This window comes from Rhododendron vialii, chromosome 6a, assembly GCF_030253575.1.
Source record: "Rhododendron vialii isolate Sample 1 chromosome 6a, ASM3025357v1".
NCBI classification, from domain to species: domain Eukaryota; kingdom Viridiplantae; phylum Streptophyta; class Magnoliopsida; order Ericales; family Ericaceae; genus Rhododendron; species Rhododendron vialii.
Window position 1 is genome coordinate 36,991,619 of NC_080562.1, and position 281,176 is coordinate 37,272,794.

Consider the following 281,176-nt stretch of genomic DNA (forward strand, 5'->3'; position numbering starts at 1 on the left):
CCCCGAGGAAAGCCTCATGGCCTAGTGGTCGGCGTTACAATAATGACATTTGTCGATATGCCACGGCCTATTTACTAAGATCATCATAGGCGGATCAGAATAACAAGTCGTCTCCGGCTTGACAAGTTTCAAGGTATTGGAGCAAGTCATTGTGGCTTGTCTGATCTGTAGTTTTGGAAGTTCATTGGCGCATTTATATTTGGTTGAAGTTCGTCTGATCATTTGAGTATTTGTTGTTCTTTTTCTTGGTTAGCACTTTATCTTTTTTTAAGACTACTAAAAAATATTAAATTTCAGTAAAATGTGCATCAAGCGATGCCTAGGTTAGGGTAAAAGACATCAACCAACTTGTACTTTTCTTGTTTTGTATTAGTTTGGCGATTAGTTTGGCTTTGTCCAAGATATTTGTAATGAATTTAGTATTGTAAGTGCCATTAGGTTTACATCAAGAGAGAGAGAGAGAGGAGAAGAGTTTTTGATGCTTAGGGTTTTCCTGGGGGAGGGGAGGGGCGGCTCCTCCCCCAACGTTGACGAAGCCGATCATTTTCCTCTCTCTCTCTCTCTCTCTCTGACCTATCCCTCTTGATTTCGGTGAGCTAGCCCCAACGTTGACGGAGCCGATCGTCATCAGAGCAGTCCACCTGTGTGCTCTTTTATCCGATTTTCCTCCCTGTGTGCTCTTCTTTCCCATCGCTTGCAGTTCCATCAACATTATCAGGCCGGCCATGTTCTTGTCTTTCTAGGGGTCACATAAGTTCGCGCCCTAACGAGAGCGCAATCTCTTGGGACGAAGGTAGCCGTTGGTGGTGTTAGGGCATGGCTGCTGTGGTGATCAAGATTCTGTTCTGTGGTCTTTGTTGTGTCCGACCGCCCTTGTGGCAGCGGTGGTGGCGGCAGTGAGAGTTTTGATTGGCGTTTTTGGGCGGTTGGACTTAGGAGTGTAAATCTATTGTTTGTTTGCAGGTTTTGCATAAGTTTTTATTTGTTTTTTTGTTGGTTTTCTTCCCTGCGTGGGACTTTTTCTCATTCCTTGTAGGTGTTTTTGTGATGAGTTTTCTATGTCGTCTAGATAGCTTTTCGTGGTCGGAGACGAGTCTTATCTGTGTGAGGTCCTGAATGATCGTTTGTAAGTTTAGGCATCCTAAGTAGTTGTCTTTCTCTCTCCATGAGGTGGCTACTCATTTTCGATGTATAATTTTTGTATGAATAAAAGCACTTCTAAACTTTGACAACCCCAAAAAAAAACAAAAGAGGAGAAGAGTTAAAACAAATCAATGGTGCAGAGGGGAATCGAACTCCCCGTTTGGAGACAATTTGATGGTACATCAACCACTTGGCCAAAGTTCAACTTGTAAAATTATTTCATACATTCTTATTTAAGCTATTCTGTGTAATATTTTTTTTGGGTATTTCAGAATGGGGTTGCGCGCATAGCTCCGTCCTTGAATCAAGTGTTTCATTCATAGATCAAGCGCCGACGGTTTTGTCATAGGCATAATGACTCGTGGTATTGAGTGGAAATATTTTACTTCCACTTCAATTCCTGCTCCGAAATTCAAGTTTATGGTTGGTGAGAAATCCGGCCCTTACTTTTCGGGGACTAAAGCGAATATTAAACATCGAGTTTTATGTTGTTGGACTATTCCAAAGGATTACCAAAGTAGGAGGGTCCTTGACATCCGTAAATTTTTCGAGGCCTAAAGCGCCGGCTCTGGCCCTTGGGCTAGTGGAAATTAATGGTAACGGTGGATGCCAGGGATCGAGCTCAAGCTCAAAAAAGGGAGCTCAAGCACAGCAACAGCAGGGGACCTAATCCGTGATGACCATGGTTATTGAGTTATAGGTTTAATCAATCTATTAGACGATCATTTATTTATGATGATAGTAAGACAAGCAATAGAAATAAATACAAGAGCATTTCGTACTTCGATACATGCACAAACATATTGTGTACCCAACCCGCAGAGGATGAGGAAGGAAGGAAGGAAGGAATGAACGATTAATCCATTTTATTGAATAAACATTGAACACTCTTCGATCTCCCTCTCAGTTGTGTCTCTTGTTTTACAAGTTTTTCTCTCCCCAAAATAAGCATCAAACTCTAAATTAAATGGAGCGCGTAGGTGCATTTATCTCTCCTTCAAGCGATTCGGATGGACTTGACTCTCGTCCGGACCAAAAAGAAACGTTAAGTTTCAATATCTGCCTACGTACTATGATCTTTCAAACAGCTCTCAATCCCGCCCAGATGACATTCCTTTTCTGCCCTGAAGCTCGTGAAAACAATAATTAAAAGAAAAGAGAATAAATTCTTTACATCGTTGATGTACATATTTGTTTCCTCTAAATCAATTACATTGCGCCACGTTGCAAAACAGTGGTCTCAATCCATAAAACGACGACATGGCGCAATATAGTTGATTTGGAGTAAACAAATATTTACATCGGTGATGTAAAGAATTTAATCTCAAAGAAAAAAGTGGGAACCGAAAATTAAAAGCGAAAGAGTCAGGAAGACATATGTCGTGAAATTTCTTCGAAATTAAGCAACCATATATTCAATGGGTCTAGATGGACCCCGTGACTTGGACCATTAATGCTTTGCGAAATATCGAGGAATCAGCACTAAAGTCTATCTTTCCGACTTTGGACCCAAGAAAAAAAGTAAGAAGAATAAAGGGAGGGAATTGATTTTCACGCTTTTTTTTATATTCACACTATCTTTTTATGTCTTTAGCGAAAAGAATATATACATTTTTAATACTAAAAAAAAGAGGTGTGAAAATCAATTTTCTAAAAAAAAGAAAAAAAAAAGCATGAGTAAATGTTTTCTTACTTGGTGAGATTGAGGGATCAAAGGGAAAGGACCAATCAAAAAAATTTCTTTTTTTCTACTTTTCTCTCCATTTCTTATCAAAATGCTCAATAAAAATAAGGGATTTTACAAGAAATTATAACCCTTTCTTTTCTTTTCGCATGAAACCTCTCCATCCAAAGAAGCTGTTGTAACTACCCTTTGGACGGAAGACACACACACATATATCCGGAGAACCTTTTAAAAAAGATATTGATTAACTGATTGCGGCAATAAAAATAAGAGATTTTACAATAAATCATAACCCTTTCCTTTCTTTTCGCATGAAACCTCTCCCTCCAACGGAGCTGTTAATGTGTGGTTGTCACTTAGGAGGAAAAGAAAAAAAAACAAAAACAAAAACTGGTAGATATTTTCTTTTAAACTTACCAAAATTCTATCTACCCACTTTCTTTTTCTTTTTTCTTTTTGCTAGGCGATCTACTTCTACTCATTTTCTTTCTCTCACTCTGGGTCGATTAGTTGGCATTTCTACTTTCGTTCATCTATTTTTTCAATCAATTAAACAAGAGGAATTTTTAGACGCGAGAGAAAATTAATGTTATTCCACTGTGATGCTCCCTATTGTTACCAATCGTTGGATTGTATGAGTAGATCTCAAACATTGATTGTCAAAACATCTCAGTAGTAAGTGAAGCCATATAATGCAGCAAGTGTAGCCACATAATAGTAATAAGTATATGTAAATTCTGTTTTTATGGTAAGTAATATTGGCCAGTGAATGGTCCGGATTCATATTGCTGTGAATGTGATCATTTATTTTCTTTCATGGACGTTTTTATGAACTGAGAGTCATGTATCCAGTAATATTTTTTACTGCTTGTGAACATACTATATGCCTTTCCGTAAATTTCGCGGAAGTTTCCTATGTAATAATCATCACACCAACCATGCAATTGTCTAAACCTACTGTCCTTCCATGTCGACTTTATGACTGGAAATTGGGACCCAGACCGACAAACAATTCAACAAATTGCGGGTCAAACAAATAATTGAGTGTTAACTTTCAACTTTTCAATCAACTAATGAGTGGAGCGTAGCCAAATATTTAGGTTGGTGGAAACACCATTAAACATGATTTTAGAATTTTTTATGTTTTACTTGGAACATAAAATTTGCTTCAATATACGTATAGATAACAGTCTTTTTGGAAAAAAAATATGTAAAAGAGAACTTTTTTAAAATTTGACAAAGATACTAATGTGTATAATCTTTTTATGCAAATTGCCGTCACTTTTATAAGTAGGTATAAAATTGCAATTTTTTAAGTAGGTTTGTAGAAAGCATACACCGTCTGTATATTACTTTTGGGGCACGTTTGTTTGACTAGGGATGCAAGTGTTATAATTAAAATGTGTGTAATTTTTAAATATAAATTGTCACAACCTTAATAATTTCGGGTAAAATTACAATTATTGAAAGTTGAGGGCTGCTACTCCCCCCCCCTGACACACACACCCCCCCGGCCCCACCTTCTTTTTCCCAATTTACCCCCCCCCCCCCTCTCTCTCTTCCTTTTTTTTTTTCCACTTTCTGCTTCTTTTTTTCCCTTTTCTTTTCCAGTTTTTTTTTTCATTTTCTTTCTTTCCGGTTTGAATTTTTTTTTCTTTTTAATAATAGGTTCAAGTCTAATTCTAGGCTTTGTAAAGTAATTGAAAGAAAAAAAGTGTTTCAATTGATCATGTTTATCCCACTGTTTTCTTTTTCTTTTTTTTGTCCTTTATAGATTAAAAAATATAGTTACGAAAATAAGTGTTTCAATTTTCAATCCGTTTGAACTGGTGCAAAGTTGTTATTTTTCTGATCATTTCATCCTAAATGGTCATAATAAATTTTTGGCTCCAAGGGTTTTCAATGGACACCCTAAGAGAGTCTTAAAACTAAATAATGAGTCTTAGGGAGTTTGTTGAAAAGTCTTAAACCAAAAAATTCATTATGACCATTTAAAATAAAATAATAAAAAAATGATATTTGCTCTGATTTAATTGAATTGAGAATTAAAGCACTTAATTCTTGAATTATATTTTTAAATATACAAATGGTGTATTTATAGAAATTAAATAAATAAGATATAAGTAATTAAATAAAAAAATAAATTAAAAAGTATGGGGGACCCGGGGGCTCTGCTGCCTCCATTGACATAGTAGCCCCTAAAACGTTTCCGTTTTAGTTATAAAAAAATAGAACCCATCCATTTGCAATCCTATGGAGTATAAACGTGATTTGAAGCAACATACTACTGAATCAGTTAAGAGGATCTATGCTAAATAATGGTTAACAAATTTATAAAATTGTACTATAGTTAAAAAAAAGTAATCCTGAATATAATATTTGTATTATGGATTAGTATGTCGTTTGCAAAATACATTTCGTAATTAGTTCCCGAACACTAATTGTAATCTTAATGAATTTTTTGCTTTACGACCTTTCAACGAGCAACCTAAGACTCATTATTTAGTTTCAGGACTCTCTTAGGGTGTTCATTGAAAGGCCTTGGAGCCAAAAATTTATTACGACCATTTAGGATGAAATGATCAGAAAAATAACATCTTTGCACTGGTTCAAACGGATTAAAAATTGAAACACTTATTTTCGTAATTATATTTTTTAATCTATAAAGGACAAAAAAAGAAAAAAAAACAGTGGGATAAACATGATCAATTGAAACACTTTTTTTCTCTCAATTACTTTACAAAGCCTAGAATTAGACTTGAACCTATTATTAAAAAGAAAAAAAAATTCAAACCGGAAAGAAAGAAAATGAAATAAAATGAAAAAAAAAACTGGAAAAGAAAAAAAAAAAGAAGAAAAGAAGCAGAAAGTGGAAAAAAAGAAAAGGGAGAGAGAGAGAGAGAGAGAGAGGGAGAGGGGGGCGGGAGAGAGAGAGAGAGAGAGAGAGAGAGGGGGGGCGGGGGTAAACTGGGAAAGGGAGGTGGGGCCGGGGGGGGTGTGTCAGGGGGGGGGGAGTAGCAATTTACTTGAAAGTTGCAGGCCGTCCTCCTCCTCCCCCCCCCCCCACAAACTCTGCACACACATACAATCTGTGCACAGATTGTGCACAGATTTCGTTATAGGACCCACCACGAGTTCCACACAAATCATCCGAGCCATTCATTAAATGTAAAATATTTTTTCAAGGGTCCCCATAAAAAATAAGCTCAATCCGATACATATAGGTGATCAATCCAACCATATAACTTTTCATTATCCGAAAATCTGAATAAAAAGTTAAATGGTTGGATGAAGCACCTATAGGTATCGGATTGATCTTATTTTTTACGGGAACCATTGAAAAAATATTTTACATTTAATGAACGACTCGGATGATTTGTGTGAGACCCGTGGTGGGCCCCACAATGAAATTTGTGCATAGATTGTCTGTATGTGTAGCAGGGCGCCCCTCCCCCCGCCCGAGCCACTGTTTATGGGTATTGATTCCCTTTGCGCAGACTGCACGGATAGGTGTGTGAAGCTCTGCAAAAAGATTTGAGTCATTCTCAAACAGTAATGCTACACAAACAGATTTTATACACAGATTTGTTATGGGGTCCATTACGGATCTCACACAAATAATTCGAGCCGTTCATTAAATGTAAAACATTTTTTCAAGAGCCTCTGCGAAAAATCAGCTCAATCCGATACTTACAGATGCTCGATTCAATCATTTAACTTTTCATTCGAATTTCAGGATAATGAAAAGTTAGATGATTAAATCAAACACTTATAGGTATCGGATTGAGCTGATTTTTCGCGGAGGCCCTTGAAAAAATGTTTTACATTTAATGAACGACTCGGATTATTTGTGTGGGACCCGTAGTGGGCCCCACAACAAATCTGTGTATAAAATCTGTGTATGTAGCATTACTGATTCTCAAATAATTTAGAAACCAGAAAGTCTACACACACAGAGCAAATCTATGCACAGATTGTGCATAGATTTCGTTATGGGGTCCATCACGGGTTCCACACAAATCATCCGAGCCGTTTATTAAATGTAAAACATTTTTTCAAGGGTCCCCATAAAAATAAGTTCAATCTGATACCTATAGGTGCTCGATCTAACCATATAACTTTTCATTATACGAAAATCTGAATGAAAAGTTAAATGGTTGGATGAAGCACCTATAGAAATCGGATTGAGGTTATTTTTTACAGAGACCCTTGAAAAAATGTTTTACATTTAATGAACAGCTCGGATAATTTATGTGGGACCCATGGTGGGCCCTACAACAAAATCTGTGCACAGATCTATTGTGTATGTAGCAGGACTCGAAACTAGAAAGTTTACACACACAGCAAATCTGTGCACAGATTTCGTTGTGCAAGTTGTCCCGAGAAGAATTTGCCCAACCGAATAATTGGAGTTACTTGGGTTGTGTTTGTTTTCCATTTTAGTTTTCAATTATTACCATATTTCTTTCTTCAATTATTATTTTGTCATCCCTCTCTATCTCTCTACTCATTACTCTTCTCTCCAATCACTACCATATTTTTCTCTCCACCCACTACCAAAACTAAACTAAAAGAAAAATTTCACTGACCTCCCTTAAGGTTTCTGAAATGACACTGCCCTCCCCTCCTTTACCTGACAATATACCAAGAAACCCTCCCTCCGTTACCAGCAAATTAGAAAATGGATGGAGAATGTGATGTCATTGTACTATACTTTTTGCAATACCTATATTATACTCACCAAACTATTTACCCCTCTCATTTATAAAATATAAAATACAAACATCACTATATTTTGTGCTCATTTCACTTTGAGTTTTTATCCTTATTTAAAATGATTCACATTTGTTAATTTTCTGTCAAATTTTTGTGAATTATTAGTTTGTCTCGATAAGAGAAATTAAAAAAATAAAAAATTAAGACTTTTAACAAATATTTTGAGAAATTCAATATTTTGGGTAAAAGTAATAATTTTATACTCTTTTGATTCCTCTCGTTAAAGCAAATCAATAATTACAAAAATTTAACGCAAAACTAGCAAATACGAAAAAAAAAACAAATATTAACAAAAATCAAAAAGCCTAAAAATCCTACAAATAAGCCCGCACGAAAAAATTCGAATATGAACAAAAACTAAAAAGCCTAAAAATTCCACAAACAAACCCCGTAAAAACCAAAAAGCCTAAAAATCCCACAAACAAGCCTGCACAAAAAAATTCGAATATGAACAAAAGCCAAAAAACCTAAAAATCTCACAAACAAATTCCATAAAAACCAAAAAGTCTAAAAATCCTACAAACAAGTCCGTATCCTCATTGCTAGCAATTAAGAAAATGTATGCACATGTACATTATCTAAACTGCTGGCAATAGAGGATACGGGCTTGTTTGTGGGATTTTTAGGCTTTTTGATTTTTATTCATATTCGAATTTTTTTCGTATTTGCTAGTTTTGCTTTAAATTTTTGTAGACTATTGGTTTGTATCAACGAAAGGAATCAAAACAGTATAAAATTATTACTTTTACCCAAAATATTGAATTTCTCAAAATATTTGGTAGAAGTTTTAATTTTTTACTTTTTCAATTCCTCTTATCAAGACGAACCAATAATTCACAAAAATTTGACAAAAAATAAATAAATTTGAATCCCTTTAAATAAAGACAAAATCTCAAAGTGAAATGAGCACAAAGTGCATTGATGTTTGTATTTTATATTTTATAAATGAGAGGGGTAAAAAATTTGGTGAAGGTAATATAGGTATTGTAAAAAGTATAGTACAATGATATCACCTTCTCCATCCATTTTCTAACGTGCTAGTAACGAGAGGACTGTGTTATTTTAGAAACCTCAAGGGTAGGGGTGTTACGAACCCGACCGGACCGAAAAAGACCGAAAAAATAGAACATTTGGTTCGGTCTTCGGTCGGTCCAGGGCCATTTTTTGGGGGTTCGGGGTGGACCGAACCGAACTAACTAGGTTCGATTCGGTCTCGGTTTTCTGAAAAGTTATACGTACCGAACCGAACCGAACCGACTACGGACCGAACCGACCGAATAATATATATTATATATAATTATGAAATCGTTTTAATCTTGACCGTCAATCTATTAATGTTTTAATCGTGACCGTCCACTCCTCCCAAACCCTACTCTATTTGGCATACTCCTTCCACTCCTCCAAAATCAGACCACTCACGCAGCCACTCCATTTCCCCTCACTCCCTCAGTTCTCTCCCTTCTCTCTAACATTAAACCTCCGTGCTCCACCAGCGCCACCGTGCTCCACCAGCGCCGTCCTCGCCTCCGCCGCCCCCATCACGTACGCCGCCTTGTCCACCATCCCCGATTATCAACATCGGCACCGCAATCGATCTCCATCCGCCACCACTTCGGTAAGCAGATTTCACTCTCTAGTTTGCCGCCGCCCTCAGATCTGTTCTCTCTCTCTCTCTCTCTCTCTCTCTCTCTCTCTCTGAGTCTCTGTCTCTCTCTCTGTGTAACGGTGTAAAATCAGAAAAAAAGAAAAAGAAGAAGAAACGATGTTGGTGTGCAGGATTCGAAGGTGAAGACCAAAACTGAAAATCGGGAGATCATTTACGCCTTTACGAGAGTGAAATATGTAAACAAGAAGTGATTTTTTTTCTCTCAAAACCGTCTTCTTTTTTTTATAACATTTGTAGAAAACTCATACAGAAAAACCGAATTGAAAATCGGTGAAACCAATTTTGATCCAATCGCAATCGTTTCTTCTTTTTTTTTTCCTGATTTTACACTGTTTTTTTTTTATCCGATCTCTCATGCCTTTTTTTTTTCTTCCTGATTTTAGTATTATGTAAATTGTAAAGAATCATTTTTGGATACAGCAGATTTTTTCCAGATCTCGAACCAGCAGGAAAAATCAGTAGATTCTTTCCTGAGCTTGAACCAGCAGATTTTTTATTTTTTCCTGATCATCTCGAACCAACAGATTTTCTTTTTTGATTTTTAGATAATACTGGGCTAAGTTCCGTGGCGCTACGAATCACCTGATTTTTCATTTTCTGTCTGCAGCTATTGAGAGAGATTTTTCAAAGGTGTAGGGGCACACTGGCATTGGTTGAGCCCAAGCTTTAGACTCACGTGGAATTTCAACCTCGACGACGCCAACAAAATGTCTGACCATGAGCTTGACTATGAGCTTGAGGTATTCAATCTCAAAATCCTAGTTTATTAGTATTTGCAATATACTTTTCGTATGAGCATGAGGTGATGGACTGAAAATAAGATTAGTACATGAACTTTAGAGTTTGGAGCATGAGAACACAGTTTTTAAGTTCATATACAATTTCATCAGATTACTGCCTGAAAATTAGAGTGTGATTATGTTCATTGTAATTTGTTTTAGATGGATGATATTGATGATGATGATGATGATGTTATGGATGATGCTGCTGAGTTTGATATTCCTCAAAATGCTGAATTAAACGATGATCAAGTGCCTGAAATTGAAACTAAGGTTGAGTCGAAAAAGATTGTTGGTAGTATTAGTAATAAGAGGGCTGCTTGTTGGAAACATTTTTACTTTATTACCCCAGAAAATCATCCGAAACCTAGGGTTGCATGCAAATGGTGTCGGAAGGATTATGCATGTCATTCGAAACTCAATGGTACAAAATCACTTACTCATCATCTAAAGTTTCAGTGTTTGAATTATCCCATGAACAAGAAATTCACGGGTAGTAGGCAAAAACAATTTAGTTTTCAAAAAAAGGAACACAATGGCGAAACAAGTGCAAACCTTGTGCCTATGACCTTCAGTGTTGACGCATGTAAAAGAGCGCTAGCGAAGATGATAATAATTGATGAATTGCCATTTTCATTTGTTGAGGGTGAAGGATTCAAACAGTTTATTGAAGTTGTTCAACCAATGTGGAAGCCTCCTGGTAGGCTTGTGATGGCCAAGAACTGCATGCTTATTTATGGGGAGGAGAAAATGACATTGAAACAAATAGTTAAGCATCAAAGGCTGTGTCTTACAACGGACACTTGGACTTCAGTCCAAAATTTGAATTACATGTATCTTACGGGACATTTTATTGATGACAATTGAAAATATCAAAAGAAAATTTTGAATTTTTGCGTAGTTCCTAATCACAAGGGTGATACTCTTGGTAGGATGGTTGAACAATGCTTGTTGGATTGGGGGATTGATAAGTTTTTAACTGTTACGATTGATAATGCATCATCGAATAGTCTTTTGATTGCTTACTTGGAGAGAAAGACCAAACATAGAAAGACCACCATTTTAAATCACGAGTTCTTGCATGTGAGATGTTCGGCACATATCTTGAATCTAATCGTACGTGAGGGATTGCAAGAGATTGATGACCCAATTGGAAGGGTGCGAAATATTGTGAGATATGTGAGGTCTTCCCCTTTTAGAATGGCAGAGTTTTGGTCTTGTGTTGAAAAGGAGGGCATTACATGTAGACTTAAACCTTGTTTGGATGTGTCTACTCGTTGGAACTATACATATTTTATGTTAGAGAGGGCTTTAACTTATCAAAAGGCTTTTGATCGTTTATGTGATGACCCGTCCTTTAAATTAAATGTAAGAGAGGAAGAGATTGATGAGGCGTTTGATGATGTTGATGGTTTTGAGGGTATGGGTAGAATAATTGAAATTGAGAAAAGAAAGAAAAAGAGAGGGAGAGGGCGGAAGGAAAATGTTGGGGCTCCATCTTCAAGTGATTGGGAAAAAATCAAGTTTTATGTAAAGTTTCTTCGAGTGTTTTACCTTGCAATTTCGAAATTTTCGGGTTCTTTGTATGTCACTTGCAATGTATTTTTTGATGAAATGGTGTTGATTCAACAAGATATTGTGAAGTTATGTGAAACCGATGATAGAGAATTGCATGATATGACACTTGGTATGCGTGAGAAGTTTGATAAGTATTGGGGAGATTTTGATAAGATTAATCAAATGTTGATGTTTGCGGTTGTTCTTGACCCTCGATGCAAAATTGGGTTTTTTGAATATTGCTTTCGAAATACTTTGGGATATGATAAGACGGTGGTTGGTGAGTTGACGGATAATATAACAAATGGAATTACCCGTTTATTTGAATGGTATGTGAAGAATAATGCAAACTCGAATGTGCGTAACCAAGAGGTTGGGGGATCATCGGACAAAGGAGATTTGGATGGAGTTGAAATGGAGATCGGTAGTCATAAATCTTTGAAATCTCAATTTAAGATGCACATGCAAAAGGAAACTAACATGGCATGCAAATCTGAATTGGAAAAGTATCTTGCGGAAGCCAGTGAGGATAATAGTGACAAATTTGATGTATTGCGTTGGTGGAAGTTAAACTCCTCTAAGTATCCAATTGTTTCTCAAATGGCACGAGATGTGCTAGCTATCCCTGTGTCCACGGTTGCTTCCGAATCCGCTTTTAGCACGGGCGGACGTGTGATTGATCCTTATCGAAGTTCTCTCTCTCTGAAGACCGTGGAAGCTCTTATTTGTACGCAACAATGGATAAGGAAACCAACTAAAATCAATATAAAAGAACAACTTGATGAGTTGGAGCAATTAGATTCGGGTACTACTCTTTTTAGTTCTTGATTTCTTTATGTTATGTAGTTCTTAAATATCTTTTACGTTAAATGTCTTAGTTGTTTGTTTTTGTTTGTTTTTTTCTTCTTATGTTTGTAGTTGTCTTGAAATCAATTGATAACGATTAAGGAGTTGGTGGCAACCGTTGCATGCTGCAATTGTTTTTTCATGGTTGAGGTAAATCCTAATCACATATACATTTTTTTTTGTTTGTTGTAATTTTTTTTTACTACTTTTCGTTTTTCATAGTGTTTACTGTTTTTTATGTTCAAAATGAGAGCTAGATTGTTGGCAACTTGGCGTATTTTGAAGTATGGTGGTGCAGTTTTCAAGCTGGGGATGGTTCTATATTTTGCTGGTTGACTTGTTCTGCATTTGGTAGCATTTTGTGATGATAATGACTGGGATTTCATGGGATTTTGTTGACATTAGTGTTTTGAATTTGGTAGATTTTAACTTGAACTTGAAAGTATGGTGGTGTTGTTTTCTGACGGACACTTTAACTGTATTCTACTAGATTGTTGGTATTTTGTGTTTTTGTGATGGCTCCTTCTGTTTTTTGAAATTTGGGATGGCTGCTTCTGATGTTGCCATGACACCTGGGGTTGCAAAAACTTATATAACAGTGATGCTAAGGATTGCAGAGTTAGGATTCTGGGTGTAATTTTTTATTTTTGATGCAAGTATGCTACTGCTATTGTATTGCGAAAGTTAAGTAGTTGGTTTCAAACTTTCAATAGGTCTTTTTCTTTCAAATTTTGAAGGAAGGCCACCACTGCCAATGGGAAATTGGAAGTTCTCATGGGTTTACAGGGAACAAAATCGTGTAGCTCACAAGCTTGCTTCTTCAAGTTTTGATAGGAATTCTGGTATTTATCCAGGTTGTATCCCGCCTGGAATTGAGGATCTCATTGCTAGAGAAAAACCCCCTTAGTTTTTATTTTATTTTGTTTTCTTTTTCTTTGTTTGTCATTTCAAAAAAGAAGAAGAAAAAGTTGTGAACAAAAAAAATTGGCTGATTGGGATCAAAAAAAACAAAGAGATTGGCCCAATAGGCCACTAACATGAGGCTTTTATTTATTTGTGGTAGATTGGGCCATGTGAGCAAAAACTCTTCTTTTGTCATTTTCAAAAAAAAACAGGTGAAATTGGCCTACAAACAAAAAAATAGCTTTATCAAAAAATCAGAAGCAATGGGCTTATTTTTGGCCCACTATCAATTTCTTTTTTAATTGGCCCATTTTGAATTTTTTATCTTTGGCCCAACTAGGCCCAATTCGGGCAGCCCGAATTCCCCGACCGGACCGAATTCACCCCGAACCGAATTGGACCGATTGTATTTTCGGTCGGGATTGGTCCTACCAATTTTTTCCCCGAACCCGATCGGTCTTCAATACCGGTGGACCGAACCGACCGACCCCGAACCGATAACACCCCTACTCAAGGGAGGTTTCTGTTCGTGTCAGAAACCTCAGGGGAGGTCAGTGAAATTTGCCCTAAACTAAACTAAAATGCCAAACAAATTGGTCTTTGTAACCAAAAAAAGTACTTAGTCCAATCATTCTTTTTTTTTTTCCATTCAAAATTCACCATTCCCCATTCTCAATGGATTTTGAGTAACTAGTAGACAGTTCGATTAACCACTTACAGTTATTTGATAAATTGGGCTGATTTTTTTAAAGGCACTTTGAATAAATATTTTAAAATGAACAAACAGCTCAAATCATTTGAGCCTTTGAGGCCCTGGAAAGGGCCCACACACCCATCTCGCATAGGAGGGATCTGTACCCATATTTTTATTGTTTTTCAATTCCAAGATCACTAAAAAAAATTGATTCACTTGACCCGTTTTATAATTTCATTCATTTGTTTATAACCAAACCAAATCAAACTCAACAGAGCATTGTGTCCCATCAATTAGGGTCGGCTAATCCACAGCCCACTTGTAGTTTTTCATAAAAAAAAGCCACTTGAATTTTTGGGGGTTTTTTTTTTGGTTCTGTCCTCACCCACACAACCACCACCAGGACCAATCCTGTGGCCACCGCTACAACTGCTTGCCGCCGACCACCCCCAGCCCCTCCCTCCACCGCCCATTGCTCACCACCATGATTAGTCTAATACCCTACAATAACCGCCACAAACACCTGTGAGAAACCCATGGTCGTTGTCCCTTTAGGAAGCCATACCTTAACCCATACTAGGTGTTTGGTCTACTCACAAGATCCTGGACGTTCGTGAAACTCCAACTCTGTCGCACCTCACCATAATTCGAATACCAATGGTGCAAACAAAAGAGAGTAAACCTGTGATTTCATATAGCATCAATGACCAAACCAGAGGCGAATGTATGATAATACACTAATATATTCAATCGTAGGACGACCAAGAGAAGACAAATGCCTGAATATTGATGGCCGAACAAGCACAATGAGTTCGACTACGTGAGGCCACGTATTAGGATTAGAATGAAGAGGCAAGATAAGAGTAGTGGATGGGAAAGAAGGGTAGCGTAGGGAGGGGAAAAGGCAGGAAGGAAGGTAAGCACGCTAGAGAAGGGGAGGCAACAATGCTAAAGGAGTGCTGGTGGCGCAAAACATGTTGAACCCAAGTGAGAGGTGGCGTGCAAGAGTTGAAGGCAAGGGGCGGGAGGGGTTGCAGGAAGGCTGAACGGTGTAGGGATAAACAGGCGCCTAAACTGTCGAAACATCTCAAGTTCAACCTAGTTACTAATGGTACAAAAACTAATTCAGTTGGTTCTATTGCCAAAAATTACAGCCGGTATTAAAGTACCAAAAGAGCAACTAAAACTTATGAGATATTTGGTTAGGCCGAGCTTGTAGTGTGACGAATATCAGAAGTGCACCCACCCGAGCAGCATTAACAATCAAATCACAACAAGGCATAAAAAAATTAGAGATTTCCAGAATTCACGCTAGTTCCCCATCATGTAGAATGAAGAGAAAAAAACCAAACTACTACTCCACTTCAAAAGCACATCGTATCCTAGGGTTTATATCTGTGATCACATGGCTAAGTAGAGTACAATACCAATCACACTCCACAAACCCATCAAAAGCTAGTTTTCAGCAAACATGAGCACAGTCAGTCAAGTTGGCTAATCACAACTTTCATTTAGCTTTTGCAAATCTCTATCATGATATCATCACACAGGCCCTTAAATTATGCCCAGGTGAATATATGGTGTGTCTAGACTCTATGCTCACCTATACACACGCACAGTAATTAGATCAGTGCGTGATAATCCATGTTCTATATATTTTAGGGTCACGTCGAGATCTATAATTTAGGTTTGAAGAAGACTACTTACACCGTCTGTGCATTGGCATAACTACATAGAAGGTTACAAATTTCTTTCTACATTGTCACAACTAGCTGCTAATTGCTAACCATGTCGAGAACACTTTGTTCATAATGAAGGGAACCGATAAGAAAACTTATGTCACAAACAAGTTACCTTTAACCTAGAAGGGGTAGCAAAGCTATGAAGCAATCAACACTAGTGACTTCTAATAATCCTGCAAATTTTAAGAGATTAATCAGCTATCTTACCAGCCCAATCGTGAAACGTATCAAGTTCAACAGGCAAGTACAATGTAACATTAATCAGCTATCTTACCTGCCCAAACGCGAGAGCTCAGGTTCTGCAAGCAGCATATCTTGTAATGGTTTCGAAGACATTTCCTTTTCTCCAGAACTACATGAGCCAAAAGAAGATGTCACTGTTCGTGTCAGTCAGGCAAAGAAAAAGTCATGTAACAGTGAGTAGCTACTAATTTGCACTTCCTCCGTTAGTTACAAAGTCAAAGAAAAAAGAAAGACAATAAGTATGCACCTGAAAATGTAATCAAGTGACAAAAGCCTGTGGTGAATATTATAATCACTACCAATATAAGTTGCAACCAAGTTGCCAGCATCTGGGTGGGGCCAGCTCCTTGAAGTAGGAAACCGCAGTACAAATGTTCCAGGGTCTTGAAGGACCCCTGGACCTTGAAGTGAAGACTCTGCTTCTTCCTTTGTAATGAATCCTTCCATCCACTTAGGAGATGCAGAATTCCACATTGCATTTACCCAAACTCTAGATAATGTAAAAGCTACGGGGTATAGCCAACACCACATCTTCTCAAAGTTTTCTCGAGCCACAAACTCCTGGCATCCAGCAATTCTCCTCAGAGTCTCAAAGTCCTGGGAGATTAATAAAAATTCAACAAATTTTCATGTATGATGCCGAACCCAGGCTTTTTTTCCATCGTTGATTTCATTCATTAGCCACAGGCAACTGAGCTTTGAGAAAGACAATAGCGAAAGCTTCATGCAGAAATGCATAAATGGGAATTCACATAATCATGTATGCGTCGGAGTGGTGTTGAAGTGCGCGAGCAAGCAAGGAGTCCGAGAGAGAGAGAGAGAGAGAGAGACCTGCAGTGTCAGAGACCTGGTGCTGGAGCATGCAATCTTCATGAAACGGTGATTTATCTCAGCTACCACATTCTCCCAAATAACGTGGGGATTGTTTTGTGAGATCAGATCCCAAGCTTTTGTTCCCTCCTCTACCAATCTCTTCGCGAGAATTACTTGACGCCTGGAAAAATATACACTTCATATTCACGAGAGACAATGAAACAAATGGCACATATGGTGTAGAGTCCACTTGTCATTTTTAGGAGGTCCTCACGAGATACACAGAGAAAGGGATTAAAGCTAACTCCAATATCAATCTGGTTCCATCTTACGCCAAACTCGTACAGAATAATGCGACATAATCTGTTGCTTCTTTGTCACAATTAGAAAGAATCCATTGGAGAAACAATGCTACACATCGTACATTCATTTCCCATTTTTCCGAAATACACTAATCACTACATCTCCTCAGTGAGAAATGAAGCAGTAATAACCAACCTTGTGCATGGTACAAACACATAAAATGCAAGAATTCATGTCAGTTTGGCAATGAAAGAAACATCATCCATGGTAACAACAAAAGAATTTAATGTAGACATAGTAAACTAAGAAGTTTTTGTTATCCCAGAGAGAAATGTTTCCTTTCAAGGCTCCACAACTGTTTATCTGTTCTAACAACCGGTGAAAATGGGGTCCACAATGGTACATGGATTTTTTTTACTATGTGCCGACCATATGCCAAATAGATCACTTTTACTGCATAGTTTCATAGCTTACCCATGATGAGAACATCCCAAGTATAGGGAAACCTGCCGTGCAAAGTCCGCCAGTTCTTTTTCAGAAGCTGCTGTTGCAACTTCCTTGAGCAAAAGAGCCCTCTCATTTAAGCCTCCCAGGCAGTATTTGAAGATAGCCGTATCTGAAACTGGACTCCTATTGCTTGATGTGCTCTTAAAATTTGATTTTCTTGCTTCAATACTCTCTGAATCTGATGGGGAGTTATCTGTTTCTTCGTGGTTTTCTGGTCTCCGCCCTAAACTAGATCCGTATACGTTATAGTCCTAATTCACAACGGTAACAGGCTGAGAAAAAGGTGTCAAAGACTCCAGCTATAACAACAATAAAATCTCAAAAGTGAAATTAAAATCAAAGAGACCACCCCACCCCAGGTGTACAATCAATGCAACCGAAGAGAGAATTACAGCTTATACTATTGTATTAAAAAGCAAGCAGTTTTTTGATGAATATGAACTGTACACCCAAACTCCATGTCACCGAGCTCACAGAAGTATGGAACAGCCAAACAGTCCACCAGACAAAAATCAGCACAACAGAAAATATTGGCCAAAAGACGGTTACTCAAGAAATGGACAGCTGTGCCACTAGAAACAAGAATGAGCATGAGCCACAAACTTTTCAAGACTTAGGTTTCCATCTCATTGAGGTCATTTATGGCTTCTGATGGAAAAATTTGTTAGCCAATTACGTAAAAACAATTAACAAATAACAACCAACCACACTGAATTGAGAAACAAAAAACGTGTTGATTTGACTTGGGTTGGAAGGAAGCCCACAGTAGCTCGCAGTATATAAAATCAAGAACAGAAGGCAAAATAGAGAACTTTTGGGGTGCTCTTCATGTTTCTCAGCCCAATCCAAAAAAGTGAAAGAAAGTTGGAAGAAACTTTCTATGGAAAAATTCAATGTTCCAAGGAAATGTACATAACTCAGAGCATGAGATATGTAAGGCAAAATACTAGCATACATGAAATTCACTCCAAAATCTAAGTGAACATAGTAATACTACATAATAGATGATTGAGTTACCTGAGCATGTAAGCCAAGCATAACTCGTTTGAAATTATGTCATCACAGCAAATACAAAAGAGAATGCATACCAATGGTTGACACTAAACATACAGTTCATGTGCAGAAAAAGAGTTTGAAAGTCGTAAGATCAACTATATGTACTTTCTAATGATTATGGCAAAGAAGAAAAATCACAAAAAGGGATACCTCGTTAGCAGTCCACGCACGAGAGTTGCATTCGTCATCAGCTCGGTCCATGGTGAGATTAGCCTTGCGAGTTGCAAATGAATTTTCTTGTCCTAATTTCACCCGTTTTGATGATGGGCTAAATTTTGCTTCACGTACAATATTGTACAGAAGTTCTGAGGATCCCTCACCCAACCCACTTGAATTTGACCTTTTCCACTTTACAGAAGAAATCTGCGTGTTACGATTTCGCGAAATACAACGAATTGGACTAAAGAACGCCTCAAAGAAAGGATAACTCCCCATTTTTGGAATCTCAAACCTAATGCGGAAAAGCCTATTGTCACATTTAGATGAAAGCTGAAACAAGAAAAGAAAATCAAGTCACCAACAATTCTGGTAGACAAAGTTGGAATCTAGAAAACAAAATGGAATAGAATTCGGATATTAGTAGACAAAAAAGGTCCTTTTCATTGGTGGCTCCAATAATGGAACACCCATGATGTCTAAATTTAGTTGGCTATTTAACTGTTCATATTTTATATGTCTCCACTATTCAGATATCTTCAAACACCACAAATACGAATAAGTTCTACCTTCTCCCACAATCATATGGTATACTTCATCAAATTTCCTGAACAATAAATCACTAAAGATTAACCGTATTGACCTAGAACATCCATCTTCCCCAACAACAGAACCAACAGTCAATGACTGAATAAATAAGATCCCAAAGAAAGACCTAAATGATAATAGTTTGTAATGTAGAGAACTGCATTTTGAACATGTTCTGTAACAAGAAAAATGTGATGGATTCTAACAAGAAAAATGTGATGGATCAGTTTTTGTCTTTATATAAGAAACATAAACATTTAGAGAGAAAAAGAGAAAGAAGGAACCTTAGGTCGAAAGCCTTAAAGACTTCTTTCGGGTGAAATATGAAGATCACTGAAAAGACTGGCGCAACTCAACTCACGTACAGAATAATAAGTTAATCATTAAATGAGTAAATAAAGAAAACAGATTTATGATATTAGCTAGAAAACTCCAGCAACATAATCATATTGTGCTCCACTAATGATCTTCCTCTTAAAAGGATGTTATTGTTACATTTCGAAATGCAACAACACACACCAACAATATCAACCAAATTAACCAACCTATACATGCACACTACTCCCTCCGTCCCATTTTTTTAGTCCACCTTTCCATTTTTGGGATGTCCTAAAACACATGTCAACTTTATAAAGTCAAAGATAAATTCTTTGAAGTTTTCCAAAAAAATCCTCCACAAAGGAGTATGAATAGTTTAAAGATTTGAAATAGAAGTACAATTTTACTAAAAACTACCTTTTTGATGTGACTTGAAGTGCATTAAATGTGTGTTCCCTTAAAAAGTAGGAACTCCCCAAAGGGACCAAAATTATCTTAAATTGGACCGCAACAAGGGGACAATTATTCTATTCTTGTTCAAAATACAATTACATCCACTAAAGAAGAAAATGAATGAAAGAAAAAAAAACTAACGCAATTCAGATTTAGAGGTTAAAAATGAAATAAGGTGAAATTACACGGAGACCCCCCCTCATCTATACCTGTTTCCCACGGACACCATCTAACGTTTAAAAGTGCACAAACAGACCCCCTCATCTACTTGAAATGGAAAAATTGCTAACTCTGTTAACAGAATGACAGAAATGACGATTCTACCCCTAAAAAACTCTCTCTCTCTCTCTCTCTCTCTCTCTCTCTCTCTCTCTCTCTCTCTCTCTCTCTCTCTCTCTCATATTGCTAAAGTTTGAACCCAATTTTGTGCTCTCTCTCTCTTAAAACTCCTCTGTTCTTCATGATCAGGAGCTGTTAACCTAGCTTTAGCCAATTGAAAGCACCCATGGACAAATCGAAGATTAAGATAGGTATTGTGGTTTGCCAGATGAGGGTGAGAAAGAGCCAGAGAGAGGATGGGGACAAGGAGAAGAGGGGGTAGAAGGTTATGTCTGTATGTAACTAACAAAGGGTATTTTCGTCCAAATGACAACATTTGTCTTAGATATCCAACATTATTTAACGGACATTAAACAGATGGGGGGGGGGGGGGGGGGGGTTTGGTCAATATGGGCAACTTTAAACGTTAGGGGGTGTCTATGGGAAACAGGTATAGATGAGGGGGTCTCTACGTAATTTCACCATGAAATAAGTTCAATCAGATTAAAAATGGTCAACAGCTATAACACACACAAAAAAAAAAAAAAGTGCTGCAGGTTTTAATGGTAAAATGTCACACCTCCATGCACAAGGCTTGAAATGAGACAGTTGAAGCTACACAAATGCATAGCTTAAAGATATAGCATTACCGTCAAATATGTTGCATTTCTAATACAAGAAAAGGCTCCAAAGAGTTGTCAAGTGAAGAACAACTTTGCAGTCATTGTTGTTTAATACGTGTAACCTTGGAAGTAAATAACACTTTATACTTAAAGGGTGCCATTCAACAATGGTTACATCGAAATCACCGCCAACTCACAGATTAGTGAATTTTGGATGGATAAATTTGCAAACCCATCAAGTCGGATTCACGAAACAGTGATGGATTCACTTTTAACCAACTAAAAGTCTCCATGTGTATAACTTATGCAAAATAAGACACACTGACGCATTACCCCTGCATGCCCTACCAAGTGAATTGGTAGCAAACTGCTGGTGCAAAGGGTTGAATACTAGGCTTAAGGGAGGGCATCTTACTCGCACGCTAGCATCTTCATCTATTACCAGTCGCTCCAAATATTTTCACCGCGTTTCTTTCAAATGTCAATTGTTTATTCCATATGGATATTTTTTAAAAATAGGGCCTTCTTGTTAAGATACCAATTGTCTCAAAAGCTCAAGCTATTAAGAAATAATCCCAGCGTTGTATATCAAGTTAATCAACACCCTCCCTCACGTGCAACTTTGTCTTGCATGTGGAGATGCAAATATTAAGATCTAAGGAGAATATGAAAGGAAAGCAGAACACAAACAAGAAACAACTGCAACTGGAGAGCCCAAATGATCTCCCAACTTGAGCTCCAATACCATGTTAAGTTACCAACTGTCCCAAAAGCTTAAGCTGTTAGGAAATGGGTCCGACATTGCACATCAAGCTATTCAATAGCTCTTGAAAGGATTTTATGCTCTCGCGTTCCCGCTCCCACTAATGCTTGGTGTGGCCTTGGTTGTATCCCTAACTTTTTGTGATGTACAAGTCACTTGCCCGTATGTCAATAACACAACAAATGCATATCTTCATGAATTTAGTAGAAAGAGATGCAGAAGAAGTGTTTCATATTCGTATTAGCACCTGGGCTATCTTGAGCTTAAAGGAAGCACGTCCATTTGTTAGTTTACTTGGTCTATCACAACAAGCAAACTCAATTCCATCATAGCTTGTTAGAAGAGGAGCTTCTGCATCATCTGGCTTCTCGACAGGTAATCCGTTGTCAGCATACAAAAGTGAGGCAACAACCTAACATGACAAGTACAGGTACAAATAAGTATGGTACTTACACTGGTGAACATAGTACCACTAATCTCATATATGCCGACGACGCATACCTCCATTTCCTTGTTTGTGGGCTCACCAAATGCATCTCGTAAAGTGACATCCAAGGAAAAATTCCTGCGACAAGATGCCTGTATTCCAATCAAATATAGAAAATAAAACGCATAAGAACACATCGCTTTTAGTACCATTAACTTGAAAAAAGAAAGTAACATGAAAAATATTAGGTAGTTGGCATTGAATGTGTCCTCTCCATAGGCAAAAAGAACATAATTCCTAAGCGTTGGAGGAGAAACTCAGCTCTCCAAACTCAACGCTTTTACAAAAGAGAGAAACTTAGATGTTCCCCAGCTCTAACAACAAACGTTCCAGTTAGCACTTTTCGCCGTCCCAAAAAGATTGTCCCGCTTTAAAACTAAATGGGTAATAAATAATGAATTTTCTGTTTTACCCTTCTATTTTAAAATTAGTACTACTAAAAAAGTAAGAAGAGTTAATGATTGAAGGATAAAATGAAAAAAACAAAGTTCCAAAAGTGCAATGTGTTCCTTTGTTTAGTTTGAATCCCCAAAAGGGACTAAAAAATGGGGACGGAGTGAGTACAAATTACCACAACCAACAAACAAAATAATCTAGTCCTTGATGCCCGGAATCTGCTATAGAAAAGCTCTTGGTGTAGCTAAGTTAGACTGATATTGATATATATTACTATTAAATTGCTTTAACACATACTTTTTTGTGTCTGTAATATCTAGAGCTTCAACAAAACTTTTTCCCCTTCATACACTCGGAGAGTGAAACGGGATTCATGTATCCATTCCAAAATAGCTGGAAGTATGAAGTGCTAAGTTGTCCTATAATGAAAGAGCATATATAAATATCCATTGACGCAAGTGAATGAACCAATAGAGGGCATAACAAAATCAAGTTTTACAGTCCTAAATTTCTATTTTGTCACTTGTATGATACTTTCAACCTTGACAAGAGCTTATCAAATGCCAACTATTAGCAAAGACCTTCCACCTAATAAGGGAAGGCGGGAGGGAAGTGAAACTTAGCAAGCTATTAGCTATATAAGGGCGAATACTACCTAAGGCGCTTGCAAAGAAAGCTCTTTGAGCTATCCATGTATGTTCATATCTTTTTCTATTCTACTTCGAAGGGGTCTTCCAATCTTACAACTTCCATTCCAATTTGATACATGATGCAGGGACATGAGATATCAGTTCCAATTTAGAATTGGTAACCACTGTGTCGGCTTTCTATTTTTTCAAAAATTGTCCATCAATGGGCCTCTATGCAAACAAGTTCATCACGACCCACCAAAATAACTATTTTTATCATTTTCTGTAGGGGAGAGGGGGATGGGGTCCAGCTAGACACTTAACAATGATGAATTATTTTCTATGGAGATGTTTCTTTTAAGTTTTAACTTATGACTATGAGAGAACCTCCTCCATTCAGTTATTGTTCTTACGACAAATTGCCAATGCATCGCGTGTTTCCAACCTCTAGTAAAATGTCAAAGGACAACGCTTGCATTTCATATCGTTAGAAGGTAGGCCAAAATTAAAACAAAGGGGAAAAAATGATAACTATTGATGGCCTACAAAGGGAAAAATGTAATCCAACCTTTCCACCAACAATACTCCAAACTCCATCATCGTCTTCTTCAATATCAGAGGCACCTGAACCATCAACAGATAATTGCAAAGGTGGATTCTGGCATCACCAAAAAAAAATAAGCACAAATAACCAACTACATGAAATTAAAGGGACACAAGCAACCATAGCAAGCTAGAAATTCGCAACACATATACACCTTTACAAAGTGAGCTTTGATAGATGATGTTTTAGGCAGGAGTTCAAAACGGCGGACATAACCCTCGAACCTATTATCATCTCCATCCGTTCCGACCAAAGATATACTTCTTAGACCATTTAAATTGGAGTCATTGACCGCTGAAGAACTCAAAGGCATCTCTCCCGCAATCTCCCCATTAATGTGAAGCCGCACAAGATGAGTAGCAACCTAAGATGACCACATTAACAAGAAGTATTCAATAAACAGACGAGGTCTGACAGAAAAGACCAGAATGAGCGAGTCAAAGAAGTCAATCAGAACCTTGACCAAATCAAATGTCGTCTGAACTTCAAGTAGAAGTGGTTTGACTCGTATTCATAGCCCCTCTTTCTCCCAACAAGTGTCTTATATGCATTTTTATTTCACTTACTATATGTGTATAACTGTAAAAATATAAGAACTTGCAAAGAATATCATTTCTAAGTTGTTCATATCTAGTTTCTCCACATCATATAAGATGCTTGCTCATTTTCCATCACCTCGTAAACTATTCTAACCCCTATATTGGCCATTCTCGCATACAGCCCAAGGACCGAGATCCTTCAACCATGACTTCATGTTAGACCAATATCTGTCACTAATTCATAGATTGGTCTGTTCTATAAACCTTTGTTCTTTAACCACAGCGCTCATTAAAACTTATACTAGAGGATGTCAAAAAAAAAAAAAAACAGAAAAGTCAGTCCCACCCTTTGATTATCATTTATTTTAGTGTTATCAGAAAATGCTTTACAATTACATCTTTTACCTTGATTGTTCCATAACTTCCATGTTCTTGGAAGAGAGAAATCTGTCATTAGTTCATAGATCGGTGCGTTCTATCAAACCTTTGTTCTTTAACCACAGCGCTCATCAAAACTTATGGTAGTTATTCATGCAAAACCGGACACAAGGATGTCGAATTTAAAAATATATATATATATCAGTCCCACTATGTGATAAACCTAGATTTGGTGTTATATGCTACTAATTTCATCTGATAATTGAAAACATGAAAGCAACTCCAATCTCTCTCTCTCTCTCTCTCTCTCTCTCTCTCTCTCTCTCTCTCTCTCTCTCTCTCTCTCTATATATATATATATATATATATATATATATATATATATATATATATATATATATAGAGAGAGAGAGAGAGAGAGATACACACACACACACACACATACATAAATACATATCAGATTGTAATAGTTGGAATTTTAGAATATTCATAAGATACCTCACATCCAACATGAACCCATTTGTCAAATGAGAAAGCAATCTTAGCAGATGCATGAGGAACTTCCACCCCTAAAGTAGGATTGGGAGGACTGGGAGCTTCTTTATGCAGGAAAAGCAGTGGAAAAAGCATCATTTTATTCTCCTCATCCAACACAAGGAAAGGAACACTGCATGCGATCTCCGAGTGCATCTGCATACAAAAGTTGAGCGAAGTGAACCACCCTTCCACCAATAGCAACAGAACACAAGTATAAGATCAAATTGAAATGTTGATTTACAGGGCATTTTAATGGGAATATCATGTTTACTATAAAAAGTTATACTACTGGCATTGGATGTATCATATGAAATGCGATAGGAAGCAATTCACTAATTTGCAATTTGAATTGACTGCTCACGGAAATTGCTCAATAACAGCCTTCAAAACCGATTCCTTTCTTAGACAACTCTCTTCAGTTTTTACACACCTGCTACTAGAAAAATTATTTGTTGTTGTTGTTGTTATTTTTGTTGGGGACTACATGGGTTCTCTTATTGTTGTTATTGTTGTTGTTGCTACTAGAAAATTTATTTCCACTCACACCCTTCTGTACAGTTCACAAATTGATACATATTTATGATGAGCAAATTGTAAATCACAACTTACTATGTGACAATTGAAACCTAAATTTCCTACCAGTTTCATGTCAGTCAAATTCTACAGGAAACCTCACCTTTTCCAAGTTTCCCTCCCCTTTTGTCAACAACCACTATAGAGTCCCTTTCATGTCACAAGGAACTTTAAGAAAATCAAAGGGGATCAACCAGCTAAAGAAATACTTTTGATGAGTATACCAGCTAGAATGAAAAATAGCATTGATTTGCTTGTATAGTCGCCCAGTATCCATCTGACTTTCTTATCAGTCTCTTGAACTTTTGACCTATTTTGAGATATAACCACGAAAGTTACACTATTTTTACTGGAAAAAAAATAATTTATTAACTCAAAAATATATAGTGAAACTAGTTAAAGGGAATGAAAAAACAGGAACATCTAAGAAGAAGGTATATCTCAACTAGGTTGTCACATACTCCTTAACCAATCACATGTCGTGCTTTGAACCGAAAGGGGGCAAAATTGGCAAACTGCAAATGCATAACAAACACCCCATACAAAAAAAATACAACAAAAACCCTTCAAGAGAGGCAAACAAGTGCATCATCAACCCAGTAGTGTTCTCTGCTTTTCCTTCCTCTTCAAGTTGCGGACCCTCTCAATGCAGCGCGTGAAGTCTCAAACTGAATACTCAGTAATTCCTTTTGCTGCTATGACCCAAGACGCTACCCTAGCGCTCACCAATTCAATTGACTCTGTCCAAAACACCTTCTTGCACTTTAAAAAAGAAAAAGACTATTTCTAGACTCCATATGCTCCACATAATTCGCAAAGAAAAGGGATTCCCAAATGGCCTTCTTGACTTTTTCTAAATCCGAAGCAAACAATCATTGATATGCTAGAACTATAACAGAAGCATGGGTGGAGCTACCTGGAGGGGGGTAGCGGCACGGGCCACCCCCACTTCCTCTCATTTACCAAGATGCTGAAATAAGGAGAAAGACTTGGGGGTAATGAGGCTTGTCATTTTGTCAAGTTTGGTTTTTTAAACTAATCGGTGGTTTACAAATTACAGAAGTGGTGATCTGGAATGCAAAAACTAGTTTTGGGACGATCATCTGGATGGATGCCCAGCTGCCAAAAACCTGCTTTTAGGTCAAACTTTGAGAAAATTTGAGCTTTAGGCAAGTTTGCAAAAAGAACACTTCTCCGAGGAAGAGGGAATTTGTTATCCTACAAAAAATGATTAAGAGGCTGGTAGTTGATAACCAGGCGAAGCTTTCCTCTTATATGCTCTGTCCTTTTGTTCACATAAAATGCTTCACATGCCCACTGAGAGGTTGTGGGCTCAATCAAACCTTCTGACTGTGACAAAGTATATTGTTCTTTATAACGGCTCATAGTATTGTCCATAATTATCAGATCACACAAGTATAATCTGATTTGTTAGAGGTGATTCTGTTGCTCACTCTCTTTGGCAACTAGCTTTTAACTTACTGTAGTACTTGTTTCTGTATAATTGCCAAGGGAGAAAGAGGGATGCCCTTGTATCCCCTCTAAACGTGTTAATTTCTTTGATGTGGCGCACCGTTCATGTTAAGGGAGAAAGCATGTTAAGGGAGAAAGCGAGATACAGGGGCCCCTATTGTTTATAGAGTAATGGTTATTTGATCATCCAGCAGTGCTTTGGAATATTGGGTATTGATTACTGGAAATTAATTAGGTCCTTGAACCCGATTCATCATTTCCAACTTCTAATGTTTTGATAATTCAATTTCAGCGTCAATTATGTAGACTTTGTTTTGAGTATTATCGATGGTTTACCTCGCAGCATGTATTTTTGGAGGGTATTACATATATAGATTCCCCCCTCGCCCCCGCCCCATACACACACACACTTCAAATCCTAGCTCCGCCAACGACACACCCAATATGAACCCCACCACCTTAAACAAGCTGCCCAAACGGCCCAAGAATGATCACACCACAGCAATACATGACCAACTGATATGAGACTTGCCAGAATGGACAGAGTATAGAAGCCACCCGTTGGAAGAACATTCCAATTTCGCTATTGCAATCTTTTTTTGAAGACTAGCCAGCAAAAACATTCAGTTTTTGGTGGTATAAATTCCAAAACAAAAATCCAAAGCCCTAAAACGGCAATAAACTATAAATCTAGAAGAAATTCATGGACCAAGTAAAGTTAACAAGGTAAAGTCTTTCACATTTATAAACCTAATGTATATGGAGAGAGAGAGAGAGAGAGAGAGAGAGAGAGAGAGAGAGAGAGAGACCTGACGAATGATTGTTGATGGAAAAGGAGTGGAGTCGGGGAGGTAAAGCCAGAAACAGAGAGAGAAAGTGGCGTCGTCGTTTTGGCCGTTGATTTCAAATCGAAGGTCCTTCAAACTCGAGTAATCGTGCTCCGATGCTACATTATCAGTCGCCATATTTGTAGCCCTTTCCGATCAAAACCCCCTAAAAATAATAAACCCTCGTCAACTCTTTCCCTCCCGACAACCGATAGACCTTGACGGAGAGGGTTTCTATCACTCCACTCTCTCTCTCTCTCTCTCTCTCTAGAGGCGTAAAGACGGTGTCAAGTTTGGTGACGGCGGTGCAGTAACGGTTGGTGATGTCCTGGCAGTTTTGTTCAGGCTATTCCTTTTTGATGTTGGTGCTGGGATCCTATGCATTGCTTCAACCAAGAAACCCCTAGGTTGCCCAATGGGATATTGTCACGTCAACGGATTGAACGGGTTTTGGTTAATATTCCCGCAAGAAAAAGAAGGGGTCATATCTCATATGTCAACTGCGTTTGGTTAATTTGGAAGTTGGGGGGATGAAGGTTTAGTCACGTAATCTTTCAAATAACATTCGCTCTCGTTTTTAATTATCATTCTTTGTTTGTTTTTAATTCTCGGACTTTCGAATCTTAGGCCCCATTTGTTAACCCTCTTCAGCCTTGAAATTAGACTAACAATCTTAATGACTTCCTAATCCCTTGTTTGGTAACCCAAAACTACTTCGTACTATGAATCCCATGGGATTAGCAAGACCCCAAATTGGGGATATTAGTAATACCTCTTGAGATTTGGTATTCATAGTCCAATCGCAACCCTCTTCTCATTATCAATTTCTTCTATCAATTCAATCCCAGCATCTAATCTCATCTTAAACAAACATAATATTAATAATCTCATTATTGAATCTCATCCCCAACAAGCATACTCATTATCAATCACTTCTCATTAATAATCTCAATCATAATCTCATCTCCTTACGAATTCTATCCATCTATCACTGCTATCAAACGGAGCCTTAATTCTTTATGAGGTTTTTGAAAAGTGTTCTCACACTCGCGCTCCCACACCTTCCCACATCGCATAATGTGAATTAGGAATGGAGGGAGGAAACGCAATCCATGAATCCAAAGACAGCCCGAGGGTGCGAGGGGCTGGACATCGTAATGCACTTGAATTGTGGTTACACAATTGTGAGAGAAAAGGCTAGTGTATATTAATTTCTTTGAGAGATATATGAAGGTTTATGTACTCGATTTGTGCATGTCATTCTAGCGCAAGAGCCATGCTAATCTTCTCTGTATCATTCTAATTTTATCAAATGTCCTCGAAGGGACACTTTTATGGGTTAAATGGGCACACATGCATGTCTATATCCTTAAAAGGTCAGAGCCTACGAGGGATTCCAATTCCTAATGAAACTTCTTGAGTAGTAAGGAAACTTTTGAAGCTGAGACATATTTGTAAGGAGTGTATGAAATATGTTATTGGTAATGGCAGGGACACCTTCTTATGGACTAATCAACTGGCATCCAGTTTGGGCTCTATTCCAAACATTTGGTGATTATGTGGTGGTTCATAGAGGACGGGCTCTCAAGGTTGAAGTATTTTCTGTTATTGATAATGGTCTCTGGAAACGGCCTAGGTAGCACAACAAGATCATTATAGACACTATTAGGCAAACTCCAGCTGACTTTCTCCCTAATCCATTTATTCCTCATAGGGTCATATGGACTTTAACCTCACATGGTAAGTTTTCAACCACATCAGCTTGGGAAGCCTTTAGGCATCGGAATTCTTTCCAACCTTGGCATACACTTGTGTGGTTTAACTAGGGTGTGCCTAGATGGAGTTTCATTGTTTGGTTGGTTGTCTTGGGAAGGTTGTCAAAAAAGGACAAGAGTGAGTTGGGGTATGGTGGTGCCCCCTCTTTGTTCTCTCTGCTTGACTGATATAGAATTTCATAGCCATCTTTTCTTTGAATGTCAGCTCTCTAAGATGAGTTGGAGTCAAATTTTGGCTAGAAAAGGGATTACAAGGGCAGTTCTACCTTTGGCCCAGGAATTGGAATGAGCAGTCCAATATAGAAAAACTTGCATGATTCTTTGTATAAACTGTCTTTGACAGCCTTCATTTATGTTCTTTGGGGGAATGAAGCTTGAGGATATTCCAAGGCAAATCTAGAGGTGTTGATGGGATTGTGGGTGAGGTCTTCAACTCTGTGAGTGCTAAGATCAGCTGTTGGTCATCTGTCAAATTCTCCATTCAAAGCAGAAGGCTTTGTGATGATTGGCTTCTAGATCTTAGGATTTTTTCTATAAACAATTGTTCATAATTTTTTTGTGAGTTTTTTATTGGTTGTTTCTTGGACTTTTTGATGTATAGATGGCTAGGGGATGCCCCTATTGATTCCTTGTAGCGTCTTGCACGTTTTTTGTTGTATAAAATTTCTCTTACCGAAAATAATAATAATTACTCGAATGGTTTGCATGGCTCCCAAGTAGTAGACACATTACCAACCTCCGAACCTCATTATCCATGTGTTTCATTTTTCATTTTATTATGTAGTTTCTGCAATGCATAATTATGCAGTTGAATCTTAATTGTAAGTTATTCAGTTGTATAGTTCATGTGCAGTGGCGGAGCTAGAATTTTGAATCTGGGGGGCCAGCTTAATAGACACATATTTTTTATTGAAATATATACTTATTATATCATAAAGTTTTTATTTTTCAATACATTACATTACATTTATACATTGAAATGATTCTAACCTAATGGAGTTAAAGTATATCAATCATTTTGTTTTTTCTTAGGCTACTTCAACTATCATGTGCTTATGTTTTAATTATGAAAGAAATTAAAAAATAAGAATGTAAAATAACTTATTTTTATCAAATCAAATCAAAATTATTAAAATTATAAATAATTATACACGAATAATTATCAATAATATTCAAATTCATGTATATACAGAATAAAAAATTTAAAATTTGAACGTCCAGAGAGCCGAAACCAGGCGCCTCCTGAAATCCAACATAGCCCGCCTCCTGAAATCCAACATAGCTTTGCCCTTTGCTCATGTGGGTGACATTTATTTCTCTATCCTCACGTGGCCACTGTCTTGTCACCCTTTGAGGGTATGTCCTCATGAGTCGTTTTTCTTGCTAGTTGGCCTCTTTTTGGATGGGGAGTGACATGATTCTCAAGGATGTGGCTGCATGCCAATATAGTTAGGATGTTTTTTCTTGTTGCGATGCCATTTTGCTCATCTTCTGTTTAATCCTTGTACTTATTTCAAAGATTACTGAGATCTTGTTTTTGCTATTCAAAAATAAAAATAAAAATACTATTACTAATATCCGAATAATTTCAAGGATTGAACGTGTTGTTTCTGCGAGCTTTTAGCCATTGCATCACGCGAAAAGTTTCAGGAGTGAGAAGAATATTTTTACGTAATTTGATACACTTAAGATTAGGCCTAAACAGAAAGTTTAAGAGATGTTAATTAAGATTCTAGTGATTCGATGGCGAATTAAAGTACGCTAAACTGCCGGTACAAAAATAAAATAAAATAAAAAATTCAACAAGCTGCCAATTCTCATTTTGCCCTTATTGCAACAACACTGTCACAACATAAAATAAACGAACACATTTTATTTTCGGAAAATATCAATTTCTTTTAAACATGATATCGTACATGTAAATGAAGATCCGTACATTCGAAGAGCAAATGCGACAAGACGTAGGAATGATATTTTCAATCTCCGCGGCGTCGTCGTTGTTCTGCAATTTCTCGGTCTCTAGTTAGGTTCCGAATGATGTCCCATATTCCGAAATCATTTTTCACAATCCTGAGTTTGCGGTTTAGCATCCTCAAGCCATCCTAAGAGCATCACGAAATGTTGTAAAATCGAAAATGTAGTTATCTTATTCCGATTCGACTTCCTCGAAAAGTGGATTATCGCTAGAATTTGATTTAATTGTGAATCACCATGGGAGCAATAATCATCCCCTTTTATGAGATTTCACTGGATATGTCGGAATATTCTTCATCATTCTCTCCTAGCTTTCCAGACACTGAAAACGCGTTCAACGCAACTTCGCAGCTTGTTAGAATTTTTTCATTTCATCTTTCTCTCCTCTCTGCAACCGGGATTCTTCTACTGATGACTTTTTGTATGATTGATTCTCGACCTCAAAACCAAACCAAACCGTACGTTATCTTTTTCACACGGTTTCCTTCTTTTGCTTTTCGTTAGGTCACTTTTAGGAATTTTGTGATCCAATCCAGCCGCCATCGGATCGCCCGCCTCGCAACCCACTGAAATCTGCACCCCCACCAACTCCAGCCACCAGCAAGAACCACCGCCCAAGATCCCAAACCGCCACCATCTGCCATAAATGCATAACAGAAATTGATCGAGTACCATATAATATTGATTTGATTTGAACATATATGCAAGAGCTATGAATTCATGGCGGGTTTAATTAAGGACTACATGAGATGAGTATTCTAGCAATTCCTGCGTGCTAATTAACGACATGTTGCAAAAAATTGATGTCAGTATGTGTACAATTGTGTATGTAAGTACTTGTGATCGATTCTAGCATTTCTCATAACAATGTCATAAACCAGTCCAAGTTGTAATGTCTCAATTCCCACAAAGAGTTGCAAAATTTCGAGATTGTGACATGCAAAGAATGGTAGAATAAGGTTGTGCACGGTCCGGATCAGTTTGAATTTCTACATCGAGGAAAAATTAAAAGACTGTGGGAAACAAAATGAAATCATTTCGTGCAATCCAAATTGACCATTAAAACCGCATATATAGAAGCATGTACGATTCCCACAAATGCTTTTCCTAGTTACCAAACCTATTGGAAAACCACCATGCATACTGATCAAAGTTCCCTTAGATTAGAAGGATATGCCCAATTAATATGCGACCCAAGTTTAATTTTCAATAAAGGCTGTTACGTACTACATCGATCGTTATGTAACGCGATTTTGGATATCCGATACAGTTAATTAATTACGTATTGGCCTGTGCAGTTTGATCGATATTGGCCAATAGCTGTCCAATCAAAACTGGCCATGCAATAGCCGTCCAATCAAAACAATGTTTTGGGCACCAGTGGACAATGTGGTGGCCGGGGAGTGTCCGTTGAGGTCGTTGGATGACAGAAGGTGGCTGTTTGGCCCCTGCCTGAGGGGTAACGGAGGATGCAGTGCGGTTAATTTTGGGCAGTCGCACAAATTAATCTTTCGAAGTCATGTTGGGAACATCAGTTTATTTGTTATCATATCATATTTTGGTTATATTTTATGACATGCATGCATCTTGTCAACAATTGTTTTGTTTTGTTATTTGCTTTTCTTTATAGTAAAATTCTGAGGGGGCTTGGATGTATGTTTTGTTCTTGTTCCCGAGAGTAGCAGTAAAAGAAGAGTCATATATTGTACTACTACTCCTCTCCTATTGTATTGGTTTTATCCTTTGATCTTCATGATTTATGAATTATTAATTTTTTGGCGTTAAAAAATTCTAGACGGCCGCGAATCTTTCATATAGGCTCGACACTCGAAAAACAATACTATGCATTATTACCACCAAAAGAAAAAGAGAAGATTTGTAACTCCACAAAATTACTTTATTAGTATATATCCTAATTAACTAAGGGATTCTTTAAATTAGTCCCTCCCAAATTTGTACATGCAACCATTGCCATCCATCAACATGGCTCACTCCCATGCCACAACCAATGCCTCCTGGCTCCTGGCCTCCAATTGAGAGACATACCCGAAATCAAACCTGGGTCATAAAAAAGAACAAGAAAGTAATTAGATAATCTCAAACTCTTAACAGGTAAATAAAGCAAGAAAGGTGATCGATCCTCATTTGCAGAAAAACACAATTCTAATATGTTGTTGGATTTACATAAAATGGAACTTATGAAAAGTATTTTTTTCTTTGCAGAGAGTTGTGAAGAGAAAAAGAGAGAGAAAATTAAGGAAACCTGTGAGAAGATAACTAACGGTTGATTTGAGAGTGAGAGAGAGAAAGGGGACACATGGAATAGTCATTGGCGCATGTTAAATTAAAAAATAAATAGTTTATTTCACATTTTCAAGTTAAAAAATAATATAAATAAAAAATTATTTTTTAATTTTTTTTACATCGTATAAAAAATTTCAATGAGATCTATCAAACAAAATTCATATTAATAGAAAAATTATTTACGTAAATACGTGATTTTTAAGCTTGAAATTACCTTCTTAAAAGATAAATACTATTGGGAGTTCTGGAACGGAGCTTAAGTACTTCAACTTCACAATACCAAAAGGTTTAGGGAAACAATTAATTACACAAGAGAATGGAATTAGGTATTACTCTGATTTTACCTGATCATAATATTTCGCCGAGGGAATAAGCGAACACTAGCGCCAGAACACCGGCCACGGCCAACACCGCCCAAGCAAGGTAATCGGGGACGAACATATACATCATAGAAAAAAACGCTACCGCAACTGAGAAAAAGCCGGCGTGCCTAAAGAAGCTGGCTGCCGTTCGGTGGCCTCTCCGCAACATCATCAAGGCTATCAAATTAACTGTGAAACCGAATACAACGGCTAACCGAGCCATAGTAACCGGAAATGAGGCCGACGATGACAACAAAGAAGTCGGAGGAGGAGAAGACGTCGACCGCGATGGAGACCAAGAACGACACCAAGTAGCTAACACGGACAAATTACTGTGTGGCTGGAAACTGGAAACCATCAGAGCCATTGTATTCCCAAACTTGAAGGAATCCTTCTCGTCATCGTCCTCCACCCGCTCCTCCGTTCGTATCTGATCAATACAACTAATCTCACCAGTCATGGCGAGAACATCGACATGATGAGGTGGAAATTCAGCAATGCAGTCGTTTCGATGGATCCCGGTGGCCGTGGCCTGATAACCACCGCCGCCGCAGGAATCATCATCCTGGCCACCGGAATCGACGACATCAAGAGGGGCGAGATCAGCAGTCACCGATGTAGGCGTCGTCAGCACGTCTGAAGGGATTGATGACTGGTGACCGGGAATAAGAACCTCATGGGATCCATTGGTCCCCTGAGGAAGGGTACAACCTGCGTTTGCTGTCGAGATTACTGAAGCCATGAGAATGACGACGGCAATCATTGTTGTTGCCAGTGAACGTCTCCGATCATCTGACCGATGCCGGCAAGGCCGCGCCGGCAGCTGCACAACATAGTCCCCGGATCCGATAAATACAGCCCCGGCGTTGGAGCAGGAGCGACAAAGCACGGTGGTCGGCACTGACGAAGGAGAAGAAGAATAATAAGCTTCAGTGGCAGTTAATAACAAGGCCCGGAACAAGATGGCAAGAGCCGTGGCGATGGAAGCCAAGGACATGCACCCAAACAAATTCACGACAATATGCTGGTGGGAATAACCACTGCTTTTATTATTATTTGCAGCAGTAGTACTGGTAGTGTTGTTATGATCAGAGGAGGAGGAGTGGATCAAGAGGGCAGAGAGAGAAAAGGAGAAGGCAAAGATGAGAGAGAGTACGAAGAGGTGGAAGGTAGAAGGAGGGAGGGTGTTGAATATAACTGTCGGAACCGGGGATTTTGTTCCTCCTCCTCCTCCTCCTATTTTGTCTTCTTTGTACTCGCGCGGGAGCGCGAACAGAATCGTTGCTATCGTGAACGAAGTAACCAGTACGGACTCCAGATGCTTTCGCGATAACACTATCATCGTCATCGTCGTCGCTGTCATCTCTATATGCTGTGTACCCATATATCTCATCTATTTATAGTGATGCAAATATGCAAATGATACAAGGGAGCAGCGTGGGGTGGTTCTTAAATATGTGGGTCCATGCAAAACGAGTACTGATCAATGGTATTTTCAAATATCAACTCCTCGTGAGAATACTAACTTTTAATATCTCACTGACCCGTTGATATATACAATGTTTATAAAAAAACAAACAAAATCAAGGACACAATATGTGGGTCCCTTTAGGCAGATTCTTCCCAATGCAAAACGACTACTGAACAATGACATCACACAAGCACACCCGGAGTGTTTTACAAGTTTATCCTCAGTTTTTCTTTTAAAAAAAAAGTTTGTCCTTAGTTTTGTAGGTAATAACAAGACAACCACCAAACCAGCTTGCACTTTTAGGGTATTTTACAAGTTTACCCACAGTTTTGCTGTTCAAGAAAAAGTTTGTCCTTAGTTTTGTAGGTAAATAACCAGACAGCCATCAAAACAGCATACGCTTCTAGGGTATTTTACAAGTTTACCCTCAGTTTTGCTCTTCAAAAAAAAGCTTGTCCTTGGTTCTGCAGGTAAATAACAAGACAGTCATCAATCCGGCATGCACTTTTACGGAAGTTTACAAGTTTGTCCTTAGTTTTGTAGATAATACTCCCTCTGTTTCTAAATAAGTGTTCGGCGCGTAAAATTAAGCCTTCAAAAAAATGCATTTGTTTCGTTAAAAAAATTAATTTTTTTTCACAAATCAATAGATAACAATGAGTTCTATTAGATTGTGAAAAAAAATTAATTTTTTTAATAAAAAATATGCATGTTTTGTAAAGTCTAGTTTTGAGCGCTGGACATTTATTTAGGAACGGAGGGAGTAACAAAACAACCATCAAACCCGCAAGTAGTCGCGCCCAAAACGCTGTCATCGAGCTTAAATAATGCATGCTATCTATGAGAAATTCTAAGTGTAAAGAAAATTTATCCAAAAATTATTTTAAAAGAGTAAATTAATAGTACGGATTCATTTTGAATTGTATTGTTGATTTGCCCATTCAGGATAATTTACGGGCAAATTTTTTTTGTATCTAGCATTCATCGTTATCTATTGGCTTCTGGTCCTTGTTTGGTTGGCCTTCTACACCAAAATACTTATTTATTTATTTATTTTATTTTTTGGGGCTCATTGCGAGTTCTATAGAGATGATTTAAACACACAAGTTATTTTTAAATTATTTTTTATGGCTTCTTGAAAAAAATTACCACATTATCGATAAAGGCTGTTGCAAAATTCATAGGGTGTTTTAAAAATTTGTAGGGTGCCCTGCGAATTCTAAAACAACCCTTAATAATATCAGATTGAGCTAATTTTTTTTAAGAATTTGTAAAAAAAAATTTAAGAATAACTAGCGGTTTGAATCATCTTTGTTTGACCTGTAATCGGCCCCACAAAATAAAAAATAAATAACAGGTGTTTTGGTTGTGGAGCTCACTACGGGTCCTACAAAGATGATTGAAACCGCAAGTTATTCTTAAAATATTTTTTATAATTTTTGCAAAAAAACTAGCTCAATCGGTAAGGGTTGTTTCCGAAGACGTGGAAGGTAGAAGGAGGGAGGGTGTTGAAGACAACGGTCGGAACACGGGAACTTGTTCCTCCTCCTCCTCCATCTTCATTGTACTCACGCGGAAGGGTGAAGAGAAAGGCTGCAAAAAACTAGCTCAATCGGTAAGGGCTGTTTCCGAAGACGTGGAAGGTAGAAGGAGGGAGGGTGTTGAAGACAACGGTCGGAACAAGGGAACTCGTTCCTCCTCCTCCTCCTCCGTCTTCATTGTACTCACGCGGAAGGGTGAAAAGAAAGGCTGCGAATGTGAACGAAGTCACTAAAATGGACTCCAGAGGCTTTCGCAATAATAATACTCTCTCCGTCCCTAAATAAGTGTCCGGCACGCAAACCTAGGTCTTATAAAAGATGCATGTTTTTCGTTAAAAAATCTATTTTTTTTCTACAATCTAATAGAATCCATTGCCATCTATAGATTTGTGAAAAAAATTTGATTTTTTTAATGAATCAACTGCATTTTTTTAAAGGCCTAGATTTGCACGCCGGACATTTATTTAGGAACGGAGAGAGTAGTATCATCGGCTCTACTTTGTGGTGTGGGAGGGTGTTGAAGACAACGGTCAGAACAGGGGAACTTGTTCCTCCTCCTCCTTCGTCTTCTTTGTACTCACGAGGAAGCGCGAAGAGAAAGGCTGCGAATGTGAACGAAGTCACTAAAATGGACTCCAGATGCTTTCGCGATAATACTAGCATCATCGGCTCTACTTTGTGGTGAAGTTGCCGCTCAACGTCTCCTATTTATAGTCAAAAAAATTTAGAAGCAAATAGGGTACCACGAATACCTGGTACCCAAACCAACCAAAAGATGACATCACAACTGGCTATTTTTGGTGCACATGTAGAACTTGACGAGCTCTACGCAAAGAACGTTTTCGATAGTCGGACCAATACCGGCAAAGCCGCGCTGGAGGCAGGGCCGGCCTTGGGCCTAGGCCCACCAGGCGGTGGACTAGGGCCCCTCCCAAAAGGCCCAAAATTAGGGCCCCCCACTATTTTAAGTTAGTATACTACATTAGGATTCCTTAGGCCCAAAATTTGTACCCAAAGTTAACTTAACTAAGTGAGGCCCCATTTTAAAACAAGGCCCAAAAAAAATTTTCAGCCCAATTCAGAAACTTCTGTGTCAACTCTTTAAAAAAAAAAAAAAAAACGATTGAACCACAAAGCCAAGTCGGCTTTCTCACAGAATTGAAATTAGAAAAACCCAACCCAACGTTGGCTTCTCCTGAATCTCGTCTCGCATCATCTCCACTCGCCTTCTCAAATTTCATCTCTGTATCTCACCCCCAAATTTCATCTCCTACAGTGTTACTTGTAGCCCTAACCCAACAAAGCCCCAAAATACTTTTGGACCCCCTGCCCTTGAAGAGGTAAAAATGTGAATACAAAGAATCGGTTTTTGCGGAATCGCGGCAAGAAATCAATCTACCAAGTATGGGCTTTGGGCATTTGTTTATGCTTTTGTCTTTTGCAAGTATTATTTATTTATGCATTTGGGAAGTTGAGAACTGTTTGTTTAATTGCTCGAAAATATGGTTAAAGCAATCTGTCGTGTGATTTGTGATTTTGTGCTCTTGTTAAAGCAATCTGCCGTGAAGTTGAGAACTAGAGTTGTGCTCTTGTTTTTTATTCCTTTAGAATAAAATATGTTGGAATGTGGTGGTGCATATAGAATAAAATAGGCATATAGGAGAGTTCATTGATAACCTAACCTTGTATATATCTTAGACTATGGAAGCTTAATTGATTTATTTGCCTCTAAAAATGCAAGAAGAGCAATGTTCAAATGATACTTATTAGTTGTTGTACTATAATTTTTGTAACCTGGCCATATAAGTATTTGTAAGTCTTATATTTGGGACGATTTGTATCTTTTGAAAATATTTCATTTGTAGATGTGAAGTGCCCCAAATTAGTTGGCTGCCTAGGGCCCCGAAAAACTCAGGGCCGGGCCTGGCTGGAGGCTGCATAGCACAGTAAATATTTGTCCGATCAATGGCCGATTGTGCTGTGCAGCAAGATATCAAACGGAACTTGTGCAGCAAGATATAGTAAGACTTTATTGATTGGACAAATATTGATGCGGATAAAATAAAATAAAAAAGACAAATATTGACGCGGATAAAAAAAGAGAGACAAATATTGACTTATGTATGGTCAACTATTGACTTATGCTGGCTGGTAGGTTACAGAGTGTGACGAAGTTTCCTAGAACCTTCGGCTTCCCCATTGCGCTATGCGTTTTAAAGTGTGAAATTTATTTTCTTATTTTTTGTAATTTTTTTTTATCTTTTCGTCATAATTTTTGGTACTAATCGTTTGTCTCGAGAAGATAAATCGAAAAAGGATAAAAATATTAACCAATTTTGAAAAAATTTAACTAAGATGGTATTCTAGACAAATAAGATAGAATTTAACTTTTTTTGTCTTTAGTGAACATTTTTTTTGTTTTCCGTTATAATTTTGTACCTTTTAGACTTTTCTAGTCGAGACAGATGATTAATTCAAAAAATACAAGCCAATCTAACAAAAATTTAAAAAAGATGGACAAAATAAACAATTTTATATTTTTCAATCAAACCCAATGTTAATTTTTTTTGTCCATGCATGTTTCCTAAGTTTTTGAGGAGATTCACTTCATCAAAATAGAAAGTTCTAATTTTATCATACTGTACTATGATACTGAGATACTATCCACACATCAATTACATAATACAACATTCCGAAGTAAAAAAAATAAAAAAAATCAGTTACGTAATATGTAAGGTCCTAGCTTTTGACCAATCCGATCCCTTCTCTCTCTCACACACACACACACAATGGTAAGTGACGGTACCGATCCCTTCTCTCTCTCTCTCTCTCTCTCTCTCTCTCTCACACACACACACACACGCACGCTGGTAAGTGATCACAGACACGCAATGGTAAGTGAAGGTAGGTTGAGGACTAATGGGGGAACCAGACCCCAATGGCCTTTTAGTTTTTACTTAAGCTAGAAGGATCAGCATCTTCTCTGGTCCTGTTTTCATTCTTTTCATGTTCTTTCCAAGTTTATTTTTTGATAAAATTCAAATCGTCTATACTTTTAGAACTAAAATTAGCGCCGATAGAATACCGGTTAATATGGTTTCAGAACTCATTTATTTTGAACAAAAAGACATCACAACACTGGATAAAAACTCATTTAACTCATTATCTGAAAACAAATGCGTTACGAAAGCATATCAATCAGTATGGCAGTTTCCGATCATAGCAATTTTCAGTATGAAAGATATATATTTTTGATGAGCTCGCTCAAAATTATGAATGATTTGAATTATCAAAATAGGTCTAGGAAGAACCCAAAAAGGGTTGAAACTGGATTGTCCAGTCCATTATATGGATTGGAAAGGATCTTGATCCTAGATAGAAACTTGAGTATTACAACATCTCCTAGCAACGACAATGTCATGGTTAAGTCTTGGGATCACATTTTAGGTATCATGTGAGCTATCCCTACTGCGTTGGTAGAATTCGCTCCACCATATGACAAATAGGGTATATTCTATCAATACAGTGGTGACATATCATATAATACTCAAAATGTGATACTCAAACATACTCACCAATAGATAAGTGAATTCATATTTCCAGATGAGTTCATGACAACTATTGATGCGGATCATGTAAGACTTTATTGATTGGACAAATATTGATGCAGATCCCAAAAAAAGAGACAAATATTGACTTATGTATGGTAAAATATTGACTTGTACTGGCCGGTAGGTTCGAGAGTGTGACGAAGTTTTCTAGAACCTTCGGCTTCCCCAATTGCGCTATGCGTTTTAAGTGTAAAATTTATTTTCTTATTTTTCATAATTTTTTATTTATCTTTTCTTCATAATTTTTGATATTAATCGTTTGTCTCGAGAAAATGAATCGAAAAAGGATAAAAATATGAACTGATATTGAAAAAATTTAACTAAGAAGGTACTTTAGACAAATAAGACAGAATTTAATTTTTTTTGTCTTTAGTGAACTTTTTTTTTCGTTATAATTTTGTACTTTTTAGATTCTTCTAGTCGAGACAGATGATTAGTTCAAAAAATATGAGCGAATCTAACAAAAATTCAAAAAAGACGAACAAAACAAACAATTTTATTTTTTTCAATCAAGCCCAATGTTTTTTTTTTTTTTTGTCCATGCATGTTTCCTAAGTTTTTGAGGAGATTCGCTTCATCAAAATAGAAAGTTCTAATTTTATCATAATATGATACTGATACTATCCACACATCAATTACGTAATATAACATTCCGAAGTAAAAAAAAAAATCAGTTACGTAATATGTAAGGTCCTAGCTTTTGACCAATCCGATCCCTTTTCTTTCTCTCACACACACACACACAATGGTAAGTGACTATCCTCCCCCCCCCCCCCCCCCGCTCTCTCTCTCTCTCTCTCTCACACACACACACAATGGTAGTGACGGTACCGACCTCCTCTCTCTCTCTCACACACACACTGGTAAGTGACGGTACCGATCCCTTCTTTCTCTCTCTCTCTCTCTCTCTCTCTCTCTCTCACACACACACTAGTAAGTGATCACACACACACAATGATAAGTGACGGTACCGATCCCTTCTCTCTCTCTCACACACACACACTAATAAGTGACGGTACACAATGATAAGTGATGGTACTGATCCCTTCTCTCTCTCACACACACACAATGGTAAGTGACGGTAGTTTGTGGACTAGTGGGGGCACCAAACCGCATTGGCCTTTTGGTTTTTACTTAAGCTAGAAGGATCAGCATCTTCTCCGGTCCTGTTTTCATTCCTTTCATGTTCTTTCCATGTTTATTTTGATAAAATTCAAATTGTTTATACTTTTAGAACTAAAATTAGTATTGATAGAATACCGGTTAGTATGGTTTCAAAACCCATTTATTTTGAACAAAAAGACATCACAACACTAGATAAAAACTCATTTAACTCATTATCTCAAGACAAATGCGTTACGAAATCATATCAATCGGTATGGCAGTTTTTGATCATGGCAATTTTCGGTATGAAAGATATATATTTTTTATGAGTGTGCTCAAAATTATGAACAATTTAAATCATTAAAATAGGTCTAGCAAGAACCCCAAAAGGGTCGAAACTGGATTGTCCAATCCATTATATGGATTGGAAAGGATCTTGTTCCTAGATAGAAACTTGAGTATTACAACATCTCCCAGCAATGACAATGTTATGGTTAAGTCTTGGGACTACATTTTGGTATCATGTGAGCTATCTCTACTGCATTGGTAGAATTTGCTCCACCAAATGACAAATAGGGTATATTCTATCAATATAGTGGTGACGCATCATATGATACCCAAAATATGATACTCAAAGATGCTCATCCAAAGATAAGTGAATTCATAATTCCAAGTGAGTTCATCAGTAAATTAGTATTTACATTTCAACATTTCATAAGCACTATATTGACCTCCAGTAGCCTCATTCTTTAGTGTGAGTTTGTATTAAATAGTTAAGTGACTTTTCTTTTCTTTTTTTTGTCTCTATTCAATTTTTTTTTTTTTTTTTTTGCATTTGTTTGTTTTACATCAAACTTTTGTAACTCATTGATTTGTCTCAATGAGAATCGAAAAAAATAAAAAATTATGATCGAAACTCATAATTTATTTATTAAAAACAAAAATAAGTGAAAAAGAAAACTTTTTTTTTACTTGCCTTGACCACCACCACCACTTAGTAAAAAGATACTAAAAGAAATACAATTGATGAGTAGGGGGCGGTGTCAGTCAGCGGCTTCGGCCCTTTAACCTGTAGCGGAAATAAGCTCAAATTGGTATAGCGGATCTATCTCAAGAGTTGCTCAACCCATACCTGGCCTCTCCACTTGGCCACTCCACCCACCCTCACTAGTGTGATCGATGGATCTGGCTCCGACATTTTGGTTCCAGAAGGCTTTTTTTTTTGTTTTTAATTTTTTTTTTATGTTTGTTGTTTTTGTATTTTGGACATGTAGTGTCCTTTTTATAATTTTTGATATATATATATATATATATATATATATATATATACACACACACACACACACACACATAGTCCCCTTCTCCTAAGAATCACATTAACTTAATAAAATGCAGATCTCCCTTTTTCGATAGAATTTCGATGATCCGAGCTGCTCAATGTATTTAGAACGTGATTTTAAGGGTACTCGCGAGAAATCAGTAAAAAAAATGACTGGTAAGGGTTTCATCCGAGCAGTTTTTGTTTTTTTTATTGAACGATTCAAATAAAAACTACTCGGATGAAGTCTTTCCCGGTTATTTTTTTTGCCGATTCCTCGCGAGTACTTTTAAAATCACGTTCTGAACACATTGAGTGGCTCAGATTATCAAAATTCGAACAGAAAATGAGAGAAATAGGGAGGTCCTTATTTTAACTGCATGAGAGAAATAAAGACCATCTCATTTGAAAATGACCGTATGAGTACGGATAAATCATCAATTTTGCCTGGATCAAACAACTGAACAAGAGGTTATATACCGTTCGCCGAGATCCCCATCTCTTGCCGAAGGGTGTAAGCAAACACCAGGAACAGAATGCCGCCGACGGCCCACACCAACCAAACCAAGCCCTCGGTGGCAAATATGTCCGCCATGAGAAAGAACCCTAGCGCGCCCAAGAAAACGCCGACGTAGCTGCAAAAGTTCGCCCCTTTCGGGTGGTGTTTCTGCAGCAGCATCCCCGACATAGTAAACGCGAAGCTGAAAAGCGTGGTTGCCCCCACCGTAGTGAGCAGAATAGACGACAGCGATGATAGATTAGTAGACGAATCACCCTGCTGTGACTGTTCCCGGTAAATCATTAGGGCCAAGGCCGCTTGGAAAGTCAGGCCCAGAAATGTTTTACCCAATTTGAAGGGACCCTTATCGTCGTCATCTATGCGGTCTCGTGGCTGTTAAGGAAATAGAATCCCACATTGCTTGAGAATGGAATGGGTGATCACTTAATAACATCTGGGATCTCTCCATTCATTGCCAATTGGTTTTGAGATGGATATAAAGTTTCCACAAGGTATCAGAGCGGGGCCCGTTCCACCCCACATTTTAAAAATTAACAATCCACACCCCACGATGACAGACCAGCAAAAAGGCTGCACGATGATAGGACCCAAAAGTGGCCACACGTGACAGACCTCAAATGCGGCTGCACGTGAGGGGGGATGTTAAGGAAATAGAATCCCACATTGCTTGGGAGTGGAATGGATGATCACTTAATAACATCTGGAACCTCTCCACTCATTGCCAATTGATTTTGAAATGGATATAAAGTTTCCACAACCCTTCCAGTTTGGCATCTCGGCATGATTGTTGCGTTCTCGTGGCCCCTCCGTTGTTCTCTCAATGTCCAAGTTTCCATCTCTACTAGTACTAGGAGCAGCAGAACCACTAGTAGTACTAGTACTCATAGTAGTATTAGTATTACTACCACGAACGTCGTCTGTGGTAGTGGTTGGTCGTAGGGGACACACCATCCCACCGGCCGACAGCTCATCGGATGCGGAGGAGGACGACGACGCGGACACAGCGTCATGATCACAGTGTCATGATCGCGAGGCACGGATGAGGAGGCCAACAGCGCGTGAACGGGGAATAATGTATGGTCATCAGCTGGATGACCCTGAGCTCCGTTGCTGGTGCCCAAATTACCCACTTCTGCTTTCCGCGTGATCGGAAGTAATGGCAAAGTTGCTACCAAAATGCTGGTAATGAAAAGAGGCAATGAGCGGTGGTGGGGGGGGGGGGGGGGCGCGGAGGGGGGGAAACACTTGTATTTAACCCCACTTGAGCTTGGGTTATGTACTTTCCTAGCAACTTCCCATCCGTTAATTCTCGTTAGTTTCCAGAATACGTGTACCAAAATTTTAGGGTCATACACCCAAAAGATGCACTTTATTTTCTCTCTCTAAAGACTAAACTCCTCCTTGTTTTGCGTTCTTCTAGAAATTTTGAATGAAATATAACTTCATGGCGACTAATACATGCAATCAATCTCGAGCAATTATTAACGCTAACAAATACAAGGTTTGTAATGCTTTTACTACTGTTGGGAAAAAGAGAGGTAGAGGGAATTAATGTTATGGAGAGAGTGTGTGTGTGAACTTTTAATCCGGCGGCCAACATGTTTTTTTTTTTTTTAATCAAAATTTTTTTTTCATTAACTCATAAACACGAAGTTACAAAGATAATAGAATCTTGAATACACAAGCCTGACCATCCAAGACTTTTTTCTCCAAACCATACAGAGGAATTGAAATAGGCCCAACAGACTGAGTCTAAACCGGGAAACATCCTTTGAGATAAACACACACCTAAAATGGGTCTAAAAGGCCAGATCAATACAAATCAGCACAAACAAAAGCCGAACCTAGTCCAAAAACCAAACCAAACCAAACCAAACCCAGCCCAACACTACATCCTAACCCTACCCAACCACTGATCACCCTAGCCGCCGCCCAAAAACATGCCAACGCCGACCTCATCCAGGCGCAACCATGCCAACCACCACCATCACCACCAGCAAAAACCCAACAGCAACGAAAACCAAAAACCAACCACCAGACATCAATGAAAGATGATTACCGACGGCCGACATTAGAAGTCCGCACGCAAGAATGTGCAGAATCCCTCGGCTTCTAGTGAGGGATCCCGCACGTTCATGAGTGCAGATTTCTAATCTTAGTTATTGGATCTCATTCGACGGCTGAGATTAGAAGTCCGTACGAAAAGTTGCTTGCGGGATCCCTCACTAGAAGTTTTATATATGTATACAAAATTTGATCGGAAACTATGAGGTGTTTTTTTAGATGTCTAATTAATTGTTTCCGGAACCGCTCCGTATATAATATATACACACACACTTAAACTGATCATATTACTCTTGGGTATATACGTATTGGGTGACAACTTTATGTAATGTTGAGATCCCTCTACTTAATATGGTAAAATTTTCTGCGAGGGCGGCTTTAGGATTCGAGATGCGTGGAGACAAAAACTCTAGAGAAATCTAATGGTGCGTCTTCATGTCAAAAAATTGAGTGTCACTTTAACAATATATATTGACTGTTATTCTTTTTTTTATCTGCAAAAGGAAGATATTTATAATTCATAATTAAACTAGATAGACAAGCTGTATCTTAAACTAGATTGAAGAGTATGTCAAACTAAATTTTCCAATTCATAATTAAACGAAGATATATACTTTTACATAGATATTCAAATCAACACCAAAATATATGTGGTTCTCGAAATCCAATTCATATCTAAACGCGGTTTTTAATTTGCCTTTTCCTTCGGATCCTTCCACGCACCTTCCTTATCCTCTGAAAGTTAATGTGAATTGAGGCCAAAGTTGTAGCATGGTTGAAGTTAATTAAAAGGATGGAGACATATATACGATTGTCCGTGGATTGGTTCTTGGTGTTGGCTTCTTGTGGACTTTGGGGGGCAACTGTCTCTTATTGACACCAGCATTCGGCGGCGCTCAATGTCACCTCCCGAAAATATTTTGGACTTTTAATAGCTATTTAGTTGGTATATAATTTTTACAACTGCAGCATTTGGCAGCGCTCTATTTCTCTCTCGTGTATATAATTTTTTAAGTTGGTTTGTAGATTATGTACACGAATAAAAGGTACTTCTAAATTTTAAGTCACAAACCAAAAGGATTAAATTCTGCATTTTGTTTATCACTTAATGGAAACTAGTAGAATTAATTTTGTGCAAATAGCCCTTACACTACAGGATCCTCAGGTCTGTGATTCTTAAGACTTAAGAATCCTGCAATTATGGTTTCTGCGAAGCTTCCTTGTCCTATGAAAGATTTGAGAAATAGTGATGTGGCCCCAAGCCCCAACTACTCTCTTTTCTTATGCGGGCCTTGAGTTACGTTCTTTTTACAATGGCTATGGTGGCATAATCTCTTTATCAGGTTTTACAATGAAATTTGATATGTTTCAAAGAAAGTGAGAAGAATTTTTTTTTTATGTTATATATATATATATATATGATGTTCTAAGCATAATGTTACATCCAAGTTTAGGTAAAAAAAAACAGTGAGATTTTCGGGCTCCTAGACGAGTTTATAAAATGGAGGTTCTAGAATTTTATTTCAAAAAAGGAAAAAACTGAATTATATTCAGATGATGTCATTAATTACAAAAACTGAATTATATTTCAAAAAAGGAAAAAACTGAATTTTATATATATATGTTTTTCTTGTTTCGTGATTACTTGAAAACCCCGTTTGTTTTAATTTGGGAATTTAAACTTTGGACTTTCTCTCTGCTCACGGTTTCAATAAATTTTCTCTCAATTATTATTATCATTTCTTCCTCCACCCATTACGATCGAAATCTATTTTTTTTAATAAAGACAAAAATAAGTCAATAAGCCAATTTTTCGTCTTTATTCAAAAAAAATTGGATTTCAATCATAATTTTTTACTTTTTAGATTATTCTCGTCATAACGATGCAATAATCCCCAAAAAAATTGACAAAAAAACTAACAAATAGGAAAAAAATTTGAATAAGGACAAAAAAATAAGCCAATTGGCTTATTTAGCCGAACATGGTAAGTTGTTTTAAGTTTTCTCTTTGCATAGGTTTATGCCTTACTGTTAGTAACTCTGGAAGATCTCTCCTTTTGTTTGAGCTTTCTAATAAATGGTCTAATTATCAAAAAAAAAAATATCAATGAAAAGAAAGATAGTTTTTTTTTTTTCTGGTCAATCGGGATAGTTTGGTAATAGTGTGGTCATTTTAATATGTAGCAGTAATATGGCCATTTTAATGAACATGGTAATATGGTAATCAAGTGTACAGGTGTAATATGGCCATTTTAACAAGTAGTTGAAAGAACCAGAAAATGGAAAAATGCACCAAAATACTATTTTGGTCATTTTTGTGGAAGGAAAGTACAGTAATTTTACAGGGGTATTTTAGTCATTTAGATTTACAGGGGTAATATGGTCATTTTAGTGTACATTGATATTTTAGTCATTTTAAATTTTAATATATAGTATGTAATTGGGTTAATGGGCGGGTCAGGTTTGATTTTAATTAAATGGGTCGGGTTGGGTATGAATAATTAAACTCATAATTAATGGATCTAAATGGGTCAATGACCCATTAATGACCCAACTCATTTACAACTTGCCCATTTTGGCCCAAACCCGCCCATTTGACACCCCTAGTTTATATTTGGAGATGGCAACCGGACGAATTGGGAACGGATCCTCAAACCTAATATCATTTGCAAACGATGTAAATATAACTTTCCCACAATTCCACAATCCTAATTCTTACATCATTTGCAAACGATGTAAATAATAACTGATGGTTCATATGGGTAAAATGAAAATAACATTTTTTTTTTTCTATAATAAGAAGCGGATTGGGGAGCAGGGCGGTAATCAGGCGAAGGTATATGATCAAACCACCTCAAAGGGAGATTTCCATGATGGATATCATTATTCTGCAAATCAACAGCCTAAGTACTAGTACCTCGCAATTGAACTCAAAACAATGTGGTTATTCCCCAAATCAACATCCAAGTAATAGTACCTCGCAATAGAATTAAAAACGACGTGGTTTTTGGGATGCTATTGTGCAGTGATCTTCGCTCGTTTGCGTTGAGACGCTTTGAGGTTTTTTGCTTTTGGCACTTCTTTAATTTGGATCCTTCCACGCACCTTCTTTGTTAAAGTTGTGATTTTATTTGAGGATCAATTCCAAAATGAGAACGAAAATTGGCTCATTCAGTTATTGCATGTTCATGCGGCACGTGGCGGTGCCCCAAGACCACCAATTAATTTAGCTTTAGTGAGAGCCCCTTGCCATGCTACGAATCATGTGAAACAGGACATTCGTCCACATCTCAGTAGTTGGTTTGGATTTTGTTTGGTGAAATTCATTTTCTGGCTTATACGGACAGTGATTCCACTAAATTCCAGGTCTTCATTTCTCAAAACCATTATTGGACATGCTTCCGAAGTGTCCATTAATTATATGGACTCCTAGTATTTTGTCTCACATAATGTCCCCAGGCCCATGGATGTTACTCCGTCGTTTTGCATGGACTCAACGTACATTCTTGAAAAACATACAAATCCAGCGTTGAGCTAGAAGACTACAACGTTCGTTGTGGTAACGAGGTCTAAACTCAGAGTGCCTTGATTTCCAGCACTCCGCGTTGTGAGAGCTGATTGCGCATGAGGCGCGTCTTCAGCATTTTTTCCGTGCCCGTTCAGCACTTTCGCACCTAGATTGTGGTTTTGTGTGTATCTAGACGTTGGATCAATTTGGACTTGCTAAAGCTTTGTTCCTGAGTTTTGTTACATATAGGGACATGATTAGGGAGTTCTGTGGGTTTGTTCCTTCATGGAGTTCTTCATTTGGTGTCTCTTGGAGAATTGCGGATACAACCTGTTCTCTGTACTCTCTTCTCATTCATAATGAATCATTTGCTAGCTGCTCTTCCCCGTTCGTAGATGTAAGTTTAAGCAAGATCACACTAATACTTGTGCTTGCATGATTGTTTGTTTGTTTGTTGTTCTCTACTTCCTAATTGTCATAACAGGATTCAACACACACCGGCTATCAAGTGCGACAATGACAATCCACCCAAGCTAGGTCTTGCGTTAGTAACAACGTACTTGAAAAAAAAAAAGGAATAAAAAAGGCAAAGTCTTGTGAAAAGGCTACAAAATAACTAAGAACAAATTTAGGTCTCGTCAAAGTAGATATATGATGCTAGATGCGCCACTGTTAGTCTGTTAGGGAACTGATATATGTAATTTAATAAATGTGGTAAATCGGCAGAGAGGGGGATAATTTACGTTAATATTTGCATGCTGAAGGTCCCATATACCCTTCAAAATTCATACACAACAACAATTCCTTCCTAGACTCGAAAACACCACTATACATTAGCACCAAAAGAAAAACAGCAATTGTAACGTAGTACTCTGCAAAACTTTACCCGTCGTTCCATTATAATTAAGGGGTCATTGAATTTTTCTTGTAGAGACAAGGCAAATTCTACGGCTATTATATTCTCCTATTATTGAATTTTCCTTGTAGATTAGACACACTTTTGGACGGCCCGAATGCGCTGTTTGGACACCACGTGGGCACCTGGCACCCAATTTTTTTTCGGTATCACAAGATCTATGGGAAACAATTAAACAAGAGAATCGAATTAGGTATTCGTCTGGTTTTTCCCTCGCCATCTTTGGGCGATGGTATAAGCCATCACAAGCAACAGAATACCGCCAGCGGCCCAAACCGCCCAAGCAAAGCTATCGGCAACAAACAAATACGTCATTGAAAAAAACGCTACTGCAACGGAGAGAAAGCAGGCGTATGTACTGACGATGGCTGCCCCTGTGTGTCCTCTGCGCAACATCATCCGGCCTATCAACCGAACTGTGAGACCGAATAAAATGGCAACACGAGCCATAGAAAGCGGATATGAGGCCGACGAAGATGACAAGGAAGAAGGAGGAGGAGGAGAAGGAAGAGGAGACATCGGCCACGATGGAGACCAATAAGGAGACAAAGAAGCTAACAAGGACGTGTTACCGCGTGGCTGGAAACTCGAAACCATTAGAAACACCGCGGCTTCAAAAGTCAGGCCGACGAGTGTGTTCCTCCCCGACGTGAATTCCTTGTCCTCCTCCTCCTCCCGCCCCTCCGTTCCACAGAGCCAGGCCGCTGTAGCCTGATGATCGCAGCCATCATCGTCAACGACATCGAGAGGGGCGCTATCACCAGTAACAGATGAGTGCGTCGTCAGCAAATCTGAAGGGATTGATGATGACTGGGGATCTGGAATAAGGGCCTCACGGGTTCCATTGGTACCCACCTGTGACAGGGTACCACCACCTTGAGCAGCTGCTTTCGCCAACCCGATAACAGAAACTGACACAAACATGAGAATGACTATTTTTGTAATCATTTCTAATTATGACAAAGAAACAATTACGAATGAAAAACGACGAATTCCTTCTTATAGATTTTGACTCATTTAAAGGGCTGGTGGGCTACGTACTGTGACGAAGTTTCCCAGCAACTTCGGCGCTGACCCATTCGTTGAGTCATCTTAGATATTTTTGTTCGTCTTAGTCGTCGGGTTGTTTCGGTTTTTTATCCGTTTTGGTTTTCAAAACTCCAAACTGAATGAATTGATTTGGTTGCAAAATTTGTCAAAATGCAAATCAAACCGAACCGATTTCACCCCTAGGTATGTCCTTTATATTTAGAGGTGGCAACAGGGAGCAATCGGAGACGGATCGATCCTCAATCCCACTATCGTCCATCCCCGGCCCTGTTTCCCCAACGGGAAATCACCTCAAGCCTCCAAGTCTCCTACGTCCCTGCCCATCTAAGATGCTTTTTTATTACAATAATTTTTGAATTCTAACATACTTCCTCCGTCCCATAATGTTTGTTCGGTCCGCATAACAAGGACGTAAAAATAATACAATTTTTCAATTTTTTTTTCTACAATTCATTAGATATTTATGAGTTCTTTTAATTTATGAAAAAAATTTAAATTTTTCTTGAAAGAAGTGCTTTATTTATGAGTCCTCGTATTGTGAACCGGACAAATATTTTGGGACGAAGATAGTATATTCAACGAAACGACTAAAATCTATCTTTTCCACAAATTCCACAAACCTAATTCATAGTACATCATTTGCGAACGATGTAAAAAATTATTGATGGTTCATATGGGTAAAAAATGAAATATCTAATCTTATTTTTGTATAATTAGAAGCGGATTGGTGAGTGGGGCGGTAATCGAGCCGAACGTACATGTAACCACCTCAAATGGAAATCTCCATGCATGGATATCATTATTCCGCAAATCAACAGCCGAGTATTTGTACCTCGCAATTGAACTCAGAACTACGTACACCTTGTTCGATTTGAATTTTAAAAAAGATTTTTGAGACTACGTGATTTTAGGGTTGCTATCGTGAACGCAGGGAGATCTTCACTCGTTTGCGTTGTCCCTACGCTCAGCTTTGAGGTGTTTTTCCTTTCTGTTTCGTTGGAACCTGCCGCGCACCTTCCCATGCCTCTGATCACATTTTCTTTCTTGCGGGCCCTACGGGGACTTTTGCTTTTCTTTTGCAGAAAATCTGCTTGCACAGCAAAGGCTGCACAGCAGCCATGCACAGACCCGTTTTGCGTCCGTTTCGGGTCTCGCAAAGATGATCGAAGCCGCTCATTTTGTTCAAAATATTTCTTTTATTGTCCCTGTAAAAAATCACCTCAATCCGATATCGGAAAGGGTGTTTACGAATCATCTAATTTTGCTTTAAAATTTAGCCTAGTTTTTGAAGCAAAGTTAGATGATTCGTAAACACCCTTCCCGATATCGAATTGAGGTGATTTTTTACAGGAACCATAATCGAAGTATTTTGAACAAAATGAGCGGTTCCGATCATCTTTGCAAGATCCGAGACGGATGCAAAACCGGTCTGTGCACGGCTGCTGTGCAGCCTTTGCTGTGCAAGTAGCAGCGTTCTTTCTTTTGTTTCACAACGCGGTTCATTGAACGTGTGTGCTTGTGTAGTGGTAGCACCGACTATAATTACGTAAAAAATCTCTTTGTTCGGCTGTATTCATGGAAACTCTTCAAGCAAGGCATTAACGACCACAAATAGTAAAGATTTTTTTTTTATAGGCAACAAAATTTTATTAGAAACTCGATAAAAAGTACATCGAGGAGAGACTCCTTATAGACCACAGAGATTGAGATAAAGAGGCCTACGAGAAAAGAAAAAAAGAAGAAGAAGATTATGAGGTACTTACAAAGAAACAAGAACTATACGTAAAGATTATGAGGTACTTACAAGAAAAGTAGTAAAGATTATAAGGTACTTACAAGGAAACAAGAGCTGTACCGTACGTAGATTAATTTGCATGCATGTTAATCAGTAATCATACGATGCATTCTTTTGGCCTTAACTTAAACTTAAACTTTAAATGAGAATTTTGTCTTTATTCGAATTTTTTTCACATTTGTTAGTTTTGCACCAAAATTTTGTAGGTTATTGATTCGTCTCATCGAGACGAACGAGAAAAGTAAAAAATTTTCACTTTTATTCAAGTATTTTGAGAAAAAACCATTTTTTAGCACAATTTTTTACGCTAAAAAGTGGTTATTTCTCAAAATACTTAGGTAAAATTAAAAAAAAATACTTTTCCTATTCCTCTCGTCTAGGCGAATCAATAACCGACAAAAGTTTGGCGCAAAACTAACAAATGCGAAAAAAATTCAAATAATAACAAAATTTTCATTTTAAGTTTAAGTTTAAGTTAAGGCCAAAAGAATGCACCCGAATAAGGATTATGAGGTAATTATAATTAAGGAATCAAGAACCTTATGTTGGAACTTTCCCAATTTAGAAAAGGAGAACTATATGCAGGTATTTAGTTTAAGGTATTGCTTGGGCAGAATTCAGTATACGTGCGTAGGAGCTACAAAAGTAGCTGATAGCATGTAATAAGAGTCTCAAGATTGTCGATATAGCATCGATATAGACGATTATTGAGTTTACTTCGGCTACGTTTTATCTAAAATAAAGGTGGAAAATGAATACAATCTCTGGACAGAAAGTATTTCATTGGAGAGAGAGTGTTCTTAAAACACGAGTCTCAACTTTTGACTAGGAAGTATTGAGCTATGTTATTGCCGACAAAATATACTTCATGTAGTTATAAGTACATAGCCTGTATTTAACTCATTTTATATTTGTTTTCTCTCATATTAGTATTCAATTCAATTCAAATTTGGACGACCTGGCCTATAAGTATTCTGAGAGAATGAAGATGTAAAGTACTTTTCAGGTTTATCTGTCAAGTACAAAAGAACCCTAAATGCATGATTAATAGTTAGCCATTAATAAAGTATCTCTTATGATAGTCACTGGGAAGTATCATAATTGATATCTCCAACGGAGTAAATAGGTTTTCTAAAACTTAAAGATTTGGGCAATTTCAGTTGCATGGCCATATCAATGTATTTTTCAACGGATATGATATAATAATATACATGTATCAAGTGTGGGCTAGTAGGAGAATGTTAAAAATGATATTCTATGTAGGAGTGTTGAAAGACCCATTAAGTCACGCGAGTGATATTTTTTTTAATGGTTGCCCAATGGTTGCCCAATGGTTGCCCAGTTTCACTATGAGTCATTGACCTTGTTCGGTTTGGATTTTGAAGAATATTTTTAAGAGTAATTAATGGATAGAGATAAATAGAAAAAAAATTATTAAGAATCATGCGCAGGAATTTTGAGACCCCTATACGATCAAGCCCTCAATTATTTGGTGGTTTCAAGAAACCCTTTAAGTACCCACAATCTCTATAAGCATGTTTGAGTTTTCATGATGGAGCAAAACTATAAGGCTTCTTCAAGAAAACTAGTAGTCCCTAGCGTAACAACAATATATATTTATGATCTCTATCAAATTGAGACAATCAAGTTATGCATAGGTTAGAAGACGTTTATATATCTAAAACGTGAGGATCAATGTCTCATAGTTTTCTATAGTGTTTAATTAATTTGAACAACAATGACTAGAGGTCAGTACGATTCATCTCCTTTGCGCAGACTAGAACATTTATAATTTGTCTTACAGAGGGTTGTGGGGCGAGGACGATTTTGGGATTCGAAACAAGTGGTGACAAAAACATAAAGAAAAAATGTAACGACAAATTTTATGTAAACGAATTATGGCACTTGCTCCGTCCGAACTAACTCTCCCTAGTACACTACATAGACTTTTAATGAATTTTTTATTTTTTTATTTTTTTTGTAATTTTAAAGTCTTTGTCTGATTAAACTAAGTAAAATCAATCAAACAAAATATATGTGGGATATAAAAATAATATAAAAGTAAAATATTCCTTTTTTAGGAGGTTCAAATAGTGAAATACATGCAATTATTTTGGGGTGAAGAGTGTCACGCTTTCAATTTTCAACATAAATATAAAGAATTTCCACAAATAAATTTTCACAATATTCCATACGATACCCAAAAAAGTGCAGTATTTTCATTTCCATAATTGTACTTCCAAGTCCAAAAGATTCCCAAATATTATATCATCGGCTCAACGGCCCAAAATTAACATAAGTTTCAAAAGTCATGAGAGTTAAGAGTTTACAAAATATTCCATAGTCAAAAGAACTACAATTTAAGTTACAAATTCATCTTTCAAAAAGAAATTTACAAAGATGGATAAGTAACTCCTTTGGTTAACTTTTAAAAGTAATGTCCACACTCCAAGCACATCAAGCATGCAAGCTACTGTCCCAGATTAACACCTATAAAAATGATGTAAGGTTCTACTCCACCCGTTACCGTTTGTTTCTATATGTTGGTTCCTTTTGGCATCCATCATTGCATTTTCTTATCTTAGTAATTTATGTTCGCAAGGAAAGAGTAAAGAATAAGCTCATATACATTTTTGTCCATCAACTATGCTTCTACCACACGAACTTACACAAACTCTCTCACATCAAACAAAGAAATGTGGCTAGTGCGTGGGTCTCGTGTTTGATGAAAAAGAAATGTGGCTAGTGTGTAAGTCTCATGTTTGATGAAAAAGAAATGTGACTATTACTTTTGGATGGGAAGAATTATTTTGGAACAAGTTGGTAAAAAAAAAAAAGAACAATATAAGGAGACGGATCGAGTAATTCTTCACCGAATCAGCGACTAGCCACATTTCTTGTACGGGCCCGCCTACTTTGTTTTTACAATAATTCTAGTGACACAGCCAAATTCATACCCAAATATACACTTATACTTACATAAGTGATGGGCTCCATACACACGCTAAAATGTGTAGTGTGTATGGAACCCACCACTCATGTGAGTGGTGGATGTGTGTTTGGGTGTGAGTTTGGATGTGGTACTAGCACCACTCTTGTTTTTAAGGGGGAACTACCGACTATACGTAATGGGGGTTGGGGCAACAGTTTGGACTGTCAGGAAAGGAAGGAGTAGTACAATTCTGATATTCCACAAACATGGAATCTTATCTCGTTAATTAAAAGTTCAAAACAACGTCTACTCCTTAAGCAAAGACTTCATTTCCGAAACATATTGTATAATTAAGCTTTTACATGCCTTTTGTCTTCTCTCATCAAATGAAGTATATAATAAAATACTCTCTTAATACATGAAATGAAACAAAAAGCCTTTCGTGTAAAACTTCTTTCTTTTAAAATTATTTTTTGAGTTTAAATTCTTTATGCTGGTGGTGGAAACCGTGGGTTTTTCTGCCACTACCATTGTGTGTTTACTGTAGTAATTTGAATCGTTCATCTTGTAAGGCCCGCAGAAGAATATTCACGTAAAAAATCAACTTGATCAGGACAATATCCAAAATTACATGCATGTTGATTTATAAAATAGACGGTTATGGGCAACTTACCTTTAAAATTATCAGCAAAATCATACCATCCATTTCTGTAAACCAAAATTCAATTTCTAATATACTTATCGATCTCCGATCAAACTGATTTTTTGTGTAAATATACTATTATGTGAGCTCTACCAGACGAATGATTTGAATTATTACAATAAACGCACGGTGGGATCCACCATCGTGCGTCTAACTTAAAATACAATTTCGTTGTTATTAAGAAATTAGATATTTATGGTTATTTAATTACTAAAAGAAAAGGGGTTTTAATAGAGAAAGAGAATAATAAAGAGTCAAATGACGTAGGTGTATTTTGTATACGCGCGTGTGGTGTAACCTGGGAAGTTTAGAGTGGGCAGAGAAAGTGGGACTAAAGGAGGAGTAATTATTCAGTAGTCCAGACTATCATGTGTCATGTTTAACGTGATACTCTCAACCAATTATGTAGTGGAAAATTTTACGGGAGGCACATATTCATTCTCTCTTGTTGGGTGGTTGGGGGGCAAAAGTTGACCCACTTAGTGTGGGGGGGGGGGAGGAGAAATTTTTCATGCCAGGTGGGTATATCCCACGTGGTATCCGCTCGGCACATCCGGTCTGTCTAATATACTTTTGGATTGCTCGGATTGAAACCATTTCTCTTCTCTCATCCTAAAACACTTTCTCTCTCTCCAAATTCGATCCATCAAAAAATGTAATGAACTGCTCGGATGCGCCGAGCGGACATCACATGAAACCCGTCCGTCACTGAAAATGTACAAGGGTGTCGATAATTTATTAGCAAAGAGAACAATGTGCGTGGTGGAGGAGGAGGAACGAGAGCCCCCCTTGTTCCGACCATTATCTTCGATTCCCTCCCTCCGTCCACCTTCCATGTCTTTGTACTCTCTCTCCTCTTTGCCTTCACCTCATCTCTCTCTGCCCTCTTGATGCATGACACTCGTGACAACGAGACGAGAAATAAAAGCAACTACTCCCAGCTGCTGCATGTCGCAATAACGAGGTGCTTCGGATGCTCCTCTTTGGCGTTTATCACCTCCGCTCTTGCGATCCTGTTCCGGGCCTTGTTACTGACCGCCACTTCTTTGCCGCCGCCACCACCACCTCCTCCTCCGCGATGATGCTGGTTAAAGTTTAAACTTATCGGAAAATAGTACTGCATACACACTTGTACTCCATCATGGATTCGGAAAGGTAGATTCGGACGCTGATGTGCATGTGTGTGAATTCCATGTGTATTCTGTATGCGGGATTCATGTTTGGAATTGCTACTTTTTTTTTGCTCGGCAAGGAATTGCAAGTTCGAACTCATTTTAAATTATGTTATTGTATGTTGACATCTGTGTCTAAATTTGTGTCAAAAATTATTGGGCGTAGTGTTTTTATGTACTAGCTATTAGTTTTTTTTTTTTTCCCTTTTTTTGGGGTAGGTGTACTAGCTAGTAGTTGTTCAGGGAACTTGGCATATTTTTAAGTTATGTATATCTGCGTGCGATTTAATAGCTGTGCTTTAATTAAGCATGAATGGATTAATTAATGAAACGTCTAAGTTTCTCCATGTTTCACACAGCCTTGTTTTGAACAATATTGCCAGGAGCTTAATTAATCAGGTTCTAAAAGTAAGAAGGGCTCGTTTGGATGTCACACTATGAGGGGTATTGTCCAATTCTCTCTTCCAATCCGTAGGGCCGGTTTTATGGCGTGGTTTGGGAAGACAAAAATCGGGAGATTTAATAATACCCCCTCCTCCATACCCCCCTAGTACTCCCCCGGGGGGACTTACATATGGCTAGGGTTTGAGCCGGCATTGTGGAATCCCCCCTCCTAATACTCCCTCTATCTTCCATTTCAATTACAAAACAACATTATCCTTCCATTTTATCCCTCATCCAAATCAAGTATTATTTAACAAAAGTGCTACACACACAACGTTTGTGTAAAACACAACACACAACCAATCTCTAGCCATCCATGGCTGCAATGAATGGTCAGGACGGTCCAAATACATTTGGACGGTCAGAATTACAAACACAACTAACACAACGGTTGTGTAAGTAGCATTTTTTATTATTTAATTCTCCCATCACATCAATATGAGCCCACCATTCTTACATAATACTCTCTCCGTCTCATAATGTTTGTCCGGTCCGCAAAAAAAAGACGTAAAAATAATATAATTTTTGTAGGGAAAAATTAAATTTTTTTCAACAATTCACTAGATATTGATGAGTTTTTTTAATTTATGAAAAAAGTTTGAATTTTTTCTTGAAAGAAGTGCATCATTTTTGAGTCCTCGTTTTGCGGACCGGACAAACAATTTGGGACGGAGGGAGTAACTCATACTATCCAGTCCCCCCTTCTTACATAATATCTCCAAATCTAATCTTGCATCCAATCAAGCCCATTATGGGTTTTCTAAACATAAATTCTGTGTAACAGATATTCGTTATATAACATATTTAAAAGCACATATTTTTGAAATCGTTTGATGCATATGAGCTCATAAAATAATAAGAATCTCATATACATCAAGCAGTTTTTGACATATCTGTATACGTAACGTAACGTCGTTGTTCTTCTAGCTAGTAAATGAATAATTTGAAACTGGAATGACAAAAAGTACAGTAATTTGAAACTTAAATTTTCAAATTATTTGTTTACTGCTTAACTGCTCAGTTTCTCTCCTACAAATTCAGAAAAAATCTTTACCGATATTGGGTTGAGCTGATTTTTTATAGGGCTCCGTAAAAAATTATCTTGAAAATAAGCGGTTTGAATCATCTTTGTGGGACCCGAGGTGGGCTCCAGAAAATTTATATGTACATGGTATGTACATTGCATGTGTACACATAGCAGTACTCGAAATTAACTAAAAATAAAACATGAATAACAAGAAAATACAAATATTAACCTAGCCTAAACAAAATATATAATATATTGAAAGCTAGAAAATATTGTAACATAATATTAGAAACACAAAGAAAAACTGGAGAGGAGACTGGTTATGTGTCCTCCAAATATTGTAACATAATATCTATACCGATTGTTCACCGATGGACACGCAGATGATTTGAGTCATTCATTAATTTTAAAATGTTTTTTCAAATAGTCTCGCAAAAAATCAGCTCAAACCGATAACTGAAAGTGGTTGATCTAATATACCAATTTTCGTTGGTTCTAAATTCAAGATCCAGTATTCTGAAAGAATAATTGGTATATTAAATCGACAACTTGCAATTATTATGATTCTGCTGATTTTCATTCAACTTAGGGTGTGTTTCAGGTAGTGAAAAATTTATAGATTTTTATTTGTGATTAAGAAGTTGTTAGGTGTTTCCGGCAGTGAATAAATTGTTGAGAAATGTCAAGTTATTTCCGATAGTGAATAAGTTGTTGAAGGATTTGTGAATAGAGTTACTGTAGCAAAAAAATTATTGACAACCTTTTGTTAACAATTGACGTCTGTTATCCATTTTCGATGGTTGATTCGGATTATAAATAATCGTTGGCTGAGATGATTTGCTCTTTGCTCATCTTCCACAGAAGCGTGGTGCCTCTGCCGCCAGCGCCGGTGGCGGAGGTGCTCGAGCGTCGGAAGCGCTTTTGCTTAGCTCGTCCACTGGGCTAATTGCTCTACCCCAAAATCAAGCTATGGACCTTCTCTCGTCGACATCTTTCTTCTACGTTGCTATGTTGTCGAGTTATTTTCTGGTATGAATTATATATTCCAAATTTTTAATCTACATGTAGCGCCAAGTGTCAAAAATAATGAGCCACATATTTTATTTAACGGAACTATTAGTCCAACTCGTTACAAATTTGACGCATTTAGACGACAGGTGGTTAATTGAATAACGTCTCACTAATTTAGATGTCTAATTGAAGTTTAATGAAGTTTGGGTGTACATGAGACATTCAGGTCAAAATTTGGGGGTACTTTCAGAAAGAAGAGAATTGGTGGGTAGTGCTATAAAATTAAGAAAATAAAGAGCCAAGGAACATAATATATAAGAAAAGATAGTTATTTCAGGGATTACGAGGGAGGGATTAGTTTTCGAGACTAACATAATATTATTGAAGTATTTGTCACGACCTCATTTTCACACTTTTACAATAGTATATCTCTGATTTTCTGAAAGAATAAAAACTGACCATATGTATAGTTGCAAATCTTAGAGACCTAAGCCTGTAATATAAGAGACCTGAGAGGGCTAAAGTGTAAGTGCAATAAATGCACCGCTTCAGGTAATTCACCGCCCAGCACTAAGCCTTCATGGCTAAGAATTGGGACGACAGCGCAAAGAAATTGAGCAAATAAAATATTCTTAAAGTGTACATAAACGGTTCAGATTTACTGTAAAGAAAATACCCTTAAAGTGTACATAAACGGTTCAGATTCACTAAAGTGTACATGAACGGCGCCGTTCATGTACACTTTAAATGTATTTTCTTTGCCAATTTCATTTGTCTCTTCCACTCCTCTATCTCATATCATTGAAGTACTAGGTGATGATTTGTTGTAATGTGGCAGGACGGAGAGATCAAGAGCCAGCTGCAACTTACTTTCTTTTTTTTTCTTTTTGTTTCATTTATTTTGGTTTGTTTTCTTACCCATGTGATCACTTTGTTATGGATATTCGAAAGAGGAACTTACTTTCTCTTGTAGAATTTTGTGAAAAATTGTATTTTGAACGTTTCAACTTGTTTATGGCATGCCATTGGTATTGGGCTAAAGCAAAACTACGGTTTACATTTTGTTAGCACAATTTAATTGGATATCTGTTGTTTGCAAAAAGTAGTATATTAGATATATCATTATGGTAATATATTTAATTACATGCTAAAATAGTGGAGCAGGTATATGTATCTACATTGTTGTTGACTTTATTTTTAGAAAATCTCATTAATAGTAATGAAATCATATTGTTGAAGAACATTCCATATTTAATGGACCTCAACTTGTATCCCGGGGTCACTTATTAGCAGAACCGAAAAAAAAAAAAACATTTCACAACAGGTGGGAACTTCTGTACTCCTTTTGTCCCAATTTAAATATTTTTTGTGATCTTTTGTATATTTTTAAATCCAAAAGAAAATATTTTACATATTATTTTCAAACCAAAACAAAAATATATATTTTACATTTTATTTTTTTTATTTTCTTACACAAAACCAAATTAATGTACTTAATTTAGTGTAAAAAAATAAAGAAATAATATTTGAAAGTATATTTTTGAGAGTTTAAAAGTGTATAAAAAAATCATAAAAAATATTTATATTAAGACGGAGAGAGTATTTGTTTTTAAACGACAAGTGGGTAATAGAAAAGTAAGAGATCGGTGAGGTGGGTTGAAACTTTAGTTCTTTTTTAAATTAAAGGCTCGAGGGGGGTAGAGAAACTTTTGGCTTTTTGCTTCGGATCCTTCCGCGTGCCTTCCGAAGTTTTAATACTCAATTATCGAGGAGACGTGGACCAAGTGGGAACACAAGATTTTTCAAAGGAAAAGGACATCGTAAAGAGATTGGTACCCTCTGAACCCTCTGAACCGAAGTCGGATCCTTCGTCCGATCTCAATCGGCACAGGGGCCTGTTCCATCTTTCTCGATCGTTAATATGCAAAATCAACGGTCGAAAAGTAATAGGACAAATTCCTGTTCAAATTGGAATCGGACTGAGATCTTGGCTCCTCTGAACCTTCTTCCCTGTCTCCTCTGAACCTTCTTTCAAAGTGCAAAGATGGGGTGTTGGATGGAAAGTTCCTACAAAATGTCCACAAAATTAAAATGAATGGGTGTGTCCATGACCCTTTCTTGTTCAATTCCCATGCAAGTCTTTGCTTGTCTGTGCTTAGCAAATCGGAGAGATGGCAGAACTATCGAGAACCCATCTGCTGACCATATTGGTTGTCTCCTTCACAATTGCATCAATTCTTATCACGCTTCCCTGCGAGTACGATGAAGAAGAAGAAAACAGAGGAGGAAAAACAACAAAACCCGCCCTTGTTCCGACAGTAATATTCAACACCCTACCTCCTCCTGCCTTCCAAGCGTTCGTAATCTCCCTCGTCTTCGCCTTCGCCTCTTCTCTCTCCGCCCTCTTGATTCACGACGCTGAAAATCACACCGGTAAAAGTGGTTGGATTACCCGGCTGGTAACGAGGTTGTTCGGCCGCTTCTCGTTGGCTTCTATCACCTTTGCTCTAGCCATCTTGTCTTGGGCCTTGTTATTAACCGCCGCTTCTTCGTGGCCACGGACCATCTCCCCATCGCTGCTCTACCGACGAGGTAAAACTGCGTAAAAATTAGTTTGGATCGAAGTGTCCGGATCGGACGTTGTCCGAATCACTCTCTCTGCGTAGCACTGTTTTAAAGTTATTAGTAATATTTTGTTGGGAATAAATTATATATACTGACGGTGTAAATGTTTGTTTTCTTTAAAAATTAATTGTATTGCTTCATGTCATCAAAATAGTAATCTCAATTAATAGAACATGATGACGTGACGTACTGAAATTGTCAGCCTAATGCTCAGAACAAGCTCTCATGTCGGTTGTGGCATATTTCTCTTGCTATTTTCCCCCCTTTCTTTGGTAGGGCTTCTTTTCCTGCTAGCAGTCGTACTTAGCTGAGTCTCAATTTGTTCAGCGTAATCCTCTTTTCTAGAGGTTGCATAGCCTGTTTAGGTGTTTTGTTTTCTGTTGTAATGGTTGTTCCCATAAGACTTGATGTAAGGGTTGTGTTTATTTTTGGTGAAATAATTTTAACTTACGCAGAAGAAAAAAAAACTTCGTATACCGAAATATTTTTCTCTCCTTTTTTTTTCATTAGTTACACTTCTACTCAACCGGTATTTACGTACTCCAGTCCCGTTCCGTGTTTTCTTTCTCTCTTTTCTTTAGCGTTAATTAATGCTTTGTTTGGAACATGAAAAAAGAAAAATGGCAAAGAATGTAAAATAATTAAGAAGTAAATGAGGTTGAAAATTAAAAGAGAAATTAGGAGAAAAGTTAGAAGTTGTATTTTCAATTTTCTCTTCTTTTTCTTTAAGAATGAAACATATATTTCTTTAAGAACGAAACATGGGAAGAGGATTTTCTAAAATTTACTTTTTTCCGCTTCTTTTCCCAAGTTTCAAACGGAGCTTAAAATACATTTAGTCGGCATATGTGAAAAAAAGGAAACTTAGGTAAGTTTTTATATAAATATATCCTCAATATGTCATAAGATATCAAAAGATTTTGATATCTCTTCCTTTTCTGCTTAGACTTTCTCGAATTCTTCCGGAGAAGCATTTTTAAGGGGCTTTTCAACTTTCCTTGTACGGGAAGTGGCCCCCGTTTCCGATTCCAACCTACAATCAGGTCGTTATTTAATGTCTTGTTCTCTTCATAATTTAAAAAGAATTTTTTAAAATTTTTTTTCTAAATTCTTTCTACTTTCAATATTTCTTTTTTTATCTTTCTTTACTTATTATTCCTACTATTTTTCAAAAAAAATTTTAAACTCCAATCTAAACAAAACATTTAATGTCCCAAATTATTTTCTTTCATTCAACTCGACTTTTCCCGACTAATTATTTAGTCGGCATATTTGAATTATTGTCGACAAAATATTTAGTCGATAAATGTTTAATCAATTACCGACTAATTATTTAATCAGCATATGACAACTTTGCCCGACTGAATATTTAGTTGGCAAAAGTCACATTTATTGTTGGCGTATTATAACCTTACCGACTAAATACAATTATTGAAACCAATTTCAAAACCTGCTTAGGATTATTTTTTTGCGATTCCCAATAAATTAAATCGAGCAACATACATCTATTCACCAACCTACAGTTATTAAGCACTGAAATTCAAGAATAATCTATTCATAACTTCCATAAAATAAAAGGTGTTCACTAAATACCTAACAAACTGTATCTGAATTCGCAGAGCACAAAATAACAAAAAAACGTAGCACAAAAAGTGGGAAAAAAGAAAACCCAAGCAAAGTGTCCATAAGTAGCATCAAACATAGTACTATACGATATCCAAGCCCTAGAGAGCAAAATAACAGGAAAGTTCAACAACGTGAAAACCGGTTTACGGTAGAATACATGGCAAAATCCAACTTCTTCACATATAGTCCACAACTAGATGCGAAATACTCCAATATCTGTGGAAAAAACAAAACACAATCCTTTCTTCAAAATTTTTAACAAGGGGAAAAAATTGATATTCCGCTAGTAAATATATTAGTCGGGAAATGTATTTTCATTTCCTTTTTTATTAAATTGGAAAAAATGATATTTCCACGAGCAATTTCTCGCTTGGCGCCACATATTTAGCGACTAAAATTTTAATGGGGAAAAATGGTGTTCCATAGGGGCAGGGCCGGCCGCCTTGAGATTTTCGAGACTTTTGGCTGAGTTTAAATTAAATACTCCGTATTACTCCGTAGTTGCTTGATTTTGGAAGCAAAATTGCTTTGCAGTGCAGTGGTAAAATGCTTTAAAAAATCCTACGGTCCTTTTGGCCATGAGATCAAATCCCACTGCCTGTTTACACCATATATTTACCGCCCACCGAAAGGTGACGTTTATGGAAATGCAACCCATTATTATTATTATTATTAAATATTCGTATTAATATTAGAACTAGTATTAATATTTATTTTATTATTATTATTTGCACGTAGGACACTTGCAATGCTTATACACCTTTGGAAGGACGCTTGACATATTTCTACACACTTTGAAGTTGAAGGGAAGTTATTTGAACATTTAGAAGCAAATAAGAAGAATGAAGAGTAGTGGAAGTTAGGAAATTATTTTTCACACATTTGTTATTTCCTATAAATAGTCTTTTAAGACTTCATTGTAAATCCTCTCCAATAAATCAAAGTTTTTATCTTTATTTGTTCTTAAATTTTTGTCTTACTAACCCACTTCTGGGTTATAATTAGGAGTTGGAGTAAGGTTTCATATTCTAAGCTTAACTTAGGATCTCCGATGTATCGCTCACAACGATAGATCGATCGTTGAAGATTGATGGAAGAATCTCTTCCATTCGTCTTCTTTCTTATCACCAATCTCACATTTGACTCGACTGCTATTTCTCTTCCGGTAAAGTCCTGAAATAAGGCATGGAATCACAGATCCGTCTTGTGGAGACATGACCGCATCGCCCTTTATTTTGCTGTTAACTTTGTTTCTCGAAATTTTTGTCGAATTTCCATTAGGGAAAAAATAGGTAAACACTACCAGCAGCAGGTAGTTAACATATTCTATATATACAAGTTGGAAAATATGTTGCATTAAAAATGAACATAGCAACTAGCAAGGGTTGAACGCATGACCTATAGGTTAGAAATTCTAACCTACGACCCATTTCAATCCGTCCAGACTTATTCATTTGCCACTTCTAATTAGAAAGCATACATCTTATTGCTGAACTGCAAACATATTTGCAAAATATTTGACATACTTAAGATTGGAGTAATATGTTTTGTTATTTGGGGGAAAAAATAGGAGCCCTAGGCCATCACCTAGTGGACTTATGCTCAATGCAAGCCCTACACAGAGGGGAGAAAATAATCGATCAATCATACTCGAGTGCTTGGACGGACTTTATCAATCAGTCGATCAACCATCCTCTTAATTTTTACATTCTTCAAGCATCCTCTTAATTTTATCTCTTATTGTACAAGTTTCTCTCACCAAAATAAGCACAAATCCTTAAATGAGCGCACAATGGTATTTTTCTCATCTTTGAGTGCTTGGACGGACTTGACCACCATCCGAATGACAAAAATAACGAGTTCAAATATCTATTTTTGGATGATCGTCCAGATAACTCTCAATCCCCTAGTCCTACCGAAGAAATACTCATTCTACGTACAATATTCCATCCAGAGTTTGCTCTGAAGTACTAAAACAAGTGTTGCGGTTACTTTAGACCTAAAATTTATGAATTGTAAGGACCTCTTCTATTTTTTATCTTTTTTTATAGTCTAACAAAATATACCCTATTTTTAATTTTTACTTTAAATCCTCAAAAAGATAGAACGCTGTGATCCCATCTTACTTAACTGGGAAAAGAGGAAAAAATGAATAAAAATCTCGAAAACCATGCACTGGTTGATTCTTTCACATGCACTTCTCAAAACTTTCTCCACTCTTTTTTCTCTCTCTCGCTCTACTCTCTGTTACTACTAGTTTGCCATTTCTGCTTTCTAACAAAAGAAAGTTACTGTTCAGTATTTCTTCAACATACGAAAAATGCATGGAATCTTTTTCACTTTTTCCCCCTAACGCGGTGTTGGGGGCCTACCAGAGCCACTGACTGCATGAATTCCCATTTTAATTTCCTTGTGATTTGTGATGAATGGACCTGTCTATAAATTTCGCGGAAGTTTCTCTGGGTCCGTAAACCACTACGAATTCACCTGAAAATTGAAGAAATAACCTCTACCACCAATTCAGTTGTCTAGCTAATTCCACCAGCCTTCGATCTTGACTTTTAACCGGAGAGTGAGTGTGAAAGATGAGAATAACATATTATTGACGGAGGAGCCGTGAATAAGCGTGGTGCTAGCAAAGTCATTCTTCAAAGTCGCTCCGTCAATTCCCACTCTGTCACATGCCAATCAAATAGGGGGGCCGACGTCGGTTTCGAGGGAAAGCAAAACCAATCAATCGGAGACGTTAAATTTCTCCTCGCTCGGGCATGTAGAATGGAGAGGTAGCCCATTCTCCATTGGCATCTTCCGATCGTCCCATTGCGGGAAGCCATGGTTCGAGTCTCGTTGTGAACGTTTAGAATTTCATGGCTATAGAAAGAGGATTTGACTTTTCTTACTACTGTACGTATTATCTGGTTGTGATTTTTTGAGAACAAGTAGGAGATTAAATTTTCAAAGTAAAATTTTTTCAGTATATATATTAAATTTTCAAAGGCTAAGATTAAAAGTTGTTGACAATGGTAATTAAGGTAGGTGCAGATGGTACTCCAGAAGGGCGTTCAGTGTAACTGATACCACACGACAACAATTTTCTTATCCTACAATAGAAAAACTTATTCGCTGAGCTCTGTGAATAAGATTTTACAGAGGTGAATCGCAGCCGTCTAAAAATGTGTTGGACGGTCTGGATTTTAAACAAACTCCTTCGAGAAAGGATTAAACTTTCTCTAGAAAAAATTTGTTCAATATCCGGAGCATTAATTGCCGAAATAAACAGGTGAAATCGTGCAGGTTCTGTTTTTAACTTATTCACGAAACTAACTTATTCATAAAGCTCCGTGAATAAGTTTCTCTCATCCTGCAAACCACATGCATCCACCACCATACCTATTCGATCATCATAACCACCGAGCAACGGCACAGCCCAACGGCACTACAGCGTATTAGTGAAATAGGAGGGTGCCGTTTTGGCTTTTGTTAAGGTAAGCAAAACAACCAAACAAAGACAAAATGATGTTACCTCCGTCCCAAAATGTTTATTTGGTCCGCAAAACAAGAACTAAAAAATAATGCATTTTTTTCAAGAAAAAATTCAAACTTTTTTCATATATTAAAAGAACTCATCGATATCTAGTAAATTATTGAAAAAATTTCAAACTTTTCTTGCAAAAATTGTATTATTTTTACATTTTCGTTTTGCGGACCAAACAAACATTATAGGATGGATGGAGTATAATAAGTCTGTACAAAATGATAAGGCCGTAAAAAAAGAGAATAATAAATTCCTTACGTCGGCAGTGTAAAAATCTATTTGTCCACCACCGCTCTTATGGCCCCATTTTTTGTTAAATGTTGATATGATTGCATGAATTGTCCATCTTATATATAGAGTCCACAATTTAGTACATACATACGAAAAATTAATTTCTTCGGACGGTCATGTACAATTTATCATGTCCAATCAAATCATTTTAAGAGAGAGCAAATCCCTAACCACTAGGCTTTCGCCTAGCCCAACCCTTGGTTTTTTTAACTTCGATTCTTGTAACCAAATATTCTAGGAATTTTTTACCACCGTAACTTCATTTGGATAATGCAACCTTAAATTGCACGGAGTTTTTGGGCCCTGACATGGATTTAAATATCTGCCAGTACGTAGCGAATTTTCGGAATTTTGATTCTGCTATACCCTGTTTTGCCGGTGCTATCGAAATTAAAATTCACACCTGTATTGGCTAGTTCTTGCGACGTATCACTTTTTGTCCAATTTTTTGCCCACTGTGGTCACTACGAGCGCTACATAACCTCCACAGCCGCTTCGGTGCTCTGGCATCACCAAAAAATTTAAAAATTCACAACCGTTATACAAGATTCCAGTTGTTTCATTCTCTGTCAATAATGCCGCATGGATTAGACTAGAATCACACCCAATATTTTTCACACCCGCTCGCATGATATGTGACCCCCAGTGTATGGGGGACCCACAATTCATGTGAGTGGATGTGTATTTGGGTGTGATCGTAGCGCATGATTGAATGCTGCGTACAGCGTCATGCCCTTTTCAACGCCAAAACTTTTTCCATCCACTCTTGATTCTGAACACGGATTCAACACGACGCCGAGCAGGAAATGTCTGGTTACCCTTTGAAAAGTAATCAGCGAAGTGCGTGTGGAAAAATCCTTAATTAACGTAGAAACTTCGTGTTGATATCTGGTATAAATGAAACCCCTTTTAATTAGATTAGATTAGGATTTGAGTCCTAGCTTTTAATTGGCTAATCTGCTCTCTCTCTCTCTCTCTCTCTCACACACACACACACACACTTTTTTATGAGTGTTGCTACAGGTACCGAAATTGGGGGACCGAAATCGGACCGACGGCCGCCGGCGGGCCGTCTCCGGCCACCGGACGGCCGATCCGAGCCGTCCAAAAATTCTAAAAAAAAAAACCGAGGGGGCCCACGCGGGAATCAACGTCATCCGAGGTGTGTAGGGTGCTTGATCGGAGCACCCCTTTTCGTAGGCCCCCTCGGTTTTTTTTTTTAGAATTTTTGGACGGCTCGGATCGGCCGTCCGGTGGCCGGAGACGGCCCGCCGGCGGCCGTCGGTCCGATTTCGGTCCCCCAATTTCGGTACCTGTAGCATTTTTGCTTTTTTATTACCTTTTTTATATGTTGTCTCTAAAGCTAGTAAGCTAACATGCATTCGTGGAAATTCACTTTTTTTTAACGACATCTTTGTGACAACAATTTTTTGTCACTAATATGTATACTTTAGGACAATTTTGCATATATGCCAATATAGAACAAATTATGTTGTAATGTTATTTGCTTCAAAAAATACAATGAGAATGTGTCTTTTTTAATCAAATCATGCTAATCTTAAAGCACTATAACCAGAGTTACATTTTAATTTTTAATTTTTTTGAAAAAATTTAAACTAAAACCACAATGTAACCTTGATTTTCTTTTTTTCACTTGTATGTCTTTTTAATTTTTATAACTTAACAGTGGCAATCAAGTTTGCAGTTGGGTTTGGACAACCCAAATTACCGTCAAGGCCAGCCCCCACCCCACCAAAGCTCTCCGAGACACCAGTAGTTCAAAGTCAATACGGGAGAAAAACCTTTTTACAGAGGTGAATCATACGTATCTAAAAGTGTTTTGAACGGTCTTGATTTTTTAAAATCCGAAACGTTGATTGCTGAAACGGACAGATGAAATTTGCCGCTTCCGTGAACATCTTATTCTCGGCTCCTCCCTGAATAAGTATCTCTCTTAAATACACATATGTACCTAATGGCAATGTAAAAGACACTTTTGTGGGGTAGATTTGAGGATGAGGCTCGTTGAATGATGATAAAGATCGACAGAAATATAGTGTGTACGTGTATATCAACAACCAGTCAACCGCGACTTCCAATATGCAGGGGAACAATTCTGTCGTGCAGATTACTGCCTCATGCAAGGAACTTTCTCTCGTTAATCAAACAATTATCATTGTGTTGATATTAGTGCCGTAAATGAACTAAACAGCTCGTGAACTTGGCTAGACTAGGCTCATTTAGAAAACAAGCGGAACTCGAGCTTTAGTTTTTGACTCGTTAAAAGAGGCTTGGCTCGATTAAAGAAGCTCGTTTAGTAAATAACTAAATTCAACTCATTAAGGCTTGAGAACAAATTTTTGCTCATTTAGTAAACGAGCCTAGTTCGAGAACAACAAAACTAGACTCAGCTCGCTTATAGTCTTAGTCGCTTGGGGTCCCCCTCAATGTACCTTTTTGAGCGCTCAATGTGCAACATTCACGTGGCTCATTATCTCCTATCCGTTTTATGAAATGACAAATTAAAGTTGATGCCATGGATAATTTTAATTATCTTTTAATTATTACAAAAAGTGCTACGAATGCAGACAACGATGGAGGCATGATTTGTACTTAACAAGGTCTGAACCACATGTATTTCTATAGCAGTAACAAAAATTAGATTCATGTTAATATATTGCTACTAATTAGTTTGTGTATACATACTCATCATTTTATTTTACATACGCGACCAAAAATATTATTGATAACTTTGAATTACAGGAAGTTTTTTTCAAACGTATAGTAATTTATTTTAAGAATTTTTTCATCTAAGGAACTTGCAAAGTCCAATCTTATAGAGCTTTTCTAAATTACCCTGAAAAACTAGTACAATTACAAGGAAATTAAATTATGAATTGTGCAGGTGTGATGTGCTTGGGCACTCCCTTCCATTTGTTCCCGAACACAGATGTGTTTGAAATCGTCGGATTTGTATGAACTCCGCAAGTATCATACTATTTGAGCCACGTGTGTTATACGATGCAGAATACATCTGTGTCTATCTATTTGGTCATTACTCTAACCAAACAAGAAGAGCATTAAGGGCGTATATGGTTTGTTCGGTTATTTGGTGGTTGTATATTTTCTTATTCGCCAAATTTCAAGATTTTCTCTTTCAAATAAGTAAATCAAAGAAGTGCATGGATACAGATGATTTTGCTTAATTACTTTCTTGAGCCTATTGCTTAAGAGAAGAGAAATACAACTGATGATCCGTACGTATTAATCATACTCCATCTCTCGGCGAAGGCCGAAGGGTATAAGCAAACACCAACAATAGAACGCCGCCGACGGCCCACACCAACCAATCCAAGCCCTTGCCGGCGAATATGTCCATCATGAAAAAGAAACCTAGCGCGCCCAAGAAAATGCCGGCATAGCTGCAGAAGTTCGCCACTTTCGGGTGGTGTTTCTGCAGCATCATCCCCGACATGGTAAACGCGAAGCCGAAAAGCGTGGTTGCCCCAACCGAAGTAAACAGAATAGACGACAGCGATGACGGATTAGCAGACGACGAATCACCCTGCTGTAGCTGTTTCCGGTAAATCATTAGAGCCAAGGCAGCTTGGAAAGTCAGGCCCAGAAATGTTTTACCCAACTTGGAGAGACCCATGTCGTCATCGTTGTGGCCTCGTGGCCCCTGATCCCTTGGTATCTCGGCATCATTGGTGCGACCTCGTGGCCCCTCCCTTGGTATCTCGGCAGCATCGTTGCGGTTTGGTGGCCCCTCCCTTAGTCTCTCAATGTTCAAGGCTCCATCTCTACTAGTACTAGGAGCAGCAGCAGAACCACTAGTAGTACTAGTCGAACTAGTATTACTACTACCACTAACGTCGTCTGTGGTAGTGGTTGGTCGTTGGGGACGCAGCAAACCGCCGGCCGACAGCTCATCGGATGCCGCCGAGAACGCCGCGTCGTGCTCTAGATTACCCTCAGCTCCGGCACTGGCGCCCGAACCCTCTTCTGCTTTCCGCGTGAGCCGGGAACTCATTTTCAGCAGCTTTGATTATCGTTTTCCAAGAAACTAAGACGGATATAGAAAAACTAGTATAGAAAGAGGCAAATAGGCAATGAGGGGGGAAAAAAACGACTTGTGCTGAGGCTGAACAGCCTGTACTTATGGAGGAAAAAAAGGGCATTATTTACATTTCGATCACCAAAGTTACTTCCGTGCCGTTTTGGTCCCCAACACGTTTACAATTGGTATGTACTTGAGAACCAAAATGACACGGAAGGTAATACTCTGAATCCCTAAAAATGTCAATAAGCCAGAAAATAAGTATAGATTACACCCAAAATATGCTTATTGAACCCCACTTTAGATGCGTAATTTGTTCGCGGGTTGCCCCAGCCTATTTGAAATATTTGTCTTATTTGGATGATGTTTTGAAAATTTTTAAGTTTGATTTTTAGGTAATGAATAGAGAGAAAAAATAGGGTAACGATTGAAGATAGAGGCAATAAGTGAAGAGAGAAATGATTGGAAGTAGATCTAGAGGTAATAAGTGTTTTTTGAGTTGCAAATTTTAAAAAAAAAAAATGCTATCCGAACAAGGCATTGATACTCAGAAAATCATGGGTGGCAAATAGTAGAAATTAGGAGGCATAGAAGTGAGGATCGTGAGCTGTGGGTTATTGTACTTTCTTTTTTGTTCCCTCGGCAAAAGGAAGTTTTATAAATCTCGAAAAGATACATCGAGGGAGAAGGTTGAGGAGCATAAGTGCTCAAAACTCAACCGGGGGAGGGGGAAACGTAAATCATCCAGCACAAAATTGAATGATAAACGCCAAAACAGATTATAGCTTCAGCAACCGAATACCATCTAAAAACAATTTGAAATCCTCCACGGAGTACATCCTAATATTGAACTTAACTTTGATCCACATAGCTACCCTGAATTTAATTATGTCCACCACCTCCTTTGAGGTTACAGCCGCTTTCTTAAAGATATATCCATTCCGCATCACCCAAATGAACCAGATTGTTGCATAGAAACACACTTCCCACATATGTTTTTCCAAGTTGCAATAACTATTATCGAACTACCAACCCATTAGACCAGCGACTGAAGGTGGGCAAACCCAGTTGGTGTGCCACCAATCCAATATTTGTGACCAAACAAACCAAGAAAAATGACAGTGAAAAAATAGATGATTAGGGGTTTCAAATGCAGAGAGCAAAGGGGCACAAGTGATCATTCGTTGCAAATATTCCTGCTTATAAGAACCGACCTTGTGGGCAACCTCTCCTGAATAGCCTTCCACGTCAAAAGTTGGACCTTAGGTGGAAGGATGGGTGGGTTATTGTACTTTCCTAGCAACTTGCGGTCTTCTAGAAATCTTGAATGAAAAACAACTTCATCGCGAGTGAGGGGGTGTTCACTTTCTTTTGAAAAAGAATTTTTTAAAAACGAAAGTAATTTTAAGCTCAAGAGTCATATATTTACGCAAATAATTTTTTTACCAATATGGATCTTATTTGATAGATCTCATTGAGATCTTTTAAACGGTGCAAAAAAATCAAAAAATTATTTTTTATTTTTGTTATATTTGAGTTTAAAATTTATTTTTATTTTTTAAAAAAAGTTTAAAAAGAAAGCAAAACGGGGCCTAATATTCCAATCAATCTCGTGCTTACAAGATTTGTAATGCTTTTACTACTGTTTCCAGTATTAATAGAAAGTTTGGAAATTCGGGAAAAGGAAGAGGTAGAGAGAATGTTATGGAATATATAATTAAACTGGTCATATTATTTGGTCTTTCTTGATATACCTTTTGTCGAGCTTCTAATAAAATTTTGTTGCCTATTAAAAAATAATAATTGGTCATATTATTTGGGTATGTACGTATCGTGTGATAACTTTATGTAATGTTGAGATCCCTCTGCTTAATATGCCAAGTTTTCTACGTGGGCGGCTTTAGGATTAGAGATACGTGGAGACAAAAACACTAGAAAAATCTAATGGTAGAATTTCATGTCATAAATTGAGTGTCACTCGTCATTTGACAATACAATATATACGGACTAGCTAGTCTTCCTTTTTTATCAGCAAAAGGAAGATATTTATAATTCATAATTAAACTAAGTATCTTAAACTAAATTGATGAGTATGTTAAACTTAATTTTCTAATTAATTCGTGATTAAACGAAGATACTTATACATAGATATCATTGTTCAAATCAACACCAAAATGGAACCTCAAAATCCAAGTCAAGTCGATCTCCACGCGGTTCTTTAATTTGCTTTTTGCCTGTGAAAGTTGTAAAGTGAATGGAAGGCCCCAGTTGCGGCATGAATTAAAGATATGGAGAAATACGATTAATGTCCTTGGCTTGGTTCTTGGTGTTGGCTCTTCTTAATTGCCAACCTCCTTTTCGTCCGGCGTGGCCGACATATGATTGTTCGTGGCTTAGGTATCGATCTTTTTTTTTTGCTCGGCAAACGAAATAATTTATAAAACTCGACCGGGGTACATCGAGGAAAAAGTAAAAAATACAACCACATCCAACCGACAGTTGGATGTCCACCTAAAACTATGTTACAATTTTAATTTTCGGATACCATCTAAGAAGAACTTGAACTCCTCAACTGTGTAGACTTTGATGTCAAACTTCGCCTTGTGGGCATGTTTGCCCTTCGGTTGTGATGCCTCTATTGTTGCCTTGTTCCCGCTCTGTATTTTTGTTTTTCTATTATTAATTATAAGCAAAAAAGATGGAGAAATAGTTGAGTTCCCAAGACAACCGTATCTCGCCTTATGTCCCGCCCTATGTTTTTTCGCAAAAATGGATAAAAACAACATAGGACATAAAGTAGGAACTAACCCCAAAAAACCCACACCCTAAACTCGTAATCCTAAACACAAAAATCAATATGCCACCATCTTCATGCAAGCTAGGTGCCCGGTGATCGACTTGGAGTTGAGATTACGGCCTGTTTGTTTGGAGTAGTAGTATATACAAGGCGGATATGGACGGCACCTGGATATAATAATTCGGGTGGAGAGATATAAATATATCCGATGTTTCTTGCGTTTTAATCCCACCCGGATGCTCAACCTTTAATCCTTTATTTCTTTCAAGAAATTGTCGAGGTTCAAATAAAATCCCACACGAGTCTGATTCTGCATTTTGAGTTTAGTTTGCAGATTATAATAGCCATTTAGTGTGTGTGTATATAATTTTTTTAATTTGGTCTTGCTGATTATGTGCACGAATAGAAGATACTTCTAAATTTTAAGTCACAAACCAAAAAGATTAAATTCTGCATTTTGTTTATCGCTTAATGGAAACTAGTACTCCTACAATTAATTTTGTGCAAGTAGCGCTTACACTACAGGATCCTCAAGTCCACAATTCTTAACGCTTAAGAATGCTGCAACTGAGATTTTCGAAAAGCTCATGTGAAAGATTCGAGAAATAGTGGAGTGGCCCCAAGCCCCCAATAACTCTCTCTCATCACATTTCTAATTATGTGGTCCTTGAGTTATGTTCTTTTTACAATGGCAGTGGTGGAATAATCTCTTTATTAGGCTTTATATTGAAATTTGATATGTTCAAGAATGTGAGAAGAAGAAAAAAAAAAAAGGTTTTCTATTTTGGCCAATTTCCTTGATATGTATATAGTATGATGTTCTAAGCATAATGTTACATCCAAGTTTAGGAACATATATACGAAGAAACCAGTGAGATTTTCGGGTTCCTAGCCTCCTAGACGAGCTTATAAAATAGAGGTCCTATGGTTTTATTTCAAAAAAGAGAAAAAAAAAACTGAATTAAATTCGGATGATGTTATTACAAGAATTGCACCACAACACAGATGTTTTCTTGTTTTGTGTTTACTTTAAACTTAGTATTAAAGGTTCGACACAAAAGAGTCTAGTCTAGTCTTGTTATGCTATTTTTTTTTTTATAGTTTTTGATGTACCAACGAAAAGTATTAGAGTGTGACAAGAGAGTGTAATCTTCTTTTTGTGTTATTTACCAAAACGAGTATTAAAGGTTCTGACTTAAGTAAATTTGGTAAATTTTGCTAAACTGATCGAGGTATCACAATAACAACGACGACAAAAACAGAATGCTTAATTAATCTTAGTGCAACGTTTGTTTCATGTCATAAAAACAAACAAACAAACAATTAGGAACACACATACGAAGGTAATCTGCACTGAAAATTTGGCGAAAACAAGTTCCTAATTAATTTGAACTAAAAACAGCCGCAATCATCATCTCAACCAATTCAATGTATTCTATACAAATTAATCAATAACTAGCTAGGTTTGCCAAAACAAAACAAATGGAGTATTATTAATTAATGAAACAAAAGGAAACCATACTTTGCCGTATCTCATCATCTATCATTAGCATCGAGATCTTTTTCTGACTTAAAGAGTCAATCACTGTTTAATTTAATAGGGACAAAAAAACATGCCATTCGCCATGTGCATCTTAAATTCATCTTTATGGTTCTTTGAATTCAATTATTGAAGTCAAAAAGCTGGCTGGAGATGTCGACATATAGACCTGAACAGTTGGGAAACTTCTTGATCAGATGTATATGTACGGGATAAAATCTTCGGAGCCCTGAACAGTTGTTTACATCGCTAATCGCAGCTGTTCAAAAATATTTTGGACGATCCGAATGTTAATGAAATTTTTTCGAAAAAAAATTTGACTCTTTTCCGGAAAAGTTTTTTTAAAATTCGGACTGTCCAAAACCGAAACGGACAGCCGAAATCGCGTGGATCCAGCCGTGAACAAGTTTCTCTTGTAGATACAAGGTAAAAGAATGTTAGGTGGCCTTTGCAATATTAATACTATTAAATTTGTATTTTATGGGATCAGGTTGTAATTGAGTTCAGTAGTTTTTTTTTTTTTTCATTCGTTAATTCTAATTTCTCTATTTTAGGAATTTGGGGAGGAAATGAGTGCTTACGGAAATCGAACCCTATTCATGCGTATAAGAGTATAAAAGAGACACTAATTGCACACCACTTCACTTGTGAGTTCAGTAGTATGTGTAGGTGTATTTGAATTTGTTTGATTTCTCAATTTGATTTAAGACGATTTTGTATCCTAGCTAGGTGAGTTATTTTATGTCTTAATTTATTTTCTTTGAAGCATGAAACCTATTGTTAGGGACACTTTTGGGGGTTGACCTTGTAGCTATAGACCGATATATTTGTACATTATTAGGTGCAATTCCCACATCATTCTTCGGGTAATGAGTTGCTAAATTTATGTTTGCTCTCAACAATGTGACGACGATCAGCGATTCAAAAGATGATGCCTCTGATAAATGGGTGACAATTGTTTGGTGATAAAATGCAGGAGGAAATGAAAACAATGCAGATGAAAGAGCAACTTTTCACCCATCAATGACAAGAAACTGTTTTCAATATCTTAAGACTGGAAAATTACTCTGTGCCCTTGGAGCACCAGCACCGCCACGTGGTGCCCCAGAGCCCTCCCTCACCACACATTGTTGTGGGCCTAAGAGAAAGTGCATGTCGGAAACCCTAGTTTTCTATGGCTGGTTCAAATAAATTCTTGATTACCCAAAACAGAAGTTCCATTTTCAAGTTCCTTTCCCTTTTCTTGCTTTTTGAGGTTACTAGTTCTGCTGCTTCTTTTTTTTGTGCTGGACTTTTGAGGTTCGTGTAAGTTGATTGATGGATTAGCCATAAATCTAGCTACGACCAGCCAGCAACAAACTAAAGCACCCAACTAATCAATCCGTAAGGAGTTGGTCAGAAAAATAAGCTTATCTGGGCACCCAAATACTGCGCTAAAACAGAGGATTAATCGCGAAATTTGGAAGAAAAATTGCTTGAAAGCTTCATGCAACTTCGCAAAATATTCTTTATGAGAACTGACCGTGCTACAGCACTGTAAGAGGGAGAGGTAGCTTCCCAGATGGATATCCACTGGATTTAGAGAGCACAAAGGGAACAAAATACTCATAAACTACGCAATTTCACAAAACATTGTGTGTAAAACTGAGAATGTTACAGCACTCTGGGTGAACGAGTGGAAAAACGAAGGGGTCAAAAGTAGCAAAAGAACCAAACAAAATCAGAAGCATAGCAAAATATGAGTAGCATTCTTCGCAGCAGAGGACCTTAAGGTATCAGTAAATACTGAGTGCAAAATCCATGACCAAAGTTGGCACCTTGTATGCAAAATATGGCAAATTACAAACATGTGCAATCATATGGTAGAGTTTTGGTCATTGAAGGTGGTAACTCCACCAAGAGTATAACAGCACCACACGTCGCACTCAACTTGGATATTTAACAAAGGTTTAGTATACAATGAATATTCAAGTCACAGAGTAAGAGCTTAATACGTACAAGTGGCCCAGAAATGGGTAAAATTACGTACAAATTCCTCATCAGCTATGATATAAACTCGTATCCATCTGATATGCTTTGTTTGCTCAGGCTCCTACTTGGGTTTCAGTTTCAGGGACGCACTGTGAACACCCATATCAGTATCAACATTAAGAAAATAGATGCATGGCACTAATCTAGTGAAAGATAAATTATATACCTGTTGTCTTAAAAAATATATATATATTATCTACCTGTTGATACAGTAACGCTTTCCAGTGGGGGGTGGCCCATCGTCAAAGACATGGCCAAGATGAGCATCGCAAGCTGCACAAAGAACTTCTTGGCGGGGCATGAAAATAATTGACAAGTCCATTTTTGACTTCACGTTGTTTCCTATGGGCTGATAATACGACGGCCAACCGGTTCCACTATCAAATTTGGTTGATGATCTGTAGGACAGAAACAGGCCATTGAGTTCCTCATAAAGTTTGAATGAAAAAAAAAAAAGCACAAAAAGACCAGATTTCACGGTTATCCAGTAAAGGGCTTAATGGAAGAATATTACTTACTCAAACAAAGGAGTGTCGCAACAGATGCAATGATAAGTTCCTGAAGTTTTGGTGTTCCAATATTCCCTGGACAATATATTCAAGAAGATACAAGAGATCAGGGATGGAAAAAGTTTATGCAATGTAATTGCACAACATGCAGGTTTGGTGGGGCAGAAGATGCTATCTGGGTAAAATTATATTTTGAAGATGAAGAAACAAAGGAATCTTATATACAAGAAGCCAACCCAGGAGGCATACTGAACACAATACAATACAATCCAATGGAAACACAAAATTCCAATTAGGTCTATAGAGACATAGTTTTTTGAATTGAGAACTAAAGTTCCCTCCAACGGTAAATGTTCTGGCCATCGTCAATCCCCAAAAGGTGTGGATATCTCTAGCAATGTAAACAAGCAAGAGAGTTTTAATGCTTATCCTCAGATATTCTCAGACACTCTTTTGGTTTGTCACACCGTACATGGCAACACTACGGCTGCAAACTTTAGAGAATGAACTATAGAAGTTAGGCTCCACTTATCCAGGCCTTTGCCAAGCCTTTTGTTTTGCCCAAACCCGGGGAAGGGTTTACTCTGTGCAAAGTGACTTTGGAAGAACATTGGGAGACCAAGATTATATCGCAAGGGATTCACTAACGGTCGCTAAGAATCAACATCTTCATCTTTATACATATTATGGAACCTCCAGATGGTTAAACTCGAGGCTGTAAAGCCTGAAAACAAGCAAATTCAAGTCTTAAGAGCAGCTATTTTGTGCCTTCGTTGCACAAAGCGGGAGCGGGACCGCAATTCTAAGTTGGGAGCACCAATGCCTTAGTGAATTCAATGGGCACATTGCACTGAATTCAATGGGCACCAATGCCTTAGTTGATCCTAAGTTGGGAGCGCCGCAAGGAGCATGTATACAAGTGTTTAAAGCATTATATAAAAACACGAGTGAGAAAGACGGCCCCATTTAGTTTTTAAATCAAATTTATGGACTATACACATAGATAAGTCAAATATGAGACGAGAGTCCTAAATCTCTCTTACTTCTTTTCTTTTTTTTCTTCTTCCTTGCATATGTTTGCAAAGAGAAGCCTGAACTACTTCCTTGAGATTAGTGAGAAAGCTCCCATCCTATTTAGACTTTGCTCCCGTCTTGATGGGAGCGCACTTCTTACTTGGGAGCGCCAATTTGAGCTCCCGTCTCGGGAGCGCACCACTTCGGAAGCTCCCTGCAACTAAGTTTTGTGCAGCTAATGCCCATTTAGGTTTAGGCCCCCGATTTACCCTCCTAGTACCCTCAATATGCTTTTCTTTGTCACCAGTCTTACGCAAGTAGCATAGAAAAGGTAGCTCACCCAGTGAAAGCCCTCTCAGTCCCCTTTTGCCGGGTCACATAATATTGTTCCCCTGTGAGCCTCTTCTTCCATTCTTCATCACTTACTGAAGCATATTCTACTTGGCCTCCACCTGCGTATCATGTAGCAATTAAATACTAATATAGCACCAAGACAAGAACAAGGGTGAAGAGAGAGATTTGTGCAGAGAGAGATTCTTTACTCCAAGAACAGACATGGCTGCAACAGTAAGGTTGCCAAAGGCTCGTGCAGTAGGTTCCATAATAATTTTGATTCCAAATTGACCACCCGAAATATTAAGAACCCAAACTAAGAATACAAAAAATGAACTTCCAATTTAACTCGCGGTCTCATGATTGATTGATTTAACAAAGATGTCATAATCACCTGTCAATGTACTGATAGACATATCTTTCCAATACAAATTTCTAATGCAGATGGCACTTTGCTGAACTCATGGTCGAATTCCTCATTTTGTACCTTATGGATCAATTTCCTCTTTTGCAAATTCAAATTTAGATGCTTCATGCTTCTACTTTGCCAAGAACTAAATTCCTTTCGCAATTTCCTTGTTCAACGACGTAATCCCTATTATTTGGGAAAATGACGATCCAAAACGTGTTTTGATAATTAATACCCGCCAAGGACATTTTCAGCATTTACAAATGTTCTTAGCATGTCCTTGGCGGATATTAATTATCAAAACACGTCCTTGGCCGTCATTTTCCCATATTATTTTCTGATTAAGTCTAAGGATTTCAGATTCTTGGGATTACTAGTTGTCTAGTTCTTCACATAATAAAGCAAACAAAGACCAACATATTCACCCAGTGATAAGCATAAATCAATACATCGTGTCAAATAATTAAACATGAACAAGAAAAACATATAAATCCAATTCACTGTCATGACAGGAAATATCTTCTCAGTTTCCCACAAAAATTGCTGATCCAAACACAGCCCAAGAAAGTAAACAGGAAGGGGAAAAAAGCAAGTATATGTTTCTTCTCGAACCTCATCCATGAAGCATGTTGCCAACAAACAACCAGACACCATTACAAAGCAAAAGACAGAAATAATCTCTAGCCAAATTTCAAAAGATATCCCCCAAAAAGGGCAAAATGAAAAAAACCAAGAGAAAAAAAAAAGAGACCTTGAATTTTGTCCGGGTTTGGGGAAGAAGCAGAGGAGCCCATAGCACGAATTGGGAAAGAAACTCGGCCTCCGGGAATGGTTAACGCTCGAAAAGCTGAAGAAAGTTTTGATTTGCAATGAGAATTGAAGAGGGTTTTGGGGGTAATGTTAAAACTGCTGATGGAATTAGTAGAAGCCATAGCCGACCTCGAAGCCCAAACTAGTAGCAGTACTTTTTGTTGTACGATTGGAGAATATCCACGTTTGATTTTGGATTTTTGATAGGAGAATGTCCACGTTGCCAGTGGGAAAATCTAGAAGCGTGTGATAGGAAGAATTAAGGTTTGTTTTTTATTTTGGATTTTTTATAGTAGAATGTCCACATTCGGCTTGACCGGGTTAGTTGCGTTCATCTCGTTGAAAATAATAATTCAAGTTACAATTTAATTTAGTAACGGAAGACCAAATTAAAACTTCAACAAAATCCTGTACATCCATAATGTTGGTCGTCAAGTCAGGCCGGACTAGGCAAGCCGTGAAGTCACTAGACCCTCCAGGCTCCATCCAAGGTCATATGTGCGGTTTGGGTCGCGAGCTCTTTCTTTACGTGCAAGGCAAATAAGTTTTCCTCTATTTAGGCTTAACCCATGCGCTAGGCCCAAGCTAGCTAACAAAGCACGGGCTGCAATTCAATTGCGGACTTTAGTACATCCATGATCAATTCAACTAAAGAGCCTAATCAAGGAATGATCATCCTACTCGAGTTGAATTTGATTTCGTTACTAACAGCTCATTCAAAATAACTGGTTACTAACGTTAAATAATTCAGTATCTAACTCGATAAGCTTATACTATTTTTCTTCGAACAAAACCACGTACTTGAAATTCTCTCGTATCGACCCAATTAAAACTTGCTTGAGATTTCTCAATTGACAAGAAAATCAAGATTCTATGCATCAAGCTCATATTTAATTTTCAGACCAAACTTGAAACACCCCTGGACTGAGGCTTATTGAGAACCATTCTTAACAGTTAACACCATATCTCAGCCAAGTAGCCCTGAATTGGCCCAATACTGCAAAACATTAACCCAAACCTATTTAACGTCCAGCCCAACAGGGGAGTCATTGAATTGGCCCAATACTACAAAATATCAACCCAAACCTAATTTAACTCCCAGCCCAACAGGGGCGTCATTAGATTGGCCCAATACTGCAAAACATTAACCCAAACCTTTTTAACGCTCAGCCCAACAGGGGAGTCATATTCCTTAACCACACTCTATAAAAGCACGTGAGCACTAACGCAGCATAAAATAAAAAAATATTGCACTGCTTGAATCATTTGAGTGGAATCCGTAATGGGCCTCACACGGCGATGTACGTCCGTATGTACAACACATGATCGATACTAATAGCCGAGCTCATCATATAAAACTCTGAGAAGATATTCATGCCAAAAACTAGTCTTGATCAATTTTGTTTTGTATACGAATGAAGGGAATTGTGATTGTGCAAGAATAAATAAATAAATTATGGTTTGAAATATTTATTCTTGGGCAATCGCAATTTGTTCACATACACCTTTTTGTTTACAAGAGATCAAAACTTCTACTTGGGATACATACATCTTTATATAACCCGATTAACAGGATACCTTCTTTTTAGACAACAAAACTTTTACTTCAGGCTTTCTACAACTCGATTGAGGAACAAAATTCTACTAACGAATGAGCAACTTTGTTTTTCTCTTTGTAACCCCACACAAAGGACCATCTTCTGGTCATCATTGCCCCCCCACACACACAAAAAAACCCTAATCAGACTTTGGCATGAATATTTTTTCGATCAATTATACAACACCAATGATCCCGATCATTTCTCTCTCTCTGAATCCGGAACAAATCCCAAAAAAACTGCAACGTGGACGGGATTAGAGGTTAACCACCATGCCGGTCAGAAGTGATTGTGGGGTGGAGGTGGAGGTGGAGGTGGAAGGGGTGATGAAAATTTTGAAAAGATAATAAAGTATGAAATTATATTTAGTTAAGGATAAACGAGTAATCTTCATATAAGATTGTCTTTAGAAGTAAATAAAAATTGAGTTCATCCTTAATGGAAATTAAGTCTTGGTTTTCTAGACCCACAAATAATTTGTTGAAGTTCCTCCACAAATCGAATTATTTGCGTGAAACCCATAATGAACCCCACACGGTGACGTAAGCCTGTATGTACGACACTTGGTTGGTACTAATAGCCGAGCTTATTATATAAAACGCTGAGAAAATGTCCATGCCAAAAACTAGTCTGATCGAATTTTGTTTCGTACATGAATGCTATTGTGCAAAAAAACAAATGAACTGTTAAAATTTCAAACCATATTTGGCTTCCTATTTATAATTGGGTAAACGCAAACCCCTTTTTTTTTGCTATTCGGGTCATTGCCTCCCCAAAAAAAAAAACACATGATCAGCCTAATTTTTGGCATGGATAATTTTTTTAAATAATTATACAAAACGAATGATTCTGATCATTTTTTTCTCTCTAAATCTGGAAAAAATGCAAAAAAAACTGCAACGTGGAGGGGATTGGAGGTTAACCGCATTCCACATTGATAATTTTACATCTACACCCAAATACACATCCACACATACAAATATATGAGCTTCGCACACACTGCACACTCTATTGTTTGTTGAGTATACATACTTATGTATTTATATGAATTTCAGTGCGGTCCCGGAACTACTCATTGACATTGGACTGGAACTTCAGTCTCTCTGCTCGAGGACTCATGCCCAAACAAGATCTCCACAAACAAAAGCATGGCTTCTGGGAAGAAAAGTGCACGGAGTGAGAAAAACACAGCTTAGAGAGAGAGAGAGAGAGAGAGAGACTGAGAGAGAGAAGATGAGAGACGTAGCAGCTCTTTCACCATCAAAACACTTTAACCCAACCCCACAAACCAACCCCAAAACCCAACCAATTCAATCGCCCAACAGCAACCACTTCTCACCCAAAAAACCCAACAAGCCCTCGTTTCCCTGTTTCTCCACAACCCCCTCCAAAACCCCGATCCCAATATCCACTCCCCCCTTAGTAGTCGTCGGATCCGCCAACGCCGACATCTACGTCGAAATCGAACGGCTCCCCAAAGAAGGCGAGACCATCTCCGCCGCCCACGGCCAGACCCTCGCCGGTGGCAAAGGCGCCAACCAGGCCGTGTGCGGCGGAAAGCTCTCGTACCCGACTTACTTTGTGGGCCAGGTGGGCAATAGTTACTGTGGCACCTTTAAATTGTGAAACTTTATGTCAAATGACCTCCTAATTCTTATTCGCATTTGAGTATTTGGTATTAATCAATCACTCCAATGGAAAAACTCAAAAAAGGTAGTTAATGGCATGACTACAAATTGTGAAGAGCAAAAAGAGCCTTCAAAATATTGAGTAAAATTTTTAGTCAAGATTGGAGAGAGTTTAATGGACTTTTACTCAGATTGGCGTTTCCGGTAAGCTAGAAATTGTGGACAATTTTTAGTAGCTATTTGTAGTCAAGTTGTTTGTACTAAACTAAAAGTTGTAGAAAATGTGTTGGATGTTTTAGTTTAGTTGGAAGAAAATGATTTGGGGGATTTTGCTTATCCTTTGGTTTTGAGTTTAAAATAGAGTAAAGGCAGTAGATGATCTAAGGGCTGAAGATGCACTAATTTCTTGAAAATTCTTGTCCCTGTATCTATTTATTTTTTGACTATCTTTCAATAACATAGCATTTTTTTTTTAAACTGAAAAGCATTGCATCACTCCAATTATTTCCATATCATGCTATATTTAGGGGCGTAATGGGTAATTCTGGCACTTCATATTGTTTATGTACAAAATTATTATTGTTAAGAAAGCTAAGTTCTTTATCATGCCAACGCTTATCTTGGCCCCCCCAAATTTCCATTTCTGATTTTGTCCTTGCCGCAGGTGGGTCAGGATGCTCATGGAAAGTTGGTTACGGAGGCGCTTGAGGGCGGTGGGGTCCACCTTGATTACGTGAATACTGTGTCTGCCGCCCCCACTGGGCATGCGGTGGTGATGCTCCAATCGGACGGGCAGAACTCAATTATTATAGTTGGTGGGGCCAATATGAGTTGTTGGCCTGATTGTATGAGTGATGACGATTTGGAGGTGGTAAGGAGTGCTGGGATTGTGTTGCTTCAGAGGGAGATTCCTGATTTTGTTAACATTCAAGTTGCAAAGGTAAGGCTTTTGGATGTATTTTTATATGGTGATTATAAGGAACTAATCTTGCATTTACATAAATTTCGATTTGTCTTTGTCATTGGATTGCACGTTGAATAATATCCTTAGGTTGATAGCGAAAAATAAAGATCCTTTGCTTTGTGAGATTTGCATTGAAATGCTGAATTATTGTAAATGTATGGAATGGAAGAGGATTTTATGTTGTTTTTGGAGGGTAAATGGCTTTTGTTGACCAGAGTATGGATGTTATTAGAGTAATTTACGGCCCAATCTCTTTTTGGAACTTATTTCCCAACAAAGCCCGTAAATTTTGCACCTTTGGACCATAATAACAGTTCTCAGAAAACTCTTCAGGACACCCATTTTGCACACACACTAACATAGATTGAGCAGCCCCCACACACTGCAGACACACTCACAAAGTTTGAGGGGCCCAAAGATACTGCACTGTGCAAAAGTGTGTGTCACTAGCATTTCTCACTGTGAGAATTTTTTCATTGCATCTAAAAAGAGAAATTTATTTTGTTATATTGGCAAAAGAAAACTATTGTGCAATGAAAGGGTGAGACGTTTCTTAGTTGTCTCATTATAAAAGAGTAAAATGTTTTTCAAGAAAGGATTTTGCAGTAGATAAGTTCGGAAAAGAGGCATACTATTATGATTACCATGCTCAAGGACCCTAGTTGAAATCGATAGGGAAAAAAAACACTGCTATAATTGTAAAGAGGTTAAGCATTTGCCAACAAGATATTGCAGCCATATATTCAGTGATACTGAATTACAAGAGTTGTCTTATTTTATTGTAAAATTGGATTGTTTCAAACTGGTGTGTAACCATGTGACAAAAGCAAACTTTTTTATTTATTTATCACAAATGCATCCCTCAGATTGTGATACCACAGGGCACAGCTACCATCCTAAATTATGCTGATTTTTTTATTACTACTTATTTAAGGAAAGTGGCTTGACATCAAGGTACAAAAGTTTCTTAGGTTGGTCAGCTTTCATAATTTCTTGCACCAAATTATTTTCTTCAGGCTGCGAGGACTGCTGGTGTTCCTGTCATTTTGGATGCTGGGGGAGTGGATGCGCCCATCCCATCAGAATTACTGAATTTTGTTGACATTCTGAGCCCGAATGAGTCTGAACTTGCTCGATTAACAGGAATGCCAACTGAAAGTTTTGAACAGATTAGTCGTGCTGTGATAAAATGTCATGAAATGGTGAGTTCTGAGACAACCACCAATCTTGATAATCCCAAGTGTTTACCTGGTAACCCATCAACTAGTTACATTTTTTGTTTGTTTATCCAGCATTTTGGGCACCTTCAAATGTCCCCTTGAACTGTAGTTGTTGATGACATGTTCATACCTTAAGACTGTCCTGTGAAGCAGAATCGGCCTTCCTCGATTACTGTGGACATATATTAAAAAAGGAAAAAAGGTTACTGTGGACGTCTTTTTAGGGGCACTTAAGCATGTTATATCTGTTTTTGTGTGATATATCATCTTTATTGACTAGAGGAAAGAGAGAGGTTTTGAGTTTACGGCACACATGCAGGGCTTTTGAAGGAGCAATAGCACGTGAGCCAGCAATGTGTGGGGGGCTACATAATGCAATGGTTTTGTTTCCATTGGTGCCATTCAGATCCTTGATGGACAATGTAATTGAACTTTGGTTCCATTATTAGCTTCAAGATCTCTCCAAAACCAAACTGCAGCCCCTAGTAGAAGAGGACTGACCATTTAGCTTTATAGTTGACAAAGATATTTTGCTCTACTTTTTTTCTAGAAGCTTGGATATTTGGATAGGCATTACACCTTCTTCCTTTTCTTCTTGTGTTTTATTTTTTCAGGTTGGGGTGCATCTTTAACTTGAAAAGTCATCAAAGTGTACCACAATTTTCCTTTGTGAAAGGGTTTTAGTTTGAGAGTGTTGTTGATAGCATACTACACAAGTACTTGAGCTAGTGTCTTCCAGACAAAACCCATCCATATTTCTTCTACAATTTACATGGTTCAGTTTATTAAGCACAAGAGATGTTTATTTTCAGGGTGTTAAGCAAGTCCTTGTGAAACTTGGGGCCAAAGGTTCAGCTCTGTTCATAGAGGGGGAAGAACGAATAAAACAACCCATTATATCTGCTCCAAGAGTTCTTGATACAACTGGAGCCGGTGACACTTTTACCGCTGCTTTTGCTGTAGCTCTCGTGGAGGGAAAATCCAAAACAGAATGCTTGAGATTTGCTGGTATGCATGAATGCCTCTGTTTGTGTTTATTTTCCATGTCTACAGTCTGTGTGACAAAATATTCGGAATATTGCAGCTGCAGCAGCCTCTCTGTGTGTACAAGTGATGGGAGCCATTCCAAGTATGCCTGACAGGAAATCAGTTTTGAACCTTCTTCAATCCCTTTGACGAAATTTATTTGTTTCTCATTTTGCATATAAATAAAAGGTGTTGGTCATTTTTCTCTCACCAAATTGGGTCCATTTTCAGTTGATTGAGCATGACTACAATCTCTTTACTCGTGGTGAAAATTTTGAACTTAAACTTCATCTTGTTCCCTTTTCTGGCTCTTTTTGTCTAATTGTATGATGGACTGGAAGTTAGGTAAGATTAGTCTTACCGGCTTTTGCAGTTTGAAAAAAACTGAGCAACTTTACATTTAGCAACATTCTTTCGGGCATTTGCAGAACAGTAACAAATTTTTATACACAGCTTATCCATTTTCCTTTTCTAAAAGTTAATACAAATGACAGTCTTTCTTGAGACTGGATTGCTGCAAAATCGTAAGGCTTCTGTGTGTTTGTTTCACAATGGCATCTGCCAAAGTCACAGAACTTTGTGGACAAGAACTTTCTGCGTTTGTAAAATAAAATAACCTCTTAACTTTTCCTGCCAAATCACATGTGTTAGGGTGGTTAAAATTATCGCGAAAATATTTTTCTAGGGTTCGCATGGAATAGTGAGATGAATAAGAAAGCCTTGTATGTGCCAAGTAGATATAGCCGCTTCAAAGTTAAAAGCATGTGCACAGCACGATGCTTCAGTGCATTTGGGTGCACACTTGGATGGTCCATTACACAGTCCGAGAGTGCAACCGGCTCTTGGACACACGGCACATGTCATTGTCATGTTACCAAGATCGTTGTTTTTTCTATCTTGATCATCAAGAATCAGATGATTGATATGCTATATATCTGCATGGTCATACGGTGGAAAACTGCACCAGATCACAAAGGTCTCATAAATGGTTTTTCCTTCGATGGATAGAACATTAGAATTTGATGTGGCATGATACCAGCATATGAAGTTGTTAATCTAAGTATTAGTCACAGTTTAGGCCTGTTGCCACGGTTAGTTACTGTTAGGCTCTCTTTTCTCCTTGAATAGAAACTGCGGTACTTTTTTCAGATTAGTGCATCGGAAGACATCAGAGCTTAGTCTTTGATTGTGTAGATGGAAATTAACATGCAGCGTATGTGAGGCTTCATTGTATCCTGGAGACTTTTTCTTTGTAACGTCGTGAACGCTATTGGTTAGGGCAAACAACGTCTCAAGGATAGAACCTCTAGTTTCATATCTGCGTTTCCGGTTTCAACTCAAAGGTCACTGGATCAGAAAGCTTTGGCACTTGATTTGGACCATCTTGTCTTGAATCCCAAGATTTGGCCTAAAGATGTTTCTTTGTTATGCTTTTCTTAAACTTGTCTGCCAACAATCTTTCTAATCTGTATTCTAGTAGTCTAAAAATTCAGCCCTTTTTATGTATCTTTTCGTCTTTTGTAAACTTTTGCCAGCTTCTAACCCCGAAAACTCTTTCCTTTTGGTTTGTCTTGGCGGGAAAAATCGGAAAGGTAAAACAAAAGTAGACCACATTTAGAATTGCACAATCTTGTTTATTCAGGTTCAAAAGGATACACCTAACACAAAGTCTACGGTTATCTGCTGCGACAACAGCGGTGGCACTAGCAGAAGCCACATAATAGAAGTACAAACTCTGAAAACCACTCGTTAGGTTTTGTTATTACCTCAAAACATAACGGACAGACTCAACGGCAAAACAAAAACTTCAAAAGGAAAGCCAAACTCAGGAGGCCTCAAGGCCAATCATCAACCTTTTCCCAAAGCGTTCGGTATCATCATGCGAGGTGCTTCTCTTAATCACAAGTACTGGCAGCAGCAGCTATCCTTTTGGGTTGTCGGAGTTCCTTTCTTGTTCGGAGGCACGATATAGACATCGCCAATAGGTAAATTCATCAGTGACAAAGTTTTGCCAACATCGATGACGAACCGGTATCTGATATCTACTTTCTCCATGCGCTCAATGGCAGTGTTGACGTAGTCCATCGGAATGAGCTCGATGTCTGCTGCTATGTTGTGTTTTGCCGCGAAATCAATCACTTCTTGCGTCTCCTTCAACCCCCCGATGGTACTTCCGGCCACTGTCTTCCTCCCTGTCGTTCCACATTGCAGGTTAGATCTCGATTCTTAATTGACAAACGGAATAAGTGCAGGAGATGAGAATTGCTTACCGCCAACAAGACTGTTGACGACAGGGAGCGAATTCGGGCTGCTGGGTGAACCAAGAGCGATCAGCTTTCCATGAGTTTTGAGCATACCGATGTAGGGTTGGAGAGAGTGAGCCTTAGATGCAACATCGATGATACCATCCATTGTGTTCATGGCAGCCTATTCACACATTCAACTTGGCGGCATAAAAATTCGTATCGTGCAATGGCAACTAATTCAACGAGAGTCAAATTATAAGTTGAAAGAAGTAAAGGCTACCTGCATTTCATTTGCGTCTTCACTGTAAATAAACGCATCAGCACCAAAACGATCGATAGCATCTTTCTTTTTGTCAGGCGACGAGCTAATCACGGTCACCTTAGCCCCGAAAGCCTTGGCAAACTTGACACAAATATGGCCGTGGCCGCCTAAACCCACCACACCCAGATGCAAACCAGGCTTGTCAAGTCCGAAAAACTTCATGGGACTGTATACTGTGATCCCAGCACAAAGGAGAGGTGCAGCAACATCAAGTGGCAGGTTGTCGGGGATTCGGACCACGAAATGCTCTTTAACGACGATGTGATCGGAGTAACCTCCGTACGTGTTGGTTCCGTCATAGTAGGTGTTGTTGTAGGTCAGGATTCTTTTGGCACAGTAGTTTTCGAGATTGCTGTCGCATTCGACGCAGGAGAGGCATGATCCAACCATGCATCCCACTCCGACTCTGTCCCCGATTTTGAAGTTCTGGACCTTGCCGCCGACCTCGGCCACCACACCCGTAATCTCATGCCTGAATTGATCGAGTTCGTCATCAAGATATCAGCATTATTTCTTTGCAGCAAATTCCTATCTTGCCTTGTTTGAATGTGGTAGAACAAAACGGTTTCTCAACTTTAGGAATCAAGTATTTTGCCGACTAAATTCATTGGCAACTCCAATTGCCTGGAGTGTACTGTGTACAAGAATATCCAGGGACGAAACCAAGATTCTAGCGTAGCTGGAGCCATAAATAACTTACTGCGGCAACTCAATCGAGCCCAGTTTAAAAGATTTAAGTAATTGTAGTAAACATTTTCTCAAGTACTACATAAGAAGGGCAGGTTCTGAACTTGTAGGAGCTCTAGGCGGGTTTGGAATATTAGGCCTTGCGTTAAAACAAAAAAATAAAAAAAATGTCGCAATAGTTTTTGGAAAATAGTATACGCTTCTTTATTTTTTTTGCATATTCTATCAAATTCAGTTTATATAAAAAGAAAAAATGGTATCCATTATAGCCCAACATGTTTCCCCTTTTCACAATCAACACTCCTGTTGTTGTTGTTTTTTTTTTTTTTTTTTAATCTTTATCCACGTGAATATACAATATTGCCTTTGGATGTGTGTATATTGAAAATTGGAAAAATAGAAAATGCATGTGAATAGAGATTATAAAAAGGGGAGTGTGATAATCACTTCCCAAAAAGTTGAAGATACTACTCAAAGTATCACTAATAAATTATCCTTCTCATATTTTCAAGTACTACAAAATTACCAAGTAATTAAGTTTGTAATTAAGCTTATCTATCGTCTAATCTTACCTCAAATTAATAGACGGAATAATTGATTCATTCAAGCTTTTGTCATGGAGGTTATATCTATCTCCAATGAACAACGTAGTTAATTTTGTTCAATCTTTCGTGCGATGTGTTTCAGAGAAATTTTGAAAAGTTAAAATGAATTACTACTTTAATGGGCGAGCACTTCACCATTAAATTAAAGCAGTTTTTATGGGCTTTATGATTAAGGGAAACAAATAATCTGAGGCCTAAAATATTACTCCAGTATTTTTAGATACGTGTACTTATTTAAATTGGTGCTTAAACGGGGCTCTAATTGATCTTCACTGAATTGTGTAGGCTCTCAGTAATTGTCTTGTGCGCTCATTACGTGTTTGGTTAAACAATACGTTGTTTTGTAAAATGAATATTAACTGAAATCACAATAAATTTATAATTATTTCTCATATGTGAATGAATTTCTTTCTATCTCTCATTAAGAAAAACTTCAGGGGTTTAAATCTCTTGTCATCAATGGATATGAACATTTCAAAGTAATGTCGAAGGGCACTGAATAATTTTTGGACATAAATGCATACCCTGGAACCATGGGGTACTTGGCATCACCCCATTGGTTTTTAGTTCGGTGGAGGTCAGTGTGACAAATTCCACAATACAAAATCTTGACCCTCACATCGTCATCTCCTGTTGCCCTGTCACATCCAATACCATTTTCTCATGAATAACATCGCATAGGATTTTGATATTCGCGCTCCACTTATTACTGATGGCGTTCCACTTTGTTCATGAAGTTACTAGTAACTTCACGTTAAAGTGGAGTGCCATCAGTAAAAGTGAAGTGCAAAAATTAGTTTTTCATCACATAATACAAGACAACAATTAGATTACATACAAGAAGATTGTGTTTTTTTATATTTGAGTGATCTCCGGCGAAAAGACTTGTAATCTTTAAATAAAAGTACTCCGTGCATAATTTTGTTAATTTCTTTACACCAAAATAGCAAAACACAGTTAGATCTTTAGCTGATGCTTATAAATTTAAAAACTCATACAAGGACAAACTGTATACTTTTATCTGAAGTTACGTGTCTATTTGTAAGGGAGTACTCTTAAAAAGGAGCAGAGAGAGTACATGCGAGGATTGGTGGAGCCGAGTAAGGAAAATCGTTACCCCACATATTTTAAATCTCTCCCTAATTACTCTATTAGTACACTATTTTTGTCATATATATTATCAGCAAACTATAGTATAATTAATACTTTCACATCTATATTTCAATACACAAAATAAATTAAATTAACTTCTAGCTAGCTATCTTTTTTTTGCTCTACTTCTAGCTAGCTATCCAAGACGGATAATTACAATATTCCTTTTGTACAGGTGGTTACCAGAGAAATTATAATGTACAACTTATTTTACACTCCATAACTTTCCTTTTAGACTATATGACTTGAAGGATAATTGTGTGTGTTCGTGCGCTTTGGTTTTCTAGAGCCACCCTTCTATCTCAATGCGATCTCCGGTCAATAAGTTTTTTCTTCAATATTACTCTCATTTCTTTGTCCATCCCTCCCCACTTATTACTTAAAAACCTCATTCGAAACCTAAACCAAACAAACGTACCTCCGGGTGAATATGAAGGGGGACATAAAGCCAGAGTTGTCTCTCGCTGCATATCCCAACGCCTTCACTCCAGATGATTTCGCCATTCCAAGAAAGAAATCTAGAGAGAGTGAGTGTGTGTGAAGTGAACGTAGAAATGCTAGCTAGTATGCTACCACAATATGGTTAATGTTGATAAATAGTACTACTGGTGGGCAGGATATGCGAGATCCACGTGCAAGACAATATGCAAACATCGATTTCAACCGTTGGATTGTGTTTTCAGTGGTTCAGATTATAATGAAACTTTTTGGAGAAAAAATTAATTGTGACCTGTCATAAACCTTCCGCAGATCCAGACTATTGAAAACACGATCCAACGGCTGACAACAGAAGTCCGCAAATAACGAAAATAAGGGCGCCCTTATTATATATATATATGCAAGGACAAATAGTATTTCTAGAATGATACTAATTAAATACTAATACCCTGATTAGCACCTACAATAATTAACTTTTGGGACTTTTTCCCTCCTGTGTTTCAAAGGACCCCATGTCAGTAGTTAAATAAGTTGATGATTACCAACCACTTCCAATTTAAAGTATTACAAGATTTTCGAAATCCTGAGGATCCGAATATTATCAAAGCTACTATTCGAAAACCCAACTCATTATAAGGTGTTTAGATTAAACTACTAATTTTTTCCATTTAAAGATGGTGAATTTTTTTAGGGATTCGTGAACATTTTGTTTTAGCATTTGGTCATAATTTTTAAGATTACACATTCGTCTGGACGAAAGAAATCAAAAAAAAGAATAAAATTATGGACCCTTGAAAATAATAAAAAATAGATCGAGAAATTACCTAACCTGACCTAATTGTGTAATCAATCTCTGTTGGAAGTGCAGGAAAAGCATGGTCACCACGTGCATCATGCATGGGGAAAATAAAATTAAAAAAAAGTACCAATTTTTTTAAGTAATTAATTTGTCGCTGCATAAATCAGTTTGCTTGGTTGGTGCTTCGTAAATGTTCCTGATCAATTTAATGGCTATGATCCTATCTGTTAGAGATCCAAGGTGCCCTAATTTCTCTGTAGAAGTATTGGGATAAGCTCCTCTTCATACCCTATCTCTCCGTACCATTCAATACTCTTGTTTTGTGAGAGTTCATACTGGGTCTACAATCATGATCCGAACCGTCCAATTTACAGGACATGTACTACTAACAAGGTTGCAAAAAATCAATTTGATCGGATATTTACGGTTACCTAAATAAGATACAATTCTTTAATTTTAAATTGTAAGATTCAAGTTTATAACATATTTTCCATTCATTTTACATTTTAAAATGAACGCAACTTTTTATTGATATTCAATTGAACTGGTTTTTGCAAACATGTTCTTTGCGTGTTCAGTGGGATGAACGGTTCGAATCATGATTTTACGACGGGAGTATTGAGAGGTAGGGAGAGATGGGGTATGGTGAGGAGGTGATCCCAGAAGTATTGTACTAAAGAAGATGAATTTTATCTTGAAAACTGATTTTGTCACTCCCCTTTTCTCATAAAACAAATCATTTAATTAAGACACAAAGGAAAGTGTCATTAACAAAAAGGGGAGTGGCAAAATCACTCCCCTTTATCATTTGATCCCAATAATGTACTCTCTTTTTTTTTTTTTGATCTGATCCCAATAATGTACTTGAATCGTCCCAAACACCACTTTTCAACCGGCTAAACACCAGTATTTCACACTTCCACATCTGAGGGCTGTATTTCATATTTTCAACTAATTATTCAGGTGATTTAGCTCCTGCTTATTAAGTGTTGCAAAATGCATTTTACAAATATCTTCCAAATCTCTACATACTCATAATACATTTATTCTAGCCATAATAAATAATACTAATAATAATATTTAAAACGCAAAATAAAAAAAAAAATGAGGCTCCCAAACACCCAATAAAGCTCTCTATGAGATGACTCCATAAAACTTGATAGCATTTAAAAGGTTTTGAGAAGGAGATTTTAAGAAAATTTATTGAGGACCGTGCGCAGAATTTGATTACAAACATCATTATACAAACATATGTTGTTTACCCATTGTGACATTGTTCGAACAAATTTTTCCCACTCCGTTAGGAATATTGTTCCGTCATACCACACCACTATCTGTAAGAGATCCCATCTCATCTATATATGTCGAGACCAAAACTAAAATTCTACCGCGTGCGAATAGTGTTAAAAATATGTTTAGCCCCTATAGAAACTATGGAGACTAAAACCTGTGCCCACTAAACCAATTCCTAATCGGTTGTTCAAATCAGTATCACTATGTATAATTAATTGTCACTGGCAATTCAATTAGTCAACAGTTGTTGGGAGAAAACTTATGAGGTTATAATATATTGTAAGGTACCTCTCAATCCCTTGGTATCGTCGCCATACACTGCGATGTCTTTTGTCTCTTACCCATTATTAACAAGAGAAGGATTTATTTAATTGTATCACAGGTTGGATGATGAACAAACCCTTGCAGTAACATGTGTTTCTCTAGGAAAATGTACATACTCAAAACATATGTTTGGTCGGTGGGTTTGTTTTTCACATAATTTACGTGAATTTGGTTTGAGGGGTCAGGCCGCAAAAAAGTAATCTCTTGTGAAGTCCCTAGTCCCAGCGTGGATGGCCTATCATTGACCAGACCGAGGAGATTAAGTACACATAAGCTAACTTGGACATCCATGACGGTGACGGTCAAAAAAAAATTACTATGCTTTTCTTTGGGTAAGACTAGAGGTGTCGTATTCATTTAGGTTTCGTGGTGGGCTGGGTAAGTGATGCAGTCCCGTCGTGGAGTAAACTTAAGGGTTCTTAAATTTTATTTCGTGCTATAACGAGTCTCGGCCTCAAAATTTGGGTTATGCTATAATGAGAATTACAACCCGTTATGCTAGTTAAATAAAAAATAAATATAAATAGAGCAGAAGATAGCAAGGTTGGAAAGGTGGCTAAGAGTGATAGGTGTTGGAGAGTGAAGATACAAATTATTAAATTTACGATATTTCTTAATAAATTAATGTTTATATAAGAGTTTGAACAAATAATTGGAAGAGCTAGAATCTATTTTCGGTCCAAATAGAATGATTCCTGTCCAAATGAGATTACTCTTATATTGCAATGCGGAAAGGAATCGACGTGTTGTAAATGAGAAAGGTAAAATACAACGAGAAAAACTTCTTAATTTATAGAGCAACACGTAAATAAAGTTTACGGCGTTCAATCGCGCGTGTTCAAAATTGAAAAGCAAATCTAAACCATTGATTGCTGAAATGGATGGCAGAGATTGTGCGGAGCCGTGAATAAGTTCATTTCAAATATATACTCCCTCCATCCCCATTCTAGTGTCTCTCGTCCCATTCCAACCGGATAAAAAACTAATTATTACTTTTAATTGGTAATACTATTTATATACAATATAGATCTTGTTTGATAGATCTTAATCAACTCTTTTAAACGATGTTTTCAAAATCACCTAAAATAATATAGATTGCAAGATATAATCAATTGAAAAGTGACACAAACCCCCAAAATGGACTAAAGAATGGGAACGGAGGGAGTACAACGGGTGGGTTTGAATTAAAAAGTTGAGTCACATATTTTTTTGTCCTTATTCAAAAAAAATTTGCATTTGTTTGTTTTGTGTCAAACTTTTATGACTTATTGATTCGTCTCGACAAGAAGAATCGAAAAGGTAAAAAAATTTAATCGAAATTCATAATTTTTTTAAATAAAGACAAAAATAAGTCAATAAGACCACTTTTTTTTTACTTATCTCTGTCTTTTTAAAAAAATTATGAGTTTCGATCAAATTTTTTTACTTTTTCGATTCCTTTCATTAAGACGAATCAATAAGTCACAAAAATTTAACGTAAAATTAACGAATGCGATTTTTTTTTGAATAAAAACAAAAAAAAGAGTTACTGTTCCATTTTTAATCCAAATCACCCCACAGATTCATTGAAGTTGTAATTTGCAAAAAGTAGAAGATGTCATGATGGTTTTGGAGCTGCCATGTGTCAAGACAAAACTTGAATATTTAGCGCGTGATTTTGCATTGGCTCTGAAATGCCAAAGATATAGTTGCCCGTTAGCACAGCCCATTTTCCCCCCCCCCTGGAATGGGCCTTTAGTTTACACAAGAAATTTGGGTAGCTCAAGCCCAAGGACTTTCTGGCCTTATCGTTGGGCCGGCCTTGGGCCTAGTCAACATACAAAAATAAGCATATAAGAAAACAGGCCCACAATTATTTACTTTAAAACAAAAACAATTCACAACTTTTGTGTCCAAAAGGATTAAGGGGGTGTTCCGGAGTGTGAAAAAAGTATTTTTTGAAAAAGAAAGTAATTTCATGCTAAAAAATTATGTGTTTACGTAAATAATTTTTTTATTAATATGGATCTTTTTTGATAAATTTCATTGAGATCTTTTATACGGTGCAAAAAAATTTTAAAAATATTTTTTATTTTTATTATATTTGAGTTTAAAAATTGAAGAAACAGAAATTTTACAAAAGGAAGGTAAATTGGAATGGGGCCCAGTCCTTTAGTATTGTCAAAGTCGAGGTGATAGGCATATCTCAAAACGATACTAGAGCTTCCAAACGGAGCCTATACCTCAGTCACGTAACCTTTCAGTAAGACACTCTTCTTTCGTTCTCAGTCCTTGTTTTATGCTTGCACTAGTAGTTCTTGTTTTCGCATATATTAGTAGTTTGAGTTATTTTTTAGAACATAAGCGTTATGTGACTTAGATCTAGACAATACCCATAGGCGAGTTCAAATTTTATATGGTTCACATTACATTAACATGCTTGAGATAAAAATATCTTTGTTGGTTTTTTTGCAAATATACACAAGGCATTGGCCAACTTTTCTCCTCACTAGAAATGTGGTGAAAATTTTGGACTTAAAAACCCTAATTTCCTTTTTCCGACTCTCTGTTTCAAAAATTGAATAATTCCTCTCTTCTGTTTTCCAATCTGAAAGAAATTGAGATACTTGTCATAGGTTGCCTTTCAAGTATGTGCCAAAATGTCACCCCCGAATTATGCGTAGTTGTCCAAAATTCCATTCTACTTTTTTTTTCCCTGGAAGCTAATATAAATACGATAAACATCTCGACAGTTTACTTTCATATTAGGAAGTAAATTGTGTTTGCCTTTCACAATGGCATTTTGCGGAAGGAATTAGCTTCTTGACGGTCCATCCATTAAAAGTGGACTGCACCATACGGTTGGTGGAAATAGTGGAAACTTTCCACAAGAACATGAATTACTGTTTCTATGTTATATGACTGGATGTGCATTTACCTACTGATCACTCCATTAAAGAGTTAGTATTTCCAAGTTTTCAAGCATATGGATGTGGAAAACATATGTTTGGACACCAGCAACAACAAAAAAACTGACCGCACAGGTACCTGGACTCAAAAGATCAACAATTTAACAGTTGAAGACGCATTCAAGGGAAACTGAGAACACAGGAGCCTCATGGCTAAGTTAACGATGCTTTGGATTGTTGGAAGTGAAATTGGATTGTTGGTAGTGAAATCATGGTCGGTAGTTTAAACCCTCAGATTGAATGCACATCTCTGTCAGGGCTTATCGCGCCTTGTCATCTTTCCGTCGGTGTATCTGCTGATTTCCTAGAAGTGCCAGTTTGGCACACTGTCAATATGGTAGATTAGTAGTCTTTTCACTGTAATAGTTGCTGCACACGGTGGGTTTATTATTTCCTCGTCGTTTAGTGAAATTCTTGATCTTGCTATTCTCTCTTTTTTTTTTAAAAAAAAAAGGGTTGTTTATGATCATTATCTAGATATATCAAATTAATCTCAAGGAGAGGAACCACTCAGGCCAAATGCAATTCGGATTCATATGGAGGTTACTGTGGATCACATACTCCCCTTCCTTCATCTGGAGGCTACACTGGGACAAAATCTTCAAAATTACAGCTCTCTTATTCATTCAAACTCTTACTACTTAAAATCACACTAAGAACCAACACAAGGCTGCCAGTCATGTCATGCGACACCAGCACAATACATATGATAACGATACTCTAAAACCACCAGAGCTACTCAACCACCAGACACAGATTCAAATGGCTAAGTCAATTAGGCCACTTTCAAAGAGTTGGCAACATCAATGACAAATCGGTATCGAACATCAGCTTTAATAAGGCGTTCCATGGCAGTGTTTACGTAGTCTATTGGAATCACCTCAATATCCGCTGTGATGTTGTGTTTTCCCGCGAAATCAATCATTTCTTGTGTTTCCTTCAAACCCCCAATGGCGCTTCCAGCCACTATCTTCCTCCCTGCCGTTCCACATTCCAAGTTAGATCTCGTTTCTCATTTAACGAACAAAATAAGCAGAAGATAAAAGCTCCTCACCCAAAAGCAAAGGAAAGACGGGCAGCTCAAGCGGCTTTTCAGGTGCACCAACCATGATAAGCTTTCCATGGGACTTGAGCAAACCAATCAATGGTACGAGAGGGAAAACCGCAGATACTGTATTGAGAATACCATCCATCGTGCCCATGGCAGCCTATTGACATTCAACACGGGATATAAGAATCTGTACAGACGAATACAATGCAGAAAGACAAATAATAAGTTTGCAAGAACAATGGCTACCTGCATTTGATCTGGGTCTCGGCTGACCAAAAACGAATCAGCACCAAGATGATCAATGGCTTCCTTCTTCTTGTTAGGTGATGTACTAATCACAGTCACCTTAGCCCCAAGAGCCTTTGCAAACTTCACCCCTACATGGCCTAGACCACCTAAACCCACCACACCCACATGCAAGCCAGGCTTGTCAAGTTCAAAATATCTCAAGGGACTGTACATTGTTATCCCAGCGCAGAGGAGAGGAGCAGCAGCATCAAGAGGGAGGTTGTCAGGGATGCGGATCAGGTAATGCTCATTAACAACCATATGATCAGAGTAGCCTCCGTATGTTATCGTTCCATCGTGATATGTGGCATTGTAGGTTAGAATTTTCTTGGGACAGTAGTTTTCAAGATTGTTAACGCAGTTATCGCAGGAGTGGCATGCTCCAACCAGGCACCCAACTCCAACTTTGTCCCCAATTTTGTACTTTTGGACCTTGCTACCGACCTCAGTCACTACACCCGCAATCTCATGCCTGAATTGAGGTGGTAATGAAGATATCAAATATAACTTAGTGATCATAACCAAGCTGAACTAAATGGAAAATTGAAGAAACTTTGTATCCAACCTCAAAACTCAATGTATTAGATGGTAGAATCCAACATGTATATTAATGCGTAACCTCATTCAATGTGAGATTCTCTTCCAATCCCTTTCACGTGCAACATCTTTCTTTCTAGGTCTATCATCGTGCAGTCCAGCAATTACGTAAAGAATGCTACGATTCTGGCTTTGGTACAATGAAGAAACTTTATGGCCAATTCAAAACTTAATGGACTGTCTAGCAAATAATAAAGTCATAATCCACTCTAATCTCAATTTGAAGTGGGATTATCTAAAAGAAACTAGAAGGGAAAATGACGGCCAAGGACATGTTTTGATAATTAATACCTGCCAAGAACATTTTCAGCATTAACAATTGTTCTTAGCATGTCCTTGGAGGGTATTAATTATCAAAACACGTCCTGGGCCATCATTTTCCCAAACTAGAAAGGTCGTCTTTAGATCTTGAACTATAATGGAGTTTTATGAAGGAAAAACAATGTAAAGGGATTTGTAAAATCTCTTCCCATTGCTATTCTTTTCCCACTGCAAAAACCCAACAAATCTGAATTCCTAACACCTTGTAAAGTTAAGAGGCATGAATTGTTATGTGCAGTGAACAGTATGGAAGTGCTAAAATTAAACTCTCATCAATTGAAAAAAAAAAAGGAATTCAAACGGCCAATTTTGGCAGCCATTTCTATGTTTCTTGTAATAGGCAAGTAAGCAAGAGAACCAACTCCAATCAACACTTCTTCACATCCAAATTTGATAACTAGGGATTTGGGTACAGATAGGAATACTGCATTTTCTCATGTAGGTTCCACATTAAGTATTAAGGTTAGATCCCCTCAGCAATACGTTATAAACTACAAATGCAATATCCTAACCAGTGCTTTGATTTTGACTTGAAGCAAATGTATCCAACCAGACTTAATTGACACTTCTGAGTTCTGATTGCCCAAGAGTAAGGGCGAGCTTGGCCTAAATTAATTTGTCTTAATCTGTATTATTTACTTTATTTATCAATTGTTTATTTTTCCATCCAAATTTTTAGATCAATCACTCAAAAATTATAAAATATGACCAAACTAAAAAAATGTTCAGAAAAGATGACACTAAAAGCAATCAAGACAGTTATTTCAATTTCTTTTGTCTTTGGTGAACTTTTTTTGCTTTAAGACGTAATTTTTTACCTTTTTGAGTCTTAGAGTCTTCTCGCCAAGACTAATGACTAATTCAAAAAATTTGGCGTGAATCTAATAAAAATTGATGAACAAAACTACTGAAACATTAACTTTGGCCAAAGTCCCCCTAGTGTCCTCATATAAGAACTGATAAATAATTGAAAGAGGTGAAATTTGATACCCTGGAACCATTGGATACTTGGAGCCCCCCCATTCGTTTCTGATTCTGTGAAGATCAGTGTGACAAATCCCACAATACAAGATTTTGAACCTCACATCCTCATCTCCTGTCTCCCTACATAACAACAACAAGAAGCACAAATTAAAGAACAAGCAACAAAGCCCATCAACAACAACAAGCACGAATTAAAGAACAAGCAATGTCGTGCGTGTATCATAATAGTAATTTCGTAACGGACGATTTTGATACTTAGTCTACAAATTGCCTGGTTAATATTCATAAAATAGTAGCAGAAAAGAAACGATGCCCTAAACGATTGGGAAAAGTGAGCCATGTTAGAAATAATTTCTAAGTGTTAAATAGCCCACTTAGTGGCATGGTGAATAACAGTAGTGCCCGCTTTCATTATAGATTTAGTGGTGGTTTCAGGAAGCCCTTTTGACTTCCCCACTTTCACCAGTACACTTGTTTAATTAGTTTCTTTGATGGGAGGAAACTAGAAGGTTTAAGAAGATAAAGGGTTCCTAACTTAGGATTTAGATAAGTATATGATCTCCATCAAATCAAGGCACCAAAGACATGCATACTTTACAAGACACCTAAATCTAGAGTGTGTGAGTTTAGTGTTCAACTTGAACAACATGGCTAGAAGTTAGTAGGATCAATTTTCCGCTGTTGCGTGTGCTCATATGTGTATAATTTATCTTACAAGACGATCTCTACGCGGCTTTGTCTCGAATTTAACCAAATTTTCCGTTGGTGGACCGTGAGATTAATTCCCCAGATATCAGCAAGGTGCATGCTCGTAATCTGGCCGGAAACGTGAGTTATAAAAAAACAACAATTGGGAAAAAGAGAGAGTACCTTCTTGAGAAATTGAAGGGAGAGAGTAGGCCGGACTGGTCTCTGGCCGCCCATCCGAAGGCCTTCACTGGGTGTGTTTCTTCCGCTGATTTCCCCATTACCACCACAATCACCAACTTCTTTTTGGATAGAGAGGGAGAGAGAGAGAGAGAGAGAGAGAGAGAGAGAGTAAAGTGCAAGTTGGGAGAGTGGTCGCGAATGTGTGCTGGTCTTTATAGTTTATACGCACTTCTGTGTGGTACAGGGGAACGGCTTGGCTGACGTCACCGCTGAGGTCCTGAAGTAGGAGGTAGAAAGCTAGGGATGGACCATTCACGGAGCGGTTGCAATTAGGCTATTTACGGAGTCTTTTAAACTCACATGTTTATTTTGACAATTAATAGTCAAAATACGTTTTTAAATTTAAACCGGTAATAAATACTTTTGACCGATAATAATTTGTTTTCAATCCAGACCATGCAAAACACTTTTAGAGACCATGCAAAACACTTTTAGACGCCCGCCATTGGCTTCGTAAAAACTTATTCATTGAACCCTCCGTAACTAAATTTTTTCTCGCCAACCTAGTCAACCTTCAAAATGTCCCGCGCTCTCGCTCTCAATCATCGTACTGCACTCGTGTTTTCAATTCTCGCTTTCGCGAATTTTAATAGGTTGAGTTGTGTTTTAAAAACGCTTTTACGCTCTCACTTAAACACACAAATTACTACTCCATATGACTTAGCCAACAACGGTGGCTGTCCACCGCGAAATTTCCTACCTGGGACCGTCATCGCTTTGCTCAGCCTCCCGCCACAATTCTTGCTTCCTCGTGTAAATATAAGAATTGGTGATCTCCTTTTCGGACTCACTTACGCAATTGGAACTGGTTGTGTTTATAACTTTACTGGGTAGATCAACTCTCTCACAATTCGTAACCATCGATTGAACCCCTTTTTTCTCATTACTAATGTGTTTTAATCATGTACTTATCACGCTTCGATCAACGTAATTTTATTCCCCTGGTTGATGCTTTTGATGTATTCTGAATGAACAATTTCAATGATCCGCGTGGACCGGAAAAAGAGGAATGGCCCGGTCTGGTCCAGTTCGGAGCGGGCTCCTTAATTTTAACTCGAATGGAATCAACCCTAAAAGTCTCAACTAGGACTAATAAATGAGACGGACAAACTGAACAATTGTTAAAGTTTAGTTTAAAAAATTACGAGTTTCAAAATGCGTTATAAGTTTGGCTTATTTATGAGCACGAACAACTCTTAAATAGCTTGAATTTTTTATAATACTCTTGTAGTCAAACATGCCGAGTAGCATGATCAAATTTGGTAGTTTGTACTCTTGTACAATGGCAGACTTTTTTTTATAACTTGATGGAGTTGGCCTGGTGGTTAAAGCCTGAGACTTATGTGTTTGTTACCATCAAAGGTCTTAGGTTCGAAACGTTACACATGCTATCATAATATCAGTCAAGTTTCTCCGCTGTTGGATTACTCCCCTGAAAGAAGAGCTAGAATCTATTTTCGGTCCAAATAGAATGATTTTTGTCCAAATGGGATGGGATTACTCTTATATTGCAATGAGGAGAGGAAGGAGGAGGAGAGGTGTGGTAAATGAGAAAGGTAAAATACAATATATGCGTTGAAGTTGTAATTTGCGAAAATGATAATGCCAAAACTGTTTTTGTTAGTGCCAAAATTCTAGCGCACAAAAAGCTTGTACCATGTACAATATACAATACTTTTATGCATTGGAGTTCATCATGGTTTTGGAGCATTTGTCAAGACTAAAGTTAAATATTCAGGGCTTGATTTTGTATTGTCTTTTTTTGATCATATGATTTTGTATTGTCTGAAATGCCAAAGATATAGTTGCCCGTTAGCGCAGCCCTTTTTTCCCCTTGGAATGGGCCTTTAGTTTTCAAAAAAAAAAAAAAATTGGGATGCCCTTGGCCAAGGCCGTTGCCTAAGCCTAAGAACTTGCTGGGCTTTCCCTTGGGTCAACCCAGGGCCTACAGTCAACGTACAAGAATAAGCATATAAGAAAACAGGCCCATAATTAATAATTATTAGTACTTTAAAAGAAAAAAACAATTCAAAACTTTTGTGTCCAAAAGATTTATTAGTCCTATATAGTATTGTCAAAGTCGAGGTGATAAGCATATCTCAACGCAATGCTAGAGCCTCCGAATCGAGCTTATACCTTAGTAACATAACCTTTCAATAAGACCAAAGCCGGTCCTGACTTTTCGGGTGCTTAAAGCGAAAACTAAAAATAAGACCTCTTTTGTTGGATGATAATAAGAGATAAAAAAGTAGGAGGGGCCTTTACAATTCAGAATTTTTTTGAAGACCTAGAGCTACCGCAACACTTGCTTTAGCTCAGGGTCGGCTCTGAATAAAACACTCTTTTTTTGTTCTCGATCCATGTTTTGTGGCTTGCACTTGTAATTCTCACTTTCACATATATTAGTATTTCGAGTTATTTTCAGAACATGAGCGTTATGTACTTATGTGACTTAGATCTAGACAATACCCATAGTTGAGTTCAAATTTTATATGGTTCGTTACACTAACACTTTGCTTGAGATAAATATATCTTTGTTGGTTTTTTTGCAAAAACACACAAGGCATTGGCCAACTTTAAGCCTGATTTCCTTTTTCGACTCTCTGTTTCACACAATGAATAATTTCTCTCTTTCTGTTTTCCGATCTGAAAGAAATTGAGATACTTTTCATAGGTTGCCTTCCAAGTATGTGCCAAAATGTCACCCCTGAATTATGTGTAGTTGTTCAAAATTCCATTCTACTTTTTTTTCCTTGAAGCTAAAATAAATTCGATAACCATCTCGACAGTTTACCTTTGTATTCGGAAGCAAATTGTATTTGCCTTCACAATGGCATTTTGCAGAAGGAATTAACTTCTTGACGGTCCATCCATTAAAAGTGGACTGCACCTTACGGTAAGTGGAGATGGTGGAAATTTTGAACATGAATTACTGTTTTTACGTTAAATGACTGGATGTGCATATATTTCCTAATTTCAAGCATACGGATGTGGAAAACGGGGCCAATGAGGTTGAAAATCTGGAGTTTGTTAGTGACTTCTGCACTTGTCCTACGAAAGAACTCATGCGGTTCACTTCAAAAAAATGGAAAATATGGATTGAGCGCACATCTCTGTCGGGACTTATCACACCTTGTCATCTTTCCGTCGGTGATCTGTCTGATTTCGTAGAGGTGACTGTTTGGCACACTGTGTTCTACATGCAATATGTTAGATTAGTAGTCGTTTCGCTGTAATAGTTGCACACAGTGGGTTTATTATTTCCTCCTCGTTTAGTGATTTCTTGATCTTGCTACTTTCTCTCTCTAAAAAAAAGGGGGGTTGTATCTGGATATTTCAAATTAATCTCAAGCAGAGGAACTACTCAGGCCAAATGCAATTCTGATTCATATGGAAGTTACCGCAGGTCGCATACTCAGGACAAAATCTTCAAAATTACAGCTCTCTTATTCATTCAAACTCCTACTACTACTTAAATCACACTAAGATCCAACACAAGGCTGCGAGTCATGTCATGTGACACCAGCGCAATACAGACAATAACGATACTATAAAACCACCAGAGCTATTAATAACTCAACCACCAGACACAGATTCAAATGGCTAAGTCAATTGGGCCGCTTTCAGAGAGTTGGCAACATCAATGACAAATCGGTATCGAACATCAGCTTTCACAAGGCGTTCCATGGCAGTGTTTGCGTAGTCTATTGGAATCACCTCAATATCCGCTGTGATGTTGTGTTTTCCCGCGAAATCAATCATTTCTTGAGTTTCCTTCAACCCCCCGATGCCACTTCCAGCCACTGTCTTCCTCCCTGCCGTTTCACATTCCAAGTTAGATCTCGTTTCTAATTTTACGAACAAAATAAGCAGAAGACAAAAGTTCCTCACCCACAAGCAAAGGAATGACGGGCAGCTCAAGCGGCTTTTCAGGTGCACCAACCATGATAAGCTTTCCATGGGACTTGAGCAAACCAATCAATGGTACGAGAGGGAAAACCGCAGATACTGTATTGAGAATACCATCCATCGTGCCCATGGCAGCCTATTGACATTCAACACGGGATATAAGAATCTGTATAGACGAATACAATGCAGAAAGACAAATAATAAGTTTGCAAGAACAATGGCTACCTGCATTTGATCTGGGTCTCGGCTGACCAAAAACGAATCAGCACCAAGATGATCAATAGCTTCCTTCTTCTTGTTAGGTGATGTACTAATCACAGTCACCTTAGCCCCAAGAGCCTTTGCAAACTTCACCCCTACATGGCCTAGACCACCTAAACCCACCACACCCACATGCAAGCCAGGCTTGTCGAGCTCAAAATATCTCAAGGGACTGTACATTGTTATCCCAGCGCAGAGGAGAGGAGCAGCAGCATCAAGAGGGAGGTTGTCAGGGATGCGGATCAGGTAATGCTCGTTAACAACCATATGATCAGAGTAGCCTCCGTATGTTATCGTTCCATCGTGATATGTGGCATTGTAGGTTAGAATTTTCTTGGGACAGTAGTTTTCAAGATTGTTAACGCAGTTATCGCAGGAGTGGCATGCTCCAACCAGGCACCCAACTCCAACTCTGTCCCCAATTTTGTACTTTTGGACCTTGCTACCGACCTCAGTCACTACACCCACAATCTCATGCCTGAATTGAGGTGGTAATGAAGATATCAAATATAACTTAACGATCAAAACCAAGCTGAACTAAATGGAAAATTGAAGAAACTTTGTATCCAACCTCAAAACTCAATGTATTAGATGGTAGAGTCCAACATGTATATTAATGCGTAACCTCATTCAATGTGAGATTCTCTTCCAATCCCCTTCAAGTGCAACCTCTTTCTTTCTTGGCCTATCATCGTGCAGTGTGGGCATTTACTTAAAGAATGCTACGATTCTGGCTTTGGTACAATGAAGAAACTTGATTTCCAACTCAAAACTTGATGGATAGGCCTAGCAAAGTCATCATCTACTCTAATCTCAATTCAAAGTGGGATTATCTAAAAGAAACTAGAAAGGTTGTCTTCAGATCTTGAACTAATATGGAGTTTTATGTAGGAAAAACAAATGGAAAGGGATTTGTAAAATCTAATAAAAATTGACCAACAAAACTACTGAAACAACTTAGGCCAAAGTGCCTCTAGAATTGAAAGATGTGAAATTTGATACCCCGGAACCATTGGATACTTGGAGCCACCCCATTCGTTTCTGATTCTGTGAAGATCAGTGTGACAAATCCCACAATACATGATTTTGAACCTCACATCCTCATCTCCTGTTTCCCTACATCATTTACATAACAAAGCCCATCAACAACAACAAAAACAACAAGCGCGAATTAAAGAACAAGCAAAGTCGTGTATCATAATAATAATTTCACAACGGAGGATTTTGTCTTTTATTCCACAATTTGCCTGGTTATGATTCAAAAAGTAGTAGCAGAAAAGAAACGATGCCCTAAACGATTGGGAAAAGAGAGCCATGTTAGAAATATTTCCTATCTAAGTGCTAAATAGCCCACTTAGTCACATGGTGATTAATAGTAGTGCCCACTTCCATTACAGATTTAGTGGTGGTTTTAGGAAGCCCTTGACTTCCCCACTTTCACCATTACACTTGTTTAATTAGTTTCTTTGATGGAAGGTGTTAACATAATGTTGAGAAATATTATGTTACCATATTTTGTAGGTTCTATTATTCATGTTTCCTAGTTGGACTGATTTATTTATAATGCATATTTCCTATTTGGTTTAGATTTCTTAGTGACGAAGGACATTGTAGCCTATATAAAAGGCATGCTAGGGTTATGTTTGAAACACATGCAATAATAAATCATTTCGCCTTTCTTAACATGGTATCAGAGCTAGGTCTTGGGTGGCTTCACCTCTCGTGGTCAAGTCTTTGTCGCCCGAAGCAAATCTCCTGGTCAGCTCAATTTGCACATTCACATGCATCCGGACTGCACGCGAGGGGAGTGTTAGACTTGTCTCACATCGCTCATCTAAGCCATCCAAGTTTGGTTGATATATTCTAAAAATTACTCCACATATCGTCAATTGGTTTTAAGTTGAAACCCTCCAAGAAATCTAACAAGAGAAAACTAGAAAGTTTAAGGAGATAAAGGGTCCCTTGCCTAGCATCTATGTAAGCATCTATGTAAGCATATGATCTCCATCAAATTAAGGCACTCAAGACCAAGGTTCTGAATAGTCATGACATGCATACTTTACAAGACACCTAAATCTAAAGTGTGTGAGTTTAGTGTTCAAATTAAACAACAATGGCTAGAGGCTAGAGGTTAGTACGATCTTTTTGCCGCCGCATATGCTCATATGTGTATAATTTATCTTACAAGACGGTCTCTACGGGGCTTTGTCTCGAATTTAACCAAAATTTCTGATGGTGGACCGTGAGATTAATTCCCCATATATAGGCAAGGTGCGCGTAATCTTGCCGGACACTTGAGTTATAAAAAAACTAACAATCGGGAAAAAGAGAGAGTACCTTCGTGAGAAATTGAAGGGAGAGAGTAGGCCGGACTGGTCTCTGGCCGCCCATCCGAAGGCCTTCACTGGGTGTGTTTCTTCCGCTGATTTCTCCATTACCACCACAATCACCAACTTCTTTTTACAGAGAGGGAGAGAGAGAGAGTTGGTAAAGTGGTCACTAGTGTGTGGTGGTGGATATATTTAAGGTACGTACGTCTGTGGACTGTGGGTGTGGGGTACAGTGGAATGGCTGAAGTCATCGCTGAAGTCATGGCTGAAGCAGGGAGTAGGAACCCTTTATTTTATCAAAAATTCTAACTCCACACCCATATACACATCCATACTCACAATAGAGGTGGAGCCCGCACAAATTAGTATGTGCGGGCTCCACCTCTATTGTGAGTGTGGATGTGTAAATAGGTGTGTAAGTGGGTGTGGAAGTAGAATAATTGTTTATTTTATTTTATTTTATTTTTTGATCGACAAGGAAAGCCTTTATTGTGCCAACCTTTAATCAACCTTCAAAACGTCTCGCGCTCTCGCTCACAATTTTTGCATTGTGTTCATATTCTATCTCGCGCTCTTGCTCTTAATTTTCACACTACGTTCTTACTTTCGATTCTCACTTTCAAGAATTTTAGTTGATTGAATTGTGTTTTAAAAAAGTTTTTACGCTCCCGCTCATGCACGAAAATTATGTGAGTTACGTGCCAACGCAAAAGACAGATGCTTTCCACTGCGAAATTTCCTACATGTCCCTTTGCTCAGCCTCCCGCCGTCTTAGACAATTCTTTAGTCCCTCGTGTAAATATAGGAATTGGTGATCTCCTTTACTGGGTAGATCACCTCTGTCACAGTTCGTAACCATCGGTTGAAAAATAACGAGCTTGGAGATGCATTATAAGTTTGATTTATTCATGAGCATGAGCATGAGCAACTCTTGAAAAAGCTTTAATCGAGGCTAACACAATTCAATCTCAAAAAACTTGAATTTTTTATGTTACTTAATAAGTAGAACATGTAGAGTAGCTTGATCAAGTTTGTTAGTTTGTTATTACCAAAAAAAAATATGGTTGTATTTGGTTGAGAGTTTAGTTTTCGTAGTGGGTGGAGAGAGAAATAAAGTAATAATTGAAGATATGGGTGATGATTGGAAAGAGATGAGAAAGTAATAATTGGAAAAATAGGGTAATCATTGGAGAAAGAAATAGAGTAATGATTGAAAACAAAACTAAAACTAAATGGTTAACTGAACAAAGCGGACAGATGTACCAACGTTCTTTTTTTATGCTAACTCGAAGTAGTTAGCCTGATGGTCAAGACCTGAGACTTATGGATTTGTTACCGCCGAAGGTCTTCGGTTCGAAACGGTACACTTGCTATCATAATATCAGTCAACCTTCATATTGGTTTTGTTCTTATTTTGAGTGCAAGTTTTCTTCTTTTATTACCGTTGTGTATTGAACTTTTCTCAAGAAATGTGTTTAATAAGTGCCCATAATGGTTGATTTTTGGATACACCACTAATTATGTAATTTGTCTCCTGAGGAATATGAATAAACGAGATGAGTACTATGACCAAAAAAAAAAAAAAAAGCCTCCGAATATTTGAATGACAACACATGAAAGATGGAAAAAGGGGTATCTATTTATGAAGCTGCTACCCAAAACCATTTTAGGGAGATCTTGATAATATTCATAAAAGACAAAACTTATATTTATTTTCACTAAGGACGCAAAAACATAGCACAGAATTGACCACAAAATACACAAAAGGAAAGAATTTTTTAAAAGTAAATCTGAACTAGATCTTTTAAAATCCTATCCATCCAGCCATGTACTTTTCAACTCTGCATTTGTCCACATATTTTGGATTCCCACCACTTTGACTAAGGCCTCAGTCTCCAATATTTTCTTGGTACAAGGGAAAGCTTGCACCTCAAATGTTTATGAAACTGGTATAACCTTGTGATGGTAAATTTGCAAGTAAGATTGCTAAGCATCATCTCTTGTAATAATGATGTCGAAATCACTAACAGTCCACTCTAGGATTTCGTTGCCATCGATGTACACTTCAGCTCCTAAGTCAATCGACGGCCAATGTCTATCCACCGGTTTGGTGCCTGGATCCTGTAGTATGATACACAACCACCAATGTGAGATAAGAGTCTGGATATAGCCTTGTATGTCGTCAATTTAGCAAATCTTTCATGTTTAACATAAGGAAAGAAAAGTAATTTGATATCCAAATGCAACGTCTACACTCATGATGCGGTTCCCGTACATAGAAGCATGCCAAATTTTACAAGAAAATAAACTCAAAAGGAGGTTATCAATTTGGAGACTCTTGAAACATCGTATGTGATATCTAATAAGTTTAATGGAAAATTGAGCAGTAATCATCTTTATCATGCATAGTATGTGTTTTCATGCTAAAAGACATGAACATATTTAGGCAGGTGTTTATTTGACTGAAATGAAGTTAATGAACTCATACCGACTTTTACAAAATCTTAACCATCGCAAGTAGGATTATTGCATTTCAAGGTCAAGCAATAAACTAGTCCATTCTTTCTCTAATCATTGTAGCAAATCAAACACTCTCTTAGAGAAGTTAGGAATTTGAGCATACCTGATAGAAATAGAGCGCCTGAGAAAGTTTTCCAACATCAAGTTCCCAAGTTCTTGGATCGCCAATCCAACCATCTCCTTTTTTTGTTGGGTAACCATATTCTCCCCAAACTGGGTGAGGGACAATTTGCAATATTTCCTGTGCTTGGGGATTACTATAAGGATCACAGAAGTTTTTTGGTTCCTCAGTATACTTAGCATTGCCCGGGGAGCAATGCATGTGATAAGCCTCATAGGGATAGTTATCTTTGTCTGTCCTATGGATACGTGTTCCATTTCGAAAGGTGTGATAAGGAGGGCAGTCACTAAGGTGGCTCGAGTTGCAGTGTGACTGTACGTCTGGGTTTATAATCATTTCACTGTATCTGGTGACATCCGTTGTGACATCCCCATTGCAAGGTTGGCCATTGTTCTTCCAACAACTTCCGATGTCCATGAGATAAAACTGGCTTCTCGAACTCTTTCCTTGTTTTACGTCTAAATTGAATCTCACTTTGAAATTTGGTGACTTTGGAACCTTGAAGGAAATAAATAAGAGTTAGAAAAGATAACTTTTCGCAATTTATCATGATCTTAATACCATTGAGCATATAAGCAGGGGGAAAATGATATATGCTACCATTGACATCAATCGTTTGAGACAATTAAGAATATGATAAAACTACTGTATTCAAAAATAATATATGTCTCATTCGATATTAGAAAAATGCTAAAAGGAGCACACTGGCCTCAGGTTTGATAATAATTGTGAAAAGATGTGTTCTATATATGAAAACTATGAATCAATATGTGGAAGTGCATAGAAATATGTGAAGTGTGCATCGAGAATTCTATCGTTTCGACATTCATTTACATTATTGACATGCCAGTGGACACTCAATAAAAGACTAATATAGGATTCTGGTACTTGAATATGACAATTTGAAATGTCAAGTAAACAAACAAAAATATTGGGGTCTTTATATGCAGACAAAGTTACCGATCCCCGTTTGTCCTAGAATATGCATGCACACGACTGTAAATGTTTGATCCAAATGTAATTGACATCCAATATTGAAGCTATTTATCAAAACAAACTTACTATTTTCGACATCCCCCTTGTCTGATAATGATATCCGCCCGATAGCCCTGATGTAGCATCTGACCGTAAGTATAACATCAACCAAGGGTACTTTGATGATGTCTTCAAGAAATGGTGGAAAACCCAGCTCCCCTTTCCGACCTCTTTCTCCCAAGTGAGTGAATAGTAGGAAGTGTCATTTTCAGTGGATGCTTTTGTAACATTAGTGTTCAAATCCCATGTCCCATAGAAACTTCCCCTCAGAATGCTATTTTCTTTGTCTCCCCCTTGTAGTTTCGTGTAGTTATGGTATATCAGTGGCATGTTCATGCACCCTTCTCCAAAGCATGGAAATCTGGGAGTTGGCGGAAAGGGTTTTGATTTCTTACCATTTTCAGGGCATTTAGCAGCTAATGTGTCCATGTTGCCACTTTTAAGCATTATCATCCAAAACTGCCATGGCCTTGGATAGTCATATACTTGGCATTTATTACCCAAGTAAATCCCTTTCCATGCTGCATATCTATCAGTTTTGATGACGTCTAACTCCTTGAACGGGGAATTCAATATGCCAAGTTTATTGTCTTTCTCATTGACCTTGTGAATTAACTTGACTTCCTCCCAACAAAAAAAAATACATCGAAAACAGAAATAGCACATTAATTCAAAGGTGCAGAGTTGGTCCAAATGGGCATTAATAGAGGACTAAGACTTTATAGTAGAATCAAGCTTGTATAAGAACAATATTCGTTTATTTTACGTTTGAGGGAAATGAGCATTATATAAAGAACAGAATAAATGCTATTACCAAAGGGGGCATCCCCTATAACAATTGCTAAATTTGAGATAGCAATAACTAAAAGCAAGCATATTAATATGTACATACCAATCGTGCTACAGACTACGAAAGAGTAGTCACGAAATGACATCGAATTAAAAAAAAATTCACATCAATTAGAAGTGTAAAAACAATTACAAATCAATAGTAGTTCCTCTTTCTGCTCTATTTACACAATTGTCTTTATAGCTTACACTACTGAGGCTTGTTTTGGATTAAAAGTTAAGCCAAATTAATTTTTTGCCCTTATTCAAATTTTTTCACTTTTACTCATTTTGCTTTTTTTTTTTGTTGATTATTAATTCGTCTCGACGAGTAGATCCAAAAAAATAAAGAATTATAAAAAAAACTAAATTCTTTTTCAAAAAAGCCAAAAATGATCCCAGAGTCTATTTGTTTTGATTTATTTTTTTCCATCGTAAATTTTTTTAAGATATTGATCCTAATTTTTTACTTTTTAAATTTCTGACATCGTGTCGAACCAATAATTCACAAAAGGTCAACACAAAATTATTGAATCAACACCTCTAATCAAATCGCTCACATAAATTTGTTATGTGGTGGTTCGGCTAAGAACCAGATCGACTTTGATACCAAATTTATGCACAACTTATTTTTAATAAAAATATAAATATTTGTGGGAGGATGGAGTAATAATTTGAACCTTAAGGGTCCCAAGTCAATACATTATACAACTTGAACGAAATATGATATTATTTCCATAGTATATATTTCTTCTTCAGATATAATAGTTTTCTGTCATTGTTGTTCTGATATTAGTTTTATATAGTACTAGTGGTTCAATTACTCAAAAGCCGTTCGTGGTATGTTCGTTGGTTTCCATTCGTGGTCCCTAGCCTTTTTGATATTTTCTTTAATTTGTTGCCAGTTCGTGATTATTTCATCGTAGTACATAGCATAACACCACCATTGATTGGAAAAGATACCAACTCTCATACCTTAATAAGGTGGCTTATTCTAAGGTAATTCTACAAATCCTATAAGATAACTCTTCTGGCTCTCAAAATAAGCAAACTTGGATTATTTGCTTTTTTTATTCAAAAAAAAAATGTATTTGTTAGTTTCACATTAATTTTTTTTTAAATTATTGATTCGTCTTGACGAGAAAAATTGAAAAAGTAAAACTTATGATCGAAATGCAAATTTTTTTTAATAAAAACCAAACTTTATTTAAAAAATTGAGTTTTGATCATAATTTTTTACTTTTCCGGTTCGCCTCTTCAAAACGAACCAATAATCCATAAAGATTTGACGCGAAACTCACAAATGTGAATTTTTTGAACAAAGACCGACAAACAAGACAAGTTAACTTATTTTGCCAAAAGAAACCTAAACTATTCCATAAAACCAATTGGGAGGTGGTTATTGACCCTGCATATCTGAATTGTGGTCAACATTTGTCTATGTGAATGTGACACTCAAACAATCTCAGGGCTCAAAGCGATGCGAAATAAACAGACCCTTTATTAATTTTTTCAATGAAGAAAGATGTATTTTCTTCCATACAATTCTGTCAAAAACCTACAAAATTAACTAAACATTTACAATTCTAGACTTTAATTGACTCGAAAGCTTATCACTCTAAAATCCAAAAACATAACTAAAAAATTTACAATCCTAGACTTTAATTGACTCGAAAGTTCATCACTCTAATCGCCCAAAAAACTAATAATTCGTCAACCTAGACCTTATTATAATCAAAATATTTCACTTGTGCCCTTCATTAACTTAGCTGTTTGGGCCCCTGGAGGCCTGATCTGTGCCAGCGGGTCTTATTTTTGAACTTCATGGCCCACTGAGTCCTATGCCCTATAAATGTAATGCCTCATAGATCCTGTATGTGTAATTTTACAAATTTAGCCCTCATTTAATAAGCACATGTGCGCAAACTGCCACCACACGAAACAGCCACATGCGGTCAAAGAACAACAAACTTCTCTCTCTCTCCCCGTCACTTTCCTTCTCTCTACCCGTCACTCTCATCTCTCTCTCTCTCTCTCTCTCTCTCTCTCCCTTTTGATTTTTTTTCCCACGGTCTCTCCCTTTTGATTGAAAAACTCAAAATTTAACAATACCAATAACTTTTAGAAAAAAATTATTAACTATTAATTTACATCATTAACTGTTTTTTTACCATTGTTAATTAATATTTATCATTTTTAATTATAAATTTAGAAAAAATTAATATTGTTAACTATTAATTAACATCGTTAACTACTACTGGAGTATTTTTTTACCATTGTAAATTATAAAATTAGAAAAATTAACATCATTAATTATTTTTTACCATTGTTTATTATTATCTTATCATTGTTAATTATGAATTTAGAAAAAAAATAACATCGTTAACCATTTTTTTACCATTATTAATTATAAATTTAGAAAAAATTATCATTAACTGTTAATTAACATCGTTGACTGTTTTTTTACCATTGTTAATTATAAATTTAGAAAAAAATACCATTGTTACTTATTATTTTATCATTGTTAATTATAAATTTAGAAAAAAAATTACACCATTAACTGTTAATTAACATTATTAACTTCTTTTCCCGTTGTTCATAATAAATTTAGAAAAAAAATTAACATCTTTAACTGTTAAATATGATTTTAGATTGTTAATTTTTAATTCTAACAATATTAATTATTAATTTACAAATGTTAATTATAAATTTAGAAAAAAGTTTGACATTATTAACTTTTAATTAACACTATTGATGGTAAATTTAACTGTAATATAAAAATTTAGAAAAAAAATAATACTATTTTAACATAACAATAAAAATCAACAATGCTTTGATTAAGAATAAAAAAAGGGAGAGAGAGAGAGAGAGAGAGAGAGAGAGAGAGAGAGAGAGATTATAGGAGTATTAGCTAGGGAGAGAAAGGAAAGAATAAAGTGGGATACCGGCAAGGCTGGCCCACGCTGTGAGATTTCTAGCAGAGGGAAAAGGTGTGATGCGCCCATTATGTGCGCGTGAGAGGAGCAGTTGTGCGTGCCTTAAGGGCATTTTTGGACAAAAAATATGAACAGGACTGCGTGGATCATGGGTATTGTTGAGTAATGCGCGTGGGAATTGTTGGGAAGTGGTCCGATCACATAGGACGGGCCCGAAAATTTCCCGTGTTTATGTAAAGGAAGAACTTGATTGGTTGGGCCTAACATATAAGAGGGTCTAAACATGTTGGGGCTTTATCTTTGGGCATTTTGGGAAGGTCAGAAGCAATGGATTTCTCATCAACTCTAAGAGATTATAAGTTTTATGCTTACCTGTACAATGTCTATTAAGTAGCAAAAACAGGATTAACAATATGGAGATAAACAATAAATCAAGATTTACAGCAAGGACGTTGTCAATGACAAAAAAACTTCATATTTATGACACGTGAGAACCTACGACATATTAAGTTTTTCGTACTCTTGATCCTTGTTTTTCCATCTTTGACTTTTTATAGGTTTAGTTATCAAAAAAAAAAAAAAAAGAATCGCCAATGAATAAAAACTCACGAGGTGAAGTGGAGTTATCAACATCAAAGCAATCTGCCGCCCTCGGACTACCCATATTTGGAGCTTCTTCGCCTACTTCATTGCACTGATTCCATGCCTCTATTGCCACTCTAAGACTATCTCTTCTCATCCCAGGATCACCAATGGCTGATGTGTATACTTCCTCAGCCAAAACAGTAGATCTAAGACATAAAAATGAAAAAACAGATAGACAACAAAACTGCAATAGCCGCTTAATTTCATCAGACCTCATTGTAATTGATTTGGAATGAGCAGAAAACAAGTATTTTGAACCTATAAATAGAACGTGTACACGCTGTGCCATGACTAAGCTCCTCTTATCCACATGTTTGTTTCTTTAATTTATCCACACATTATCTATATCTTCATCTGATCCTAATCAGTATATCAGCAGTAGAAGCAGATGATGAAAAACCCACACAAGATTTATACCAAACAAGATATTGACAGAGTAACCAAATAGATGATTTTGTTTTAGCTTATAAGAAATAAAATAAAAGGTAACCAATAACTATCTAATCCTAAATGGATTAGGATAACTATCTAATCCTAAAAATTTGTAACAGGCCAAGATCCAAACTGTCTTTCGAAATAACATGAAGTAAGATCAAAGATCCTAAACATTAGCCGGCATTGCAATAAACTGATTTTAACAATGCTAAATCACCATAATTCGCCAAAATAAAAACACAACAAAATCACATACGCATAAAACACAAACATCAAGCATCGAAATTGGCAAAACCCCATTATCAAAGATTCTACTGACAGGCCCATCTCTTGGTTTTTAACCTTGACAAATCGAATCCTACACCAACTCTAACAGGCTCCTCGATATAATTACTGACAGGAAGATAAGAAAAGGAAAAAAAAAAAAAACTACTGAGACTCCAAGATCTTGCTATTTCTTGTGCTCATCCCCTGACCACATCTTGCTATTTCTTGTGCTCATCCCCTAGCCACAATCCTGAACTTTCCTGTTTCTTGTTGTTGCAAAACAAAAACAAACGAAACAATAACCCATTAGCATTGTATCCCATACGAGATTAAATTATTTACACCACCATTATGCAACCAATTGACCAAAACTAGCTACTGTATATACCTTCTTCCACAGCTCTGTATGTTTCTTGCAAAACCCAGCAACAACAGCCCCCTTGTTCTTCCCTTCTCTGTACTCAATACAGAGCTCTTCCTTCAACCCACACCCCACATGGAATACCAACGGGCACTTCGGTTCGGAACAGTGCCGGGCCCGACATTGGATTGTCCAAGCCCAACTTCATATTGTGTTGCCCACTTAATATTATGTCATACAAAATTTAAAAAAATAATACAAGTACCAAAAATAAAATAAAAAAACTATCAAAGTTATGTTGTTCATTTAGCTTGAAAAAAAAAATCAACATCAAAATGTAACCCCGGTTATAGTGCTTTATGATTAACATGATTCGATTGCATTTTTTTGTCAATTAAGTCATCGTACTTTACTTATCTAAGAACTCGGGGCTCATGCCGCTACGGCGCTAATTTTTGATTATTTAGTTTTTTGAGCTTTTTAATTGATATATGTTACAATAATGCATGTCACGAAAAGCATAAAAAGCTTAAAAAGTTCCAAATGCCCAAAAATGCTCTTAGAGGAACGGTGCCTCATTTTCAATTGAGTTCATAGTCAATCTATTTGATCTCTCTTGTGAAATGGTCCTTCGGAGGTAGAAAGTAGAAACAATAACCATATAATTAGCTCGCTCGATTTATTTTAACTATGACTTTTATTTTAATCAAATGTAACAACATATCACTTACACATTACTCCACTATTTTGTTTGTTAAATCGCAAGTTTCCAACAAAGTAATTTAATTTAGTAACTTGATTTTTGTAATATTGTTGATTAGGAGGAAAAGAAAAAGAGGTAGAAAAAAAAAGAGTAATATAGAAAAGATGAGGATGGGATTTGCGTGGGAATTGAACTTAGGTAGAACAAAAATGGAGTAACAAATAAAAGATCAAGCAGCTATGGGGCGTGGGAATCGAACTTGGGTCACCCAAAACATTGATAGCATCCAGTGGCCAGAGCACCAAGATAATGCTTTGTGCTAGAAATGGGAAACTTTTTAATATTTATATTTATATTTAATTTACAATTTTTTTTTTGGTTGCCCCTTTTTATGGTTGCCCTAGCCTGAGGGTTGTCCAAGTCTTACCTTAGAGCCGGCCCTAGCTCGGAACAATCGATGGCGCAACCCCTTCCACTCTCACACGCATAACAACTCTTCTCCCACCTCTTTTCAGGAACCCTGGAGAATCGATCCCTTCTTCCGGATTCGTAAAGAACACCTCGGGCACGTACACCGTGCACACGATGTGAGCCCACCGCCCGTCGTTGGTGAGGCCATGAGGTCCCACCAGCGACTGGGCAGAGGCAGCAAGAAAAGGAACCAACATATTCCCATTTCCAGTTTGGGCTGATTGAGAGACTAAAGCATTGGGCTGAAAACCAATCACCTTCTGGAATACCCTTTACAAGGGGAGATCCATACCAAGTTGAGTGGACCATAAGGTCACACCCATCACAGACACAATCGGGTCTGAGGGGTCTCCGTGTGTGCTTTGGCACAGGCGCATTCGATCCCATCGTCGGCATTGCCCTCTCCTTTTTCTTTCACTTCGTTAATTCTCTCCGCGATTGAAACATTATTTTCTTCTGTTTTGTGTTCTTCAATTTCGCCGGTATTGTTTGAAATAGGACCGTTCTCTGCTTCTTGTGCATCGACTTCTTCTTCATCAGCATCTCCTCCTTCGTTCTCTCCCGTTTCATTGATATCGTTCGCAATTGAAGCATTCTGTTCGTCTTCAAGTTCTTCGATTTCAACTATATTGTTTGCAATAGGAACGATGACAGCAATCAAAACAGTTATTTCAATTTTTTTTTGTCTTCGGTGAATTTTTTTTTGCATTATGACATAATTTTTTACTTTTTAGAGTCTTAAAGTTTTCTTGCCAAGACAAATTCAAAAAATTTGACGTGAATCTAATAAAAATTGATAAACAAAATTATTGAACCATTAACTTAGGCCAAAGTGCCCCTAGAATTGAAAGAGGTGAAATTTGACGCTTCTGATTCTGTGAAGATCAGTGTGACATATCCCACAATACATGATTTTGAATCTCACATCCTCATCTCCTGTTTCCCTACAACATCATTTCCATAACAAAGTCCAACAACAACAAGCGCAAATTAAAGAAAGAGCAAAGTCGTGTATCATAATAATAATTTTCATAACGGAGGATTTTGATACGTAGTCCACAAATTGCGTGGTTATGATTCATAAAGTAGTAGCAAAAAAGAAACGATGCCCTAAACGATTGGGAAATGAGAGCCATGTTAGAAATATTTCCTATCTAAGTGTTAAATAGCCCACTTAGTCACATGGTAATTAATAGTAGTGCCTACTTCTATTATAGATTTAGTGGTGGTTTCAAGAAGTCCTTGACTTTCACCATTACACTTGTTTAATAATTAGTTTCTTTGATGGCAGGAAACTAGAAGGTTTAAGGAGAAAAATGGTGTCCCTAACCTAGCATCTATGTAAGCATATTATCTCTCCATCAAATTAAGGCACTCAAGACTAGAGGTGTCAAGTGGGCGGATTTGGGCCAAATTGGGTAAGTTACTAGTGGGTTGGGTCTTTAATGGGTCATTGACCCATTTAGACCCAATTAGTTATGAGCCCAATTACCCATACCCAACCCAACCCATTTATTTGAAATTAAACCCAACCCGCCTATTTACCCAATTACATATATATTAAAATTTAAAATGACTAAAATACCCATATACACTGAAATGACCATATTACCCTTGTATACTAAAATTACTATAATACCCCTATATATATTAAATGACCGATTTACCCTTGGATGCTAAAATTACTTAATCGAATGGAGATTCTGCTGAAATTTTAGGGATTTTTGGACTTAGCAGTTCAAAGTTTTGGGTTTTTCTTTTACTTGATTTTCTCTTCTAAATTGTTGGTGATTATTTTGTCCAAATTAGCTTATTTTTATCCAGATTAGCCCTAGGTTTGCCCCAGACATCGTTTTCTAGGCCCATTTCAATGATGGGAACTGTTTTATTTATTTTGTAGACCTCGACAATCCTTTTTTTTTTTTTTTGAAAATGTCAGAGTGACCTCGACAGTCCTTCAACCTTGCAAAACATCATGGAATTCAAGACTAAATGTATGAACCCTACTTACCCAGAAAAATGTATGAACATATGAATGTATGATCTGGAGTCTTTGAAATACATTTAATCACACACATTTTGTACATCAGGCGTCTACAAGACTACGCTGCTATGGGTCCCAATGCATATTTGAAAGTGTGTCTAGAGTTAAACCAGAATGTGGATAATTCCTACCGAGTAAATAATGTTTAGATTTTTTGGCAAAATAAATTTGTCGAGTAATGCGATATCAAATCATGTGAATAATGTGATTACTAACGTCCCATTTCAATGCAAGAAACAACAAAAAACGTACTCCTATTTTGTAAATGGAGCACACAAAAATTGACCTCTTTTTCGTTGTCTCGTGTGTGTCAGACGTTACCATTGTGCCTCATTCGATATTTGGGACAACACGAAACACTTGAAGTGAATTTTTTTTTTTTGTCGTTTCGCACATTGAACTGGCACAATGCTAGCATTCAGTGTACGGGAATGCGAAAAAAATGTCGAATCGATTTTCGTGGTGTTCACCATCTATAAACATTTTTTTTGTGTTCATCCGTGTATTGAACAGGAACAACGCCAGTTTTGATTATTACATTGTGGATGCTCTTAGAGTAGAATCGTTATTGACAGGTAACAATGAACAGTCACAACCTTTCATAAATTCATGCCACTTCCAAGAGATCCTAGAATTTAAACACATTTGTCCAGTCTCTTAGACGAGTACTGCTATGGGTACCGACGGTACCCATAGGGAAAATGCACCGACTGCCACCGGACGACCGTCTCCGGTCACCAGACGGCCGATCCGAGCTGTCCAAAAATTTTAAAAAATAAAACCGAGTGGCCCAACTCGAGAATCAATGGCATCCGAGGTGTGTAGGGTACTTGATCTGAGCACCCATTTTTCGTGTATATTTGTATATACGTGTATATACACGAAAAAGGGGTACTCGGATCAAGTACCCTACACACCTTGGATGCCATTGATTCTCGCGTAGGCCCACTCGGTTTTATTTTTTAACATTTTTGGACGGCTCGGATAGGCCGTCCGGTGACCGGAGACGGCCGTCCGGTGGCCGTCGGTGCATTTTCCCAATGGGTACCGTCGGTACCAATAGGATTTCTGCTCTTAGACATTCGAACAAGTTTGATACCAAGAGTAACTATGAAGGCTGGATGATTAGGAAAACTAAACAATCGCCGCGCTGAATAATTTAATCAACTTTGAAATTTAAATCCTTTGAAATCAGAAGCAATATTTTTCCAAGGGATTTCCTTGCTTTTGAAATGGGTTTGTTTTATGGGGTTGGTGTGGTTGAGAGAGACAGAGAGAGAGGAAGCAACTCAGAAGAGAGAGAGAGAGAGATAGAGAGAGAGAATTTGGTTCAGGATTTTTTGTTTATGCGAGAGAGGTACGGACGAGACTCGGGAGAGGGGGAGGAAATCAACCTGTGTTCCACTGTTTTTTTGTTGTGGGTCACGTGCATGAATTGTTGGGTCATTTAAGTTGATCTAATAGATGCTCAATAGAGATTCATTAATAGATGGGTTAAATGAGTTTAGACTCTAACCCAACTTATAAATGGGTTGGGTTGAGTCTATTTTTTAGTTGGTGAATTTGGGTTTATTAATGGGTTTGGGTTCAATTTATCAGTCCTACTCAAGACCAAGGTTCTGAATAATCAAAACATGCATACTTTACATGACACCTAAATCTAGAGTGTGTGAGTTTAGTGTTTAAATTGAACAACAATGGTTAAAGGTTAGTAAGATCTATTTTTTGATGCGTATGCTCATATGTGTATAATTTATCTTACAAGCCGGTCTTTACAAGACTTTGTCTCGAATTTAACCAAATTTTCCATTGGTGGACCTTGAGATTAATTCCCCAGAAATAGGCAAAGTGCGCGTAATCTTGCTGGACACATGAGTTATAAAAAAACAACAATTGGGAAAAAGAGAGAGTACCTTCTTGAGAAATTGAAGGGAGAGAGTAGGCCGGACTGCTCGCTGGCCGCCCATCCGAAGGCCTTCACTGGGTGTGTTTCTTCCGCTGATTTCCCCATTACCACCACAATCACCAACTTCTTTTGGAGAGAGAGAGAGAGAGAGAGAGAGAGAGAGAGTTGGGAGCAAGGATGGGATCAGGGGGGTCTAGTAGCGGCGACCGCCACGACAAGAATTTTAAAAAATGCAATTATTATATGTAAAAAAAAAATTTATGCCAAACTTTTATAGTTTCGCCACCACTAAATTTTTTTAGTATACATTTCGCCACTGCTAAGGTAAAATCCTGGTTCCGTCCTTGGTTGGGAGTGTGGTGGTGGATATATTTATACGTTCATCTGTCGGGTACAGTGGAATGGCTGAAGACTGAAGCAGGGAGTAGGAAGCCTTTATTTTATTTTTTGATCGACAAGGAAAGCCTTTATTGTGCCAACCTTTAATCAACCATCTCGCGCTCTCGCTCACAATTTTTGCATTGTGTTCGTACTCTGTCTCGCGCTCTCGCTCTTAATCTTCGCACTGCGTTCGTGCTTTCAATTCTCACTTTCTCAAATTTTAGTAAATTGAGTTGTGTTTTAAAAACGTTTTTACGCTTCCGCTTACGCACACAAATTTTGTGACCTATGTGCCAACGCAAAAGACAGTCGCTTTCCACCGCGAAATTTCCTACATGGGAGGGACCGGGATCCCTTTGCTCAGCCTCCCGCCGTCTTAGACAATTCTTTATCCCTCGTGTAAATATAAGAATTGGTGATCTCCTTTAGTACTGGGTAGATCAACTCTGTCACAGTTCGTAACCATCGGTTGAAAAATAACGAGCTTCGAGATGCGTTATAAGTTTGACTTGAGCAAGTCTTGAAAAAGCTTTAATCAAGTCGAACACAATCCAATCTCGAATAGCTTGAATTTTTTATACTACGTGATGAGTCGAACGTGCCGAGTAGCTTGATTAAGTTTGTTAGTTTGTATTCAATTACAATGGCGGAGAGATGTACACATGTTCTTTTTTTTGACTAACTCAAAGGAGTTGACCTTGTGGTCATGACTTTGGCTTGAGACTTACGAGTTTGTTACCGCGCTTTGGCTTGAGACATGTGAGTTTGTTACCTCCAAAGGTCTTAGGTTCGAAACAGTACACGTGCTATCATAATATCAGTCAACCTTCTTCCCTGTGTTGAATGGGCTCCCTGCTAGTAGACAATAGCATTGGCCCGGAAAGATTAGTTGATGTCAAAATTTGTTCCATTTTGTTGTTTTCTTTTAACAAACCTTTTAACTCATTTGTAATTTAAATTTTCACACACTTATCTCGCAGTTTAAACATTACATTTCCTTGATCGAATGATAATAACTTATTGGTAACTCAAGAGAAGCATTGTTTAGACGTAAAGTACAATAATGATGACTTATTTACTTGTTTTTTTATTCATCGGTCATTTTTGGAATGAACATTAATTTCGTTTCTTTTTTCTATTTCTTCTCATATACTCCAAGAAATCAAAAGGTACTTCTTTAAACAGTATATGCGAAAAGTTCACTGATAATTTTTTTTTTTTCTCAAAAAGTAACTAAATAAACAAGACAAATTAAACACACACATATTGGTTGTGTTCTTATTTTGAGTGCAAGTTTTCTTCTTTTATTACCGTTGTGTATTGAATTTTTCTCTGGAAATGTGTTTAATAAGTGCCCACAATGGTTGATTTTTGGATACACCACTAATTATGTAATTTGTCTCATGAGGAATATGAATAAATGAGATGAGTACTATGCATGACCAAAACACAAAAGCCTCTGAATATTTGAATAACACATGAAAGGTGGAAAAAGGGTTATCTATTTCTGAAGCTGCTACCCAAAACCATTTCAGGGAGATCTTGATAATATCCATAAAAAACAAGACTTAGATTTATTTTCACTAAGGACGCAAAAACATAGCACAGAATTGGCCACAAAATTCACAAAAGGAAAGAATTTTTTAAAAGTAAATATGAACCAGATCTTTTAAAATCCTATCCAACTAGCCATGTACTTTTCAACTCTGCACTTGTCCACATATTTTGGATTCCCACCACTTTGATTAAGGCCTCAGTCTCCATAATTTCTTGGTACAAGGGAAGCTTGCACCTCAAATGTTCATGAAACTTGTATAACCTTGTGATGGTAAATGCCAGTAAGATTGCTAAGTATCATCTCTTGTAATAATGATGTCGAAATCACTAACAGTCCACTCTAGGATTTCGTTGCCATCGATGTACACTTCAGCTCCCAAGTTAATCGACGGCCAATGTCTTTTCACCGGTTTGGTGCCTGGATCCTGCAGTATGATACACAACCATCAATGTGAGATAAGAGTTTGGATATAGCCTTATATGTCGTCAATTTAGCAAATCTTCTTCATGTTTAACATAAGGAAAGATAGGTAATCTGATATCCAAATGCAATGTTTACACTCATAATGCGGTTTCCGTACATGAAAGCATGCCAGATTTTACAGGAAAATAAACTCAAAAGGAAGTTATCAATGTGGAGACTCTTGAAATATCATATGTGATATCTAATGAGTTTAATGGAAAATTGAGCCGCAATCATCTTTATCATGCATAGTACGTGTTTTATGCTAAAAGACATGAACATAGTTAGGCAGTGTTTATTTGATTGGAATGAAGTTAATGAACTCATACCGACTTTTACAAAATCTGAACCATCGCAAGTAGGATTATTGCATTTCAAGGTCAAGCAATAAACTAGTCCATTCTTTCTCTAATCATTGTAGCAAATCAAACACTGTCTTAGAGAAGTTAGGAATTTGAGCATACCTGATAGAAATAGAGCGCCTGAGAAAGTTTTCCAACATTAAGTTCCCAAGTTCTTGGATCGCCAATCCAACCATCTCCTTTTTTTGTTGGGTAACCATATTCTCCCCAAACTGGGTGAGGGACAATTTGCACTATTTCCTGCGGTTGGGGATTACTATAAGGATCACAGAATCTTTTTGGCTCCTCAGTATACTCAGCATTGCCCGGGGAACAATACACGTGATAAGCCTCGTAGGGATAGTTATCTTTGTCTGTCCTATGGATACGTGTTCCATTTCGAAAGGTGTGATAAGGAGGGCAGTCAACAAGGTGGCTCGAGTTGCAGTATGATTGCAGGTCTGGGTTTATAATCATTTCACTGTATCTGGTGACATCCGTTGTGACGTCCCCATTGCAAGGTTGGCCATTGTTCTTCCAACAACTTCCGATGTCCATGAGGTACAACTGGCTTCTCGGACTCTTTCCTTGTTTTACGTCTAGAGTGAATCTCACTTTGAAATTTGGTGACTTTGGAACCTTGAAGGAAATAAATAAAAGTTAGAAAAGATAACTTTTTGCAATTTATCATGATCTTAATACCATTGAGCATATAAGCAGGGGGCAAATGATGCTACCATTGACATCAATCGTTTGAGACAATTAAGAATATGATAAAACTACTATATTCAAAAATAACATATATCTCATTCGATTTTAGAAAAATGCTAAAAGGAGTACATTGGCCTCAGGTTTGATAATAATTGTGAAAAGATGTGTTCTATATATGAAAACTATGAATCAAGCTAATATAAGAACGATATTTGTTTATTTTACATTTGAGGTAAATGAGCATTGTTGCTATTACCAAGGGGGCACCCCCTCTAACAATTGCTAAATTTGAGATAGTAATAACTAAAAACAAGCATATTAATATGTTACATACCAGTTGTGCTACAGACTACGAAAGAGTAGTCACGAAATGACAACGAATTAAAAAAAAAATATTCACATCAATTAGAAGTGTAAAAACAATTACAAATCAATAGTAGTTTCCTCTATCTGCTCTATTTACACGATTGTCTTTATAGCTTACACTACTAAGGCATGTTTTGGATTAAAAGTTAAGCCAAATTAATTTTTTACCCTTATTCAAAAAATTTCACGTTTACTCATTTTGCGTACATTTTTTTTTGTTGATTATTGATTCACCTCAACGAGTAGATCCAAAAAAAATAAAGAATTACTCATAAAACAAACTAAATTCTTTTCCAAAAAAGCCAAAAATGATCCAAGAGTCTATCTGTTTTGATTTCTTTTTTTCCATCGTAAATTTTTTTAAGATATTGATTCTAATTTTTTACTTTTTAAATTTTTGACATCGTGTCGAACCAATAATTCACAAAAGATCAACACAAAATTATTGAATCGACACAACTAATCAAATTGCTCACATAAATTTGTTACATTAATGATATAAGTACCGACCCATTTGTAGGGTACATATACATGAAAAAATGGTGTTTAGATCAAGCACCATGCACACATCGAATACCGTTGATTCCCGCGTGGGCCCTCGGTTTTTTTTAAAAAAATTTTAGGACGGCTCGGATCGGCCGGAGACGGCCCGGCGCGGCCGGTCGGTACGGTTTCCCTACAAATGGTTCGGTGCACATAGCATGACTTTGTTATGTGGTGATTAGGCTAAGAACCAGATCAACTTTGATACCAAATTTATGCACAACTTATTTTTAATAAAAATATAAATATTTGTGGGAGGATGGAGTAATAATTTGAACCTTTAGGGTCCCAAGTCAATACATTATACAACTTGAACGAAATATGATATTATTTCCATAGTATATATTTCTTCTTCAGATATAATAGTTTTCTGTCACTGTTGTTCTGATATTAATTTTGTATAGTAATATGATATTATTTCCATAGTATATATTTCTTCTTCAGATATAATAGTTTTCTGTCACTGTTGTTCTGATATTAATTTTGTATAGTACTAGTGGTTCGATTACTCAAAAGCCGTTCACGGTATGTTCGTTGGTTTCCATTCGTGGTCCCTAGCTTTTTTGATATTTTCTTATTTCATCGTAGTACGTAGCATATCACCACCATTGATTGGAAAAGATACCAACTCTCATACCCTAAATAAGGTGGCTTATTCTAAGGTAATTCTACAAATCCTATAAGTCAACTCTTCTGGCTCTCAAAATAAGCAAACTTGGTTTATTTGTTTGTTTTTATTCAAAATAAATAAATTTTGTATTTGTTAGTTCGCATTAATTTTGTTTTAAATTATTGGTTCGTCTTGACGAGAGAAACTGAAAAAGTAAAAACTTATGATCGAAATGCAATTTTTTTTTTAATAAAGACCAAACTTTATTTTAAAAAATTTAGTTTTAATCATAATTTTTTACTTTTCTGGTTCCCTCGTCAAAACGAACCAATAATCCATAAAAATTTGACGCGAAACTCACAAATGCGAATTTTTTTGAATAAAGACGGACAAATAAGCCAAGTTAACTTAGTTTGCCAAAAAAAAAACCTAAACTATTCCATAAAGCCAATTGGGAGGTGGTTATTGACCCTGCATATCTGAATTGTGGCCAACATTTGTTTGTGTGAGTGTGACACTCAAACATTCTCAGGACTCAAAGCGAAGCGAAATAAACGGACCCGTTATAAGTTTTTTTCAATGAAGAAAGATGTATTTTCTTCCATACATTCTGTCAAAAACCCATAAAATTAACTAAACATTTACAATTCTAGACTTTAATTGACTCCACAGTTTATCACTCTGAAATTCAAAAAAATAACTAAAAAATTTACAATCCTAGACTTTAATTGACTTGAAAGTTCATCACTCTAATCGCCCAAAAAACTAATAATTCATCAACCTAGACCTTATTATAATCAATATTTTACTTGTGCCCTTCATTAACTTCGCTGTTTGGACCCCTGGAGGTCTGATCTGGGCGATGTTTATGTATTGGAAGAACTTGATTTGGTAGGCCTAACACATAAGAGGGTCTACACATGATAAGAGGGTCTACACATGTTGGGGCTTTATCTTTGGGCATTTTGGGGAGGCCAGAAGTAGTGGATTTCCCATTAAAACTCTAAGAGCACCTCCAACAGCCACGCCAGTTGGAGAATTCCGGCAAACTGGCGAGGATTTCCATCAAAACCACGCCCAGCAGTCACGACATCCACCTCGCCATTTAAGCCTCAGCTCCAGCCCATCGCTGGGTGTGGCGAGCTTTTTGAGCTAGCTTCGCCTCGATTTCCACCCCGTCTCTTCTAGATCGATCTCCTCGCCTTCGACTCCATACTCGCCGCCGTCCATGGCGCCACCGGCGCCTTCCACCTCGTTGCCCCTGCATCGCCACCGTCCATACTTGTAGCAGTTGGGTTTGTGATTTTTTCATTTTCGTAATTAGATTTTTTCAGATCTGAGTAGCTATGAGGGAAACTAATTGACTGCTGTAAATACGGGGTTTGTGTAATTTTTGCCAAAATCATGGTTTGAACGACGACGACAAAGATGATTTTCAGTGGTGCTGAGAATTGCGGGGTTTTCTTTTCTTTCTTTTTCTTGTCAAACGGAAAAAGAATTGCTGGGTTTTCGATTTGTGAGAATTGGTGGGTTTTCGATTTGTGGGTTTTTTCAGGAGCCGTGCTAGAGGTACAGCAAAACAGGTACAAACAGCTTGCACAGATCTGTTTTGGACCCGTTTTGAGTCCCGTAAAGATGATCGGAGCCGCTCATGTTGTTCAAAATTTAATTTTTAGGGTCTCTGTAAAAAATCATCTCAATCCGATATCGGTAAGGGCGTTTACGAATCACCTAACTTTGCTTCAGAATTTGGAGCAAAGTTAGGTGATTCGTAAACGCCCTTACCGATATCGGATTGAGATGATTTTTTACAAGGACCCTAAAAATTAAATTTTGAACAACATGAGCGGCTCCGATCATCTTTACGGGACCCGAAACGGGTCCAAAACAGATCTGTGCAAGCTGTTTGTACCTGTTTTGCTGTACTCATATCATTTCTGTTTTTTCAGTTTGGGGCTTCTGATTTGGGGGTTTTCAGTTTAGGGTGTTGAGAATATTGGGCCAAATGGCTAGACTGTTGAGTGTTACACTTATTTGGTGACTGGCTAAACCCTAATTTCTAACCAAAATGGTTAAAAAAAAACTTAGGCGGTTGGAGATGCTTCAAGAGATTATAAGTTTTGTGTTTACTCGTACAATGTCTATTAAGTAGCAAAAACCGGATTAACAATATGGAGATAAACAATAAATCAAGATTTACAACAAGGACGTTGTCAATGACAAAAAAAACTTCATACTTATGACACGTGAAAGCCTACGACATATTAAACTTTTTCGTACTCTTGGTTCTTGTTTTTCCATCTTTGACTTTTTATAGGTTTAGTTATCCAAAAAATAAAAAAGAATCGCCAATGAATAAAAACTCACGAGGTAAAGTGGAGTTATCAACATCAAAGCAATCTGCCGCTCTCGGACTACCCATATTTGGAGCTTCTTCGCCTACTTCATTGCATTGATTCCATGCCTCTATTGCCACTCTAAGACCATCTCTTCTCATCCCAGGATCACCAATGGCTGATGTGTACACTTCCTCAGCCAAAACAGTAAATCTAAGACATAAAAATGAAAAAAAAGATAGACAACAAAACTGCAATAACCGCTTAATTTCATTAGACCTCATTGTAATTGCTTTGGAATGAGCAGAAAACAAGTATTTTGAACCTATAAATAGAACGTGTACACGCTGTGCCATAACTAAGCTCCTTTTATCCACATGTTTGTTTCTTTAATTTATCCACACATTATCTAAATCTTCATCTGATCCTAATCAGTATATCAGCAGCAGAAGCAAATGATGAAAAACCCACACAAGATTTATACCAAACAAGATATTGACAGAGTAATCAAATAGATGATGTTGTTTTAGCTTATAAGAAATAAAATAAAATAAAAGGTAACCGATAACTATCTAATCCTAAAAATTTGTAACAGGCCAAGATCCAAACTGTCTTTCGAAATAACATGACGTAAGATCAAAGTAGGAAACATTAGCCGGCATTGGAATAAACTGATTTTAACACATGCTAAATCACCATAATTCGCTAAAATAAAAACACAACAAAATCACATATACGCATAAAACACAAACATCAAGCATCGAAATTGGCAAACCCCATTATCAAAGATTCTACTGACAGGCCCATCTCTTGGTTTATAACCTTGACAAATCGAATCCTACACCAACTCTAACAGGCTCGTCGATATAATTAATGACAGGAAGATAAGAAAAGGAAAAAAAAAAAACTACTGAGAGTCCAAGATCTTGCTATTTCTTGTACTCATCACCTAGCCACAATCCTGAACTTTCCTGTTTCTTGTTGCTGCAAAACAAAAAACAAACGAAACAATAACCCATTAGCATACTATCCCGTACGAGATTAAATTATTTACACCATCGCTATGCAATCAATAACCAAAACAACAAGGAAACTATTGCAATCAATTGACCAAAACTAGCTACTGTATATACCTTCTTCCACAGCTCAGTGTGTTTCTTGCAAAACCCAGCAACAACAGCCCCCTTGTTCCTCCCTTCTCTGTACTCAATACAGAGCTCTTCCTTCAACCCACACCCCACATGGAACGCCAACGGGCACTTCGGCTCAGAACAATCGATGGCGCAACCCCTTCCACTCTCACACACATAACAACTCTGCCCCCACCTCTTGTCAGGAACCCTGGATAAATCGATCCCTTCTCGGCCTTCCGGATCCATAAAGAACACCTCGGGCACGTACACCGCGCACACAATGTGGGCCCACCGCCCATCGTTGGTGGGTTTCATGGCCCCACCAGCGACTGGGCAGAGGCAGCAAGAAAAGGAACCAACATTCCCATTTCCAGTTTGGGCTGATTGAGAAACTAAGCATTGGGCACAAAACCAATCACCTTCTGGAATACCCTCTACAAGGGGAGATCCATAGCAAGTTGAGTGGACCATGAGGTCACACCCATCACAGAACACAATTGGGTCTGAGGGGTCACCGTCTGTGCTCTGGCACACGGCGCATTCGATCCCATCATCGGCATCGCCCTCTCCTTCTCCGTTTTCTTCCGCTTCGTTAATTCTCTCCGCGATTGAAACATTATTTTCTTCTTTTTCGTGTTCTTCAATTTCGTCGATATTGTTTGAAACAGGACCGTTCTCTGTTTCTTGTGCATTGACTTCTTCTTCATCAGCATCTCCTTCTTCGTTTTCTCCCGTTTCATTGATATCCTTCGCAATTGAAGCATTCTGTTCTTCAAGTTCTTCGATTTCATCGATATTGTTTGCAATAGGAACGCTAGCCGCTTCTTGTGCATTTTCTTCTTCTTCATCGAATGGGGGTTTGTACTCGACGTTGAGGTCGAAGGGAGAAATCGGTTCGTCTGGGACGAAGTCGGGATGGGGAGCCCATACCCTTTTCTTGGCCGGCAAACAGAAGGCGGCAGCGGCAGCGGGGAGTGGTGGCGGTGGGTCCCGCGATTGTTTTCTTTTTTTTGCTGGAAGACAAGATAACGAAGCCGAGCCGCGGTTTTGGTGTTTTTGCTCCAGATCTTGTTGCATGAGCCTGTACCTCTTGAGAGGCGGTAATTCGTGAAATTTGCTCCCCATTTGTGTGCTCTGAGTGAGTGAGTGTGTGTGTGAGAGAGAGACGGAGAGAGAGAGAGAGAGAGAGAGAGAGAGAGAGAGAGAGAGAGAGAGATTGGAGCGTTGCAGGTTTTGGGAAACAAAGAAATTTGAATGGAGTGTTTGAAGTTTTGAATTGGGGGAGTGAGGGGGAAGAAAACCCGGGAACAAGAAAATTTTAAGGGAAACTGTTTTTGACACAAAACAAAAAGGTTTGAATTTGGCGGGACGCCAAATTTAGATGCCCTCCATTTAAGTAGTACTACTATATTATCTATTCATTCGAATTAGATGCCAATTATTGGCTGCTTTAGAACAACTTTATCAGTTGAGGTTTTAGCTATTTTATCTAAGCAAAATCTTCAAACGAGCACTACACTAGATTAGGTAAAGGCTTAGCTAAAATCCATCTATGAACAGTGCTTAGGTAAAATATACCTAAGCATTATTCACCATGTATGTAGTATTTTATTAATTGTTTTCTCTCTCTCCCCCTCCCTCTCTTTTCAGAAAATAAAAGTAATAATATTTTAATAGAAAATAAGTTAAATAGATAGTATTAGTGTAGTGTTGAGAGAGATATGAGTAGGTAAAATGAAAAAAATACACTGTTTACTAGCATTTTTACATAAGTACTGATAAACTTGCTCTTATGTGCTTTATGATGCACATTGCACACTAAAGGAAAATAATAAAGAAAAATAGAAAAAATAGCACTTCATAGTTCATCAAAAGTGACTGGATACATGAAACCCGGTTCATGAAAGTGTCCATGAAACAAAATTAATGGTCTAGATTCACAGCACTATGAATCTGGACCATTCATTTCTTTTCATGGATATTTTAATGGATCGGATTGCATGTATTGTACCAATCTTTATAGTTTATACAATGAACACTTTCGATGTAGGTAATTCACAAATGAGCACTTAATACATGAGTTCAAAAGCAAGGTCCACTTTCTTAATGACAAAATTTAGAAAGATAGAGAAAGAAAAAGATATCTACTCGTGGCTTATCTTTGAACGACAATCTATATATCTTTAAAAATAAGAGTATATATCCAAAAAGATTCGTGCGAACCTCTTTACCACACAATTTCCAATATAGAAAAGTACTAGTAGTGCAATTATGCATTGATTTTGTCAAGAACAATTGTAGCATCTTATGTATTTATTTATTTTTTGTCGCATTATTCACACTCTTGTGTATATATATATTTATGTCAGTTCAATAGAATAGAGTTAAGGTAATTCTAATTCTTGAACATACTATTGGAAATTTGTGGAGCCATCACTGTCCTAAGATGTTTGTCTATTGTGGAGACTTCAACCCTTCTAAATTCATGACTTTACATGGTCGAGTTTGAAAGATAAGACTCCCGAAAAAGTTAGAGCATAATTATAAAGTTGTCTTGTAAATATGCTTATTGCGGTCAATTTCATCTGTAATATTCTTATGGTCATTTTTATAGTAAAATAAATTTGTTATACAAATTTAAAAACAAAACTTTTAAGGACATTCGGAGTCATTTTATGGACAGGAGTAATAGTGGTTGCTATAAGTGGTAGAGTGGTAGTAGTGGTGCACACCAGCCCGTTAGGCGTTAGCCGGCCAACCCAGTTCATTTTTTTTAAAGATTTGTGTATATGTATTAGGCCCATTGGACTGGGTTGACTTTTAAGCCCGCTTGGTAAATGAGATAGATTTAGGAATATCTCTTAAAACTAAGCCAACCCGACCCGTATAAAATTTATGACAATGGTCTGCAATCTGTATTATATATTTCTACTATCAAACAATAGTAAGAAGGGAAACAAAACAAAACAAAAACAAACCAACTATACACACACACACACACACACACATATATATATATATATAATGTATATATTGTCAAAACTAATAAAAAAAATTAGTAACAATACTAACTGTGAAATGCAAAATAAAATTTAAATTCTGGGATTGTTCCATATACTGCTAAAGCAATATTCTGTGATAGATATTTGGAATAACAAATTTGTATATACATCTTTGCAAAAAAAGAACGAAATATTATAGTATCCCATAGTGGGCTTTGCCCTCAAGGCATCTTCTAGTGAATGGTGAATCGGTTCTCAAAGATTAGTTGAGATGCATAGAAGTTGATCCGTTATTTAAAAAAAAAAAAACTAATACAATTACGTACGAGTAAAGTACTTTACGGCATTCGATAGGCTCACCATTTTAGTTTAAAATAAACGAATAAGTCAAAAGTTGAATTGTTAAATTGCGTGCAATGTCAAGTCTTCTAGGAACTGTTTAATTGGGCCTTTTCGCCAGCTATTTGAGCTATTTTAAATACTCCTATCTTTTTTGGCCTTTTAAATATTTCAAACTGATCGATGAACCATCAATTATAGGAAAGTCAATAAAAATAAATTTTAGACAAGCCCAATGGAAGCATAGAAAGAAAATACGCGAAGGTATGTCACGAAAGTGACATCCAAAATTCCTAAAAAAAAAAATACAATTTTAAAACTAATTTTAATGTGATGTGAATAAAAAATCAGTCAATTGAAACTACATTATCACCGGTGCGCAGACACATGATTTTCACTCAGTAAGGGCCCGAATTACATGTATTTCTACATTAGTAACAAAAGGGAAAATGACAGCCAATGACGCGTTTTGATAAATAATACCCGCCACAGACATTTTCAGTATTAACAAATGTTCTCAGCATATCCTTGGCGGGTATTATTTGTCAAAACACGTCATTGGCCGTCATTTTCCCGTAACAAAAACATATAATCCAAATATATTTGCAACTATCTAGTTCTTAGAATGAGAGGAAATCGTGTGTACGTAATGACTATTCAATAGTGTACCTACAATAAAATATATATATGGTTGATAACTTGAAATTTTAGACAGTTTTTTCACAAATATATAGAAACTTTATGAACTTTTTTTCCCTCGAAAGATTTGCTGAGTCGATTGTATAGAATTTTTCCACATTAACCTTAAAAACTGGCAAAATTAGCAGGAGTATTTGGAGTTGTGCAGAGCCCGGACACCTTCTACCACCCCTGTGTCCACCCCTGAAAATTACAACCTTAACCTTTCTATTATAACAACAGTAGTCAATCCTATATTATAATTACGCATGTGCCATAAGGGAGAAAGATAATGGAGATTGATTTTTATTGTCAACATAATGCAAAGAGATGCAGGTGCTAACAGTGGTGAAGCAAACCATGAGTAGTATTTGATTGCAAGTTACCGCATCCCTTGATCCCCATGTACCCAAAACTTACTCGATGCTTATGAGGCACTGTCACGTGATGCTACAGAAATCTCCAACGCCACACATTTATAAGTATTCCATGATTAAGGGTATGACTCTCATACATGTATAGTGTTAAAAAAGCTCTGGGACACCATGTGACGGTGCCCTAATAATACTGAATAATTACTCCTATATATATAAGCTCCAATCACCCCATCCCTGTCGCTCGACCTCATGGTAGGGCAGCTACGTACACTGTACGGTATATTGAGGGGGTTCGTTGAGCTGAAAAAATGCATTAGGATTTTGTTTTGTTTTCTTAAAATATTGTCGATACATACGTAGCCAAAGTAAATAAAAATTCAATATAAATTTATGAGTAAGTACGTAATATAACTTAACGAACAAAACAACCTAGGCTAAATAACTTTTCAACCTTTTACATCTTTGTCACTGTGCCAAGAAATCTTTGGCCGAACGACATGAGTTACAGAGTATTAGTGAAAGGACCGCAAGAAGGAATTAATTTCAATAACAGCCTACCAAATCTGAACGCAGCCTCGCTATCACGTGGACCTGCCATCTCAATCACACGAGGTTAGTTAATTAGTCTTCTTTTTTTTTTTTTAATAACCGAGGAACAACATTACAGTCAAGTCACAATTGGACTCTGTTGCACAAACCAAATCTCGGAAGAACTAGCGCGGCTACACTAATCACGGCCCTCACTTACTATCAAGGTACTCACCCGGTGGGAAATCAAACCCCTAACCAAGGAGAGTACTCCCAAAGTTAATCATTCGCCCTTACCACTGGGTGTGTTAGTTAATTAATTAGTCTTCCCTCCTCAACAAACAACACATTATCGAGATGAGATTAAATTCTTTACACCATCGGTGTAACACATTTGTTTATTCCAAATCAATTATATTACGTCACGTCGCTATATTTTATTGATTTGGACCATTGTTTTACAACGTGACGCAATATAATTGATTTGAAAAAAATAAATGTTTACACCGGCGGTGTAAAGAATTTATTCACTTTTGAGATACCCTCTTCAATAAACAGCACATATATTAAGATAATTGGGGTGTTAGTACGTTAATTAATCTGAACACTATTATTAAAAAAAGATAAAAGTATATACCTTTGGTCCTTTGCTCAGTCATGAAAGATATCATCTTAACAAACCAATGGATTTAATAGATGAAAAGACACCCCTTGTCTCAGAGAATGAATAGTTACACCCACAACACAAGTTTTACGTGGTTTTTCGAAATCGAGTACATGCGTTCACGAAGGAAACGGAACAATATTCACGGAGACAAACCTTACAAGAAAGTTCTCTCTCAAACTCACTACACTCTCTCTGTAATAGTTCAACTTTTTTCATCAGCAATCTCTTCCTCTCTCCTTCACTAATCATTGTTCCCAAACTCTCTCAATAGTTCCAATTCACATCACAAACAAACACAAACACGAAAAAAAAACAAAAAACAAAAAACCCAAATGGTAAGGGCGTGACTCTCATACATGTTTAGTGTTAAAAAAAGCTCTGGAACACTATGTGGTGGTGTCCTAATAACACTGAATAATTACTCCAATATATGTAAGCTTCAATCACCCCGCCCCTCACTCGACCTCATGGTAGGGCGGCTACGTACACCATAAGGTATATTGAGGGGGTTTGTTGGGCTGAAAAAATGCATTAGGATTTTGTTTTGTTTTCTTAAATATTGTCGGCACATACGTATAGCCAAAGTAAATGAAAATTCAACACAAATTTATGAGTAAGTACATAATATAACTTAACAAACAAAATACTCAATAACTTTTCAACATAGTAAAAATGTTAAATTTACATAGAGCTTGATCTAAAAAAAATTTCTTTACGCCTTTGCCACCGTGCCAAAAAATCTTTGGCCCAGCGACATGAGTTATTAGAGAATGGACCGCAAGAAGGAATTTCAATAACAGCCTACCAAATCTGAACGCAGCCTCACTATCACGTGGACCTGTCATCTCAATCACACGGGGTCTGCCCTCTTCAATAAACAGCACATATTAAGATAGTAATGAGGGAGAGATTTTTCAGGGCCGACCGATATATCTTACGTGGTACTCGTTCAGTGCATCAGAGCCGTCCGATATACTTTTGGACGGCTCGAATTGAAATTCTCTCTCTTCTCTCACTCTCACCCCAACACTTTTTCTCTCCAAATCTGAGCCGTTCAAACACGAAATGGATGGCTTGGATGCGCGAACAGGCACCACGTGATACTCGCTCAGCACTGAATTTTTTTTCGTAATTGAGGTGTTAGTGTGTCAATTAATCTGAACACTCTATTATTAAAAAAAGATAAAAGTATATATACTCAGTCATGAAAGATATTATCTTAACAAACCAATGGATTTAATAATAGATGAAAAGATCCTCCTTGTCTCATAGTCTGAATAGTTACATTCCTCCTATGTTATCTATGTTCTATTAAAGCTGGAATAATGAATTTCGTTCTACGGTATTTGTAAGTAAATTTCGAATCTTACTGTTTAAATTACATATACACATCAAAATTTTCAAAACGCTGTAAATGGAAAAATTGAGACGACACTTACAAGATATTGAAATGTGCTTAAACTGCACACGTTTTTTTATGACTTCATTTGACATTTGAGGCACATCTTGTATGTGATTCTTTTAGTAGAGAGACAGATCAAGACCCTCTCATAGAGTTTCTCATATGATGTAAGATATCATGATCTTATTAATCATTCGAGTCGATCATTTTGAAGGCCTTAATATGTCTACAATCCATGCAAATAGTGAGGTAAATCAACCATCGGTCTACTACGAAAGAAGAATATTTGTCATAAAAGAATTATTGGCCGGATTCTGATTGTTTATTTTTTTTGGACAAACATGATTTGATCAAACCTTTATTAATATTTGATCAATCTGATTTTTAGTACGGATGATAAAACATATGTAGGCTTACAAAATGAACGACTTTAATCATCTAACGAGACCTTGACAGAAAGAACCATCACATGGGAGGATCGTGATTCTGTAGAAGGGATCTTAATCTTCTGTTCGAATTCCTTACGATATGCAATTGAAACAAGTTCTTTCTAATGGTAAAAATGGGGCTTTTGAATGTGGGGCTGTTCTTATTTTATCTGAGGGAATTGGCTCTTTTGATCATATTTCTCCCGAGATGAAAGAAATTAAATAAAGACAAAACTAAAAGTTATAAAAAAAAAAGTTAGTCTGTGTTTGGATTACAGGTATCTTAGAAGGGAATGAGGATGTGATTCTGGAACTCTAACATTTCTATGTTTGTGAAAAGTGAGAATGATAATTAAATTACTAATCTCCCAATCCAGGAAAAATTACATTCTTGAATACAGGAGGAATCTAATCCCTCCCACTCCTATGGGATGAGAATCTTGAATTCCTAGCTTGATTTATATAAAAAGGAAACGTTTGACTTTAAGATATTTTCAAAATAAATGATTCATAGAGAATATTACTTAATTAATCCAAACGTCGGAATAAAATTTCTATTCCTACAGAAAAATTACGAGCATCCAAACTGAGCCCAATTGAAATGGGGATAATCGGTAATGGGTTTCGAAAATACTAGTACTATTGTTGATAGTAGAGAATGACAAGGGCATGGTCTTGATGCAGACTGCAGAGCATAAACCGTCAAGGATGGGCTGAGCGCCGACTAAGCATGGTCTTGATGCAGACTGCAGAGCATAAACCGTCGAAAATACTAGTACTATTAGGATCCTTTCTTTTTTCTCTTTGTATGTTTTTGGACGAGTTTGCACGCATTACGGGACTAAAAAGATCAATCTTTGCCCTTTCGGCCAAATTTTCTTTTGGATTTTTTTTTCATAAATTTTTTTAGGGGAATTTAATTAGCCATCCTTTTTACCTTACTTATTTAGGTGTTCATCCTAATGTGTTTAAATACTTATCTTTCCATCCTCAAATTCAATTAAATCCTAAACTACCCTTTCTTTATCCTAACTTTTCAAATCTCTCTCTTTCTTTTTTAATATTTTCTAATTATCTCAATTCTCTCTCCTCTTTCAAACATTTCTCTCACCTAATTTTTTAAATTTTTTCTCTCTCCTAATCTTCTCTCATATTTTCATTCCCCTAAAATCTGAAAATAAAACACGACTCTTATAAAAACGAATGTGTAAGCCAAAAAACATGACAAAACATGATCAATTAACAAAACATGGCAAAACCTGATCGATGTACATGAACAAAACAAGATCAATTAAAAAACATGACAAAATCAAAAAACATGGCAAGTTTCGAGAAATGTAGGTTTCGAACGAGGTAAATGAATAAAACATGATCAAATAAAAAACATGACAAAAATCAGAAAAAAAAAATGACAAGTTTTAAGAAGTGTAGGTTTCAATCGAGGTAGATAACAAAATATCATCAAACAAACATGACAAAAATCAAAAACTTATCCCACAAATACATCATGATAAACATGACATAGTTCTGCAAATTCATCGCGTTTCGTAAATTTCGAACCACCAGCCGTGGTTGAAAATCAATCAAAACCAATTCACAATATATATAAAAAAAAAAAACTAAACTACAATGAAACTCAAAACAAACACAGAAACCATTGAGAATCAAAAACTGGAATATTAATTCTATACGTTACTTCGATGACTTCATCAAAATTCCTAGAGACTGATGCTCCAATTAATGGGGTAGATATGCCATGGGGCTTCGTAGGGGTAGATCCAATACCCTTTGTTGCTCGTCTGCTACCTTTTTGGTTTGCATCGCTACTCACCCTCCGATCAACACTCTAGATCTACCGGATTCTCGAGAGATACGGCACCAAGCCATGAACTGCTCTTACCGAGTATGCCAATATTTATTTACCAAAGGGTCTTGACGAACTTGTTAAACTTCGGGCACCGGTACCTTCGCCACATTGTAACTTGTGCAACATCAGTTCGTGATGATTAATTTCGAGCGCACGATCGACATCATTGCCTGCCGCGACGACGGCTTCATATCCCATCAATCCGCCGTGTTTTGTAACGCTAGAGAGAGAGAATGGATATTTTTTTCTCTTCTTTTGCTTCTTGTTTTCTTTGAACAACTTTTCTTCTGCTTTTGAATAGAAAAATGGCGTGTTCATCGAGTTTATGCCACGTCAATCAAGGGTGTGGATGATAATGAGAAGAGGCCACATGTTTTAGTTGTTAGATCATGACAGTATGGTGGATAGAAAACTCATTGAAAGGCTACTTACAAACTCTGCAGAATTCCTATCATTGTGGGTAAGTTGAATAGAAACGGTTTGAAATAGGATTTGCATAATCCCTTTAATCGTGGGGATAGGAAACCTATATCCCTAAAAGATCAGATTTGAACGAGGACGAGAAAATGGGATTTCCTAATTCCTGAAATGGGGGGTAGGGGCATGATAATTAAAGAAAATTTAATTATTCAATATACAAATATATATATATATATATATATAGGGGTATAATGGGGTACATTAAAATTTGAGGATGAGAACATAAGTATTCAAACTTGTTAGGATGAACACCTAAATAAGTTTCCCAAACAGGATGGCTATTTAATTTCTTCATTTTTTTAAGTGTAAGTCAAATTTTTACTTTATTTTTTCCGTCTCGATGATAGTTAATCATAAAACAATACTGTAAAAATTTAGACTAAAATTTTAAAAAATATAATGTAATATTATAACGAAAAAGACAAAAAGAAGTCGATCTTTATTTGGGTATATCCTTCATTGAATCATATAAATTCCCTTCAACTTCAGCTTATATTTTTTTACTTTTTTAATTCTTCCAATTAACCAGAAAATAATACTACTATAAAAATTAACTCAAATTTCTTTTTTTTTAAAAATCGTGTCGAAAAATCTAGGAAAAATTTGGAAAAGGGGCCCTCAGTTGTGCACCGCTTTTATGAACCAACAACAACCCGCTCCAGAAAGAAACGAAAAACCGCGTGGAAAAGTATAATAATGAAATCCAACTGTCGAAAGGGCATTTCCGTATTTCAACCTCCCACGGCTGTCCTCTCTCTCTCTCTCTCTCACAAAATGGAATGGACATCACCGTTCATTACAGCACACCAACTACCCGTCCCGTATATGGAGTAGTACCTACGTCCATTCCTGTATATATTTAGGCGCCTCCTCTCCTCCCTTCTCGCAACAATCATTGCTTCCCCGAGAGATTTTCTCTCCCTCTAGTCCCCTGTTCTTCTCTCTCAAGTCTCCTTTACTCTCTCTCTCTCTCTCTCTCTCTCTCTATACCGATTGATCCTGGTCCGAACCCAATCCGTAAGTCGATCCAACTACGCTTGTAATCGTGTTTTATGCATCGCAATTTAAATTCTGTGCTGATTGAAGTCGTTTGCTATCTGGGTACTTCTTGAATTTTGCTTTTGTAGATCTGTAGACTGCTTCACTAGCTTTTTTGTTCAATTCTTGATTCTTGAAAGCTTGTGAAATTGATCACACTGGAAGACCATTGACGAATTCACTTTAGATCTGTTAAATGTATATACTATTCATGTGAAAAAGCCTCGAATCTTTACGATGGGTTTGTGTACTTTCTGCATTTAAGTGTCGGATCTGGAAATTTCCAGTTGTTTGTGCACTGATTGTTCTGTTCTACTACTTCATTTCCTAGACACCTTTTATAATGATATAGATAGATGATGAACGGAGTATTCTAGAATTTGATCCGGTGGTCAACGGCTGAGTCTTAGGGTGTTGCTCCCTCCCAAAATGTCAAGGTTCAACTCCTTTGGGTCAGTTCACATTGGCCCCTTGCTAGTGGATGGTAGGATTGGCCGGAGGATTAGTTGACGTGCAGTTAAGTTGGTCCGAACACCTGAGTCAAAAAAGAAAAGAAAAAGGGGGGAGTATTTAGAATTGGAGCTGTGCAGCGATTGACTCAGTTTCAATGAGCCCAGTTTGCTTTGTGGGGCTATTGTAGTTCCATCCCTCCCAAAATGTCAAGGTTCAACTCCTTTGGGGTCAGTTCACATTGGCCCCTTGCTAGTGGATGGTAGGATTGGCCGGAGGATTAGTTGACGTGCAGTTAAGTTGGCCCGAACACCTGAGTCAAAAAAGAAAAGAAAAAGGGGGGAGTATTTAGAATTGGAGCTGTGCAGCGATTGACTTAGTTTTAATGAGCCCAGTTTGCTTTGTGGGGGCTATTGTAGTTCCATTAATTTGAAATAAGATATTCAGAATCGAAATTTATAATGGAATCCAAATGACCTCTGGATTGATGAGAAAATATCCTTTCAATTGGTTGGAATCCGTCACTTGAATTATATAGATTTTGTTGGATTATATGTTTTTCATTGTTTACTTGAGATTGTGAGTGGAAAGATTTAAAATGCAAATGATTATCGTTTAAGTTTTTCTAAATTTCTTTGGCGGATTACTCTGTCACAAGACTCACAATGCTTTGAGTTGAATTGAGAGCTAATGACCATCTACTTGTTTATGTGTTTTGTTTTAGTTGTCTTTCTTTTCTATAATGTTGCCCTCAGCTGATTTGATTTTAGTTTATGGTTTGTTTCACAACCAGTGTTATTGAAGTTTAATGAAAGGCGATACGTATCTTACGATTCGGTCCGTTTAGAGTTAGAATTGATATGTATCTTTTGCTTGGAAAAATGTTACGATACGTTATGTATCTTACCTAGGACATTGAAACGATGGGGCCAAGTGTGACCAGAACCACCCCACTTCTTCAAAAGCCTACCATTAACATCATAGAATTGAAGCACAAAAGGACGTGTAGCAAAAGATAGCCCTTGTTTTTTTTAACATGTAAACCTGTGGCCTGTGGGTTCTGCTAAATAAACCTCACCACATCCAATTTTATGAAGCAAGTTTTCCAGTGCATTAAGAGAGTCATAGGTGTGTTAAGACATTTCAGAAATGTTCTTAGTACCAATCTGGGACGGACTCTTTTCACCTTTTTTTTGTTCTTTCTTCATTTTGTTTCTTTATGCATTGTGTCATTCACACGCTTAGTCACATAAGACACTTTCAAGCTCACGCTCTCACATGTGCATTATGTGACGTAGTCAGCGTGTTATCCGTTAGATACAATTCAATGAATTCATGTTAAGTTGGCTATTATTCTCCCCAAAGACAATTGAATGGGTCACTGATTGGTGTACAAATAATATCGTAAGCAAATACACAGATTTTAAAATTCCATTGTTGACTTTAGCTGTCATAACTTTTTAAATCAAAATAGGCAATTTGATAATTTTTTGTTTGTTAGTTTTAGTATGCTAGATATACTACTGGATAAATCCTGGCTTCCTTCCCTTTATCTGAACGTATCTCACTCTTAGAGTAAATATTATTCCTATTCCCATAGAACCCATGATGTGATGCGCGACACATGATTCCATAACTTCTGCAACCAAACCATATTATATGGTTGCAGACATAAAATTTGCATCTATCAAAAATTATTAATAGATGCAATAGAGTTTGCATTTTACATTGTACTCTATTTGTTTAATTTTTTAAACTCATATGTACCCTTATAGAAAGCCTCCGCACACGCCGTTAAAGCACAACTCTAGACACAGTTGTGTCCGGAGCCGTTCGATACATGTGGACCCATGTGCATTGAAGGTTTCGAGTCACGATTGTGTCCGGAGTTGCATTTTCAAGTTGTGTGTGTAGCGTTGCTCTTACTCTTATTCACATATTCCACTTTACGCAATGCATACCTGGATAGGATACAAATGGGGAGCGACAAAAAAAAAAAGGAAACACGGCACTGTGGAAGGTATCCCATTTCGACAACCTTGATTACAGCGCCAAAAAGAATTCACGTGTTTCCTATATTTATTTTAAGTTATCTTTTCTCCTTATTTTGTATATATTTAGGATTAGAGCTCCTCAGTAATTGCTTTAGTTTCTACTTTAATTTCATTTCGGGGTAAGATTTATACTCTGCTTCATGGAGTTATTACTCTCACCATACTAAATCTAATCTCATGGAATTCTGAAAGTTCATAGGTTTCTGGTTTTTGGTATATTTTGCAGATTCTGTAAATAGAGGCTTCTCTAATATGGCTGAATATACCCCAAAGAACATCCTTATTACTGGGGCTGCTGGATTCATTGCATCTCATGTTGCTAACCGGCTTATCCGGAACTATCCTGACTACAAGATTGTCGTGCTCGACAAACTCGATTACTGTTCAAATCTCAAGAATTTACTTCCTGCTCGATCATCTCCCAACTTCAAGTTTGTTAAGGGGGACATTGCAAGTGCTGACCTCGTCAACTTCCTCCTCATCACTGAATCTATCGACACAATAATGCACTTTGCAGCCCAAACCCATGTCGATAACTCCTTTGGTAACAGCTTTGAGTTTACCAAAAACAACATTTATGGAACCCATGTTCTTCTAGAAGCATGCAAAGTCACTGGCCAAATTAGAAGGTTCATCCATGTGAGCACTGACGAGGTCTATGGAGAGACTGATGAAGATGCTGTGGTGGGAAACCATGAAGCTTCCCAACTCCTTCCTACTAATCCCTACTCCGCAACAAAAGCTGGTGCAGAAATGCTTGTTATGGCCTATGGGAGATCGTATGGGTTACCTGTGATAACGACCCGTGGAAACAATGTTTATGGCCCAAATCAATTTCCTGAGAAACTAATCCCGAAGTTTATCCTCTTAGCCATGCAAGGGAAGGTTCTTCCGATTCACGGGGATGGTTCTAATGTCAGGAGCTATCTGTACTGCGAGGATGTTGCCGAGGCATTTGAAGTCATTCTTCACAAAGGAGAAGTTGGTCATGTCTACAATATAGGGACGAAAAAGGAAAGGAGAGTAATTGATGTAGCCACGGATGTATGCAAACTTTTCTCTATGGATCCAGAAACGAGCATTAAGTTTGTGGAGAATAGACCGTTTAATGATCAAAGGTATTTTCTTGATGACGAGAAGTTGAAGAACTTGGGGTGGTCGGAAAGGACTAGGTGGGAAGAAGGGTTGAAGATAACCATGGACTGGTATATAAATAATCCCGATTGGTGGGGAGATGTCTCTGGAGCATTGCTTCCTCACCCTAGAACACTTATGATGCCCGGCGGAATCGAAAGGCATTTTGACGGAGCTGAAAAGTGCAATGATGGGTCCTCTCCATATTCAAGCGCATCTCAAAATCAGACCAAGATGGTGGTACCGGTCTCCAAAAGCAGCGGCTCTCCTAGAAAACCGCCCTTGAAATTCTTGATTTATGGAAGGACGGGGTGGCTTGGTGGTTTACTTGGGAAGATATGTGAGAAACAAGGAATTGTTTACGAGTATGGAAAGGGGCGTCTGGAGGATCGGTCACTACTTTTGGCAGATATTCAGAGTGTTAAGCCCACCCATGTTTTCAATGCTGCCGGTGTGACTGGAAGGCCAAATGTTGATTGGTGCGAAACTCATAAAACAGAAACAATACGCGCTAATGTTGCCGGTACCCTTACCTTGGCTGATGTTTGCAGAGAGCATGGACTTCTGATGATGAATTTTGCTACTGGGTGCATATTTGAATATGATGCTAATCATCCAGAGGGTTCTGGCATTGGGTTCAAGGAGGAAGACACCCCCAATTTCACCGGTTCTTTCTATTCAAAGACGAAGGCCATGGTAACTTAACATTTTTTGCTTTTATTTGGGCACCATTCGGCAAAAGCAGTTAGTTCTTTGGCTCATAGCCATCATTGGTTTCCGTTTTCAGAATCTTTTTTCTGGTTTCATTTTCTGAAAATACAGAAAACATGTTTCTTGATGGTTTATGAAACGGGTTTCTGATTTGTCTTGGAGAATATCATATTTTTAACAGAACATCAAAAATGTGTTTCCATATTTTTTACCACCGTTTCAATAAAGTAGGTGTCCAAGTTTTCAGAACTAGTTTTTTAAAAATAATGGGTTCTGAAATTTTTGATCTTATTTGCTATTGGAACTCATGTATATTGTTTTATATTTGAACTAGGTTGAGGAGCTCTTGAAAGAATATGACAACGTGTGTACCCTCAGAGTCCGAATGCCTATATCTTCAGACCTCAACAATCCTCGCAACTTCATTACCAAAATTAGCCGTTATAACAAAGTTGTCAACATTCCAAACAGCATGACCATCTTGGATGAGCTTCTGCCGATCTCAGTCGAAATGGCCAAACGTAACCTCAGGGGCATATGGAACTTTACAAACCCTGGTGTCGTGAGCCACAACGAGATTCTGGAGATGTACAAAGAATACATTGATCCAGGCTTCAAGTGGGCCAACTTCACGCTAGAAGAGCAAGCCAAGGTGATAGTCGCCCCGCGGAGCAACAATGAGATGGATGCTTCTAAGTTGAAGAAAGAATTCCCTGAATTGCTTTCTATCAAGGAGTCCTTGATCAAGTATGTGTTCGAACCCAACAAGAAAACCTCCGCGGCTTAATCGTTTTCGTTATACTGTTGACCTCTGGTATGATTGTCTGCATTTCCACTTAGGCAATATGGTTTCCATTTCAGTTTAGGTTAGTCTATTTTCGTCGCTATGCATTGTTATCGTTACCATGAATCAAGAGCGCGATCTGGGATGGCCCTATAAGATGTTTTGTGTTCAGGTTTTCTAGATAGAGCTTTGATTCCTTTATACAAGGATCCTATGAAATAGCTCTATAGAAGTTCGTCGTCATCCGCGACCTTGCTGTGGTGTAACTTTGGGTTATCATATGAATTTGTTTGTTGTTTAATTCGTGTCATAAATTTGTTTATGTATTGAAGTAAGCTCTCGTCTTCTGGATTTATATGGAGAATCACTGAAAATTTGAATGGGTTGAGGGTCATATCATGATTAAAAAAAGGGGGTTTGTATTGCTTTTATCCTAATCAAGAAGGGTCAAAGGTTCCGCACCTTAGAAGAATGATTTTTAATATATGTACTGTTGCTTCTTTTTTTTCTTTTCTTTTTTCGTCTCAAAATGGATGCAGATAGGCTAGTCCACAACCCGCCCGGGCGTAGTCTCACTGTGTGCTACGAGTGCCAAAGAAAATGTTCAGTTGCACCAAACAATTCGGAGACTTAACTGTAAAAAATGCACTTTTAAAATATGGGGAAACAGAGAGAAGATAGGATTGGCGCTCTGTTTACTAGCATCAGTAATTTGAGTTTTGATTAGAACTTTTTCCTTATTGGAGAAACTAAACAAATAGTTACTCCCCTATTGAAAAAAACTCTGAGCGATTGATCGAGTGGGATTATGATGGCAAGCAATGGGCTTACTTCTCCAAACTGGTAGGTTGTATCACAACTACAAGCAAAAATACCCATAGGGTCACTAGATGTTTAATTGGTCGCTAACTACAGGGCCACGAGTATTCGAAATAATCAAAACGATCATAAGTTGGTCCGTATACCTAGTTTCACAAAGACATTTTTTGGCATGGTCAATCGCTAATCGGAAGAGACTCGAATAATACGGCAAGATTAAAGATTTGTGTGTGTGTGTGTGAGAGAGAGAGAGAGAGAGAGAGAGAGAGAGAGAGAGGAAACTGTTATGCACGAAGGAAGATACGGCTATGGATCATACAATCCTAGAATTTCTTCCACGACATACATGGTATACTACTTCCCCATAAATAATAGTTCAATAGAACCGAATTTGATGGATTATATACCAGAAAAGGAATCTCGAGCGACAAACATCGATGTTCAAAGTTCAAACGATTTATCTACAACACATTTCTAATAGCACTATGAATTGTTGATCAAATATGTCTACAGAAAATGTGAGAACAAGGCAGTCAACTAGGTTAATACGAAATCATGAAGCAAAATGCTGAGTGGTGTTTTGCTGATCAGTTTGAGACAGATGATGGTGATGCCTCAGCAAGTTCCTTGAGAAAGGCGACGACTTCGTCGCATGATCCAAGTACATACCGAGCATTGGTTCGAGTCCTCCCAACAGAACAAGAGAAGTAATTCTCCCCCTTGAGATCAAGCACGTTCCAAGAAGTCTTTTCCGGCAGCGAGGGCCGCCGCCAATTCCCACTTCCACAGATATGATTGTTGTTGGCTTTCTTCTCAGCACCATTTGGCTGCACCTGCGGTACTCGAGCCTTATTACTATGAGAGTGAGATGATGATTTGGAGCCACTTTTGTTAGTAGCAGCTTGAAGCTTCAGAGGGGGCCTTCTCTCCCCCGGTATCTTGAATGCATCAGTTACCTTGGTTCTTGGCATACCTACTGTGTCAGAAGGAAGCTCTGGCTCAAAAAATGTGTACACATCTTCATCCTGAAGCAAAGATAAGATTTATTAGAATCGGTAAGATAATTGCTTTGTATTAAGGCAACATTACATTCTCTTTGCACTTTTAGATACCCTAAAACCAGCGACAATACAATCTTAATACCTATCTACATTATCTTTTACAAATCCTTCCTTTTGCTCTTTGCGGGAAATGTGGAATTTCCTTATTACATTTCTGTTGTTTTCATATTATTTTCCTAGCAAACTTCACTTTTATCACAGGTTTGCTTATGTTCATTGTGCATGCACACGTGTGTTTAATATACAGATGTGTGTCTCGTTCAATAAGATTGATAAATTCCAATTCCTGGATTTCGATCTGCTGAAACAAAAAATTAGGAAACAAGGTCTGGACTCTGGAGGAAGGAATTAAACGTAGAGTAGGATAAGGTTAGGTAATATGCAAATGTTGGTGTCATAGACTTACTGGCCTCAGAGCAGGTTAGGGCAATGGACAAATTGACTTGGTTCAATGACTAAAAAACTACTGAGGACCAAAAGCAACCAATCGTTTTGTGCAACAATTGAGCAAAAACAAAATGATAGTGTTGCATTACCCTCATGACAAAAAATTATGGTTGGTTTTTGTTCAGTAACTGCCATGGTCATCTAACATATGATGTATCATGAACAGTATAGTTGAGTTGGGTTGAAACTCCATTGTTTACAATCTTCCCCAAATTCAGTACACTTGTTTGCTATCACGAAAAATGGTAGATGTATACATTGACAACACGAACGCTTCTAAAACACGTGCCCGTAAACAGATCTGCTTTGAAAGGTACCAAGAATGTGTAGAGAAGACATAATGGTAAATAGGCATACTCCGTCTGTAATACACCCTAGTGATAATGCAACCTCTAAATGTGTAAGTAGATGGCAATTCTACCCCTCTATACCGACTAAAACAACTTCCAGTTCAATATGATAACTAGCAAGTTATTGTTATATAGAATATTGAAGGATAACTCGACTAGTCGTGAACTCTCTCTTAACTTCATGTTTCTGGAAAAGCATCACTGAAACATGTAAGAAAAGCTCTACACGAATTCAAGTTGAGAAAAACACTATACCTTGCCTAGAAAATGTCCAAGGCATAGGACGTAATCTATTGGAGTAGAAATGGATTGACTGTGAACTATCTCTCCCAATATCCGATCAATTGCCGCTCCCTGCATGAAGCAGAAACTGTGAAATAGGTAGCGTATACACCCTCTGTAGAGTAGTACAACATAGACATTCAGATAATTTGAACACCAGTATGACATGGAATCTAGTCACCTTTGTTACACCAACTGCTCGCACCTCCACAGAACGGCTACCTTGCACAACATCAACAGATGCATTTGAAATTGGGCCAGTCCAAAGATGCTGTAGCATATCCCTGGCTTGCAGTCTCCCAAATTCGACATCTAGAAGTGCAATATAATGACATAAACCAATGAAAGGGATCTACAATGAGTAGAGATGTCCAATGACATTCTTGGATGAGGAAACTGAATGAAAAGAAGGTACCTGCATACTTATAATTCCATACAAGTGAAGTTTCGCGTGGTTCGAAATGGGATCGGGGTGTTCTATCCGTAAAATACTCGAAAACATGCTGAGAAAATGTCAAAAGGCATCAGAAATGAGGAATCTGAAAAGATACAAATCGGAAAGGCATCAGCACGCACCTTAACACTATCTACCCATTCCATAGTTAAATGCTCTGGCATTGTTGTCATCCATTCTCCCTTTGTAAAGCGAAGAAACATCCCATTCTCTGCTGCTAGCCACATATTGTAGTCACGAAAGTTCTGCGAAAGCACTCACTTCAGAATTGGAAATACAAGGCATAGAAAAGAAGACAGAAATTGAACAAGATGAGATACATCATCTAAGACTTTTCTGCCACTTCCACTGAGGACAACAACAGTTGTCTTCGGATCACTACAGAGCGCTGTTAGAGGTTCTTTTAGATCTGGATGCAATTTAGGTTCCATTTCTTTAATCTGATGTCCTCCTCTTCTTCCCGGAGTGTCCACTGCTTCAGTTAAAGTCGCATTGAATCCCTGAAGACAACAGCCCAGATGAAAGAGTAAAATTATAAATAACACATGGTAAGTCATGCGATGGGAAAGACATAAGTGCCTACTGCCTTTCCAAGCCATAGGAAATCATATCATGAAGATGAGAAAGCAGTAATGTATGCCACTGAACAGAGTTGGGATCTCAAATAGCTCATGTAGTTATGCTTGACAACTTGTGTACATAATTAACAAGAGATCAGGAGTACATGTAAATTTGTCAAAATTAAAGAAAGAAAATATAGCTCAGAGAATACTATTTTGTTCAATTAGGTTTGATTGAACTTCTCATGCTTTTGGCTTGACAGACTCGTGAGTGGTGACATCACTTGACACAGCATAAGTGGCTGACCCCAACCATGAATGGTACAAACTGGCCCATGAAGCCATTTACTTGAATTTTTAATGTGATTAGAACTTCATACAGCAGTTCCAAAACCTTTCCCAAATACTTTCATAGGGAAGTTTGTATTTATCCAAGTCACTTCCACAAGACCATATTTTGATAAATTAATAGACAGTCCACTTTCAAAGACACGTCACATTCTTAATATGTGCAAATCAACATAGTTCCCATTTTTGCATAATGTAGTCTCTCAAATGTAGTCAAAGCAGGTCATATCTATGACTACGAGTCCCTTACGGGACACGTCATCGGCGTTGTACGCATTCCCCAATAGAGAGACTCAAGGTTGAGCAGTCTTTTTAACGTGTCTATCAAAATGGTCAGGCCTATGTACTCTGTAGAAGCCAATGTACCATGGAGATTCAGGGGGCAAATAGCAAGACTTTTCGGTTTTGGGTGGAGGGTGTTGATAATCCGTTCTTGGGGGGTATTCGAATAGATATTACATTCAGACAGAACTACTTTCAGATGTTGAATATATGTAGGCATGCAGTCTTGACCAAGGTTTACCAAGAACGTGGATTGTTCCTGTACGAGGAACAGGAACACGGTACACCACGCCACATGTCCTGAATCAAGGATCGATAGGGGTAGGCTTCTATATATAGTAATAGCAAAGTATCTCATTGCAACTGATAATCGTTAATTTCTATTAGACAACATATATTATCTTAAGACAATGAAATTAGAAACCTCAGGTTATTTACTGCAATTAAACATAGCAAACTAAACAATTACTGAATGAAAGGATTTGAAGCAAATGACCATCCATGGGATGATTCAATTAAATATCTTCCAGAATGTTACCACGAGCAATTAATAGTGGAGTTCCTAATCAACTTGTTGCTGCAGAAACCTTTAATAATATCACTTATATAAAATTACTCAAATTAATCAGTCTAAAACAATACCAGTATAAGCAATCTATTGCTAGATTGCATGTAATGTTCGATTGCATGGTTGACTGGGAGTGGAGGTGGAGCTTGTCTTATCCTTAGCTGAGCTTCAACAACAGTATCATTCAGTTCACTGCAAACAGCCACAACATGTAGCTCAAATTCTGGGTTATCCGGAGGAAACAATATTTGATTACATAAAGATACGTTGTACCTTACTTACAGCTGCACATATGTCATATAGAATGTACATGACTTATCATACATCGTTCCTATGCATTTTCTTTTATGACTTGCTGGCTCCCAAGTCACTTATAGTCGAGCTTAATTCCCAGATGCATAATTTCCAAGACCATCTTTCCGAAGTGGCAAGGATGGACAGGAACTTCATCTCTTCTTTTCTAATAGTGGTGCTTTGATAATCGAAAAAAATATAAAAGCACGAGAAAAAGTGAAAAACAAAATACTGATTTATACCTGAACCATTTCAGTTACTCAGAAAGATAAATCATCTTTATAGCTCATGGATTACACCCCACAAGTTGAATTGTTCATCCTCAACTTACTTTGTCATATTCAGGAAGAGACGGTTTTCTTATATGTCATTCTTGGTCCAACACTGATGATAGCATGTCATCCATTTTAAACACACTATCAACTTGCAAGCTATTGGTCATATTTTATATATCCAATATGAGACAAATTCACTACATGTCTTCTGAATGGTTTTAGGAAAAAAAGATCTATCTTCTAGTTCACTGACGGTGAAACGCAATAAAGAATTTCTTGCCCAAAATCATTTCCAGCCCCTTCTGAAATCTGATTCATAGCGCAATGGGAACTTGAGCTGATGCTGGCGCCTGACCAAATACTTGAGAGGTGTCAGAACTGCAGTGTGTTTCTAATTGTAGAGCTTGGACTCTACTCTGACAAGCTGCATAATTTTTTTGTTTGATCCCTAACATTCTATTTAACTACAAGGAATGTATAGATAAGTTAATTTGCAGGAGAAGAGCTGATACACTGAATGTTTAAATGGTGTTCTTTTGGATTTCGCTAAACAGTATTAGCAAATTCAAGTCATTCAGGAAGGGCTGGTCGAGTGGGATGTTAGATGTTCTGAAAAAGTTCTACACACTTTCTAAACGTCAAATAGTTATAGAGGTACCCAGTTAAGTGGTGTGGGAGAGAGTTAAGAAAAGGACTTGTACGTACGTTACATGCCACAGTTCCTGCTTAAAGAATTAAAACTTTTGAAGGTATTCAACTTTTTGTTACATAATCTTCACTTCTTCACCGTTAATCCATCAAATAGAAGACACCACCGATTATTATGGCATGGCTAGAATAGAACGCCGTCCAACTTGTACGTTAGCAAACTAGGAAATCATGATACAAAAACAAATTCCGTATTCAGTTTTCAACTCATAATTCATATCAAAATACTAGGATCTACCTTACGAAAGTTTCAGCCCATTCTTGAGCAGTATGGTTTGTCACATGCACAAAGTTATGCCGATGCCGCTTCTCTCTTTCCTCGGCTGACATATTCAAGGCTTGGCCAATTGAAGCAGCAACTTCGGTTATGTTCCAGGGGTTCACAAGAATTGCTCCAGCACCCAGTGACTGTGCAGCACCAGCAAACTAAAGAATGCAGAGAGAATGATAATATATGAGAAACAGGAACCGCAAACCTTAATTAAGAGAGGAGCGTACACTACGCAAATTGCATAGTGTCCGGTTCTCTACAAAACAAGGACTAAAACATGTCATTGCACTACTTACTAGCCGTACACATAAGGGAAGAATTAAAAAAGCTGATAAAAAAAAGAAGGAAGAATTTAAAACATGTGGCATAAATAGTTCCAGAACTCTGTTGGAAGCACAGAGCTCCATTTAATGTCACCATATACTGCCCAATATGCCGCGAAGGCACCACCTACAAGCATTCAAGATTGGGCTATTTTTGGAACAGAAAATTCTACCACTATAGTAACAACCACTCACAAAATTTCTTGTGGTGAAATAGAAGAACTTTTGTCAATGACTGCTGGGCATCAGCCACTACAACAACGTTTTACAAGGGAATAGTAAAGCATACAACCTAAAGAAAAAGTGACTGTAGATTTGGAAGTATAGTCACAAAACGAGTAGTTGGTCTTAAAGCTAGTCATAAGTGTGTCATAGCCAGATACCTAATTCCCACAACTTCGAATTACTGAATGGAAAAAATGGAGAGAGAGAGAGAGAGAGAGAGAGAGAGAGAGAACCAGAAAAGTTTCCAGTCCGAACTGGGAATTTAAGAGTTTTGATAAGTGAGGTTTTGGACGATTGAACGTTGAGCATTAAACTGAAAGTTTACAACAGCACGCCAATCGTAATTGAGCAATGCAGTGGATAGTCAGAATAGCTAAAGCCAAAGGTCAGCCAAAATAACAGACAATAGTCATGGTTAGCTCTTGCAAAGAAATTTTGCTTGAGCACTAAACTGCATTTAGTTGAGGGGAAAAAAGGACAAGGACAAGGACAAAAAGAGATAGAACTCATTATCACATAGCTTATTTGACTTCAAAAAGTCAACTAATTTGACTTCTCGTCAAACCAAAATCATAAGTAATATTGTAGCTAATCGGCAAAAAAATTAAGGCTAACAATAATTACAAGGTAATGGTAATTACTTCACTAAGAATGAGCACCCCTTTCTTTGAATCTTGGCAGGCCACAAATTCATAGCTGACGAGATTCATTCCATCACGTAAAGATGTGACAAGTGCTATATCTGCATAGGAAAAGGGAATGGAAGTTATTAGCAAGTAAATTTTCTAGGAACCCTGGAAGTAGCTACTTTTGAATATAAGTAACTTGTATCTCTTTTGGCTTGTAACAACTATAAAATTTCTCCTCTTACTTCTAAAACCACAGCACTAGAAGGTTCCTTGACCCTAAACTCCCCAAAAATCCACTGGATGGCAGTTTCAGGCGAAGCTTCCTAATTTATTTGTAAGTTGTAACTATGAAGTGAAGTCCCACATCACCTAGCTACCAAAGAAATATGAAGTATATAAGATGAGGGCACAATCACTTCAATAGCTAACTTTTGGGGTTGAATTATACCCAAGACCATGTAACATGGTATCAGCAAGGCACCAGGGATGGGTAGGTGCGTGCATATGGCAACGGCTGTCGAGTCAGCACGCTGCACATGAGGAAGGGTGTGAAAAGAAGTCCAAATTGCCTAGCTACCAAAGTAATATGAGGTATGTAAGAGTGAGGACACTCACTTCATCGTCTACCTTCCGGATTGAGTTCTACCCAAGACCGTATAATAGTACCTCCCTAAATGACTACTCAGGAACTTTTATGGCACGTAAAGATGGCTAGTCACTACCATTAATTTCAACTAATTTTGATGCAGTGAACGATTTTACCAATCCATAAGTATGTAGTTCCTACATAGAGGTTAAAACCGGGTTCTTTTTCCCTGATGAAAAGATAACTTTTTAAGTACTTTCACCTTCCAAATAATCCAAGGTAAGTTGTACAAGCATGTCTATTTTTTTTTATAAGTAATTATATTAGAAAACAGGCATTAAGGGAATGCCATTCGTATACAAAAAAGGCCGAAGACAAAAAGGCCCTATACACCACCATGTGAATTGAAAAGTACAAACCAATTTAAAAACTGATCAATAGAGGGATTACATTCTTTTTTTCTCCCAGCCATACAAGCAGATAAGCACCCAATAATGCATATTCTTGGTGCTTAAGTCCTTTAGTATGTTGTGTTTGTACATATATGTTGTCGTTTTTATGCGATATTGCACGTAAGGTTTGTTTGAGGATGTTTCAGGTAAAACATGCTAATAAGGCGTGTTTGAGCGCCAAGGGATGTATCGGGGTGCACCCAAGTGTCCAAGTGCCCGCCGGTACCCATTTCTCTGCTAGCGGAACCTAACGGTACCTCAAGAAGCCCCGGAGGCCACTCAGTGGTCAAGAAAGGCGAGGGGCATGCCAAAGCTTAGCAAGCAATGCAAATGCATCGAGGATGGCCCTTGAGGATATCCAAGAGACCAAGGCCACATGGCACACCTCCGTCAAGTCCCGTTGATCGAGTATCGAAGTATCGGAGGGCCGTCGGGACATCACAAGAGCTCAAAGGCCAAGCTGCCATGTTTTGCAGTTTTGCAGACAATGGTACCGGTACCTCAATAATATGGTACCGGTACCTTGGTGTTGAAATGGAAGACAGTTGGATTGGTACCAATACCTCATTTTTGAGGTACCGGTACCAATGCCCTTCGACCAGCACCTTTTTGCTGAATTTTTCAACCTTCCATATATGGAAAGTTTCTACTTTAGGCATGTTTTTGGGATATTTTGAGGGCATTTTTGTCCATTGTTAGGCTGATTTTATAAGCCCTATAAATAGGCTTGTATGCCATTTATGGAAGGGATGGCCAATAGTTAGTTTTAGGCCTAAGTCTTTTTCTTGCTTTCTAGGATTTCCATGTTGTGTTCTTAGTTTTTCAAGCTTTCAATCTTCAACAACTCAAGTAAGTTTAAGTGTTTTGATGTTTTCTCATGTATTAATGTTGTAGCTATGGTTTGGATCTTCTTATAAATCAAGTTTATTTCCTTTTTTATCGGTTAAATATCATGTCTTATTTCTATGCTATGTCTTGTTCTTTAACTATGAGTGAGTAGTCATTAAGGCTCGGCCATGGGGTGAATAACACCTTATAATTTAGGTTACTTTTGCTTTTCTCAACTTAAGACTTGAGGTTTGGTTTGGTTTGTAAATGTGCATAGTTGGCCCCTTTATGTAACAAAACTTGTCAATGTTAATCTCCGGTGATCATGTGCTTGCGCACATGGTTCCGAGAGCTATGTCTCGGCTCGTGTTTGCCAAAAGAACCAAAGAACTTGCTCACTTTCCAAACTATGCTTCTAGTTCATGACCTTGATATTTAGTTTGAATTCAAGTCTTGGCATTGTTAATCTCCGGTGATCATGTGCTTGCACACATGGTTTCGGGAGCGATGTCACGCCTTGTGTTTAGCTTGTTATTCAAACTCTATATCAAGTCTAACCACTTTCACCGCTAAATTTTCCGGTTGATAACCTCTGCCGTGTGAATCAACCGAGTTTCATTGGGAAAAGTTAATTGGCTTACGTTACAGGTGTTAAAGAACTTCTAGGCCTTGCCACTTTAATTCTTAGTCCAAACTCATTTTCTAGTCTTTTTCATAAGGGTATTTCTCACCTTTCAAAGGAAAATTAAAAGTTGGCCGCCTAAACGCCGCAAACCCTTGCATCTAAAAATCCTAGCAAGCTATAAAGATTATCTCTGTGGGAACGATTCCGGTCTTACCGGTTATTATGCTTTCAACGACCTAGCCCTACGCTTGGGGTGTGAACCTTTCTAAGAGGTTAGGTTGCGGTGAAGCACAAGCTATTCACCAAAAAACTTTTAAGTCTAACCAACGAATGTTCGATTCCTTCATTGAATTTCTCTCTCACCAAATAACCTACATCAAGCAAAGAGGAACCATAGCCCAAACACGCTGTCTACTCTTCCCAACTCTAACACCTCTCCAAGCGATTAACAGTTCCATAACATTCCTCAGCATAGCCCATCGCAACCCAAACCATGGCAGCACCAAGTACGAGCATGTCTATATTTAGAAAAGGTTGCAAATTTCTCGTTAAAAATGACCTCACAGAACAGTTCTCTCAGCTTTTGCTTTCAAGGGACTAAAGATGGAAAAACATGACTGACTGCTGGAACATGAGACTACATTTATCCCCGTGACTTTTTGTGATCAAGTACAATGGTAGCAATTTGGAACTGCATAATTGATGACAAAGTGACAATGGAAATCAGAAGATAATTCAATTCCTTTTCCACCAATGTCTTCCTCTTGGGTTTTGGCAATCTAACAATTGCTCTACAACCCAATTCTGAAATAACTTAGGTTTGGTTTCTTTCTTTTCCATAACTCATAAGGAGTTATATTAGACTTTTTGAGAGGCATCCTATTCAAAAAATAAACAGCAGTAAGTATGGCTTCGCCCCACATACCACTACTTAATATTGAATTGCTAAGCATTGCATTAACCATCTCAGTCGAAGTCCAATTCTTTCTTTCAGCCACTCCATTTTGCAGTGGAGTACATGGCGCAGTTTTCTCATGAAGGATCCCAATTGATTCACAGTAATTCGGGAAATGGTATTCACCACCCCTATTAGACCTTAAATGTTTTAAAATGAACTGGTAACCGTGGTTGAAAACCGCCGGTTTTGGTTTTAGGTATATATTTCGGTTTTGGTTTAGCCAATAACCAAACTGAACCGCACCGTTGCCATCCCTACAAATAACTCATATTTTCATCGTTCAAAATATAATTGACTCATAAATACTCCGTGGTCAAGGACACGGCTGTTAAAATTGACAAAAATGAAGGAGACCACGTAGATCGAGGAGAGTGGAGAGATCAACACATGATATAGCCCAAGGCTAAGCAACCTTTCCTCATTCAATGATCGTCTCTTTATTGTACTGCACTAGCTATCTCACATAGCTTGAGCAAAGGTCAAGTAAGACACATTTTGAGCGTGAAATTCCTGCTATTCATGGTAAGCTAAGTTACATACTAAAGTGAAGGAATTAGTACCAGTAACAGCATAGAGTGCACACAATCCATAAAAGTCAAGAGAACGATCCTGCACAGAAAATTTCGTGTTAGATGTACTAGAATATACCGAAGTTGAGATGCTTAAAGAGAGAACAGGAAACAGATGATCACATGCCACAGATATAAGATAAAGCTGCAAACGTTAGTCACAGTCAAAGTCAGTCTGATAGGATATAGTTGAGTTTTTTATAGAAGCAAAGAATTCAGATCGCAGAACATCTGAAGGTATTTATTTTGATGTGGAAAATTATCATAAGCGAGTGGCAAAGCAGCAACACTACAGGACATTTAGGGAGATGCAAATACTGGCACCGCTAAAGGTTATCTAGCCAAAGTAAGGACAACTAACAGACGGGGAGTGGGTAAATGACAAATGAACAACACGGAACCCAATCTGGCATGAAAGGGTTAACAAAAAGATTGACATCAACTACTTCAACACTTATCCATGATGTGTTTTGGTCTAGTTCTTGTATATGAAAAGAGCCAGATAACTCTGTTCCTAAGCATTCAATTGGTTCAATCTAATTTGCAATGCCGTTTTAAAGTACATTTAGAGAAGCATTTCCATTTTCAACCTTACAGTAGCAGTTTATAAACAAGTATACTATGGATGGACTAGAAAAGGATATGCCATATGTTATAGATTTAGGCAATCAGTTGAACTAAATAGTCAATATTTCTTCAAAGCACTAGAGATTTCAAAATCCTTGATATGATAGTGACCAGAAACGAGTCCAACATTACCAACATCCATGGGAAGAAGGCTTATGTGTGTAATTTTGGTATATCACCTAAAAAACAATTGATCAAACATGTTTATTACTGTGGTCAAGATTTTATTCTCCTCCTCCTTACTGACTTGAAGACAAGCATGCAAAACAAGTTTGAGTAAGCACCACTTACAACAGCTATTCTGTTGTTCCAAAATTGATTTGGCCAAGTATACATGTTTTTCATAAATGGTATGTTGGAGTTTATACCACATTGGTTATTTATAACCTCCAAAACGAGTTTGTTGCCAATTGGTTTTGAGTTGGATGCTTTAACAGGGTACTCCAAGTTGAGGATAACACCGCAAGAAAGGAAATTATGAGCAAACTAACAGCCTTCCTACCAAATTATCCATCGAGCAGGGAAATACCGTATCAAACATTTATAGACATCTTGCAGATTAAGTAGTGATAGATAAAGTAAAAGATTCACCAGATGATGTATTGGAACAGCAGACAAAGTACCAAATCTGCCATTAATGCGTCCAACAATTTCATGAACCTGGCTTGTAAGTTTTTGATCTGTGCAAATACATAACAAATGAAATGCAAATTCTACAACAAAATTCAAGAAAAAGACTCTTATGCAGTTAACAACAATGTATAGTGGCATGGGAAAGTTATTAGAAATGGCCATTGATAAAATGTACACGTTTTCAGAAGAAAAAGCAACATGATGATCTGTAGGAATGATGTGCTTCTGTGAGTCCAAGGAGGTAAAGCTCAACAGTCGGAGTCAAGAAAGTCGAGAGAGAGAGAGAGAGAGAGAGAGAGAGAGAGAGAGAGAGAGAGAGTTGCCGAATCAAACCAAGAGGTGGCATGTCTGCGAAGCTCAGAACATTGTCATTAAACATCAGATGTTCTTGGGAAATATGGACAAATGACCAGTGGACTACCATATACAAATGTCTGGAAATATCCTAAATAAAAATACCAATTGGGGCAAGAAAAATAGCAACATTAGCGAAGAAATACCACCTTGACAAGTCAAAGCTTGCTACCTTGTAAAGGCAAAATGGTTGCATAATGGGATTCTGGACATCTGATATTAATCTTTACATATGTATCGGCTGTATTACCGACTTATCCCCATACCGCCATTTGGAATCCTAATTTTATCTCTCTCTCTAGTGGCCAAGGCAAAGCACGCAACTACAACCACCCCCATGGGCGGAGGTATATTGATTCAAATGGGGTCTCTGTCTCCAAGGCATTGTGAATATATATTCTGTATCTTGAATATATATTCTGTATCTTCTTGTAATATGCTATTTTAGGACATGTATCGTAATCAAATCATAGTTTAATCACAGGGTAATCATATCGTAATCATATCATAGGGTAATCATATCGTAATCAAATCTTGTAATCTTCCTTTCTTAGGCATAGCTTTACTCTATTTAAAGGTGTACTCACCTCATTGTAATTCATTCAGAAATAACATTAGTATTTTCCGTCTCTGTTTCTCTGTTTTCTATCATGGTATCAGAGCGGGTTCCGAAACCCTAACCTGCTTTCCAATCAGTCTTCTATCCTCAGATCTCTTTCCCTCTGTTAGCTACTATCGTTCCCTCTCTCTGTTTTTCAGCAACCCAAATCACAAGAAATACCCACAGCAGTCGACACCCATCCCTCTCCAACCGCCGGTGACCTACCCACACTCCGACAACCTCCAGCAGCTCTTGCCGGCACTGCAGTAGCTCCGGCGACCTCTGTTACAGCTCCGACGAACCAGTCTAAGGCAGATTGGTACTCTGGTATTCTGTTTTCTTTTTTGACTGCGTTTCTCTGTTAGCATCATGTCTGGCGATAAAAATCAGGCTATTAGTGTTCGTTTGACCGGTAAAAACTACTCCTACTGGGCTCATGTGATGAAAATTTTTGTTGTTGGTAAAGAAATGTGGGGATACGTAGACGGTTCTACGCTACCTCCTCCTGATCCAAAAGACCCAGGGTATGCCACTGCCTTGGGAAAATGGAACACAGGGAATGCACATATTTTGACTTGGTTTCACAACTCCGTAGAACCAAGTATTGGAATGAATTTTTCGAAATATAACACAGCAAAGAAAGTTTGGGATTATCTACAAGCTCTGTATCTTGAATCAAATTTTGCTAAACGATATGAGCTTGAAATGTCCATCCGAAATACCACCTAAAACAATAAATCGATTCAAGAATTTTATAACGAAATGACTACTTATTGGGATCGGTTAGCTCTCATGGAACCTTCAAATTTGCAGCTACTTGATAGTTATGTCAGATTTCGTGAGGAGTTACGACTCGTTCAGTTTCTCATGGCCCTTCGAACTCAGTTTGAGCCTTTTCGTGGGGCTATCTTGCATCGGTCTCCATTGCCCTCAGTAGATGGTGCTATTCATGAGCTTATCGCTGAGGAAACGCGGTTCAAAGTGGCTAATCTTGCACCTCCCTTACAATCTGTCTTTGCTGCTCCATTTGCTCCATCTGGCCAATATCCGGCACATCATTCACCCACTCCAGCATCTCATCCTGTCCAATTTGCGGCCAAGCCAAGGCCTCAAATTCCTGAAGATGAGTGTAACTATTGCCATCAGAAAGGTCATTGGAAGCATCAATGCCCTAACCGTCCCAAGCCAAAGGGACGAAATGTTACTCAGTCGACTGGCCCTCACGCCCTGCATCAGTCTCGGGCACCACAACAGCATTCTCGCCCTCTTGAAGCCTTGGCAGCACCAGCCTTCAGTAGTGCACCTCCAGAGTTTGATTATGAACAATTTCAGCAGTTTCAAGCTTACATGGAAGCCATTCGAGGGGGTTCTCCCCAAGCTTCTGCCATGACTACCACTCACTCAGGTTTGCGTGGTTCTCCCACCTCAGGTATCCAACCCACCACTTGGATCTTTGATTCTGGCTCTTCTCATCATATGACTCCTGATATGTCTCTTCTTAGTAATTGTGTGCCACCTGCTTTTCCTATTAGTATTGCCACAGCCAATGGTTCTCCCATGCATGTTGCTTCTATTGGTTCCATTCTATCTTCTACTGCACCTTCACTATCTATTCCTAATGTCTTTTATGTTCCTCAGTTGTCTTTGAGCCTACTTTTAATCAGCCAATTATCCGACTCTGGTTTTGATATTGTTTTCTCTTCCTCTGGTTGTGTTGTGCAGGATCGGGATTCCAAGAAGCAGATTAGGGCAGGCCGTAGAGTTGGTGATCTCTATCTTTTGGAGCACTTGCATCTTCCAATAAAACCTTCTTCCACTGCTGCATCATCTTTTTGTTTAGATCATAAGTCATCTCCGTTTTATCTTTGGCATTCTAGATTAGGACATCTGTCTAGTGAACGTCTAAAACTTTTAGTTAAGTCAGGTCATTTGGGTCATATTTCAATCAGTAATATTTCAGAATGCAGTGGTTGTAAGTTTGCAAAAATGTCAGCTTTACCTTTTAATAAAAGTACCTCTATTTCTACTTCGCCTTTTCAGCTTGTTCACACTGATTTATGGGGCCCTTATCCGGTTGCTACTAAAGGTGGTTTTGTCTATTATGTCTCTTTTGTGGATGATTTTAGTCGGTATACTTGGGTATACATGACACACAAATCTGAGTTCTTTACGATTTATAAGAATTTCCATGCCATGGTTCAAAATCAGTTTTCTACATCGGTTAAAATTCTTCGGTTTGACTTGGGTGGGGAATATTCACTCTCAGAGTTTCATAAATTCCTAGATTCGCTTGGGACTATCCACCAATCGTCTTGCACTGACACTCCTGCCCAAAATGGTAGAGCTGAAAGAAAACATCATCATCTTTTTAATACTGCTCGGTCTCTACTCCTGTCTTCCTCCGTCCCGTCTTGTTACTGGGGAGAAGTTGTTCTCACTGCAGCCTATCTCCTGAATCGGATGCCCACCCCTCTTCTCTCTGGTAGCTCTCCTTATGAGCGGCTTTATGGTCAGGTTCCTAATTACTCTCCTCTTCGAGTGTTTGGTTCTACCTGTTTTGTTCTCCTTCCCAAGAAAGACCGCATTAAGCTCAGCACCCGCTGTGTCTTAGGTGTTTTTTTAGGGTATGGCATTAATCAAAAAGGGTATCGGTGTTATGATCCTGTGACCAAAAAGCTTTATGTTTCAAGGCACGTTGTCTTCTTAGAGCGTCTTCCCTATTTTTACTCTTCCACCTCGCACTGCTCTAGTAGCCAAAGAAGACTTGATCCATATTGATTCCTATGGATATGGATGTGCCTCCCGAAGAGTACACCTCCACTCTTCAAGTATCTGATATTTCTACAGCCCCCTCAGCATCACCTCGTCGTGCTCCGATCACCCAGGTCTACACCCGTCGTCCAACTTCTACAGCTGCTCCCCAATCTGCCTCTGCGGATCCTGATCCGCCTGCCCGCCGGTATCTCGTTTGCGACAATCGTCAACCACCGGTAAAATATGGCTTTACTAATACCTGTTTCTCATCCTCTTATCAATCATTCCTTTCCCGCATTCACACTTATTTTGAGCCTAGGTCCTATAAAGAAGCTTGCAATGATCCCAATTGGGTGGATGCCATGCAAGCTGAACTTACTGCTCTTGCTCACAATCAGACTTGAGAGTTGGTTTCACTTCCAGATGGTAAGAATCTAATCGGTTGCAAATGGGTCTACAAGGTTAAGACTCATTCTGATGGTTCTTTAGAACGGTACAAAGCCCGCTTAGATGCTAAAGGGTTTTCTCAGGAGTATGGAATTGATTATGAGGAAACTTTTGCCCCCGTTGCCAAAATGACCACTATGCGCACCTTGATCTTAGTGGCCGCAATGCACCAGTGGCCTCTTTCTCAGTTGGATGTAAAGAATGCTTTTCACAATGGCAATCTCTCTAAAGAGGTTTATATGCGGCCTCCTCCTGGCTTCTCTCATCCTTCCGGTATGGTTTGTCGCTTGTATCGTGCTCTCTATGGCTTGAAACAGTCCCCTCGCGTTTGGTATTCACGCTTTCAGGATGTTGTTCTTCAGATTGGCTTCACGCTTCCAGGATGTTGTTCTTCAAATTGGCTTCACGCCTAGCATGCATGACTCTGCTCTATTTCTCCGTCGCCCCTCTCATGGCCTGGTACTTCTCTTACTTTATGTTGATGACATGATCATCACTGGTTCTGATTCTACTGCTATTGATGAAGTCAAAAGTCATCTATTCGAAATAAAAGACTTAGGCCCGCTATGTTATTTCCTTGGTATTGAAGTTGCTTCCTCTCCTCAGGGGTATCTTTTGGAACAATCCAAGTATGTTACTGATATTCTTCACCATGCCCGTCTCACGGATACGAAGACTGCTGATACTCCCCTTGAACTTCATGCCAAGTCCTCTCCCTCTGATGGTGTCCCCCTTGAGGATCCTACGGAATATCGCGAATTGGTGGGCTGCTTAGTTTATCTTACTGTTACTCGGCTAGATATTTCTTATGTAGTTCACATTGTTAGTCAGTTTGTCTCTGCTCCTTGGACTACGCATTGGGCTGCCCTCTTACGTATTCTCCATTATCTTCGTGATACCCTTCATCAGTGCCTTCTGATTTCTTCTACATCAAGCTTAACCCTCCATACTTATGCTGATGCTGACTGGGCAGGTGATGTCAATGACCGCAAATCTACCTCTGGCCTTTGTGTTTTCTAGGCGATTCTCTTATCTCCTGGAAAAGCAAAAAGCAATCTGTTGTTGCTCGCTCCACCGCGGAAGCTGAATATCGTGCCATGGCCCATGCTACCTCTGAAATTGTCTAGCTTATTTTCGATATGGGGGTCTCTGTTACTACTCCTATGCCTCTTTATTGCGACAATAAGAGTGCTATTCAGCTTGCCCACAACTCGGTCTTCCATGAGCGCACGAAGCACATTGAGATTGATTGTCATTTCATACGTCAGCATCTTCAGTCTGGCACCATTGCTTTACCCTTCGTCTCCTCCACATTGCAGCTGGCTGATTTCTTCATGAAGACCCATACCGCTGCTCGTTTCCGCTTTCTCCTTGACAAACTCTCGATGCTCTTTGCCCTCGCACCTTGAGTTTGAGGGGGGGTGTTAATATATATTTTGTATCTTGAATATATATTCTGTATCTTCTTGTAATATGCTATTTTAGAACATGTATCGTAATCAAATCATAGTATAATCACAGGGTAATCATATCGTAATCATATCATAGCGTAATCATAGGGTAATCATATCGTAATCAAATCTTGTAATCTTCCTTTCTTAGGCATAGCTTTACTCTATTTAAAGGTGTACTCACGTCATTGTAATTCATTCAGAAATAACATTAGTATTTTCCGTCTCTGTTTCTCTGTTTTCTATCAGGCATAGCACCCAACTACAACCACACCCATGGGTGGAGGTATATTGATTCAAATGGGGGCTCACTTGATCCCAGTGGCTTCCAAAATTTCACTATGGATTATACCCTTTGTAGAGCGATTTCTCTGTACTTGACCCCACAATTTGGTAAAAAACAAATGTTGCCCCAAGGCTCAAACCCCAAACAGGATAAAATGTAGAGAATCCCAAACAACGACAATATGGAAAGTTCACGGAGTTAACCCAATCTTCGTCTTTATAATTCAATTTTGCTATTTCATTCTTGAATGTTATCTTTGATGATTTATTGGCAATTCCTCTTTAGACAGTTGAAATTCAGGATAAACTCTCTAAATATGTCCCCTTTTTTTGGAAAATATCTAATTTAGTATATGATTTCTATTTCTCTTATTACCATTTTGATCTGATGTTATCTTTCGATTATCAAATCAAAAGGATAAAACTGTATTTGGTCATAAGTAATTGACCCCACTTTCCAAAAATCCTAGCTCTGCCCCTGACCACACTTTCCTACCTTAGGTCCTTAGCTAGTGCTTGACTAGCATATCCAACGTCCTTCATAAGACTGCTACATGCTGCTAGATAACTGAACTGGACAAACCAAAGACACGACACAAAAACCAAATCATTGAGTCCAAGAAACTCTGTGGACCCTCATAAAGCCAAATCAAGCATTTAGGGCATTCGGATGAAAGAAACTGCAGGAAGTTTTGTCAGGGCAGATTAAGAAGTAAGATGTTATACTATGAAGATCAAAAGTTGGAAAACCTTGGCATATTGATCCCTGTAAACAACAAACAATACTCGATTGTACTTGCCTACATGGCACGAATGCTAAAGTAAATACCCAACTTTCATAACCGAAATCTAAGTTCTTGTAACGATCTATTTACAAAACTTGCATGATAGCTTAATTTGAAAATAGAAAAAGTTGGTTGCAAACAAGAAATTATTTGACATCTTATAATTCCAACAGCACAAGCAAATTCATAGGAAGAGTGACAACAAGAATGCTAAGAGTAGAGCATACATTCAGGAACATCTGTTCTTGTTGGAACAGCAATTTGCACCAAAACAACTTTATCACGCCAAGTTGGGTTTTCCTCGAGAAACTTTTCAAAAGCCAGTATCTTTTGGGGAATTCCTTTGATCATATCAAGGCGATCAACACCTAACATTACCTGTAAAACAACAAGGCAAACAATGAACAGAGCCATAGTCTAAGCACAACTTTACCACCCCGATAGAAACAAGTAGCCATTGGCAACACTTAGATTGGGTCCAGAAGACAAATAAACCTAAAGTAAATACAAAGATTTAGAAGTATTATAAAACTAACTCCAAGTTCATGGAATAAAACAGCCCCAAAGGAACAAAGTACCCACCTTTCTCCCAGCGAATCTTTCTTTTAGTTCCTTGATGTGTTCCTGGACTTGAGGAACCTCAAGTGCGCGGATAAATCGATCTGAATCGATTCCAATAGGAAACTGTAATTCCACAAACATAAGAAAGATAATAAGCTTAACAAAGGCATAAAGTAGTTCAAAGTGGAATACTTTGAATACTTAAAAAATCCTAGCAAATTAATGGAGTAAATGACTAAGAAGTAACATGAAGAATAAAATACAAGAAGGTATGTAAAATAAACAATTTAGCTTGAAGCATACCGCAGCCACACGAGTCAGCCTTCCTTGATCCTCTACTCCTTCAGGTGTGCCTTCAAGCCCAAGAATGCGAGTGCAAGCACTGACAAAATGTCTAGCATAGTCATAGGTGTGGAAACTGAAACAAAAATTCAATGTTTGACGTTATTATTATTGACATAGATGATCTCAGGGAAAAAATGATTTCCAAAACCAAAATATTACCCTGGAACATACAAAGAACAAAACTCGATTTCATATTTATTAACAGCTGGGCATGGATATAAAGATGCATCCAATCATACAGAAATCATAATTCTAGGCCATCTAGGTCATGTGAGTGCATATGCAATGTGCAATGTGCTATTAGAACTTCACCTTTTTCGAAAGTATGTGGCACACGGATTTGATTTTATGAGACACTAAGAGAGTCAGCTGCTGATGAACTTTTGACGGTTTAAACAAGGAATGTTCAGGTGGGAGTGGATGACAGTTGATCAGTATTTTGCTAGTTTTGAGGTACTAACCATGTTGAGTAAGTAACACATGATTGAATACAGAAGTAGAAAACTCGAGAACTTACCCAACCAGGTCAGCAGCAAGAACTGCATGCAAAAGCTCTGACCGAGATGGCAGTGTCCTGTGTATTTCTGATGAAGGAAAGGGTGTGTGAAGAAACCAACCAACTTTCATTTGGCTGTTGTAATCCTTCAGGCATTTTGGAAGGAACATGAGGTGGTAGTCATGGCACCAAACAACATCACCCTCCTCATAATGCTGGTTTACCACATCAGCAAACATTTGATTTGCTTTCTTATACGCAGCAAACTGGGACTGAAAGCTTCTGGTAGTGGCAAGGCGATCTTCTTGTGGAAGTCCAATATAATGAAAAAGAGGCCATAATATGTTGTTGCAGTAGCCATTATAATATTGATGAACAATATCTTCATCCAGGAACACAGGAATACATTTCTGCGGTGCATGGAAAAAAACTTCAACAAGTTAATGGTGCTCAAAAGAGTTACTCAAGAATAGAAAAATGAATAGTTTTCCTGTGATTGTTACAAGGCTATTAAAGCATGATATCCTCCACAAACAAAGGTGAAAATGTAATAGCCAAACTTTTGAACCTTTTCAGCCAAAGCTTTAGTAAGTGTCCTCTGTCCAGCCTCATCTGGCACATTAACACCAGCCCACCCAATCCATCTTGCCTCAAATTCCTTTACCCCTTCACAATTAATAAAGAATCGTCAGATTTTTCCCATTTGGGTAGAAATAGAGTCCCTAACAAAACTAAATACAACTGGATTATCTTCACTAAACAAAGCGGAAATGTTAGGAACTAAACATATTAAGTAAGACTAACCAAGAAGAGCAGTGACTAAGCCCCCAGCGCTCATCTCAAGTGACCAGGACTCCTCGCTTCTCCTAACTGCAGAAACTGGCAGCCTGTTGGCCACCACTAACAGCCTTTGCCTGAAGGGTCTCCCATCTGGCCTTTCCCATCCCTCACCAAGAGCCCGTGCAGCTAAGGCCCCTTCCAAATACTGTTCTACATAGTAAGCCCCAAAGTTATCCCCTTCTCTTAATCGCAATTCGTGCTCAGAGAGCTCTGTACCCCTGCTAATATCAGTAGCCTCATTTGACTGAGAAGCCCTGCTGCTCTTTCTTAGCTCCCTTTCTCTCAAGAGCCTTTCTACTCTACTAGTGGGGATTGCTGAGTACCCGTTGGACTTGTTCCCAGGCATACGCCAAGTCTACCACAAAACCTTTCACAACGACTTAAGTGACGTAAGTAGTCGTTCCGGTTTCCTGAAGATAATCAAGTTTCCTGCTCGTCAGTTAGAGCAAAATACCTTGCAAGTAACAAAATAATGAAAAGGTATTATCATCCTCAGTAAACACAAGAAAGCAATAAAAAGACAAAAGAATGTATACAGAGAGATAACAGAGATATTGGGATCCAAAGAATTATATGGTGAAAAACATGGGGTCTACCACATAGTCTCGGTCATTTTGAGTTCCATAATTTGAAAAGCGCACATTCTACACATCAAGCTATGAAAAAGAGGGAGAAACATAATGACAGATAGGCAGAGAGGGATATCAATTGCCCCCACACATGGATAATGTCCACAAAATGAGATAAATGGGTTGCACGGAAACATTATTATTGGCTAAAAATTAGAGTATCTGGATCTCCATCTTTTACAGATTGACAGCTCTCAGATTGAAAAACTCGCACATTACATGAGAGAATTCTAAACGTTTCGATTCAGTAGAAGGAACAAGACAAAAACAAAAAAAAAAAAACAAAAACTCCTATAAGGAACCCAAGAAGCAATATCAAGAAAATCAAGAATCCGTACCAAGAATACTACCAAATGTGGATCTCTTGAGGTGGGTTTCGATCAAAATCCACTCCCTGCGTTAGGAACAAGCCTTCCAAACCTTGAACGATCTGTGTGTTGATGATGATAAAAGAAACAGGCGGAAGTGGGGAGAGGGTCGGTGGAGAGAGAGAGAGAGAGAGAGGGGGAGAGTGAGAGTGAGAAGAATCAGCAGATTCTTTGGTGGTGGGGGATTATCACAGTGAGAGAAAAAGAAACGGAGCAACGGAATACTCGTGTAAACTTTACAAAGGTAAATATAAAAGCCTTACAGCCATGCAGGTGACAGCCTAAGATTTGCGGAAGAGCAAAAGAAACTACTAATTTTCTAATAATCCCGGGTAGCTCAAGGGGGGTGGCCACCGGCCCACCACTGTAAACCTAGATATCTGAGTTAAAATTTGATGGACTCTTGGGGTCAGGCTGTAACAAAAAAAAATGTCTTTGTAAATTATTTAGTTTTGGCGTGGACGAGCTGACTGTTTTTTACCACACCAAAGAGAGAAACAATCAAAGTACTCATAAAATGATCCGAACATGCGAACACACTTGACCGTAAAAATAAAAAAACAAAACTAGTGGTAGTTATTTGTCTAATGGCTCACTTGGCAGCTATAGGTAATCCTTGCGCCACGCATGAGAATCTTCTGTAATTGAATTCAATAAAACAAAAGCTCATAGTACAGTATTATACACCATACAGAATCGGTGATTGAGATGTTCATAAGGCTTCGCATCTTCGTGAGAATCTGCTTCCGAATGAGCTTCTAAACGCACACATTTCGCTTAATAATAAGTACATCCTGAAAAACTTTTGGGTAACAATTTTTCCCGAGAAGCAACTTTTTCGCATTTTGAGCCACAACAAAAATCTCGTTATTAAACACCAAAAAAAAAAAGTATATTAGACCACAAAAATTCATAAACAATACTACTACAAAATTCATAAATTTGAGACGTCTTTTTTACTAGAAAAAAAATCATGATAAATAACACAGTAAAAATTCGTAAACACTACCGCAAAAAATCATATCTCAAGCCACAACAATTCATAAAATGAGCTACTCCTACAAAATTTTGCCAATCAAAAAGAAAAGAAAATGAGCCATAAAAATTCATAAAATGAGTCAAAAAAATTCGTAAAAGGAGTGTACACCGCAGACTTTTCCTTCCAAAGCATACCTCATCTTATTTCATTGAGATTGAGATAAGAGTGGTGTCATCTCATGTTGCCACATTTGAATAGCATGTCAAGTTAGTGCTAGGAATTTTTCTGCCTTCAGCTAAACAAGTCTTTTATGCGTTTTGAGGATTCTTGATAAGAATAAAAAATGACACGACCCGAAAAGATTCCCAACCCTAAATTAATGCGAGTATTCAAAAGAAAGATATATGTCTAAGTTTCGTTAAGTAAGTTAGGCATGCCCTAAGAGCGGGCAGCGGCTTTGTCTATGTATTGTCACGAGAAAAAGGCGCTTAGATTTGCTTACGGTCTTTCTTTCTTTTTTGACAAACAAAATCAACCCAAATACATATTATAGATAACAAATAAACAGTACAATCAGTCATTCAGTCGTTTACAAACCATATAAACAGCCCCATACAGCAACCAAAAACACAACATAACCCAACAAATCAAAACAAAGACCCAATGAAACCAAACAAACAAACAAGGAAGGAATTACCTAGTGAAAATTGAAATGTAGTCCCCAAATAAGATTACGAATTCTTATACTAGTATTTCATTGCAAGATTCAGTACAAAGCTGACGGTTTATTAATTGGTTTAATCATAAAGTCTTACTATTTGTGTGTAAAAATGCAATGGAGAAATCAGGAAGGAATCTTAGGATCTCATTGTCATTGCCCCTGGCATATTATGTCAGTTCCAAGAAATATTCATCAATGTCCAATTACTCAGACACTAGAAAAGCACAAAGAATATGGGTTCGATCAAGAAAAAGAAAAAGTAGTATGAAACTCATCAGTGTCCCCATCCCCATCCCCAACCTAGCAAATCTATTTTTCCCAGTTGTTAACGTTCCTTCCTTTAAAGGTCTTTAAAAGGATTTGGAACCTACTTTTCATCACCTTTTTCAAATGGCATTACTTTCTATCAACGTTTTCTGGAGAAACTTTTTAATTGATTTAGACTAAAAGCAACAAATAAAAGAGTCCATTAAAGGATAAATAAAGAGGATAAGACCATTAAAAAAGCTGCTAAATTATACTCCTAGTGAAGTACACAGTACCAATACAAGATCTCGTGTAATTGTTGGGTGGGCTATATAGGACAGGTGGACTTCAAAAAAGAAGAAGAAGTTACTATATGTATAATTTTAATCTATTAAATTTTAGCCCACCTCATTCTATGATTATCTACATTGAAAAAGAACTTGGTGAAAATATCGACTCAAATTCGATAATAAATGATCTCTACTCTCCGAAACAACATAGGTCACAACTTCAGTAGGATTCAGGCTCCGTTCCAGAAACCTTCTTAAAAAATAAGTATACTTATTTTGGAACTTCTCAAAGAAAAATAAGAAGGGTTGTTCCAGAAAACTCAAATAAGCAGCTTATTTCACATTTTCAAACTCAAAAATAACGTAAATGAAAAATAATTTTTCAATTTTTTTTGCACCGTATTAAAAATCTCAATGAGATCTATCAAATAAGATCCATATTGATAGGAAAATTATTTGCGTAAATATATGATTTTTGAGCTTAAAGTTGCCTTAACCAAAAAATAAGTACTTAATTACTTCTTATTTTGTGGAACAAGCTTTATTATTGAACAAAAAAAAAAAAAAGAACTTATTCAAGTTCTGGAACGGGGCCTCAATAGTGTACGTTTTTTGTAATTTTCTTTTATTTACTTTTTGGACATTTATGTATTTATGTACAAGTTTGCTAAACATTAATTATAACTCTTTTTGGCTCGCGGAATTTTCAAGTGAGGGATCCCTCACTTTGTTAAAATGAGGGACTTTCATTTCCCGATCAAATTTTGAAAATCCGAACCGTTCAATGTGTGCAGAACGTAATTTTAAGGGTCCCCGTGAGAAATCAACAAAAAAAATGACCGGGAAGGGCATCATCCGAGCAGTTTTTTTTGAACCGTTCAATGAAAACTGCTCGGATGAAGCCCTTCCCGGTCATTTTTTTTGCTGATTTCTCACGGGGACCCTTAAAATCATGTTCTGATAACTTTGAACGGCTCGGATCATCAAAATTCAATCGGGAAGGAGAGTCCCGTATTTTAACAAAATGAGGGATCCCTCACCGGAACCTAACTCATATATATATATATATATATATATATATATATGTATGTATATATTTTAAATTAGTCCAGGACATATTAGATTTATGATTCTGCCCTTATGTGTACCCGATAATTCATGTAACAATAGAGAGTTGACTATAGCTTTCTCCTATTGGTCAAACACCAAAACTAGGATAGTACGATTATCAATAGCACCACATGCAGCCACTCATGAGTCATGCCCTGCCCCTCCCCCACAATGGTATCTTATCCTATTCCTACGCCATTCAAGGGTCAGTCAGGGAGATAATCGGAATTTGATGCATCTCGCTCATTCTTCTAATCTCTATCAAACGATAAACTCACTAATTTAAGTTCAAATACGGCATCCCATAGGTGGTGATCAACTGTTCAAGGGTGAAATACTAGGGGCTGCTTCTTATTGCATGCCATTAAATATAGGATGGAGGCTTAGAGCTATGACAGAGATGGGCAGCTAGTCACATAATCCTTGAGAGTGCCCTCCGCTCCGTCTTCAATTCTTGTTTTCCTCGATTCTTGCTTCGTACTTGCGTTGTCAATCTTCGCTCCGGCAAATTTGAGTAGTTTAGGATATTTTTCAAGGAAAATGCTAAAAACATCCCAATGAATTGTTGTCTCCACTCTCGTTCTCAATTCTCCCTTTGTGCTCACGCTGTCAATCTTCGCTCCCACAAATTTTTATAGTGTCATCCCAATGAGTTGTTGTTAAGGTTAAAAAGGTGTATTGAATATGTAAAAAGTGTATAGAGGCGTATTGAAAAGTATAAAATGTGTATCAATTATCTATTCTTTTTTTGTGTGTGTCTTTTTCTTAGCTTATTGAATGACCCGGCCCATTTTTCAAAGATGTTTTCACGCTCTCGCTCATGTCCACGGACGAGCGAATTATGTGATTTAGGATGACAGTGACAAGAAAACCCATGACTTCGTCTTACCGGACCTTTAATACCATGTTACATTACCAATCGTGGACGTAATGATGTATATCAACTCAACGTACGTACTCCTACAAGGTAAAACAAAATAGTATTTCCTTGTAATTCAAAAGGTACTACTGACCTTTGTGACTTGTGCGAGGGAGAGAGATCCCTAGTTATCGTATGAAGTATGAAAAGCAGAAGAATGCCAAACGACAAACGAGGACTTAGCAGGGTTTTGAGTCCAAGAGTCTATACATCCATGCCACGTCCAAAAGCAGAGGAAAAAAAAACAGGATGAGAAACAATCCTCACAAACACGATGGACAAATAGGCCAAAGATAAGATAATTTGACAGACAGAGATCCAAAATATAAGGTTGTTCTTTTCCGTCAATTCAAAGGCAAGTGGGTAACCTATTACTATTTCTGAGAAGCACATGAGAATGCTCGAGTAGGAGATCCAGTGAAGACTACAAGGTTTGAAATGTTTGGCCTTCACGAGATTCGAACATACAACTTTATAGAGGACATTGCTTTTTCATTTCCATTTGGCCAAACCCCTTGGGGTTATCTAACCACTTTCTCATCATCAAATTTGAATCCATTTTGTTTTTTCTTAGACAACATGGGGGAGAGAGTAACGAGCATGACCAATTGCCCATAAGACTCCACACCCATAGCAGATCCTATGAGGCCGGGTCCAATCACCTATAGGCTTCTACCGCCCAACAAGCATGACCATTTGATGCATGTGTGTATGTAGTCATTTTTCCAGTTATAGTTTCAACACATGTTCGTCGACCATGTGATTCGTCCAACTGAACTGTTTTTGCATTGATATGAATCTAAGCCCCCCTTAATTAGGTGCTTAATTTCTTTATCCCTAACTGGCTCTATTGGTCGAACTATGTCTGTCAGTTCTGCTTTGCAGTGTGTGCTCTTGTCTCGACGAAAGAGATCAGGTGTCATATAATTTCACGTAATTTGTCTATCTTGTTGGTTGGGTTACGCCGCATTAGCTTCTCATCTTTGTATTTTGGGTAGATTTCTTTGTATTTGCCGTTGGGCTTTATGAAATGATATGATTGCAAATTGAGTTGTAAAAAGAACGAGAAATTAATTGCACATGCGTATCACCACAACTACCTATGTCTATTTGTTGATTAGCCATTGCTACGTGTGAATATTTGAATCCATTTCAAACTTGGGTTTTGGAATGTTCTACTCATTTGGCAAGATCACAGTTACGTACGTATGAAGAACCATCAAATATGTGTTGGGTTTTGTGAAGCCTAGTTCGGTTTAGTTCGCACTCTGTTGACTATTAGGAGTTTGATGATGTAAACTCCACATTATTAAAGTACTTGTTTTACAATTATGCGGCCTCTGTAACTTGTACTCCGTTATTAAAGTACTTGTTTTACAATTATGCGGCCTCTGTAACTTGTACTCCGTTCTTCATCCATTGCATAGTATAAAATGGCGCCGGATGGGGAACCATGTAGAAATATTTGTGCCTTACGTTCTCAGTTTTTTTTTTCTTAATCGGTTTCTTTTCGACTTCCACGCCATGTGTTTGTTGATTTGACCAATTTCTCAAGAGCTATGCAATATTCAATATTCACAAAATTCAACGAAACACGGTCCATATTGAACACATGCATCAAATGCCGCACATGTGTTGAAAGTTGAAACCGTACGTACAATTTTCTGACCATATAGAAACGATAACAGTAGCGTTCGTACAAGGGAACATGGCCTAGAAACGAGCAACTCTGCCTCGAATTGAATAGTAAGCCACTAATCTATTGCGATGGGTGTACTGTAAACTACCATATCAACATAGATAGCTACACATGCATACGCGCACTTATAGAGAGAGAGAGAGAGAGAGAGAGAGAGCTGACCTCTAGATGGCTACTTCGTTCGACGAGGTTTGGAATTCTGCAAGTGTAGAAGCTGCATTTTATTGGAGAGAATCTGAAATATATATATATATATATATATATATATATATATATAGAGAGAGAGAGAGAGAGAGAGAGAGAGAGAGAGAGAGCTCCTTTTTTTGTTTGTGGGGAGAGAGAGAGAGAGAGAGAGAGAGAGAGAGAGAGAGCTCCTTTTTTTGTTTGTGGGGAGAGAGAGAGAGAGAGAGCCCGAGAGGGAGAGGGGGGAGAGGGATTTCCATGCCTTGCTTTTAGCCAATCATTTGGAGGGAATTGGCTCCCCTTTCTTTTTCGAATTGAAATTTCGTTTACCATTAGTCACGTAATCGGTAATGCTTTTGAACGTCACGGTGTTCCCGCTCTCAATTTGCACACTGTATTTGTGTTCTTCATCTTCGTTCTCATAAATTTTAATAACTTGAAATATCCTTAAAAACGCTTTCGCACTCGACCTCACGAAATACATAACTAGTTAGTAGTCCAGTACATACGTGTGCACATGCACCTATGTACAATTGGACTGTGGCTTTAGTTTATAGAGCACATTTTAACTTTTATGTTCTCTTCATCCCACTCATATTGGGCGTTACCTTGGCTCTAGAGACCGTGCAGCGTCCCCTAGCGCATTGCAAGTTGCAGTGCTTAATCTTGTCCGTCCGTCTCGATAATTAATGGTCTAGATTTAAAAAAAAACTTTTTCAAAGAAAAGTTGAACTTTTCCGGGGAAATTTTTTATAAATCTGGACCGTCCAAAATACTGAGATGCAGCACTGTAATATGCAGCGCCTTTGAGGCACTACACCAACCCGCCTTCCCTCATATTGGTCCTACTTTTTCTAAAATTTGTCATTGTCAAAAAAGGTTAATAGAAATTGTCTAAGACTGACCCATAACTGGAAAAATGACTGTGAGAGAATAGGCTGTATATCCATTTACATGAAGAAGAGAAAAAAGAAAATTGATTTTGGTACTTCAGTTTTAGCCACTGGCACTCTACTTTATGTGTTAATCATGTGAGAAAACAAAACTAAAAATAGAGTGCCAAAATCATCTCGAAAAAAAAGGTTAATATAAATTGTCTAAAGACTTACCCATAACTGAAAAATGATTGTGAGAAAATAGGTTGTAAATCCATTTACATTAACAAATAAGATCTTCTATTTGTCCAAATCAACTTACGCGTATTTCGATTAATTAAATTTGTGGTTCAATCCCACAGTGCCCAATTATCTCGGACTAGGTCACTTATACTAAAAAGTGGATGTACCTCTGTTGTTTCAGTATAACTTCAGTCACAAACTGAAGATACGATTCGTGCAATCCCACGGGCGAAAACAATACCAAAAACAGAGGTAAACACGCTTTTTCAATAGAACGGTAAATGCGCGCTCGATGCACCACAATGAACAGCTAGTTGATTCTTCTTAATATCGCTCCACAAATACAAGCTAGTGACAGAAAGATGATCACGTCCTTCACTAAAATTTTAACGGACATGCGTCGTCCAACAATATCGATGCGTAAAGCAGGATTTCATTCCCATTTTCCGATCGGACTTTTGTCTGATGGGATCTTTTTTTGTTTTGTCCGTAGGCCAGTTTGTCCAATTACTACTTGATTTTAATGGACAACTTTGTCTTTGGTTCTTTTGGCTGCTGCCACGTGATTTCAAATATACCATGCTTTTGGGTAGAGGAAACCAGCCACCCCCTTTTGTTTCTCCTTTCTCTCTGATCGACGAACATAAGCAAGTAAGCAATCATGCTTTTCTTCCTTTACAGAAAGCATGTCTTTTCACTTTTGGGGTTCGACGTACGTTCCGGGTGTTTGGATTAGTTTACGCGTACTCTAACTGATTTTCTCTCCGGTTTGATCAAAGCCATGCCATTCGTGCCGGGAACTAGAAAACTCATAAGAAATTACTTTCTCGTGGTGTGATCTCGAAAACTGAACTCAGTCAATTGTGTGGGAAAAAAATTCTATCAACCAACCGGACTAACCTTAAGGCTTATTGTCTTTTCAGTGCTGCTATAGGTGCAGCGAAGGCTGTACAACATTCGCGTACAGATCGCTTTCGCATCCGTCTCGGGTTCTGCGAAGATGATCGGAGCCGCTCATTTTGTTCAAAACATTTCGTTTAAAGTCCCTGAAAAAAATATTCTCGATCCAATATCGAAAATGACACTTACAAATCATCCAACTTTGCTTTAGAATTCAGGCTAAATTTTGAACAAAAGTTGGATGATTCATAATTGTCTTTACCGATATTGGATTGAGATGATTTTTTATAAGAACCCTAAACAAAATATTTTGAACAAAATGAGCGGCTCGAATCATCTTTGTGAGACCCAAAACGGGCGCAAAAGAGATCTGTACGCTGCTGTTGTACAGTCTTTGCTGTACTCCTATCTTTACGGTTGTCTTTTCACTTCGGTCATGACCTAACGTGCGAAAAGATTCCAATTAACTTAAAGTGAATATATTAAAAAAGTACCCTAACGCTTTGTTTGTTTGTTTGTTTTTTTTTTATATCCGCCTCTAACGCTTTGTTTGATCTTTAATTATTAGGTCTCTACATCCTTTTTTGCTGTTTTTCAATTGTGGGTAGTCATCATTTTTAGTGAGAATTACAGTAGATCATACAGTCAATTTACGAGAGTCCAACAACATATATCTACGATAATACAACTAATTAGTCCAAAATCGCAACATCAACCGCCGAAATAGGCAGAGACGAGATCATGATTTTATATACGAAGAGGCCACAATATGAACAATAAGATTTTAAAATTTTAAGGTTCAAGAATCTAAAGTATTATTTAAATTTCTAAATAATACTCGATACAAAACACAAATATCTAGATGTTCTTAACAAACCACAAACAACTACTAAGTGAAAAGTAAATTTCTCAGTGCGTCTCATCGACCATGTAAAATTTTAAAATTAAAAAACCTACTCCGCAGATAATTATGGACTTTTCCAAATAGAGGCGCCCTGGCCCTATAAACCAATCTTAAAAACCGTCTTTGCAAATAGGATACATGCAAGCAGCTAGCTTAGAGCAAGTGCAACAAGGTAGGCAAAATTTGAGCTAAAACTACTAGCGAGCAGTGCCCATTTTTCACTGTAACTACCCATATCTCTATCAACACTCCAACAACACAAGTTATTTAACCTATCTTCTATTAAAATATTATGTGGAGAGAGAGAGAGAGAGAGAGAGAGAGAGAGAGAGAGAGAGAGAGAGAGAGAGAGAGAGAGCTAGTAAAATTAATACCATTGGATACCTTGTGAATACTTCAAAGGCATATTTACCAGGCTAGTATTCATGGTAAGGCTCTTGGAGGGGTGGTTATGGTCTTGGCCTTGGTAAAATAGCAAAAGGTACCATTCGCCTTATCTGTTGTTGATGTTGTTAGCTCACATATGCTCGGGCATATACGTTTGTTGTCGTGTCTTGTCATGATCTCCTCTTAAAAAATATACTAGCTAGCCAGTTCTGCACGTAAGTCTCATGTAGTTTCTCATCAATAATTCAAAGGATTAGAGCCATGTTTGGTTCTTACTATTTCTTATTTGCTTCTTTCTCAAGCAATAGGCACAAGAAAGCAAGCAAAAATCATCTGTATCCACTTTGTTATAATTTACTTCTTTGAAAGATGGAATCTTGAAATTTGGCGAATAAGCAAATATACAACACATCCCACCAAATAAGCGAGCAAACCGTGTTCGCCTTTAATGCTCTTCGATCTATTGTTTTGGTTAGAGTAATGACATCTTGTACTAATGATTAATGTTACATGCACGTATAAATGGATACTGGACACAGATGTATTCTGAATCGTATGACACACGTGGCTCAAATAAGACGATTCTTGCGGGACTCATAAACATCCGACGATTTCGAACACGTCAGGGATGGACGGAAGGGAGTGCCCGAGCTTTTCAAGTCCCTCAAGACAGAAAATTTCTTAAAATAAAGTATACGCGTGTGACAAAAACTCCCTATAATTCAAAGTTATCAATAATATAATGATGACTACTTGTACACACACAAACTAATTACACCGTAATAGCAAAATATATTACTAATATGGAATCTAATTCTTGTTACCGCTACGTACAAATTAATCTTGCCTCCATCACTGTCCTCGTTCATACTTAGCATTTTTTATGTACTAATTAAAATTAGATGACAAAGGACTACGATAGTGTATTACTACACATTAAATAAAATTGTCCATGGCATCAACTTTAATCTGTCATTTTATCAAACGGATAGGGGAGAGAGAGAGAAGCCACATGTTGCACATTGAGCCCTCAAAAACGTATATTGAGGGGGACCCCCTAATAGCGACACAATGATAGTAATTGTTTGATTACGAGAGAAAATTCCATGCATGAGGCAGCAGTAAGTAACCTGCACGACAGAATTGTTCCCCCTGCATATTCGAAGTGGTGGTTGTCGATTCAGACACACACACGCGCACAATTTTTCTGTCCATCTTTATCATCATTCAACGAGCCTTATCCTCAAATCTACCCCCCAAAAGTGTTTTACATGGGCCAATAGGTGTGTTTATTGCTTTTGAAGTGGGGCGGTGGCCGAGGTTGTTCATGGCTTACTCTCGAGGGGTTTGGGTGGTCCATAGGTACAAAGTTCAAGTTGTGCTAACGACGCCTCTTGAACTTTGCCTTCTTGCAAAAGTCCGATCGTGTTCTGCTAGCCCTTGATTGGTGGTAGTTACAATGGCTCTTCGATTCTTTCTGGGGCTCATCAGGGGTCGTTTAGTTCTTATGATCTCATGCCCAGGTCTGATAACTCCCTCCTCCACCCTTTTTGATTAGCAAAAAAATGAATGATCGTTCCATAATGCATAGTCACAATCTAAAAGCTCCTCCGTCAACCCCCCCCCCCCCCCCCCCCCCCCCCCCCGATTCTTGAGAATTAGCCTAAATAATCTAATACGAAACCGGCTAGATTTATATGTATTCCAATAAGGTATGCACACGCGGATAAAAAAAAAAAAAGTATGCACACAAGTACAGTCACCTAGCATGGCCCCTGCACCTAGCTCCACTGGGTTCAATATTGCTCTAATAGTACTCCTACACTTACATTTCTAATAACTCGGGATATCCGGACTAGTTTCCGCTCATCTCAACTAATTTTCGGGAGTCCATTTCCTACCATCCACTAGGGGGAAGTACTACACTTTTTCTACCCCTAATTACACATTCGACTGTATAAAAAGTCTAAAGCTCTCCTTATAACCCGAAGTAAATTAGGTATTTTCCCAACTATGTTTTGCCTTGGTCATTTTTTCCCTCCATCATTCTCAACCTGACCCCACTAATACCAAATTTCTCGCCCTTCTCCGGACCTTATTTCATGGAAATTGAAGCCAAATCTCTCACATTCATTCATATCAGCGGACTCTATCGAATCAAGTGACTACGAAAATGACAGCAGAATCATGACCATGACAATTGGTAAAGATGATACAGAAGAGAGAGAGCTTCTTGCGATTTGATGTTCCACCTGCCATGCCCCTAGCTTAGGCCCTTTAGTCGTCCATTGGATGCTGCCGAAGGTAGGGGCCAAAACTCATCGGGGCGGATGAGGGGACATTTTTGGCTTGGTTTCGGCTGGCCACTTGACGCCCGGATGAACACATCCAAGCCCATTTAAGATCCCCTTGGCCGGTTTTGGGGCCAACAATTATGGACACGTTTCGACCAGGGCAAAAATAATATACCCCCGGATGAGGCCCTCCTCATCCCCTTCCCAGATGGCCTAAAATTTCAACTATAAAACAATGTTATCCCTCCATTTTATCCCTCATCCAAATCAAGTACTATTTTATCCTCCATTTTTTATACTTCATCCGAACCAACTACTTCTTTATCCACCTTCCATAAAAGTCACATTAATGTGGATCTACCTTCCATAAATAATAATACCCCAAAAACTTATCCCACATCCAATCGGCCCCTTAAACTAATGTCACCGGATTAGTCTTGCTACATGAGTATATACTCAAATACCCCATTATTTTAGCTTCATGTGTAAAATGAATGGGATTTATTAATGTCCGAGTCAACAAACTACATTGAACGATTCAGATAATAGTTTTGAATACGAGATGGGTTTCATCTGGTAGGCACCCTAAGTGAAAATTCTCTCTATATATCTACGGGTGCACATGGTTTGGAAGTGGTTAGTTTGAATCGATTACCAAAATCGTTGCAAATGATTCAAGAAATTGAGCACAAACAACCTGACTGTACAGGTAGAACCTGACTAGAACTAAACCGCAAGACCAATCCAATTATGGCACTTCCACCAAAAATAAATCGCCAACTATTCATAAATTCAAACTCCTACTAAATAGTTTTAGCAATTTCATTATAACTGGAAATCTGAAGTGGTCCACAATGGTTAATTTTTCATCAGGCAACTTGCAAATAGATTAAAAGAACCCAAAACATTTTTTGTTGAACTTTTGTGTTGAAAGTGAATTTTACCCTAATTAAACTCATTACGAATATGACTTTGGACCAAATTAGACTATTGAATTCAAAAATATAACCCCTATTCGAAAAATACCGATTCTAATTTTTCTAAACCATAACCATGCTACTAAACCGCATAATCAGACCAAATAGAGTGGTTCTCTGGCTCCATTTATGTGCACATGAATGGTACTGGTACAGTTTGGAACATCACAGAATGGGGTGCAGTGCAACTTGCTCCCGCAATGATCATATTTGGTCCCGAATCTAAAAAGCATGAGGGGGACTGCTAAAGATGCTGTTTCTCGATGCTCCACTGTACGGAAATTTGTCCGGCCCATTTGCAATCAAAATACTAATATCAAAGAGAAGAGTGAGGGGTTTGGGGGTGCTAAGAGGAATTTCAACATTTGTAGACAAAATGAGAGAAAATAAGTACTCCCTCCATCCCTTTTTAAGTGTCCTACTTCGTAATTCCAACTTATTAAAAAGACATCATCATTATATCTTTCATATCAACTTTTTCCTCCACTTTCTCTACTTACCTATCATCATTACACTTTTACTCACTTACTTTTTAAAATGGAATCTACTTTTAGGGACAAAATAGACAATTCACCAACTTTTACCTACTAACTTTACAAAATGGACACTTATTAAGGAACAGCCCAAAATGGAATACCGACTATAAATAAAGGACGGAGGGAGTAGTACATTGCTACTATAAGAAAAAGTTACATTACATAACACATTGATACCAAAACACATTGATACTTTATTGATTGACATCTTACCCTTTCCTAGCCCGATGTTCAAGTACCATCACACATTGATACTTAAACAACAGGTAGGGAAAGGATAAGAGCTCAACTGATAGAGTGTCAATGTGTAATTGTGTATAGCATCAATGTGTTGTAACGTATCTTTTTCCTATAGTAGCAATGTATTTTCTCTCATTTTTGTCTACAAATTTTGAAATTCCTCCTCCTCCTTTTTCACCCTTTGCAATTTAGCATTCCCACGCTAGGACCACCTCCACAATCAGTTAAGAGTAGTAGATAGATTGGAAACCTACGGCCCTGTTTGTTTGGCAACACACGAAGGGAATAAGGGACCCAATCTAAGTCATTTAATTTGTGTACGTGAGCAAGAACTTAATGGCGCCTCTCGAAACATCTCAAACTACTGAAATGTGAGAGCGAGAGCGCAGAGATTGAAAGTGGAGCAGAGAGTCTAGATGATTTATGTGACCTAGGACACGAGCCGCAATGCGTGCACGTAAACATGAGTGAGAGGATGAGAATGCCTTTCGAAAACATTTCGAACTAGTATCAAAATTTGTAAGAATGAGCAAGTAATCCAGACTTGGTCACTAATCTCCACCGTTAGATTATCTCCCACTTCACCAGACGGCTATAAGCAATCCACCTCCTTTTATCCCTTGCCACAAAAAAAGGAGTACGATGACTTTATCACGACACCGAACCAAATCCTCTGCACTTGAATCCTTTTCTTCCTATATTCCCATGTATCCGTTTTTGTAAGATCATACTATGTCAAGATTCTAGTGTCTTGAGATTCCTAAAGGATCCAAACGCTTAGACCTTATGGGATTTGGAACTTTGTTTCCCCTATTCTCCTATGTATTCCTAGTCATTGGATCATGCCCTGAGATTTCTGGTGTCTTGAGATTTCTATAGGATTCAATGCCTTGGAATACATGGGCATTACCAGAACAAAGGAATGTGAAGAAAAAGGAACTGGTGCCCATGATGATATGATCACTGCCAATACTTCAATCATGCAAACTGTAAAATAAGGAATGCTTTGCCTCTGTGACAGGATTTGGCTGTAAAATGCCCGAAAAGAGTAGTGCTTTTTCCCCCTCTATTACAGGCCTCTGAATTGCATCCTATCATCCTATTCAGAACTTAAGCTGTTCAGGTTAAAGTTTGAGAAACGAAAAACATCACCACGAAGTAAGCAACGGGACATCTAGTCGGTGCAAAATTCGGACACATAAAGCAGAAGTTCACCTAAAAGCTCTACCCCAGCATTGGAAGGCCTAAACTGGAAAGAATCACACACCGTCATACAATAGGATCACCAACCTTGCATGAAAACAATTGAAACAGAAAAGCAAAATGAGAAGAACAGAAATTTTTTGTAAGTCACTATGCAGGACATCCTGGTCAAATAAGGAAAAAGCAAAACTAATAGGAGCATACCATGGACGCTAGTTTTCGATAAGTAGGGCCATAGCCGAATGGCTTGAAGATCGGTTGGTTTCTGATACAAGACAAAGACAACTTATAAGCGATTGAAAAAAAGAAAGAGTAAGTGGTTACTGGAAACCCAAGAAAGGGGTTGGCTTAGGATAAGTGGGCCAAGTTTTTAAACTTTGCTGAGCTAAGCCACTTATAGAAAGACTACTAATCATACTGATCCCAAGTCTTAAAAATAAGGCAGGAAAAGCTACTTTTGATTCCCCGGTATACCAACAATAAAATGAGGTGAACCCAATCCGAACCACATTTTAAGATTCCAAAATACCCACTTTAATGAACAAAGTTAAGGATCACATATACCTTCTGATTCCATCCGCAACCAATCCTGGCCGGATATCAAAGCTTCTCTAATATCTGGATTAAGTGAACTACGGTGATGGTCAAGTACCCTGCCCCCAAGGCTGAATACCAAGTCTGGTCCAAGAGTTGACAAAGGAATCCCCAGAACATCACGTGCCATCATAGATAGAATAGGGTATCTTGGCGTGTGCACTTTCCACCAATTCAATATGTCAAAATCATAATTACGTGGAAACACCGGTTCCTCTAGATATTTGTCCAAGTCTGATGTTATGCTTTGACCCTGTGAAGTTTCATTTAGGAACTTGTCAAATCCCCTTAGTCCATCTCTAGTCCCATTACTTGTACTAGGTAAGTTGCTCCCAGGCTTTGAATCTTGATCAAGTGAAGATGAGCACATAGAATACTCATTGAAAAGTTCCTTAATACTACTCAAAACTTCCTTGATGTAATCTGGGGCATCACTGCCATAGATTTGTGGATAGTAATACTCTATCAATTTCATCTTGAATCGTGGATCCAAGATGGCTGCTACTGCTAAAGCCAAATTGCACTTGCTCCAGTAGTTATCAAACTTGGATTTCATCTTTAATGCCAAAGAACTAACAAAATCATCTGGGCTCTTGCACCATTCAATCAATTGGACGTTTACATCACAAATCTCTGGAAAATAAATATTTGCAGTAGGGTATTTGTTTCCTGAGAAGACAGTCATAACTTCAACAAAAAGCTTCAAGTAGCCAGTGACAGCACTCGCCCATTCCCACTCCCTCTCCGATAGAGCCATCGTGTAGCCAACATCATGTTCTTGCAATACAGAAAACACAGCCTTATACTCTAGGGCTGTGTCAAGCATGAGATAGGTTGAATTCCACTGCGTTGTACAGTCAGTAAACAAGCACTTGTGATTATTGATTCCAAGTTGCTGAGAAATCTCATTGAACTTTCCTTGGGTTGCTTGTGAACTTTTAACATACCTAATACTTTCTCGAACTTTGTGGGTGACATCATGAAGTGCTTCCACGGAATCCAAAGCAATAGACTTCAGAACATGTGCTGCGCAACGTGCGTCAAACAACTGACCATTCTTCAGAAGAGGCTTGTTTTGAGAAAGCCAGTCTTTGATTTTAAAAACAACGTCATCATTCGTGAAAAAATCATCAAATGTCATGGAAAACAACATCCGGTCAACATCCCAATCCATTACGCACTTGATAATAGTTTCCGAAAGTATGTCATCATTATGCGAAATATCCAAGGTGACAAAGTTCAGTATCTTCTTCTGTAGCTTCCACTCCTCATCAACATAGTTTGCGGTCAAACATAAATAAACTGCATTTTCAGGTGAAGCCCACATATCAACAGCAAGGCTAATTCTCCCATGCAAACCATGTAATGTCTTGTACACTTTCTCTTTCTCTTTCCCATAAATTGCCATACAGTCTTGCTCAATGGCACCATTACTCATAATCTCAAACATGGGTTGAAGATTCTTTACAAATATTTTGAATCCAACATGCTCAACCATGTCGAGCGGATAACCATGTAACATGATCATACGAGCGAGATCTAGCCGGCTCCGCTCTTGATCAAACTTCGCACTTCCAAGGCTTATGGCTCCCAAGTTCATGGTCTCATCTCTTTTCTGCTCTTGCTCAAACTTAAAATTTATCGGAGTAATAATTTCCTCTTTTCTTTGCCCTTCCTCGTACCCAACATTTGGTACAACAAGGGCACCCTCTTTTTTCTTTCTCTTTGCAGCAAGTATTTGAGAAACGTCATAATTAGACCTCTTCAGACAGCGTATCAGATGATTTCTCAGATGAGTAGTTCCACTATTGCTTGATCCGCTAAGTTTCTTTTTACAATGTACACAAACCGCATAACAGATGTCAACATTTTTTACCCGTTCAAAGTGATTCCATACAATAGATGTCAACCTCTTTGGCTTCTTAGCAGGTGATTCATTTGAAATTTCCATCGCATGGGTTCAATACAACCAAGGCCTGCAAACTAAATGACATCAAATTTGTACTACATTCTTCTTTAAACCAAAAAGGTTAACAAGCCAGTAACTCAATTAACTCGTGCAGATAACTTTAGCGACACGAAAGAGTAACACAAGCCATGGACACAGTTTAAGAAAAATAATATCATTCAACCTCAGCAAGAAATGAAGCCAATTGAAGGCCATTGAGTGTCCAGGTCATAATGTATACCCTAAAACACGCCTAAGGAGGTATATAACCAGAATATTATGCAAAACTTGGGGACCGAACCTCCGGGTAATCATCAGATTCAAAGCTCCATTTCACAAACTGTACAAAAGATGACTTATCTGGCTGAACAAGGTTTTAAGCACCAATATATATCAGCGAATTCGGACCCAGCCGACAAAAGCTACATACCGGCGTAATCCAGTGCATCCAACATCCATTTCTACATTGTCATTTCAACTACACTCATAAGTTACACAAGTTCGTTTTTCTCAAATGGCCGAAAACTTTGTTGGGTCTCTACATATTCTCGTCGGTTATAAAGAGCCCCCGCAACAATAAAATTTCCATCGTCTTGTTTGGTTTAGAGAGAGAGGAGAGAAAATGGTAAAATTGAGTATAAAGCACAGTAATTCTTTCCTCCGAATTTCAGTCAAGGTAACAATAAGACGAATTACAACTACAGGCACAAAATCCCCAATCATGCAAACCCTCGATCGCTCAACCAAAAATTCGACCCAAACTATTTACCAAAAAAAAGAAAGAAAATTGGACCCAAACCCAGATACGAAACCAGGATACCGCGGATAAAATAAAAAAAAAATCCCAGGATACCCAATGGAGATAAATCTAGATTAAAGCAATTAAAGAAAGAAAATAACGTAATTGAATCAAGGTGGGTTTTACCCGGATTATCCAGAAACTGAACCTGAGATTGAGAATCGGAGATGGGTTTTTCTGTCTCTTTCGCTTTGTGTGCGCTGAGTCCGACTGTAATGACCGAGTCCGATCGGACGATCCGGGAGGGTCAGGGTTAGGGTTTGTTCACTTCATGGGGAAGAGAATATGAATCGGATGTGGTGGAGTTTGAGAGAGAAATACGGTACACCCGATTGGAGTAGTACCAAACCAAATAGGGTGGGTCAACGTGTGGTTAGATATGATGACGTTAAACCCAAGATTTGGGTCCGGTTGCGGTTAGGGTTTTGGTGGGTTAGGCTGGCTCTGAAAGTGGGTTTGGAGAAGACAAGCGGATCTGAATTTGGGTTATGTGGTGGCTCCTTTCGGTCTCCTCCAATATAAACAACGTGGGTTGGGCTCAAGTTACTAATCGAGAAATAATACTGCTACGTACATTTTTACCGATCACTTTTCGACCATTCCTTTCTCATATATGTATTGGTCTTACATATTTTATATTTGGTCATGAGATGTCTTATACATATGTGAGAGAGAAGTGATCGAAAGAGTGATCGGTGGAGTGTACCTAGAATTAATTTAATTTTTTATTTGTTCTTGTTTGAAACGACTCAAACGAGTTCTGAAATTGTTTCGGCATGTCATCATCATTTCTTCTACATTTACATGTTGCTTGCTCGTACGTGAACAAATTTATGGGTTACAATTATAATTCTTATGGGATTTTTTTATTTGGAATTACAATAATAGAAAACTAAATAAATACTGTAAAACATTTGAAATTTTTTTTCCTTATTAGGCTCCATTTGGAACTTGAGGAATTTCCTTCCCTTGTTTAGTTTCAAGACAAGAGAAAGAGAATGAAAAATTACCAAAGGAAAAAAAGTTCATATTTTTCCCTAACTTCTATTTAACTTAACTGTGCTCTTAGGGTCTGTTTGGTTAAAAAGAAATTCATGCTGAAAAGTAAAAATAAGAGAAAGTTAAATGAAAGAAAAGATAGTGAAAAGATAATTTATTTTCTTCTATGTGTTTCATTAAAAGAAAAGTTTTGTAGGAATATTGTTGGAAAATACTTATAATAACTGCTTTACCCTAAATATATACAATATCGATCATGGTAGAAAAGTAAAAAAAATTATAAACATAATGGTAGATGTCATAAAAGCTGTCAATTTTCATAAGAAAATAAAAATTTCTTGTATTTTTAGCAAAAAATTGGAAACGAGGTAAGCATGCTTAAAAGTTGTAGAAGAAATTTTTTACTTTCAACTGCAGATAGTAATTGAGAACGAAACTATAATTTGTAAAATGGTTTATTTTTTGAGCTAGAATTCAAATTGGAGCGAGCCTGCTTGCGAAATCTTTGGGAAGCAGAAGCCTCACCTTGACCTTGCTTGCCTCCGGCCCTCCACTGCGGCCAACTCTGAACTCGACGCTGCAACAACATTTCTAGAGAGAGAGAGAGAGAATGGCGAGGAGGCGACTGCTGTTGCTGTTAAAGCCCTTCGACGTGTTCCCCGCCCAAAACCATCCCAACGTTCTTCCCCGCATCACAAGCCCCAAGGTCAGCTCCGTCTATTACCCTTTTATCTGTCCTAGCTCTTCTGTTCTCAATCTCACTTGGTTGTTCTTTTTATGGTGACCGTCTTTGCCATCACCAAATGAGTAGATTACCTGTTTGATAAAATGACGTTGTAGTTTGTAGCATAATCTCCCATTGTGGATGTGTTTGTACCCGATTTTGGCAAAACCACAAGGCCCTATGGTGCTGGGTCATTTCCATTTCTCTCCAAATTATTCAATCCAAATAATTACTATCACGCCCAAATGGTTGCTTCTCTAGTCAGCTTTTTGTTGGTAACTGACAAACTGTCTTCAGATTGTTATCCGCTTATCAGGTGAATGCTTATACGGCAGGGATGCTTTTGTATTAGTGATGTCCTTAGTGCTTCCATGCTAGACTGATCATAGGAGTTACTCCTTGGCATTACTTTTTTGTGCCAAAAGTTCAAGTTGAAGAATGTTTCAGGAATGTAGCTTCATCAGTTGGGAGACCCCGCACTTTGTCTTATAATTGCGATCTTAAGAGTTCGCATATTTACTCCTCTTGCTCCATTACCTTGTGAAATCTACCTTGTCAGTCTACCTGGCGTTTGTCCTCCTTGTAACACATTTATCATCGCAGACTTCGCAGGTGTTATCTTATCTGGACAACAGGCGCAAGGTTCACAAGGATGCCATAAACTTTTGTCAGGATATTTTGCGGCAAAAGTATGTTGATTGGGAAGCCATGTTTCGTAGCAATCTGTCACAGCCAATTCGTGATGTGGATCTGGTTATAACGGTGGGTGGTGATGGAACACTTCTGCAAGCAAGCCATTTTATGGATGATTCTGTTCCAGTACTTGGTGTGAATTCAGACCCCACTCAAGCTGAAGAGGTTAGTTGTCTTTCCATCTCCATTCCGGATCTGGTTGCTAATATGTGTTGGGTATACATTAATCAACTCATTTTGGTTTTGAGACTCCCAATGGCAGACCTTAATAAACTGCACTCTTTCTGCTGTAGGTGGAAAAATTCAGCGAAGAGTTCGATGCTACAAGAAGCACCGGCTATCTCTGTGCCGCAACTGTCAGAAATTTTGAACAAGTATGACTACCTTCTTATGAGATTGACGAAACCAAAAGTCTTGCTAGTCTGTGATTGAATACCTGGCCTTTAAGATATTTATGATGTAGCTTTTATGTTTCGCTCATTTTAGTTTGTGTTGTGTTCAAGTTTGATTGTTCTGAAAATTTTGTTGCTTCCAATATGATAACATAAATCATTAATCCATTGCTTCCCTAACCACTTCTTGTGGTAGTTAAAAGGGAAATCTCCCAAGCTGCTCTCACCCATCCTTCTGTGTTATCCAGCATGTGTTCATGTTCTGTTAGGTCCTGGTTTTTAACCGTGGAGAAATTTTACCTTCTGTTTCTTTTGGAGCTTCAATGTGGTTTCATTCTATTAAGATACCTCTATGTTGATTCATTGAACACAATCATGTTTTTCAGATGCTAGACAACATCCTTGAGGGTCACTCAGTTCCTTCTGAATTGTCAAGGATGTCAATTTGTGTGAACTCAAAGCTGCTGTCAACTTACGCTCTTAATGATGTTTTGATTGCACACCCGTGCCCTGCAACAGTTTCTCGTTTCTCATTCAGGTAAAGCGTCACCTTTTAAACATTATTACTGGCATACAGTCGTAAATGTCATATCACATGTGTTCAGTCGTTTGTTATTTTTTTGGCAGAATGAGGAAAGGTATCCAGCCTTGTTCCCCTTTAGTGAACTGTCGGTCAAGTGGTCTTAGGGTCTCAACTGCTGCCGGATCAACTGCTGCAATCTTATCGGCCGGTGGATTTGCAATGCCAATTTTGTCTAAGGATCTCCAATATATGGTAAGGGAGCCCATTCTACCTGGAGAAGCGAGCTCTCGCCTTATGCATGGAGTAGTAAAATCTGATGAGTCCATGGACGACGTTTGGTATTGTAAAGAGGGGATGATATATGTTGATGGTTCTCATGTTTTCTGTCCTATCCAGCATGGGGATACTATTGAACTCTCTTCCAGTGCCCCAGTTTTGAAAGTATTCTTGTCTAACCACTTGTTAACGTAGATACACGTGTAGCAATAGCCATACTCTGAATAAAAGGAATTTTTGTAACTTGAGTAATTGGAAATGTGAGAAAGAGCACTTTTGTATTTAATTTGCATCTGTGGATTTTGGTTGTTTCTTTTTTTCTTTTTTTGCGAGAAAATGATCGTTGTCATTTTCATTATGAAGAAGATCTGAAGATCATTACAGTGATACAGGACACTAAAAAACACAGGGCAAAGCACTTGAAACAGACTCTGATAACTTTGTAAACATCCCGGAGGACTGAAACATACTCAACAACGGCAAATGGAACTACCTACACGCCGGTGAAAGTCCCTAATCCGTGACGGGCACGTTGCCATTTCTGCAAGTTGCCTACACCCCGGTGTTTGTAGTTACCTGTTTTTACTGGGTTTTGATTTTTGATTTGCTCATTTTTCAATCCGATGTACAGATGTATCCACATAGCTCAGGTTGTTTTTGTCTATGATAAGCCATTCCAGCTTCTGATGTTTGTTCTAATGCCCAAAAATCAACCTTGCCAAACCCAATCCCCAAAGTGATGGGTTGCCCAAAGACACAACAGGAGAGGAAAAATTAGCAGGACAATTTTTTTTATTTTTTTTGAACAGCAGGACAATTGATAGACCAAAAAAAAAAGGTCGTCATGGGCATTTAAGGTACATGGAAACAGGGAAATCTCTCAGGAATTCCAGTAATTTCATACACCATAATGATGCTGAAGTTCTCGCTGTCACTTCTATGACTTTGGAAAACAAAGACAATTTCTGACCTGTGAAACGAAGGCCATGAAACTTGAACAGATGGAAATTATATTTAGCTCATGCCCAAACAGCCCAGTGATATTTGTAGAAACAGAAAAAACAAAACAAGCGAAATACATTCCTCTTTAATCAAGTGTAGTCCTGTGAACTCTCAAGTGCAGTTGGTTTTCTCTCAAGCACACAACAGATGGGGCAAATCAGCTTCAACGATACTACTGTAGTCTTTCATAATTTTTGTTCTCGTGGCTGCTTCACCCTGAGAATGAATCACTATAGGCTATATACATTGCCAGTCACTGGAAACAAAGAATCCCCTTTGAGCTGTATAATCAGCAGCAACTCGGCTTTGCAATGGCAAGCCTCAACCTTCTCTACAACCTGCAAAAAGCACACAACCTCCATTAAATCTTTGAAATTACGAATAATTCCAGTGAAACATACAAATACTACTTACGTGAACATTTGAGGGCGGTTGCGAGAAAGCTGAGGTCGCTTTATTGGTGAAAGTATTAGGTTCCTCAGAGTCATTGATGGGTTACTGGCTCCAGATCCAAACACCGGTCTACCGGCAGCAGGTCTTCTGTTATCAGCATCAAGTGGAATGGCTGATTGTTTAGCAGGTGAGCAACCAGAGATGTCAAAGGGGCCAGAGTTCGAACTATTCTGTCTTGCTTGTGGCCATATGTCCTCTATCGGGCCTGGAGTTTCAGGAGTGAAAACAGACCAATCTGCAACAAATAAGTCAACTGGCATTTCTTCGCAGAATACAACTACCACCAAGTAAACTTGTTTGCTTGACGGTTTTAAAAAAATCAACAAAAAGTTCCTTTTGCATTCTTGGAAAGCATTTCTTCTTAAAAATGAGTAGGATATGGAGACAATAATGTTTTTGTTTTCAAAAACAGTTTATGAAACGTGTTCTGTAACAACCAAACAGTTGAACTCTGTCAATTCGCTCTGGGAACTCCAGACATTGGATGAAAAGCACTTTGGTCTTTTGACGCAGACTATTGCCTGGAACTACTTTCAAGGACTATTAACAGAACAATTTTACCTTTTCTGATAGGATCTCTGTTATCCATCATGTTAGGTGGATTTGAGAACAAATCTGGCTCAGCTCTTGAATAGAAGTTGTTTGCGGGCTGGATGGCTGATCGTTTCATCGACTCGTACTCACTTCTCAACTGATCATACATTTCATCAAGCTTCCTCTTTTGCCTTGTATTCGGAAATAATAGTTTGCCTCAGTTATGAATCAGGTTTGAATAGGATTTGAAAAAGGGTCTCTGAAACTGACCTAGATTTCTCAGAAAATTTTTCTTGAAGCTCTTGCTTATCCTTGGATAAGCTTTCAACCTCTTGTTCCAGCATCTGGCATCTCTTGGCCATTTTCTGGTATGCGGTATGCACCTGCTCCATTTTTTCTGTGAACTTCTCTTGCATTGTCTCGCATTTCTGCCTACACTGAGCTACTATTTTATTCATCTTGAGCTGCATTTCCAGTTCTTTTTGCCCAATGTAGAACGTCACACTTCTGTATGCGCTCTTCATCACTAGAGATGTTCAAGGAACAACGTATGGACGAAACGTGTGCTCTATCGATATCATCCAAATAGTTCAAAGCCATGTTGGAATTATAACTAAAACCTTTTGTTTTAGCATTATTATTGGGCTAATGGTACTTGCCACAAAAAGAACGGCTGTTTCCATGATCCTCTCTATGTCGTTAAATACTGGATGATCTCGATAAGGTGATTTATAGGGAATTTGAAAATGAAAACATATTTGCTGGAAGTATCAAACAATGAAGGATACATATCTGCGGAGACATCCCGACCATGGCCATCTGCAAAACAGTAGTACAGAAAGAGTCAGGCAAAAGCACGGATCCCATTGTGACCTCTGTTTGAAAACCAACATTGCATTAGGTTACAGTATATTTAATAGAAGAATGCTCGCTTACATTTATCCATTCATCATTAGGATTGATATCCACAGGTTTCATAAGACTGCCAAGTGAGAGTCATAGTAATTAGTCAAGAGGCAATCAAATTCCAAATATGTAATGGATCATGATGATAATATAGCATAAAGTAGCTGAAAATCCTTCTGTTACAAAGCTTTCTTGCACCAAAGCTCCGTGGTCAAGATTGGTGACATCACTTCCATTAAAGCATGCAACAAACTAACGGCCAAAGGGGAAAAATCAATGGTAAACCCGCAGTAGGCTCATTATAGTAAGCAAATATGCTGCAGGCTGCACTGGTCCTTTCCTCTTAAGTCGATGCAATTGTAACAGACCAATGTACAAATCATACACTAAAAACACATGTTAAAGATATGGATCCATGTCTCCATGATATCAGAAGCCACTGACCTCTTGGAGAGCACTTGATCACATATGGGGCAAGCCGCGTCATTACTGAGGATCTTGCTGGCATCTTCGGTGCCTTTTAATACCGTTAAGGAAACTATGCCCATGCACCAATTCTACAAATTCGAAAGTAAAGATACAGACAAAACTGCAGAAAGTCAAAACTGCTGTATGCCTAAAGATACACAAGATGTGGCCACAAGTGGTGGAAATAGCTCGCCCTTCCAATTCTCTCCAGCACGCATTGCATCTCATCTCAGCCTTCAGATATTATCTCCAATTTCAGCAATAAGTTGGGACCTGAAAGACCATGAAGCAGGAGCACAAACAAACATCTGAGCAAGCTTCTATGAAAAGTTCACATTCTATCTTGGTGTGTTTAACAATTACACTATGATCAGCTATAGGGCCAAGATACGACCAGCTCTATAAGAAAATCTATTGCGATGATAAATTACATATCGCAACAATGTCTAGAAATGTAGTTGATCAACTCAGGAGTTGGCCACTGAAGCAAAGTAGGTATTAGACAGCATATTAGGTTGATGTGAGAAATTTTTGCAAAGATTACAATATAAATTGGAAGAATGATTGCAGTTGGAAATTGTCCAAGTTCAACAAGAAACCTAAGCTACTTTCTTTCTCAGCTGTGGATCAAGCAGTGTACATAAAGTTGAACTCATGGTCAACCTATCGTTGCACTTGGTTTCTGGATCAAATAGCACGCAAAATGCACAAAAATAAGACAGCCTAGAATTCCAATACGGAGAAACAATCATTAAACACATTTGCAGAAAACAAAGCACAAAGTCGGCCCTGATTGGAATATGCACGAGAAAAGTAAAGGGGGATCTAGTGATGACTGATGAGAATTCCGTGCCATTGTGTTTTGACTAAACCAAGAAATTACAGAACAATAAATCTTTTTTTTATATAACTCAGGCGTCCGAGCCAACTTTCGAGCACCTCGACTAACCTTGGGACCAATCCCACTGCCCACTTGCGGGGGTCCCAATTAAAGCCAGAGCAAGAGAACAACAAAACTTAATACCCTAGACGGTTTCCATTCATCTTATTTGAGGTGCAAATTAAACATTCGAAATTCATATGCTTGCAATACGAACTCACCAGAAGAATAAACCCTAGTGTTTCCCACTGCCTCAGTTTCCAGCCTTTTCTTCAAGCCTTCGAAGCCAAACCTGAGGATATCCAAACAGAAACTCAAATCATTACTTCTTTTTTTTTTTTTAAATTAGTCATCTTAGGTCGAATTCACTTGAGTAAAAACACAAACAGTTGATCGCCGTCTCCGTCTCAATTCGATTTCTAACGGACCTATCGACATAAGGGAGTTGAAAACCTAACCGGAATTCAAAACTTATCGAATTGCGCCACAGATTCAAGAGCTAAAGGTAAGATCGTGATCGCGTACGACAAACGGAATGAAGCCACCGACGGTGCTCTCTCTCTCTCTCTCTCTCTCTCTCTCTCTCTCTCTCTGTGTGTGACGATTGAAAATGCAGCGAAGGGCTCTACCTCTACTCCGTCGCGGGTGCTATATGTTACGAAATTCAATGGGAAAAGGCGGCAAAAGGCAGTTTTGTGCTTTTGTTTTCTCGCCGTGACCTGCCGTTAAGTTCCGGTTGGATTGTCTCAAAAAGGGGAAATTTTTTCTATCCATCTCCTCACTCAGAACTTTAAAAAATCTCTCTTAAATTTTTTTCCAAATTGTTAAGGCTTTGTTTGAAACATGTAGAAAAGAAAGAAAAAGAAGGGACACCTTATTTAATTTGGAAAGGAAATGAGAAGTTAACAGGACAATAAAGTTTTAAGAACATACATTTTTTCCTCACGCTCTTTTTATTTTATTTTCCTTTCTATAAGTTCCAAACACACCATAAGGGATTGGAATATCAATGCATCGAACTTAGGTTTTGCTCTTTCCAAAATTTTCAAGTTCGAAACAGTCAATCAACTTTTGTGAAGCAAGTTCATCTAGAATTTTAGTGTTTTAGTGGGCTTCTCACTAGTATTATTTTTCCAATAAATTAATTAAAAATTTATATAAGCTAGTTAAAGATCCTGAGTTATATAGAAAAGTACTTATAAGTAAATATCATCCTAAGAAATTGCCCGATATTCCAACAAATAACTTCCGAAGAATTGGCCACAGAGAATCAAACTTTTTCTTCATGAGAAAAGTTTTGCCACAAATTATTACATATCAATGCCAAGGAGTTCTTCTAATTTATCAATTTTGTGAATTTTTTTTTTAATTTCTCATTTCTTGACAAATTAACAAACATAACTTCTAGAAGACTTGTCAGGTTTTGAGTTTCATGTTAGACTTAGACTAGTCCAGAGAAGATTTCTTGTAAGAAAAGCAAAAAAAAAAAAAAAAAACTTTTGATAACAAAAAAACAAAATATAACTTGTGAAAAGCGCACACACAAAAAGAAAAAGAAGAAAGAAAATAAAACAAGGATGGGGGGCCCCTCACCACTCCATCCCCCAATCGCCACGTGTACACCCAGTCCCCGCTTCAAAAAATCTCAACCGACTGCGCACCCCGAATCAGGACATATTCTTTCTCTCTTTCTCTCTCCACTCTCTCTCTCTCCTCCCAACTTGGCTCCTCCCATAGTCCCATCCACTATTCCACTTGCACTGCATCTCTCTCATTTACTTCTTCGCGTTAAACCCCTCCATAGATTCTCACCCACCATCCATTCTCCCAAAAGATCTCAAACCCCTAGGGTTTTTTTTGGAGAGAGAGGGAGGGAGGGATGAAGATTCAGTGCAACGTTTGTGAGGTAGCGGAGGCGAACGTGCTGTGCTGTGCGGATGAGGCGGCGCTGTGCTGGGGGTGCGATGAGAAGGTTCACGCGGCCAATAAGCTCGCCAGTAAGCACCAGAGGGTCCCTCTCTCCAGCGCTTCCTCCCCCATGCCTAAATGTGACATCTGTCAGGTAGGTATATTTCTAAGCACAAAACCTATCTTGCGATTCCGTGAAGAGGTGATAAATCATAAATCTCAGGTGGTGAGTAGCAATTATCTTTATATTTTGGCATGTTATTTCTTTGAGTGGTGTCTGTATTTAGTCTTGCTAGACATTAAGCACGAATTGATAAGGTATTGTCAAATGCGTGTTTATTGGTCTTACCTGAGGGGAAAAGGTAAAACACGTTGTTTCGTTGCTTTTGTTTTTGTTTTCATTTCGTGTGACGCATTTTGTACCGGAAATGTCTCTATTTTTAGTTTAAATCAGGGGAAAGAAACTGTTTTATTGTCCTTACGCTTGTTGAGCATCAACAACGTTAATTATTTCGTTGTTAAAAGCATTGAAATTTCATTAGAACGAGTGAGAATGTTTTATCTAACCCGATTGCAGCCAAGTTTTGCTGTTTGTGCCGGTGGGAGTCAATCAGTTAATTTAGTTGAATTGGCAAGATATGGCCCTTATATTGATAGCTTGAGGACCCTTAAATCTTACGGGTTGTTTGGGTTACTAGGTACATGGTTCTAATGCTGCATTAGTTTTCTTTCAATTCATGTGATGTCATGTAACTTGTTATTCCTCGGGATTTATTTGGTTCGACAGTTACAGCAGATTATTATTGATTGATGCACTGTCCAGGTTGTAAAGTTTGTCTTGTTCTCCTACTAATTTAATTGGTGTTTCAACGTACTTGTGGAATGGAAATATTGGGATTTGGGGGTACTTGCACTTTCTCATTGAGTGGTAAATGAAAATTTGAGCTTTATTTGTCTTTTTCATTTCGTCAGAGGACCGCTGGATATAAACCACAATTTGGATGGCTCTTTCGCTCTCTGGTTGTTGAATAGTTTTTGTGTTCCCCTCACTTTTTCTCATATAAAGGAATGTCTGTGTTTTTAGACCCTTCAAAACCTGGAAAATTACTAAGTTTATTATTGTTTCTCTATAGTCACTTTCACCATTCACTTGGAAACATGCATTGTTGGATCATGAAGACATGCATTTTCTTAATACTGGGGCAAGACATGTATATAATGATTAACATGCAGCAGTGCAGATCATGGATGTTGAAAACTACGGACTTTGTGAATGAACTCTAGTGTAAAGTCAGTAAAGTTATATTACTGCAGTCCTGATTGAAGATTTGGATGTGCTCTGACCGTGTCGTTACCGTATCAAAATTATTAATTAAAACACAAGTATTACAACTACTCCATAGAATAGCGGCAAAAGTCCGAGTATCGTTCCACAGGCACAAGAGTACGTTATTGGATCAGCTTCAATCAATTTCTACTTCAATTCAAAAATGAGCTTCCGGTTTTGGTTCTAAATTCTAAACTAAGAAAACAAAAGAAAATTTGGTTTTGCGAAACAAGTGAGAAAAGTTATAGGGTATTGAATCTAGTTTCCCTCTCGTAGCTTGATTTTGCTTGGTTAAGAACTTTTCATTCAAATCAATTCAAGATATTCATGGATAATCGATGGGCATAGATTATCTTCGCATAGCACAAGTTGTCTTACTAGCACAACCCATCTCTATGGCACGGATCGTCTAATAGCAGGCCTTGTCTTATAAAGCATAACCTATCTCAACCTACTCCGTGAATCAATAATAAATCGTGCATGCAAGTGTTTGAAGTCTAGAATACAAACACAAGAAGTTGATTTAATAGGAAGCATTCAAATCATTCATTCCAAAAATGAAATTATCCCTAAGTCGTACAACCAATGTTCGAATGATTAATCCTTAAACACAAACAAAGTTCAAACTACTTGGAAAGAAACCTTCATCTAACCCTAGAAATGGAGTTTAGCCGGACATCGGATGGAAAATCGTTGGGGTTCTGTTGGGCGCTGACATGGGAACCGACTGATTTCCAGTTGTGGGTCTCCTTTTTCTCTGACTGTTCTCTCTGATGTGCGCCCCCTCCACCCCTGTTCTATTCTCTGTTCTCCTCCTCGAACTGCTGTCTTCAAAAACCTTTTTATCAGCTCCATTTGCCGACACAAAAACCCCTATTTTCTTTCTTTTTTTCAAATCCCAGCCGGCTTAACTTAATTCCCCTAAAGCCTTGGGCCCCACCCCGAGAATGGGCTTAGGTCTCATTCTTTTATTTGATCCAACAATAAAAAGTAGTTCTTCTGGGGCCCCACCGAGACATGAAGAAATTGGATTGTTCTGCTACCCATTTTAAATCCCAATTTGATCGGCTTTAACATATAAGCTTCCAAAGACCTAAAATACAAAAATCAAGCATTAAACTCCGAGTAACGATATAAATAGACTTAGCAAGGATAAATTAGGAGGCACTAATGTGAACATTTACGCGCTGATCATGCTCTATCTTCCAAATTGAGATAATACATATTGCTTAATTTCCCCTGGCCGTTCCCTTTTCTTTTTGTTTAACTATAATGAGTGATTCAGACAGAGCTCAATAGAGAAAACGGATTTATGTAGCCGACCCCAAGTGATTGGGGACGTAAGGCTCAGTTTGGTTTGGTTTTGGTTTGGTATAATGAGTGATTCTGAATGGGCATCCATACAGGAAGCGGTTGGCTATTTCTTTTGTCTTGAGGATCGAGCTTTACTCTGCCGAAAGTGTGATGTTGCCGTACACACGGCAAATACCTTCGTGTCAGCTCACAAGAGATTTCTGCTTACGGGAGTTAAAGTTGGACTCGAATCCACTGAACATGGTGGATCATCTTCATCAGGGAAGTCACCTTCAGTTAAGGCAGAAACAGAATCTCGTTCTCTGTCTAGAAATGGTACGCTAGTGTCATTGGATGGCCAATACACCAAAGCATTACCTGTCCAAGTGGGAGGAGTTGGGGATTTTGTACCAACTAAGTTGCCGTTGTCTGGAGGATCTGCAGCTGGGAGTTTTCCACAGTGGCAGTTAGATGATTATCTTGGACTAACTGGATTCAATCAGACATATGGCTACATGAATAGTGACTCATGCAAGGTACAATTTAAGGTCTTACTGTATATATCTTGCTTAATTTCATGCATGTAAATTGGCACCATCTTAGGATCGCTGGGCCTTCCTAGTTTTTCCTAATTTGTTCCTTGAGAATGCCGAAAGACAGAGAGCCTCTCCTCTTGGTGTTTATTCATTGATTGAGTAGAAAATTTATCAAGTGACCTTTCAAAATGATTGTTGTGATTCTCCAAGTACATTGCAATTGCAACTCTAGTCCCTAATATTGTGTCTTCTTTGCAATGATTTGTATCAGGCTGATAGTGGTAAGGTTGGAGACTCTGACTGCTCCTCAATTCTAAGAGCTGGAGAAGAAGACCTGGATGCTGATGAAAGCTTGGGTCAGGTGCCAGATGCATCCTGGACAGTACCACAGGTCCCTTCGCCACCAACAGCCTCAGGGCTTTACTGGCCAAAAAGTTACCGTAATATGTCTGGTGCTTCTGTTTCTGTGCCTGATATTTGCTCACTTGGGCAAAGCCCTACTCATTATCAACCACGTGGCACTAGTTGAAAGCGGCGGAGGGAATTCTAATTCATTTTCCCTGTACGCGCTACCCCTATTTGCTGTCTATGGGTTATAACTTCACTTTAGTTTGTCATTGGATCTTGGATTTTCGGATTTGCGGAAGAAAAGCCAAGCAAAATTAGCTTCCTTTTTCTTTTCCCTCTGCAATTTCCTCCATAAATCCAAGATTTAATCACAACCTTAAAGTATGTTGTGTAGTCTCCAGAGTATGTATTTCATATTTAATCTCTTAAAGAGTTGAAGAAGTTGGTTGAGCTAATATCTGTGGTTTGAAATCTCTTGCTTTCTTCTGTAACTAGATCTTTCTCCTTTTTTGCTGTTGTTGTGTAGGGTTGTAAAATTTTAAAGGATTACTACTGCTATATCTTAGGTGTCTGTCATTTGGATGAAGGGGTTACTGTTAGAAATTACCATGGGTAAAAGTTCAGTGAAATGAAATTTGTGCTATGAACGAAGTGGATCTGATCTTTGTTATATGTCTTCATGGGAATTCCTTTATCAAAAGCATTTAGTTCGTTTTAGATATCAAATGACTGATCCAATTGTGGGCTTCCTTATTGACTTTTGTTCATAGTTATTACTTGTGTGATTAGTGATTATGCTGAACTTTGGTTTAGGCTTTGATGGTGGGGTTGGTACCAGATCTTCAGTGAAAAAGCTGCATTAATGTGTGAAGGAGCAAGTATTGAACGTTGGAAGGTTGTTTCTAGTATGTTGATAGGTATATGCGTGCTGCCGTGCTGTTGCCTGTCCGGAGATTTTGGCATTTGATTTTTCTTTGGCATTTCCATATCTATGGAGTTGTGCTTTCCCTCGGGACTATGAACGAAGGAAGCATGGTAATGTGTACAAAAATTGATTTGGGTTTTTAGGCTTGCCCTCTCTGATGTCTTGCAGCTTGAATTTGAGGGTATGGTTCCGCAGCAAAACGTCCCTTTAGCTCCTCGGTTCTTGGAGATTTAGGGGGTTCTTGGAGGTTTAGGGGAGCCAATGTTGGGGATTTATTCGCTTGCCGATTAGTCAATATTTTTGCTAGAACTCGTCTGCTGAAGTTTGAGGATACTTTTAAGGTGCAATTTTGGTAGATTGCAGTGGAGTCAAAAGTCTTCTCAGATTCGGACTAAATTGCTTCCTAAGGGTTCTAACTTCTAAGATTACAGTCATATGCTGGTGTTAAATGTTAATCAAGACTTCTAATCTCTCTCTCTCTCTCTCTCTCTCTCTCTCTGTGTGTGATTCTGCTACTCACGAATGGACACATTTGGTTGGAGATTGATACAAAATGTTCAAATGTCATCTTCCTCTTCATCACTGTTTTCACAATTACTTCCCATTTTGGCTTCTTTGAGAATAAGTCCCAATAATTTCTCATGAGCTTCAATTGCTGATCCAAGTGTATCAATGGCTTTGCTCCTATCCTCTTCCAATACACCCAACACCTTTTCCATCTCCATCACCTCCCTTACTGGCCTACTCACTTCTCTACTGGAAAACTCCGAACTCCATCCATTAACTTCACTGTTACCATCGCCTAATCCAAAACCTTTCGCGACGACAAGTTCACTAATGCTTCCCATTTCTCCACCAAGAACCCTAACCACCTCTTTTCTCTCTGCATCCCAAATCCAAATGCTTCCATTTTCCGAAGCAGTGACCAGATTTCGTCGCCCATTCGTCATTGCCAAGCCCACGACTGCTCCATAATGTTTCTGCTCCCATTTGACTAATTTCTGCCCTTGTTTTACCATGTTTCTGTTTCCTCCCTTTAGTGCTCCACTGTACAAAAAACCGTCTGATCCGGCAACAAAGAATTCGGATTCCATGGAATCCATTTCCACCCCCCAAATCATACACGGGAATGTAATCGTACACAGGGGGGCCCCGTGCGCGAGGTTCCAGAACTTACAAGTGCAGTCTAAGGAGCAAGAAATGATAGTGCTATTGGATCTTCCAATTCCTGCCGTGATAGAAGTGACCGCAGATTCATGCCCAATGAAGCGATGCATTACAACTTCGTTTGACTTGTCAGATGAAATATCTAGGAGTTTAAAGATTGGAAAAACTGCAATGGTTCCATCATCACCTCCGGAGAACAGAAGCGAACCATCATCGTTGATTTTAAGACAAGATACGGGTTTGTTGTTGTGAGCAGAGAATGTTTGGATTAGATCACCTGAAGGGAGTGATAGTGCATGGTTTTGGCCTGAAATGCCACCGGCAAACAGGAAAAAGCCGTCAAAAGTGGCGGCAAGTGGACCCACCGGCTCAGATACAGGGAGGTGGTGGGAGGGTGTTGGAGACCACCAGTTGTAGAGATGAATGGAGCCTGAAGCAGTGTCAGGGGAAACATGAGCAGCGGCGATGAGGTTGGTTCCAATGACAGTTAGGCCTTTTCGTGGTGATTGGCTACCAGTGAAGTGACCCAAAGCAGTGCCGGAGGAAGCATCAAAGGCGGTAATGGTGCCATCTGGAGAGCTAGCGAGGACGATTTCCTGTGAAAGTGATGCCATTTTTAGGCATAGGAGAGGGAATGTGACAGGAAAAAGCAAGTAGAAGTTGTGAACATGAGAAGTGCATGGTCAGGGGATATATGGGTGCTGGAAAGAATAACTTTAGTTCTGGATTTGGATTTTTGCTTGCAACTAGAATTTTTCGTTAAGTTTGGTTGACTGGAGCTGTTTCACATGAATATCCCCTCGTACTTGTTGAGGAGAGAAGTGTCATTTTGCAGTTTGCTAGTAAAGCCTGAATGAGATTTCTTGAATAACTTCCCACTTTGACATACTTTGCTTTGTGATCCTTGAATGATTCTATAAATCTACCTTCTAATAAATGCATACGACTTTAGGCTGGTTCCACGACCTTTTGCATCAAAATCCACCTTCTAGAAAATGCATGACTGGAGCCTCTTATTGATGAGAAACCCTTATTGCACTGAAATTAACACAACCATTTTTTCAAGACGAAGTTTCAAGCACCCTCATTCTGCGCGTGGAATCGGTCTTGAGCCTGTACTGATTCGATGAAGCGAAACCCTGTCATTTATTGGGAGAAAACTTGCTCTTACCATTGAGTTTGAACTTTTTGAATTGAGTCCGACTATTAGTACCGATGATGGGGTGTACATACGGCGTAGAACAATAAGAGTAGAACAAAGGGAACTAGGTGATTTAAGGAGAGAAAGCAAGGCTCATTCACTAGTTTTGTGAAAATGCTTCCCCATACTCCAGAATTATGCATTTGACTCAGGCCATGTTTTTCTATCTATATTCATGTGATTGTGTGTGCTCCTCCTCAAACAGATATCATCGCTTTACAGAATAAACTTTTGTGTTGCCCACGAGCAAAGGGGAGTTTCATTAGGACAAAACGACCTTTTAAATCATACACGTTCCTGTCAAGAAGAAGAATGCAAGAGAGTTCACAGCAAATGAACAAATAAATTCGCTGACCATAAAACTTTTATGGTTGATTTTTTTATATTGTGTGTGAGGTTCTATAAATCATGATACTCTCCACCAACATCCAGAGGATTTTCCCCTTTTCTTTCACCGCTTTCTTAGACATTAAAGAATCAACATAGGCAAACTAATCCAATCAAAGCAACAAAGGAATGAAATTTCTCAAGTAATCTCCAACAAAAAAGGGTTCCTTGCCCAAGGGCCAAGAGACTTGCATTAACACGAAAGATTCGATAAACATATGCGTAAACCCGGCTTCTTGTTGAAATTACAATGAAAGAATCAATATTTACAAAGTTACAAACTATAGCAGCAAAACCAACCTACTAAGCCATTTGTCCATCTGGAGAAACAGGGAACTTACAAATAACAGGAACAGATGGCTAAGTTATTGCTGCAAGATTTCAGGAGATCTTTCCTCAGAAGCCTGATCCCATTGAATTAACGGAAAAGAAGAGCACGAAAACAGTAGAAAGTCTTTCCCCTTTAACAGCATTGTGTCTTTTTCAGTTTCCAGTCGCAGTATTCACAGATTCTGTAAGCAAATATAGGCTTGAACAATGGTCCCGATCTCAGAGATGCTTAAAATGGATGAATTGTAAGTGGAACTATGTATACCACTTTTGGAGAAGAATTTGTTGTATCAGGACTGCCAAAATACTGCCCATAGATATGTTGATGACATTTACAGCATCGTTGTTAAGCTGCAATGACAAACCAGTAAAAAAAAAGACTTTGAGATACATGTCAGTGGTGTAAATTAAAGTACGAAACAGAACAGCAGGTTGAACTGGTTACAAGAATACACTACGTGGAAGATCAAATCATTTACATGTGCCGTGGGTGGAGAGAGAGAGAGAGAGAGAGAGAGAGAGAGAGAGAGAGAGATGGTCGTAATTCTCTAAACATCAATCTACCCAGTATTCTACAAGGTTGGGTTAGCCTGGTCCACATTGCGTAAAGAACTAACTCCACCTGTGTCATAAACTTATGTATACCCAGGAAAATCTAAAACTACATAATATCATAGCCCACCAACCTGCTCAATTGTATGAAGGTTCAAGTTGGTGGTTACAGTTTTCAGAATACAACATCATGGAGCCAACAAATAAAGGTCAACCAAGACAAACCAATAAGAATTGGAATGACTGAAAACAGATGATAATTGGATTGGCCACCTACCCAGCGGAATCCTTCTTTATCTTGGAGGGAAGCACCTATCACGCTTTCACCAAGATTAGCAATCTGGGACGCTACAACACAAATCAGAGCTTCGGAAACCTTTATCTGTAACGATTTTTTTTTTCATGAAAAAGGAGTAGATACTAAGTCAGAAAATCTCACTAAGGATGTAGAAGTCATGGAAAGTTACTAATAAGTAGTTAGTAAGAACACAGAACCAGTAGTTTCAGACAAAAAAATAATAACGATAATTGCAACATGTCCATACTACTTCAGAGGGATGCATTTTATTTCCTATAAGAAATCCGTTACAGGCCATCAGCCAGATCATGGACTCTCATGTATTCCTTCAACCCCAAGGTTTTGATACCCTAAAACTCCTTCAAAGCAAAATCATTGCCTATGGAGTCGTAGTTGTACAAGGTCCAACCACCATGATGCAGTCTAAGCTATGTTCGTAGACTAAGAAGCACAAACATGTCTAAGAAGTTGGTACACCGTACACTGCACGGACACCATGTCCGACACTCTCATGTCCGACACTCTCATGTCCTATTGGTCTCTCATCATTTAGACCCATCAATCTCACATTAGTTGTGTTAGATAAGTGTGATTTACTAATATATGGATTGAAGAGTTATTTTTCTTAAATGATGAATGGTTTATTTTAATGCTTATAAACCACGTGAATATTATATTGGTGTTTCACTTATGAAGTATATGGTTCTTATCAGTTTCATTAATGTTTTTGTTTTTTATTCTCCTAGGAAAAATATTCAGACACGAGAAAAACTATATGCAGTTGTATGTTTAATAAATCATTCTCTTGGCGTTTGTGTCGTATAATACTTTTGTAAATTGCGGTGTCCATATGCCACATCACATGTCCGCGCCACTTAGTCCATAAATGAGGCAAAGCCAACTGACAAGGGGAAAAATCCAAAGAATGAAGACACAAATGAAGGTCAACTGTCTAAAATGATAAAGAAACCAACTGAAAAAAGAAGAGGAATACATCATACCAAACCCATCCAAAAACCAGCAAATGCAAGAAGAATTGATGCTAGAAGTCCAGCAACGGTTCCCTCAACACTCATAGCTCCTTCAGTTCCCCTTGGGACTATCTTAAATGTCGTCACTAGGTACCTGATTAGAAGCACCAATTTCAACAAAATGCAGACTGCAGGTATATATTTGAACTTTTGTAGCTGAAAAGAAGAGCTCAAAAGCTTAAAAGTGCAACATTTCAAGTATTGTTTTGTTCTGGGAAAAACAACAGATATTAATTGGGGAACTCACAGAACCGTAATATAACCAGGAGAAAGCAACTACAGTATATAAGTATCATAAAGACCACTAATGTCATAAGCGAATAGCATACTTTAGGAGTGATAAATGAATGCTGCCACTCTTAAGCTGCTACAAATACTTCATAGAGAAGCCTTGGCTTTTGCCCCCTTCCCCAAAATATAGGTGAGATAAACCAGTAGCTAGAGTCAAAAGGGTCACAACAACAGTGAAAAACAAACATATAAGGGGAGAGAGAGAGAGAGAGAGAGAGAGAGAGAGAGAGAGAGAGAGAGAGAGAGAGAGAGCAAAGAGTCAAAAGGGTCACAACGACAGTGAAAAACAAACATATAATTAAAGAGAACAGAGAGAGAGAGAGAGCAAAAACAACTCACATACTGAATAGACAGATACAAGAAAAAGAACGCATAGACATCCTAAAATACAAAAAGAAAAACAAACTTTGGGAGACATTCTTGAGTTTGTGCTATAGCAATCCTGGACATCAAACGATAACATTAATGGCATATCCGTTCATCCTAATATTCCAGCATAGGTGAAAAGGAATCACCATCCAAAATGAACTCTATATGTTTTCACTTTTCAGAATAGACCTCCTTGACATCTATCGAGGAAGCACAAGCCAGTAAAAGTACTTCAAAAGTTCAAAGTTATCCACATGGGTTTCCGCATTGCGAAAAAAGGCTAACTAGGAACATGTCAACATTTTTTTCCCAAGCAGAAGTATGAAGTTTTTTCTGAGCATAAAAAAACTGCACAGTAGGCACTGTTAACAGAACAATAAAAGCAATTACCATAGCATATTTTAATATTAACATTACTTGGCATCTACTAACATTGAAACACGGTAATTACCATAGCAATTACAGTGTTTCAATGTCCTATAATCCACAATGAACTGCACCAAGTTTGGTGCCCTCCTTTTACTGACAAGTCAACGTTCGGTGGCCTAGTTAACTTGAATTAATAATCAAGCAACCTAAAGGCAGCTGCCCTTGACATGAATTGGACCACAAATCATTACCAAAAGTAATTTTGTGCCCCCAATTCAACCTATCAGTTACTATCACTTCAGTTTCTGCTAGTTAAGATTCATTCTAGAGCAATATGTCAGTCTGACAAAGAATCCACGCGACGTTTAAGTATGTGGTTGGGAGACTGGGAAACTAAAATGGCATGACAGATAACCTAGTGTTTGAACCAGGAAAGCAAACTGTTATGCCATCAACACCAATGAAGGTTTACTCTTAATACAATCTGAGAACATTTGCAGTTGAAAACAAGTAGCCTAAAATATCTAGGAAACCACAAGTTATACCAGAATGAGAACAAAAAGGTGGGCACCTAATGCCCATAAAAGGAACAAGATGCATGGCTTACGTTGTTTTCCCATATGCTTTTCCTATTTCACTTGAGACAGTATCGCTCAGTTTAGTACAGAAACTGGCCACAAACCCGAGTACCCAAAGGTGAGAAAATGCCTTTCCGCCAACTCCAATTATTGAAAGAAAAGCACAAACACATCCAGCTGCACTGGAACCAATCACGCTTCCTGGTCCTCTTCTTCCTTTCCTCTTCTCAGCGACCCCTTGAGCCTCCTTCTGTGCCATTTTAACCTTTGTGGCTCCAGTACCCTGGCAGGTCCAACATGAGCGATACCCATTACAAGAAAAACCTAAAATTACAAAATAAATTTAGAGAAATAGACTTCCTCCTATTTGTTATTATGGCATCGGAGTATGAATGCACTAAAATAATCTTCAATCAAAACTGTATCACGGCAAAAGGGGTGTGGGTGGGTGAAGACTATGAATTGACCCTTCTCAAACTCGTTAAAAAAGTAAAACATTTACTAACGAAATAACATGATGGTCTATCTACGGTTACCCTATGTTACATGGATCCTTCATTTTGGCTGAAGTACCCATGTCGATGTGTTCGACACCTGTATCCATTTTTGACACTCAGATCCTCTAATTGTTATGATATTTACAGAAAAAGAAATATCAAATTAGCTAGAAAAGTGATATTTTGAGTATTTCACATGGACAAGAAATAACAAAATCATTTTTTTCTTGACCCCTTCTTGTTTAAATACATATCTAACTATAAAATTGTACAAGTGTTCAGGACAAGTAACCGTACCCATACCCAATTTGGGGACACATATCCCAGTAACCTAAGGTATAAGTTTAGGAAGATCCAATGCTTGGACTTGCACCCGTACCCGAATCCATTTAACATAGAGGTTACCAGAACCGAAATTACCAATGCTACATTCCTACAAGAAATCTTCAAAATCTACCTGGAAAGTGAACCATATTCAATATAGGTGTGGTTCACACCAGCTTGCACTTCATAAGAATTTGCACTTCTTGAACTCAACCCAACCCAAGAGAGAAGGCATTACCCTACTCTCCTTAGGAATTGAATCCAAAACCTCACTACACCTAAATGCAGTTTCAGTTCAATTTATCGCCGTTGATGCATCCCAATACTGAAACACAGTAGTGAAGCTTGACCACGAAATTACAGCACACGTCCACATAAGTTAATAAACACGAAATCACAAAAATCTAATCTTACAATGAGGAAGTAGGTGGCGACGAGAAGAAACCCGGTGTGCCCGAAAGCGCGCCACGTGAGGGTGCCGAGCAAGAATGCGGCTCCGATTCCTGGAAGAGACAACCCCAGTACGAGGAGCGGGTAACCCAGAAAGAAAATGACGAGGTTGCTCACAACGGCGGACTGCCACGTGGGCGGACAGACGAGGAACGACGACTCCACAAGCCGGAGCCCCAGGCCGACGACGGCGGAGGGCGTGCTTGTGGGGGAGGCTTGAGCTCTGGTTACTGGTACTGGCATTTTGTGAGGAGGAGGAGGAGGAGCTGTTCTTGTTAAGGGGTTTTTTGGGAGGTGGGTGAGTGAGAGGGTTTGGGGTTTGTGAATTGATGAGAGGATTGTAGAGTGTTGAGGTTTGGGGGATGTTTTTCTAGGGTTTGGGGTTATGGAGGAGGGGATCGTGATGAGAGTTGACAAAGATGCCATTTTTAAGTTCGGAAATTCTACTCTTTTTTGGGGGAGGAGGGATAGCAGTAGCGTGCCAATAATACATTCTCTACTTTATTGTGAAGCTGGAGTCGTGGAGACAACATAATAACACAAAAAATTAAATTGATTGGGTTATTGTTAAAGAAATTTCAATACAAATACGAGATGACACGATACGATATTCACCGCTAATCATGAGTCTATGCGGATTTTGGTTATATGCTACAATTAGAGATTTTAGAGTTGGTCCTAGAATTTGAAAAAACCTTAAATATTATATTGAATATGCCCCACAATTATAGCAAACGATACCAATTCTAAGGCTTTGTTTGAAATTTGTGGAGATAAAAAGAAAGGAAAGAAAAAAAAAAAAGAGAAAAAATGTGAAGAAAGTGGATTCTTTTACCTTGTTTGGTGAAAAAAAAATAAAAAGAAACTGGGAGAAAAGTTGATTTCTCTTGTTTGGTTTTAAGAGAGAAATTGAAAGAAAAGAAAATTTTAAATTGTCATTTCCTTATAACTGTGGGGGGGTTTTCTCTCCCATTTTCCTCGGCCATTTCCCTCTCCAAAACTTTCTTTTCCTTCCTATTTTCTTTTTCTTTTAAATACGAACCAAACAACCCTTAACGAAATTTTTTTATTTCCTTTATTTTCTTCCATTTTCCGTGGGTTCCACTTACATTTTGCCCCTTCCATTTACAAAAATGCAACACCACCACTCTTATCCAGTTCGACAGACTGAAACACAGAGCAGAGAGAGAGAGAGAGAGAGAGAGAGAGAGAGAGAGAGAAGGAAATGGCGATGGCGTGCAATTCATCGTCGGGTTTGTTGACGCCCAAACCCTACAGCATCCCTCCGAAAACGACCCCGTTTCTTGGGTTCCCTCTCGCGTCATCATCATCCAAGCCGTCGGTTCCAACTACACCCCTCAACCGAACGTTCCAGATTCGTTGCCAAGAGAAACAACCCGTTTACATTCCCTCAAACCAGCGTTGGATGTTTGACGAATCCCAACTCAAAGGCATTGTAATACTCTCTCTCTCTCTCTCTCTCTCTCTCTCTCTCTCTCTCTCTCTCTCTCTCAAATTTGTAATTAAGAATGATAGTAGCATAATTTGGTTGTATATTCTATGAGCTTATGTTTGGTTAGAAGTGTTGGAAATTAGGGGAAGGAATTGCGGAAGTGAGATAGTAATTTGGTATGGTGTCCTTTTATGGTCCGTTTGGTTGCCAAGAAAATGCTGGAACCTTGGTATTGTACTGAAAAGCTTTAGGGTCCGTTTGGGTAGATGTGGATTTCAAGAAATCAAGGGTTTGGATTACTATTCGAGGTGGCTCAAGTTTAGATTTTGGAGCTTTATTTATCATGATCTTCGAGATGACATTTTACCACCAAGTGGTTGGTTAAGTGCTTGGAGTTCCTCGTTTGATGCTTGGGTCCAAGTCCTTATAGCCGCTTGGTGCCAAACAATGGGACTTTAGTTTCGGTCCCAATATCGGCTCTGACATGTCTGCGGTGGGATCCCAACAAATGGCTGTGTTGGTGAGGGCAACACTTCCTGGCGTATATGTCGAGTATCATATCTCATCTCTATTTTGCATACCCAACAAAAAATGACAATGGAAAATCCTTCATTGTAGGATTACATATGAGGATTCTAATATGATGCATATCTTTTACCTAAATCCATTATCTACCTAGGTTTAATGGGCCCCCTATAGTTAAATATCTTATTAGCATTTTTTTGTTGAAATCCAATGCAAACCACTAGATTTGAATTCCACATCTAACCAAATGGAGCCTTAATATTGGAGATGGGATTGGATAAATCAAATGTTTATGTACGTAATTTTGCACATTGAGTGCAACTAATAAATGATTCACCATTAGTTGACAACTTTAGGCTGAATCAAGTATTGGAGGGACAAATTTAAGTTTATCTAATTTGATTAACATTACTGTAAGTACGAAAATCAAATGAATATTAATGGTCGATGTAGATTTTGGGGCTTTTGTAACTTTTTTTCTAAAAAAAGAAAAAGAGTGTATCATTCACATGCTTAGTATGTAACTAGCGTTTGTGCCCGTTCGATTCACAGGATAAAAAATTTCCATTGGTTTATTTTCCGTCCCGTGTATCGAATTGGCAAAAAACGCTAGTTGATAAAAAATAATTTAATATTTTATCCGATCCCGTGTTCGATGCACGATAGCATTGATCTCATCCTATACATTGAAAGATGAATTTGGAATACCACGTGACAGTGTCCAGTGGCAGTGGCATCGTGTATCGAACGGGTATAACGCTAGTGATAAAAAATATAGTTTAATATTTTTTCTGTCCCATGCTCGATTAGAAAATGAATTTGGAGTACCACGGGACAAGACCCCTGGTGGGCATAGAATAGTTTTTCTTAAGTGTCTCTCTCTCTCTCTCTCACACACACACACTTCCCCATGTTTTTCTCTCTCTTTCATTTAAAAAAAGAAGAAGCTCAGGGTGCTAATATTTGAACAATCATGTTAGCGAGCTTATTCATGACAGCTTGCTGGATTACTTTACGATATTCTCATGTTTTTTATTCCGTACTATAGTCATTTGATTTACTTGCAAAAAATTCTTATTATGTCTATTGCCAATGATTGGTATATGGACGCAAGTCAAATGCGTGATGCTGAGGGTCATTTGATCTTGGCTTGTCTAAGGATCAAGCATCCAGTTCAAAGAAAAAATGATCAAGCGTAGAACTTGTGCTGAAGCTTACTTCCTTGAAGTAGTTAATAAGATGTAATTGATTTCTTTTGGCTAATGTTATCCCAGTCCCTTTAGTTCTGCCAAGCTCTATGTTCAGACTTAGAGATTCCAAATATTTTAAACTGTCATAAAATATTGTGTGAAATTTCCATTGACAGTAGCTTTGGAAGATGAAGAACGATAATTTGAGAGGTTGTAATGGATGTTTTCTTAGAAACATTGACTTCAAGACTCAGTTTTTATTGGGTATTTGGGAAATGTAATACAAACATTTACAGTAAAGACCTTACCTTATTAAGAAGTTTTGTCATTGTCGCATCTTTTTAAAAAAAAGTGGGATCTGTCTAAGGAGGTGCTCTCTCTCACTCTCTTGATTCCTTTTTGCAGGATTTTTGGAACAAGACATGGTACCCTAAAGCTGCAGATTTTGTGAACACTTCTAAACCGTGGTATATTGTTGATGCTAGTGATAAAATTCTTGGAAGACTAGCATCAACCATAGCTATTTATATCCGTGGGAAAGATCTGGCAACCTTCACGCCTAGTTGTGACATGGGGGCCTTTGTCATTGTGGTGAGTACCAACACCCAAAAAGTTTTCGTTACGCAAATTTTTTTCTTGACATATGGTTTAATAGTTTGAGGTGTCTTTAAAGGCTCATTGAGCAGGTTGTCAGAAATTTTGGCCCTTGTTTGACTTCCTTGACACAAAAGTATTTTGGGAGGACTTTGATGTCTTTGACTATTGTATTAGTATTTTTTTTTTTTTTGGCGGACAAGTTATGATAATGATGATAATGGAACGATATTTATCAGCAACTACGTGTATATTCTCCTCTTCTCTACTCTTGGTACTGTGGTACTAAGAAGCACAAACATGCCTAACTGCCTCACTTCTCCGTGTCCGATGCATGTTGGGCATATGCATGACATGATTCTCTTTGGACACATGTCGAACATGCCTAAGTATGTATCCTTTTTTTTTGCACTCAGACGCGTGAACACTCTTGGGAGTTTGGACATGCTAAGGACACATTAGGACGTTACAATGCAACTTTTGAAACTCTGCACAGAGTGAAAACTTTGATAGATGTTTAGTTCATGTATGACTTTTGATTTGCATCTTCGTATGATTAATCTTCATTTGATAGAGATTGGAGTTTCGACTTTGTACTAACTCATGAGATGCATCCATCGTAAAAATATGTCTCATATTCTACGTGCCCCCAACTTGTCCATGACCTACTTTTGGAAGAAATGCTGTGTCCATGTCTGTGCTCCGTGCTTCTTAGGTTATGTTTTCTTGGGAGAACCTGAATAGTTTCTTTTTATTGTACTTAATTACTTTTTCCGCTCAATATGTGCATGCTTGTAATTGTCTTGGCCCAGGGCTTCAGGTAGCAAATTGTAACTGTGCATTTCCATTGAGTTCTAACGTTTACACTTTATAGTAGTTGATGTCTGCAATAATGGTCATAACATGCTTCTGCCTTGCACAAAATCCTGAAAAATTGTGGTGTTTGCTTGAACTCAAAAAGGTGAATGCAGAAAAAGTTGCAGTATCAGGAAAAAAGAGGACCCAAAAGCTCTATAGGAGGCACTCAGGAAGACCAGGAGGCATGACAGTTGAAACTTTTGATCAGCTCCAAAAGAGAATTCCTGAAAGAATAGTTGAACATGCTGTCCGTGGCATGCTTCCTAAAGGGAGGGTGAGTTTTAAGTTTGTAATTCTGCCCAGATTTCCTTCTTGTCAATAAGGATATTGCTAAATGGAGGACTAATAGAATTAGGGTGGATTTAATCTGTTCAGTTGACAATCTTATTTATCTGTGGTCTACTTGACCTCATGACACATGATACTTAGCCTACTTGCAATTGCCATGTTATGTGTGATTTTCAAAACAAATCAAATATCCATGTGGGAAAGGTTGATACGAGAATAAGGGTGCGGGATATGTCTCTGATAGGCTGATACTAACCATCAGACACGTCTTTGTATAAGTGTACATAACAATGCCATAAAAAGTACATTTGCTGTTTCCTGCTAAGTCTACGGACCCTTGAATTAGAGGTTTGATGGGTCCGATGACTCCGATCTCTAGATTCGCACCGACAGCTGTACTCGAGTCCACATAACAGTCTATGTGTATATGCAGATGCATGTTTTGTCTACACAACTGTTACTTTTTTCATGCTTGTGTCCAAATCTTACTGATTCTTGCATAACTCTTCTTCGAAATTGCTTGTTATGCAGCTTGGCAGGTCCCTATTCAACCATCTCAAGGTTTACGCCGGCCCAAACCATCCGCATGAGGCGCAGAAGCCCATTGATTTACCCATAAGGGACAAAAGGATACAAAAGCAGACATAGATTCAATGCAAACTCAATCGGGAGAAGTACAATACATCGTTTTCCCGGGGGTTCAGAACTTTTCTATGTTTTGGTCGTACAGGGTTCTTCTCCTTCTTTCGTGTTTTGGATCCCATGTGATGGTTAGAAGCCTGTTGTTGATGTTTGTTGTTTTAGTTTGTAGAGGCATCTGGGTTCAATGTTGTCCTTATTTTGAGCACCCATCTCTGAATCAAATTGGCAATTCGTTAATTGAACTTTAGAAGGTGCTTACGTTTTCATATTGCTTAATTAGTAGAGTTGGCAAGAAAAGTGCCAAAATCTTTTTAGTGAGGTTGAAAGCTGCATCGAATTTGGTCACCCCGCAGCCCCAAGCCATAGTACGGAAAATCCTACGTACCCCCCAGGTACATAAATACTTCGCTCAAAAACATAGGTTGGTGTGAGGAGTCCACACACGCTAGTGGTGCTTTGTGTAAATGTGCATGGCTGTAGTATATTTGGCCTTAATACTCTCATCGATGTACCTTTGAAAATATATATGGGACAATAGCAACCAAAACAAATTAAACAAATATTCCAGTCGAACTTTATTGAAAATGCCACTTAATCAAGTAACCCAGGTACGAATAAAACCAAATGAAATAAACAAAATAAAACTTATTCAACGAATGCCACCCACCAAAAATTCCACTGTTTGGAAAAGAATTGCTAAAGCTATTTCTTCTATACGATTACCCAGTGCATTGCTTAATGATTTAGGACAATGTTGTATAGAATCTGGTTCCAAGTATCAGGAACTCCGGAAAGACACCAATGGCTGCAATCCATGCCTGTACGGCCCCCAAGCCCGTATATGGACGGATGCCCGTCTTTTCGAAGTAGCGAGAGGTTCGTTATATCGAGCAAAGTGACGGGCTTCTTGATCTTGCTTAACACCCCCTTCAGCACAGCCACAGCCGGCGGCAGGCCTCCTGGATATGTTGAGCCCAGCAAGGGTTGCTGCTGGCCCAAGCAGCTCTTCTTCTGTGGTTCGTTCCAATCTGTGCCACTGTTTGTATACGTGGTTTAGGAACACAATGAGAAATTTTTTTAGTATGTATGTGCATGGTTATGAATAACGCTGATACGTTCTAAATTGCAGTACCGCGATATGGACCGGTGATATGAATGTGTATAGGCTAATACGTAGGTGGATATCGTTAAGAGAGGTTAGTAAATAAAAACCCGCGTTATGCAGTATCCGATATGATATGCGATGACTGATATGAGAACACTTCTTGCCTTGTTATTTAAACTGCACCACAAATAGTCGGATATGGATTGGTAATAGAAAAAGTGGAATATAAATGAAGAACAATTACTTGTAATGAGATGGAGAAATCCCTTGGAAGAAAACCATGGTTCGGGCCGGGTCAATATTTGAGTTCACCCAACCGGCCCATGTAGTGAGTGCCTTCTGAAAAGCAGCCATTCGATCCATGTCTTTGTAGGTTTGATTTCCTACTTGTATGTAATCCCATCTGCAGTGCAAAGATTCACTAATTGCTATATTTTGGAAAACTGTAAAGATGAAAAATGAAAAAATTCTACCACCGTCCCAAAATGTTTGTCCGGTTCATAAAACCATGACTTAAAAATAGTACATTGTTTCTAAGAAAAGACTCAATTTTTTCGAAAATTCAAAGAACTCAATGGTATCTAGTAATTTTTTTTTTAAATTGTAATATTTTTAAGTTTTCATTTTGCGGGCCGACAAAATATTTTGGGATGAAGGGGAAATACGAGTACGTTAAAATTTCAAAGGAAAATTTTGAAGTAGAATTCGGAGTTGGACTAACGGTTGTGAAGGTCCTCTACGGTTCCACCAATGCCATGTATTGAAGATGAGCATGTCAATGCCTTTCCAATGCTTGCCACTCTGAATCGAGTCCAGTTTCAGGACCCTACCAATTTTTTCCATCACGACATCTACTAAAAACACATTGCGATCAAGCATCACTTTAACTCCAAAATCCTGCAAAATGACATGATTTCTTCAGGTAATGAGACATTCTTTAGTTCTCTATCGCATCACTAGAGCTGGAATCGAGCCAAAATATTCGAGCTCGGTTTGAGTACAAAACTCTCTATGAGTCTAGCCTTCATGCGAGGAAAATTTTGTTTGAGCTCAGCTTGTTTTAAGCAAACCGAACCAAGTTGAGCCGAGTTTCAAACCGCTAGCGAATAGTTCGGTTTGTTTGCAGTTCTACTGAGCAAAGGACTCTTATTTTTTTTTAGGTGCCGTGATAGCGAAACACAAGAGTATCCTATCCTGTTAAGGGTAGCCTTTTGGGCATGGTCCCAAACCCATCCAAGTTTAGGTCCACAAACTGAATTACCATTCAAGTAGTTAAGCAGTGTCAATCAGTTGGAGAGCACCCCAACAACGAAAAAGTAAAGCAACAACGAAATCATGTACTTTTTAGAAGCTTCAGATTTCCACTACTAGGCCAAATGCCTAAAGAAAAATACCATGTCAAAAAGGTCTACAAAGGAGATCAGAAAAAGAAAAGGTATTTTTGCCTTGTGACTCGAATAAGCTCAGACCTCTCCTCCTGCTATAATGGTCCCAAGTGGTTTGAGAGTATGATGATCTCGAGTGTTTTTCTCTTTATTCTCTAGTAAGTGTTGTTTGCAACGTGGTAAGTGTAATCAACAATTATAGTAAGTGTAGCCATATAACATAGTAAGAATTGTCTTAAAGAATGGTATATAAAACCTGTTTCTGTGGTAAGTAATACGGTTTTTTTTTTTTTGGGGTCAAAACTTCTTAAAACCATCTCGTTTTTAGTAAATTCTGATAAACCTATGGGGGAGAATCAAATCAATACACAGCGGAAAAATACTTACCTTCTGCCATGGTGTTTAAGTCTTAAGAAATTCGGAAACCGTTTCGATCTTGAACTAATATATTCCATCTACACAAACTCCCACTAATTGATTTTGGAGAGCAATGGGTAGGATTTTCAATCTAATCTATATAAATTTTCTTCACACTTGTAACTTAATGGTAATCACATGCCTTTATATAGATAGATCGGGACCATTTCTCAATGGATACAACCCTTCATATTTTCTTCCATCAAAGAAGTAATAAGGCACATATTCATTAATAGTTGCAACTTTACATATTGGTTACATACTAAACCCATTTATGAATAGTCGCCATATCTATTCATGAATAACCACCAAACCTTTTTATAAATAGTTGCAACCTTACACATGCTAGCTAGGGGTGTGCAAAAAAACCGAGACCAGACGAACCCGACCCGAAGGGTTTCGGGCGGGGCCGAACATGTGGTTCGGTTGGGTACGGGTACGATTTTCCAAAAAAATCAGTTTTCGGTTCGGGGCTCGGGGTGCTGTTTTTTCTTACCCGACCCGACCAAAAAGGCAACGAATTCATATAGTTTATTTCGGTTTTGGCCGGACCCGACCAACCCGACCCGACCCGACCAAAAAAATCGGTCACACGGACGGGTATCCCCCCCTCCTTCGGTTCGGGTTCGGGTCCCAAAAAAGTGATATCCGACTGGTCGAGTCGGGTTCGGGGCCGAACCCGACCCGTCCGACCCGTGCCCACCCCTAATGCTAGCTGTAATTCACCTACTTTGTACTAGAGAAGTACGTTAATTTTAGGATCTTTATCTTGAAAGATTTCCAGCTAGCACGTGACACCTAGTCCCACCTCAAAAGGCTACATTGTATGGTTTATGTGGTTAGGCTTCAATAAATTACCGATCAGTTGTCTAATATGAGAGAATTACGTTCTCTTTTTATTCTATTAATTTTTGTAACAATTTCAAAGGTTAATAAAAAAAATTTTTGCCGTTCAAAAAAAGTAGTCTAAATTTGGTTCTACAGATGGTATCAAAGTTGTGTGAGTTTGGCCCAAAGACGTGAACCCGTGAAACGCCATGGTGATTCTGTGCATGAGGTGCATGTGGCCGCCAAACAGAAGCTCTGGGAAATACGGTGATGATTCCCGTGCTTAACCTCTCGCGAGGGGGGGCGGGGTGCTGCTGGGCTCACTTTCGGGGTCCACTCCGATCTCGCTCCGATGATCGGAATCGTTCATTTTGTAGAGCTCGTCGAGTAGAATAATTATGAAAAAAATTAGCTTAATTGGATATCATTAAGTGCTTGATCGGAACTTTTTTATCTTGAAAAGAATGGATTCGAAATACTGGATCAAATCTACTGTAACCCATGGACCGAGAGTTATATAGGCTCCGATCAGACACGTAATAATATCCAATTAAGCTAATTTTTTCCATAATTGTTCTACTCGACGAGCTCTACAAAGTGAACGATTCCGATCATCGGAGCGAGACCGGAGTGGGCCCGAAAGTGGGCCTAGCAGCACGCTGCTGTCCCCAAGCCCCCTGCTTCCCTCGCGAGGGGCTAGGCCTTAAGGGTGGAGAAATTGTGACACTTCGTTCCACATCAAAAGTATGATCCTATGAATGTAAGAAAACATGCAAACAATTACTGGCAACTTGAATTTTGGAATTGGGTTATCTGGTTTTTCTTATTAAAAAATGATATTAGTACTCCAAAAATTGATGCAAGCACTCCAAAATTAGTGTATGATCCTATGAATGTAAGAAAACATGCAAACAAATACTTGCAACTTGAATTTTGGAATTGGGTCATCTGGTTTTACTTTAGAAAAATGATATTGACACTTCAAAAAAAAATTGGCTTTGAAATTACACTAATTTTAAAATGTCTTCATTAATTTTTAGAATGTCAATATTAATTTTCTTAATTTAACAAGTTAAATTTTTTTTTCGATCGACCGAAAAGTCGAAAACCCACTTTAACAAGTTAATGATCAGTAATCTACGTGGGCGGTACTCCACAAAATTTCAAGCAAGTAGTCGCACCCAAAAGCACTTTTCCAGAAGATGCAGAAAGGGCAACTCCAGCTGGTTGGTTAAAAGTTAGTAAAAGTTAAAAACCCTTTGTTGGAGTGAACCCTAACATGAATGGCCTGTCATACTTGAGTAATTATTTAGCGATCGATTCCGAATATCACGGAAGTTGCTTACGTGGTATTCTAACTCATTTACGTAGTGACAAATTTTCTGTAAGTACATTAGGGTGATTAGGAGACAATGAGTAATCCACAAAAACCACAAAATGTGGTGACGACATTTTATTTGAAGAGAGAACCATATAACAACGTGGTCTCATCTTCTCATCGTATTTCGAGAGTATTCAATAATTGGCCGTCGGACAATACTTAGGCTCCGTTTCGGAATTCAAAATAAGTCCTTATTTTTTAAGAAAGCAATTTCAAGCTCAAAAATTATGGGTTTATTAAAATCTAAAAATATGTAATATGAATTTTGTTTGAAAAATCTCGATGAGATCTTTTATACGATACAAAAAAAATTAAAAAATTATTTTTCATTTATTTTATTTTTAAATTTAAAAATATGAAATAAATTATTTATTTTTTAAAAAAATTTCTAGAACGGAGCTTTACTCGAGAAGATCATTAGTTAGGCCCAGATCTCGATCAGCTTCACGTGACAAAGAGTGGATTATTAGGCATGGCATGGACCCTTGTACTTTGTCCAAAATCTTACGACTAGTACTATTTTCCTTTTTCTTCTAGTATTATATATACTACAGTATATCATATGACTACCAACCATTATTTGTAAATCAGTAAGATGCGTTCGTTTTGAGATTTTAAATTTGAATTTAGATTTGTAGGTAATGAATGTAGAGATGAATAGAATAAGGATTAAAAATATGGATAATAATTGGAGAGAGATAAAGAGAAAAATGAGGATAATAATTAGAGAGAAATAAGATAATGATTAGAATTCAAAATTCAAAACCCCGAAATGAACAAGGTTAAAGCTTCGTCCCACGAAGGGAAATAAGTATTTATTTGAATCATTTTTTAAAATAAATATTTATTTTTGAAATTAAATTGATGTATTATAAGAGAATGACATGTCTCGTAAAACAAAAAATAAGTATTCAAAAAATAAAAATCTTAACGGAACGGGACCTAAGAGTGGGTAAACGAAGCTTAGCACCCGTTCCAAAAACCTTCTTAAAAATAAGCAGTTTATTTCACATTTTCAAACTAAAAAGTAATGTAAATGAAAAATAATTTTTTTTGCACCGTTTAAAAGATCTCAGTGATATCTATCAAACACGATCCATATTAATAGAAAAATTATTTGCGTAAGCATATGATTTTTGAACTTAAAATAACTTTTTTAAAAAATAAGTACTTATTTTGAGTTTGGAATCGGGGCCTGCTTTCTAGACCTACCCCTACCTACTAATAATCTTTCTGTAATCTTCTGGGTCTCACTTTTTGCGTACTAGGCGGGGACTGATTTCAATTTCAATTCTTATTTTGCACATTTTTTTTGACAGTTTTGCATTAGGAAAAGAAACTTTTTATCTGTAAAAGTAATTAACTTTTTGAAGAACAAATGATAAAATAAATCACCAAAATTTACCTAATTCTTAATCATTTACTTTATTCTTTGAAGCAGTTTACTGATTGCGATTTGCATCTCTTTCACTCATCCTGAAAGAAGTTACTAGTATTTAGGAGAATGATTCATGATATTTGTACTCGGTTCTATCAGATGTTGTTTTAATTTAGTTGTTTTTTTTTTTTGTTTCTTTGTTTTTTTTTTCTCCTTCTTGCCTTGTAACCTTAAACCCAGTTGGACAACGTTGTTAATCATAGGACATTTTCTTTATTTGAAGAGAAAGAGACGAAGTGATGCATGGGTTTGGCCAAGTGGACAAGAGAAAAATAAATAAGTATTTGTTCTCCATGAAGTCGCATGTTTTAATTTCACGGAAGTCAATCATTCCAAACCTTAGGACTACTTGAAGGTTTACCCGGTTGTTAAATTCGAGACCTCAAAAATTAGTCTAAGTGCACGCAAATTGACCTGTATGTCTGGCCGTGAAAAAATGAAAAAAAGGAGTTAACAGAGCAAGGAGAAGTAGGAGTTTAATGGGTAGAGGGCATACCGAGAATGTGAACGTAGAGACATCATCTAGTCTCTCTACAGTGTATTTGGCACTGGGCACTGCAGCAGAGAGCAAGCAAGTTAGTGATTGCCACTGGTTTCTGCTTAGAGAATCTCCTACAAACATTATAGTTTTCCCTTTAAATCTCTTCAAGAAGTCTCCTCCATCAAACCTACCTCAAAAAGGGTGAGAGAGAAAAAAAAAAATTGTCAACAAGACTATACGTGATTAATGATTTATATAGGAGCGTGAAAACTTTATATATCCATCTCAAAATCAATCGATAATGAGTGGAGAGATCTCTCGTATTATTAAGTGATCACTGATTTCACTCCTGAGCAATGTAGGACTATATTTCCTTAATATGAAGGTCTAAAACAAGAACCAAAACAGAAACTGCTCGAATCGTAAAATGAGAGCCATTGTAAAATGAGATGGTAATGGTGTTAATTTTGCATCGCATGAAAAATAACGGGAGAGATCGTCACATGAGAGAATATTGCTTCTATGATTCTCATACTTTTGAATAAGAAAACATAGATGGTATTGGTACAGACATACCAGCACATACTCCGCGTACAAACAAGTTTTGAGTTCGTTTTGGGTCCTAAAAAAATGATCCAAGATGCTCATTTTGTTTAGAGTCCCTGCAAAAAATAAGCTAAATCGAATATCGATAGAGGCATTTACAATGCGTCCAACTTTGTCTTAGAATTAAGGCTACAATTCTGAAGCAAAGTTGGATGTACCGCAAACACTCCTAACGATATCCGGTGTAGCTAATTTTTTGCAAGAACCCTAAATAAAGTATTTTAAACAAAATAAGCAGATCAGATTATTTTTTGGGGCCCAAAACTGATCTGCACAAGATGGTGTACCTTTTTTTTGAACAGTGAAATGAAGATATTTTATTAATCAAAGAAACATAGTACACCAAGAGCAGATAGCAACACAACGTGAAAGTAAAATCCCAACTATATTGGCACCCTACATCACGACAATCATATGCTATAAAGGTACACGGTGGTGTACCTTTATCATTTCTAATAATAAAAATGTGTGAGAATTGATTTTCACACTCTTCTTTTATCCAAATGCATTCATTTGTTTTGTAGTGGTGTGAAATTACATGATTATCCTTTTCATGTGTAAAGAAAAAAATGTATGAAGTGTAATTTTATAATTTTATATGAATGAAGACAAAAAAGGGTGTGCACTTGAATAAATGGGGGTGTGAAAATTTATTTCCAAAATGCGTTTTGAAAAGTGTATGAACATAAAAAAACAAAAAGTTAGATTTGAAATAAAAGACAATGGAATGTGTGTGAAAAGGCCCTGGAAATAAAAGAACAAAAAGTTGATTTGAAATAAAGAAATTAGCACAAAGATCCTTTAGGAGAACCAAAAAAAGAAAAAGGCCCCCAAAACAATCGCTATCATAGTTTCAATTACAATTCAATTCAACTTATTAATCCTCCTGGTCCTCCCACCTAAACAAAACAAAACAACCCACAAGACAAATCCTCCATACATCCATAATTTCACCGAGAAAATTTTTTTAACAGCGGAGCTGAGAATAATTGTTTACAGAACCAATCCGGGTATGAATAAAACTTTTTCGAGAAAGGATTCATTAAAATTAGGACTATCCGGAATACTTTTGGACGGTCACGATTAATTGCTGCTGTAAAAAATTTGTTCACGTCTGTCGCCAACTAACTTTCTCTCAATTTCAAGTAGGTATATAAACATACATGTATGATGTAACTGTTGAGCTGCATAGTAAAGTAGTCTTTGCTGGGAGTGACGATGCTCTGCCACAGTAACATCCAATTTATGGTGAAAACGATGTAACACCATCCAGTTTCAGAAAAGGGTCCTCAAATTGCTATAATCAATGCACATTCATGATGCATCAGAATGAAAACTGAAACAGCTTACTACCGCTGCCTTACCACAAAATAAGGAAATGCCAAAATTCACATGAAGCCATCAAGGTTTCAAATAGCGATAGCATATTGGGTAACACGCAATGGTAATGGTAACATTAGCAATGGAACAAATGATACGCCACAAGAATTGAGTAGAGTGGTTGTTATATTTTAAACTTAACTCAGGCTTCAAAACATTAAAGTTGCCGTCGTGGCCGTGAATCGACAAGTATCTGGAATTGTTTAATACGCCCCTGAATTTGTTTTTTTTTTTTTTATGTCATTTGTTAAACATAATCTATTCTATCCTAGGACCTAAGGGACTTGGAGAGAGGATGAGTGTAAAACCAACCATGCCCATGTGCATAAGAGTATAAGGGAGACACCAACTGTATTTCACTCTATTTGCTCGGAATTTGTTAAGTTACTATATTCGAAGTGTAATGGTAACCGATCCGAGGCTAAAAAAACTGAGAGGCAGCAGCCGATATTTAAAAGCTTGAGAGAGAGGAGAGAGAAGGGTACCTTGCTAGGTTGCAGCCATGGGGGTGCCAACTGTATCTGAGATAGGATAGATCAGGGCGCCCATTTTTCTGGCAATTGAACTCTCGCTCAATGAAAGGACAGGTGGTGGGATCGTAGAGAGGGTATGAGGGTTCCTGAGCCACCCAATTCCCTTGGAATAAATCACAAGCAAATACTCTCAAGTTTTGTTTATTTGAAAGAAAAACTAGCAGCACAAAGACAATGGAATGAGCAACCCAGAAAGTCATCTGAGGATAATGAGAGAAAGATAAGAGAGGTTTTTGGAGAAGAAACAGAGCAATGGTAGCAGAAACCCCACTCTCTCTCTCTCTCTCTCTCTCTCTCTCTCTCTCTCTCTCTGTTTCTTTAGTTCCTAGTTTTTATATCGAGTAATGGGAGAGAGAGGGAGAGATTAATGGTCTGTTGGATACAGTTACATGTTGAAGTGTGCCAAAGCAGCAAGTGGTGGATGGCTCTAAATTCTACAAGTAATATTCTAATACGAAGAGTTAGTCCGGTTAGTTAATGGGTTTGTTCCTTACATAATTGATCAGAATTCGATTTTTGAAGTCAGGCCACAAGAAAATAAGTATAAATTAAATAATCATCATAAGTGGGCATACCACGAAAGTCTTCATCATGCCAACCTTTTGGGATTATGTTTACATTCTCTTAACATGTGATTTATCTTTTTACCCTTTTATTACCATGTACATATGTAAATTTTAGTGTTTCCTGTCTTATTGGGATTCCATTAATATTGTTTTCTAACTTAGTGGGAATTCAAGAATTATTATTTGTGCATATCCATAAATATTCATCCTAGTATGAGCTATGTTTTCATCCCGTCCACTTTTGGGTTATGTTTTTATCCTCAAATTTTTATAAACCCAATGGTGGAGGACTTCCATGCTTATATTTTAGTCTCAAAATTCTTTGCCTATGTAGTATTAAAAAAATAGTTAACATGGTGTAATAAAGGCAAAATTGGGTTATAAAAATTTGAGGATAAAAACATAACTCGAAAAAGTGGACGGGATGAAAACATAACTCATACTAGGATGAGTATTTAAGTTACCCTAACCTAATTATTATGAATCCCCTAATCTCGGCATGGATGGTCTGCCTTTGACCAGACTGGGGAGAAGATTAGTCGAGATGTATGGCATGGATGTTCGGACTGACCTGAACATCCCTAATGACCCTAACAGTCGAACAAAAACAAATATGACAAGATGAAAACAATTTTGTTTTGAGAATACTCTACTTCATGATTTTCATTATTTGTTGACATTACCCTTAATTGTGATTTGGACATGTATTTCGTAGATCGGTAGATGTAATAGTTAGGTAGAGATGTAGAACGATTCATTTTTTTATTTTATTTTTTGTGATGAGTTTTATGATGATTTCTTAAACAAAATGAATGCATAATATTGCTAAACTTGTTTTGTTTAAAGTGTGGTTCTCACAGACTTTCATGATCCTGCGATAGAATTTCATGCCATTTTAAGGATCTCAGGTTAGGATCTTAAAGTGAACATAGATCTCACGATAGGATCTCATGCCATTTTCAGGATCTCAGGTTAGGATCTCAAAGTGAACGTCCTAGTGGATCTCATGCCAAGTTCAAGGTCGCACTTTAGGATATCTCTCCAGGTTCTGGATAGTACTTTAGGATTTCATCAGATTCTCGAACTCACATTAGGATCTTAAAGTGACAACTCCCACGGCATTAGAAAGAAAATAGGCAATAGAGTGAGGCCCAATTTGATTTTGTCATGTAACCCCAGCTTGCCAAAAAAGCACAAATGATTTGCATCATTTGCAGTCACTTTCATACATCTTTGACACGGGAAACAAAAGGCTTTATGACTTTTTTTCAGGAAATAAACTAGTGTGTTTTCGCTAAATCAAATGGATTAGACCCCATGTTTTTACGGGTTTCAGGTAAATCATTCTCGTTACATATATCAACAAGAATGCTAATTAGCGAAAATAATTTGTTTATTGTCATTAGCCTGTAGTCTATTTAATCTAGCGAAAGCGTAACCAAATAAGGAATTTGTTACGGATGGTTTTGGAGAAACAAGAAGGAGACTTGTGGGCTTTGCCATTGTGGCACCAAATCCCAAACCCTACCGTATTAGTATACGAATCGATTATAATTTCCCAGAATGTGAATTCTGTTGTAAGTTTGTAATGATTTGGGAATTTACTTCAATTGGGAATTGGGAATTTCCCAGAATTCCCAAATTTCCCAGAATATCAGGAAATAGTAATCAAATAGTAAAGTATTTCGTTCCAAGCATCAGGAACTCCAGCAATACACCAATGGGTGCAATCCAATCCGGTCGCACCCCCCATCCCGTAAATAGAAGGATGCCCGTCTTTCCGCAGTAGCGACAGGGTCGTTATATCGAGCAAAGTAACGGGATTTTCAATCTTGCTTAGCGCCCTCTTAACCACGTCCACGGCCGGCGGATACTGCCCGTGATAGGTTGAACCTTGAACCGGCGTCGTCTCCCCCTGGCATGTGTTTGCTTTGGGTTCGTTCCAATCCGAGCCACTAATCAAAAACACAAGGAATGCATATGATTATGATTTATGAAGTTAAGTAACACCAAGGCAAGTACGGTAGAATGGTAGAACACAAGAGATGTAAATGAGAAGGATGTATATGGTTATGATCAAGTTAATAAACCCTAACATGCACAAGTATGATACTAGAATTTGTTCAAACTCAACCCATGGAATGGTTTCTCTTCAAGGATTTGAGCCCGCGTAATAGATCTGCAACCCGTTTAGGAATGAGTGTTTGATAGAGAAAAATTATCGGTCTTTCTATTGTTAGGCTACACACAAGAAAATAAGGAAAACACGTATTTCTGTGTGTTTTTTACACATTTTAATACACATTTACATGTACACTTGTTATTGTTAGCCTATTGGGCTGATTTTAGAATTTTTTCTAACGAATCGGGACTTTGGGGTAGGTAGATGAGGAATTACTTTATGCAAACTGAACATCAAGGAATTAATTTATCCACACATTTTAGCTCTGTAAGTGTAGTATAACTGATTGTTATGAAACAACTAAAGACTTACTTGTAATGATTTGGGGAAATGCCTTGAAAAAACACCCTAGTTTTGGATGGATCAATGTGGTTGTCCACCCAACCCCCCCATGTGCCAAGGGCCCTCTCAAACGCAACCATCCGATTCATGTCCTTCAACACCTGGTTTCCTACTTGAATATAATCCCATCTGCAAAAATTATAGGAATTACACTTCCACATTACATTAAAGTTTGAGGACAGGGTTTTAAATAAAGATCGTTACGTATCGTGTCGGCCATTACGTAGCGCGATTTCAGACCTTCAATACCGTATTGGCCGAAACAATCCGATATCAATTGATATAGAACCGTATCACCGATTCCGTTCCATTTTCCGATACCGCGATTTAAAACCCTGGTTACGTTTGAGGATGAAAAAATGATGGAGTATATATAGTTGTTTTCACTAACGGTTGATGAGCATTTCTATAGTTCCACCAATGCCATGTGTTGAAGATTAGCATGTCCATCCCTATCCAATTCTTTCCATCCTCAACGGAGTCGAGTTTCAGTATCCGGCCTTGGCTTTCTCTTACTATATCCACCAAAAACATGTTGCGATCAAGCAACACATTTATTCCATATTCCTGCAATGTCCGGTAAAGTTATTAGAACCGCTAGAGATGCTCCAACACGGCGTTTTTTACACAAGTACGTTTGGAGTCGTGTTTGTGGTAGTTGGCCCATTTCCAACCACCTCTCTCTTGTTAGTGGTACTTTATGAAAACATCATTAGGAAAAAGGAAAGGAAGAGGCAATGAGCAAGTTGAAATGGGGACTAGTACAACATACCATGATGGTGAATGTGGAGATCATGCCCACTCTAGTTAGGTTGTAGTGCAGGTTAGGTGCTGCAGTGTAGAGCAAGCATGTTAAGGACTGCCACTGGTCTCTGCTCAAAGAATCCCCAACAAACATTATAGACTTTCCTTGAAATCTCCTCAGGAACCCTAGCCCATCAAATCTGCAAAAATCAAAAAGCCAAATTGAGTACTTATGGAATAAGGCCATATGCATACATGGATGAAACTTGTAATGCAATGAAATTTTTTGCGCCCTAACAGACTTTTGAGATTCACGCGTTTTAGTGAACCTTAACGAAAAAAGCGCAGTTCTATAAACATAGATGGCTGGACAAAATCTGAACACAGGTGTTCGGACCAGTCATGCATCCATTTGACGATTCTAAACACATCTTTATTCACATATCCGTGGTCTATCATCTTTTAAGTTTTGACTATAAAATTACTTGAAGTGATTATACTCAAAAAGTCCGTTTGAATACGAAAAAAGAAAATGAATGATATGTTTGGGTTTTATCGGTTTCCAACACCCCCCCCCCCCCCCCCCCCCCCAAATTGAAGAATGAGTCGAATAAAGTTCAAGGAAGTAAGATCTAATTAAAGCCACTAAAAGTTTTTTTTTATTTTTTTATTACCGAAGAACAGCCTTATAGTCGAACCACAATTGGATCCGACTACGCAACCCAAACATCGGGGGAACTAGCGCGGCCACACTAGTCACGGCCCCCCACTTACTACAAGGGTATTCACCCTGTAGGAAATCGAACCCCTGACCAATGGAAGTTCTTCCAAAGTCAATCATTCGTCCTTACCACTAGGGTAATTCCTGGGTGTGTAAGCCATTAAAAGTTGTCAAGATCAATGATGAATGTGGAGAAAACAATAGCTAGAAGGCAAGATCCATGAAGTGCACCTAGTTCGTCAACTTCTCTTGTCATGAATGAAGTCTCAAATCCTGATCGAAACTTGTGTTTAGTTTCTGAGAATTTCAATATTTTTCTATAAACTTCAATTGGTTAATTGAATTCCAGGGAAAAAAATATGAAAACGAAGGTACGTTATTGAATAGATACTTGACAAAATATGGTCCCAATTAGTATTGATAGGTACATGAACGTTTGCTGTCCAACTATGGTCCTAATTAAATTTAACTTTGAAAGCCAATGAGTGGCATACAATAATCTTCTTATCGTTGTGACAGGTACGTGTATAGACAGAATTATACATGCATGATTTATATACTAATGAACTGACAGGATATCTCAGAGAAAGAGATTGACTTATCATGGAGGGGCCGTGATTCCCTTATTTATGGAGCCGCACGATCTCGGTCATCCGTTTCGGATTTGCACAGTCCGGATTTAAATGAAACTTTTCTGGAGAAAAGCTCTTCTCCGAAAAAGTTTTATTTAAATCCGGACTGTCCAAAATCAAAACGAACTCTTCCTCGAAAAAGTTTCATTTAAGTTCAAACTGTTCAGAATCGAAATGAATGCACGTGATTCACCTTCGTAAATAACTATTCACGGAAGTTACGTTAAAAAGATATTCTCCCAGGAGAAAAAGTTGTCACCCCAGTGCCCCGTGAACTTGACTTGACTGCATTAAACTGTAATTTCCTTCCTGAATGGAGGAATGACATAAGGGAAAGACTACAATACACATCATTTATTTGAGTGTGTATCATATGCACCTCTCAAAATATTATGAATTATAGAAAAAATGTTACGAATCGTATTGCTAAAAAGTTACTAATCGTATAAAGGTTACGAGATACACCAAAAAGTTATGAATCATAATGAAAATGTTACGAATCGTACTGTTGAAAGGTTATGAATTCTAGAACAAAAGTTACAAAACACACTAAAATGTTACGAATGAACCATAAAATAAATACATATGGTACACCTTTTTAAGAGGTGTATATTATAGACTTTCCCATGATAGAATGTATCATTTGCATGTCACAAACAACTAGATCATAAATAGCCTATGTGACTTGTGGGGCTAAAATGGGTTCCTTTTTAATTTTTGGATTTTTGGGTTCGACGGTCACAGATGTATGGGCTAGCTTACGCGCATCTCAATTAATTCTTTCCGGTCCAGTCAAAAAAAATTACTTTTTTGCAGCCTAACCCAAAAAATCAAATTACGGTCAATTGTGTGTAGACCATTGGACTAGGGGCTAAGATTTTTGGATTCGGCGATTTGATTAGAAGTTTTCATTTGTTGGCCGGGCTCATCCCATGGGTGATAAACCAATGACTGACATGCAATAAAAGTGATTAGAAGTTTTCATAATAGATCGGATAATTTGATCAGAACTACTCATTTGCGGGGTTCGCCTAATTGATCATGCATAAATCAAGGTGATTGAACATCTATAACCACATGATCAAAATATGTTTTTTTCTTAATATAGTATTAAACAAGATAGTAAGAAGTATAAACAAAGACAAATGTTTGTCCATTCGTTCTAAGAAACGACTAAAGATACAAAATATGTGTCACTATTGTATTGTAATTAGGCCCCGTTTCAGAACACATTCTTAAAAAATAAATACTTATTTCACGTTTTCAAACTCAAAAATAATGTAAATGAAAAATAATTTTTTAATTTTTTTTGCACCGTATTAATGATCTCAATGAGATCTATCAAACAAGATCCATATTGATAGAAAAATTATTTATATAAGCATATGATTTTTGAGTTTAAAATTATTTTTTTAAAAAATAAATACTTATTTCCTTTCGGAAACGGGACCTTAGACAAGTGACAGTTGCGTAATCATTTGGACTAAATAAGTGATTGGTCCCAACATGATTATCACACGAGGAAAAAAATAATGGTTGGGTTGGACTCTGGCCAAATCACCCTAATACTATAAAATATAGTACAGTATTATATTATATAACTTATACAAAATATAATCAGAGCAGGGTGACGTGTCTTTTCATTGACAGAATGTAGTATTCTTTTTTTCTTCTCAGAAGTATCCGTTTGTAAATATAAAAATCCTTGTAGTTCACAAACTTCAACATGACAGCATCTTAGATGAAATATATAAATTTTAGTACTATAAAAGGAAACCATAGTTGTTTTTTCTCTAAATAATGCAATGGTGTTTTTTGACAAGCTCGATGGTTGCATCTTGGATTAATTTCTATGGTTTCTCTCATAGTTGTTTTACGGATTAGCGTGCAACCGGACCTCGAGAGTTCGAACTTGAAAACTTAAGATGGAGTAAACCGTTAAATCCCAAGTCAAAATTATTCGTAACATTTGACTAATTGTCTTTTACAGTATATGAAAATACTACACTCGCCTATATATGGTACATGTGTACCATATGCATCATCTTAATTGTCTTGAATTTATTATAGCGTTTTGCATACGAATTCATAACATCATTCTTGGATTCATAACTTTCGTAAATAAATTTATTTGAAGTCATAACATCTGCATGTTTGAGTTTTTTTCTCGATGACATGAATTTTTGCTAACAAAACCAATGAATTTCTATCCAAATGCTACAAATTCCTTCCTACACAAAAACGTTATGAATTCAAAGCGATTCGTTGATCACCTAAATAGGGGGTGTATTGTAAACGAAATCCTAAGAGTTGTTATGCATAAACACGTGTAACTGTAATACATATACATATTTCAGGTAGAAAGCTGATTTTGGCGCTCCACTTTAATGCGCAGACACTCAACTTTTAACTTAAAGTTACTAGTAATTTTATGTACAAAGTGGAGAACCTGTGTATAAAAGTGGAGCATCTGCGTACATCAATTTCCTTTCGTATATTAAAAAATGCAAAAATATTTAGAGATAATTAGAGAACAGGGGGTGAGAGCAGTCACCTTGGTAAATCGCAGTCCAAGGGCTTCCATCGGTAGCTGAGGTAGATTTGATCGGGCCGGCCGTTTTTCTGGCAATTGAACTCCTTCTCGATGAACGGACACGTGGCGTTGTTGTAGGGAGGGTAGAACGGGTCGACGACCCAACTCCCCTGAAACAAGTCGCACCCACCCGACCCGTATCCCGCACCGATTATTCCTACTGGTTTTTTATGTCGCGCACCATTTGCTGGGTGAAGAACAGAAATGAGAATCAGTAGAAGATGGATACCGGAACTGACCCAGGTACCCATCTAGAGAGAGAGAGAGGGGCGAGCCAGAAACCGCTTCCCCTGTTTTTAGAGTATTACAAGCAATCTATATGTACACATACATTTATAGATAGATAGAGAGAGAGAGAGAGAGAGAGAGAGAGAGAGAGTTGTTGTGTTGTGAAATCTTCTTGTTGCACCCAAAAAAAGAAATCTTGTTGCTGTTTGGGCAAAATAAAGGAAAAAAAGTTAAACGAAATCTTGTTGCTGGGATTATACAATACTTTTTAATAGACGAAGTTGGTGGTAAGAAAGAAAGAAAGATGAAATTCTATGAAGACCCCTCATCTATGCATGTTTTCTACGAAGACCTTCTAATGTTTGAAACCGTCCAAACCGACATCCTCGTCTATATGAAATGAAAAGCTTGCCAACTCTGGTAACAGAATGAAGAAAACTAATGATTTTTACTCTTAAAAATCGCCCACACGAACCCTCTTCTCTATAAAAATTACCCACGCTCACCAAATGTACTTCTCAGATCTCACCAAGGCCTAAATTATGTCATTAATTTATCGATATAACCAACTGATTTCTTTAGATTTGTCAAATTGATATTCACTTAGTCTAATTTTGTATTTCTAATCTATTTACGAAACTAATGGCGACTATTTGGCTTCTAGGGTCGAATCAGTCAACATAGAGGTTTATAATCATTCGATACGGTGGTTAATGAAAAAAAATTGTCACCAACTGCAAAGTGCATATATACCATGTATAGATATAAAAGATGTCAGGCAAAATTTTATATTTTTCCTTCTTATATTACGATTAGGAAAATCGTTCTCTAATTGGAAGTTTTGTTGATAGCTGTTTATAATTGATATCAACAATTTTTTTAAGCGACGAGAACAATTATTTTGTTGATATTTTGGATTAACAGTGACTTTCATCCAGTAAATAATCAGCAAATGCAAAATTAGTCTTGGGTATCAAATTTAGGAAGTTTAAGTACTCAAGTTTAATTGATAGCTTACGGTTGAATTAGATGAAAATTGAATACTTGAGGGGATAAAAGTAAAATTCAGCCAAAGAAGAAGGAGAATAGTGGTTTTAGTATATTTCTTGGAATTGCGAGACGAAACGGTTACGTTGTGTTTCAAGTTGCTGAGTCATAGACGGGAGAAAATTTTGGGTGTCGAGCAGGTACCACGTGGCGGCATCCGTCGGCAATTCCAGCCTCCAAACGTGTTTTAGATGATCCAGATTTATTTTTTCTCTCTCCCCTCACCGACCACTCTCTCTCCTCTTTTTTCTCTTTTAAATCTGGACAGTCAAAATTAGGTTTGGACTGCTGAAATCTCCGACATAGTACCATGTGTGTCGTACCCGTCCGACACCCAAAACCTTCTCCATTGACAGCCGTTGATGGTTCTTGCGGAAGTTGTGGATCATAGACTTGGATGCATGTGATGTGATTCTTCATTCGGCTTTAGAAAATTACCTGAGATTTTGTAAATACTCCAGATTTTATTAGGTCACCTGACAGGTTCAACTTCATAAACGAGGGAACGATTATGAAAAATCAGGGTGGATTTCACCTAAAAGTTTGTCTTGTTTAGCTGAATGGACTTTTAGTTGATTGATGTGAAGATAATACTTGTCTCAAAATCCGTGCTTCTAGATATAATCAGCAGGTAATTGATTTTCATACTTCTCTTTTCTTATAATCACACACTTTATTTTTATCTTCTTGTGACGTGAAATTATAAAATTGACCGTTCATTTGTTTATTATTTCGCATTTGAAAGGACAATATTGTAAATTTACATCACAAATAGACAAAAAAATAGTCATAAAAAAGAGGAGAGTTTGAAAATCACTACCTAGAAAACCAAACAATACCATGCACTTAACGAATTTACATATGCCCTAAATCTGTTTTTATTTTTATTTTATCCGAAACACATTTCATTAAAATGCCAAACAACACTTACAGTGAATCCATCCGAATATAATGAAAGAGAGACTACAACCAACCCGACACAGAAAAATACACAAGAAATGCAGGGATAAAGAGACGCAAAGTGTGTCTAGATCCTAAGCGCGAGCCAAATGCTCTCTCCTCACAGCCACTAAGGATCGAGACACGATGGGCTAGCAATCTATTCAATTGTTGTCTCCGGATGGCGAAGAATCCAAAACAGAGACAAACAATAAAAAACCGATGGAAACATATAAGAATCAGCTAAACAGAAAATGCAGCACCGTGGACGAAACCACTTAACACTCTGCCCTGCTTCGGCCGAGATACCTCGCACGTTGCCGTATATTGAGGCATAAACGGGATCTTGAACCAAAACGAAGGAGATGACATCTCCGGCAAGCCTCCGCTGTCACACGAAGCTCCGAGCAGGGAGATTGTGGTAGAATTATTGAGGTAATTCGTTGAATCGTTTCCCGTGAACACACACACTCTCTCTCTCTCTCTCTCTCTCTCTCTCTCTCTACATGATCTACAAGATCCCTTTGTCCTTTTCTTTGTTTTCTTCAACTTTTCTTCCTCTATTTCTCTCCCATGGCCCCTCCCTCTACTGTCCACTGTTCTCGCTTCTCCCGCACGATCACCAACTCACTCAATATTTTCCAACCCTGCTCCAGTTTTAATTTCTCAACCCCAATCTTATTCATTATCTGTGGAAACCCCTTCATCAGAAATGGTTTCAGTTTAGGTGGGAAAACGATAGCAAACTGGGGGTTTGATTTCGGCAGTGTTTCAATACAATTTGGCTATCCATCTAACTCAATTGTAGAGTTAGAATTGCTCTGTAGAGGGACCAGTTGCAGAAACTACTTTGTGGGCGTCCAACTTCTGATGCAACTCGATTAAATGTTCAACAACTTGGGTGGACTTGTGAACCAATTTGTAGTCGAAAATTTCCTTATCCTCCCCTGAATCTTTACTTCTTGATATCTTTTGTCCCGTTGATGTAAATTAATTGGTTGATTTTAATGTTGCGTGCCAAATGTGGGATAAATTCGACAGTCGCAGGTCAATGATGGAGGAAAGAGGGTTTGAATCTAAAGGACATGGTTGTGTGAGTTAGTCGGTGGAGATGGAGATGGAGTTGGGTTGGAGAGAGAGAGAGAGAGAGAGAGAGAGAGAGGTTTTCCTTAATCCAATTTACGCAAGTTATCTTGGTTTCACATCCTTCAATTCACCGACGCAAGTTTTTTTTTTTTTTGAAACCAACGATTTTACTGAAGTTGAAAAAACCTAAGGCTCCGGAAACCTTTTTAAAAAATAAGTACTTATTTTGCTATTTTTCGTTCAAAAATAAGAAGGGTCATTCCACAAAACCCAAATAAAAAGTTTCTTTCACATTTTCAAACTCAAAAATAATATAAATGAAAAAAAAAATTCAATTTTTTTTGCACCGTATTAAAGATCTCAATGAGATTTATTAAATAAGATCCATAGTGCTAGGAAAATTATTTGCGTAAACACATGATTTTTAAGCTTAAAGTTGCCTTATACAAAAAATAAGACTGTTGCTATGATAATGGGGAACGGGGGAAGCTGCTGTGCAGCTTCGTGCTGCACAGCGTGCTGTGCACCCGCCGGCGACACCTTGCCGGCATCGGTCCGGCGATCGGAGACGTTCACCGCGTAGAGCTCGTCGAGTTCTACGCGTGTGCCAAAAATCAGCTCGATCAAATATCGTTAAGTGCCTCATCCAAACGCATATAACTTGAAAAAAAAAATCCGAATGTATACAAAACACTGGATCAAAACCAGTGGATCCATTTTTTTCAAGTTATATGCGTTTGGATGAGGCACTTAACGATATTTGATCGAGTTGATTTTTGGCACACGCGTAGAACTCGACGAGCTCTACGCGGTGAACGTCTCCGATCGCCGGACCGATGCCGGCAAGTAGTCGCCGACGGGTGCACAGCACGCTGTGCAGCACGAAGCTGCACAGCAGCTTCCCCCGTTTCATGATAATGGGCGCGGGCGGAGGGAAATCGTACCTGCGGCCGTGCCGGGCCGAGCAGTCTTTGGCCACCGGACGGCCGATCTGAGCCGTCCAAAAATTCTATAAAAAAAAACCGAGGGGGCTTGCGTGGAAATCAACGGCATCCGAGGTGTGTAGGGTGTTTGATCCGAGCACCCCTTTTCCGTGTATATATGATCAAGCACCCTACACGGAAAAGGGGTGCTCGGATCAAGCACCCTACACACCACGGATGCAGTTGATTCTCACATGTGCCCCCTCGTTTTTTTTTTATAGAATTTTTGGACGGCTCGGATCGGCCGTCTGGTGGCCGGAGAAGGCCCGGTGCGGCCGCCGGTACGATTTTTCTCCTCGACCGGTCGGTACCTATATAAATTCTTCCAAAACGGTACCTATATTTCCAAAATAAGTACCAGCCTTTTTATTTTCGGAACAAGTCTTCTTATTACACAAAAAATATAAGTTCTTATTGTGTTTGGAACATAGTCTAAGTCTTGCATCGAAGAATGGACAGCCTTGATGAAAGAGGGGCAAAGTGATTCATGTCGTGTTTGGATTTGGATTTGAGATTTTTTTTGAAAAATAGTAAGGATAGTAGGGCTTGTTCTTCTAAAAAAGCCATTGGCTTTCCGGCCAAAAATGAGCCAAATAAACCCACATAAAAACAAAAATAAGCTAATAAGCCAATTTTTTCGTCTTTATTAAAAAAATATTGGATTTCGATCAAAATTTTATACTTTTTAGATTCCTCTCGTCATGAAGATAAAAATATTGGCACAAAACGGCGTCGTTTTGTGTGGCTGTAAGTTGCAGTGACTTGGCCTCACTGCAGGGACTTGGCCTCTCCAGGGCTAAAACTCCGTTAAAACCACGATCTCACGGCGCCCGATGATTGCAAAACCTCTTCGGCCTCTTCAAATCTCCAGGCCTAAACCCACGGCTAAAAACTTGTAGAACCCAGGCTCCGGGGCCAACCCCCGCCGTTAAACCACCTGCCATAAATCTGTTATCGATCCTCTTCAATCCTATAAAATGATTTAACCAATCCTATCCATTGGCCTATCACATTGTTTATCTGGACCTCATTTAATTTCCGAATTAAATTGGAGTATGTACTAAAGTGACTAGATTTTCAATACAACTGTTATTTGTAACGCCTCACTCACATGGTGTGGGACCTACACATACATAGAGTCCACATCATGTGAGATATCGTTACAAATAACCGTTGTATTAAAGATTTTTTTCGTACTAAAACCCTCAGCTTTATCTGGTATTTCTAAATGCACGATTTCTTCAATTTTATCACAAAACTTAGACGACATTTTATACAAATCAAGTTCTTATCATGTGAGAATAAACGCAACGAAATTACACGTCCTTGTAACTATCGAATCAGTATGATTTTTTTGTAATCGATTTGCACACGAGAACCCAAAACAAAAACATCAACAATCATCGGAGCAAGCAATATGGGCTAGACTTGACAGGTGGTCCTGTTTTTCGTCCTAGCATATTTGGCCTTTCATGCTTTTTTTCACACCGCGGATAAGGTTTTTGTGAGAGCCCAGTTGGGGCTTAGTCCCACATCGAGGAGATATAACAAGTTAAAGTGTTATATAAACGATTGCGACGAGCTACTGTATAATTTGAGGTTAATAATTAAGCAGGTCAGTTGTTGTGGGTCGTGACAGGTTTTTTTTTTTGCCCTTTAATTTGTTGAAGGAAGTTTGCAATTCATTAGGCCAAGTTTAGTCGGGTTGGAGACTTTCTGGCCCATCTCAAAGTGCAATGATGCTTTCGGCCCACTCAGGCCCAACTTCACTATCTTTGGACCCTTAGCCCATAGGATATAATATTCAAATAGTATCCGGTTCAAAACTCTAATTATAGTCTATAGGGGCGAGCGCGATCCGGATTGATCTGGTTTTGCGGTAAACCAATAACCAAACCAATCTGCAAAATGTATAGAACCGAACCAATCCAAACCGTTAGACTGCGGTTCGATTTTAGTCTCGAGCCACGGTTTACTTCAAGTTGAGATAATTTATTTAAAAGGCCTTTTGAAAAAATGAAGTTTTGCATAAACAAAATAAAAATAAAACTTGTGTTTGAACCAATTTCATTAAAATCACAAAAAATAGATTCAAACTCACAAACAAGATACGTAGTATATTAACTATATAGGATAGGATTATAACATGATTCCTAACGCTTCGCTCCATTGTCGGAAATGTTGTGTGGGAAATGAATTCCCAAGAAAAATGAAGTGAGGTAAAGTAAAGAAAAATAAATTTCATTTTTCTGTGTTCTCTTGACAAGAAGTATTGCCGGAAAACTAAAATTCATTCCTTTTCACAAGATCTGTTTTGCAAGAAAGTATTTTCTAGTGGAAAAAGTTGTATCCAACGGAAAAAGTTGTAGCAAATTACAGGAAAGTTTAATTTTTCCATTATTTTTCATCCTTTCCATGCAACTGAATGGAGCCTAAATGAAATACCAATTAAATGTAATCAATTCAATGGAATGTAAATTGTGATTCGGATCAGTTTGGAACCAAAGCCGTGAAAATAAATATGAAAACCAAACCATTTCATGATATCATCTAGTTTTTCATTTTCTAAACCGGGACCAAACCAAAAATTAGAAATCCGAACCAAACTGAACCGGTTTGGACTCATTCGATTTGATTCGCAGTTAGTCGAATTTTTTTCTCCCCCTAGAATATCCAACGGGAAAAGCACAAGTGCTTCATGTCACTCCAGCGTCACGTATGCAAAGTCGTCATGTACAAATTAAAATCCGAAATTCAAGATTCAAGCTCATGGTTTTTGTCTCGAGGTTTATACGTTGACTTGGTCGGACATTTCTCATTAGTATATATTTATTAAAGTCTATTGGAAGATTATTCATGCAACCATAATGAGAAAAGTCATGCAACCATAATGAGAAAAGTCAAACACTATTTTAAAAGTGTTACGAACAAATAAGAAGAATTACCACCGAAGGTGGTAGCGTGGATGGCTCAACTCATCACATTCCTTAGCAGAGATTCAGGTTCGAGTCTTACCGATGATAAAGATGGTGGACTCTAAGCCAACTTGTATTTAGGTGGTGTTGTGGTGATGGTTTGTTCTTAAGGAGGTTTGAACCGAAAATTTCACTGACGTATAGAAAGCTCCTGTGAACACGTCTAAAGTAGTTGCTAACAATTGAGGTTCAATGATGTTGGTCTTCATGAACACTATTTTATTCCTATTTCCTCGACTAGATTCAACCCCATGCAGCCATAATGGGAGAAGTCAAACACCTTCCACATCATCAAGCTAGATATGATGATTGAATGATTCTTGTTGCGAAAAAAGCAAAACAAAATCAAAGCTAGACTTAAATCTTAAAAAATTGAGGTCCAGTATATCAATTTGTAATTTTATCCATTGAGATCTATTCAGGGTATCGTGTTTTGATGTTGAAGGAACTTATATTTATTTCGAATTATGGTTTCTAAAGTTAATTTTGGCCTTCCTTTTATATTAGTGTTACTTTCTACCACAATCATATCATTACTTCTACTTATCCGTATCGATCGAGGATTCTTAAAGATTTAAGAAAGATGTTGGACTGAGTTCTTTTTTAAAAGTTTATTATCAAGAGGGAAATTACTAATAATTTAAATTCAAAACGCATGTTGTTTGGGTTCATTCACCTCTCGGTAATGCTCGGCACGACTACAGTTCTCGCTCCGTTCCCCATTTGAGAACCCTCTCGAATATGTTTGCTGGAAATATCTATGTGTGTGCCTTTCAAAAAAAAAACCACTCTTTTTCGGCCTATTCTTTTGACTTTTGCATTGCATTTTGGAAAATTTATTGGACTATCTGGGACAGTTACGGGAGCCCTTACCTTTTTCTTTGGTCAGATTTATCGTCCCATTAAATTCACTTTGCTTCGTTTACCATTTTAATTCCTTCCCGCCTTCCTTAGCCCCATCCCAACGACCGCCCCCTCTCCAAACTTTCCTGTTCTTTTTGTGCCTATTCCGACATTCCATTCCATTCCATCCCTCTCTCTCTCTCTCTCTCTCTCTCTCTCTCTCTCTCAACATTGTAATCCATAGTCTGCGCTGTTGAGTACAAGGCCTTGTCGATTTGCTAAACAGCACAACTGCTTTACAAGAATTAAAGCGGACAAAAATGGAGGCTCTTTCTAAGAGAGCAACAACAACTTCCAATATACTCTCTGTTCTTCTCTTTGCCTTGCTGGTTTTGAATTGCTACGCTCAACTTCTGCCCGAAGACGAAGGTACGTACAACCGAATTTGAATCACCAAAATCTCTCTCACAAACTACATAAAGTTGCACTAAGTGCCACTCAGTCTTTGCCCCAAGTAATCTCTATTATTTGGCGGCGGTTTATACTTGCAACGAACAATCGCAGTTCATGTTTTGATCTCTCAACGTTCATGTTGAGGAAGGCGTGTTCGATTATTGTTCGTTTTGTTTTTTACCATGTGTTTGTTTCCGTTTGATCAGAGTACTTGCTATGGTTACTCAAAGCATATCAAATTTGAGCAAAAGCTTCATCTGATATGAAGTACTCCAATGGACAAAGCCAAACATAAGCTTAAATTTGAGTAAAAGCTTCATTGATGGCATAGTTGTAAATTGTGAAGAGCAAAACAAGCCTTCAAAAATTTCAGTCGCATTGATTAGTTATATTTTTTGAGTAAAACTCAATCTGGTTTGAGTTTGAGTTCAAGCACTCGAGTGCGTGTAGAAGGGTTTTACTCAGAATTTGGTTTAGAGTCACCTAAAAGAGTAAGGGCCGGAGATGCTCTCATGTGTTCTTGTATTGGTACTATTCATTATTATATTTCTAAACGCTACTCCCTCCATACCAATTCGTTTATCCAATTTGCATAACACGAGTTTTTCATAGGAACACAATCACTACACTTATAAATATCTAACTTTGGAAAGTTATCCTTCAAAATAGTTGTGATACTGTGTTCATTAGTAAATTTCTGCAATGATTTTGCCCTAGTTTGGTGATACCTAACAAAAATGCAACTCCCTCGGTCCCAATTTCGTTGTACAATCTCCATACAATAGTTTTATGAGAGAACACAATCATTATTCATTACACTTACAAAAATGTTCAACTATGCAAAGTATCCTTTAACTTCGTTTAATTTTTACTTTGATTCAAAAGATGAGGGACACAAAAGGAACTATGTAGCTTTTGGTCCATTAACTTTACAAAATAGACAAATACTTTGGGACAGTTAAAAAGTAAAAAAGTGAACAAACAAATTGAAACTGAAGGCGTAGTGTAGTAATCTATTTTCTTGAACTTGTAGGGTGGTCACCGTCGCCACTTGTTCATATGTGCTTCTATTATATTATAGTGAATTCATTTTTTTAAGTCCTGGTAACACATTGGACGGCAAATGGATAATTTTATTAGGAAATAGAACATATTTGAAATATGTAATTTTTTCTTGAATTTTTTATTGGAGACATCAACAGCCTGAATGCATTACAAAGAAAATTCAATTTATATCAAGCTGTTGATAAAAGGACTGTTAACTTGAGTTGAACAGAAGAGGAATTAATGTGTTTGGAACCTTGCTTTTATCCCTGACTATTGTCAAATTTGGGGGAAATGGTCAGTTTGGCATTATTTAGCAAGTAACTCATCCTTCTGATTCTTTTGTGATCAAGTATGTTACCCGAGTTCTCAATAGACCCTGCACTGCGAAGTTAATGTATGGGACATGTCTATAATGGGACACATGTGTTGATGTTTCCATCAGTGGCGGAGCCAAGATCTAGATTCCGGGGTGGCGATGTGTAATGAAAGTCCACTTGTATTGTTAACTATTTTTTCGTAAAAATATAAAGAGAAAGATTAAGTTCAAAGTGACTAAATTACCGATCTTTGTTTTGGGTTATAAACCAACAAAGAGTTGATTCAATTCTCCAACGGTCTTTAAATGAAAGCATTGAGATAACCTTTTTATGATCCATACTATTCATCTTTTAAATTGCTATTTTTCCATCATTATTTGTATGAAAAGTCAAGTTGTTTGGATATCGATCATAAGTGCCAGATCTTTTAAGTGTAAAATAGTTCCACCCCTGGTTTCCATGGGAGAGAAATTTGGGGAGAGATAAATATGCATGGCATTTTATCAGTTATCACATTTTAGTATGAAAGGAGGACCAGCCACTGATTGAATTCTGTGTTATACCAACTTTGAAATGTCAAAGATGGAATTAATCATTGGACTAATGTAGATAGCTTTGGCTTCCTAATTCATTTAATTCATACCAAACACATTTGACTATTCTAGGATGATACCTAGACATGTAGGACTAGTCTTACGTTTGAGGCATCTGAATGTGCCTGTTTCATCTGGAAGTTTTAATACAAAAATAATTTTCATTCCTCATTTCCTGTGACTGTTTTCTTATTGTTTCCAACTATCCCTTGCGCGGTATGAAATATCATCACGGGATAAAAGAATTGGGAAATGGTATCATGAAATAGGCTAAAGAGGAGTATAGTAAAATATCATTGGTTTTTAAATGCTATTGATGGTAACAAATTTTGAATCTTCTGTTGTGTAACAGCGCAAACCCTTGCAACAATAGCGGAAAAGCTACAGATCAAAGAATTGAACATTAACCGGAGTTTTTGCAGTAGCGGCAGATATGAGAATGTGACTGTTGATGACAGGATACTTATCATTGTCATTTGCGGTTGCAATGAAACTGTTTGCCACGTCACAAACATGTATGACCTTGTTTCTGTATTGAACTTTAGCTATAGTAGACATACGATATGCATTGGATGAAGTATACTTACATATGTGCTAGTATATGTAATACCTTCAATGCAAGGAAATCACATTGAAAAAAAATATGTAATACCTTCAATGCAAGGAAATCATAGAGGATATGGTGAACGCAAGGCTAACATATGCATAATGAAATGGCTCGTGGCAAAGCAATCTTCTTATAGATTCTTTTTTTTATAGTAGGCCTGCGGATTACTCATACTCCCAATAGGAAAACAAATGTAAGGTACTACATCAAACTGCCTGTGAAACCCTGATCTATGCGTCACTTTTCTTCTCATCCTTTGCCTAGAAGGAGAATCAATCTGCATGGAATCAAACCAGATTTGTTCTCTATGAACTGAAAAATTGTATATGGTTGTCCCCGGTTTCCCACATTGTCAATGTCAAAGGAAGGTGGAACTTGTCAAGGAGGTGATCTAGATATTCGACAGAGTTGCATTTGTATACTTGGTGCTCCTAATTTTGAATTCTCAAATATCCTTTTACCGTAGGGTGGGACATTTGGTTACTTGAGGCTACAACTCCATTACTATGTTTACCGTCAAGAACATATACGGATACACCATAACAGTGAATGTCTATTCATAGGAAGAGAGGACCGGTTTTTATTGCCTGACAAGTAAATAAAAGGAAACAAATTTAAGACCCACCTTAGTGTAGTGTTTTGAACAATCAGAACTTTGCTGGTGTTGTTTTAATTCTTCTATATATCTGTCCATTATCTAACATACGAAATATTCGGCACTCTACTTCTGGAAGATTCTTGTTATGGCTGATTCATGGCTGCAGCAAATTGCTGCCACCAGTTTACCTTACTTCCTGACTGTAGCCCTCTTCTGACACTGAATTCCATGGCTATGAAAATATTTTTATACAGTTATTAACTCTGGCATAATCTAAAACAATTTTTTTTGGGATATTAGTATCTATAACCAAGTCATCGCACCTGCAGCATAGTCTTTTTAAGAATCTGAAAGTTTGTTGCAATGCCATAAGGTTATAACTCAGCCTTTCGTATGAGATATTCTTCAGGGTAAATTTATTGGAAAGTATTTGCGACGTTATAACTTCTGAGTTCAAGCATATTTCCATGAGTTTCAGGCTCTCAGCGAGGGATTTTTCCATTGGAATAAACCTAGTGATCTCTGGCCATATTAGTTGTTCGACCTCACATATATGAATTACGTTGATTGCTAGGTACTTGCCTCTTCTTATTAACTTTATGCTACTTTCTCTGATTCCTTGGATTACAGCCAATTGAAGGGTCAAAATTTAACAGGAAATATACCAGAAGAATTTGGGAATCTGAGTTATCTGCAAGAAATGTAAGTGACACATTTCTGTTACAGTAAAAAAAATTAGCCTCATTGGTTCATGGTGAATCCTTTCTATCATTAACATGGAAATGCATTTTCTAGGTTACGAAGGCTAGACACATTAATCTTCTGTTTGGATGCCACAAAGCGAATGAAAGTTGATAATGCCAATGAAGTTCATTTTGTTTTTAAACATATTTGGTGTTCGTAGAAACTATGTAACTATTGGTAGGTGTTGGCATACTGCAAACTTCTGAGTTCGATTCTCTTAAAAGGCAATTTGGTTGCTAAAATTTCCATGACAAATCCAATGTGCCATAACAAAATTTACTCAAATCAGCTGGCAGATTTAGTTGTGAGCTGAGAACCAAGTCAGTGAAGTTGAAAGATACTCTAAAGTTAATATAACATAGAGTGCGATTGCCTGCAAACGTTTTGCTATCCTGTTACTACTTGCTAGTAGCATTTATAGGATAATCCCCTTAGCATCCTAATAGAAAGCGATCAATAAAGAAGATTGGCACCTTTTATGCAATGATAATTTCGAAATTGGTGGAATAAGAATGCTTCTTTGTCAACACAGAGATCTCTCTCGTAACTATTTCAGCGGGTCAGTTCCGACATCTTTTTCTCAGCTCCCTCTCACAACTCTGTAAGTTCTACACTTGAGTTTACATATTTTAAGAGCTTTATCCTTTGTGTATGGCTTATAAGTATACTGGTGTGCTGAATTTAACATTTTTCTGTACTATAGGTCCCTGTTGGGAAATCGCATTAATGGTTCAATTCCAAAGGAAATCGGTGACATTGCAACTCTTGAGCATCTGTAAGCATCGGTATTTTTTTCCTGATGGGAATAAAGGACGAATCATGCCATTGGTTTTAACACAAGCCATATTTTCCAGGGTCTTGGAAGATAATCAGCTTGAAGGACCTCTTCATCAAAACCTTGGAAATTTGAGTCGTTTGTTGAGGCTGTAAGAGTGCTAATCCTTTTTGCTGTTTTCTTAAACTAATGGTTTCTTTCTGAGACATATAACTATGTAAGATAGAATAAACTGTACTACATGGTGGTGCTTTCACTAACAAACTTCTTATCTCATATGCTATGGTAGTTGAGTATAGACCGTTGACTTGTTAAAGTCACAGCTATCATGATCAGGAAGTGTCGCCGTAAGCATGACCTTGTCGCCTTTCAAAAAAAGAAAGAAAGGAAAAAAAGCATGACCTTGTCTAGGTGGTGTTCACATATCATACAAGAAGACATATCAGAACTAAGTCTTGATTACAAGTTTTGATAAAATTCAGTAACTTGGCTTGAACTTCCCTATTAACTTACTAAAGGTATCTCTGAAATTTTGTGATCTTTTGGAAGATAACACTGGAACAGAATTGCAAGAAAGCTGTGTAGTTTTCATGGTGTACTGTTGAGGAACATCAAAGCTGAGCAAGCTCATTTTGAATTTACAACTATCACGATTAGTGTTTCCAAAGGAGAAATCACTAGAGTTCATTCAGAAGGAAAACAGGAAGTAGAGTAAATAAAAATCCTAAGATGAATACCTTTATGGTAAGATCCTATGCCCCTTAATATTATAGTGAATTTACTGTTATGTTTCAACCTTGAGGAATTTCTTTAATCTTTTTCTTTCTTTCTTTGTTTCTGGAATATTTTTAGTATGGTTGAATTCCTGCTCTCTCTCTCTCTCTCTCTCTCTCTTACATGAGTGTGACTCACATCACAATTGTTTTCCTGCCGCTGCATTTCTTGGTTGTCCATCTTTCAGCCATTGGGTCACTCAATATAAGGCATTCGTTCTTTTTGATCAGCAGATATAAAGCATTCTTTGTCTGAGGCTGCAATGTCAATAACCACTTACATAGTTCAACATTTTCTTCTGCATGTTCTTGTAATGTTTAACGTGAACAAAACTAATGCGTCAAGACCCATCCATCATTGGCAGTTTTCTGCTACTAGTCCTTTGTTTCTCATATTGTTTCAAGGGTATTCATATTGGATGGTTTCCTGCAGCCTTCTTTCAGGTAACAATTTTACAGGGACAATTCCAGACTCATTCGGCAACCTCAAAAACTTGACAGATTTGTAAGTGTGAATTATTTGACATTTCTTAGTTTTGAATTCCCTAGATTCTAAAACTCCATTGGCTGATTGCAGTAGGATAGACGGGAGTACACTCTCTGGGAACACACCTGCTCTGATTGGGAACTGGACGAAAATTGACAGACTGTAAGTATCATTTATCAGCAAATTTTTGACTAGTTTTTCTCTCAATTACTATCATTTTGCCTAAGAACATCTCAAATAATTGTGTAATCAATCTGTTTCAGGGACATGCAAGGCACGTCCATGGATGGCCCCATTCCTTCTACCATATCCCAGCTGAAGAACATAACTGAGTTGTGAGGACCTATTTTCATTCAAACCCACCCTATCATGTTTCGTAATTCTTTTCAACCTAAATTAAGCTCTCGGGTTCATGAAGCTTATGGATTCAAGAACATGGTAGTATTAACCAATCTTACCGGAAGCATCTTAATTTTCAGGAGAATATCAGATCTGAATGGCACAAGTATGACATTCCCGGATCTGCAGGAGATGAAACAGCTGGAAATTCTGTAAGTTGAATAGTCTATTATTCATGGGATAAATGCAATCTCGTGTCATGAATTGGTGGTTCGGTCACCTTACTGAGTTGTTTCTTTATGTTTAATACATAGGATACTGAGAAACTGCCTAATTACGGGTTCCATCCCAGATTACATTGGTGAATTTACTGCACTTAAAACATTGTAAGTTCATTCTAACTGCTACTCTTCCAGGGATGCATGCTTTCAGAGTTTTTGTAACCAATGTTGATATGATATCCGTCAAAATAGAGATGGCAAATTTATGCCTGGAATTTGGAATTAAATGGTTCACTAGTTATTTGGTCCTTGACTTGGCATGTTACAACCTACCTTACATGCGATAGTTGTGGTTAAGGGTACTTGGGTACAACAGCCATGCTTCTGGACATTGATTTGCTATCTTGTTTCATATGACAGGTTTCAAAGAAAATAACTTAACTTACAAGTACCTATATTAGGCACTTGGACCTCTGTAGTCTTTAGCAAACTTGATCCTTGAAATAATCAGCTGGGCATCTACTAATCGGTTAGCTGAATCAATCTCCCTAAGATTTTTTAATTGTAGATATACTACATCTAACCTTTTCCCCTCAGCTATGTATATGGAAATTGTTCTTCAGGGCTAGTGAATTCAATATAGAAGTTAGTATGCTTGTGAACCTTAATTCAAGTTTGTGTGAGAGTTGCTATGTGCAGTTGGTTTGGAGCTTTAGTAATTTTCCAGGGGAACAAAGTGGAGTAGAAAAGTAGATTCGATCACGCAGTCAACGTCACTTAATTTTCTCCCCTCTCAGTAAGATAACCATGTGGCATTGGTAACGGGTGCTTCTTATGTGCAGAGACTTGAGCTTCAACATGTTAACTGGTCAAATTCCGGCAACATTTCGGAGCTTGAAGTTGAATTTCATGTGAGTGACGATTTTTCTAAGATTTGTATGTCCAAACCTTTATGTCCTTTCCGCCTCTCTAGCTACGTAATTCCAAGTTTGTTATATGTGATGTAATTCACTTCTATTCGATATGACACATATTGAATACTGATGTAGGTTTCTGAATAACAACTCACTTAGCGGAGCAGTACCTGATTGGATAATAAACAGCAACAATGACATGTTAGTATTTCCCGTTTTGTTTATTTTTCTTTGGCCACAAATCACACATGCATTTACCATTGTCGATTCTGAAAGCACTGTGAGATTGAACTTATGGTTAAGAAATTTGTCACATTGCAACTCCAACTGCAGCGATATATCGTACAACGATTTTATAGGATCGTCTACAGTTGGTTGCCAGTCATCAACCGTGTAAGCTTATTACTTTGAAGCTCTATGATATTCTGATCTCTCATATCACGAACAAATTACCCATTTTTGAATTGGTCAAAACAGGAATTTAATTTCCAGTCATTCAACAGCAGAGAGCAACTCGTAAGTTTCCTATATACCAAGGAATTTATTTTAATTCACTGATTTATACATCCGGGTACTGTGGTCGTTGTTACCGAACCAGAACTTCATTTTGTAGAGTTGCTTGGTGCTTGAGGAAAGACCTCCCTTGCTCAAAGACACCCAAACGTAAGTATTAAGCCTTCCATGCTCTAGTATTATGTGGTAGTGGCAAACTTGTAACTCGTGACTGTCTAAAGATCATCTGAATGTTAAACACAGACTATTCCTTGTTTATCAACTGTGGAGGTGGCAAAACAACCTTCGAGGGGAATGAATATGAAGAGGACTTAGCCACGGAAGGTCCATCATACTTTTACTCTTCTTCCGAAAAATGGGCTTATAGCAGCACAGGAGTTTTCACAGGCAATGGGGGTGCAAGTTACAAGGCAAACAACACATTCAGTTTAAATGTGAATGGTTCAGAATTTTACCAAACAGCCCGCCTTGCCCCTAATTCACTGAAGTATTACGGGCTGTGCTTACGTAAGGGCAGTTATAAAGTTCGCCTCCATTTTGCTGAAATCATGTACTCAGATGATCAGACATTTAGCAGCCTTGGGAAGCGCCTCTTTGACGTATCAATCCAAGTAAGTAAAGTAGCTCCAATGCTAGTGGTCGTTTAATTGCAAATTATAGCATCTACACTTTCCAAGATGCTAAAATTTTAGCAATCTTGCTCCAATGCAAGAAATGCCATTTCTTTAGTTTTCTTCCTAAAAAGTGAAATCCCAATCCTAACTGTGGGTCCCCAAAATCTGGAAAATGGCCACACCAAATGCCAAATATGGTCATTCATTTATCTCGTATTGCCAAACTCTAGCCATGGATTGGAGATCATTTTATGTTAGTGACAGTCATTTGTTGTCTTTGACAACTTGTTCAATTGCCCTATTGGTGTTGCTCATAGATGCTAGCAGTTTGTACCTTATATAGTATTTATCAACTTTTTATGCCCAAAAGTTGGGATTTTTTAGCCTCTAAGGATTTAATTTCACTCCCTTAGGGGGATAAAGTTTTGAAGGACTTCAATATAATGGAGAAAGCTGAAGGCACTGGAAAGGGCACTTTTGTAGATTTTAACGATGTTCGTGTTAATGGTAGCTCTCTGGAGATCCACCTGTACTGGTCAGGGAAAGGGACTACTGCAATTCCTAGTAGAGGTGTATATGGGCCTCTTATATCTGCTATTTCAGTGACACCAAGTAAGTATATCTTCAACTTTGAAACACTATTTCTACCTTGTCATGAGACTGATCATATCCTTCTTTTTAGACTTTGATCCTCATACGGGACTCTCTGTTGGAGCTATTGTTGGCATTGTGGTTGCTTCATGTGCGTTCCTTCTGTTGATCCTGGTTGTACTCCGAATGAAAGGTTACCTTGGTGGGAAAGACCTTGAAGATAAAGGTGATAATGACACTCCTGGAATTTTTCAAATGAAATTCTTCTCTTGGTTCCATTTGATAGCTAATGCATTTTAGGTTTACCACTTTGAAAAAAGGACAGATGTTTTGAGCATTTTTGTGTGATATTGGTAAAACATTTTTTGGTTAAATCATATGCTAGTTTTCTGTAGAGAACACAGACTTCACATTTGTAGAGGAACAGCTGGAAAATTGGCCTTCTGATTGGCATCTTCTCTCAAAACTAATAAAGATTGGAAGTTTTCATAATACTTGAGCATCTCTCATCATGCGATGATTGTGTATGTCTTCATATGATTGTCACAAGTGTATCTTACAGCTCATAAACAGGCCTATGTTGGCATATAGGTATTTTATTGTCCGTTACTGATTACTTATAAGCTAGATGCTGCCTTTAGTAGGAGTAGTCTGTCTTTTAAGGATTCATTAGCTCATACAATTTGAACTTTGTCGATTGGTATAAAAGACAATATAGTTGCAGAAATTGAAATTATGTGACGTTGGTGTCTGCAGAAAAAAAATGAAATGGTGATCTCGTTTTAACAACATTATCGGCGAGAAATAGGAAGTACTATAATTTACACTTCGATGATTTTTTTGCAGCTGTTTTCTGATATATTTTCAATTTCTGGTATTCTGTTTCCCATCCTTGTTACAGAACTTCGAGCACTCGAGTTACAAACAGGTTATTTCAGCTTGAGACAGATCAAAGCTGCAACCGGTAACTTTGACCCTGCAAACAAAATTGGCGAAGGAGGATTCGGGCCAGTTTACAAGGGAGTCCTGCCAGAGGGTGTTGTAATCGCTGTTAAGCAGCTCTCTTCCAAATCAAAGCAAGGAAATCGTGAATTTGTCAACGAGATAGGCATGATATCTGCCTTACAACACCCAAATCTTGTCAGGCTCTTTGGCTGTTGTATAGAAGGAAACCAGTTGTTGCTAATATATGAATACATGGAAAACAATAGTCTTGCACGTGCACTATTCGGTAATTTCTTCATTATCCTCTTTCTGTACCGTTTCATGTATCCTGAGAATGGTTTATACTTAAGCGACTCACTTTTTCAGTCTCTCGGTATTTAGGTCGTGAGGACCAGCGGTTAAAACTAGACTGGCCAACAAGGAAAAAGATATGCTTAGGGATTGCAAGGGGCTTAGCTTATCTTCATGAGGAATCACGGTTGAAAATTGTTCACAGAGACATTAAGGCCACCAATGTGCTGCTTGATAAGGATCTCAATGCTAAGATATCAGACTTTGGATTGGCCAAGCTTGATGAAGAGGAGAACACCCATATCAGCACACGAATTGCTGGAACAATGTGAGTTTTCCCCCCACTCCCTCCTCTCCCATACGGCTCTTTATATTTACCCATTCCGCATTTAGTAGTAACACAATGAGCACAAATGTAGTTACTTTTTCACTTCAACGGGCTTGTGTGAAATTGATAGTCATGTGGATGTCAGTGGAATGAATTTAGCCATCTTTGTTGCAAAATATGTTCTTCGGAGGATGGAAATGACTTTTAAAGTAGAAATCGACATTTTCATAGCTTGGAAGGAAAACTAACCGTGAACCCCTATTGGGTTAACTACTTGCTGAATTTTTCTTACATTGTTTCAGAGGATATATGGCTCCTGAATATGCCATGAGGGGTTACTTAACAGATAAAGCAGACGTTTACAGCTTTGGAATCGTTGCATTAGAGATTGTCAGCGGGAAAAGCAACACGAATTACAGGCCAAAGGAGGAGTTCGTTTACCTTCTTGACTGGGTAAGATATACTCACCTCAATTCTGTGTTGATTGCTTAGCTCTTGTTCTACTGCACGCACTAGAGATTCTTGTTGTTCCTCTTAGTATATGTATGACTTCAACTGTGCCCGTTAAAAAATAAAAAAACTTAAACATATACATGAAACAACGGCATCAGTTCCCACATAAATAAACACAACCACAGACATAAATTCAGTTGAAAAAAATGAAGTTCCAACCTGTATGGTACTATACATTAGGCGGAAGTTTTTTTTAAGTAATGCGTAAGGAAACAAGCGCATGAGCTGCAGTGGTTTTATTGATGTTTACTGTGAGGGGGGAGGTTGTGCATCCAAAACTTTGTAGAGTACTACTCAGAAAACTGGAGGAGAAAAAAAACCTCAACTGAAAATCTCGGTTATCAAGGGTAACAGTATGAACCCGCATTGTTTTTTGTTCATACGAATGAATACATGCTGTGCAGCCTGCGCTGCCACAATATATTCTGAATCCTAGGTTCGTAGAGTCGCAGACTAACCTTATGTTTCTACGTAATTTGCTATCCTAATGTGCTAAAACTGCTAACTTTTACATGCGATATACTAAATCTAGTCCTCTTTTTTTCTGCTTGAATTTGATAGGCATATGTCCTACAAGAGCAAGGAAGCCTTTTAGAACTCGTGGACCCCATTCTCGGTTCACACTACCCAGAAGAAGAAGTCATGCGCATGTTAAACATAGCTCTCTTGTGCACAAATCCATCTCCTACACTCAGGCCATTAATGTCATCTGTGGTTAGCATGCTTGAAGGAAAAAGTCCTATACAAGCGCCACTGATTAAACGCGGTTTGCCAAATGAGGACTTAAGGTTTAAAGCCTTTGAGAGGATATCACAGGACAGCCATTCCCACATCTCCACTTCTGCATTCTCTGTGGATAGTCAAGTGCAGAGAAGCATGTCAATGGATGGGCCGTGGATCGATTCTTCGGTTTCTATTACGAGTAAGAACGAGGTCAGGGATCGTTCTTCATCGAGCAAGCTTCTTCCGGATCTTTATGATGTGAATTTAGAGTTATAATTGGTCTATATAATGGATGCATAAATACCAAGGTTTGATGTTCTTGTTACATTTCATTCTATATTTTTTGGTTAGGCTTGATGCTGATTCTTTCGTAAATGATATTTATCACGCTGGTTTAGATTAGACAGACATGAATTGGTACGGCTTGCGTAATAAGGAAATGGTTTGAATTCCATCCGGTCTTGTTGTAAAAGGATTGCTTCTTCTTACCAATAAGTTTCAGACAGTCTCTTCAATTTCATGAATAAAATGTGTGCGCGCACGTGTTTTCGATGATTAAACACATCTTTTACTCGAACTTTGGATCCATCTCACATCAATAACTCGACCCCTACCATGTGTCGGTCACTTCAGGCAAGTTTCTTTTGAGGTAACACCAAGTATGGCTCGTAATAATGTACCTTCTGGAGCATACGACGATTCTTTCACCGCCTGAGGCGTTAAGTTCACCGAGAATGCTCAATTAGTTGTCAGCCAACCCTCTAATTTTTGGCCTAACAAATAGATGTTTTGTGTTGCCGTCGGTTGGAGTTGGTTTTATGAATCTATTAGTCATTCTACCCAGGGAAGAAAAGCTATTTTAGGGCTTGATATTGTGCCAAAATCCAGACATGCATTCATCCTAACCTTGAACAAGGCATTGCATGATGATCCGACGGTAAAAAAAAAGTGTTCTTTTAGAAAAATTGTGAAGCTGATGAAAGTGTGTTGTGGGTGCACAAAGATGCATTAAGTTCATTCGTGTGTAATGTATAAGGTGTTTGGGTTTTGTGAAGTCTGATTAAGTTTAATTTTCATTTCGTTGACTATTCGGGTTTGACTTGCCGGGTCAAGTCGTAGGAGCTCATGTAATTGATGTAATTGGTGCTGTAAATCTTAGGCTACATATATACACGATCCGTAGCCGATGTAACTTACCTTACTCCATTCCTCATTCAATGCATAATGAAAATTTGTGTGAGCCATGAATATATCGAACTACACAGAAGAACTGCATAAAATTTTGTTCCATACATTTTCTAATTGTTTTCTTGATTGTTCTCCGCGCATTGTGCATGCGTATGATTGGTCCAACCACGGGAGCTCCACTGAGGAAAAAAAAAGAGTTTTCCAGCAAGAAACAAATTGGATTGCCGTATCCTGCAATCTAGGGGTGGGTGCCAAATACAATAGCTATTGAAGCTGGTGTTGAGATGTGTGAGCTTATCCTGTCCCCTCACCAATATATAGATCATGCAATCCTAGCCGTTGAATCCCACACCATTCCTATTGGATGACGCAACACCCAATCCCAACCGTCCATTTTCAATAATCTCATTCACCATCCCAAGGAAATTGAAAAAACAGTTGTGCCACGTTGCCATTTCCCTCCTATAAACTCCCTTTTCCCGTTATTTTTCTCTCCTACCAAACACTGTTCCATTGCAACTATCCTCAGCATGGATGACTCCAAAAATCACCAAACCATTCCATTCATCCCCGGTGACCATCGGTTGATCCGGAACTCAAGCGAATTCCTCGGGTTTGATCGCGAGAACTACGTGAATTCGCGGAAGTTTCTTATCAAGACGGTGAAAAACGTCCTGCTTTTCGGAGCTGACAAAGTGTTGATGGCTCGAAAAAGTAAATCTTTTCGTAACATAGTGTTTGTCGATAATGATGGCGATGATAACATCGACAAATTCCTTCACAATGAGGAGTTTGTTGACGCGTCAAAAGTGGTGTCGAAAGGGTACAATCAAGCTCCTCTCAATCTCATGTCTTTCTTTGCAATTCTAGTCCTCAGATCAATTGGATTCCAAATCAATCTATTCACTGCCTTTCTCACCCTACCCATTCGGCTGTCCTACACCACAATCACGTTTTTCCTATTCCCATTCCAAACACTTGAAAAAATTCGAGCCGATTTGACAAAAAGGGTCTTAAAATTGTGGGCTGATTTTTACTTGTCTATTGCTTCCTATATACTTTCTCGGCTCAAAGCACAGAAAAGGGTGCTGAATTTGGCTATAAGGTTGGGCTGGGCCTTTTTCTGTTCCGTCTATGTCTTTTTCGTGCTTTTCGGATTGCTTGTGACGGGATTTTTACTAGGCGGTTTTGCTATGAGCCGCCTAGTGGAAAAACCAATGGAGATGACAGAGGCGATAAATTTTGACTACACGAAAGAAAGTCCGGCTGCTTTTGTACCCATTGTGTCATATCCCGGTCCAGCCGTTTCGTCTGGCTTGATCTCAAGAGAGAGTGTGGAAAGTGTGGAGAGTGTGGAGAGTGCTAAAGTTGTGCGTGCCATTCCTTACAATCACAAGCTGCGGCTTACTCTTTCTTTGACATTGCCTGAATCAGAGTATAACAGGAAACTTGGGGTTTTCCAGGTACTGTCTTGTCAAGTTTCACATTTCTGGCACACTGAGCAACTTCACAATTGTTTCCATTTTGGGTCTTCTGTTTCAAAATTTTGAGAAAATAGAAAACTTGTTTGACGAACTATTTCCGCAAAATTTGCCTGAAAAACAACTCACTTCCGAAGAAACGCCTAAAAGATGTTCCCACGATAGGAGTTGTACTGCAAGGCGGCCTTGATTTTTTGAAGTTCGCATAAAAGAACCATGTGTTGCTGAACTACTTATTGTAATTGTTGACGTTTCCAAAATTCAAATCCTCCTTCTAAAAAACGTTTCAAAATTTCTAGAACTAAGCCAATCTCCTATGAACACCGTTTGACACCTTGTCCTTCAGAAATACCTGAAACAATTGATCAAAAAGTACAAAAAATTTCTGATACGTCTCTTGCACAAGAATGAAAACGATGAGTGTTTTGGAGCCCTTTTTTTTCGTTATTTCTGTTACTAAAAACACGAAAACGAAAACGAAGAAAATGGAAGCATGCCTCACCTAAGGACTTTCCATTCTTCTCATGTATGTGAAGGTTAGGGTGGAGTTCCTATCCGCGAGCGGTAGAGCCACCGCGAGTTCAACTCACCCGTGCATGCTCCGCTTCAAAAGCCACCCCATCCACCTTCTCGAAACGGCGTTCAAAGCTGCGCCCCTCATGACCGGTTTCCAATCCGAATCCCAGACTCTCGACATCAAAATAAGTGATTTCACGGAAGGGCATGAGCCAACAGCCTGCTTGAAAGTGGTGCTAGAGCAGAGAGCAGGGTACCAAAGTGGTGCAGGGATTCCTCAACTCTACACCGCGTCCATCGCCCTTGAATCCGAGCTTCCTCAGTTGAAGAAGATTGTTTGGTGTTGGAGGAGAACTGTTTTTGTTTGGATCAGTGTCATGATGTACTTGACGGAGGTGGTGGTCGTTCTGGTTTTGTTTAGAGCTGTCGTTATGGCCAGAGGCAAGAGAGAGGCCAAAGGCTGTGGTGGTGCCAAAAGGGATTCTTCTGCTTCTCATGGGAACAGAATCTCGTGGTGAAAAGGTATTTGAAGAAAGAAAGTTTTTGGGTGCAAAATATAGGGTATTTAGCGCATTCGAGTGGTCCAAACGTATTTTGGAAGGTCAGAATTTGAGAGAGAGAGAAAGAGGAGAGAGGGTGTTCGCCTAACGAGAAGAGAGAGTGTTCGGATCTGGGCCGTCCAAAATATGTTTGGATAGCTTGGATGCGCTCCAAACACTATGTGTCTCATACACTATTCGCACCCAAAAACTTTTCAAGAAGTATGTTTGGAGGAAGAGAAAAGTGGCCTTGGAATCTAGAGTAATAACTATTCGGTAGTCCCGGAGCATTCCAGCACCGTACACGTATATTTATATGGGGTCCATACACTTATTCGTGGACTTTTACGAGAATTTTTGGTGCTGAAGTGTCCTAGGGCACCACCATGTGGCTGTGCTCTGGAAGCACTGAATAATTGAACTAGAATATATGCATCTATTTTTAGCACATTCTCAGTTTTCTTAATTTGTTTATGGCATTGCAACTCCCTTGTACCAACTAATCATTTTAAGGAAATGAAGACCACCACCATGGAATTAGCATGAATTGCTAACATCAATAAAACTTGTGGTGTGCGAGGGTGCGTGAGAAGGAGAGAGATTAATTTACATTTTGTAACAAGTGCGTTAAAAATACATGAGATAGTGTGAATAAAAGATGTAAATCTCTTGTTGACGCACTCGCTCTAAGATGTAAAAAATACATGAGATATACATCTTGTAGCGAGTGCGTCAAAAATACTTATTTGAACTTTTTTCGTCTGATATCTTTGATGTATTGGGCAGCCTCTCGTCATATTCATGAGAAAGAGTGAATAAAAGATCAAAAAAGTATTTACAGTCGTTTAACTATTCAAAACAAATTCAAATAAAAAGATTGATGAATTATTCTAGCAATTCTCATGCTTTTTTTTAATGTATTTTGTTTTGGAGCCTCTAATTTCAAATGTCTATTATTTTCTCTTTGAAATATTCACCTAAGATGACCAAAAAATTAAAGTGAAACAAAAGAGAGTGAATTTTTTTATAACGAATAAAAGTAGACTGCACCAAGCAAGAAATCTCCCTGGGACTATGATCAGAAAGTTAACGCCACCGCCACCGCTCAAAATTCATTGCACCTCTCACTGCTCTCAATCTTACCATCCAAACTTTTGGACGGTCCTGAAAGAGTTTTTTTTTTTTTTTTTTAAATCTGAACCATTGATTACCAAAACGGATGGTGAGATATTGAGCAGTAAAACAGTTGCCTTTGGAATTTATAAAACGTCTTGAGTTAGTATTTTTATTGTTACCTAACTGCATTAGATGGAAAGAGGCCAATGCTCGATCAGTTACCAAAGGATCAGGTCACATAATCCTTCCCTAATACTCTCCGCGGTCAAGTTCAATTTTCTTCTTCCGCTCTGATTCTCAATCATTGTTCTCATAAATTTTAATTTCTTCGTGTGGTATGAAATGAGACCCACTGCGATTTCACTTTACGATTCAAGTCGTTTATTTTGTAGGCAATGTGTACTTCAATCATGCTAAAAAATCAACTCGATCAACCACCGGTATTCACCTGAACAAAACATGATTGTATGTTTCTCTTATGACCGATGTGACCGTTTAGTAAACGAGCCGAGCTCGAGCTTGAGTTTTTGGCTCGTTTGGTTCCACTCGGCTCGTTTTACAAAAGCTCGGCTCATTAAAAGATGCTCGTTTAGTAAATGACTAAGCTCGACTCAAGCTCAAATTTTTGACTCGTTTAGTAAACAAACCAAGCTCGAGCTCGAAAAAGCTCGACTCTGCTCTTTTACAGTCCTAGGTCCACCATTGGTGGTTATAATGGACATTCGTGTTGACTCTTTTGAGTCTCTAGACTCGATTCTTTCTCTCCTAGCGCATGGTCTCCGATAAAGTTTTATTTTCGATCATTATTCTTATTTATTTATCTATTTTTATCCGCTCATTATTCGGAAAAAGGAAAAAAAAAACAAAACAAAACCATAGCTCACGTAGCTTAGTACAATAGTAGTACTTTCTTTTCTCACAATCCAAACAAAGCCTTAAAAATTCTCTCCCCGTATAAAACCCCCGATGATTGTTGCTTCTTTTGCCAAATAGAAATTCCCCCCTCTCTCCCTCAAGACATTCTTCTTCATCGTAATCCATAACAATCGCCCCTTCTATCTCTTAAAAAAAAAGGAAAAAAAAACAATCGCCCCTTCTTTAGTATGTCGATTGCTTGTCGTCTGGTCTTTTATTGAAGGTTTTCCGCTCGCACAAAACTTCGTCGATGGACGCCAAAATGGTTTACCCTAAGATTGATCTCGACGACTACCAGCCCAATTTCCTCTCTCATGCGGTAAACCGATTTCTTCTCTCTCTCTATATATACTTTTAGTTTAATTATATGAGGAAAAACAGAGAACCATTTATTTGATCGATACGTGGAAAATTAAAATTTTGGAGCTTTGATATGTAAACATACGGATATTTATTACTTTTGTAGTGTTTATACCACCTTCAAGTTCTTTTAAGATTGTGTTTTCCAAACTCTTTGTGGGCCCAGTCACGCGGGGGTTTGTCCCGGCTTTTATCGGACTCCCTGCACTAGTGGACGGTGGGATTGGGTCATGGGGATTAGTTGGGGTGCACATGAGCTGGTCTGGACATGCTGAGTTATAAAAAAAGAAAGTGTTCTTCGAACTTTTGGAAGAGGAAGAACGGATTTTTATTTGATGCAGGCCTTAGAAAAGAGTACTTGAAATGAGTGTATGTGTTTATCTATTTCTGGATAGGAGCGAATTTAGAGGTATCTGCCGCAGAAATTGAAGTTTAAAATTGTGTACTATGGCCGTTTTGTTGAAGCCCACATGAATATTTGTTCAATGATTAGGGTTTTATGTGTGAGAGAAAACGAACACCCAATCTGGAATTGCTGTTCGTAGGAGTGATGAGATCGATTGCCAATTAGTTGTAGAATTAAAATATTGTTGATTTGTGTAAAGTGTAAACATATTCAACTATGAGAACCTAGAAGCAAAGGTGATGGACAACTATTTGTAAGAATGTGTGTGTGGACACCCTCGACAACTGGTGGTTGGAGAATGTACTTGTTATGTATTGGGAAGCTAGTTTCAATTATCATACTAAAATTGTGGTTCTCTCTTCTTCTTCTTTTTTTCTCTAGCGAAAGCTAGTAATATTAGAAGAGTTAGATTAGCACCTTGGAAGAGAGTTGAACTCCTGACCTCCGCTCTCCTAGCACCTAAGTGCACCCCCTGATGCCATTGGGCCAACGGCCTCTTGGCTAAATTTGTGGTTCTCTTGTAAGCTCATTTCATTCTCTTCTTTGGTACCAGGACAACATTCAGGGAAATAAACCCTTTAGTCTGTTACAATTGGTCAACTAATGTGTAATGCTTCTTTTTATTTTTTCCTTCTGTTCTTCATATTGATTCTTGAAAGTATCAGACTATCAGTCTATGCTTGCCTTTTATTTCTCCAACTTGGAGATTTGTTTGTCGATGTCCTCTTCAGTTGACTTGGATATGATGTAACTTGATCAATATATATACACTAGTGCAAAGATGATTGAAGGGACACTAGATATTTCTCCCTCCATTCCTAAGTTATATTTCATTTTAGGAGTTCAAGTGGGAATTAAAAGCATGAAAAACTCAGGGAGGTTACATAAGGATATCATTAATCACAGAACCACTACAAAAAACATAGTTTAGACTTCAGAGAGTTTACAGAATTATGTACTTCTGACTGTTTAAATGGGATAGCTCTTGTGGGATGTTCTAGTATGGGAAAAGGGACTATCACTTTCGAAACCACTGATTCTTCATATTGACTTGTATTGCCTCGGTGCTGGTGCACAGGTTTCTGGAGGTGTCGAGGAACCCAGTGAAGGAAGTTTTTTAGCGGCAACAAGTGATCTGGGGAACCAAGAAAAGACACTGTTGAGTGATGATGAAACCAAGACACATCAATGCACTATGGTGGGGGATGATGTGAAGAATGACTCTGGCCATGATAGCATTGACAAATATGTTTGTTATGATTCACCAGTTTTTGAAGAAACCGGGGTTTGGATACCTGTTTCCGTCCCACCAATGTCAGAAACTGAACGCGAAGAATGGAACAGGGGCTTCTGCTTGGCTGGGGCCTACTTCCCGGATAGTGAGATGGGCTGGAGTCAGTTTGGTGGAGCAGAGAAGGAGATGACTCTATGGGATGTGGTTCGTGATATGCTACTTGTGGCCCGTGGGAAAGTGAATGCTATTGCATCAGGTGATGTGCATGGGTGCACGATTTCTTGGTTATCAAGTCATTTACTTGAGCAAGCTTGGAAAGAGATGGCTCAGACCCTAACGGAAGCTAATATTGGTAACATAAAGGAAATCATCGAATCTGAGCCACCAAGATGGTTGGCTGATAGTGCCGCTTCTGCGTGCATGTTGTGTAATGTACGTTTTCATCCAATCATGTGCTCTAGGCACCATTGCCGGTTTTGTGGAGGAATTTTCTGTAATCAGTGTTCCAAGGGAAGGAGCTTGTTGCCCGCCAAGTTTCGCTCAGGGGACCCACAACGAGTTTGTGATGTGTGCTGTGTGAGGCTTGAATCAGTCCAGTCACACTTGATGGACCAAGTAAGTCGTGCTGCTCAGTTGCCAACGCAAGATCTGACAGACCTGAGTACATTGAGATCATGGCTTAATTTTCCATGGGGTCAGTCAATGGAGTATGAAATTTATAAGGCTACAAATACCATTCGAGGTTATAATAAGGTAAATTCTCGTTCTTTGATAGCTTTTCAAAGAAAATTTATTGTACATTTCATTGGAAGTATTAGGGGAATAAAAGTCAATGGCTTGAGTTTTAGGAATCACATACAGTTTGATTTTGCACCTTGTAGCCTTCTCTTTGAGTAACTCTATGGCACAAGCTTTCCTAGCTGTTAGAGCCTGTTACAAGTACGTTATTCTTACTCAGCTGCTGCACCTGCACCGGGTACAGTTTTCTGTTCCGTCTGCTGCTAGAGTTTTACAACTCGATAGATTCTATATGCTTGTTACTTTGCTTAAATATGTTGCTGCAGTTCCTCTCTACAGAGAAAAGAGGATACAAGTACTCAGATTACGAAGGTTAATGTTCGTATGGTTCGTCGCATAACTCAACCCTTCTTTTTCAGGTTGGCTACTTAACACCTGAAAAATCCATACCAGATGCTATCTTAAAGCAAGCAAAAGGCCTTGCAATTCTTACTGTTGCAAAGGTTGGTGTGATGGTCACCTACAACATTGGAACAGGGCTTGTTGTTGCTCGTAGACAAGATGGATCTTGGTCCCCGCCGTCTGCCATTTCTTCCTTCGGCATTGGCTGGGGAGCTCAGGTGAAATATGTCATAGTTTACACTTACTATTAAAGTTCCAAAACCTCAGCTCATTACAGGAAAATGTGTTTTTCATGTATTGCTACTTGCTTTTGTCTGTCATTACACTGTTTTCCTAACAATTTACGGAGAAACTTCTTTTTCTTGGAGAGCTCTTATGCCATATTTTATCTTGGCCACATAGACAGTGGTAACGATCAAATGGCCTTCTTAGCGGAAGTAGTTAAGATTCTTTTTTGTTTCTAACAACTCAATTTTAAATGTGAATAACGTATAATTCTGTCTTATTTATCTGTGTGTTGGTGTGTCTGTGTGCAAGTGCAAGTGCAAGTGCAAGTGCAATTACAATTACATTCTGGGTTTTGTTCCCAGCACTCACTTTTTATTGGCTTTTTTGCTTGGCAATTCCGCATTGAAGCTATCCCTTCCAAACCAAGATGTAGGTAGAGGATTGGGACTTTGGGTGTCATCTGCGTGTCTCTTTGGCATCACTAGTTGAATGATTTTTATTGTTATGCTGTTTGGACAAGCTTTTCGGACTTTGTTCCGTCTAATGTTTCCTATTCTCCAATACCTTTGCATTCTACATGATTCATGTTCCAGCCATATCGTTCCACATTTAGCTGAACTTGGGACATCTTCCATTTCCGTCTATGCCATGCTTAGAGTCTTGTGTTTCACTCGTCCCAGAGAAAGGAGAAGGGTCATTCGTTAGGTAGCATGACAGCTAAGCACATAAAAAAACTGTCGGATCCTTTATAAGATGAATCCATATATCCCTCGACACAAGGATTACTTTGGTTTGGTTTGGGACACCTTCCAATGTCATTGTAATTTGGTGCATCATTCACATCCCTTTTCCATGACTAAGCAAAATAGGAAAATATTGAATATTTCCAAACAACATCTTACAGTTGAGTTTTGGATCCTCAATAGATTCCCTGCGGAAGTTACACTAAGTTCCAGACATACAAGTGTGTACAATTGATATGAGCTCAATAACTGGAATAAAGGATTGGTTGTGCTTCTGAAGTCTTTACATCTCTTGTATGTTTGCAATTTCGCATAATTTAGTTTCATCTGCAGATGCACATCTTGGGCATACTATGCATGTTTTCATTTCCATTCTCAACTCATCTATGCTTCGGAACTTAAACAGGCTGGAGGGGAAGTAACAGACTTCATAATTGTGTTGAGGACAAGTAAAGCGGTGGAGACATTTAGTGGAAATGTGCATTTCTCAGTTGGAGCAGGTTTAAGTGCTGCTGTTGGCATTGTTGGAAGGGCTGCTGAAGCAGATATCCGTGCAGGTGACGGGGGTTATGCTGCTTGCTATACATACAGCTGCAGTAAAGGTACACTTATATTTGTTCCCTTCTTTTTCGCATTAGCTCCTGTTACCATAAAAGATTCACTGCTGTGATGTATACTTGCATCTTGTTGATGGTGCAATAGTACCAACTGCAGTTTGGCAATAAGCCAATAACCCAAGTCGTCGACATAGATTGTACTTCTTGCATGCTTAATTGCCTTTGATGTGCCACTAGCTTGTGGGAGATTTTTGCGTGTGTAGTGGGTAAAGAATTAAAGATGCATCATGCATGGCGTGGGCTAGTTTTTTTCCCTTTGTCCTAGTAGCTACGTACTTTCTCCTTCTAATTCCACGTCATACTGAAGGATTCTTTTTCCTTGGGCACAAAAACTCATAAGAAATACACTTTGAAGACTACTTGCGAGTTGATTATAAGGGTATGTTTGATCCCATCAGAAAAAAGGTACGAATTTGCAAATTTATGTTGCAAGATATGTATCTTGGTTTCATATTGTTTTAAAGGACTTGTGATGCCTGACTAGTTTGTGTGGTCATCTGTTTGCATGCTTCTGCTGCTTTGGTTATTTGTTTTTGCGCCTCATGCTTTTCATTTAGAGCCTCTGTTTCCAAGTGCGCTAGTGTTTCTATGTTGCAGGATATGTATATTGGTTTCATCTGTTGCATGCTTCTGCTGCTATGGTTATTTGTTTTTGCGCCTCATGCTTTTCATTTGGAGCTTGTGTTTCTAAGCGCGCTAGTGTTTCTGTGAATGTCAGGGGCATTTGTTGGATGCTCGCTTGAAGGGAGCATTGTTACCACCCGCTCGCAAGAAAATTCCAGGTTCTATGGCAATCCATCCATTAAGGCATCTGATGTACTTCTTGGATCATTTCCTCGGCCTCCTGCAGCTGCCATTCTCTATCATGCACTTTCAGATTTGTACCAGAAACTTGATAGGTGATCCCGTAAGGAGGTTGGAGAGATGCCAAGTGTTCCGTTCGGTGTGGAGTTCAAATTCAGATGTCGATTCTATCGTCTCCTCTTCTATCTTATTACTATTATGATTCCGATTCTATTCTTTGTTCAAATACAATTGCAATTGGTAGCCTCCAGGTGGTTGTACAGCACGAAGAAAGTGAAGTAAATTGGGACACATACTCCCCCCCGTTGTACATATATTTATATGGAAAACAACTCTAAATTTCATTGTTGGGAAGGAAAGTTCTTCATTGAAATGGTGATTTCCAATTGGGTTCGTCGCTAATCCTTGGAACCCCGCTTTTTGCGCAAACAGAAATGATCTCTCTCTCTCTCTCTCAGTTTAAAGAAATCAAACTCAAATTAGTTAACTCGCCTGGTTAGTTTAAAGAAATCAAACTCAAATTAGTTAACTCGCCTGGTTATGATGTTTAAATATGAGCTGCTCGAGTGATTACTTAGATCGGCCGGCTTATAATGTTAAAATAATATGGGATGCTGGAGAACATTCATGATTGATTCCATTAAACTACGCTGGAGATTGACCCAAGTGATAAACCTGTAGCCTAGTTTGCACATACTTATCATGATTCCATTAAACTACGCTGGAGATTGACCCAAGTGATAAACCTGTAGCCTAGTTTGCACATGCTTATGAAGCTCGATAAATTTTCAGCCTACGATTGAACAATCAACTCAAACTCAGCCATTAAACATGTACTATTACGTTGCTTGCGAGACATAATGTACAATGGAGTCGAACAAGATCGACGCATATTAACGTACAAATGGCGTTGGGGAGAGCTGAAATGGCATTTTAATCAGCAAAATTTCATGCATCACTATTCAAACAGGGGGTTTTGTCCCAAAAAACAAAGTGTTGACAAGAGCCAACACCGTACCATTCCCATTTTGTGCCATTCCCATTTTGTGGGCTTTCGGTGCAAAGCTAGTGGGTGCACTGCACGGGTCCACCCGTCTCTGTCTGTTCAAAAAGTGCAACCTTTTTGTATGAAATCCCTCAAGGCAAAGTATCGGTAGAGTTGTGCTACCTACTCAAGACAAAGGAGTACATACTCCATGCACATATGGTTTTGGGACCCGTTTCGAGTCCCACAAATATGATCGGAGCCGCTTATTTGGTTTAAAATATTTTGTTTAGGGTCTCTGTAAAAAATCAGTTCAACAAGATACCGATAAGAGCCTTTACGAAACATCTAACTTTGTCCCAGAATGCTTCAAGTTTAGTGCAAATAGTATTGCAGCTATGTATGTCTAACGAAAGTGAATGAACAAATACTGTAATGATGACCAAAATGGACAATAGTTATATCAGTAGAAAGCACAGTATAATGCCAAAGTGTGTACAATGAATCCACCCTATCCCAATTCCAATTAAACCATTGAAATGCAGTCCAATTCACACTGTCAAATAGCATATTGCTTTCAAGGCAAATGAGGACTCAAAAGGGTGTGCCAAACCTCTCCTGTTTCTCAAAGATTTCAAGTTAAAATGTCTACCAAGAAGGATTAAATAGTTGAGAAATTAATCACCCCACGCCTCGAAGAACTGCATAGTATAATTTTAAAATAGAAAAGATGGGCAAGAGAGTTCAGCTTGACAGTCAACATTAGGAAACCTTCCATCTTTCCTCTTGACCATTTCTTCACCTGCAAATAAAGCACGAATTAATTGACAAGAAAAACGAAAATGCACTACAATATAATGAATCCAACATGAAAAATCCACTGCAACAAACCTGGTCTTTGAGCTCCCAAGAGTAAGCTCAAGATCATCCGAACCGCAGTCCTCATGAATCCTCTCTCCTTCCCACGGCTTCACCAACCCTGTTGTGTTGCTTCCAAAAGCAAATTCATCCGACATCGAAATCGCTTCACGCATTGGGACATCAGCAGTATGGTCAGCTCCCGCCGGAATGGCAGGAGAGCAGGTCCCGCTTTGCCCAGGCGTCCACATGCGGGAGCCACCACCCGGTGTAGCCCCAAATGGGTTTGAGGAGACAAGGCTGAATGTCGGAGACATGGGCCCGGAATGCGGGACCCGAATCCCAGAAAACCATTGGGAATTGTGAAGGATTTGGCGGCCAGGGCTCGGTGGGGTAGAAGAAGGAAGCAATGAGTAGTGAGAGCTGCTGCCCCAGCCCATGAGGGCACAAGAGTCATTCCGGTCAGTGTGGATTCGAGGGGTTCTCGCAGTTGGGGAGCTCAACGGAGGGGTGACAGGGGCGCTGATCGAACCACCACCATGGACGTGGAGATAGGGAAGCTTGGAGGAAGAGGGGGATGAAGAGGCGGAGGAGAGGTTCTTGAGCCAAGGGATGAGGGAACTGCCATCTAAATTTGGATTTACGGTGTAAGAGGACACTGGACTGGGAAAGGAAGAGGAGGCTGGGCTAGGGTTGTATGAAGCACCGGGACTTGGTTGGTAAGATGAACATGGGCTTGCTGATGCAGATCCACCTACCATGTCCATGAGTTCCACAGGCTTGCATCCCTACATGAAAGATAACATTAGTCTGAAAAAGAAAAACATGAATCTCATTAACAGTCCAGGCATCCGAGTATAACGAAATTCCAGAAGTAGTACTCACAGCATCAAAAGTTTAGCATGTTTGAGACTCGAATATGCAAACCTAACGTTATGATTGTGCTTCAAATGTGCTCTTTGCATGTCATAACCCTACTACATAAATTGCTTAGGGTACAACCATTCCCCTCCTTTGATCTTGGCAACCTACACAAGCCTTTATCATATGATCTCCTATTCTCCAAAACCACTCTCCACAATTTTAACAAATTGTCCATGATTTTTATGCATATTTTGTCGTGAATAAGGATCACCCTTAATCGCTGCCAATAAAATGATTTTGCTTGCATTACATTGCTCTGGGCATAACTAGTTATCAAAAACGAGTCCATCATCTCTTAGTGAGAAAGAAAGATAGCACCACCATGCACGCTCTAGCTATGGAATGACAATATATAATATGGCTGTGAAGCCCCAACTCAAGGTAGAAAATATGCAGCAGAACGTCATTCACAAGTCATGTTCCAGTTCATACATTCTACATAGAAAGGTAACTTCCTCTGGTTACATATTGGTGTTATCTGAAACATGGATGTATATTGTGTGTTTCTCAGTAAGAGAAATAACCAAGCTTATGTTTCTAAATTTTCTGAAAGTTGTAACCATAATGTCAACCATACTTTGTTACTATGAGCAGGTTTGGCTGATACCCAACAAGAAATTCACATCTCTGAGGGGTTGATTGATTGAATGTACTACGCATTATAGAGCTTCAATAATAGAACTGTACTAAGTTTTGACCACAAGGGCAAACGGAGAGGGGGTCACCAATTGGAAAGCCAAGCCGAAAATGGAAAAGAGGCACTTTTTTGTTTTGGAAAATTAAAAAGGACTTGTTGCAGCAATAAACAAAGTAAAGAGTCTAAAGACCACCCAAAAGATGTTGCACCAAATCCAGAGAGAGAGAGAGAGAGAGAGAGAGTGTGTGTGTTTCAGTCCTTTGATGCCTTTGTCCTTTTGTATCTAAAAATGACTAAAGCAGGCAATTGGGTTGAACGACAGGGGGCTATGCATGTGCTAGTCTCAGAGTGAAGTCATTGAGAGCTTTTTGAAAAAGGGAAGGGAATCTTGAAGAGAACAAAGAAAACAGAGAAACAAACAGAACAGTTTCAGGGTAAATCCCGAACCAGATCTAACGTACGCCGGGGAGGGTAAGAAAGCAGGATAAGAATCTAATCCCTGACCGCTAAAACAAAATCCCAACAAACACCACCTGTTAAGATGCGCCAATAACACAAGCACAATCAAGACTTTGTTTGGGAGAGCTAATATCCCTTCTTCTTCTTCTTCTTCTTTGCTTAACTTAATCACGAAAAATCTTTGTTTTTTTTTTTTTTTTTTGAGCAACTACCAAACATGGGGGGGGGGGGGGGGGGGGGCGGGGGGGTTATTTTAGCCACAAAATCACGTAAAAAATCACCCCCCAAAAAGCACGTAAATTAACCGAAAAGTTTAGCAAACAGTCCCAACTTTTTCTTTTTCCTTCACAGATTCATGAAGTAAAAAGAGTAGCCTAAAACAGCTTAGCTTAAGCTTGGCTTTCTTCCATCCCAAATACAGCCTACAGATCCGTTTGTTATCCGTAATTTATTTTGTTTTGTTAGCTTATTAGTAATAATTATGTAAGCAAATAAACAACCGTTACCAAACCATCCTGCCCATCTAACTGTCCTTCCTTATTTAAGTGGTTTGTTTATTTTAGTAGTAAAAAAGAACACAGGCAAAGGTAATTAGGTATGATTGCTGTCCGGCGCATTATAAGGTAATTAAGTATGATTACTGTCCGGCATTATAATGCCCCACCATATGACGCCCAGTATGGTTGGTGCTGCCAAATACAAATTGCTAAAATGCGCAACTGCAACAGCCCGCAGTAGAAAATGCTAACAAACATGCAAAGATCAGACCACTTCGCTCGCATTCTCAATCTCACTCTCACAAATTTAAGCAGTTTGAAATGTTCGTTGTAGTGGCGCAACGGCCGATGTAGCTGCGAGCTCCTTGGGTGTCTAAGTATCAACGACTGCTTGGGTCGTTTTAACTGCTATATGGGGGTTGCTAAACGAACAAAAGTACTCGAGATTGAGCTCGTTGTGTTATAAAACAAACATGAACATTTTTTAAAGCTCCATAAGATTCAAACCAAACTTGAACTAACTGCTACTTGGCTCGGGCAACTTACGACGTATAAAAATACAAGCTACCCGAAATCGGCTTGATTAAAGCTTGTTCATGATCTACTCGTTTCATAACTAAGCTAAAGCTCGAACATATTTTGATGCTCGCTCAAGTTTTGAGACCAAGTTTGAACATCCACCGGCTCAGCTCGTCCCGCTCGTTTATCATCCTAGTGCTATCGTGCGCCTCGACGGAAGCAAACAATAGCACAACGAGAGAATTGAAAAGTCGATTGAGAGAGAGAGAGAGAGAGGAGAGGTACCTTGCGATAGGTGGTGCCGTCGGTTTCGACGGCCCAGCCGGCCTCGTCGCAGAGGGCTTTGAGAACCTCGTTATTGTCACAGTGCTTGGGAAGCTTGTAGTTCCCGTACATCCTCAGCCCTGAAAAGATCTTCGCCGCGATCGCCCGCCTCCTCCTCTCCCTCTTCTTGTTGTTCTCTCTCTCCTTCCACGACGGCAGCCTCGCCCCCGTCGTCATTTCCCCTCTCTCTCTCTCTCTCTCTCTCTCTCTCTCTCTCTCTCTCTCTCTCTCTCTCTCTCTCTCTCTCTCTCTCTCTCTCTAACACAGTAGATCCTCAAACCGTGCTAAGAAAACACTCGATGAACAAATATGCTTCAGACTCCCCTGTATCTCTTTTTAACAAAATGATGAAAGGAAGTTCGAAGAAACAGCTAAGAGAAAGAGAAATTCAAGGTTTCTCTCGTAACCGAGCCAAACAAACAAGTTGGAGAAGCAAAAAAAAAAAAACTAGCAGAAGGAAATTCAGCTGGAAATTTTTGCTGAAGAATCAAATCAGAGGTGGTTGAATTGGAGTGTCTCGAGAAATCAGTGATCCCATAAGGCTTTCGTTGATCGGAGGATTCATCGTGTTTGGAAACTGAGAGTGAAACATGGCAAAGGGTTAAAAAGGCGTTCTTTCTTCTTTTTCCTATGATATGAGAATCGACGGAGTGGGGTGGGTGCCTAAATACATTGGGTTCTAAATAATTGCCCTCCTTTGGATGCCTTATTTACGAACTTTTTTTTTTTAACGAGGGCAAGAGGGTAAGTTTACCTACCAAACTCACTAGGCAATTGAACACTGTGTTTGGGAGCTTTTAGTTTTGGGATTGACCGAGACAGGATAATTAATTCTAAAAATTATGACGAAAAAATTGAACACAAAATATAAAAATAAGTAGCGTCGAAAAACTACCTGACCACAAATTTAGGGAGAACGAGGCTAAGTATGATTATAAAACAAAATAAACTTATCAAACACACATTTTCAATTGAACACAAAATATATTGTTTTGTAAATCAGCTACTCAAGCTCATTTCGTGTTTGATTCATAGAAACTCATTTAAAATTCACTCATTTCGTGTTTGATTCATAGAAACTCATTTAAAATTCATTCGTTTAGTAAATAAGTACATACATTTTTTTTCCCGGTAAATCATAAGTATATACATTTAAAATCATTAATTTTTTAAATCGATTCGTACAATTCCACAGTTCAACTGGTTCAACCGTGGTGGATAAGGGGGTCTCCGTAGTGCACAAACACAATACATTTTTTACGAATATCAATATATTTTTTTATCTTTTATTTTTCACCCTATGGATTAAAGTTAGCATTTTCTTGCTACTATTTCGTTTTTGTCAACCGATAGCCTACTGTTAAAGAGATAGGGAATTTTACATTGCTTTAGAAAACTCTGAAAAAGAGAAATGGTATTGTCAGAGTGGGACCGCTGGGTGGCGGGGAACGCGTGACTGGGGCGATTGGAGTGACGTCAGTTTACCACTTGGCAACAGTAAGAGCCTCGGCCAGCAACCGTTTTCTCACTCAGTAGACCGCGAGAAATTTATTTTCTCTCTCCCTCACCCCCCACCACTCGGACGCGGGGGCTCTGCTGCCCAGGGGTGGGCAGCAGCCCCTGCCCACACTCACACACACTCACACACGGCACCGTTTCGTTAAAGAAAAAAAAAAAACTCTTCCACTTGCAATTCTAAGGAGCAGAAACGTGATTATGAAAGCATTAGAGTTAAAATTTAATTATGTCTCTTTAAAATAATATGATCAGAATAATAAGATCTTCACGTCAATTCAAACGGATTGAAAATTGGAGCACTTAATTTTTTAATCATATTTTTTAATATATAAACGGTCTAAAAAATTAAGTGTGCCACTTTTTAATTCGTTTGAACAAGTACGAATATCTTATTATTCTAATCATATTATTTTAAAGAGATATAATTAATTTTTGTCTCTAGAACTCTCATAATTAAGTATCTGCTCTTTATTTAGGATCCTGTAGATCAGAAACGTGATTATGAGAGTCCTATAGACAAAAGTTAATTATATCTCTTTAAAATAATATGATTAGAATAATAAGATATTCGTACTTGTTCAAACGAATTAAAAAGTGGCACACATAATTTTTTAGACCGTTTATATATTAAAAAATATGATTAAAAAATTAAGTGCTCCAATTTTCAATCTGTTTGAATTGACGTGAAGATCTTATTATTCTGATCATATTATTCTAAAGAGACATAATTAAATTTTAACTCTAAGGCTCTCATAATCACGTTTCTGCTCCGTAGGATTGCAAGCGGAAGGGTTTTTTTTTTTTCTTTAACGAAACGGTGCCGTGTGTGAGTGTGTGTGAGTGTGGGCAGGGGCTGCTGCCCACCCCTGGGCAGCAGAGCCCCGCATCCCCACCACTCACTCCCCTATTTTTCTCGATGAAATTCAAATTCGGACCGTTTAAAATACGTTTGGATGATCGGGATCACCAACGAGATATTGCTTGTGTTGCATCTGCCCAGCACCCAAAAACTTCTCGCCGGACTGCAGGCTGCCCAATGAACAGCATTAGCCAAACAGAAAGTCTAAGGATCCCGACCAGGGGATTCCGACCGAATTCCCGATGCCTTTTCGGGCCCACTCCAGCTACCGGACGGCTGATCGGAGCCGACCAAAAATTCTATAAAAAAAAACCGAGTGGGTTTACGCAGAAATTGACTGCATCTGATGTGTGTAGGTAGCCGATCCAAACACTCTATTTTTTTATATACATAGCCGATCCAAACACTTCATTTTTTTTATACATATTGTATACAAAAAAATAGAGTGTTTGGATCGGCTACCTACACACATCGGATGCCGTTGATTTTTGCGAGAACCACTCATTTTTTTTTTTAGAATTTTTGGTCGGCTCCGATCAGCCGTCCGAGGGCTAGAGTGGGCCTGGCGAGACGTCGGGAATTCGGTCGGATCCCCCGGTCGGAACTGTAGCACTGCTCTTAGCCAAAGGACGATTATAACAAAAAAAAAAAAAGTATTAGCCAAAGCATAAACATTAGCACGTGTCGGAAATTCGGCGCACGTGGCTAGTTGAGTGAGAGTTCGCATTGAGTGGGGGGAGGACGCGATGACGTGGAGTCATACTTGCTCCTTTCACGTGACCCCAACACAGACTGGCCAATGGAGATACTACTCAAAAAGATGTGGAATTGGGGATGATAATGTGCAGTGGTGTGCGCAATATTGTGTTACGTACTTTTGAGCCGTCAGATTATACATCCGACGGCTTAGATCTTATCTTGACAATGAACGACTCTTGATCGTTGATTGTCGATATGAGATCTGAGCTTTCGGATGCACAATCCGACAACTCGAAGCTACGCAACACGGTATTGTGCACCTCACTGCACAATACCAATCCGAAGTCCGGTTATTAGCCAATCTAGTTGTACCTTTTACCTTTCAAGAGAACATTTGCTTTGAGTCTTTCAAGAGAACATTTGCTTCCAGTTTATAGAGAGCCATCAAACTCTTTTTAATTGTTTACACACTAATTTTTATATTAACCTTTTATTGATGCATATAATATTGAAAATAAAAAAAAAACGGAGAGAAAAGTAATGCTAGTACTTTGGTGACCTTTTTTTTGATCGGCAATACTTTGGTGACTTGACTACCAAGATTTGAATACCGTGTTATGTGTCAATAAAAAATTTGGGTGGAACGTGCTATATATGTCATGGAGTGGAGCGCATTCTATTGATACAATAGCGACACATCACATGATATCCAAAATACAGTACTTAAATGTCATCACAAACTGATTTTAAACAATTAATCTTATCGTGTCCGACTCTAAAAAAGTTGATTACATCTACTCATAAGAGGGAGTCTAAAAAAGTTGATTACACCTACTCATAAAAGGTAACGCGAAACTAATTAAGAGGGAACAAATTTGTAAGGCTCAGGTTTTGACCACCACATCAGCCTCTCCAAATTTTTGTTTACGAACAATATGAACATCTTGCCGAAAAAAAAGTGGAATGGGCGGGCGAAATTACGTGAGAGAAAGAACCTCTTGGGGAACCCTGTTAAAGCATCCAACTCCAAACCAATTGGCAAAAAGTGGAGAGGCTGCCCAAGCTCATATACTAGTTTTGGAGGAGATATTTAACCGATGTGGGACAAATCCCAATAGGAGGACAGAATAGCACTACTTAGTGAGACGAAGCAGAGAGCCCGTTGCGCGTTGTTTTTGTTTGACCGTCTTCTTTCTAGTTGCATGCTCCCTCTGGCCGTCCGGTCCGAGGATGGCTCGCGGTTCTAGAGCATGTTGGAGGATTAGGCGGCGACGACATAAACATCTATTGGCACAAGTTTAGGTGGTCAAGATTCAAGAATGAGTAGTATATTTCCTCCAAAGAGCTATCAACTCTTGAGGAGTTAGTTTATATGAAGTTTGCCTGGTTTTGATCGTCCCTTTCCCACCCCGTCCTAATGAAGTATGGGATTGGGCCCAAAATAAAATAAATAAAGTGCATTTAACCTAGCATGGACACTTTGAGTTATTTAAAAAAAAGTGTACACATACAACATGGTTCTAGCAAAACACAGTACTGTGTTTTTTAAGGGGAAATGATTTTGGCACTCTATTTTTTTTGTTAACGGCACTCCTTTTAATACACCTGCAAGGGAGTGCCGTTAATCAAAAAAAAAAAAAAAGATAGTGCCAAAATCAACAACATGTTTTAAGTAGAAACAACTACTAAAACTGACAGCTGTTTAAAATAATGTACTCAATAACATACTCCCCCTCTGTCTTATATGATTGATATATAACATCAGCTTGTAGGCAGTTGCGACGAGTACTGGACTTTCGCTCAATGAAGTCGCCCCAAATTTTTTAGCACAAGCAAAAGAATATACTCCTAGGTTTGTATGACGTAAAAATATATTATTCACTTCTAATTAATGTAGTTCAATGTTTTCAATTTAATTAATCGATCGTCTTCCTAACTTGGATTAATTGTTTACTCCGGCCAAAAGAATCTTAAAATGACCCATCATATTTTCCTGCTCAAATGGAAATCTAGACGGACGCTGATTGTTGGAGTGCAAAATACCATATCTATTAAGCCTTTGACAACAATTCAATATTCAGATTTTGATGACATAAATTCTTTGAAATTGTCTCTCCCCCAACATCTTTTGCTCCTAATAATCTACTCTTATATACTCCTTGACATATTCAAGAGAAGAAAAGAAAAGCACTTTAAGGCACAAAAACCAGTAGAGCATGTTCAAAGGACATAACATTTAACGAATGGGGAGTGTTCACACGCATATGTATATGAGGATATTTATATACGCCTATATACAAAGAGGTAGAATCCAATGAGGGGTGTTCAACGATCGGAAACTCGGACTTAGTTTGACAAGGCACAGGTTCAGGTTCTCGTAGTTCCTCATTGGTGCTACACATTCTCCTAACACAACCCGCACGAGGCGGGATTTTAACTTCGATACGAACACAAGTACGATGTGGTCTATTACAGATTAATGGTGCGGTGTGACGGAATAGGCCGACAGGTTACCACCAAAAAGAGAGAGATCAGGTGGGTGGGGGAAAGTGGGGACCAGGCCAAGAGTCTGAGAGACCATCTTCGTTTACGCAGTGGGAATGAATGATGATCACATCACATGCAGCCTGATATGCCCTCCACCCACGAGACATTATCATCTCCCAATTGCCCCCACCGTATACTCTTTTTGATGCCTCAATCCCAAGGAACAAAAGACAAGACAAAAATTATCACAGCTCAATTTGACCACACTAACCTTGGATACCTCCCCCACATTCCCCAAAATTATGAGAGCTTTTTTGTCTGTTGAATCTGAAATGGAAGTCCACAAACCTGAAAGAACCATAGTGATGAGACAGACGCTACCAATTTCACAGGGGAAATGCTAGTAATAGCCCGTTAGACTGTCAATAGGGTAGAAAAAAGAAATTAAAAAAGCAGTTTCGTGTGTATTATTTTTTTCTTATTGAGCTGTCAATAAGTATAACCGATTTTGCGGTTGGACGAGGACAGTAATAGCCCGATAGACTGTCAATAAGGTAGGAAAAAGAAATAAAAAAGGCAGTTTTGTGTGTATTCTTTTTGCCTTATTGAGCTGTCAATAAGCATAACCGATTTTGCGGTTGGACGAGGACATTAAGAAAATAACAAAAAAATGCAAAGAAAAATGATTGTCCAAGTGGAAGTGGACCTATTCTAATCATGGGGCACCTATTGGCATCCATATGCATAGAAAGTGGATAAAGTGGATAAAAGAAAGAAAAGTGATTTGTCCAACTATCATGAATGCCAATGGGCAGAGACCCACACACACACTGACCAGTCCCCAGCTATCACATTGCTGATCCCCAAACAAGTAGGGTCCAGATTACTGGGCAACTCTCCCAGGATTGTGTGCAAAAATAGTCCGGATCAATTTAGGAATGTACATGGATTAGATTTGATTTGATTAGGTACAGTGGCGGAGGCAGAATTTTAGGCCGAGGGGAGCCGACTTATGTGAAATATTGGTACTCAATATACACGGTAGCTTATGTAGTACGTTGATACAATTTATATATAATAATACTGTCATTTTTCGGTCGACAATTGCAATGCCCATGTGTGTTTTATTTTCGTCTTTGAAAGATATTGAAAAAAATAACATGACAATGTAAAATAACTTTGATTTTTGACTAGATCGAATCAAACTTATTTTGGTTTCTGTAGATTTCCATAGCAATCATACAAAACAATAATTAAATCACATATAATATTTATAAAAAATTCCAAAGTGGGTGGTGGGGGTCCTCGGGCCCTTGTACAGCTCCGCCCCTAATTGGGTAGGACAGGTTAAGGTTTTACTTTTACTTTACTCCAAGGATTTTGGGGGAATCAAGTTGGATTATAGGCGTGTTTCAAAATTTCACCCACAAAGAATGACCCGCTGAAAATATATCTTCTACCCCAGTACCCGCACATCCTCTCAACCCCACGAATTTTCGTACGGGCCGGCTCGGGGTTGGGTCGGTTGGATTAGAATTTTTTTTTTTTTTGGAACATCTCTAATGATCTTAAAAAAAGGCCCAAGGTGCATACTGTTAAAAATTGATATGTCCCAAGCTCAGCATGTTTCTGTTGCGTTCTGAATAATGCTCATTTCATTTGGACCTCGTTGCCTCTGAAAAACCCAATGGGTTAGTCAAACAATCATAAGATTGGGTCTTAAATCTTACTAATACACATACTGCAGTCTGGTCCCAAATACTATCGACATCCCAGACAACCATGTGGTATATACTAAGGATCATTTCTTCATCGGCCGGAACAATGCACCAGAAATCAACAAGCTAGCGGAATACCTCAATTGAATATGCCACATGTGGAAGAGGAAAAAAAATTTCCATCCAAAACAATTATCTTCGATAGAAAGTACTACTACTATTCTTCTTTTTATACGTGTAGACAATGCCATGAAATATATATGTGTAGACAATGCCATGGAGAACTGATTACGATCTTGAACGATGGAATCTCTTTCGACAAAGTATTTCAGTAACCAAAGTATTTACAAAGTTTACTAACCGAGGAATGCTTTTAACACAACACTTTGCACAACATGCTCATGTGGCACTGTTTCATTCGTAATTGAATGAAGTACTATTTTACAACATGCTTTGCTTATTGTAGTGCAAAATTTTTTATTAATAGACTTTTCCTTTCTAAACTTCCTATCCATGATGAGCTTACACATGTTTCAGCAAGAAATGTGACCAACAGCCCAACCATCACTCATTTATGCAAACCAAAACAGCCCCTCTCTGGCATCATTTTCAGAAGAGTTCAAGAAGAAGAACATACATATACATTTGACCATCGCAGTGTCTCTCCCTCATTTACCCATCACGGCATTCCTAGACTGCTAGTTAAACTAGCTAGCACGAAAGACAAATCAATATAGTAGCCCCAAAACCAGCAAACTGATTCAGGAAAACGGGAGTCTCTCAACAAGAATGCAGCTTAAAGGCACCTCATTCTTTATTTGTATCTCTAGTACTGTGTTAAGTTCCTGAATTCTAACACTGGAAAGTGGAATCCAACAAAAGGCCCCATGCAAGAGTTTGAGTAAGGTTACCATTCCATACAATTTCATTCACAAAAGTACATAATGGTGTAAGGATGTATTGACTGTAATGACCCGGATCCTCAGGTACCACGACCACTTAAGACATAACAAAATTGGATGTTTTACGCCACCAACTCGGTATGAAGAACAAACAATTACTAAAAAGCCATGCCCACTTCCTTTAATATTTACATAACTTTTCGTATACAGTACTTTCCGCATACCCTTCCCTCTTCAACTTACCTTCTCCCCCTTTCTCTCATCTTGGCCTTCCTTCCTCTTATACTCCTTGTTACCTTCTCTCTAACAAATCAATACAGTAAGGATATCTCTCAATATTCTGCAAAATATGTCGGGTATTACATTGACTGTGTAGGTTACTACTATATAACAATAGGAAGGAAAAGTGTATGTGACTTTAAATTGTCTATTCCAAGTGTATACATCTCGCAAAGTTTATCATAGATAGATGTGGATGAGACTGCAGGAAGCATAACAGGGGAGTTGAAACTTTCAGCTAGAAGATTTGGACCAACTGTTTCTACCTGAGGAACCGAAAGAAGTGCCAAAAGGACATCCAAACAGGTCCAGCCTTTTCAAGTCACTGGCTCACAAGTCACAACCATTTGTACATCCATAACATCAGTCCATAAGCTGATCAAAAAATGTAAAGGTTCATAAGAGTTGAAGGAGCAACTAGATGGAGTGATACTACTCAAGTGAAGTTTGGAATCATATATTAGTTTTCTATCTTTAGATTACCAATTGGAGAATCACCAAGGCCTTTCAGCTAATCATGAATGCCCATGTCATTCCCACTATTAGAATTATAGCA

General features: G+C 38.0%; 26 protein-coding genes, 2 non-coding genes and 1 pseudogene across 57 annotated transcripts in view; 10 read left to right on the forward strand and 19 right to left on the reverse strand.

Annotated features, from left to right (window-relative positions):
• Positions 1 to 9,927: 9,927 nt before the first annotated feature.
• Positions 9,928 to 10,915, forward strand: LOC131331462 (zinc finger BED domain-containing protein DAYSLEEPER-like). The gene is made up of 2 exons (XM_058365410.1): positions 9,928 to 10,009; positions 10,211 to 10,915. The coding sequence occupies exons 1-2, from the start codon at positions 9,977 to 9,979 to the stop codon at positions 10,913 to 10,915; spliced, it is 738 nt and encodes a 245-aa protein (XP_058221393.1). The 5' UTR covers positions 9,928 to 9,976.
• A 4,623-nt stretch (positions 10,916 to 15,538) lies between these two features.
• Positions 15,539 to 28,770, reverse strand: LOC131331461 (SH2 domain-containing protein A-like). 3 transcript variants are annotated; one of them, XM_058365408.1, is made up of 12 exons: positions 28,357 to 28,770; positions 25,463 to 25,654; positions 24,202 to 24,411; positions 24,012 to 24,101; positions 22,433 to 22,510; positions 22,179 to 22,343; positions 18,863 to 19,201; positions 17,624 to 17,907; positions 16,865 to 17,027; positions 16,333 to 16,630; positions 16,065 to 16,142; positions 15,539 to 15,963 (listed from the first exon to the last, which is right to left on the reverse strand). In XM_058365408.1, exons 1-12 carry the CDS (start codon positions 28,510 to 28,512, stop codon positions 15,905 to 15,907), a joined length of 2,112 nt encoding a protein of 703 aa, XP_058221391.1. In that variant the 5' UTR covers positions 28,513 to 28,770; the 3' UTR covers positions 15,539 to 15,904. The 3 variants fall into 3 exon arrangements, with proteins under 3 accessions (XP_058221391.1, XP_058221390.1, XP_058221392.1); XM_058365407.1 differs by having other exon boundaries at positions 16,281 to 16,630; positions 28,357 to 28,766; XM_058365409.1 differs by lacking the exon at positions 28,357 to 28,770 and adding an exon at positions 26,299 to 26,370 and having other exon boundaries at positions 16,281 to 16,630.
• An 829-nt stretch (positions 28,771 to 29,599) lies between these two features.
• LOC131331682 (U6 spliceosomal RNA) lies at positions 29,600 to 29,702 on the reverse strand. Its single transcript, XR_009201483.1, has one exon. It is a non-coding gene; the product is annotated as a U6 spliceosomal RNA (small nuclear RNA).
• Positions 29,703 to 33,998: 4,296 nt separating this feature from the next.
• Positions 33,999 to 36,188, reverse strand: LOC131331463 (uncharacterized). The gene is made up of 2 exons (XM_058365411.1): positions 34,772 to 36,188; positions 33,999 to 34,181 (listed from the first exon to the last, which is right to left on the reverse strand). The coding sequence occupies exon 1, from the start codon at positions 36,180 to 36,182 to the stop codon at positions 34,776 to 34,778; it is 1,407 nt and encodes a 468-aa protein (XP_058221394.1). The 5' UTR covers positions 36,183 to 36,188; the 3' UTR covers positions 33,999 to 34,181; positions 34,772 to 34,775.
• A 43,112-nt stretch (positions 36,189 to 79,300) lies between these two features.
• LOC131331486 (peptide methionine sulfoxide reductase B1, chloroplastic) lies at positions 79,301 to 82,797 on the reverse strand. The gene is made up of 5 exons (XM_058365457.1): positions 82,498 to 82,797; positions 81,345 to 81,456; positions 80,000 to 80,065; positions 79,682 to 79,879; positions 79,301 to 79,570 (listed from the first exon to the last, which is right to left on the reverse strand). The coding sequence occupies exons 1-5, from the start codon at positions 82,676 to 82,678 to the stop codon at positions 79,543 to 79,545; spliced, it is 585 nt and encodes a 194-aa protein (XP_058221440.1). The 5' UTR covers positions 82,679 to 82,797; the 3' UTR covers positions 79,301 to 79,542.
• Positions 82,798 to 85,227: 2,430 nt separating this feature from the next.
• On the forward strand, positions 85,228 to 89,401 carry LOC131331474 (ribokinase). Its single transcript, XM_058365436.1, has 5 exons — positions 85,228 to 85,744; positions 86,447 to 86,722; positions 87,763 to 87,948; positions 88,779 to 88,974; positions 89,051 to 89,401. The coding sequence occupies exons 1-5, from the start codon at positions 85,388 to 85,390 to the stop codon at positions 89,140 to 89,142; spliced, it is 1,107 nt and encodes a 368-aa protein (XP_058221419.1). The 5' UTR covers positions 85,228 to 85,387; the 3' UTR covers positions 89,143 to 89,401.
• Positions 89,402 to 90,605: 1,204 nt separating this feature from the next.
• Positions 90,606 to 94,585, reverse strand: LOC131331472 (probable mannitol dehydrogenase). Its single transcript, XM_058365433.1, has 5 exons — positions 94,423 to 94,585; positions 93,377 to 93,490; positions 91,519 to 92,032; positions 91,263 to 91,419; positions 90,606 to 91,184 (listed from the first exon to the last, which is right to left on the reverse strand). The coding sequence occupies exons 1-5, from the start codon at positions 94,506 to 94,508 to the stop codon at positions 90,892 to 90,894; spliced, it is 1,164 nt and encodes a 387-aa protein (XP_058221416.1). The 5' UTR covers positions 94,509 to 94,585; the 3' UTR covers positions 90,606 to 90,891.
• A 5,821-nt stretch (positions 94,586 to 100,406) lies between these two features.
• Positions 100,407 to 104,106, reverse strand: LOC131331477 (probable mannitol dehydrogenase). Its single transcript, XM_058365441.1, has 5 exons — positions 103,918 to 104,106; positions 103,054 to 103,167; positions 101,104 to 101,617; positions 100,861 to 101,014; positions 100,407 to 100,784 (listed from the first exon to the last, which is right to left on the reverse strand). The coding sequence occupies exons 1-5, from the start codon at positions 104,013 to 104,015 to the stop codon at positions 100,582 to 100,584; spliced, it is 1,083 nt and encodes a 360-aa protein (XP_058221424.1). The 5' UTR covers positions 104,016 to 104,106; the 3' UTR covers positions 100,407 to 100,581.
• Positions 100,407 to 110,645, reverse strand: LOC131331476 (probable mannitol dehydrogenase). 3 transcript variants are annotated; one of them, XM_058365439.1, is made up of 6 exons: positions 110,485 to 110,645; positions 109,150 to 109,263; positions 108,112 to 108,625; positions 107,869 to 108,022; positions 107,567 to 107,792; positions 100,407 to 100,541 (listed from the first exon to the last, which is right to left on the reverse strand). In XM_058365439.1, the coding sequence occupies exons 1-5, from the start codon at positions 110,580 to 110,582 to the stop codon at positions 107,581 to 107,583; spliced, it is 1,092 nt and encodes a 363-aa protein (XP_058221422.1). In that variant the 5' UTR covers positions 110,583 to 110,645; the 3' UTR covers positions 100,407 to 100,541; positions 107,567 to 107,580. The 3 variants fall into 3 exon arrangements, with proteins under 3 accessions (XP_058221422.1, XP_058221423.1, XP_058221421.1); XM_058365440.1 differs by lacking the exon at positions 100,407 to 100,541 and adding an exon at positions 109,865 to 109,939 and having other exon boundaries at positions 107,342 to 107,792; positions 110,485 to 110,617; XM_058365438.1 differs by lacking the exon at positions 100,407 to 100,541 and having other exon boundaries at positions 107,342 to 107,792.
• A 1,515-nt stretch (positions 110,646 to 112,160) lies between these two features.
• Positions 112,161 to 118,811, reverse strand: LOC131331469 (uncharacterized). The gene is made up of 4 exons (XM_058365431.1): positions 118,527 to 118,811; positions 114,181 to 114,773; positions 113,101 to 113,616; positions 112,161 to 112,598 (listed from the first exon to the last, which is right to left on the reverse strand). The coding sequence occupies exons 1-4, from the start codon at positions 118,777 to 118,779 to the stop codon at positions 112,464 to 112,466; spliced, it is 1,497 nt and encodes a 498-aa protein (XP_058221414.1). The 5' UTR covers positions 118,780 to 118,811; the 3' UTR covers positions 112,161 to 112,463.
• A 684-nt stretch (positions 118,812 to 119,495) lies between these two features.
• On the reverse strand, positions 119,496 to 121,657 carry LOC131328705 (uncharacterized; annotated as a pseudogene).
• A 4,973-nt stretch (positions 121,658 to 126,630) lies between these two features.
• LOC131328706 (uncharacterized) lies at positions 126,631 to 132,413 on the reverse strand. The gene is made up of 5 exons (XM_058361613.1): positions 132,319 to 132,413; positions 132,165 to 132,270; positions 132,089 to 132,121; positions 127,615 to 128,130; positions 126,631 to 127,112 (listed from the first exon to the last, which is right to left on the reverse strand). The coding sequence occupies exons 1-5, from the start codon at positions 132,411 to 132,413 to the stop codon at positions 126,978 to 126,980; spliced, it is 885 nt and encodes a 294-aa protein (XP_058217596.1). The 3' UTR covers positions 126,631 to 126,977.
• Positions 132,414 to 132,697: 284 nt separating this feature from the next.
• On the reverse strand, positions 132,698 to 134,517 carry LOC131331473 (uncharacterized). Its single transcript, XM_058365434.1, has 2 exons — positions 133,191 to 134,517; positions 132,698 to 133,041 (listed from the first exon to the last, which is right to left on the reverse strand). Exons 1-2 carry the CDS (start codon positions 134,313 to 134,315, stop codon positions 133,003 to 133,005), a joined length of 1,164 nt encoding a protein of 387 aa, XP_058221417.1. The 5' UTR covers positions 134,316 to 134,517; the 3' UTR covers positions 132,698 to 133,002.
• A 9,261-nt stretch (positions 134,518 to 143,778) lies between these two features.
• LOC131331467 (trifunctional UDP-glucose 4,6-dehydratase/UDP-4-keto-6-deoxy-D-glucose 3,5-epimerase/UDP-4-keto-L-rhamnose-reductase RHM1) lies at positions 143,779 to 149,430 on the forward strand. 2 transcript variants are annotated; one of them, XM_058365423.1, is made up of 3 exons: positions 143,779 to 144,059; positions 146,727 to 148,330; positions 148,680 to 149,430. In XM_058365423.1, exons 1-3 carry the CDS (start codon positions 144,011 to 144,013, stop codon positions 149,130 to 149,132), a joined length of 2,106 nt encoding a protein of 701 aa, XP_058221406.1. In that variant the 5' UTR covers positions 143,779 to 144,010; the 3' UTR covers positions 149,133 to 149,430. The 2 variants fall into 2 exon arrangements, with proteins under 2 accessions (XP_058221406.1, XP_058221407.1); XM_058365424.1 differs by having other exon boundaries at positions 143,790 to 143,975.
• An 893-nt stretch (positions 149,431 to 150,323) lies between these two features.
• LOC131331465 (alpha,alpha-trehalose-phosphate synthase [UDP-forming] 1) lies at positions 150,324 to 178,482 on the reverse strand. 8 transcript variants are annotated; one of them, XM_058365417.1, is made up of 18 exons: positions 178,346 to 178,482; positions 171,187 to 171,632; positions 170,951 to 171,048; positions 170,404 to 170,792; positions 169,845 to 169,959; positions 169,563 to 169,664; positions 169,208 to 169,358; positions 162,262 to 162,350; positions 161,035 to 161,083; positions 157,038 to 157,138; positions 155,816 to 156,003; positions 154,375 to 154,492; positions 152,863 to 153,042; positions 152,665 to 152,787; positions 152,504 to 152,591; positions 152,270 to 152,400; positions 152,062 to 152,160; positions 150,324 to 150,973 (listed from the first exon to the last, which is right to left on the reverse strand). In XM_058365417.1, the coding sequence occupies exons 2-18, from the start codon at positions 171,566 to 171,568 to the stop codon at positions 150,536 to 150,538; spliced, it is 2,841 nt and encodes a 946-aa protein (XP_058221400.1). In that variant the 5' UTR covers positions 171,569 to 171,632; positions 178,346 to 178,482; the 3' UTR covers positions 150,324 to 150,535. The 8 variants fall into 8 exon arrangements, with proteins under 8 accessions (XP_058221400.1, XP_058221398.1, XP_058221401.1 ...); XM_058365415.1 differs by having other exon boundaries at positions 171,187 to 171,676; positions 178,346 to 178,435; XM_058365418.1 differs by lacking the exon at positions 178,346 to 178,482 and adding an exon at positions 172,202 to 172,536.
• An 8,197-nt stretch (positions 178,483 to 186,679) lies between these two features.
• Positions 186,680 to 190,776, reverse strand: LOC131331468 (zinc finger BED domain-containing protein RICESLEEPER 1-like). 6 transcript variants are annotated; one of them, XM_058365427.1, is made up of 4 exons: positions 190,415 to 190,776; positions 187,490 to 189,502; positions 187,130 to 187,190; positions 186,680 to 187,012 (listed from the first exon to the last, which is right to left on the reverse strand). In XM_058365427.1, the coding sequence occupies exons 2-3, from the start codon at positions 189,468 to 189,470 to the stop codon at positions 187,138 to 187,140; spliced, it is 2,034 nt and encodes a 677-aa protein (XP_058221410.1). In that variant the 5' UTR covers positions 189,471 to 189,502; positions 190,415 to 190,776; the 3' UTR covers positions 186,680 to 187,012; positions 187,130 to 187,137. The 6 variants fall into 6 exon arrangements, with proteins under 6 accessions (XP_058221410.1, XP_058221409.1, XP_058221411.1 ...); XM_058365426.1 differs by having other exon boundaries at positions 187,490 to 189,495; positions 190,393 to 190,776; XM_058365428.1 differs by having other exon boundaries at positions 190,393 to 190,776.
• Positions 190,777 to 191,677: 901 nt separating this feature from the next.
• LOC131331481 (probable NADH kinase) lies at positions 191,678 to 194,159 on the forward strand. Its single transcript, XM_058365445.1, has 5 exons — positions 191,678 to 191,971; positions 192,593 to 192,847; positions 192,976 to 193,056; positions 193,461 to 193,612; positions 193,702 to 194,159. The coding sequence occupies exons 1-5, from the start codon at positions 191,876 to 191,878 to the stop codon at positions 194,066 to 194,068; spliced, it is 951 nt and encodes a 316-aa protein (XP_058221428.1). The 5' UTR covers positions 191,678 to 191,875; the 3' UTR covers positions 194,069 to 194,159.
• A 545-nt stretch (positions 194,160 to 194,704) lies between these two features.
• On the reverse strand, positions 194,705 to 198,882 carry LOC131331482 (E3 ubiquitin-protein ligase CCNB1IP1 homolog). 8 transcript variants are annotated; one of them, XM_058365453.1, is made up of 10 exons: positions 198,746 to 198,882; positions 198,338 to 198,408; positions 197,395 to 197,509; positions 197,213 to 197,285; positions 196,799 to 196,844; positions 196,651 to 196,681; positions 196,133 to 196,388; positions 195,890 to 196,053; positions 195,290 to 195,533; positions 194,705 to 195,213 (listed from the first exon to the last, which is right to left on the reverse strand). In XM_058365453.1, exons 3-10 carry the CDS (start codon positions 197,462 to 197,464, stop codon positions 195,207 to 195,209), a joined length of 891 nt encoding a protein of 296 aa, XP_058221436.1. In that variant the 5' UTR covers positions 197,465 to 197,509; positions 198,338 to 198,408; positions 198,746 to 198,882; the 3' UTR covers positions 194,705 to 195,206. The 8 variants fall into 8 exon arrangements, with proteins under 8 accessions (XP_058221436.1, XP_058221432.1, XP_058221435.1 ...); XM_058365449.1 differs by having other exon boundaries at positions 195,290 to 195,563; XM_058365452.1 differs by lacking the exon at positions 198,746 to 198,882 and adding an exon at positions 198,575 to 198,737.
• An 898-nt stretch (positions 198,883 to 199,780) lies between these two features.
• LOC131331483 (B-box zinc finger protein 22) lies at positions 199,781 to 204,179 on the forward strand. The gene is made up of 3 exons (XM_058365455.1): positions 199,781 to 200,178; positions 202,758 to 203,180; positions 203,452 to 204,179. Exons 1-3 carry the CDS (start codon positions 199,996 to 199,998, stop codon positions 203,707 to 203,709), a joined length of 864 nt encoding a protein of 287 aa, XP_058221438.1. The 5' UTR covers positions 199,781 to 199,995; the 3' UTR covers positions 203,710 to 204,179.
• Positions 204,180 to 204,547: 368 nt separating this feature from the next.
• LOC131331649 (small nucleolar RNA snoR100) lies at positions 204,548 to 204,655 on the forward strand. The gene has a single exon (XR_009201456.1). It is a non-coding gene; the product is annotated as a small nucleolar RNA snoR100 (small nucleolar RNA).
• A 352-nt stretch (positions 204,656 to 205,007) lies between these two features.
• LOC131331471 (protein ROOT INITIATION DEFECTIVE 3-like) lies at positions 205,008 to 206,234 on the reverse strand. Its single transcript, XM_058365432.1, has one exon. The coding sequence runs from the start codon at positions 206,232 to 206,234 to the stop codon at positions 205,011 to 205,013; it is 1,224 nt and encodes a 407-aa protein (XP_058221415.1). The 3' UTR covers positions 205,008 to 205,010.
• Positions 206,235 to 207,352: 1,118 nt separating this feature from the next.
• On the reverse strand, positions 207,353 to 212,805 carry LOC131331479 (protein VTE6, chloroplastic). 2 transcript variants are annotated; one of them, XM_058365444.1, is made up of 6 exons: positions 212,262 to 212,805; positions 211,056 to 211,309; positions 209,390 to 209,513; positions 208,368 to 208,472; positions 207,804 to 207,889; positions 207,353 to 207,720 (listed from the first exon to the last, which is right to left on the reverse strand). In XM_058365444.1, coding segments are annotated over exons 1-6 (1,032 nt in total). In that variant the 5' UTR covers positions 212,724 to 212,805; the 3' UTR covers positions 207,353 to 207,719. The 2 variants fall into 2 exon arrangements, with proteins under 2 accessions (XP_058221427.1, XP_058221426.1); XM_058365443.1 differs by having other exon boundaries at positions 207,353 to 207,889.
• Positions 212,806 to 213,437: 632 nt separating this feature from the next.
• On the forward strand, positions 213,438 to 218,111 carry LOC131331484 (large ribosomal subunit protein uL13c). Its single transcript, XM_058365456.1, has 4 exons — positions 213,438 to 213,753; positions 215,871 to 216,056; positions 217,021 to 217,191; positions 217,737 to 218,111. The coding sequence occupies exons 1-4, from the start codon at positions 213,523 to 213,525 to the stop codon at positions 217,851 to 217,853; spliced, it is 705 nt and encodes a 234-aa protein (XP_058221439.1). The 5' UTR covers positions 213,438 to 213,522; the 3' UTR covers positions 217,854 to 218,111.
• A 287-nt stretch (positions 218,112 to 218,398) lies between these two features.
• LOC131331478 (protein trichome birefringence-like 41) lies at positions 218,399 to 227,811 on the reverse strand. Its single transcript, XM_058365442.1, has 5 exons — positions 227,354 to 227,811; positions 224,898 to 225,069; positions 219,674 to 219,849; positions 219,197 to 219,355; positions 218,399 to 218,883 (listed from the first exon to the last, which is right to left on the reverse strand). Exons 1-5 carry the CDS (start codon positions 227,599 to 227,601, stop codon positions 218,583 to 218,585), a joined length of 1,056 nt encoding a protein of 351 aa, XP_058221425.1. The 5' UTR covers positions 227,602 to 227,811; the 3' UTR covers positions 218,399 to 218,582.
• Positions 227,812 to 229,480: 1,669 nt separating this feature from the next.
• Positions 229,481 to 235,648, reverse strand: LOC131331475 (protein trichome birefringence-like 41). Its single transcript, XM_058365437.1, has 5 exons — positions 235,143 to 235,648; positions 231,264 to 231,435; positions 230,883 to 231,058; positions 230,462 to 230,620; positions 229,481 to 229,922 (listed from the first exon to the last, which is right to left on the reverse strand). The coding sequence occupies exons 1-5, from the start codon at positions 235,430 to 235,432 to the stop codon at positions 229,622 to 229,624; spliced, it is 1,098 nt and encodes a 365-aa protein (XP_058221420.1). The 5' UTR covers positions 235,433 to 235,648; the 3' UTR covers positions 229,481 to 229,621.
• Positions 235,649 to 243,425: 7,777 nt separating this feature from the next.
• On the forward strand, positions 243,426 to 256,122 carry LOC131331464 (probable LRR receptor-like serine/threonine-protein kinase At1g53430). Of its 2 annotated transcripts, none has more exons than XM_058365412.1 (23): positions 243,426 to 243,711; positions 246,045 to 246,207; positions 247,528 to 247,599; positions 248,174 to 248,242; positions 248,345 to 248,416; positions 248,496 to 248,567; positions 249,623 to 249,694; positions 249,767 to 249,838; positions 249,940 to 250,011; positions 250,156 to 250,227; positions 250,330 to 250,401; positions 251,079 to 251,147; positions 251,286 to 251,351; positions 251,484 to 251,543; positions 251,628 to 251,666; positions 251,764 to 251,813; positions 251,907 to 252,274; positions 252,691 to 252,889; positions 252,960 to 253,094; positions 253,770 to 254,099; positions 254,195 to 254,432; positions 254,735 to 254,885; positions 255,507 to 256,122. In XM_058365412.1, exons 1-23 carry the CDS (start codon positions 243,603 to 243,605, stop codon positions 255,942 to 255,944), a joined length of 3,060 nt encoding a protein of 1,019 aa, XP_058221395.1. In that variant the 5' UTR covers positions 243,426 to 243,602; the 3' UTR covers positions 255,945 to 256,122. The 2 variants fall into 2 exon arrangements, with proteins under 2 accessions (XP_058221395.1, XP_058221396.1); XM_058365413.1 differs by lacking the exon at positions 243,426 to 243,711 and adding an exon at positions 245,802 to 245,947.
• Positions 256,123 to 257,386: 1,264 nt separating this feature from the next.
• LOC131328707 (seipin-2-like) lies at positions 257,387 to 259,371 on the forward strand. Its single transcript, XM_058361614.1, has 2 exons — positions 257,387 to 258,319; positions 258,874 to 259,371. The coding sequence occupies exons 1-2, from the start codon at positions 257,387 to 257,389 to the stop codon at positions 259,369 to 259,371; spliced, it is 1,431 nt and encodes a 476-aa protein (XP_058217597.1).
• A 2,046-nt stretch (positions 259,372 to 261,417) lies between these two features.
• Positions 261,418 to 267,328, forward strand: LOC131331487 (uncharacterized). The gene is made up of 6 exons (XM_058365458.1): positions 261,418 to 261,549; positions 261,591 to 261,742; positions 263,268 to 264,176; positions 264,581 to 264,781; positions 265,941 to 266,136; positions 266,870 to 267,328. Exons 2-6 carry the CDS (start codon positions 261,674 to 261,676, stop codon positions 267,052 to 267,054), a joined length of 1,560 nt encoding a protein of 519 aa, XP_058221441.1. The 5' UTR covers positions 261,418 to 261,549; positions 261,591 to 261,673; the 3' UTR covers positions 267,055 to 267,328.
• A 1,048-nt stretch (positions 267,329 to 268,376) lies between these two features.
• Positions 268,377 to 281,176, reverse strand: part of LOC131331488 (BES1/BZR1 homolog protein 4) — a 17,422-nt gene continuing 4,622 nt past the window's right edge. For 2 of the 4 annotated variants that reach the window (XM_058365463.1, XM_058365462.1), the window contains 3 exons: positions 277,993 to 278,069; positions 268,828 to 269,586; positions 268,377 to 268,736 (listed from right to left, as the gene is read on the reverse strand). In XM_058365463.1, coding sequence (XP_058221446.1) covers positions 268,602 to 268,736; positions 268,828 to 269,565 — 873 coding nt within the window. In that variant the 5' untranslated portion in view covers positions 269,566 to 269,586; positions 277,993 to 278,069 and the 3' untranslated portion in view covers positions 268,377 to 268,601. Of the gene's footprint in view, positions 268,743 to 268,827; positions 269,587 to 272,119; positions 272,811 to 277,992; positions 278,070 to 281,176 lie in introns of those variants that run through there. The other 2 variants (XM_058365460.1, XM_058365459.1) reach the window with 2 other exon arrangements.

What these genes read in the sequence shown, in the direction of transcription:
- LOC131331468 (XM_058365427.1), bottom strand. Translation starts at nt 189,470, where the DNA reads ATGGAAATTTCAAATGAATCACCTGCTAAGAAGCCAAAGAGGTTGACA. An exon ending in GTTGCGGATGGAATCAGAAG is followed by an intron (nt 187,191 to 187,489) that starts GTATATGTGATC and finishes GTCTTGTATCAG; the next exon opens with AAACCAACCGATCTTCAAGC.
- LOC131331486 (XM_058365457.1), bottom strand. Translation starts at nt 82,678, where the DNA reads ATGGCTTCTACTAATTCCATCAGCAGTTTTAACATTACCCCCAAAACC. An exon ending in ACTGAGAGGGCTTTCACTGG is followed by an intron (nt 80,066 to 81,344) that starts GTGAGCTACCTT and finishes TATATTGTCCAG; the next exon opens with GGAATATTGGAACACCAAAA. An exon ending in AAGCGTTACTGTATCAACAG is followed by an intron (nt 79,571 to 79,681) that starts GTAGATAATATA and finishes GGGTGTTCACAG; the next exon opens with TGCGTCCCTGAAACTGAAAC.
- LOC131331474 (XM_058365436.1), top strand. Translation starts at nt 85,388, where the DNA reads ATGAGAGACGTAGCAGCTCTTTCACCATCAAAACACTTTAACCCAACC. An exon ending in CGACTTACTTTGTGGGCCAG is followed by an intron (nt 85,745 to 86,446) that starts GTGGGCAATAGT and finishes TCCTTGCCGCAG; the next exon opens with GTGGGTCAGGATGCTCATGG. An exon ending in AGAATGCTTGAGATTTGCTG is followed by an intron (nt 88,975 to 89,050) that starts GTATGCATGAAT and finishes GGAATATTGCAG; the next exon opens with CTGCAGCAGCCTCTCTGTGT.
- LOC131331472 (XM_058365433.1), bottom strand. Translation starts at nt 94,508, where the DNA reads ATGGCGAAATCATCTGGAGTGAAGGCGTTGGGATATGCAGCGAGAGAC. An exon ending in AAGACGCAAATGAAATGCAG is followed by an intron (nt 91,420 to 91,518) that starts GTAGCCTTTACT and finishes ATGTGTGAATAG; the next exon opens with GCTGCCATGAACACAATGGA. An exon ending in CGTCAACAGTCTTGTTGGCG is followed by an intron (nt 91,185 to 91,262) that starts GTAAGCAATTCT and finishes GTGGAACGACAG; the next exon opens with GGAGGAAGACAGTGGCCGGA.
- LOC131331476 (XM_058365439.1), bottom strand. Translation starts at nt 110,582, where the DNA reads ATGGAGAAATCAGCGGAAGAAACACACCCAGTGAAGGCCTTCGGATGG. An exon ending in GAGACCCAGATCAAATGCAG is followed by an intron (nt 108,023 to 108,111) that starts GTAGCCATTGTT and finishes GAATGTCAATAG; the next exon opens with GCTGCCATGGGCACGATGGA. An exon ending in CGTCATTCCTTTGCTTGTGG is followed by an intron (nt 107,793 to 107,868) that starts GTGAGGAACTTT and finishes GTGAAACGGCAG; the next exon opens with GGAGGAAGACAGTGGCTGGA.
- LOC131331473 (XM_058365434.1), bottom strand. Translation starts at nt 134,315, where the DNA reads ATGGGGAGCAAATTTCACGAATTACCGCCTCTCAAGAGGTACAGGCTC. An exon ending in ACACTGAGCTGTGGAAGAAG is followed by an intron (nt 133,042 to 133,190) that starts GTATATACAGTA and finishes TTTGTTTTGCAG; the next exon opens with CAACAAGAAACAGGAAAGTT.
- LOC131328707 (XM_058361614.1), top strand. Translation starts at nt 257,387, where the DNA reads ATGGATGACTCCAAAAATCACCAAACCATTCCATTCATCCCCGGTGAC. An exon ending in GGAAACTTGGGGTTTTCCAG is followed by an intron (nt 258,320 to 258,873) that starts GTACTGTCTTGT and finishes ATGTATGTGAAG; the next exon opens with GTTAGGGTGGAGTTCCTATC.
- LOC131331462 (XM_058365410.1), top strand. Translation starts at nt 9,977, where the DNA reads ATGTCTGACCATGAGCTTGACTATGAGCTTGAG. An exon ending in AGCTTGACTATGAGCTTGAG is followed by an intron (nt 10,010 to 10,210) that starts GTATTCAATCTC and finishes AATTTGTTTTAG; the next exon opens with ATGGATGATATTGATGATGA.
- LOC131331478 (XM_058365442.1), bottom strand. Translation starts at nt 227,601, where the DNA reads ATGACTTTCTGGGTTGCTCATTCCATTGTCTTTGTGCTGCTAGTTTTT. An exon ending in CATGGCTGCAACCTAGCAAG is followed by an intron (nt 225,070 to 227,353) that starts GTACCCTTCTCT and finishes TTTTTGAGGTAG; the next exon opens with GTTTGATGGAGGAGACTTCT. An exon ending in ATTTCTCCATCTCATTACAA is followed by an intron (nt 218,884 to 219,196) that starts GTAATTGTTCTT and finishes GTATACAAACAG; the next exon opens with TGGCACAGATTGGAACGAAC.
- LOC131331477 (XM_058365441.1), bottom strand. Translation starts at nt 104,015, where the DNA reads ATGGGGAAATCAGCGGAAGAAACACACCCAGTGAAGGCCTTCGGATGG. An exon ending in CCCTTCAATTTCTCAAGAAG is followed by an intron (nt 103,168 to 103,917) that starts GTACTCTCTCTT and finishes GTTGTTATGTAG; the next exon opens with GGAGACAGGAGATGAGGATG. An exon ending in GAGACCCAGATCAAATGCAG is followed by an intron (nt 101,015 to 101,103) that starts GTAGCCATTGTT and finishes GAATGTCAATAG; the next exon opens with GCTGCCATGGGCACGATGGA.
- LOC131331487 (XM_058365458.1), top strand. Translation starts at nt 261,674, where the DNA reads ATGGACGCCAAAATGGTTTACCCTAAGATTGATCTCGACGACTACCAG. An exon ending in CCAATTTCCTCTCTCATGCG is followed by an intron (nt 261,743 to 263,267) that starts GTAAACCGATTT and finishes GCTGGTGCACAG; the next exon opens with GTTTCTGGAGGTGTCGAGGA. An exon ending in GCATTGGCTGGGGAGCTCAG is followed by an intron (nt 264,782 to 265,940) that starts GTGAAATATGTC and finishes GAACTTAAACAG; the next exon opens with GCTGGAGGGGAAGTAACAGA.
- LOC131331461 (XM_058365407.1), bottom strand. Translation starts at nt 28,512, where the DNA reads ATGGCGACTGATAATGTAGCATCGGAGCACGATTACTCGAGTTTGAAG. An exon ending in GGGTTCATGTTGGATGTGAG is followed by an intron (nt 24,412 to 25,462) that starts GTATCTTATGAA and finishes TGGTCATCTTAG; the next exon opens with GTTGCTACTCATCTTGTGCG. An exon ending in CCAGGTCTCTGACACTGCAG is followed by an intron (nt 16,631 to 16,864) that starts GTCTCTCTCTCT and finishes TTAATCTCCCAG; the next exon opens with GACTTTGAGACTCTGAGGAG.
- LOC131331464 (XM_058365412.1), top strand. Translation starts at nt 243,603, where the DNA reads ATGGAGGCTCTTTCTAAGAGAGCAACAACAACTTCCAATATACTCTCT. An exon ending in AGCTTGAAGTTGAATTTCAT is followed by an intron (nt 251,148 to 251,285) that starts GTGAGTGACGAT and finishes ATACTGATGTAG; the next exon opens with GTTTCTGAATAACAACTCAC. An exon ending in TGCTATTTCAGTGACACCAA is followed by an intron (nt 252,890 to 252,959) that starts GTAAGTATATCT and finishes CCTTCTTTTTAG; the next exon opens with ACTTTGATCCTCATACGGGA.
- LOC131331471 (XM_058365432.1), bottom strand. Translation starts at nt 206,234, where the DNA reads ATGGCATCACTTTCACAGGAAATCGTCCTCGCTAGCTCTCCAGATGGC.
- LOC131331481 (XM_058365445.1), top strand. Translation starts at nt 191,876, where the DNA reads ATGGCGAGGAGGCGACTGCTGTTGCTGTTAAAGCCCTTCGACGTGTTC. An exon ending in CCCGCATCACAAGCCCCAAG is followed by an intron (nt 191,972 to 192,592) that starts GTCAGCTCCGTC and finishes TTATCATCGCAG; the next exon opens with ACTTCGCAGGTGTTATCTTA. An exon ending in ACCCCACTCAAGCTGAAGAG is followed by an intron (nt 192,848 to 192,975) that starts GTTAGTTGTCTT and finishes TTTCTGCTGTAG; the next exon opens with GTGGAAAAATTCAGCGAAGA.
- LOC131331467 (XM_058365423.1), top strand. Translation starts at nt 144,011, where the DNA reads ATGCATCGCAATTTAAATTCTGTGCTGATTGAAGTCGTTTGCTATCTG. An exon ending in TGAAGTCGTTTGCTATCTGG is followed by an intron (nt 144,060 to 146,726) that starts GTACTTCTTGAA and finishes TATATTTTGCAG; the next exon opens with ATTCTGTAAATAGAGGCTTC. An exon ending in ATTCAAAGACGAAGGCCATG is followed by an intron (nt 148,331 to 148,679) that starts GTAACTTAACAT and finishes TATTTGAACTAG; the next exon opens with GTTGAGGAGCTCTTGAAAGA.
- LOC131328706 (XM_058361613.1), bottom strand. Translation starts at nt 132,413, where the DNA reads ATGGCACAGCGTGTACACGTTCTATTTATAGGTTCAAAATACTTGTTT. An exon ending in CATGGAATCAATGCAATGAA is followed by an intron (nt 132,122 to 132,164) that starts GTAGGCGAAGAA and finishes CGAGAGCGGCAG; the next exon opens with ATTGCTTTGATGTTGATAAC. An exon ending in TGATAACTCCACTTTACCTC is followed by an intron (nt 128,131 to 132,088) that starts GTGAGTTTTTAT and finishes ATTTCCTTCAAG; the next exon opens with GTTCCAAAGTCACCAAATTT.
- LOC131331465 (XM_058365417.1), bottom strand. Translation starts at nt 171,568, where the DNA reads ATGCCTGGGAACAAGTCCAACGGGTACTCAGCAATCCCCACTAGTAGA. An exon ending in AAAGATTCGCTGGGAGAAAG is followed by an intron (nt 169,359 to 169,562) that starts GTGGGTACTTTG and finishes GTTGTTTTACAG; the next exon opens with GTAATGTTAGGTGTTGATCG. An exon ending in AATGGGTAGATAGTGTTAAG is followed by an intron (nt 152,592 to 152,664) that starts GTGCGTGCTGAT and finishes ACATTTTCTCAG; the next exon opens with CATGTTTTCGAGTATTTTAC.
- LOC131331484 (XM_058365456.1), top strand. Translation starts at nt 213,523, where the DNA reads ATGGCGATGGCGTGCAATTCATCGTCGGGTTTGTTGACGCCCAAACCC. An exon ending in AATCCCAACTCAAAGGCATT is followed by an intron (nt 213,754 to 215,870) that starts GTAATACTCTCT and finishes TCCTTTTTGCAG; the next exon opens with GATTTTTGGAACAAGACATG. An exon ending in TGGGGGCCTTTGTCATTGTG is followed by an intron (nt 216,057 to 217,020) that starts GTGAGTACCAAC and finishes GAACTCAAAAAG; the next exon opens with GTGAATGCAGAAAAAGTTGC.
- LOC131331469 (XM_058365431.1), bottom strand. Translation starts at nt 118,779, where the DNA reads ATGAGGTCTGATGAAATTAAGCGGCTATTGCAGTTTTGTTGTCTATCT. An exon ending in TGATAACTCCACTTCACCTC is followed by an intron (nt 114,774 to 118,526) that starts GTGAGTTTTTAT and finishes GTTGGGAGGAAG; the next exon opens with TCAAGTTAATTCACAAGGTC. An exon ending in AGGCGCTCTATTTCTATCAG is followed by an intron (nt 112,599 to 113,100) that starts GTATGCTCAAAT and finishes ATCATACTACAG; the next exon opens with GATCCAGGCACCAAACCGGT.
- LOC131331463 (XM_058365411.1), bottom strand. Translation starts at nt 36,182, where the DNA reads ATGAGATATATGGGTACACAGCATATAGAGATGACAGCGACGACGATG.
- LOC131331475 (XM_058365437.1), bottom strand. Translation starts at nt 235,432, where the DNA reads ATGGGTACCTGGGTCAGTTCCGGTATCCATCTTCTACTGATTCTCATT. An exon ending in TATAGAAATGCTCATCAACC is followed by an intron (nt 230,621 to 230,882) that starts GTTAGTGAAAAC and finishes TAATTTTTGCAG; the next exon opens with ATGGGATTATATTCAAGTAG. An exon ending in ATTTCCCCAAATCATTACAA is followed by an intron (nt 229,923 to 230,461) that starts GTAAGTCTTTAG and finishes GTTTTTGATTAG; the next exon opens with TGGCTCGGATTGGAACGAAC.
- LOC131331482 (XM_058365449.1), bottom strand. Translation starts at nt 197,464, where the DNA reads ATGAGATGCAATGCGTGCTGGAGAGAATTGGAAGGGCGAGCTATTTCC. An exon ending in CACTTGTGGCCACATCTTGT is followed by an intron (nt 197,286 to 197,394) that starts GTATCTTTAGGC and finishes CGGTATTAAAAG; the next exon opens with GCACCGAAGATGCCAGCAAG. An exon ending in CTAATGATGAATGGATAAAT is followed by an intron (nt 196,682 to 196,798) that starts GTAAGCGAGCAT and finishes ACTGTTTTGCAG; the next exon opens with ATGGCCATGGTCGGGATGTC.
- LOC131331483 (XM_058365455.1), top strand. Translation starts at nt 199,996, where the DNA reads ATGAAGATTCAGTGCAACGTTTGTGAGGTAGCGGAGGCGAACGTGCTG. An exon ending in CTAAATGTGACATCTGTCAG is followed by an intron (nt 200,179 to 202,757) that starts GTAGGTATATTT and finishes GCATCCATACAG; the next exon opens with GAAGCGGTTGGCTATTTCTT. An exon ending in TGAATAGTGACTCATGCAAG is followed by an intron (nt 203,181 to 203,451) that starts GTACAATTTAAG and finishes GATTTGTATCAG; the next exon opens with GCTGATAGTGGTAAGGTTGG.
- LOC131331479 (XM_058365443.1), bottom strand. Translation starts at nt 212,723, where the DNA reads ATGGCATCTTTGTCAACTCTCATCACGATCCCCTCCTCCATAACCCCA. An exon ending in TCGCCACCTACTTCCTCATT is followed by an intron (nt 211,310 to 212,261) that starts GTAAGATTAGAT and finishes TGGACCTGCCAG; the next exon opens with GGTACTGGAGCCACAAAGGT. An exon ending in CTGGTTTTTGGATGGGTTTG is followed by an intron (nt 208,473 to 209,389) that starts GTATGATGTATT and finishes AAATCGTTACAG; the next exon opens with ATAAAGGTTTCCGAAGCTCT.